The 288358-nt window shown below is 47.6% G+C and overlaps 2 protein-coding genes and 1 non-coding gene across 6 annotated transcripts; 2 read left to right on the forward strand and 1 right to left on the reverse strand.

Moving 5' to 3' along the window:
- Positions 1-993: 993 nt before the first annotated feature.
- On the forward strand, positions 994-43438 carry CMKLR1 (chemerin chemokine-like receptor 1). 3 transcript variants are annotated; one of them, XR_004003021.1, is made up of 4 exons: positions 994-1289; positions 38158-38242; positions 39178-41332; positions 43428-43438. XR_004003021.1 is itself a non-coding variant. In XM_030583340.1 (3 exons), exon 3 carries the CDS (start codon positions 39181-39183, stop codon positions 40252-40254), a length of 1074 nt encoding a protein of 357 aa, XP_030439200.1. In that variant the 5' UTR covers positions 15040-15147; positions 38158-38242; positions 39178-39180; the 3' UTR covers positions 40255-42330. The 3 variants fall into 3 exon arrangements, 1 of the variants encoding a protein (XP_030439200.1); XR_004003020.1 differs by lacking the exon at positions 994-1289 and adding an exon at positions 15040-15147; XM_030583340.1 differs by lacking the exons at positions 994-1289; positions 43428-43438 and adding an exon at positions 15040-15147 and having other exon boundaries at positions 39178-42330.
- A 44103-nt stretch (positions 43439-87541) lies between these two features.
- Positions 87542-87643, forward strand: LOC115661249. The gene has a single exon (XR_004003056.1). It is a non-coding gene; the product is annotated as a U6 spliceosomal RNA (small nuclear RNA).
- A 12464-nt stretch (positions 87644-100107) lies between these two features.
- WSCD2 (WSC domain containing 2) lies at positions 100108-238914 on the reverse strand. Of its 2 annotated transcripts, XM_030583388.1 has the most exons (9): positions 238394-238914; positions 182810-183897; positions 157808-157922; positions 153360-153544; positions 136940-137061; positions 132143-132317; positions 124643-124807; positions 115327-115527; positions 100108-103462 (listed from the first exon to the last, which is right to left on the reverse strand). In XM_030583388.1, the coding sequence occupies exons 2-9, from the start codon at positions 183189-183191 to the stop codon at positions 103110-103112; spliced, it is 1698 nt and encodes a 565-aa protein (XP_030439248.1). In that variant the 5' UTR covers positions 183192-183897; positions 238394-238914; the 3' UTR covers positions 100108-103109. The 2 variants fall into 2 exon arrangements, with proteins under 2 accessions (XP_030439248.1, XP_030439249.1); XM_030583389.1 differs by lacking the exon at positions 238394-238914 and having other exon boundaries at positions 182935-183147.
- Positions 238915-288358: the final 49444 nt, after the last annotated feature.

Consider the following 288358-nt stretch of genomic DNA (forward strand, 5'->3'; position numbering starts at 1 on the left):
TTGCAGTTCACACTAATTGAGTGACCTCGGCTGACTCCCCACTGGCACCCCGGTCACAATAATGCAAAACAGTTAATATAATAAAGGCAAGATAGCCCACTGGATTACAATGCAAGTGCTCTGTGTTTGTGCAATGCCTTGCAGAATGGAGTCTTATTGGGTATGTCTACACTGCATCTGGGAGGAGGCAGATGTGCAGATGTTTTGTCTTGAGCTGGAGCTTGGCCGCTCAACCCTGGGGTGGGGAGGAGAAGGGGTTGGCTTGAGAGCTCAAGTGCCAGCCCGAGTCACAACCTTGAAGCAACATCTGTACAGCTATTTTTATCATGCTATTGCAAGCCCCACTCACACAAGTCTGTGGCCATGAGCTGGGAGACTTCCTCCCAGCTGCCGTGCAGACATGCCTACTGGGTCCGGGGGCACTACCACAATACAAATGCTAAGTAATGACAACCAGAAAAGCCGTCTGAGAAAGTCAATCTGAAGCAGGGGTAGCAGAGGAAACTGTTTGAAGTCAGATTTCAAGAGGGGAAGTGACTCAGTGCCTTGGAAAGAGATGGGATGGTTGGCAGACTACCACAGAGAGGTGGCAGCCTCACACACTGGGATCAGAGCTTAATGGCTTAATTCTAGCCAGATTAGAGAAGCTGTACACATTCCTCTCCAGCCTTGCTCTAACCACATCAGGGGAAGGAGGGGCTCCACTTCGGAGGCTTTGGACCCTATGAGCCACCATCAAACAGAACTCAGAGTGTGTCACATTTTTGGCAACAATACAGGAGGCCCAGCTGATTTCTGTCTAGGGTTGGGTCACCGGCAGGACTCCTGCCAATTTTGCTAGATCACTGTGTTACTTCCAGATGTTGCTTTAAGAGGAAACCGGGCCAAAAACCCCATCCTAAGATTTTGGTGTGGCTTTTTTTCTCTTGCCTTAAGATCAGCTCGGAAAGGCACTGTGTGCATTTATGCGTGTGTGTGTATCCATGTATGTGTATGTCTCTCCGTTGAAGGGACACAGAATGATTTTTCCCCTGGAGAAGGTGCATCATCAGAAGGTGCAAGATAAACCGTAACCAGCTCTTTGGACGGTGCTGAATGGCTTCTCTCCTTCGAAGGGTTGAACCTACTCAGAGCTTTGCTGCAGCCTAAGGGGAGAGCTGGTTCCATGTGGCAACTCAGTGAGTGATGCAGTCAGTGAACTCCGCGTAGTTTCATCCTGTCTTTAATACCCAGCCCGGGCAGTCCAAGGAGAGAGAAGCAGGCCCAAGGAGGACAGCGCCAAGCAGAAGGTACTGAAAGATTTTGAACTTGGACCAAAGGGACCAGGATGGGGTGGACTAAGCTGAGCTGCCCTTCCCACCCTCCTCTCACCTCTGAATTTCTCTGCAAACCCCGTGTTCTCCATTAGATGTTCCAGGGTATTTTATGCAACAAATCCTTAAAGAGCTCTTTTACGCCCTTAAACAATTTCAAAATAAATTGATGCTGGCAGCCCAGAGCTCATGATGCCTAACCCCGCAATCAGCAGTGAAACTTGCTGACAGAGACACAGCTATTTAGGCTGGAAGCTCTACAGGGACCTAATCAAATTGGGGTGGGGTTGGGGGATTGCTTCAATTTGATTTGGAGAGCTGCACGATGAGAAGGAATGATCTAAACTCATCCACTGTGCAGAAAGGGTCTGAACGAGCAGGTGCCACGAAGGGGAAAGGAGTTGAGAGCCACCTTTTGAGAGGTTGATGCAGTGGCCTGGCCAGTGTGTAGAAGCTAGAATAGAAAATAGGATGCTCAGATGTGTTACCGGTGAGACGGAGGGTACTATCAAGGCATTTATAACATGATGGGGGGGTGCCGCGTTCACACTCAAGAGCGATAAAGGAGATGCTAAGAAACGGTTCAGAGATGCCTAGCATGGGGTCTTGTGAAAGACACACTGGGATCTTGATTTTGCTGTTTTACCCTAAAGAGGCGAGTAAGAGGTGGCTTGACTAAGGCGTTCACAATAATAAACCCCAGTTGTGTGATTCGGTCTAATCTCCCCCGTAACGTGTGAGCAAGGAACTGCGCAGTGAAACGGAAAGGTAGTACATTTACAGTTCGTGCACTACTTCTTGTACGGCCGACCTGGGACTCACCATGACAGCGGGCTATGGAGACTAATGGCGTCAGAACATTTTTTTAAAGGCCTGAATATGTCTGTGGTTGTTAATAGTATTTGCTGCTACCTGAGTTTGACCTATGGTGGAAATGCAGTTGTAACTAATGAGTCTGGGCATCTAGATGCTGAGCACCTTTGAAGTTATTCAATAGATCACCATGCCATAAACGCAGTCCCCCAGGCCATAGCATCGCACCAAGGAGCTGGCGTCCTCTGCAGTTGTTTGGCCGTGCTGTGTTCATCCAGCATTAAAGCTTTGCTGGTGGTGGGGCCTGCACTCAGGTCCCACGGGGCTGGCTGCAGAATCATAACCTGTATAAAATAGATATGAGAGCAGAGCGTTGGGGTGGTCTGATGTCATTCCTCTGTTCAGTGAAACTGGCAGTGATATTCTAGAGACAAGGTGGGTGAGGTCATATCTTTTACTGGGCCAACTTCTGTCTGTGAGAGAAACAAACTTTTGAGCTTCCCCAGAGCTCTTCTTCCGGTCTGGGAGCCTAACACAGCTACAGCAATGCTGCACACAGTGATGATTCTGACAGATTTATTTAGAGCCTTTTCACAAATGGATTAAAGTCGATCCCTAGGAATCAGAGATTCATCAAAGCAGCAGAGTGAGCGGTTCCACAAATCCATCTCTTGTGAAGTCCTCACACTCCTGTCTGTCTTGAGAGGACCACTCCTTCATCCTCTGATTATTCAGCACTGAATTCAGCTTCCTCACTAGCCTGAATTACCCCCAGGAATTAGCAGAGAAACACCCAGAATTGCTAATGAAGCAGATCATTTGCTCCACCAGCTAATTTGAGGGACCCCACAGACAGACACTTCCTCCTAGCCTAAGGCTCTCTTCTCCAAGACACACACTTTCACCAAGAGGATGGACTCTTGTCTTCTTCATGCTCTTGCATCCCTTATCGATGAGCCAGCCGAGACCCAGCCAGCAGCGGTGGGCTGTATTGACATCTACTTTTCTGTCTCTAACTTACTGCTGCTGAACTCAGAGCTGGATCGTAACGAACCCGTCTCCATGTACTCGCGTCTACCTGCCTGATGTCTAAGAGGAAGGCAGTGTCATGGGGTAGGGGTACTAGAACATTAGAAAAAAGGGGGATGGGATTGGCTGGGTGAAGAAAGTATTCAGCCCTCTACCCAAGAAGCAGGTCACCTTTCAATGGCCAGGTGGTTGCAAGTGAAGGCCAATCAAAAGTCTTGAGCAAAATGGTAGCTGGAGGCAACAGGAAAATGTTGACATCATCCTACAGGAAGTCAGGGATGGTCTAGACAGTATTTGGTCCTACCATGAGGGCAGGAGACTGGACTCGATGACCTCTCGAGGTCCCTTCCAGTCCTAGAGTCTATGAATCTATGTTCCTAACTTGCCACAGCAGGTGAAGGTCATTCCACACCTGCTGGTGCTCATTGATTGAGGCAGGGAAGTCTCTCTGCTGAGTTCTTGTGTGCCTGGCAACTGAACCTAGAGATGGAAAAGTCCAATGAGATCTATTGTCTGCCCAGGGTGTGTTCAGGACTCATTCCCTACTCTCCAGTGTTCTGTCCCATCTAGTTTCAAATGCCGCCAAGGGTTGAGCAGACTGGATCTCACGCCTAAGCTATTCTCTTGTCAATTTAAATGTCACAAGACAACTGTGTGGGTAGAGGAGGTGGCTATGCACCCCACTTTGGCATTTCTGTAACTTTCGAGCTGAGTCTTGCCAACATTCTGTTCTCCTTTCTCCAGAAGAAACTCCAAAATTACCAGCCACGTTAGCAACTTTCCTCATGATTTAACTTGGGGTGGTTTTGTAAGAGGCAATTGTGAAAGAATAAACAGGACTGACACTAGTGTATCGGATTCCTCTTTTCAAGCATTGGCTCACTTTGGTTATCAAGGATACAGCGCTGGTGTAAGAAGTCAAATCTTGCGGTGTTCAGTAAGTGCAGGTCCTGTATCAGCAGGAGTCAGCCCAGCCCTTGCTAATTGCTGCTTGACGACTATAATAGTGTCTCATGGAGGATGAAATTCACCCTCTGCAAAGGGGAACAAAAGGCTGTGGGCACTATTCAGGGGGACTTAGCTGAGGCAAAGACATAGTGCAGGCCCTCTGAACAGGAGTGAATTTCATGCATAGCCGTTAAATAAATAGTGGTAGGCAGGAATTGCGCAGCATGATGCTGCTGATTCTCTCTGGGCTTTCCCCAGTGTTTTTTTTGAGTCTCATTGGTTGGTGGCAGCGGTTGTTTTGATTGGTAGGAGTATTGGTGTCTGGTTTTCTCTCTTCATTTGTTTTCAGAATTAGTCGCTCCTGCAAGCCACTCCCTTCTGCCTCCGAGTCTCCAAGCCAGGCTCCTCTCCCTCACTGATCACAAGGCAATTCCATGTACAAGGTGTTACACGAAACAAAACTGGGCGGAGTCTATTCCCCCTCTGCACTTCTGGCAGCAGCCTGGGGTTCCTCAGAGGCCTCCTGGACTTTGCCATGGGGAGCTGATGAGGCCCAAGGCGCTCACAAGCTGATGTCACAGCCGCGAACCTTCAGAGTAAACAGACCGCACATAAACCCAGTGAACCCAGGAACGTGTGGCCATCACATTGCCTCCAACATACAGACCCACTCCCACTGCTCACCACACTGCCTCCAACTCTGCAGCCTGGAAAGTGTCGACGCCCATGTCGGTGCCGTAGCTCTAGGAATTAAAATAATGTCCTTGAATGGCGTACTTGTAACCCAGCTCTACTGCGTTCTCCTGCCCCCACCCCGCCCCATGAGCCACTGAACAGAAGAACGGCCAGACTGGGTCTGACCGAAGGTCCATTCAGCCCAGTATCCTGTCTTCTGACAGTGGCCAATGCCAGGTGCCCCGGAGGGAATGAACAGAACAAGTAACCATCAAGTGATCCATCCCTGGTCCCCCATTCCCAGCTGCTGACAAACAGAGGCTAGGAACACCATGTCTGCCCATCCTGTCTAATAGCCATTGATGGACCTATTCTCCATGAATTTATCTAGTTCTTTTTGAACCCTGTTATAGTCTTAGCCTTCACAACATCCTCTGGCAAGGAGTTCCACAGGCTGACTGTGCTTTGTGTTAAGAAATACTTCCTTTTGTTTGTTTTAAACCTGCTGATCAGAGGAATGACATCAGATCACTGCTCAGTGGGAAATCTTCCATCCCCTGAGGGGAAGTCTCCCTTCCACTGCTAGGTGCTAAGTCCATAGGCAGAAGTCTTTGGAGCACAAATTGTACTATAGAACAGGAGAGAGGCATCCAGGTCCTGATGCATGAGCGTTGAGGTGTGTTTCTATTGCCTCTTGGAGCTGTGCTGAGGTTGGACATGTTCATGCACAGTCTCTCTTGCTTTGGCTACTTGCTCCTTACTCTCTATGTTACCTCACCCTGATCCTGTGTTTGTATTACACTGCCAGGCTAGTGGAGGGACCGTTCTCCAGGCTCTGATCAGGAACATGACCAGTGGCCCTTCTGATTGCTTAGCACTGTGCACACTGAGCTTTGGAGACAGCTGACACCCTGATTTAAGTCCAGGAGGAAGCCAAGGCTGGCTAGGGAGTTTCTCTCTCTTCACTGCTAGAAAATCTCAAATGTCCTGAAATTGCTGGCAAGACTTCTGTCACTAAAAGAGATCTAGGCACTGGCCGCAGTCAGAAAACGCTCCACTCATGCTATTCCCTTCCACTGCCGTATTTCGCACTGCGTTTCTCAGAAGCGGAGATGGGTCCTCGCAGATTTGCCCAGACAGACTTCTTGTTCCAAAAAGCCCAAGGGAAGAAAGTGATTTTGTCAGCCAGCAGCCTTCTGAGCATCTGTTAGCACCTCTCAGTCAATCTGCCAACTTGGAATGCTTCCCCCAGGAAGGGCACTTCAAGGAACTGCTCTGTGCAAAGCTAGTGCAATGTCTGGGAGCCATCCTGACCAGATCTTTGGAATAACTAGAGAGAACTGCCCCACCCAGAGAATCCTCTCCAATTTTCCCGGAACCCTATGGGGCAGGCACAGAGCATTAGATGTTTGGGAGATTACCCATCCAGTGCAGACATGACTGATACAATTCATGGTTTCTGTAGCCAGGGGCTCCAGCGGATTCAGGGGGCCTGGGGCAAAGCAATTTCAGGGGCCCCTTCCATAAAAAAAAGTTACAATACTATAGAATACTATATTCTCCTGGGGGACCCTGGGGGACCCAGGGCAAATTGCCCCACATCTGCCCCCGCCCCCCCGGGGAAGCCCTGGGAAAAATAAACATTTAAAAACCTTCCTCATCTTGGCACAAACCCAGTTTTGAGAAAACTAATAGCTATTAATGGACTTAACCTCCACGAATGTATCTGTTTCCTAGAGACTGGCTCCACGGGGTCCCTCACAAACTGGAGACGGTTCCTGTGGGTTTGTCTTTAGTATAGCTTATGTACATACTCCACGAACTGAGCAATTGAGCTTGTTCCAGAATCTGGGGTAAGCCTATGTTGTGAAAATTGAAATGCTCAAAATAGCACATGCATGTGAATGGACACAGAGTGCTAAAATTAAATTAACCCAGGGGGTCTCAAACTGTGGGTTGGGACCCCTCAGGGAGTCACGAGGTTATTACTGGGGTTGAGAGCTGTCAGCCTCCACCTCAAACCAAATTGCCTCCAGCATTTATAATAGTGTTAAATATATAAAAAAGTGTCTTTAATTTATAAGGGGGGGTCACACTCAGAGGTTTGCTACGTGAAAGGGGTCACCAGTACAAAAGTTTGAGAACCACTGAATTAACCCCTCTGGAGCCTCGGGGAATGCAGGGGAGGGAGGTCTCCCTTGGTAGGGTTGGGAAGGAGGTAGGTGGTGTAAGATATCGCTCTTCTCATGTGATCCCTCCCCCATGGAAAAGATAACAGCTTGGTTCTTTGTGTTAAATAGCTGCCTGCAAGCCTCAAACTGCTGAATGAGCTTTAGGGTAGGGAAGGCTGTGCCTCCCCAAACAGCCTGGCCCTGCCCCCTATCCGACCCCCACCCACTTCCTGTCCCCCGACTGCCCCCCTCAGAATCTCCGCCCCATCCTGATCCTTGTTGCCTCACCACCCCCCTGAGACCCCCTTCCCAACCACCCCCCCGGGACCCCACCCACCCATCCTTTGACTGCCCTGACTCCCCGCTGAGTCCTGACAGACCCCCCCCCCAGAATGCCCACGATCCAACCCCAGTTCCCTGTTCCCCGACTGCCCCCCCCGAATCTCTGACCCCTCCCTGTGCCCTGACTGTCCCCGGGACTCCCTGCCCCTTATCTAACCCCCCAGCCCCGCCTGCCCCCTCTCCCGGAGCCTCAGCGCGCCACGTCCAGGAGCGGCCCTGGACAGCGCTGCAGCGGCGTGACTCCAGCCCTGCCCCCTTACCATGCGGCTCAGAGCGGGGCGGAGCTCAGGCCCTGCTAGAGCCAGGCCGCTTTAGCTTTGTCCAGGGCCGCTCCTGTACCCGGCACGCTGAGGCACCGGGAGATGGGGGACGGTGGAGGCAGGGCCGGGGCTGGGGCCGGGGCCGGAACATTCTCTTGGGGGCTCCTGCGGGGCCCAGGGCCTGGGGCAAATTGCCCCACTTGCCCCCCCCCAGGGCGGCCCTGTCTATAGCTGACTACCAACCCTCTTCAACGCCTTGAGGGTCACTTAACAGGGTGCACCTGTTAGCACTGCTGCTTTCATTTAGGGTGAGCAGATCACAACACTAAAATATCAGGACACATTGGGGTGCCATCAGCCCCCCCACAGTCCACCCTCACTCCTCCTAGGCTCTGCCCCCAGGTCCCACCCCCTCCCTGCTCGCCCCCCCGCCCTTCCTCATCCCCCGTCCCCCTGCTGACTTGCTGCATCCCTCCTCAGTCCCCCACCGCTCACCTCCTCACCCCCCGGCCTGCCCACAGGACGCTCGCTCGCCTCTTCACCCCCCGCCTGCCACTCATCCCTACGGCACCAACTTCCCCTCTGCTGGGTGGGTGCTTGCCCACCCCCCGCCTCTTCTCTCCCAAGCATCCGGCCTCGCTCAGCCCCCATTCCACCCTCTTCCCCCAAGTCCCCACCCCTGCCCTGCCTCTTTCCACCTCCCCCATGAGTGTGCCGCGTCCCCGCTCCCTCCTGGAAAGCGCTAAGTGCCACCAAACAGCTGTTAGACAGCAGGAAGCCCTGGGAGGGGGGGAGGAGCGGGGATGTGGCATGCTGGGGGAGGGGGGGAGAAGGAAGTGAGGAGGGGGGAGCTTGGCTGCAATTTTTCCCCATGGGTGCTCTAACCCTGGAGCACCCACGGAGTCAGCGCCTCCCTCCCACTCGCCTCCTTACCACAATATAGGGACAAATGGCGTCCCAATCATCCATTGATCGGGACATGGGACAAAGGATTAAATATCAGGACAGTCCTGATTTTATCAGGACATCTGGTCACCCTACTTTTATTTGAAATGGAAAATAAAATTAGAAGGGATAAAAGCTCAATATGAGGTCTGATTAACCTGGAGAACTACCTACCTCCTGATAGGACTCTGACAAACATCTTGGTGAAAAATAAAGCAAAGAATTAGGCTTTTCGGAATAAAAATAGCCACTGTAGTTCGGTGCTCAGATACTATGGGGATGAATGCAGTATAAAAATGTAGTTGGCTGGTGTAGTTATGTCAGGTAACGAATACAAGAGCTATTAACCCTCAGACTTCAGGGCAAAGGCTGTTCAACCCCTGGGTCAGGAAGTGAATCATGCATCGGGGATAATAGTTCAGAATCAGACAAGGCGGTGAAGCTGAGGACTAGGAAAAACTGGCTCGAATGACCTGAGCTGGGGATGTTTTTATCAGTCTCATTTAGATGAGGTGCAAGTCTTGAGAGCTGCCAGGAAAGTAATTATCTTTCCCATTTTCAGCTCTGCTTTAGTTCGCATTTGCAGCCCTAACCTGTAAATTGTGCCAAGGCAGCATTATTCCTCTGGTTGTTTTAATCACATTTTAAGATCTTCCCAGTGGATCTACTGGAACAGTCCAGCCTTGTGATGAAAATAGGGCTGGATGATTTAAGGGGAAACCTAATGGGCTTTGAGGATGTTCCAGTGCACACCCTACAGCAGAATGTCTGGGAGGAACAGCTGTGCGCTGAATGCTAATTTAAATGGATGCCATTATTGTTGGAGGGGTTTAGGACAAACTACTCACTGCATTGCCCAAGGAAGGTTACAACTGCTTGAATAGGGTCAGCTGTGTTCTCTTTGACTTGCCCGTGAAGGAGGAAGGACTGAGACATGAGCGAAGGGCCCCTGCGATATATTCTGCATACACTACATTCAGTAGAAAACAGCACTTTTTAAAAAAACCAGGGAGTCAGATTAACAAACCCAATCCATTTATGACTATTTCGAATGATGAGATGCTTTTTCCTCCCCAGTTATGGAGTGTTAGAGCAGAGGATTGGGAACCAGCAGTCCTGGGTTCCTTTCACAAGGCCACCACTGACTCATTGTGTGGCCTTGTGCAAGTTACTTAACTGCCCAGTACCTCAGTTTACCATCTTTAAAAGAGTTATAACAGTATTAACTGGCCATCCCAGTGGCACTGTGAGGCTTAATGTTTGGACAGCATTGCAAGTTCCTCTTCATCGTTCTTCTCTTTTCCACTTTTTCTCTCCCCCTCCATTTGCCTTTGTTTCTTTCTATCTCTGTCTTTTTTAAAATGTCCAGACAGCAGTTGGGTAGTTTCTTAATACAGTGAACCCCCTCACACACACTTTTCTGCATGTTCTTACCATGTTCAGGCTGATCCTTATCTTTGTCTGTGCACCTGAACTCACCTTCCCTGAAGCCAATAGCCTCCCTCTTCCAGACTTCAGCAGCACGGCATTCTCCCGCAAGGGGGAAATCCTGGCCCCCCTGAACACAATGGAAGTTTTACCACTGACTTCAATGAGGCCAGCCTGTCACCCCGTGGCTTTACATGAAAAGCTTTGCATGTTGTTGTTGAAGAATCACAGATTCAACGAACTAATAACAACTGTTTCAGGGATTTGCCTACCTCCCTGATAGTGGGAGAGTCTTCGCTACAGAACATTCGCTGCCCAGGAGTTACAGATATGGGATTGTTTGTACATCTCCACTGGACTTTATTTTTCTAATTATGAGGAATACAAGCAGGGACTGATGTGGCTGGGTAAGAAAGGCCCTCTAGAAATTCAGACTGTTCTATGCTATTAAGCCCTATGCACTTGGATCGGGTCTGCAGCTGGATTTAAACAAAACTTTGTCTCCTACCCACTTCCTCTTCCTGTTTTTAACAAATGACCCCTGGTTGTGGACAGAGTGCTGCTTTCCCATAAATGGACTAGCTCAGACTACTTTATGTGCACAGCTGTTTATCTCCAGCAGATCAGCACACTGAGTTTGTGCTTGTTAGTGGCGAAGACCACAAATGTATTTGCCAGGCTGCACAGACGCAGAGGGCTTTTTGTTTGCGAATGGTTACACACTGGTGAATGGTACAGGGGAAATGCTACTGGTGATTTGTTGGTGTAACTTGGGGTCTTTGTTCTGCTTTGGGTTAGAGCTGGGCAAACAATGGAGCAACCCACCAGATCCCCTCAACGGTTAGAGTTCCTGAGTTTGGGTCTGAGTTCCTGGAGCCGAACCCACCTCGGTGGTTTTGGTTCCAGCTTGGAACAATCGCTAGAGAACTCCAACAAGAACAGGCAAGATTGTGAAAAGCTCCTGCGAATCCTGATCAGATGGCACTATACGGATGGGGACGTCACCTCCCTTTCTGATGTTACCCACAAAATACACCTTAAGGACATAAAAGGACTCGGATTAAGCTGGTCCCAGTTGCATGCACTCCTTGTAGTGCCCGCTACTGGGCCAAGATCGCAAAGAGCAGCTTGTCAAATTTTGGCACCCTCTGACCCAAACCCGGGACCTACCCTTGGCTTTGCTTGGTTTGAAGACCCCAACTCTGAACCCCACGCTCAGCCCTATGTAGCTCTGAGCCCCACTTCCTCTTTGGCTCAGTCCCACCATAACTGAACCAGGCCTACAGTAACTTCACTGTAGCCATGGAGTGCAAGAGCATTGTGGGTAAACAGATGCAAACGAGCCCACTGAACAAAAACACATTGAATTGGCCATGTCTAATGCTTGCTCACACATATAGTGTGGTTCTTTGTTACCAGCTAGTGGCTTGACTAACTAACGAGGTTTCTGAGTCTGCTGCTGCCTCTCAGCTAACGAACCTGGTTCTTAAACTCAGCCACTTTAATAACAATCCCTAGCTCTTATCTAGTGCTTTTCACCTGTAGTTCTCAAAGCGCTTTACAAAAGAGGTCAGCACCAGTATCCCCATTTTACAGAGGGGGAAGCTGAGGCACAGAGCAGTGATGTGACTTGCCCACTCTTGCCCAGAAGGCCAATGGCCAAGTCAGGAATAGAAACCAGGTCTCCTGAGTCCAAGTCTAGGGCTCTAGTCCCTAGGGAGTCTTTTACTCCTGGAGATCGCAGCAGCAGTCCCAGAGATGACTCAGTCGGGGGTGTCATTATAGGTGGCGGAGAACAGCTGCTTCCTTTGCCTTGGTGGGAGGTCCTTTTATTCTGTGCATTACTTCAGATCCGCCAATGAGCAGATGCAGCTGGGCAGAGCTCAATCCCGCTTCTCTTTTATGGCCCTAAAATACATTTTGTGGATAACGTCAGAAGGGGAGATTATTCCCTCTTCCAATAATCCTCCTCCTCCCCCCACCACAAAAAGCAGTGAAATAAAAACCAACTGGACAGAGAAGGCCAAATGACTGAGGTGATAAGGTCACCAAATGCAGACAGACGGAAGATGGAGTCGATCCGTCCCGGCTAGCAATGCCCTCTGCATTCATCCCATGAACCTTCTGCTCTGGTCCAGAGGTGTAGCTCCACTGAAAACAACCAGAGTGGGGGGGGGGCTGATGCAGAAACGCACACATGCATTTTGCAGGGGCACCTCGGCTTGCCAAACAGAAGCCTCATTCGGAAACTGTAGACCTTGCTCTCAAGGAATTCTTTACCTTCACAGCCAGGCCAAGCTGTCCTGGGGGAATTAACCTCCTGATGCTTTTCACACTGGGGCCTGCTGCTGTCTGCGTCCCACGCCCACGGTGATGCCCTGCTTGTGCCCTGAGGAATGCCAGCTGCTCCAAGCACTGAGCAGGCTCGTGCCCAGCCTCTGCAGTTGTGTGGAGGATGCAGTTTTCTTCTCTGAAGAGGGAAGTAACCTGTGTGTCTCTCCACTGTGGTTGGGAGTGGGGGACAGAGCACTCTCCTGTTGCTCTGTGAGTGTGACGGGAAGGAAGGGGGACTTTCCACACTTGTGTACCAGGCTGCCGGAGAGACCCAGAGCTGTGCGTCATCTGGCCAAACGTCTGCATCAGCAAGAGCGAGCTTTGCTGGTGCTTAGACTGTGTGTTAGCTTCCTGCCGCAGCCGCCTGTCGTCCCCTTGAGTCTTCCCCGGGCCAAACCTCACCTAGCAGGTTACAATTAGTGATCTCCAGCTGCCGAGCTCCTCAAAGCTCTGCAATGCAAAGCCTCTACCCCTGTGCATTCCCAGCAGATATTAAGTCTACTTCTCTGCTGAGTCAGTACATTCCAACGTATTAATTCAACTGGGGTAAATACACCCTTCCCATCAAGCACAGCACTGAACTGGTTTGCAGGACAAGTGAAACACTTTGGCATCACTTAAACCGTGCTCTTTTGTTACCAAACGCGATGAGTCACAGCTGTGGGAATCCCGGCAGCATGATAAACCTTATGTTTGGGGTCTGTGTGTATTGGGAGGGGGGTCGAGAGGGGTGGGTTTTCTTTGTTCCCTTGTTGGTGAGTCAGGGATAGGATCCTGCAGGGGATGTGGGGAGCAGAGCTCTGTGCAGCCTTGGCCTGGAACGGCAAAAGTCCTTAGTCCGAGCTTCACCGGCATTCACAAATCTCAGCCCCTGCTCGCTAAATTGGTCTGGGATTGTGTGCACCACTGGGACGCCATCTCCTTTCCGGGGTCCCTCCCTTAGTGCCCCCCCCCAAGAGCTCCAGGACTGTGGAGATGAGGAGAGGAGGTATCTGCCGAGGAGATGGGGTGGCTGAGAGAAGAAAGGACAGGGTCAATGGCATGGATTCCTTTGGAAGTGCCGGTTAGTGGAGTTATCAGTCTAGGTTACTTATATATCCCGACCACGCCCCCATGAGGCAGGGCAGTGTTATCATCCCCATTGTACAGATGAGGAAACTGAGGCAGAGAACATATGACTTGCCCAACATCACAGTCTGCCAAGTCCAAGGGTCTCTCAGAAAATGCCAGCTGAGAAGTTTCTTGAGTAGCTTGGAAGGAATGGGTCAAGCTTTCTCCTGCCTGAGATTTTAGGGGGGCAATGTCAGGTCTCTTGTGAATAGGGCTTGTGCTCTTCATGATCTTTTCATGGATGGATGATGCTGCATGTCCAACTTTGACAGAGGTGGGCTCCATCTAGGTTCTCACCAGTTCACCTCCTGAAAAACACTTGTTTGAGATGCAGTGATGGCCTTCAGAAAAGCATGTGATAGGACTATGAGATGTTCCATTTGGTAAGATAAGCAGCACAAGGAGGAGGTCTGAGTTAGCTGTTACCACCCGAGAAAGTGATTGTGGAGTCATTGTCGATTGTTCTCTGAAAACATCTGATCACTATTCAGCAGCAGTCCACAAGGCTAACGGAATGTTAGGAACTATTGGGAAAGAGACTGAAAATATCATATTGCCACTACAGGTCGGTCGCATCTTAGGCGCATTTAACACGTGCGATTTCAGCTTTAAGCAGTTGGCAAAAACAAGAAAAAAACAAAAAGAGAAAAACAACAGTTTAAATACTGTTTCTGTAGTGCGGGCAATTCCGCCCGCCATTACACTCAATGTAATTTTGACTATACGCAATTTTTGCTTTACACGCTGACTGCGGAACGTAACCCCAGCGTAAGATGAGACAGACCTGTATATAAATCCATGGTGCACCCATACCTTGAGTACTGTGCCCAGTTCTGGTCGCCCCATCTCAAAAAGATCATAGTGGAACTGGAAAAGGTTCAGAGAAAGGCAACAGAAGTGATCAAGAATATAGAGCGGCTTCCATATGAGGAAAGATTAAAAACATTAGGGCTGTTCGGCTTAGAAAAGCTTGACTAAGGGACGCTATGCTCAAGTTCTATAAAATGATGAAGAGGGGGGAAAGTGATTAGCAAAGTGTTATTTACCCTTTCCCACAATACAAAACCCAGGCGTAACCCAATGAAGTTAATAGGCAGCAGGCTTACCACGAACAAGAGGAAGTACTTTTTACAGAACATACAACTAAGCTGTGGAACTCCTTGCCATGGGATGTTGTGGTGGCCAAAAGTATAACTGGGTTCAGAAAAGAATGAGATAAGTTCATGAATAGGTCCATCAATGGCTATTAGTCAAGTGGCCAGGTTCACAACCCCATGCTAAGGGCAACCCTAAATCTCTGGTTAACAGGAGCCAGGAATGGCAGGTGGGTGGATCATTCCATAATTGCTATGTCCTCCACTCCCCTCTCAACTCCAGAACCAGCCACTGTCAGAATCCAGATTCTGGACAAGATGGACCATTGTCTGACCCAGTATGGCAGGTGTGGTGGGATGTTCCCACCCAGCCATGTTCAGAGATGTCACAGTTTCACGATATGGCATGTATTTTCACTCTTGGGTGTCAGTTTTTTAAAATAGACATAGAGGCACCACATCCTATTGCTAAATAGCACTTCCTCCTTGTGTTTTTTTTTATTTTAGAAAGGAGAAGCCTTGACTTAGCTAAAAATCTATCAGCCCATGGGCAGAAATTACAGAACCATGAGTCAGTTTCATATGTGACCCTAATTGTTCAAAGTGCCGGACAGATGTAATCCTGATTCAATTTGTATGTGGATTTAGAACTCTGAGATTACCCAACTGATCACACTCAGACAAGGTAAATGTAACCCCATTTATAATCTAGATTTCTTTCTGATTATTTATAGGATTGCTTCTATCATTGGCTTGCTTGGATAGTGAGTGGGCTCTAAGAGGGTACAAAATGCAACAGTCAAATCCTGGGGAAATGCTCTCTTTGCAGAGACTGTGTAGGAAAAGTTTTATGGCATTTGCTGTTACAAACGGATGGCAGGGAAACTCAACAGCATTGGCAGGAGATGGTACTCCAGTGGCTGTTCGGGAATGATTGAGGGGTGTTCTTCCCATGGTGGTTGTGAGAATGATTTTGCTTGTTAGTCAAGTTTCCCCGACTCAGATTCTTCAGAGAGTCATGTAGTTCTGCAGCAGAAGGCTTTGTGGCTGGAGCTATAGCACTGTGCTTTGTACAGTCATCTCGTTGCATGTATCTTTCTGCTTGTGCAGGAGAAGCTAGTTTGCTCACCCTGAAGTTTCGTACAGACTTTCTAAAGTAGGGCATAGAAGAGTCACTCTTTAGAATGAAGAAGGTGGAGAACCCTTGCCAGAGAAGCTAGATTGGAATAGTTATTCTTTTTGATAGCACTGCCACGTCTTCATCGGGTGTGGCTTGGCAGCACTGGTTAAAGCAAAACCAGACAGGCACATGCCTTGGATCAAAAGCCCATCCTCGAAAGTCTCCAGAGCCTTCAGAATGTCCCACAATGTTTATTTTCATTTTTGCAAGTGGTCCTGCTAGTTCTTTTGGAAGTTGTGGGACTCTTGAGTGAGAGCCTAAGCTCATGAGCTCTTCAGCCCAAGTTCAGGGCCAAAGTAGCTCAGACGTTCTTCGTTTCAGCTGCCGGATGCTCAGCTGAGCTGAATCTCTAGAGCTGGGGAGATTCACCCACCACTGCACTGGACCCTTGTCTTTTATAATCACAGTTCTTCTTTGGCTGCTTTTGCTTTCCATTGGAAGTGGTGATCTGCTCAGTAATTAACACTGATGGAGAAGAGGGGTGGGATGATCCCAGACTGAGGCCAGTAAACACACACAGTTCTTTGCACTGGGTTGGATCTGGATTATGGCATTTTGCCAAAGCCCTGGCGAGGGGGCAGCCTGCAGCCATCTTGACCCAGGAAGCCAAATTTCTCCCATAGTTCCTAGGCTTGCTGAGACTGCTCCACCCCTCTGTGGCCAGCTCTGCAGGCGAGTCTGGAGGTGGGGATATGTCCCTCTCTCCTCTCCCAACTCTGGTGGGGGGAATTGCTTTTTAGTGGGCATGGAAGAAGGAGCAGCCTCTGCAGTGCCTTGACAGCTGGGAGGCAACTGTCCTCTGTCCTTGTGTTGGATGATTGGAGAGACTTCTTATGCCTTCCCGCCCCACGTGCCCTAGAGCCAGGGACAGGCAGGCCCTCAGTGACAGTACTTAGCTCTTTGCCTTTCCAAAGCACTCTGTGACTCCCAGTTTGTCTGAGTCATAAACCAAAGCAGAACCTTGAGGATCCTTTCAGAGTGAATTGTAGTGGCGGGAGAACGCCTCAGCTCAGAGACCAGGGTTGGCCATGCAGCGGAAAGCACCTGAATTCTAGGCACCGTGAGCGAGTTGTGGGCCCACCTAGCACAGGGAGCCTAGAGGCAGCCGTTGTTTTACCAGCTGTAGGAGGGTGGGAACTAGTGAGAGAACAGCAGAGTTTTTCTTTGCAATGATTTGGCAGCATGAAGCCACCCAGAGCAGCTGAGGAGGCTGCATGCAGCTGGGAGCTGCTCCCAGCTCAACAGAATTTCTTGTGACTTGATTGTTCCTGGAGGGCCCAGCTCTCACGGGAATTTTTCACCTTGACGAATGAGTCCCAGGGAGCTATACTGGGTGCCTGATATAAAGGGAGACATCTCCCTCCCCGCAGCAAACAGTGACAGCCCCCACAGGAATCAGCCCCCAAGCAGCCAAAAATATGACAGAGGATAAAAGGGCCATTTTCTTTTTTCATTTCTTTCTCCTCTGTCTCAGACATCCTGCATGGTTTGCAACAGACCCTGCTTCCAAGGCTCTGCTAGTCTCAGTAGCCATGGTGCAGTGATCATATTGACTTGTCCCTGGGTCAGTCCAAGGGCAGGGCTGAATTCCCTTCGTCCACCCCTTACAAATCTCCTGCAAGGCTGAAAGACAGCATGTAAATTCTTCAAGCAGCAGAATGGAGTCAGTTCATCACCCAAGTAAAGATGCAGATGTGGTCATGAAAATGGCAGCAGCCTGCGTGCTGGTGCCATTCCTTGCTTGCCTCGCTGGAAGAGCGAGGAGGGCTGCACAGTGGCCGAGGCATGGGGGTGCGGCATGCAGGTAGACAGGGAAAGAAAGGGGTAAGTGGGCCGTGAAAAGGGGATTGTGCCCACCCTTGCACGCAGCAGTCTAAGGGGAGGGTGACTCCTTTTGGCATCTACACTGAACTAGCTCATCTCCCTGGCCAGCTCTGGCTTGTTACTGCTTCCAGGGGGCATACAGGGTCTGTGCTAGCACACCCAGATTTGCAGTGTCGCCTCCTGATCGCTCAGCATTTTATACTCCCGTTGCGCTGGGTCAGTGATGACACCAGGGACGGGGTGGCGGAGAATCATCATGAACCATCGGGGGCACATTTCCTGACCCCGGATCCTGACTTCACTTTCTCCAAATGTTCCTGTAAACGTCCTGGGTTCCGTCAGTGCTTAGGCCAATGAGCCGGTTCGCTAGAGTTCTTGGGGAAGCAAATGAGCACCCCCGGTGCTCCAGCACAGTGCCACCAAAGAATCTCTTTCAGAGCCCCCAGAGCATGTCAGTGTGGTGGAATGGCACAACAGCTGGGCAGGGGTCTCCGTGAGCCGCGATTCCAGATGTTACAGAAACACGACGGTGACCCAAGCTCTATGAGCATTTTACACGATGAGCTCCTGATCTAGAGGGCAGTCTGTGGGTGGTGCAGCGTGAGAAACCAGTGAGACCTGGAGAGCCTGGTAGGGCTCAAAGGGTTTTGAAATGGGAAATGAACAAGTGATGGTTGAAACTTAAGAGGTTTGGTTTGGATAAGCTCTTAAAAATTGGCTGGCTTACCCAGACCTTCTTGATTTAGGATTTTCAGATCAGGATCAAGGGGGGTTGTTGTTTTTCTGCAAGCTGTCTAGTGCCGCCTCACTTGGCCTACTCAGCAGGGCCTAATGGTCCTGGCAGTAGTTGTTTGTTTCTGCTGTTTCCTAACGAAGCCAGAGGTGCTGCAGAACCAACAGCAGCAGAAAGACCCAGGTTCACGAGGCCCTTAAGCATGTCCCTGACTTAGGCCCTGATCCTGCACCCTAGCAGTCAACAGGAGTTTTGTCATTGACTTTAGTAGGAGCAGGTCCGAGCTCTCTAAATGCATCAGTTGCCTCATGTTATTGACTTCGGTGGTGCAACTTAATGTTAGGCATGTGCTGAAGTACCTTGCGGAATCTGGGCCTGTGGCAAAGTAGCCACCCTAACCTGCCCCCTGCTGACTCGCTGTAGCATTGCAGAGCCTTTTGCCTCAGTTTCCCCCACCTTCTTTTAGCCTATTCCAGATGTAGCAGCACCTCTCCCTCCTTACAGCGTCCTGCCCCTTCCAGGGTGACAGAGCCAATTAGCCAAGTCCAGCACAAAGGTACCCATCCCTTCCGTCCTGCTGGGCTCAGCAGGCTGCCACCTCTGCTTGGGCATCAATCTGTTCCTATTGCTGCTCCCTGGTCCAATCAGTCCCTGCTCCAGGGGCTGGCACGCTCCTCCCTTTCCTCAGTTTCCGGCAGGCTTTAGCTGGTTCAGGTTCCTAGAGACAGGACACTTCCCACCTCGTCTCCTCTCCCCAACTGAGCTCATCCAGCTCTCACTGGAGACAGGCCCTGCTCTCCCTCAGCTGGGCTTTATTTCTAATTCATCCTGGTCCTCTCCCCAGCTTCCCGCCATCTGGTTATTTGGTCTCCCAGGCCCCAATTCCCCTTTCACAACCTCTAGGGAGGTGGTGGAATCTCCATCCTTAGAGGTTTTTAAGGCCCACTTGACAAAGCCCTGGCTGGGATGATTTAAAGTTGGGGTTGGTCCTGCTTTGAGCAGGGGGTTGGACTAGATGACCTCCTGAGGTCTCTTCCAACCCTAATCTATGATTCTTCTATGAAAAGCAGCATCTTGGAAGTGCACAATTTGAAGGAGAAAAAAGAGCATTTTATTGGCCTTTTTATTGGCTGCAGAATGCCAGGAGAGCCTACAATTAATAGCAACCAGTATAAAAAATAAGTAAAATGATAAAAAAAGAACTGTTATTATTTCAGAAACAGCCCTAGGCTCTTGGCCTTTCAGCACAGGGCAAACAGAAGCATAAGCATAAATTGCTTCTTTTTCCCCTCCAGCTCCCAAGAATTTCCCCTTCTTTTAAAATTAAATCTGTCAAATGAATATGAGGGAAATGGAAGCAAGAAAACAGAATTATGTCTCCATTAAATGGTTATTTTTAATGAGCCAAATGCCGAGCACCTTAATTTGCACTGAAGTCAATAGACCAAATCCAAGGTTCTTTGCTCAGTTTGCCCGAGTAAGAGACTTAGTCCAAGCTGAATAAAGAGCTCAGGATTTGACCCATCAGAAAAGTCCCCTTTGAACATGCTGTGTGAGCTATAGAGACATCTGCCATTCATGCCAGTGAGGCTACACTAGGGAGATGATAGCAGGCATTGGAAAGGACTGTCTTTCCTAAGGCAAGTGGGAATCCTAGGCCCCAAGGCTTGGAAAGAGTTGTAAAATATGGAATAACTAGGGGAACACCCAGAGAACAGCTGCCTGTGCACATCAGGATGAGAGACGCTATAGAACTAAAGGCAGCATGGGTCAGAGGTTAAGGTGCTGGGCTATTTCACTGTGTGGTGTTAGGCAAATCACTTAGACACTGGGCCTCTGGTTCTCTCTCTGTGAGATGGAGACTGTGATGGGTTGGACGCCCCTTCTGGGGTGCCACCTGGTGTACTGGGATTTCACCAGCCAAGGTTCCCTCTTCCTGCTTTGCTGAATTAGGCTCTCTGGCCTCTTACAGCACATACACAGGCAGGGCCACACCCAGCTGCAGACACAGACCGAAGTCAGCTCTGTGTGAGAGGGCTCCCCAGACTCACGTGCACACCCCTCCTTTGGGGAGATAAACCCAGACTGATACTGTCTTGCACTGTATAGAAAAATCTGCATAGCGCAAGCTCATAAAAATCCGTCCTCTTTCTCAATGTGAAGAGAGATGTGCACGACTTCTTCCCCCCGCCCCTGTTAGAAATTACATAAACTGGGTTTTATTATATACAAGAAATAAGTTTATTAACTACAAAAAGTGAATTTTCAGTAGTTCAATAGCAAACAGACAAAGCAGATTACCTTAGTAAATAAACAAAAGCCCCAGACTGCGCTTAACACCCTAGAGAGGCAGGATACAAATTAACGAATTCTCACCCTGAGTGATAAACAGGCTGGCAGATTCTTAAGGCACAAGGTGCCTGGGCTTTCCCAGGTTTTCTTACACAAGCTAAAGATCTTAGCCTGGGACCATCACTTCCCAGAGTTCAGCCTGCGTTCCTCAGGTGATTTCAGGTGCGTTGTAGGGAGAGTGAGGGCCCCTCCTGTTGTCATTGTCCCTCTTTTATCTCTCTCTCCCCCCAATGATACCTTACAAGACCCATCTTGCAAAAAGTATATCTTAGTTACACCATATTCATATTATAACCATATTTCCATAAAGAATATGAGGTGTGACGTCACAGAGACAATGATACTTCCCAAGCACTGGAAAGCCCCTGGAGATTCTTGAAGGGAACGCACTGGGCAGACATTCTTACTGCACCTTTGGAGACTGATATGGATGTGAAATGTGGTACCGCTCCCAATGTGGGGGCCCAGTTCCACCAGGCATAGGAACCAGCTCGGCACATTTTATCCAATTGGGGGACTGAACCGGACTCATTACTTTTTAAAGGCCTGGAATGCTTCAGCCCACTTCAAGAGGGTCCTGGGCTGGAAAGTTGGGATCCAGATTGGGCCCCTCCAAAGGCCAAGGATGTTCAGACCCAAAGATTTGGTTCTGGCCCAGCTCTGCCTAGTATTTTTTTTAATTTCTCTGTCTGTGCCATGCTGGGCTCTGTCTGAAACAAGAAGTCCATGTAACCACAGTAACCACGAGCATGCTATTTTCAGCCTAAATGGCCCCCTCCCTCCAGCATCTTCACTCCAAGAGAGACTACGGCATGTAAGAGTCACCTCTGTAGCAGGCAACCTCTCTGAGAACAAAATGACTGCCCCATTTTTAGAAATGGAGAAGGCGCAATGCATGAAAAGCATCGCAGTCTCATAGATGCATGTACTGGTTTTGTTACGCCGTCACACCAAAAATTATTCCTAAACATCGGCTGTCCATTGTCTGCAGAGTGTTGTCCATTGGTTTGATTGCTAGCCACCGTTTCCCAATGCTCTGCGTCAATAACACTTTGTCTAAAACCCCTTTGGGGGCATATTTCTTTTGCCTGCCTTGTGTCCTGCTCTCACCTGCTGGTTCAGCCCAGGGCCATCGTTTCAATATATGCTGTTCCCAGAATCTACCGGTCCGTCTAGGTGCATCTTCATCAGTACTGCTTGTACGGCAATGAGAGATGACCCCTGACCTGCTATCTGGACAAAGATTTGCAATGCAGAAAGGACTGGGAGAGGCTGTCTGACTCTCACGTATTGGCCTACTCCTTCTGCAGAATGAGTCCATAGGCTTCTAGCGGTAAGGGCCCGAATGGTCACAACGCACAGAGACGACACATGCAAGGGACACTGGGATATTCCAGGCTGAATCAGTTCCAGAATGCAGATCCCAGGGGCTGAACTGTCCCTTCTGAGTCTACCCCTTTGGCAAGACTGATGCAGTGTGGGGACGGACAAGTCATCGCTGCCATCAGTGAGATTTGGCACCAGCAGCCAAATCTCCCATCCGTGTTATGTGTGTGTTACGGGCACCTGCGTGGGTGAGCTGCCAGAGCTCACAGTGGTGTCTGCACTATTATTCACCTCCCTGACTTGCCTAAGTCTCCTGGGAGTTTAAACACATTTCTCTCATTGAGCACTGGAGTCTGTCTCCAGGGAGGGAGAGTTACATGTAGCAGCTGTGGCAAACCCCATGGTATCAGCGCTGGGCAGAGTTTATCATGCTTGCGATCCGACCCGTATTTGAGGTTAAACAACAGGCCTATTTCCTCACAGCTTGCAAGCTCCTCCGAGAGAGGAATGCTCTCTCCATCTGTGAGCTTGGCAGTGACGTTAAAAACAACCACCAACCCCAGCGTCTTTCCAGCTGGCAGACAGGTGCGTTGGTAGAATCGAGAAGTGCTCAGCGGCTGCTGGCTGTGGCTGCACTTGGAGACGGGTGGGGCTGGCTGATTCTCCCTTCACTAGCAAGTGTTCCCGGGCAGGGAGCATATGGAGATTTAAAGCCTCCCAAATCCAAGCTGGGCGCAGAGTCAGGACTTGTTCGGCCGAGATAAATCGAGCGAGTCCTACTCTTGTGCCTCCTTCGTAAATCAGGTGCTCCGTGGGTGAGGTGGGCTTTCCAAGGCTGCCTTGTTCGTTTATTGTTGATGTTCACGCAGCCCTGGTTGCTAGTTCAGGAATGAGTGTGTTGCCATCTAATTACGGGTTGGAGTCAGCCTGCGAGGGGGCCAAGAAAGGGTGGGTCTCCAGCTGTTGTGTGGGCCGGCCGAGCAGCCAAGCTGGGTGAGAAGAACCGAAGCTGCATTAGTCAGAGTCCACTCTGGGGCCCTGGGGTGCAGGAGTTGAAGGGGATCAGCTCTCTGACAGAGGTGCAGGGAAGGAGACCGAGTGCTGGGAGGGCTGTGAAGAGGCCTTGGGAAGAGACCCACAGCTCTGAGCTCCTGCAGCTGGAATGCGAAAGAGAGCGAAAATGCAGGGGGTGTCCTTCTCCTCCCACAGCGGCCGCAGCACGGAGGCAGGGGAGCACCTGGCCAGCCAACGAACAGGAACAGCTTCAGCACACCTAACCAGCACGAGCCTTTGAGTTCGGTGAAGTTCCTTGGTGCTCGTCAGAGGAGTGGGCCCGTTCTGAGGAAGGTGCTGGGGGGAGCCCAGGGCACTCTTCTGGAGCCTGACCCTGACTTGCTGTGTGAGTTTGGGCCGATCTTGGCACCTCAGTTTCCCCGTCTGTAGAAGGGGATGGTGAAACTCACCCCCTTCCCCACTCTGAGGTGCTCAGACCAAAAGGACGTGGTGCAAAGTGCAGTTATTTATTTGGCTGGCCCAAAGCGCTCCATTATCTTCAGTCTTTCCCTCTGCATTTCTCCTGGCTCCTAGATCATTTGTGATGGGGGCAGAGACAAGCAGCCACAATTTCAACAGTGTGAAACTAAGAGACTCAGGGGGCCGTAAAGTCTCCACGACCCACAGTGCATTCGAGCCTGACTCCTTCCCATCACTCTCTACTCTTTCATCAGTCAGTTCCCCCTTCTCCCCTGCCCTCCCTTCCATGCGCTCTACTCCTTGGCTATGTGATTTCCTGCCACTTACCTATCTCTCAGAGGTGCTTGTGTCCCCTGACATCCGTTTGCAACCTCTCGTGGGTCACAACCCCTCGACTGAGAGCTCAAGGCCTTACTAATATGATTAGCCCCTAGTCCAGCAATCGGGTCTGTGGGAGTGGTCCCTTGTGGATCCAATAGGAGGATTGGAGCCTTTGATTTGCTGATGGCGAGATGGTAAAATGAAGTAGGATTGGGCAGGCATTCAAACTCCACTGGCTCAGCCAGCCTTGAAGGACAAGAGTTTAAATAACATGTGACCCTCGCAGAGTGATGGCCCATCAAAACACGGCAAACCAACAGTCTTTGAAATACATCCAAAGTTATCCAAAAAGGAATCGCAGCCTGCGTATCCAAGCCAGACTCCTCAGCACAAACGCTCTTGAGTAATTCAGGGAATTATGGAGAGAGGGATCTGCTGTTGTGAACTGTGTGATCCAGACGGTCTGATTGCATTGGCCTCTCCTCTCACCACTCTGGATTTCCTGGGCTGAGTGAAGGATGTTGTAAAGAGCTGCCTGCTCCTGCAAAAGGTGTGATCCTGGAGGAATTTTCATTCACAGCCCATCCCTCCTTACTCTTTTATTCCCTGACTTTACAGATCTTTGGAAGCTGCTTCTGAGCTTCTCTAATGATCCTAAAGATCAAAGTCAGTTTCTTCAATGGGAGAATTTCTATTTCATGCTTTAAATCATTCACCAGAGGGTTGGGTCTCATAATCCTTGTGCGGGGTACAAATCCCCTCTGTAAGGTGGCTCGGGTCTCGTTTTCGTACTCAGTAATTACTGCAATAGGAGACTGGACAAGGGACTGAAACCTACATCGCTGGTGGCAATGGGTCTGAGTGCCCCCAGTACAGCAGTGGCCTTCCCTAAATTCTGTGCATCCCCCAGACCAGCAAACGTGACCGAAGCAGGTAGGAAACGCTCCCCAGTTCTCATGCCTTTGCTTTTAATCCTCTAGCTGCACAGCGGCCTCGGAGAACGGTGGCATGGCCCCGGACTCCGCAGTGGAATGCTCACCAACCAGAGTGGAGCACTGAGCCTGACAGAGGAAATCAGGAGTTGCAGGGTTTAATTAACGACCGGTTCAGGTACTTCTTGGATGGGAAAAAGCCACTGCCTGCCTGCTGGTCGCTGATGCTGGAGCATCAGGACCGAGCAGTTTGGAAGGCAGGGGGTGGGTGCAGGCAGGGCCCATGTGACAGCCCAGCTGCCCTTGTTTAGGAGGGACGGGTGGACTTTGTTAGGGAAACGTTGGCCATTTTCCTACTTGGTCCCCCTGAGCTCCTCTACCTCAATGGGCAGGATTTCAAGGGAACAACCTTATTTTCCTCTCTCGCTGCCCCTATTTACGGGTCTGTCTCAGCCCCCACCCCAAACTTTGGACCTGGAACTCTATATGAACATTGTAACTCAAGCTGCTTGAACACCAGGGACCAAACACGGTGAGCTTTGGACCCCATTCTTTGCAGTTCACCCTAACTGAGTGACCACAGCTGGCCCCCCATTAGGACCCTGGTCACAGGCTGGCAGTAATTCTAGGACACAAAATGTGTGTGGGGTTCTGGCCCTACAATAACAGAGGCGCCTCCACCCATGCCACACAGATTCTGCCTTGAGAGCGGAGTTTTATATCCTTGCTCTGCTGCTAGGGTTACAGACATTCCCTCCATAGAGCCGCGATGCTGAGTACATAAATCAGCCATGTGCAGGTGCTGCTCTGGAAAGGAATGCTTTTAGAAAACAAACCGAGTGGCCTGTAGAGTGTACCAGGGAAGACAACCAGGCTTTCTCTGTGAGCTGCCGGGTGGCTGGGTCCTGGTGGAGCGAACGGGCAGCGGGAGAAGATGTCACAGAATATAATGTGACCCACTGCTCTGAGGCCGTGTTTCCTAGACCTGCAGGTGGGTTCCATCATGGAGCTGGGGGCAGGGGGTGGAGGCACCAGCTCCTGTAGAACGGAGCCTGTCCCCAGGACAAACCTTTCTGAAGGTTGTAACAAATCAGGATACCCTTAGCCCAGGTTATTTGTCCTTGGAGATGCTCCCAAAATAACACTCCCACCTCAGGTCTAAACAACCTAAAGCTTTGGGGGAAATTAAATTCCTATCTGGGTCTGTACTGAGGTCGAGCCTTTCCCTCTGTCATGGGCCAAACTGCTGATCCCAGCACCCACTAACTTTCAAGTTTTCCCCTCTTATTTCACATCTTCCCCTGCACTTGTGGGCTCTTTATTTAATATATTCCCCCCACATCTGAACTCTCGGCGCAGCTTCCCGTTTGCAGGCAGGCTCTGCTCAATTCCCCTTTCCAGGCTTGGGTATTAGGAGAGAGGGCAACTGGAAGGAAAGGCAGTTGCAGAGTCCCCAGGGAAGTGGTGGAGGTGACCCTCTCCCTGCAAAGGATAGCAAGAAGGCATTGGCCGGAAGGATGCAGAAGATCTGCCGATTGCATGGGCTGAGGTTAGGTTAGCTTACCCAAGTGATCAGGCTTTTATTCATGGCTTCGTCCCTCATGGGAGTTCAGCGTAAAAGGACCCCGACTTTGCAAGATGCAAGGTTCAACTCTCGTGGCTTTTTCCAGCTAGAGCATTGATGTGTGTGTGATCCTGGCCCCGTTGGCCATCCCAGAGCTGCTGTCACTGACGAGGAAGCTGTCTATGGGGGTAGGGGAATCCCAAAAAAGACCAACCTGTCTGGCTGCCATCTCGTCTGCTGGGACTTAGTACCTTACGTGCTGAGGGAATGTGAGTGCTCCTATTTTTGTATATATATCTCAGGGTGAGATCTGAGCAGGAAGGCCTGAGAGGGCACAGACAAATGCAATATACGAGGCTGCAACTCACGGCAAGATGGAAGAGGCAGCGTGAGGAAACGAATGGGAATGTCCCTGTCTATTGGGGCAGTGGTTAATGTGACTCATAGCGGCCCCACCTTCATTCTTAGTGCCTCTGACCTCCCCGCTGCAGCTTGATTTTAGTGGCTTGTCCTCCTGTTCCTGCAGAAGTCTCTCTAGTCTCTCTGAGGAAGCCCTGCCTTCACATTCAGCTGAACCTGGAGCTGAGAGATGTCTGTGGAGATGTCAGTCATACCATACTAATACATTGTGCCATTGAGATCCATGGGTAGTTCACTTTGAAAACCAATAGCACAATATGACCTGATAATAACAATACTTTGCATTCATGTTGCTCCACTCCACTGAGGCTCTCTGGGTACTTTGCCAGTGAAACCTCCCAGTTCCTACTCTTCTGGGAAGCAAGTCATCATTATTAACTCAGTTTCACAACTGAGGAACGGGGGTTAAGGGATTTTCAATGTCTCGCACTGAGGCTGGGGTGGGAGCGTTGAAGAGCGGTTTCTTTCAGAATTAAAACGTGGCTGTTGAAATTCCTCCAACAGCTGTGCCCAGGAGTGGAGCTGCTCTACCCATCTGCGTTCCAGGCCCCCCGGCGGCCACCTCGTTCCATGGCCATGCCAGTGGTAGCCACCTGTGGCACAGTGCCATGGCATGAGGAAGCAGACATCCCATAATAATAACAGATAACCTTCCCCACTGCGTGCCAGATCAAAGGCTAGAGAATTTAATGGGACTTACGTGCTGCATGACCCTTGAGCCGATCCCTGCACAAGTGGGTGAATTTTACGCAGTCTGGACTCAGGTAAATTCTCACTGATGTCAAGTGGGAGCTCAGCTATTTTCAGGCCTGACCCCCAAGGACACACTCAGGATTGGACCCCAGAGCAATACGGCCTTATCGATTTACTGGTAAGGTTATAAACTAGAGCGGGGTAAAATAAGAACATTCCTGCCTCCCCCAAAACTTTCATTTAACCTCCCCACCCTCACCCACACATTATTTTCCACTCTTCTATGTCTGTGCATGTCCAGGTTTTAGCCCGAATGGGAAACAGAAGTGCTGAGATAACTCAGGAGTGGCTGCCTCTTCGTGAGAAATTTCTGGACATAGGAAATACTAGAGACCTCACAAGGCCTGGCCTGGAGAGCTGCCTACTCAGAGCTAGATTCAGGGAAGCACTTAAGTCCATTGTAACAGAGTGGGCCCGCCCTGCCCCTTTAGGGGCCAGGAGACCTTGGGCCAGTCTGTCCCGTTCAATTAGTCCCACCTGTGCCATAACGAGCTGCCTCCTGGCCTGGGGGAGTGGAACTAACAGGACCAGGGGTTGGCCTGATGAACAGCTAGGCCTCATGAAAAGGGCTGAGAGAAGGCAATGAGGAGAGGAACTACCGGAAGCAGGTCTAGCCTTCGGGGGGAGCGGAGGGCAGGTCTTGTAGGAGGGTGGCATGGAAGCCTACTAGGAAAAAGGGTCTCCAGGTAGCAAGGCCTGGGAAGCAGTGCTCAGCTAAAGGCACAAGGGAGAACTTCGCAGGGCCTGGGCATGTGGGTGAAGAGCAGGGAACTTCAGTACATGGTAGCCCACAAGGGCCATGGAGCTGAGCCCAGAAGATGGGCTGAGGAGTAGCCCAAGGGGTGTGAGTTTGGCCTTTTAGTTAGACTTGTGTTACCCTGGCAGGGGACCTGGCTGGAGGACTAGGCCCCAGGAGCTGCAAAGTGATGCAGAATCAGACCGGCAGACTATAGGGGTGCTAGAGTAGAAGAACGTCTGCAAAGCCGAGTCCTGGTTTAAGGGGGCTCTCCTGGGTAAGCCCCTCCCATTACCCTTAGGCTTAACTTTGAGCATGTGTTTGCATCCCATTGAAATTAAGCAGGTACATAAGTGCTTTCCTGGTTAGAATATTTTCCCAAATCAAGGCCATCGATTCTACAGACTCAAGAAATTTGAGTCATTTGGCTGATGATCATTTAACCCTTGAGAACATCCAGCCCAATATTCTGCAGCAAAGGTCCTTAACAGAATAGTGTCCGTGCAATGTGTTGTTCTTTGACAGTAGATAGAATCCTGCAGTATTTCCCTTAATAAGGGAGCATCTGATCTTTCGGTGCTTCTATAACCCTGAACAATTATGCCTGTCAGAGATCTGCATGTTGCTAATATAAACATAACTCCTGTTGTTAATCAGCTGCATTGCCAGGGATACGAATAAAAGGAATCATTACAGAGGATGAGATTACTGCTGGAAACTCCGGCTCTGTTATTTTAACGTATAAATGAGATAATTGAAGAAAAGTCTGAGCCAGTGGGTGTGAGAGAAGGAGCAACTTCCAGGCCCAACAAAACTATTTTCAGGCCCATGTCTGCTCCAACCATGTCTCCGCTGTCTTTTATTAATGCTAGCAGAAGCACAGGAGGTTGGCAGGACTCTGCTAACCAAATGTTCCCCAAACATCTGTCTGCGATTTCCGTTACTCACAGAACTGGACTGGTCCCTCAGCCAATTTCAGGTCTGCCAGCAAAACTTGTGAACATGCAAAATCTGGCTCGAACGTCAGCACTCTGTGGGCAGATTTTCCAGTCTGCAGGAGGAAGGCTGGGTCTGTGGTTGCAGATGTCGGATGGAGAGGATTACGGAGAGGAGCCGTGAGATTAGCGCTGGGACACTGCTAGTTATGAGAAAGGGAAAAAAAATTGAAGTAGAGGAAATGTCTAACTGGCCCACAAGTGAAGCTCAGGTTGCAAAATACAGCGGGGCTGAGCCCAGAGCGCCTGGCTCGGTGTTTCCCCAGTATTCAGTCAAAGGCTCCTGCTGAAATCCACAGGATTAGGGACTGGGGTTAGGGACTGAGCCAGACTCTCACTGTCCTCAGCGCCTGTGGATCAGACCCTTAACTAGCCAAGCACCTTGCTCGATATCCATCATTCGGTAAAGCACCAGATTTGCGGGGCTGAGAGAATGTGCTGGACTGGCACCTCTGGAGATGGAGGTCCTCTCTCTGCCGGACGGGCACAGCCCAAGCCGCACAAGTTTCTCTCACACATGCGGGCTGCTGCTTGGCCAGGAAATCAGATTTCTGCTGGGCAAAACTGAGGGTCGCCCATTGGCAGGGAAAACAGGCTTTTTCCATTTTGGCAGCGAAAGCTCAGACTGTGGAGACAGCGTCATTGTAAAGGCTCTGGGGAGCGCCCCAAAGCTGCATTTTGCGGTCAGCGAAGCATTTGCCCACACAGCTCAGGCCGAAGTTGCTCCCGCCTTTCCACATGCTGGTCGCGGCTTTCTCTAAGATGCATGTCAGGAGACGCTGATTGCCCTGAAGGGCGAGTGTGCAGGGCAGAGTCTTTTCTCTTCTCCCCCGTGGCCAGAGTTTGCCCTTACATTTGCCAGTGTAAATATGGAGATGCTCCATTGACTTCAAGGTAGTTGCTCCAGCTATGCACTCTGACCCTTTCCCCTGCTTGTAACCAGGGCATCTCTCTCTGCTTGTTCCTGTCTATGCACATTCACCCAGGGATCAGACCAGCTGTGCTGTGGTAGCAGTCTCCCTGGTGAGCTCTCTGCCACCTCCACATACCAGAGTCATTTGTAATGCACCATCGTACCCTCAAATCCCACTGACTCCCAGGACTGGTCTTTCTTTGCCGCCCTCGTGACTATCTTTCCAGCTGCATTTATGTAGAACAAACTGGAACACCCAAGACCAATGTGACTAGCAGGGTGGGTGCACCAGGGAATACCTTGCATAGTAATTTAAAGGTGGGATCCTGAAATTAAATGTAATAACCCCCACTTCCTGGTGCAGCACACTCACTTGGGCCACCTATCCATGGCCAGCAGCACTGCCACAAAGGCCTGGGGGTCAGCCAGGGCACCTCAAACCCCAAAAGACTGATTTAAAAAAATACCATCACACAATCCAATGTGGGTGGAGATCCCATCAGCTTGTCTGTGACCTCTTAGTGGGGGTGTCTCAAGGACAGGGCTGTGCAAAGGGTCTGGCTTGAACCAGGAGTCCATCCCAAGTCAGCACAAACCTACAGCGACCAGCCTGGTGCATGAAGGTTTGCGAGGAGCTGACACAGTCCCATGCAGGTGTGTGCATTTTATTTGTCACTTGTACACAAAGCGTCTGCACCCTGCCGTCCTGTAGCCTGGAATGGCTTGTCTGGCGAAGGTCTGACTGCACCGATAATCCCTGGGAACACAATTGACAAATCTGTGGTCTGATTTAGACAGACAGATGGACACACAAACACAGTGAAACAAATGAACGAAGCTATGCACAGAGTTTCTGCCTGTGTGTGTGTATAGACACAGACACAAGTTAGATCTCTGTACAAGCAGCCAGCTAAGCCATTTGAAAACATCTACTTATATATTCCAACCTTCACTTAGAATTTTTAGCATCACCTGTTACTTTAGCAGAAGCTCATTGAATGCATTGGCCCCAAACCCGTTCGCTTCTTTGTGTGTATGTGTCTCTCGGGCTATCTGAGAGTGAAGTGGCTTTTCAGCTGTTGAAGGCTCACTCCTCACTGTTCTCCAGCCGACTGTCATTATTAAATGGCTTTGAATCGCTCCCTGCTTCAAGCTATCATCCTCTGATGCCGAGGACAGAGACATACTGTGCAGTGCCAGATGACGGGGAATGCTACAGTGATCGCCACTGTAAACACAGCTCTTTAGATAATAAGAAACAAATATTTTCCAGCTAATTTCTTGGATTCTGCCTCAGCTAGGCTCATGTTTCTACAATCTGCACCAGTTTATATCTACCCCTTTCTGGGGATGAGCTGTCGAAGGATTTGTCACTGGGCATATGGTTTAAAATGGAGGATACAAACGAGCTATGTGGCTATTTACTGCGATAACATTTATGGTTGGAAAATACAGTGTGCACAGACTCAAGGTGGCCGTCTGTACAGGGGTGAATTTCACCCCGTAAGATTAATTTAGAATGCCATAATCCTTGTTGCAAGCAAATTACCAGTCAGCACAATGGTCCCAGTACAAAGCCTTCATTTATCTCCATCTGAGTGTGCCAGTCACGTCACATGCATATGCCAGCCATGTTTAAACCAGTGCACCAGCTGGGCCTGATGGGATGCACCCGCAGAGTAGGTTTGACTATGTCAGTCATTCCCACCCGATTGTGCCAACTACCCCAATCCAAGGCACTGCCCATCCCAGATGGTGTCAACCAGTCGTCCTCGGCTGAGCATTGTGCGAACATCCTGACCTGGGGTTCCCAGTTACCCCTGCATGAGCACATCAGCCGTCCCAGTCTGAGTGGGCTGATTCTGGATCATACACAGCTTCTGCTTCAGACCAGAACAGCAAAGAGCTGGATAATGGTGGCTGCTGGTTATACTCACATGCTGTCACTCCGTAGATAATCACTTATTCCAAGAGTGCTTGAATTACATAGTTACTAGAGATGGTCAACAAACATCCATCAAAGATATTTTTTATCAAAAATGACATTTTTGGATCTAAATACACCTTTCTTTCAGAAAAGTCCATTTCTGACAACTGCAAATTTTCAGTTGTCAAAAAAACAACATTTTTAGCTTGCAGTTATACAACAAAGTGCTGAAACATTTTGCAGAAATTTTTTGACAAAAATGAAAATATTTCTGTATTCTTTGAAATGTTTCACAGGAAAAACTCCAATTTCCTGACCAGCTGTAACCACTATCCACTCATGTTTTATGCCATCAGCTGGTAGCCGCATGGATCAGGGAGTGGTTACCTTTTTGGCCTGACTGATTAGTCAATTTGTGGGGCCTTGCAGGATTGTTTCCATTTGGATGAGGAATCAGTGATACAAGGCAGGTATTTTCTTTGTGTAAGATTGTTTGTTTTCAAAGAACACACACAAAGTCTTATTTCTCTGAACACAGTAGAAACACACAACAGCAGGCAGTTTCTTTGCTCAGAAATCTCCCACTCTGAGACTCCAGTGAACTCTGTGCCCAAGCAGCTCTATCTCTTTGCTTTCTCTCTGGGTCATGTTCACTACTCAGTCTTCTGTCTCCAGCACCCACAGGCAACAACCAAATATCCTATCCCCTGAGTTTGCATCAGGGAAATCCCTCAGTCCACATGGCTTAGCTCCAACCTGCCAGGCAGCTTAGTCCTTGGTGGTAGCATCTATTGTTTGTAGCTGTCTTTATAACATAATGGGGCTTGATTGCTCCTTCTATTGAGACTGAAGGAAGATGTTTGGATGCCCATTGGCCTTAATGAGTTCTGTGACTTCCTTTGAGTCCAAGAACCCACTGGTAGCAGCCATTAGCATCTTTCCGAGTAACAGGACCTTTCTCTCCACATATGAAACGTTGCACAACTTACCAGGAGGATATAGGTTTCCTCTTCGTCTGAGAGTATCAGTTCGTTTCAATGAGGCTGGGTCCTGGGGCTGAAGGACTGATTCCATAGAGCTCATCTGACAGGTTTTTCAGAAGCCAGTGAGATGCCTTTCCTGGGGTATATTCGTAGAATAGAATATCAGGGTTGGAAGGGACCTCAGGTGCTCATCTCCACCTGCAGTAACATGGAAGGGATTATCCCCCATTGCTATCTTCATGAGATCAGTCTGACAACTGTCATCATATATGCTGAGGGCTGTTATAAGGGGATGGGGATTAATTGTTCTCCACATCCACTGGAATTAGGACAAGAAGTGATGGGTTTAATCTGCAGCAAGGGAGATTTAGGTTAGATGTTAGGAAAAACTTTCTAACTGTCAAGGTAGTTAAACTCTGGAATAGCTTCCAAGGGAGGTCGTGGAATCCCCGTCATTGGAGGCTTTTAAGAACAGGGTGGACAGACACCCATCAGGTTTACTTGGTCTTTCCTCAGTGCAGAGGGATGGATTTGATGACCTCTCCAGGTCCTTTCAAGCCTAACATTGCTCTCATTCGATGTATGTTATACCAATGCACTCCAGGTGAAAGTCACCCCTATGCATGGCTCAGGGGCCATGTACCTGGTGGTGGGTCACTGAGTGTTACTCAGAGTACATGGAATCTCTCCCATTCTCAGGGAGGCTTTGATTGTTTGACCCAGCGAGAGTTTGGGGATCTTTTAGTCATTTGTTTTGTACAGTCTCCTTTTATTGTCCAAATGTTAAAGTTTGATAAAAAGAAAGTAAAAAAGAACCAAATAAACAGAGAATCCCAATAAATAACCACTAAATAGCTTTGAAATGTCAAGCTAAATGTCACTGGGGGAACTAGTTGTTCGGAGCAACAATAAAACATAGAATTTTGAAATAAAAAAAGACGCGTGTGAGCACCACGGGAACATCATAAAACTTCTCTTCACAGGAATTCCCCTCACTGGGGACTTAGACCTCACTATTCTGTGCAGTGTATGAGCACTAATCAGAATTCAACTCACCCCAACCACCAGCAAGCTCTCATTTATATTTAAAGATTTCTCCAACCAATGTGCAACTGTCAAGGAGCTATTGTAGGAACCTCCAGTTCATCAGGTGTGTGTATCACACAAGCTGAATTATCCATTATCACAGAGGCATTGGGTGAGTTTGAGCTGATGGGCCAACCTCAGAAAGGTTCACGGTTCAGATTCAACAAAGAAAACCCCCTAGAAGCACTGATATTTATCAGAACCATCCACCTTTCTGAGGCCTGTGAAATTAGGCTGGAAATCTCTCTTGAACAGGGATTTTCTGCTACTGGTCAGGCCAGAGTTACATCAAGAGCAGCTGTGATATTTTAAGCGATTGGATGGATCACAGTAGTACAAATGAAAAACATGTGTATGAGAGAGAGAGAGAGAGAGAGAGACGGGTCGGAGGAGTTGGTGTGGAGACTTCAACTGACCACTTCAGAATCATCCTTCTGTTTGGGTTTGGGTTAGCGCTAGAAATGGAGCAGAGTCCATAGACAGCATACTTGTCCCCTAGTGTTGTGGTCTGGGACTTAGGCAGTTGTACCTAGTGGTCAGAGAAGGAGCTGGGAACCAGGAACTGGAGCACAGAGCCGGAGGCAGAATCAGGAGTCAAGCCCAGGGTCAGAGTCAGTAGCCAGGAGTGGGTGTAAAAGCAGGGATCTGGAACAGGACAGGAACTAGGAAGAGACCAGGGAGGCAGGGTCTAATATAACAGCCAGTCAGGGATTCACCTCATTTCCCAGACAATTTCCTGTGCCTCCTTCTGGCTTAAATAGGGAGTCTGAGCCAATCAGAGAGGCCAGAGGTCCCCTCCAATCAGGAGCTTCGTGGGTGGTGCCTGTGTTAAGGTAGGGTCCATCAGCCCACATTCCCTGCTGGGTGGTGGCTGCTATCTGGGTGCAGACCTAGATTCGAAACTCAGGCTTCCTCACACGTAGCCAGTTCATCCACCCTTATCTTGTTTTGTACGCCCTTCTACAAAAAAGTTCTCCAGACCTGCTCAATAACAGTCAGAGATGCTCCTGCTTCGCTTAGTGATTGTCTCGTTTGGGGGAATGTTTGTATGAGGAAGGATGAACCAGAGAAGGCAGGTCCCTGCTCTTTCATTGAAGCCTTGTCCCATAAAACCCTGCAAATGAAAGTGCAAATGAAGCCGGATCCTGCCACCGAGACCATCTGCGGTTTTGCCTTTCGAAAGGTAACAAGAGGAAAATCACTGGTCTATAAAGGGAACAGTTAGAACGGCTCATTAAACAGGAACATTAATAGTCAGCTGTTTAACAACCAGTTCTGCTGATATTGTTACTTCCGCTGGATCATCAACTTTAATTCCTCCTCACGACAATGAAGGGTTCACCAGGGCCAGGCCTCCTTTCGATTCAGGCCAATGTACAAGCCGTGTCCTAAAATCTCATTTATTACAGTCACTTAGTTGTCTCCCTGCAGAGTGTCACTTTGTCCTGGAGTGAGACTGACTACAAGGCAGTGGCTGAGGTGTCCTGTAGCAGCATGAGACCCAATCCAGTGTCATCACCTGGACTACAGTTCAGGAAATCACTTAAAGATGTGCCTAACTCTTGAGGTCAATGGGACTTGAACACGTGCTTAAAGTTAAGCAGGTACTTAAGGGCTTGTCTACGCAGAGCAGCAATGCACCCTATAGGGTGGGATTTGTAAAGCGCACTCAGGTGTTGCGTGTTATGTGGTCCACGTGCTGGTATGCACTAAAGGCTCAACACACACTTCCTTAAAGCGCACTAGAGAACTTTTAGTGTGCACCAGCAGGGTGTCCATGGCTCAATTAATGTGCAACACCTGAGTGCACCTTACAAATACCACCCCCGTAGGGTGCATTACCGCATCCTGTAGATAATCCTAAGAAAGGGCTTTCCTGAACTGGGACTATGAGTAGTTGATGGACAATTGCCAAATGCTCCTTGGTTCCATCAGCAAATCTCCCATAAATTGAGATTCTCAGGGTTGGACCAAATTTGTCACCCTGGATCCTAAACACTCCTTGACTTTTACTGGGAGCGCTGGGGTGTTTCAGAATCTAGCCCTGAGCAGATCTGAATTGCACAGCATGAGCTCAGCTCTCAGCACTGCCGGGATGTTTCCTGAGCAACCAAGCTTGGAGAATCTGCAAAGTGAGGCTTAAAAATCTTGTTCTCCCGCCTCATTCTTCTGCTTCTTCTGGCTTCTAGCTGGGCTGGAATAAGAGCAGAGCAGCCTTTCCAGCTGGGTTTTGGAGCTCGGGGTCCTTGTAGGGCACAGGGCATGCAGAGCTGAATGACAATTAAAAATAATTAAAATAAAACAAAAGCTAACCAGGCTTCTTTCCCTTACGGCCCTTTGTGACCAGCATACACACGAGATGTGTCTTCCACATGAGATAGTGGCTACAGAACCAAGAGCCGCATGTAATGACCCTAAGCAAGAACATTGGAGAACGCTTTCATTTATTTCAAGCTTGAGGTGAAGGGCTGGTTCAGTTCTTGCACAAATGGGGCAGATGATACGTCACTGTATTTTGTGCTTTTAATACTGTTTGTTCTATGTCGATCCAAAGCCGGCTACTCTTTACCTAGGAAAAGAAGATAAAAATCTACAGTTAATACAAAACGAAGGAAAATGGCAAATATTGATTCCAACAGGAACAATTCTTACTGAATTTTGTAAATGAAAAGTTGTCTAGTATTATCCTGAGGTATCAGTTTGCCAGACCCAAGAAACGTAGGCAGCTCGGGAGATGTTTAGATGAACAAAAAGACTTATCTGAACCTCCAGACTTATCACTAATTGCTGGAGAGATGGGTCCAAGCCTCAAAATTTGCATTTGAATGTAGATTTGGATGTGGAAACTTGCACTGTTCAGAGGTCTTTAGACACAGTGCTTTGGTTCATAACTCAGTCCTTACATAGGTAAACTTCTGGTGACGGCGATAGGAATTTTTAACTCAGTAACTGGATGATGTACCCCTATCCCACAAGGAGGCTAACGTAACTCAGTAAATGGATGATGTATTCCTATCACGCAAGGAGGCTAATGTAACTCAGTAAATGGATGATGTACTCCTATCACGCAAGGAGGCTAATGTAACTCCAATCACACAAGGAGGCTAGCATACTTTCCAGTCCATTAGTAACTAAGGAGGATGTTAAACAATATCATCTAGAGATATATATTTTTAAGTTAGCTGGCCTGGATAACTTGCACACAATAATCCTAAAAGAGTTGGCCGAGGATATCTCTGCCCACTGATATTATTTTGTAATAAATCTTGGATTACCAGAAAAATTCACCCTCCCAAGCTGCAATGTGAGTGATACAATATACAATAGGCTGCGTGCACATCCCCGTAATTATACTGTCACTGCCTCGATCCTTGCCAGCATGCAGCAGGGAAGCCATGTGGTGCTGGTGGTTAGGCAGCAGCAGACAGGACTGATGAGTAAGGTCTTCTATTTACAGTAACGGCCTGTAGGAAGTTTTTCTCTGAGTAAGACAACTGTGATGGGAGCAGTGTCCATGTGACAACGAAGAATCCAGACAGCAGAAAAAGATCCACAGCTTTACCAGCTGCATGGTTGGGGAAATTGTAACTGTGGCTGTTCCAGGGGCTCAGAAACAAGATTAAATTTACACTGATTTATCGAGTTTGGAAAATCCTTGCTAGAGAGGCTGGAAGCAATGAGAGCTGGAGGGGATGGTAGCAAATGGAACTTCAGGTCAGATAAACTAATTAATTAATTAAAAACACTGCTGTAGCCCCTGTAGCAAGGATTGCCAGAGGAAATTACTACATGTAAAGATCAGATGAGTTTAACTTCCCAAAACAAGCCTTTTAAAATCACGAGTGGCTGTTTGTCTAAAAGCTCTGCATTAGCAATTATTTTGGGGAAGTTCTCCGGCCGGTGTGAGGCAGGGGGTCGGATGTGATGATCACAACAGGCCCTTCTGGCCTTGGCATCTAGGGATCATCCCTCTGATTTTTGTCTGAACCCAAGACAAACATGGATTTCCTGCCTTCCAACTCACCTTTCTGACAGGTGCAGGGCCCTATTTGATTCCTGTTTTAATATTATATCTAAACACCTACACGTGCCTCTGAACAGGGAATGCTTTCAAAGGAAAGAATTGTCCGTGTTGCTCTGGCTAATAAACCCAGTGGGTCTCTTTCCTGTATTGCAGGTGTTTCCAGCTATTCGGTGAGTGGATGAGGCCCCTACTACAGGGACATTGAGAGTGGAGCTGAAGAAAATACTGGCACGAATAGGTGAGATTCTAGCCTTAGTTACATCTGTGCAATCCCACAGAAGCCAGTTGAGAGGCATGTTTGCCTGAGAACAAAAATCTGGCCCGGGAATGTGCAATTGAATGAATGCTGAGGAGGAGAAAGAGAAGCATATATCGGAGGATCTCGGAGCACTTACAGAGCACCAATTAATTAAGCCTCAGATGCTTCCTTGGGTGGTGGGTGGGTTGTACCGGACCTATTTTGCAATGCAAGGGCCTGATTCCAAACCTCGATGAAATCAAACAGTTTTAGATCCTGCCCCGTGGTACCAAATGCGAAATCCTCCGCTTGGCCCTATGAGTGTAAATCCATATTAAGGGCTTGTCGACACTTACAGCGCTGCCGCTGTAGCTCTTAGTGAAGATGCTACCGATGAGAGAGCATCTGTCTGCACAGGTATTCCAACTCCCTGAAAGGCAGGAGCTATGTCGACGGGAGAAGATAGTGTTTAGACCAATACAGACACTCTTAAACACCATGACCTGCAGTCTTTCCTTCATGTCTTTGAGCCAGGATTTGCTATATTTGACTGACCAGTCCTGGAGGGGCTTGCAGGCGGCCAAAGGCAGGTTTTCCCATAGAAATTGCATGTCAAATGTGTATACAAGAGCAGCCCGTTGGCCCCGTGCATGATTTTAACCCCACTTTGTGACATCATAGTGCACATTCTACTCTTAGATACATGCACAGAACTGCCAGCTTCTGTCCTCACCTGCAGGTATGCAGCTCCTGTGGAGAGCTGTAGACACATGCATTTAAGGCAGCATGGAGCAATCCCTTTACACAACAAATTAAGGTCTGTGGGACAAATCCTGAATTCTTCACTCCTGTTGATTTGGCCCTGTACACAGAAACAAGCAGAGGGATAGTCTATAGAAGAACCGCCTGGTGAAACTGTTGTGATTTGTTTACAGGTAATGGAGACCTACAATTACTCTTATGACTACTTGGTGGATTATGATTATGATTATTATAATTCCACCACAATTAGAGTTAAGCAAGAGCCATCGCACAATGCAGGAGACATTGCTAGAATCCTCTCTGTTGTAGTCTACAGCCTCACCTGCCTCCTGGGAATTCTGGGAAACGGCCTAGTCATCACGATCATCACTTTCAAGATGAAAAAGTCCATTAATGCCATTTGGTTTCTCAACCTGGCTGTTGCCGACTTTCTTTTCAACGTCTTCCTGCCCCTGAATATCGCGTACACTGCCATGAACTACCATTGGGTCTTTGGGGCGGCCATGTGCAAGTTAAATTCTTTCCTCCTCAACCTAAACTTGTACAGCAGTGTGCTGCTGCTGACGACCATCAGCTTAGACCGCTGTGTGTCCGTGGTCCTTCCAGTCTGGGCCCAAAACCATCGAACTACTACGCTGGCATGTTTGGTTTGCGTCGTCGACTGGGTGCTTGGTTTGGTAATGAGTTCCCCGTCTCTCGTTTTCCGGGATACTGCAACTCACGAAGGCAATGTGATATGTTTTAGTAACTACACCTTGTCTGGGAATAAGTATGACCATCCTCTGGGCATGAGGAGACACCAGACTGTAAACCTTGTCAGGTTTCTGACAGGGTTTGTCATTCCCGTCACCATCATCACAGTCTGTTACATGATCATTGTTGTCAAGCTGAAACGAAATCGGCTTGCCAAATCCAAAAAGCCCTTCAAGATCATTGTCACAATTATTGTGACCTTCTTCTTGTGCTGGACCCCCTACCATGTCCTGAACCTCCTGGAAACACAGCATGAGCAAGTCTCCCATGTGGTATTCAAGATTGGGATTCCCATCACCACGGCTCTGGCTGCGGCCAGCAGCTGCATGAATCCCATCCTGTATGTCTTCATGGGCCAGGACTTTAAAAAGTTTAAGGTGACCATCCTCTCCAGACTACTGAACGCTCTAAGTGAAGACGCCACCCCCTCGACTCTCGCTCAGAGGAGCTTCTCTAAGATGTCCTCAATGACTGAAAAGGATACCACCCTCCTCTGAGCTCTACGTTTGGTACCTCGGGGCTCACCCAGGATAAGCTCCCATCCGCTTTTATTTAGAAGCAAAAGATAATTGCACTGAGATCTATGAATGCTCTCTAGTGCTTTCAAACTGTAGTTGAAGAACACTTTCCAAGTGTTCCAAGCAGTGCTTGGGTTTTCCCTATCAAATCTGTGCATCTACCCACATTAGTCATGTCTGATGACGAGTGCCATGAATCTTCATTATAGATTCTCTGACCCAGATTGTTAAAGGGACAAACCATAGCACATTTTATATGCAGTCCCAATACCAACGCTGGTAGCGCTTCATGTACCTTTTACTTGCACCTTTACACTCCTCATGCCTCCTGAACTGCTCCAGAGAAGGACAATACCACCTTAAAGCACCTGGAATCAAAACTACAGATATGGATTATGATGTCCTAGAGTTTGGAATGCTCTGTGGCCAAAATGCATTTCCATCTTTGGCTATTGGCTATTGGACGAGTTCATTCATTCAGTCTTTGGCCCAAATCAGATCCTCAAAGATTATACATGCTTGCACCCAATAACTGTGTGTTTAAACTCTGCATTAATGGTGACTGCACATGCAGTCTGGTATTTGCATGCACAAATCTTCATTTGCACATACAAATTAGCACCCAAATTTAGAAAACTTGGCCATAAATGACTAGAAGACTGGGTAATGTAGACGTTTCCAGAGACGAAGGAAATTGAAGAGACTTATGCCAAAGAGAGATAAAAGTGCAGAGAAGAGAAAATCAGATTGCTTCTCAGTGAAGTCGGGGAGAAGGTGGAGGAGGCCATGACTTCTAACTCTTAGCTTTGGGGACATCCTTCCAATGCCCACCACTAAGGATAAGATTATGTCACCGAAGACATGGATTCTGTAACTTTCACAGACTTCCATGACATTTTCTGCTTCAGCCCCAGGGTAGCAGGGGCCCTAGCTGTCAGCCAGCAGGGGCCCTGGAGCTCCAAGCTATGCCAGGCTCTGAAGGCCCCAGAACTCTCAGCCACTGCAGGGGGCAGGAGGCCCCAGAGGGTGCCGGGAGCACCTGGCGTGCCACTCACAGGTGACAAAATCTTCACCTTGCCCATCACACAGTGGGATCAAAATGTGGCGCTACTCTAGCTGGGATATATATATTGCCTATTATATAAGAAAATGATTATGAACATGTTATGCACAGTGTATGCATATAGCCACTTAACCAACCTCTTAAAGGCATAGAATATGTTGGTACTAGTATAATCATTTTTTAAAATTGTGTTCTGAATATTCTTTTCTCATCAAGTCCACCTTAAGTCAGAGGGGATACAGAAGAACAAATAAATATCAGACAGAATACTGAAAAAAACGCACACTCACATAACACCTGTACCGCAAAGGGGTCAGAAAGCGTTCCTGATATACGTACTACGTACCAGGATAACTTCTTCCACCGCTACAATGCAGCCATCTCTGGGGTTGAATGTGGCACCACATGCAAAAACACTACACAACCGTTTCAGACAAGAAGTGAAGAATAACTTGTGTGATTAAAACTGAGTGGGAGAACTGATGGAAAAGTCCTGTAGAATTTAACAGGAGTAAAAGTACCAGGGCACTATAGAAATGTGACAGGCTTATATAGAAATTACTCTAAGGACCTATAATACTTAATAGAGAATAATCCCCTTTCCATGGTATTATGCTCCACCCTTTAGAATTTTCTAGTGGAGATATAATTATGGAGCAGAACCTAGATAAGGTTGCAGTGAGTTTCCTTTTTAGCCCCCACTTTGCCAGCACTTAACCTCTCTATCTACAAAGAGGGGAAATCAGCCTCACAACTGGTGAGTTAGGGCTTTCACCACATCAGAATCGAGCTGGATTTGGCATTCCTGAGTTAGGATATTCTCCAGCACTCTGCCATAAGGGAACGCGAGGTTGGTAGAATTCCCAAAGTGCGAATTCGGCCAGGGCGCCATGGTGAGGCTTCCCAAAAGAGCCATGGGATTTTTTAAGGGCCCCTCAGTCTCGCGGATGTTAGTTTTAATGGGCATGTTTCCCTCTGGTGCCTGCATTGCCTCTCAGAATGGCATAGCCACTAGAGCGCTGCGAGCCAGATGGTCTGACAAGTTCCCTGGAAATACCCTACAATGGGTAGATCGGGAGATAGCTACCTAGTGTCAGCTGAACAGACAAAATGCAGAGTCTCTTGGTCTTTGCTTCAGAACAGACCCCAGCGGTGGTCCATGCTGTCAGCAAAACCTAGGTTATGTTTCTAGCATGCCTGAGGCAGGGGGTTTCCGGTTTCAGAGGGGACCCTGACAAAACATGGCCAGTTCGTCTGAGAGTGAAGGAAAGGTTGCCATGAGTCCCTCTAAACAGATCCTGCTGAGTTTTCGGGGCTGGCTCCAGCTCCCATGCTCTCACTAATCAGCTTGGGGGAATAACTCGATTCGTCATCCTCCCATCTAGGGTTTGGCAAGACATCTACCACTATGGTAGCTTTAGTCCCAGTACAGCAAAGCTTTGAAACACATAGTGAATTTTAAATATGAGTGTCAATTCACTGCAGTCAATGGGCTTACACCTGTGCATAGAGTTAAGTGCTTTGCTGAATCAGGAAAGCACAGTGACAATCAGCAACATTTCGGGGTTTGGGAGGATGATTGGGCTCAGACACAGCATCCCAGAAATGGAAAATTCTCAGCAAAATACAGGGAACAATCTTTTTGCAATTTCTTCTGGGCAAAAATCAGTTTGCCTCCCAAACAGAGCAAATTCTGATGATTTCATTTTTCAAGTCCTGAGGCTCCAAATTGTGGAAGCATCCATCGCCGCTGGGTCTGATGAATAACTGTGAATCCCTGCAAGGGGCTCCATGTTAAATCAGTGGCACTCAAGGGGTTTGCCTCTGGGGAATTGAATGCTGGAGCAGCCTATGTTTACACAGGCTGCAGCAGCTACTCTCAGAGCCTGGGTCAACTGCCAGAGGGGTAGCCATGTTAGTCTGGATCTGTAGAAGCAGCAAAGAATCCTGTGGCACCTTATAGACTAACAGACGTTTTGGAGCATGAGCTTTCGTGGGTGAAGTGGGTATTCACCCACGAAAGCTCATGCTCCAAAACGTCTGTTAGTCTATAAGGTGCCACAGGACTCTTTGGGTCAACTGCCGTGAGCTGGCAGGGGCTAAAAATAGCAGGGTAGCCTGTCGGGCTTGGGCTAAAACCTAGCGAGGGGGAAGAGTCTGGGAGCCTGGGCCCCAGCCCAAGCAGGAACATCTCCCTGCTTTTTTAGTCCTGAGGCATGAGCCCAAGTCAGCTCACCCGTGCCCTGAGATTCATTGCCAGGCAGGTGGTTTTGCTGAGTAGAGTTACCCTATGTTTGTCTCATACAGGGTTCTGAGCATGGCAACAAAGAAACCCTCCGAACAGTTCTCCCAGGGATGCAAAGGGTTCCAGGCTAGGAGAAGTGCAAGATTTCAAAAAGCATTTTGCTTCACTTTTGCTCTTTTAGGAAAGCCGGTCGAACTGCTGGCTGGGTTCATTTTATCCTGCCCCCTGCCTATCCCTGACTTCTCAGGAGCGAAAGTTCTTTACGAGGCAGAATGAGGTCATGGTAATGCCATCATCCAGGCACAGTGCCCCAGGACCTCTTCAAAGACACAATCAAGATTCTCATTCGAGTGGCTTTCACCAGGCTCCAGTAGTGAACTATCTTCCCAGGTCCCTCCCCAGCCCCCGCACCCCATCTCTGAGCAGCTCACATATCAGGAGTGGTAGCAGCAGTCTCTCCAGTGTGGTATGTTAACTCCATTCTAGCTCGATGCCTATTGATTCAGAGCAAGGCAAAACAAAAACTCCTTAATGCTTCCTTTCAGTTGTGCGATACTGACACAAATTGACCCCCGGGAGCTCGGCAGCAGGCGGCTGATGCACAGAGGCCTACGATTAGATAGCATCTCCTAAGGGTTCCCAAGCCTGGCTCAGAAGGGTTTAGCCCTAAATGCAGTACAGCAGGGGACCGGCGAATGGAGGGGGAAGAAAAAATAATAATACAACCAATACTTCAGAAGTCATAAACACCACGTGAAAATCGATGGGCTGGTTTATCGGCACTGGCAGCCGTGTAGAGAAGAGAAATCTATCGATCAGGCTCGGCTCAAGCCAGTTGCCTCGCAGCTGTGTTCCGGGGAAGTTTTAATCCATAAATAACATTAGCTGGAACAACTACCATTTAAAAGCTATGGTGGTGCAAACTGAGAGTTTCACAATAGCGCAAGGTGCTGTCTGCAGGCAAAAGACTCCATGGCCAGGTTCTGAATGACAGCCCCATGGTTAGAGCCCCTCCCATGCCAAGCAACCCCTCCTCCAGCACAAAAAGGGGCTAGGAAGGCAGAGGGGGAGCTGAGGATTTGAGGAGTTCTACTCTTTGCCCCGCCCACCGCCTCTGACGTGCTCTAGGCTGGGGTGCGGGCACAGCTGGCTCTGCCAGCTTGACTCTTTCGGAGAGCTTCAGCCCCTGGGCACAAAGAGGCCAGCAGCAGGGCGAGGACCGGCCCCAGCATGTGGCTAAAGAGATGGGGCTGGCTCCGTTGCACTCCCAGAATGTTTGGACAGAACAGAGGGGCCTGGACCTGCCTGGTGAGATGGCTTGGGGGAGCAAGGATCAATGCACTCTGCATCATTCCTTAGTGCTGCCCCCCCCAACCAGGCAGAGGACAAAACACCCATAGAAAGTTTTCAAATAATAAATCCCACTTCAAGATTTCCCTCCTTATCACCCATCAAGTAACTTTCCTGCCGGCTGTGTTACCTTTCAGGGAGCCTGCATAGCCCATTAATAGATCTTCTAGATAAAAGATGGGCTGAGCCACGTGCGCTAGCCAATTTCAAGCCCAGTTAATTTGGGAGATAATTCATGCTTTGGCTTCTTGAGTGCTAGCAATGAGTGGGAGCTGGTGACATGCTTATTTATATGTTGATTTCTTTGTATCAGACACAGCTATTACAATGATCAGTAAAACAGGGAAATCTATGGAAAAAAATCAAGACAATGATATTTAAAAAATGCAAATCAGTGGGCAAGTTCTTGTTGGGTTCATGTCCAGGTAGCATGAAGGTCATTTGTAAACCACTAGGCCACCTACCATGGTCTCCCAGTGAGAAAATGATAACCTGCCAACAGACAAGTTTTACCTAGAGAATTACATAGAGAATTATTTCCCTGCTATTGAATTCTATTGGATAGTTCCAAAAACATATGCAAAGAAGGAGATTGAGTTCTATTGGGTTTTAGATAAATTCCTGTAGAAACCTATTGATTCTGCTGCTGTTCATGCCTATATTATTTTGCATAAGGGGAGGAGTTGTACTTACTGACCAAAGACTATGACTGCCAGCTTGGGAGAGAGGCATGCTGGGTTTAAATCCTGGATAAGCCTCCACAAAGCTGCAATGAAGCTGTCCTTTTGTGTGTGTGACTCAAACAAAATTTCCAGGCTTGATGCAGAAATTACTGGTGAGGTTCTCTGGCTTGGGCTCTGCAGGTGAGCAGACCAAATGTACAGGACAAGGATGGTCCCTTCTGGTCTAAAAAGCTATGACAATCGATTTATGAAGATCAGTGAAGATGAACTATGAACTGCCCAGTTTTGCCCAATTTCTTTTAAAAAAGGCCATTGCCTTAGCTCACATAAATAAGCAACGCTCCTGCTGAAACCCAGGGACTGACACCGATTTACTCCCACTGAGGATCTGGCTCAAATTGTTCAAACAAATCAACCTTTAAAAAAAATCCAGTTCCAAGAGAGGTCTACCCAAGAACCTGGCATCTCACCAGCCCCACACTTTGGAGGCATTTGGATCAGGAGTCAGCACATATTTCATGTCCCATGCCTCAGTTTCCCCATCAAATTGAGATAATGATATGTTTGTCCCTCATGAGGCTATGGTGAGGCTAAAGCTATTAATATTTCAGAATGAAGACCCTAAACAGATCTGAGGATCTGGGTCTAAAATACTTTGTTGATTAGACTTACAGAGCAAAGACATTTGGAGAAACCTCCAAACAAGTGTTTCATCTGCATAATCTGGTGAGTGTGGAATTGATAGAGAGATGGGATGCCATGGCACCCACTGACGTGATCAGTTAGATGCTTATCAGAACCATGGAAAGTTCATATCTCGTTAATTATCTGACACCTTGGACAGCGCACTTACAAATCATGAGCTAAAATACATTAAAATCAGCAGGTATTAAAACTCGGTGAGAGTTTTGCCTGAGAAAGACCCTCAGGATCTGATTTTCCCATGATCAGTAATTAATTAACTAGCTGTCTCAACAAGCCCCTGTGAGGTAGGTAAATAGTATTAGTCTCATTATTCACATGGGGAAACTGAGGCACAGAGAGGCAACATGATCTGCTCACAGTCACACAGCAAATCAGCGGCAGAGCTTGGAATAGAACTCAGGAGTTGTGGCTCAGCTCCCCCTCCACTTTAACCATTGGACAAACCAGGTTCAAACTCACGCTCTGATCGCTGGAGCCCTGGGTGCATCGGACCCCAGCAATGAGTGAGTGTTGAGAGAAGGCGGAATCAGTCAGAGCTACACTCGGCTGATACAGCAACACACGGTGTCAAATGCCATCAGGTGGTCGAGGGACATCTACAAAGAACACATCACCGGATATCGGCAGTACCCGGAGAGATGAGCTGGAATGCCGCTGAGGAGCACACTCGGGAAAGTAACTGAAATACTTCCCTGATGGATTGTATTTTCTAACAGACAACCAACCCTAAACGCTCAGTTACTGAGGGACAATCTCCACACATTTCCACAACTCTTTGTATAACTTTCCAGGAATGATGTACCCGAATGCTTGGATGCTAACATGTAAATTGTATCAATACATATTTTAATCTTTATAGGTTATTGCTGATTCTGTATTATATATACTGTATTACTTTTAAACCAACTTTTGTACTTTTGAATAATTTAAGCACTGTACCAAGATGTACAGATTCTCTTTTCTTAGCCTATATATTAGATCACTTGAACATTTGTTCGAATACAGTTTGTATACCCTATGAGAGGGTACCACGTGCTGAGGTCGCTGGCTTGAGGGCCACTGCAGGTCTAGCAACCTCCGCAATGCTGAATGGTTGCCATGTAGCAAGGTATTAGCTGTGGGATCCTCATGATTTAAAGGGATGAATACATCATAGCCCGTAAGCGCACCACACTGCATCTGTTTACTAACATGAGCATCAGAGAGAGGCTCCCACAGGAAAAATAAACAGCAAAGATTTAATTTCTCATGGAAGACTGGAACAGCTATTGACCTGTCTAGCAGGAGCAGTGACCCCAGCAATGGCCATTTCCTAGCTGTACAAATTAATTAGCAGAGATCCGCCAGGCAGGGCTGGTTTCCTTATGAATTATCCCAGAAAGGTGTGGGGCAGGGAAGAGGATTAGTTACAGAGAGCTCTGTGTTCAACAGAGCAACTCCTGGTCCTGGGGCTATAGCACAAGGCTGGTTCCAGAAACGAGACGACCAGGTTGCAATGTGTAGTTAGATCTGCTATTTAGATGTCTAACTCTTGATGTCACTGCTTGGCAGCTGGAGAAGGTGACCTCCCAGCAGGTCTTCCTCCCTCTGCTTTAACCTCCCTGGTGTTCTTAAAAGGGAAGAGCCAGGAACTGAAGCTGTGGCAATGACCACTGTGTTTTTTAAAAAGCCCCTGCAAGTTATTTAAGGCCAATGGCTGTAACGTGTTCAGTTTCCATTGGGAAGACTTTATATCTTACAGCTCTAGAAAACATCAGCCAGCCAGCTCCTTTCCCAGTAATTGGGAGTCTGTTCACAGACACCTACAGGAGCAATATATATTTTTATATAAAAGGAAAAAGTCAATAGGCAGCTGCCTGAAAAGACACTAAGCTATTTACAGGTCTCATCAGCGAAAGCTCAAGCTAGACCCAGCTGTACACTGATTCACAAAGCCCGAGTAATTGAGCTGCACTGTCAGGCAGTAGAAACACCTCTGATGATACCACATGCTGCAGAGAGAGCTGGTTTTCTAACAGATCATCAGACAGCTCTCCCCCCAGTCCCCATGGCAGGGCTTTTCTAATCTACCAAGTGTCTCATCTGCATAATCTTGTTAGTATCAGCTTGGTAGGGAGATGAGAGACCAGGCACATCCACCAAAGTTGTCTCTTTCTCCTTAGATAGACAGAAAGATAGAATCCCTGATGTTTCTTGCTTCTGCTAGCCAGAAGAGCATCAGGTGAACGTGAGAGTAAGAGCATCCCTGCAAAAACAGGTGTATTACATGCAGATAACTATCTGGGTGTAGAATGCTAGTGGAGACAAGACTCACATCGTTTTCAGCCTGGATGTGTCCAGGTGATGTTAACCCTATATCCCCACCGGGTCTTGACTAGCTACATCCAGGAAACAATGCTGTCCCCTTGTTTCTATTAGGATTTTACACCCTGTTAACTGTCTGGATGTAAAAATGCACCTTTTTGCAGTGAGAAGGGTGGCTGCCGGGCTGGTGTTTTTACCTTGTTTGCTGGAATCAGTTGCACTGGCAGAGTTCTTCTGTGCGAACTGTTTAGAGATGGAGATTGTGGAACAATGAAGACATGAAATGGCAGAGAAAGGTCAAACAGAAAACTGCAGCCAATGCAACTTGGGGGCTCCTGGTGAAGCTGGAAACCTCTGCAATTATCAATTCTAGCAGTTTGTTATTTATTTAGGAACCTGCAGAACAATGAAAATAGAACCTGCAGACATTCAAATACAGAAGCCCTGGAATGAAATCAAACCAACCAGCCAGGTAAAGGAAGGCCCTGATTCTGCAATCAGGTCCTTGCAGCCAGACCCCTCCAGTCCCTATGGAACCCAGAAATGTGCAGGATAAAGCTGATTGCAGGATGGGGGTCTAAGTTCTGGCTCCTGCTCCCATTGAAATCAGTTGCAAAACTCCGATTCATCTGACTGGTGCAGGCCCTAAATGAAAGAAAGTCCAATCCCCTTTGGGCACCCCCTTTGCCCCAAGCTTTCCTTGAAAGGGAGACAAGGAGATTTAGGAGTACTTGTTTATTCAAGGATTGTTCTGAAATTTCAGCCCTGAAAGTAGTTGCTAATTGACTGTGTCTTACAACTGTAGCTTTGCCCAAGGGCCCTGTGGTAGGTGCCCATCATACAAAGAAATAGCACTGAAAGGAAGGAGGGTGTTTTTCCTTTACTCCGTAACTTGATGAAATGACGGTTAGGACAAGTTGTGTGTGCCCCTTCCTAATCACCCTGCTGCCCATAGCCTGGCATTTCTGTTTGGAGCAAAGAGCCAAGTCTCTTCAAGCCTAATTGTTGCAGAAAGTTGTTAATTAGAGCTGGGGTGGAATGTAGTTATAGAGTAATTGGGCTTGTCTACATGTGGAGTTATTCAGGGGTAATTTAATCCACAGCAACAAGACATTCTTGTTCTGGAATGAGTGTCCATACATGGAGTTAGCTTTAAATTCACATTCTACCCTAATCCAAATTAAACAGCCAGTGTAGACAAGCCCAATGGTCTTAACCCTGCAATCAGATACATTAACGTGACACCTGATTCCAAGTGGAACCCAAGCGGTTCTGACTACAGCATCAGAGCCTAGATTAGGAAGCAACTGGGCAACGGTCTGGGGATAAACTACTGCAGGCAAGCAGCTGAGTAGGGTGTTAACTGGGTATTTGGTGAGCATAACTAGGGAGTGCAGTGGCTGAGCATGGGGGATTTGGGGCAGAGAAAGACAAGTGATGGTTTATGTCTCTGTGTTGCAGCTTGCTACAAAGGGAAATCTGTTCTGTGAGCACAGAGCAAACTTGCTTTGATCACTAAGGTTCTGCAATGTTCTGGGGGAATAAAGTGCTTTGCATGCCTGTTTTCAGGTGTTCTGTTAGAGGCTCCCCCATCAAGACAGTTTGGTTTGTAACACAGAGAGGCTCACAACAACAACAACAACACTTAGCACTTGGTGCTTTTCATCTGCAGGGAGCTTCACACATTTAAACTAATTAATCAAAGTGTCACAGGCAGCACAGAATCTTCCCAAGGCTCCTTTCTGGTGGGGAGATGAACAATCTTATTTGGTGGGTCTGGGTAGAGTCAGCAGGGAGGAAAATCAGGTTTATGCTGCTGCTCTGACAATACAGAAAACATGGGACTTAAGCCCTGTTGCAGTGGGTGGTGAAATGCCCAGGGGCTTGAGTGGCAAAGGAGCAGGCCTGTGACAATATGTTTTTGAAATGTCAATTGGTAACATAACCTCAAGAAATAAAGGGACAGTCTAAGGTTGAATCCAGCCCATCATTTAGGCTGTATGAAAACAAGCTTTAAAAACCTAAGGCCCATGGGAAATAGTTCCATGCACACTTAAGAAAAAAGTCTATTATAATAATAGCAGCTATTTTCTAAAGCCAAGAGTTGTCCAGCTGCAGTGAAAGGTGCCCTGTCTGTGAAACTGACCAGAAACAGAAGGCTAGTACAGTATGGATGAGGACTCTGGATTCTATTCCCCACCCCGCCACAGACTCCTTGTGTGACCTGACCAAGTCACTTAGTCTTTCCCTGTGCCTCAGTTCCCCATCTATTCCTCCTTCCCCCTCTGTCTTACTGCACAGCACTTTGATGGCTTGGATCCTATTACAGTCCCTGAATTATCATCACCTATGATGTGTTTAATTTCCCTCACCTCCCCCTATATAGTCCCGTATTGCACCTCTGGTAAAAACATAATGTTGCTATTCGTGACATAGACGGAGTCAAAAGCAAAGGTTCGGTCCCCTGTGGGATTGGGGTTTAGACAGAGAAAAGGGAAATTGCTTATTAAGGCTCTCATCCAGGACTCAGGTCTCCTAGCAAGGAGCATGGGGCTGCCCTAGCCCATCAGACTGCAGCACTGGCACCTCATTCTTCATTCCCCAGATACTAATTCTAGACTCTGTCGTGCAGGGGTGTGGGAGCCTCTGGCAAGGCTCCTGAGCACGTTGCTTTGTTACCAGCGGCTACGGTGGAGTAGGCGGAGAGCAGCAGGCTGCTGGGCCAGTGAGAAGCCTGTGTTCTACATATGCACCATTAGCAGCTGTCTGGGGGAGAGGCTGTCCCATGGGAATTGGTGGGATGTTCCCGTCCCATCTCTGTGGCTGGTCCTCACGCCAGGCCCCCATCTGTTCTCACTTTCTGTGAGTAGCAGTTTCTTTCTCACATGCTTTGGTCAAGCAGAAATCCCGGGTGGCAGCAGGTCTTAGCCTTTGCATTCCCCGGGTGGCATTCAGACAAGTCGACACTTCCTCTGTCCTCTCACGCCCTCTTCCTTCAACCTGTCAGTCTGTCGAGGCCTGGGAGTTAGCTCTCGTTGCTAAGCAGCACGTTCATGTTTGTTCCTGCCACAGTGAGGTGCTGGGCCTTAGAGCCTGGTGCTGTCTTGGGATTGGGACAAGATCATGCTCTGCTTTCCCCACATCTATCCAGCCCCAGCTTTGTGCATTGCAGTGTGCTGAGGAGAGACCTGCCATTCTGTCACCTCTGCACCTGGGCCGCAGCCTGACTTAATGGACCTTTTGACTATTGGGCTGGGTCCAGGGGACTTTTCGCAACAAGGGTTGCCATCGTGTGGTGGGCTCTTTAAAAGAAATCCGCGTAAAATAGCTGCGCCTGCTAAATGGGAGAGGACAGGAAGAGGAATATTGCAAACTGCATGCGAAAGGGACTAGCAGGCTTCTGAGAGGCTTTGCACACGTCGGGGAACGAAAGGCAAACAGGAAAGAGGTTTAAGCCGTGTCTGAAATTAGTTCTTGATTAGGGCTGGTTTTTAGATTTACAAGGCTGGAGGTTTTAAAGCACTGGCCTTGGATCAAGACACGTGCTCTGAGGCAAATCCATTCGGGATTCCGCAGTGAATAGTGTTTAGTGTTTCAATCCGTACTGTGGAAAGCACAGAACCAGCTGACGCTCATCTGATCCTTTTCCTTCCAAGCCAGGTGCTCGCCCCCTCCCGCTTCTCACATTATGCTTGGGCGCAGTGGGCCATCTGGACTGGGGAGAGGCTGGAGCTGCCACTGTCACAGCATGGGGAGCCGGGCTGCAGAGGGGCGGATTCCCTCACAAGTCCGTGGTTGGCAACATGTGGAAGCTTCCACTGGGATTGTTCTCCTTGTTGCATACAGATGATCAGGCGAGTTTGCACGCGCACACAGGCCTCAGGAGCAGAGCAGGAACTGCCATCGTGCATTAGGCAACCCCATTAGCAGCCTGCAGTAGCAGGTTACCCCAGCTGCAGACAGCCCCTGGGGGAAGCGATGTATTTTACAAGCACATTGCAAAAAAATGTTTAAATCGAAAGTTCCAGCCCTGCTGGAGCCATTCCTGAGGTATCTTCCTCTCACTCGCAGGCTGTTAACACAGAAAGGCGGCTGCTGTAGTTTTTTAAAGGACTGACATTGTTTTCACAACAAGCCTCTCTCTGTTTGGTGCCAAGAAGAGAAAGGCAGACAGGGGAGCAAGAGAAGCAGGTGTCAGGACTTCCCTGAGGATGCTTTGGACAACCAGAGGAGAAGTTAAACCACAGATGGGCCGATTGTGCCCAAAAGCACCAAAGGGAAAGGATATTTGGGAAAAATCTCTCTCCCGTTGGGTTACCCACAGCACCTTTCATTGGGGCATGTAAGCTGGGGCTGTAGTGTGGTGCACTGGACAGGGAGGACCTGCTTTCTCTCCCCAGCTCTGCCCCTACCTGTGGTGTGACCTTAGGCAAGTCACTTCGCCCCCCAGCACCTGTTTCCCCTTCCACACTTTGTCTGTGTAGATTCATAGATTCTAGGACTGGAAGGGACCTCGAGAGGTCATTGAATCCAGTCCCCTGCCCTCACAGCAAGACCAAATACTGTCTAGACCATCCCTGATAGACATTTATCTAACCTACTCTTAAATATCTCCAGAGATGGAGATTCCACAACCTCCCTAGGCAATTTATTCCAGTGTTTAACCACCCTGACAGTTAGGAACTTTTTCCTAATGTCCAACCTAAACCTCCCTTGCTGGAGTTTAAGCCCATTGCTTCTTGTTCTATCCTTAGAGGCTAAGGTGAACAAGTTTTCTCTCTCCTCCTGATGACACCCTTTTAGATACCTGAAAACTGCTATCATATCCCCTCTCAGTCTTCTCTTTTCCAAACTAAACAAACCCAATTCTTTCAGCCTTCCTTCATAGGTCATGTTCTCTAGACCTTTAATCATTCTTGTTGCTCTTCTCTGGACCCTCTCCAATTTCTCCACATCTTTCTTGAAATGCGGTGCCCAGAACTGGACACAATACTCCAGTTGAGGCCTAACCAGTGCAGAGTGGAGCGGAAGAATGATTATTAGGGTAGATTATTAGGGGCAGAGACTCTCTTGCACTATCATAGAATCATAGAATATCAGGGTTGGAAGGGACTTCAGGAGATATCTAGTCCAACCCCCTGCTCAAAGCAGGATCAATTCCCAACTAAATCATCCCAGCCAGGGCTTTGTCAAGCCTGATCTTAAACCTCTAAGGAAGGAGATTCCACCACCTCCCTAGGGAACCCATTCCAGTGCTTCACCACCCTCCTAGTGAAAAAGTTTTTCCTAATATCCAACCTAAACCTCCCCCACTGCAACTTGAGACCATTGCTCCTTGTTCCATCATCTGATACCACTGAGAACAGTCTAGATCCATCCTCTTTGGAACCCCCTTTGAGGTAGTTTGAAAGCAGCTATCAAATCCCCCCTCATCTTTCTCTTCTACAGACTAAACAATCCCAGGCTTGTTTCCCAGGCTTCTTGCATTTGTGTATAGGCACTTAAGATAAGTCGCTGATTGTCCCGTTTTCTCGGTCTAAGACAGGAGTCCTCTCCTCTTGCACTCTCCTGCTCATGCTTCCTCCCAGTATCCCATTTCCCCACTTACCTCAGGGCTTTGGTCTCCTTCCCCTGGTGAACCTAGTTTAAAGCCCTCCTCACTAGGTTAGCCAGCCAGCTTGCAAAGATTCTCTTCCCTCTCTTCATTAGGTGGAACCCATCTCTGCCTAGCACTCCTCTTTCTTGGGACACCATCCATGGTCGAAGAATCCAAAGCCTTCTCTCCGACACCACCTGCGTAGCCATTCATTGACTTCCACAATTCGATGATCTCTACCCAGGCCTTTTCCCTGCACAGGGAGGATGGACGAAAACACCACTTGCACCTCAAACTCCTTTATCCTTCTTCCCAGAGCCACATAGTCTGCAGTGATCCACTCAAGGTCATTCTTGGCAGTATCATCGGTGCCCACGTGGAGAAGCAGGAAGGGGTAGCGATCTGAGGGCTTGATGAGTCTTGGCAGTCTCTCCGTCACATCATGAATCCTAGCTCCTGGCAAGCAGCAGACCTCTCGGTTTTCAGACAGCACCCAGCACAACGTGGGCCTGATCTCAGCGGAGGTTCCAGGCGCTATTAATAATATCTAACTACTCAAGGGTTTTCTAAGGCACTGGTCAGTACAGAATCCAAGCTCTTAGCCTGCAATGTTATTTTGAAGATGCTGAGAAACCCTTGTAAACAACGAAAAGCGAATAGAATAAATACATAAAACCATATACAGTGATTGACATGAAAAAAAATCCCACTCCAGGAGTTTTTGCCAAAATCAAATATCTGTGATGAAAGTAAATAAAACTGCCTATTACGCTTGAAATATAAAGTGAAAGGTTTGTTACTAATAGGAAAGCTGCACCTGTAGATAAAGCCTTTTATCTGACGCGAGCATCTGGCATTGATACACAGGGGCACGCTGAGTCCTAGGAATTCTGGAAATCATAATCAGCTAAGAAGGAGATAGACGGCAATCTCAATAAAATACCACTTCAGGTAAGGTAGAGGTACTCCAAATCAGCACCCTGTTTATCCGGCATCAGGGAAACATCTCAGCCCCATGCTGATAAGTGAAAATAGGGACCATCTTCTTCTGCAGCAAGCAAGCGAGCTTGCTGGGTAACACCCTAATCTCGGCATTCACACCCCTCAATGCACTTTCAAACAGCATCATGTGGCAGTGTGGGAGGGAAAGAGGCTGGCACTGCTCGGCTCTGCTGGCATAGGGCTGAATATTCAGAGATGAGAGTTAAGGAGAGAGGGTGTTTTTCCTTTGGCCAGGGTTGCGGGGAGGGGAAGGGGAGGAGAGACCAGAAGGGTAATCTGACCTATTCTTTTGTGGTGTTGTCAACCTGAACAGCACAAGCATGGGAACCAGGAAATGAAACTGACAATGTATTTAGAGAGAGAGAGATCTATAAACAGAGAGAGAGAGAGCAGGTTACCAAACAAGCTGGAGAGAAGGAGACAGGACTGTGAATAGCTGCTACATTGTCTGCAGGGCAGCCTTCATGAAATACAAGACAGGATGGATGAGCCACCTGGAGTTGGGGGGCAGAGGGGAGAGTCAAACCTCTCCGGTTATTTTAGGTGGGTTGCCAAACTCATTCAGGTACATAACCCTTAAACCCAGGGTTGGTTTCCAAGGATGTTTAAATGTTTTTTTCAAAAATCAATCGCACTAAAGGCAGCCTGTTCTATGTATCCGGGGTAGGCCCAACCCCCCACAGCTGGGCTGGTCCAAGCGATTGCCATACTTAGGGGATACAGAGACACGTTACCTTTGATGTTTGCGCTCTCCCTGCCCCATGCACCTTTCCTTGCAGTCTCCTTCTGGGTTGGTTTTTCATTGGGTCCCACTTTTTTTTCCAGTCCTCCTTAGCACAGGTCATGAACCCAATAACATTGATTTTGCATTTTCAACCCCATGGATGCTTAAATGGGCTTGAAATTAGCCACAGGACTTCTCCCTTGGTACTCTCAAAGTTAGGCCGCTGCTCAGCCAGTGCTGAGTACTGGATATTCGTTATCACTGCTGATCTGTTTGCATCAGCCCTACAATTGCTCCTGGCATCTTCCCAGTACACACAGATTAAGGTGCAGTGCCAATCCCTGAAAATGAACCTAAGTAAGCAGGAAAAACTCTGCTGAAATGTGAGCCAGAAGCTCAATCAACTCAGAATGTCCTTCTAGCCTAGAGCTGATGGTTGCCAGGATATAGTGAGAACATGAGATCTCTATTCGTGTTACTCTCAGGCATTTAAGAATGGGAAGGTCAGGGGGATTAGTATTGAAAATCAAATTTGGTCAGCCTGAACCAAGAAGGAGGATAATGAATATTGTACGAGACAGGACTATCAAGCAAATTAATAGGAGATAGGCTACTGCCACCTGTTGGACACTTTTCCCAATAACACTGGTGGGCTGAAAGCATTTTTACTAAGGAGAGGACGGGAGATTTTTAAAAAGAGGGTTTTAGAAGAAGAGCGGCTTCCCCTAAACCACCTTCTCTGCATGCAGCTGGAAATGCCAAGGCCTGATTTTTGACACCAGGCTCCCATTTAGTGGGCAGACCTACAGGCTGAGCCCAGAAATGAGGCTGAGGGCTCATCTCAGCACTGGCATCTTCTGTTAATAGCACTCACTGTGAAACAGAGCTGAGGAACCTCGCTCTGGGTGGGACTGGAGGCTGAAGAGAATGTGATTCCCTTTAAAAACCATACTGCAGTGGCAATCTTCACAGCGCAATTTCCTTCCAACGTTGGTGTGTTTACAGAACGATTCCTCCAGGAGACGCAGGAAACTCCAAGGGATGTTTCCATTGCTTATGCCTCTAGTATGCTGTTCTGGGGAGAAACAGAAGGTTAGATAACAGAACATTACAGGATAGTTCACCAACACTTAACTCTCTAATAAAGAACCCCAAATTCACTAACCTTCCCCTCAAAAGAGCAGTTAGGTTATTATCTAAAGCGGTGGTACCTAGACCTCAGTTGTACAGGAGCCAAATTAGTGCTCAGACTTACCCAAAAGAGCTGCAGTAGTGTGAATTCATTGTTTCATTGGCTATCGTACTATTCACATTGAAACAATCTGACGGGGAAATATTTTGTTTTTATATGTGTATGTACTATTCTCAAAGCAAATAAATTGATAATTTAGTGCAAGCTGACAGCTTACTTGGTTAATAGCACAGTAAAAGCATCCTGATTGGTTAATAGCTATAGTAGCAAGTGCTGCAAAGAGCAGCAGGAGACACATTAAAGTCGCAGTCTGAGGATCACTGATCTAAAGAGAGATCCAGGTATTCGACTCCTACCATTGGCATTAACCAGCTGAGGCCTGGACATTATATTGTGTTTGTTGCATTGTGATGCCTCCAGAAGCAAACGGGAGTGCAATGTTATTTATTTTCAACAGCGACACCCTTTGTTAATCCCCTCTCTGTACAAAGTAAGGCACAATTTACAGAGATCTCTTCATTGTTGGGGTTAGTCAGCTCATTGATCTGTTGCTGCAAACCGGAACCTAGTCATGTCCTGCCATGTAGTAAAGTGCACACAGGGGGTACATGTCTGTGATTACAACAGGAGTGCCTGCATATTGGAATCCTGGTAGATCCAGGAGGCTCCACTCAGCAATCAGCTTTGTAGGAATAATATCCCTTAGCTTGACATTTCAAGTGAACCCTAGTCAGTTTTGTCTTCCCCTTTTGGTCACTATTTCATATCAAGCCCAAATCACTGCAGCAACCCAGAGTCACTGGCACATGATAGCTTTTTGGCAAGAGGACTTTCCTGTTCCCCCTCCACTCTGCTACTGGGTGTCAGAACCCTGTTGGGAGTTGCAGGTTAATTACAGCTGATTGATGGGGCAGGTGGGTTCATTCAACTTCATCCTGAATATAAGACAAACGGGGATCACCCTTACCAGAGAGGGAGTTTGGGGTCTGAGCCAGCCCTCTCTCCCTCTGGGACTGCTGTGTTATTTTGGACTGACCATTTGATTAGTAAATTGGCTTTTTAGCTCTCTGAATAGCATGCTGGGTATGTGCTAGCAGTAGGGTAGGGACTCTACCACCTAACAGGTGGTCTCATGACTTTTTGGTCCCTGCCTAGATCCTAGCAAGTATCAGAGGGTTAGCCGTGTTAGTCTGGATCTGTAAAAGCAGATCCAGCAGAAAGAGTTGAGGCAAATGACTAATGTCCTGATCAGCCAATCAGCTAGGACATTCTAAAAGCAGCACAAGATGACACACAGGATCACTGGCCAATCAGAACCAGTGACACCCCAACACCCCAAAGCACTCTTGACCTTTGGAAGGTCATATGAGTGCAGGAAACTATTGACCGCTGGGCACAGTTGCGCAAAACAGCCTGCGTTCATGTGCAGAACCTGATTTTTATGCTTATTGTATGTCCTGGGCTGTTCAAAAGGTCATGGACAAAATCTCTCCATTCAGGAAACATTGGGCTGTTAACATTAATAACTGATCATGGAATCTGTTAGTGTAATTTATATACTTTCTTCTGTCTCCTGAAACCTCTGTTAGTTAAATGCCCTAAGGAATAAGCTGCTCAGAGGCTCTGTGAGGCTGTGCATACATTTTGTCATCCATTGGTTGTGTTTTGTTTTGAAACACCTTCCTATTCTTCCATCGTAGGGGAAAAAATGTGTGTTTTGGACAGCCGGAAGAAGCCTTTGTTTGCCCACTTTCTCCTGTACATAATATTTAATTAAATGCTAAAAGGTTTGCTTCTGGAATCCTATTTGCTGAACATGAATAGAGGTCAAAAGCATCTTTAAATCATGCATCAAGAACAGAAGGTTTTTATAGCTGGTAGGAGAAATAGTTCCTCAGCCTAGCACTGTAAATGTCAATCACAAATACGCATGTCATGTCAGAATTGATGGCCACCTTGTAAAGCTGGAAAAGAAATGAATAATTAGCTGGAGCAAAATATTCACCCAGTGCATGTCGGCACGTGGCAGTTCCAAGGGGATGATGAGAAAACAGGTTACACCAAACCCCTGACTTTCTGGTGGTATTTCAGGCAAGCTGCCTCCAATCCCTGATTCAAGAAAGTCTTTGAGTGCATGCTTAAGTCCATCCCTGTTCAGGAAAGTCAGTCAGGCTTCAATATGTCTGCAAAGTTAAGCACACGCCTAAACCCTTTCCTGTGTGGAGACCAGAAACGGGTCTAAGCAGCAATGTTGGGATCCAGCTCCATATTTCCTGAAAGGTGGGATGGTGCCAGGCTCCAGGGATGAGTGCGGGCCTGCAGTTAGCCGAGATGTGCCAAAACACCAAATAAATAGAAGGCAACAAGTTACCCAGACAGCTTGGTACCAGCCTTGCTCTGGCTCAGCTTGGGAGTTGAAGCTCTTTTGGATTAACACAGGATTTGCGGGCTCCCCAATTCCTTTTTCGATTTTAATTCTTTGTAAAGGTGTGAGAAAACATCAGGTGTTTGACAGAACACTGTGGGATTGCCGAGGTGTCTGGGCGCAGTCCCCTCTGTCTTCTGCTTGTGTCCATTGGGAGACATCCTCTCCACTCCTTCTGCGTCTTTGGGCTTGATCTTCACCCACTGAAGGCAATAGCAGAGCTTCCATGGTCTTCAGTGGGGGGTAGGTTCAGGACCTCTGCAGGTGGTTGGAGGGGCAGCCAGTGTGGAGAAATCTACTTTCCAGCCCAACTCTCTGGAATATCAGACCATCTGTACTGATTGTACGGCGCACACTGAATCCATGTAAAAGTGGATATGGGGCCTCTCCTCTGATCCCGCCCCATGACCGACTTCGGTGGTGGCTTCCCACATTGGACTACATGAAGCCAACAAGGAGGCCCTTTGTGTGATGTGTAGGGGCTGGGGTTGGGCAGGCAGCCTTGTGCCTCCACGAGGGAGACCTTCATGCAGTTCTTATGCTGGGCTGCACAGCCGTGCACTGATCTTATGACCAGTGGTTAAATTGCAATCTGCATGTGTGTTTGGTCTCTTCTTGGAGTTAGATGCAGTCCACCTCTCGGCAGCAACGCACCGGTGTGGTTGTGAGCCCCTACCATGGTTTCCGTTAGGCTGGTGTTTGTTTTATAATGTGACCCTCCCTGAGGAGAAGTTAATGTGGGGAGAATCCTCACTAATGTTCACAGCTGGCTTTTTCAGTCCCATCTATCATTACTGCAAACAGCTTTCCCATAATTCTGGCTTGGTACATAACCTTGTCTTAAATCATCATGATAATGACAGCTTTGGAAACCTAATATTTGATTTTGTCTTCGTAGCTGTTTGCCTGTTTAATATAAAAAGTCTGTTTTACATACAAATACATCATATCTGTATGAGCAAAAGCTCCATGCAGAGAGAAGGAAGCTTGGAGGTTTCCAGTAGGCTATTGTTTTATAATGCTCTAATGGATGTTTCTATTTCTAAAATACAAATGAGTCATTAAAAATTAAGGGCCAGATCCTCAGCAACTATAAATCAACATAGTCCCCTTGACTTCAACAGACACAGGCCAATTTACACCAGCTGAGGATCCAATCCTGAGTTTGCCAATCCACATCATGGCAATATCTTACTAAATAATCATTTTAGGAGTATTTTTTACAGTAAAATTGCTTGAATATTGTTGCGACCTTGAGTAGAGCTGGGAGGATATTGCATAAAGACTATCTGAATATTTACTGGAATGTTGAAATGCATATGCCTGTGCTAAATGCCGATATTCTAGCAAGTGAGTTTGCTGGAACTGAATGTTCACCAAGCGCCCAATCCAAAGCCTAATCAAGTTCATGGGAGTCTCTTTATTCACTTCATTGGGCTTTGGAGTGGCCCCCAAAACAGCACGTTTTAAGTGACTGTTGGAGAATATTACCAATAAGTAAAATGCAGATAGTCACAGTTCAGTGCAACTGCACCCGTATTCCCCTCTCTATGGTCCAAGCAGGGCACCCACTCTAGGCTCCTGGTTCCTCAGCCATAGCCCTTCTTGGGTGGAAACCTATCTCTCACTCCCGCCTGACTGGGGTATTTCCAGACTGCCTAGCTCCCATAAGAACACAAGAACAGCCATACTGTGTCACATCAAAGATCCGTCTAGCCCAGTATCCTGTCTTCTGATAGCGGCCAATGCCAGGTGCCCCAGAGGGAATGAACAGAACAGGTAATCACCAACTGATCCATCCCCTGTTGCCCATTCCCAGCTTCTGACAAACAGAGGCTAGGGACACCATCCCTGTCCATCCTGGCTAATAGCCAATGATGGACCTATCAGCCATGAATTTATCTAGTTCTTTTTTGAACCCTGTTATCATCTTGTCCTTCACAACATCCTCTAGCAAGGAGTTCCATAGGTTGACTGTGCGTTATGTGAAAAAATAGTTCCTTTTGTTTGTTTTAAATCTGCTGCCTATTAATTTCATTGGTGGCCCCTAGTTCTTGTGTTATGAGAAGAAGTAAATAATGCTTCCTTATTTACTTTCTTCACACCAGTCATGATTTTATAGACATCTATCATATCCCCCCTTAGTCGTCTCTTTTCCAAGCTGAAAAGTCCCAGTCTTATTAATCTCACTTCATATGGCAGCTGTTCCATACCCCTGATGATTTTTGTTGCCCCTTTCTGAATCTTTTCCAGTTGAGATGGGGCAACCAGATTGAATGGGACTTTTTTCTTTTGACTATTTCTCATCAGATCCTACCTGTATTTTATCATCTTCCATCCTCTCCTCCTTACTAGGACATAGAGAATCTCCATTAATAGATCATTCCCTAAGGGATTTCACTGTCCGAACCCTGTGCTTCTCCGCACCTGTCGGCTTCCTCCAGCCTTTAGTTTAAAAACTGATCTGTGAACTTTTTTAATTGTAAGTGCCAGCAATCTGGTTCCATTTTGGTTTAGGTGGAGCCCATCCTTCCTGTATAGGCTCCCCCTTTCCCAAAAGTTTCCTCAGTTCCTAAGAAATCTAAAGCCCTCCTCCCTACACCACCGTCTCATCCACGCATTGAGACCCTGCAGTTCTGCCTGCCTAACAAGTCCTGTGCATGGAACTGGAAGCATTTCAGAGAATGCTACCACAGTGGTCCTGGACTTCAATCTCTTACCTAGCAACCTACATTTGGCCTCCAGGACCTCTCTTCTATCCCTCTGTATGTCATTGGTACCTACATGTACCAGGACCACCAGCTCCTCCCCAGCACTACACATAAGTCTGTCTAGATGTCTTGAGAGATCTGCAACCTTCACATCAGGCAGGCAAGTCACCATGCAGTTCTCCTGGTCATTGCAATCCCAGCTATCTACGTTTCTAATGATCAAATCTCCCATTACTAATATCCATCTCTTCCTAATAACTGGAGTTCCCTCCCCCAGAGAGATGTCCTCAGTGCGAGAGGATGCCACAACATCACCTGGAAGGTGGGTCTCAACTATGGGATCGTTTCCCTCTGCTCCAGCTGGATGTGCTCCTTCCCTGGGACTTTCATCCTCCTCAACAGCACAGAGGCTGTCAGATGGGGGGTGGGACTGTTCTCTTGTGTCCCAGAAAGTCTCATCTATGTACCTCTGTCTCCCTCATCTCCTCCAGCTCAGCCACTCTGGTCTCCAAAGCCCATATACAGTATCTGAGGGCCAGGTGCTCCTTGCACCAAGCGCACACATACGCCTCCTGCCCTAGGGAAGGTAATCAGACATGCTGCCTTGGGGACAAAAAACTGGGTAGCCCCCACTCTTTCCTTGGACTTCTGCCTTTTTACTCCTGCAGCTGGTTCCTTTGGTCTTGTTTTGTTTTGATCAGGGGATATTTTGGGCATTTAGTTTAAGGAAGTTTAAGGAATGGTAAGTGTATATAGCCCCCCTCACACTTCCCCTGTGAACTTCCTCGCAAAACTCCCCTGTTAGCCGCTTCTGGTCGCTAGCGCCCCTGGTCGCTTAGGAGGGGGCTTTTTAAAGCCCTGGTCTTCCTGATTCGCTCCCTGGTTAATGGTTGATGGGTGTTAAAGGGCTTAGGGATCAACGCCTTGTTAAGAAGCTCTCAGCCTCTCAGGGCGCTAGACTCAGCACCCACGTGGTCAGCACACAGCCCCAAACTGACAGATCACACAGTATATTTCAGTCCAGCAGCAAGCACACCACAACAAACACAAACACAAACCTTGCCTACACTGTGACCTTCCCAGCCAATCCACTTTACTTTTCTCCTCAGTGATGGTAAACTGTGTAATGGCAACCGTTAAGCTGCCACCTAACTCTTCCTAAGCAAACACATGTATCCATAGAGTAAAAGCATTACAGAGACAGAGCATTACAGACTCCCATGGGCTTCAGAGAGAGTGTCCTTTTAAAATAAGCAGGATGCCTGGTTTTGTGTCCACAAGCTGGGATCTCCTGTCCTTACCAAACTCACCTTGTGAACACAGCAGGGGCTGGAGTAGCCCTGCAAGGAGAACAGTGTTGGTAGATGGCTGGCTAACTGAGACCACCGTAGTCCTTTCCTGGAATGTGTGAGTCACTCCTGCAGGATCTGAACTCCTTGTCACCTCATGGCAGAACACATCCTGCTAATCAAAACACAGAGGTGTAACACAAATCATTCATAAACCTATTACTGCTCTCTCCCACATTCTTCACGGGGCCAGAAGAGGGAAAGGTCGCCTTTAGCTTTGGGGAATTTCCCCGTGGCTGAGTGAGAGAAGCACGGGAAATGGGCATTTCAGTTTTAGAATCTCAGTGACCAAAGAGCAAGTGAGACTCTGCTGAACCTCTGGCAAGGGAGCCTCTCCAACATCATTTGTCACTGCACGTTGCCAAATAATTATGCAATAAGAACTGATTAATCTCAGAGCTTTTTTTCATTTTCTTCAGTGAGATTTGCATCTCGAGACTCTAAAAGGCCTTGCTGATATGGGAATGGTTTTATTCTGTTCTGTGGGTCGTGTTCTGCTTTCATGTACACCGATGGAGCTCACAGATGTTAATTAGAGCTTAGCCTTTCCAAGAAACAAAGGAGATGCTGCAGGTAGCATTCATCGCTGTAACAGCTGCTGCAGAACTACCAGCCCCAGGAAATCAGGATCAACGGGGTGGTCACAGGTTTAGAAGCAGCAAAGGTTTGAGACTGCGTGAGGAGAGAAGAGCATTTTCAGCTTTGTTTTGTCTTAGAGATACTATGTGGAATAAAGCTGCTTCGAGGACCAGGTTGATGTCTTTCTTTTGTCGGTGCTTTTAGATCTGGGTGTTTCCAAGCCGTTCAGTGACTGGGCAGCCATAGGAAGATTAAGAGAGCAAGGCAGAGAGAGACCCCCTGACAACTGCCAAGCCCAAATCCCTTGTGAGGTATCATATGCCTGTGTGTTATCTTGCTAACCTCAAGATGGCCCTGGGGATTCTTTCCTCTAGTCTTCAGACATTAACGGAGCTAGCAAACTAAAAGAAAAAGACTGGGAAAGAGATGCAGCATAATAGCAGAGCTGCTGATAACCCGGAGGGGGTCAGCGCACACTGAAGAGAAGAGGGGACTTTGTTCCTTTCCTTAGTTTGGCTCTGAAGGAAAGGATCCAAGACACCCATTAGGATGAAGAGCACATCCTTAATAACAGAATTCCTTCTTGCATATCTGCTGAACTGTGCACAGCTCTCCCATGAAAGCAGAGACACAGGAAATCTGTGTCCATTTTGCTCAGCAGCCTCAAAAACTCCTGGGGATGAGAGAAGCTCTTCTCCCCCACCCCGCACTCTAAACAGATGGCGGAAAAGTTTAATTTTTGGCCTTTCTTTTATTTGATTTAATTTTCTTCTCTTCTTGGCTTCGCTCCTCCTGCTGCTTCTTCCCCATCACAAATACTCTCCAAGCACATGAGCGTGATGTCAAGGAGCAGAAGTTTGTGACTTTGAGGGAGGAACAGGCAATGAGATCCTATCTAGATGCTCTGGGGCAGGGACTGGCTTTCCTGTTGGTTGTCTGTACAGTTCTCAGTGCAATGGGGCCCTGATCCTCAATTGTGATTCTGTGGTGATAATAGGACAGGAGCGCTCGGAAGGGTTTGACAATGGGCTACAGAAAGTCACACAAGGCATCACGTTTAGGCATCACTGGCTCACACTAACCAGGCAAGTCTTTACCACCTCATCCCTGCTCAGTGGCCTAAGCGAAAGGAATTGGTGGTTTCAGCCCAGTTCCCACTGGAGAGAGGTTCACTAATCTGAACCCTTGTTTTAGTCTCACCGGTCTGTGAAGGCCGCACAGACCTAACTGCTCTCCCAGCCCTGGTGGTGTTTCTGCCTAAACAGGCTGAGACCCTGTGGCAGGCAGCCCTTCCAAGGAGAACGTCCATGGTCTGCAGTAATGGTTATCCTAAGCACTGATCCTGGCTGAGGAGCACACAGGGCAGTGGAGAAGTGGGGGCGGGGGCAATGCAAAGAGGGCATTATATGCCTTGGGGCTCCTCTAATTCTGTGTCAGCTCTGCACCAGGCCAGTTCCTGAGTAACTCGGAGCAGCCTAAAGGCTGTACTCATTTATGCCAGCTGCCAAGAGCCTTACCAAGCAGCGTCGTTCTGGCCACGCACCCGTTCTTTGGCCATGGCCCCCTGCACAAAGGAGAAGAGCCATTATGTGGGTTCTACGTCACAGAGGCTCACCCTGTGCTGGTTGATATTGACATGGGTGCAAAGTGTCCCAGTTAAGGGTGGGGGTAGGGAGAATCTGGGTCTATATCTCAGACTCACGATACTGCGAAGTGCTTGGGAGATCACTGTGGGGTCTTGATTTGGATAGGGGAACTTGGGATTGTGCTGTACATTTCCTGTGAGCGTCTTGGGCCTGCCATCTTCCAGGCTGTCACTTCAAGCCCTCGGTTAACGTTAATGCGGGCATTTAATGAGCCCCAAACCTTGCAAACGAACTGCCAGCATCCTGTGTCGACAACAACTCCTTTCTGAAACAGAGGCTCTCCCAAATGTTCCGCAAGGAGCCAGTGGATTTTTAAGCACAGATGATTAATGGCAGAACAGCTCTGTTTGGATCCCATATGCAAGTCCTGCTCTGCTCTTGAGAACAGCCCGTCTCCAAGGGAGCTGAGCCAATTGCAATAGAAATCAAAGAGAAAGATGCAGCGGCTCAGAGCGAAGAAACTGCTGAGAGCCAGGACTCTACATATAACTCTTCTTGGAGCTAATCTCCTCTCAGGGGAAGCCTGTTGTAAATCCTGCGATCAGAGCTTCCTTTTTGGAAGGAGGGAGTTGAACCTTGAACTTGGTCCAGTTTAGTGGGGAACGTAGCTCCTGCTAAAGTGCAGTAGCTAGTGTGAAAATGCTGGTACCAGCTGTGTCTACACAATATCCTGCGACCTCTCAAAAGGCATCAGAGTTTTCGGACTCTGTTAAAGGGGCTCAATTCATGTTACAGGCCGATGTATATTGTTTACTAATGATGACCATTTCCCCCCACCTTTGATAAACCCACCTGCCTGTCACCCATGTACGTTGGCACTTCTAATGTGCAGCATTTAAGCATCTGTAATGAGAGTTATTACATCATTTTGAAGAGGCCATTTGATCCCTCTCGTGGCTATGCTGTTGTCTATTGTCAGAACATAGCAGCTGCCTACCATGCCAGTGCAAATACACTGTCCCCGTAGCCTGGTGTCCGGGTCTGACAGGGCCCATGGTTGCTATTTCACAAGAAGGCCCAACTCACCCGTCTGTAGGGTGACCAGATGTCCCGATTTTATAAGGACAGTCACGATTTTTGGGTCTTTTTCTTATATAGGCTCCTATTAGCCCTCACCCCTTGTCCCAATTTTTCACATTTGCTGTGTGGTCACCCTACCCCTTGCCTCTCACACACACCCTGGACTTAACTCTGCAGTTCTATCCCGGCGAGGGGTGTGGAGAGTTTTCTCCCCCACCGGATCATCTTCTATCCAGCAATCTGAGGACTGGTCACCCTTTGAACTTGCAGCTCAGCTGATGTCACTGTTCTTCCTTAGTTCAGGTGGGAGCTGGCGAGCTCCATAGACATGCCAATAATGTTTAGAAAAGCCTGGCTCCTTTGACAAAGGCACTGCACGGTCATCTCAACCCTTGCCTGTCCCTTTCTGAGAAATATTATTTCCAGGGTGAAATGCAGCCCCGACACAAGAGCTCTTCTAGTGCAAAATATAGCTTGAGTGGTGTGTGGGCCTCATGCCGGTGCTCTGCACTGGGGTGAATTTGCTCAAGAGAGAGCTGAAGCATTGCTCACAGGCCAGTCCATTTCCAGGTTGCCCTGCCCTGAAACTGCTCTCATTTCTTCCACATTCTGCTGCCTGCGAAGGACAGATAGGGGTCTGCCTATGGGTGTCTGACTGCATGGGTGCCATATATGTATTTTTTGCCTTGTCTGAAAGGCCGATGCGTTTTCTGCTGCCCCATGGAGGAACATCATGTAGGGCTTTCACTGTGATGCTTGCGACACACAGATCCCACGGGTTGCGGCTGTTCCTCTCCCCTGCCCAATTCATTAATCCATGCATTGAATGGCCTACAATATGTTTCTTTGTATTCATGTCAACATGATGTGTTCTCTGTCTGATAAGATCTGGCAAATGTTCTGTTATGCTTATTTGAAAAAGAATTATTAATGACAGCGCTGAGATTGGTATCTGGTTCGGAACAATTTACATCTTGCTCTGCTCTCACAGTATCAGAGTTGGCGACATTTCCCTCTGTGCTGGGTTCACAGGCATCGGGAGACTCTTCGTCACTATCTGTCTCCATGTCGTGAAAGTGATCTGGCATGTTTCAAATGCCCTTTCTGTTGTTTAATGGCATTGCTTCCCATTTCGGAGTCGGAATGATGGGCCATCCAATTTACTGTTCCATGTGTTCAAATGTAGGTAAAAATCTGTTTCTCTCCACTGCTTCTCATTCCAGAATTGCAACTAATCACTGGCTACCAAATCTAAGTGTCCATTAGAGCAGACTTAACCAGTAACTAGAAGGCCAACCATCCCCTTTGCTTAAGGCATTAAACTGGGAGTCAGGAGCTCTGCCACAGACGCTGAGTGACCTTGGGCAGATCACTTAATCTCCATGTTCTGGGCACTGTGGAGGTATGTAGAAGAGACACCCCTGTCCCTGAGGAGCGTACAGTCTAAATAGACTAGGCACACAAAGGGTGGAAGAAAGGCAGGATTATTATCTCCATTTTACAGCTCAGATCCAGATTGTGGGTCTTGGCTAGTGATGGAAATGTTTGCTAGCAGGAGCTAGGAGTCACTCCGTCTCTCATGGACAGTTCTCTCTCCCAAAGCCTGATTACCCAACTGAAATTAAGAAAGCAAGGCAGAGAGAGGCCTCCTGAGACCCCGAGTGTTCAAAAATTGTGTCTGGCTCACCAAAAATCATGAGATTGGCTTTAAAATCCTGAGACAATGTAAAATAACAACGTTGGGGTTCTTTTTATTTGCCTTCTGCTTTCTGAGCCTTTCAGGTGTACTGGGGTCACACTTCAAAGCTTTCTCCACAGCCATGGGGGCTAGAAACTTCATTTGTCTTTAAGAATGAAGGCTGAAATCAGCACACCTCCACTTGACTCCAGAAGCTGGGGCTTTAAGGAAAACAATAAAACAAACTGGACAGTCTCTACGGAAAAGGATAAATGGACACAAATCAGATATTAGGAATGGCAATATACAAAAAGCTGTAGGAGAACACTTCAACCTCCCTGGCCACAAAATAGCAGATCTTAAAGTGGCCATCCTGCAGCAAAAAAACTTCAGGACCAGACTTCAAAGAGAAACTGCTGAGCTTCAGTTCATCTGCAAATTTGACACCATCAGCTCAGGATTAAACAAAGACTGTGAATGGCTTGCCAACTACAGAACCAGTTTCTCCTCCCTTGGTTTTCACACCTCAACTGCTAGAACAGGGCCTCATCCTCCCTGATTGAACTGACCTCGTTATCTCTAGCTTGATTGCATATATATACCTGCCCCTGGAAATTTCCACTACATGCATCCAATGAAGTGGGTATTCACCCACGAAAGCTCATGCTCCAAAACGTCTGTTAGTCTATAAGGTGCCACAGGATTCATAACAAAATCTTGAGAGCTGGCAACACTGCACATGTCTGGTGATAGGAGGAGTCCAAAGATGGGTGGAAGCACACCTGCTCCTCCTGCTTCTGTCAACAGAGGGAGAACAGGGAGGTTTACTGATACAACAGCTGCTTTCAGTCCAAAGTATTTGTTCCTCTTGCTGGAATAACTATCAAACATTTTAATAATGAAGGGAAAATGCTTAAAATACAGTGTCAGTGCCCGAGCTTTGTTGCAGCTTCAGCCAGCTGATGGGTTATACAGCCACCATCTCTGGGGGAATGGCAAAGTTAAATGTGTTGCAGTTATTCAGCCCTTTTCCCCAAGGAGGCTCACAGCATTTTGCAGACACTAATAATGAATCCTCAACTCCTCTGGAAAGTAGGGGCATATTACCCCCACTTTACAGCTGGGCAAACTGAGGCACGGTGACTTGCCCAAGGTCACACAGCAGGTCAGTGGCCCCACCAGGAACAGAACCCAGGAGTTCTGAGGCATTGGGCTAACAAACACATCACTTATTTGCCACTGTTGTTTCTTTCCGTATTTAGGACAGAGATAGTTATGGGGATGGATTTGGCAGGCAGTACTGAAGGCCGCAGCAAACCAATTTGGAAAGGACGTTGCACAAAACATGAAAGCAAGCATCTACCCAGAACTTTTCCTCCGAGGGCTTCAGCTGTTCAGCTAACATTTTAGAAACTTGCTCATATGCCTTTGACCTTCTTCACAAGAAAGCAGGAGAAATACTAAAATAGCTCAAGGAACGGCTAATCTTGTTCTCTATCCATCCTGACCATTCAGGCAGGACTAGAAAGCTAGCAGGGAAATCCTGATTTCACATTATTACTGGTCCGGTTTTCAGATCAAAGAAGCTCAGCGAAGTGGGATAGACTCTGAGTGCTCATTCCAAACCCAGTGGAATCTCTGTATTACCTGAGCTCCCTTTCATCCCAAAGGAAGTCGGATGAAACACATAGTACCACTGGTATCCTAGGAAACAGTAAAAAATATAAAGTGAAATGAAGGGCTAGCCCACCCAAACATTCTACCACTCCTGGCCCAGCATCGGTCCAGTGGTCACCAATGAGATGTCAGCACTTGTTAACAGTTACCAAACAATGGTATCTGAGACAACAGTGTGCTTAAAATAGGGAATTGGGGTTGTCGCCATGCAGTATGCATTGGCAAACATTGGATTTTTAATGGCCACCACTTTAACTTCTGAAATATCAAAGGTGTCCAAAATGTGATTATTGCGTTTGTCAGGGCAGCCCAAGGACTTCCTCCACTTTAATACACAGGTGCAGCCCCTGGGCAGCAAAGATGCCAGCAGGCAATGCTCCAGCTTTGTCCAAGCAGTCAATGCCGGCAGTCTGCTCCATTTTATTCAAACTCAGCGTGGCCCTCAGTTTGCTGCCACTCTTGCCAACATAACCTTTGGGTTGGACAAGGTCTGGTTCCCCTCCCCCATCCTTTGAGTGAGCCGCATTCATGATAAGAATGGGCACCTGCCCTTCCATCCTTGTCAACTTCCCACCAATCACGTCTTCCCTCTTCAGCATCCAGCAGGCTCTGAGTACTGCATCCCTTTCATCTCCCAAGACTGACAGGGAGCATTAGCCGCTAATTACATTTCCACTATCCCAATAGTGGCCAAGATTTCTTCTTTTGAAGCTCGGTGCTGCCAATTACAATCAGTGAGAACAGAGGGGCTGGATGCAGAACGAGGTCTGGTCTATACTACAGACTTATATCGGTATAATGACACCCACACCCCTGGACAACACAGTTATACTGACCTAACGAGCTATGCCGGCGAGAGAGCTTCCAGGAACTAGGGTCACAAGGAAATAATACAAATGCTTTCCAGTGAAGTGTATTACATGCTAAGGCTGTAGCCTATAGGTATTTGCTATGTAAAGCATAAATATATGTTAAGGCAGTAACACAAGAAGCCTACCAGCCTCCAGGCCTGTATGACAATAGCTTAGCATAAGCGGCTAACCAGGAGTGACCCTAGCTCATAAGATAGCACAAGAGAGACTGCTGTAATGAGCAGCTATGACTACATTGCTGACAGGTACCCCCAAGATGCCAGCTTTGGGTATTTTAAATCAGAACATCCACAGGTGTCCAGCCACAAGAATGCCATGGTAAGGAGTTGATGCACAGGCTAATGAAGTTGAGGTAAAAGGCCTTGTATCTTATGGGAGAAGGGCACCCTTGACGTGAATGGCGTGTGGAAGTGCAAATAAGGAAAAGGAGCTGAAACTCCTATTGAATATGCATTAGGCATAGTGAGCATCAGCAGAGAGACTTAAGTGTTCAGTATAATTGGTGCCCAACCAACAGATCAGGCAACAGGGTAGTGCATAGACAGCTTGGTCAGACTAAGAGCATTTACAAAGTTTACATCCACACAAAAGAAAAAAGAGAAGATAATCTGAGTAATAAAACATCCATAAATTGAAACGCTCAGAATTAGACAGCTTCCTAATCTAACTTCTGAGTGAGCAATGGAGGGCAGCCAGGTATCCAAATGCTTTGTACACTTGTCTTTTTTTTAGGCTAATAGTTTTCCCCAGGGCTAAAATGTCCTGGATTTTGATAGGCCTGCCCATTGCACAAATCCCTGCAGCCAATAGCACCTATCTGGGATGTTGAACATGCATCATTTCAGTCACCTTTCAGATGAGACCTTAAAGCTACATCCCTTTCTGCGTCTATTGCAAAGAGGGGGATAAAAATGTTTTATGTTACTCTTAAAAGTACAGGGAAGGCAGGAATAGCTACAGCTGTGGCGAGTGGCATGAATTCTCCAGTATTTCTTCCGAACAAAATTCTTTTCCAAATTCCGATGTGATTTCCACAGAAGATTGGACCAACTACTGGAGAATTCTAACCAATCACAGTGCCATTAGTTAGTGCCATTTTGACTGTACTTTTACTGGTAATGTAAAAGCTTTTTCTCTCCCCTAGCTGAAGCATTTATCAATTTGATCAGGCTCTGGAAGCTTGCCACCGAGAAGGACTGCCGAGCAATGCAGGATTTAAATGAGCAGAAGGTCTAATATATTAGCCCATTAATCCTCAACGTCACCGCGCTGACCCCAAGTCAGCCAATTTCATTTATCTTATAATCACTGAGAGTCTAAAAATGTAAGTTACAAACTGACCCTTTCTAGGGGTTAATTCTGTCCATTGAATAAATCATGTCAAGCGGGTTAATGAAACTAGAGCGAAACCTAAAAGCAAAAATGTCATCAGCATTCAGACAAACGCCCTTGTTCCAATGACACCAAAGAGATTTAGCGCTTTGGGGGCGAAATCCTGATTTTAGCTCGATTTGACCCAAAAAGAGCTGACCAGACTTTAGAATTGTCCTAATCCTTGGTCCTTAGTGAAACTCCCATTGACTTCCATGGGAAAGGAGCATCTCTGGGATTTACTAGCCCCTGGCACGTAGTGAAGTTTTGTAAGTTATGGAGAGAGCAAGGACATCAGGATTAGGCCCCTAGGGTGGGGTACCATCCTGTGCAGTGGGTCACTTACTCCCTCGAAAGAGGACTTTTGGCACAGGTGCCATCTGCTAGTGCTTCTGAAGACCTTACTCAGGCAAAAGTCTCAGTGAAATGAATGATGTGAGAATACAACAGGGCCCTGAATTTCACAGGTACCAGTGGCCAGGAATTACAGGGATTCCTAGCCCAATCTACCCTGTGTGATGCCCGGTGTTAAGCTGTTTGAACGTAGCTTTTAGGAAATTGCAGGAATGACTGTGACTAGGATAAATTAGTCACCAGCTTGTTAGGACGCTTGGCAGAAAGACTTCTCCTCACTGTCAGACCCCAGTGCATGCAGAACCATGATAACCATCCTTGACTGTGTTTCAGAGTCTGCCGTACCCTGCTTATTGGGTGCTGGGAACACCAAAGGACCAATGCAATGGCAAAGACCATGTCTGCTAGGTTCATTACAACATGCATGCAGGAAATAAGGATCCCATATTTGCTATGCCACCTTTTATTTCTGGGATCCCAAAGAACTTCACAGAGTGAGGCACTTGTTCACTCTCTCACCACTGGAATGTAACCATCTTCGGAGCTCTATGTGCTATTCCTCCCAAGCCAGAAGCACTAGGCAACAGTTTAGGACAGGAAGTGAAGGAGGTTCTTGTTCAATGAGGTTGATGGACTATAACAACTATCCAAAGTGGAATTGCGCCAGGACACATATCCTTGCAAAAAGGGTCACGGACTCTTTAAATGATGATAGGTAACTCATCTCACAGAAAAGGTGGCACTTCCATTCACACCATAACCCATACTCAATATTGGGTCAATACTGTCCAAGAGAGAGGAGCACTATGTACTGAATCACTTCCTGTAGCACTGGTCTGTTCCAGCTCTGACTTCTGAAATACGGCGGGATCACACCCAAGGTGACTCAGCTGCAGATGGGACCTTGATTTTAACTTCTCATCCCAAAGACTTTTAAGGAGATGCATGTGACCCCTCTAGCTGCCAGAATTCCAAAAGCGACTCTACTAGGGTCTGGTTGGCTTCTGTTCCCCTTCCTGTCATTACAAGCAATTCTCCATATCCCTGCAACTTTTGGGTTGGTCTCATTTCACGCAAATATTTGGAAAATTAACTCCAGAATACACAAAAAAAATCATTTCTGTTTAACATAATGACTGTTCTTTCCAGGGAGCTGTCAGGTGCTCAGAGTAAAGCTGTGCTTTGCTTCCCTGGTAAATCACCCCCTTTGTTTGGAACTGAATTGAAGAAAAAGCAGCAATATTTTTAGCCTGTCTCCTTCCTCCATACCAGGCTGGTTGGAGGCACATTTAAAAGATCTCTGCCGCATTCTGGCAGATTGTCAACTGTAAATTTTACGGAAAACAGTAAAAGCGATAAACAAACGTGTTTTTTTTTGGTAGGGGAAGGATATGATCGCTATTCAGATTTATAACTCTCATCTCCCCTGCATTTCATTGCTTTTATAAAAGTGGAGATGTCGGTGTCTGTATTACACTGGCAAGATTTTTTCCCCTTTTCTCATTTAAGTATCAGCATGAACTGGGCCTGCAATTTGAGGGAACACCTAGGGATTTTTTTCCTCAGTTGCCTCTTAATTAGGGCAGCTCCATTTGCAATACGACAGATTTTCTCCTTTTTTACAAGGGTGTTTTGATGCTGGTGACCAATTGGTGGCATTTAGTGGTAGCCAAAGTCTGCTGCTGTCCATACGCCAGGCAAAGCATGGGCAGCAGCAGTACAAGCTTCCATCAGAGCGGAGGTGTGAAAAGACCAGCTTGAGTTGGTACCACTGAAGTGTTGGGTCTCCTGGGAACCTGCTGGGGAAGGTCTGGCAGCAGTTGGCTATCAAGGCCTGTCAGCAGTACTGCTTAGTCACATACCAGCCAAAACACGACTCCCTCCAGCTGCAGCTCCCCGCAGAGGAAGCCTGTACACAGAGCGGACAAGGAGAGAATGACTGGGGATGTGTGGGGACCCTGCCCAGACTTGCCTTCCATCAAATTGCATGGTTTAAGGACATAATTTGATCAATGCAGGAGGCAGGACGTTCCCCTCTTGTATGTGTCATTGCAGAATGCTGGGGGTGGAGTCATCTTCCTGTGGAGAATTAAATACTACTTAGAGATTCCCATCCAGAGGAAGCTCAGTACTATCATCTCTGTTGTCAAAATGGGGAAAATGAGGCACGGACCTCTTGCTGTGATTTGCCGAAGATTAAACGAGGCAGATGTAGCTTAAGTTTCCTGATTCTGTGTCCAGTGCCCTACCTATGCTGCCTCCTCCCTGCCAGGGGCAGGACGCTTGACCGGATGACCCAATGTTCTCCCATATGAATCCTGTGTTCTCATGTTCATAGCCCTTTTGACCCTGGGCCTCACCACTGTTGGATTGTTTAGAATACAAAGTAGTAGCCTACTTTTAAAATGATCCCTGAAAAGTGGAGATGGGTTCGGGTCACCAACTTCAGACCCTGATGCAAAGTTGCTCAAAATGTGGGTGCGTTTGGATGTAAGGTTCTGACTGAGGCCCCTCTCTGCCCAAGGTGAAACGTCCACTTCAGCCCCACTTAAACCCTTTTAATGATTCTACTCTAACAGGTAGACCCGGAAGCCGGAGGCAGCTGGCAATGCTGACCCCAGTAGCTGTTTCAGTAAATAACACAAATCCCCACAAAATCTCTCTTTATTAACAAATACCCAAAGGCAGGTTGAAACCATGTTTTTTCAGTGTGAATTGCTGATGGACGGTGTGCTAGAGGAAGTCATTGGCAGACATCAGCTGATCCCTTGTGAGGCATGGGGCGGGGGGCCCTCTGCTCCCAGACTGTGTTCTAACTTTTGGTGGTCTATCATCCAGGATGTGAAGGTGAAATCTAATGTGTGGCCAGCCATGTGGCTGGCACACAAACCAGCCAGGAGAAATCCGTGATGAGTTCTTGGCCTAGCAATGCATCCTTGGCTTTGTCAGTCTCCCAGTGCAAAGGACCTTGAAGAGACCACTCCCAAGTCTGGTAGCTGGTCTGTTAATTTTGGTATGGTAGGAAGTTGGGTCCTTTTCTTGGGGCATGGGGGAGTTATCCACAGGAGCATTGCCTGTATTTTTCCCATCCCTTGTCTCTCATACGATGTCAGTCAGGTTATACTCCATCTCCCACCCTGTCCATGCCAGGCCATTTCATTAACTGCCGCCGAGCGAGAAAATGACAATGGTTAAATTGTGGGCTAATCTGAAGTAAAACAAGGAGGTGATGATCCTCCTTAAGAAAATTCAGGTTTTTAAAGGCGCTGCCTGAGCTTTTGTTCAGGTGCTCCAAAGATGGATTTACCGCTTGTGGTCACTGTCAGGAAAATACTTTTCAACAGAGACGACACTGGTTTTGTTACCTCTGATTTACAGCTGGTTGCAGTGCTGATGGGGTGCTGGGCCAGTGCCAGGAGCATGGGGCTTTGAAAGGAACTTACCTTGCTGCAGTTCTCATTATTTCCCTAACCCTGCTAGCCCTTACTCATGCAATTAGCCCCGTGGCCCTGTTGATTTCAATGGGTCTATTTTGAATCCATGTGATCCATAACTCTGTCATGGCACGCTGCAAGGCCCTACCTGATTTCCAGTGCCTGGGAGGTGAGCAGTGCTGGGCAGGGCTGGATATCAGCAAAGAGGGAGTTGGCTCTGGGGTAACTGATGCAGCTATGTGATGCTAGTGTACTTTTCAAAGACTGTCAGTTTGACGGATGCCATTTTACTGTGGGGCCATGGAAAGCCAGATCAATGCATATATAAGGTAGGAGAAGGTGGGCTGCTCTTCCGAGTCAAACTCTTCAGACTCAGAGCCATTTGCTTTTTAAGAGAACAGTCTCAAGGAGCCGGCGACAGGGTGACCTGGGAAGATTTGGTGAGTCAGCTCTGAATACTTGAATGGGGATCACAACCCATTCTGGGCCTGGAGTGTGCTGGAAATCTATTCACACAAACGTCTGAAAAACAATGAATTTTCTGGGACCATTCTGGGAGCCAGGAAAATGTGACGAGGAAACGGAAGCATTCAGCTCAGCTAGTTCTCGTAGGAGGGCAGATCTGGATGCAGGGCACTTGATATGCTTTAGTCAGCCACAATTTATTGGGGTCACTGCAGGAGCAACTGGGTGAGATTCTCTGGCCACCATAGATTATCATATGATCCCTTGTGGCCTTAAACTCTGTAAATCTAGGATGAAACCACTGGGCAAAAGATGGATGAGGCTGCGCCAAGCACAGCCAGTTCCAATCCCTTTTGCAAGAGCAGGCGAGGACGGACTGGGACCACCCCCATTATTCTAATGAAGTCACATCTGATCTCCTGCATCATTTTCTTCTATCTAAAGAAACTATCCCACTAAATACAGAAATTGCACAAAATTGGGGGAAATACGGTGAGAGTTTTAATATAGACACTGTTGCTAGGGCAACTGCTTGGTAACCTATCTAGCCTACTTTGCCTGTGACTCCTGGAGAGAGACCTTGAGGGTATTCTGCCAACCACAAAATTAGGGAAACAGTAAAACTAAAAGCCTTAGCACTGACAATAAGTGTGAAAACATCCCCAAAAGCAGGAGGGAGAGGATGGTCTCTGCTTTGTGCAGAGACCAGGACTGCCAAGGCCTCAGTATGCTCATCACACTTGTAGTTCTTTTTTACGATAATGACTATAATCCAATCTCATGCTTCAGGGCTTCAGCCAAGTGACCTGCAGGAGTCAGGAAGGAATTATTTTTCCTAATGCACGTTTGTAAGCTGTTTTTCCTCGCTGCCTTGCTTTGAAGCAGAGAGATCTGCCACAGCTGGAGGCAGGATATTGGTTGTGGGAGGCTGGTGTGCCGAGGTGGTACAGAGAATCCTTTGTTTTAGATGCCTGGCTGGTTGGGTCTTGCTCACATGCTCTGGGTCTAACTCATCATCAAATTTGGGGCCAGGAGGGAATTTTCCCCTGGTCAGATTGGCTGGGGCATTGGGTTTATTTTACTTTCCTCGGCAGCATGGGGCGTGGATCGCCTACTGGGATTACCCAGGCATGTCTCACCTCATCAGTTCCCAGCCAGCACAGGGACCTCCAGCTCTGGGATACCCTCTCTCTCTCCTGTCTTCTGTCTGGGGCACACAAGACTCTCCTCAGGACTGGAATGCTTTATTCTAATGGAAGGCTTTGGGCTCAGGGTAGAGACATCTGGCTTGTGATATGCAGGTCAGGCTAGATGCTCTAATGGTCCATTCTGGACTATGAAAGTATGAAAAAAGAAGATCCAATGGCAGAATGGAGGATTGATCTATATGTGTCCTGGATCCAGTCCCCAGAACTATCCCTTCCCTCTTTATCCTCTTACTTAGTTAAAATACCATCTCTACGTAATCCTTGACTTAGCACCAGCTCTGTCTCTCCCCACCACGCTAGGTCTTCTACCTCTCTGGCCAAGGTATCAAGGAGCCCCTGTCATAATCTAGTCCCAGATTTGGACCTTAGCGTCCAAAATATGGGGGTTAGCATGAAAACCTCCAAGCTTAGTTACCAGCTTGGACCTGGTACTGCTGCCACCACCCAAAAAATTAGAGTGTTTTGGGGCACTCTGGTCCCCCCCAAAAACCTTCCCTGGGGACCCCAAGACCCAAATCCCTTGAGTCTCACAACAAAGGGAAATAGTCCTGGAAAACAGAATTACTTCCCTCTTCACCCAGAGGGAATGCAAAGTCAGACTAGTAAATCTAACACACACAGATCTCCCTCTGACTTCTTCCTCCCACCAATTCCCTGGTGAGCTGCAGACCCAATTCCCTGGAATTTCCCACTAAAGAAAAACTCCAACAGGTCTTAAAAAGAAAGCTTTATATAAAAAGAAAGAACAATACATACAAATGGTCTCTCTGTATTAAGGTGACAAATACAGGGTCAATTGCTTAAAATAATATTGAATAAACAGCCTTATTCAAACAGAATACAATTTAAAGCACTCCAGCAACTATAGACATGTAAATACAAAAAAAACATATAAATCCTATCTGATCTTTTTGTACTTACAACTGGGAAACAGAAGATTAGAAAGCAGGAAATAGAAAAATCCTTCCCATAGCTGAGAAAGAGTCAGGCAGAAGACAAAGAACTCAGACACACAATTCCCTTCACCCAGAGTTGAAAAACATCCTGTATCCTGATTGGTCCTCTGGTCAGGTGGTTCAGATTACTTCTTTCCAGGTGAAAGAGACATTAACCCTTAGCTATCTGTTTATGACAGCCCCTCAGCTTTATAATGCTACGAAGGGAAAGGCCTGGCTGGGAATTAGATGGATGGAAGGCCTCTATGAAAAACAACAGCCAAGTCCTTGAGGGAAAGTATTGCTAACATTGCTCTCTCTCTCTGAGGCAGGCTTGAAGCAAAGCTCAGCAGCATGGCTGCTTTGCCCTTTCACTCAGCACCGAATCGTACCCTGGAGACCCCCACCTTTCTGATCAGACGGAAAACCCAGCACCTGCCACCATTAATGAGCAGCTGACCCTTTTGATCAGAGCAGTAGAGAGAGAGAAAAGCGAGACTCTGCGTTCACTCTCCAAGCTGCCCTCCTTCTGAGTCCGTCTGCCTGTTGCATTCCATCCGGGAGACGAAGCTTGTTGTGAGAGACTTCCCCCCCCACACCCCCGCGGGATGGGTCACGCTGTACAGCTGGTATGTCAGTCCCAGCAGGGGCTTGTTGCAAAAATGCCGCTTGCCCTCCTGGAGAAACAAATTCCACTTTGAGCAGCTTAAATGCTGACAAGTTCTGGTGCAAATCCTTCCCCACAGGGCGTTTGAGAAACCGGTCTGGAGGCAAAACAAACCCACATGCCCTCGCTTCAGGTTGGTGGTCTGCAGTGGAATTCTTTTCAGTCAGCAGATGAACAGCGCTGACACTAAACCATTAAGGCACCACTTGCTTCAGCTTAAAGCCTGCTGCCCCCTGCACAGCGGGCGTGGTAGCCAGGGCGCTTGTGTGCTCTGCCTAAATGAGGGGTTAGTGGGAGACGGTGAAACTCATCACGCGCCTAAGAGTAACTGAGCTAATGAGAGGCAGGCCTGGGCCTCTGGATTAGAAAATAGTAAGTAACTGAGCCATGGGGTATCCATCCTCTTGCTGACTGCATCGTGCACTGATCCTGGCTATCAATCCCCTGCCCAGCTTCAGCCCCAGACCCCAGCAAGTCTAACACCAGCTCTGGCAACTCCACTAAAATGGAGCAACCTACTTTGGAGTCCTGAGTTTGAGAACCGCTGCTCTAATCTGACCTTCCCCAGAACTTCCTCAAAACCCACTACTTCCACAAATCCTTCCTCGCTAGCTCTCCCCTCCCCACGACCCCTGGGTTTACCGCTGGCAAGCACCGTGCAGATCAGCGGCGCCACATCTGCTTAAAGATCTGAGCCAGCAGCGAAGGAGAGAACCGGCTCTGCTGAGAAATGGGTGAGGCAAGTCTCCTCTTGGCGTGAAAGTCAGTCACCTCTACCTGGATATGTGGTTCGGGTGCGCAGCTGGCCAGAGGGGAGCACGGTCGGAGAGGAAAATAATTGCTCCCTGAGCAGTGGTGTTTGTGCTGAATGGGGAAGCGGAAACCGGGGTCAGGATAAATAGAAGCAGAGGGTTTGCCAGTCTGGCTCAGACGTAGTAGCAGCCTTGACTGACGCTTCACAGGAAGGCAAAGCCACTCGAATGCACCTAGCCATTTGTATAATGTGTTCATGTACAATTCCTTCCGGAACGCATGCAGGGAGCACTGCACGCCTTGAGCCATGAGATGTGATTCCCGCTAGCTCAGCCTGCATGACTGCCATGGAATAACTACAGTCAAGATAACCGCTCAGGCCAGAGGTGAAAGTAAGCAGGTACGGGCCGGTACGGAGCACCAGTAAGAAAAAGTGCAGTAGCTACCGGCAAGAAAATGGAGCGTTCTCTCCCTCTCTGACTCTGCCTCCTGGCTCCAGCAAAATTGAGGGTCTGGGAGCCCAGCTCCACGAATGTTCGGGGCCGGGTCTCCTCCCTGGCCCCACCTGCTTCCCCCCCATGCCTCCCCTGAGTGTGCCCCGGCCCCCCTTTGCTGCCCCCATGCACCTCCCTGGGTCCCGGAGCAGAGCGTTTGTCTCTCCCAGTCCCCTGCAGCTCCATGCTGCCTGCCTGCATTAACTGCCACCACCGGGTCCTAATGCCCTACCTCACTACTGCCAGGGCAGGCTGCCATTCCCCCTTAGACCCTTTCATTTTCCAGTGGGACCCTCCACCAGTACAGCCACCCCCCTGCCTGCAGTCACTGCTCTTGCCCCACGTTGGGCAAGGGGCAGCCCCAGTGAAGCGACAGTGAGGGGCAGCAGCAGGGGAGGAGGCGCACATGTGATGGCAGATCCCCCCCGTGGCATGCACCCACCACAGGGGAGGCGAAGGGGATTCCTGGACCTGAGAGGGACCCTAGGAGCACGTGCAGTAACAGTGGGGGGTGAGTGTACTGCTGGGGGGGGAGGAGAAGGGGATCCTTACCCCAGAGCTCACTGCGGCCAGCAGGGAGAGGGCTGGGGGGAGTCCTTTTCTCTGGCTCCAGTCCCAGGGCAGCCAGCCTGCATCCCAAACTCATCCCAAATCCTGCCCCACCCTAGAGCCCACTCCCTCCACACCCCCTCTTATCCCCAAACACCCTCCCAAAACCTGCAACCCCTCCCTCCACACTCCCTCCCATCCCCAAACTCCCTCCCAGAGCCTTCACCCTGCACCTCAGTCCCCTGCCCCAGCTCAGGGCCTGCACCCCAGACCTCCTCCCCCACTCAAACTCCCTCCCAGAGTCTTGGGCAGGTGGAGGTGGAGTCTGAGGGGGCAGAGTTTAGGCAGGGGCAGGTTCTGGGCACCACCAAAATTTCTACAAACCTGCCACCCCTGCTGGCAAGAGCTGGTGTGCCATACTGGGGTAGACCGGCTTCCTGAGGCAGCAATTTAAAGGGCTGGAGCCCAGCACCCCACTGCCAGAGCCCTGGGGTAGCGGCTGCGGGGCTTGGGTGGCCATTTAAAGGACCTAGGGCTCCTACCACCCCGGGTCCTTTAAATCAGTGCTGGAACCCCACAGCCCAGGGCTGCAGGACAATTTAAAGGGCCTGGGCCCTTTAAATAGCCCCCGGAGCCTGCCGGAGCCCTGGGCTAGCGGCAGCAGGGCTCTGGTAGCTATTGAAAAGGTCCGGGGCTCCCGCTGCCTCTAACACCCTGGGCCCTTTAAATAGCCACTGGAGCCCTGCCACCGCTACCCCAGGGCTCCAGCAGCAGGTAGCAGCAGCTAGAGCCCCGGGCCTTTTAAATCCCCCCATTTAAATTGCTCCTGAACCCCAGGGCTCCCAGCCACCTCTGCAGCTGGGAGTTCAGGGGGTGATTTAAAGAGCTTGGGGCTCTCAGCTGCTGCTACTACAGCCCTAGCCCCGGGCCCTTTAAATCTTAATTTAAATCTTAATTTAAAGGGCCTCGGGATATAAAGGCTCCGCCTCTTCCGGTGGAGGCCACGCCCCTCCTCAGGATTCCAGAGTACCGGCAAGTCCTTTAAGTTACTTTCAACCCCTGGCTCAGGCCCAGCCAAATGGAGTCACAGGCCTCACTAAGTGCAAGCTAGTGGAACTTTTCAAGCATCTTGGCTTTCCTCTGCCTCCTTTGCTTTGCCCAGGGGCTGCAGCTGGCTCTGGAGGGGGTTCACTAGGCACAAACGGTTGGTGCATTGACCTCTTGTCTGTGAAATTTAAAAAAATGGAGGGAGGGATTTTGTAGAAATTGAGGAGGTCTCTGGGAACTTCCCCAAAGGTCCTGATATCCTTTCTCAAATTTAGGGATAATAGGTCCAGGTTGCCAACATATCAAGGGGTGCATCACTGGCTATTTTTAAATCAAGATTGGATGTTTTTTTCTAAAAAGATCTGCCCTAGTTCAAACAGAGATTTCTGGCCCTGTAATCTGTGCATCACGGGTCTTGCAATAGTTGGTGTTTTTCTTAAATCTCCAGCTCCTGGTTTCATGTGATTAGAGGAAAATCTCCACTTTCATTCAAAAACAATAGTACATTTTTAGCCCTCATGTTTATGGGCAAAAATCTTGACCCCGGAGTGCTCTTTAGAGCTTCAGAAGCCAGAACGTGAATAAAGAGAACCCCAAATTCATTATTTTTTTAAAAGCTCATTATTTTTAAGCCAATTTCCTGATATTTTGGGGGCCAGAGTCATGATTTTTGAATGCATGGGGTTAGCAATAACTTACTCTCTCCCTTACCCTGATCAGCTCCCTATTTCAATGCTAGCAAACAGTGGCTCTCCCTGTGACGATCACTAGCAGTGACCCGGGCTCAGGCACTGGCTCACTTGTAACCTGCTTTGGAGGAAAAGAAAATGCCAAAGTGCAGCCCCCGGCAGATGGATTAAGCTTCCTGCTCTCCCTGCACACTGGGATCCCCTCGCTCAGGCGCTGTACAGCCATCCGCATCCTCTGCCAACCCCTCCGATGTTGCCTGTGCTTGAGAGAAAGCCTTCATTTTCGGTTGGCCTTGCATGCCTCTCTCCTGCTCTCCGATCATGCTGCGACGTTAAGCCTCACTAACCTAATGACAGTAGTAGACGATAATGTCATAGAAATCTGCTGAACATGCATTTTGTGATCTTAATGAAATTACGTACAGCCTCGGCTAACCAGGCGTCCAGTAGGATTGCTGGAGACTGGCACAAATACGCTGAAAGCAGATAGATAATCTGATGTCAATTCTTGCCGATTGCAGACTGGTTATGTACTAGCTGCAGGAGTGGCTTGCCCTCTCAAAGCCTTTCCTTGCATCCAGATATCACTGGGGAATCTGAAAGAGCTGGATTGATCGGGGTCCAGTGTTCAGCTGGTTTGGCTGAGCAATTAGGGTAACTGTGGCGAACAAGCCACAGGGTTGGGACTGCTCTGGGGCATGCCACAAAGGTTGGGGCTTGTGGCTAAGCTGGGGCAGCTTCTTGCTGGAAACGTTGAACAGCAAGACGCCGCTGAGAAGCAGAGGGTGAGAAGAGACAGATCACCAGCACCGGAGGCATGAGATTCTACACTCAGAATGCACAGAGCAAAGTCAGCTGCATTCTCCTAGATCCTCCTCCCTGCATTCAACCTCTTCTCCACAGGCCCCCTCTCCAGAGCTGGGAATTCAGTTCCCACGGCCCCAGGGCTCTCTGGGAGCAATCACATTTCAGAGGGAAGTGGGGCGGGTATGTGGAACGGGGTGGAAGGTCACTAAATCATAGCGTGGAGGCTACTGGAGAGCCAGCAGCCTTGGTCAGCCTCTGCCTGGCAAACTTGCTTCCTCTTCCTGGTACTGTGGGAAGGAAAAGGCTGGGAATCCCATCGGCTGGGAGTTTAAGGACAAACTGGGTGAGCATGAGCCCCATTGGCACATTTGCTCTGCAGCCATCAGCCCGCCTAGACTCGTGGTGAGTGGGGCGAGCCTCCCTGCCTCACAGTTATCACCTGTGACATCAGCGCTGCCTAGCGGTAAGAGGCTGAGGTGGCAGTGCTGCCTAGGGGTGCAAGAATAGGGGAAGCCCAGGATCTTCCACTCCACTGGGTTCCAACCCAGGGGCCCTCTCGGGATTGGAAGGCCGGAGTCCGCTACCTGCAATCTATCTAGCACTCTCCCCTAGGTCTCTTCCGATTGCTCTGCCCCCGCTTGGGGCGCATTGTAGCTGGCGGGAGTTTCTGGTCCATGGGTCTCAGTGGGTGAGGGAGTCCTAGCTCTGTGCAGGGGACCCCGCCCCCCCAAACCCTGGGATGCCTTCCTGACATAGTCCCTTTGCCGCAGTGAGCACACATCTGCCTCTCTCCGCATGCCACCCCACTCTGAGGAAGAGATTCCCTTTTAAGTCCATGCTCAGCAGGCCTGGGTGGGTTGGGGGCTTCTCGGCTCCAGCGCTGTCCTGCAGCCGGCACTCTCCTGCCCCCAACACACTCACGCAAACCATGAGCTGGCTGCCTCGGGCCTGTGGATAGACGCACTCTCCCCACCCTGACGGTGGCGTAGCTTATGGCGTCACTGCCCGAAACTATGTAAAACAACCTCAGGATACATAACGCGGATTGGCTGCTGCCCTCACTGTAAAAGCCAGGGGAGGCCGAGGGTGGGCAGTTCTCACCATGATGTAGGTCTCTTCTTCTTCTGATAGTGTGTAGCAGCCCATTGCGCTAGGTGCACAAACACCAAGTAGCCGACAGCCACGCCCCCAAGAACCGACCATCTAAACACAAATGGGAAAAGAATCAGAGGCACAGAGCTGGGAAGTGATTTGCCCAAAGTCGCCCAGTAGATCAGTGGCAGAGCTTGGAGGAAATCTCAGGTCTCCCGATTCCTAGTCCAGTGCCTGGTAAAACCACTACCTCCTCTTGTTTTACCTGAGCCATCCCTGGGAGCAGTCTGCTGTGTGTGGAACGGAAGTCCTGGCCCATCAGAAAGCGGGGGAGACGCAGAGGAAGCACACGAAAGCCAAGACAGATTCTGCAACGAGTTCTAATCATGGGGACCTGATCGAGACTTTTTTTTTTTACCTGTCCCTGTCCTTTCGGAAATGGCTGCAGGGGATGTCAGGGACAATGACACATTTCTAAGCAGAGTGTTGCCAGAAACCAGGTGTCTATATTTGCCTCCCAGGTCAAATCGGAAATTGGTTTGAAAATGAAAGGAGGCTGCAGCTTTCAGGCAGAGGCTTGCTTAGCACTTAAGAGCTGACGTAAGATTTGCTGTACATGGGGGGATGGGAGCAGCAGTATAGCTAGTGCACATGTTCAATATCGTTATTATTTGCAGATCTTCTTTCCTCTGGAATGGCCCCAAAACGCTTTATAAGCTGTGTCCACAGGGAGTCATTGCTGAAATGCAGCCACCTCTGGGGTGGGCCACACAGTGGGTGAACACTAGCAATGCTGCATAATGGATTTCTGGGAGGGAAAGTGAATAAGTTCTTTGCCCTGGCAGGAGGACCTCACATGGTAATCGCCCACCATGGAATGCGGGCGCTTTGGTTGAGTAGCGAGAGAAGCATCGGTACCTATTGTAGCCCCAGCACCGTGCCCTGCAGCCCTGGGATTTTTCTTTGGAGGTCTCCCCTCCCTCCTTCCTTCTGGCTGGGGAAGAAGATTTGCAATAATTTGTTGTTCTGTGTTTGTACAGCACCTAGCACAGTGGGGTGCTGGGCCACATCTGGGGCTCCCAGACATGATAATACATGTAATAAATAATACTAATAATTGCATTGACATAGCTGCTACTGTTGCCTAACCATGGGTGAAAGGGAATTGCACAGCTCCTGGGAGATCCCTGCCACGGTTACCGTGACCGGCTGTAGCTGTTCTTTGCAGGGGAAATTCACTGTTGGCTCTAGTGGGATGTACGTGGTGCATCTCCTCTATGAGCGTGGCATGGCACCTTACTTAACCCTTTGCTGCAGGCAGAAGAATATCGGCTGTTTAGAAGAAGCTATCTTTTCTCATTCACACTCGAATCTCTTCCTCTGTTTCATCCTCTCACCTCATCCTAATCACGCAGATGCTCCGTTTCCTGCCTGGAGAAGTCAGCCAGGGTTGGATTCAATGGAATAACCTCAGCATGGTATTAAATTGACAGCTTTCACCCAAGCCCAGACTAGGCTTCCTGGATTGTGGAGCATTGAGAAGGCTTTTTTCTTTTTTTTTCTTGGTGTTGTTGTCAGAACTGGGGGGCGAACACAGCGGCAAACAGCCATCAAATTAGTTATTTTCTGCTTTTGTGACTAGAGTACACTTCAAAGTTCCTTTTATTTCCAGCTAAATAGCCTTCAGAATTGCATTCTCCTGCACTGCCAACATTTCATGAGAAAATTCTATTGTGAACTTTCCCTGCGTACTGTATCCTGCAGAGCCAAGCCAGACCCAGCAGGCCTGATCCCGACCCCAGGGTGTGGCTAGAACAAAGCAGGTGGGGTTGAGCTACCTTGTCCCCCACCTGCAATAAAAGCAGCTTGGTGGTATGTGCAGAACGTGGACTAAACAGCTCAGAAAGGGTGACCTAGGCTTGGAGAAAGCTGCATGTCGCTCCTCAGCATTCAGCACCACGGCCAGTGAATGGGGAGAGAAGTTAAACCACATAAAGGAAGGAGATACAAGGGGGGCTGGGAGGGAGAAGAGAAATGGTTTTTCTGGGTGCTGGGCACTTTCTCTCTGGAAGGATTCCTCTTCCTCCTGGGCAAAGTCAGTTCCCTGCAGCTAGAGGAGCCAGACTGGGACCTGGCAAGGAACAGCCTGAAGATGGGTCGGTTTTGTCCATTGCATGCAGATTGCTTTGGGTGCGAGTGGGAGGGAGTGGTATTGTTTATGTGCAAACCAGTGCAAAGATGGACACACCGTCCCTGCCCAAGGAGCTTATGGGCCAAGTACATGTGAAACTTGTAACTGTATCAGAAAAGAGAGAAAGGGCACAGACTCCCCAGCCCACATGCAGCCCTGGGCTGAGCAGCTGCAGTGAGCTTGTTTGGGTGAGGGCTGAATTTGGCCCTTCACTGCTGATGGCACAGGTAGATGGCCAAAGACAGTTTCCTATGGGATGGGCAACTTAATTGCGGGACCATCAGGTGGGACCAGGTTGCACCATGGCACACTGAGGGGTCCCCGGTCACAGATGCAGCAGCGATGTTGTTCAGAAAGGGGGAGAGATGACATATTTTCTGATAGGAAAGATGCCTGGCAGCACATATGCTAAAATTGGAATGATACAGAGAAGATTAGCATGGCCCCTGCGCAAGGATAACTCGCAAATTCGTGAAGCATTCCATATTTTTTTTAAAAAAAAGAATGATACAGTCAGCGCAGTACAATAAAATGCAAAACACAGCAGCAGGAAAAGCACTTGGCTGGGAGAATACCAGTTGCTTCTTTCAGCCCAAGTAAGGATGGTTGGAGCCTTAGGGCTGGTACAAATCACCCTCAAGCTATTGAAACCAAAGCGGTATCCTAACTGACACCAGCCCAAGATTTTAACCGACCCAGGCAGAGAGAAGAATGTAGGCGACTGCACCTTTCATATGAGCTAGAGATGGATTGCTGAGCAATGACGTCAGACAGCCCTCCCTTAGGCATATAGCACTCACCCATGGAAACCAGAGTCATCCTCCCATATTCTTTCCCGAGACGGGTAGGATTTAATTTCACCATTGAACAGATGCATTTTCACTCCTGAGAGCAGTTGAGAGCGATTATTGTTTTCAAGTGACAGTTTCAGGGTAGTTTATTTATAGGATCCGCTCCTTGTGCTTTATGTAACCCACAGTTGATGCCAAAACTTGGGGGACAAGAAGTCTGGAGGCTTCCTTTGCAAGAACTGGTATCTCGATGACCCACTCGGAGTCCTTGTGCCTCTGCATTTCTCTGCCCATGCTACAAAGCGAATGTTTTATTAATCCAGGTTACCGAGGCGCTAGGGGAACTGCAGGTCTGTCAGGGAAGAGTCAGAGGCAGCAATCAAGAGCTCAAACTTCTCCACTCGCACTTATGTGACAAACACATCTGGAAACACAATGAGTTTTGCTAGCTTTGGAGTCTCTGATAGGGTCAGTGCATTGCAGGCAGGGAGCAGGGGAGTATTTTGTTTCAGAGGCATGCAGGTTCCTATTTGCATGGAGAGGATAAAAGAGGCAAGGACTGTCATTTGGGATCCGCTGGGAGAAATGAACTAATCTGCTTGTGTATAACTATCGGTTTATCTCCCTGCAGAAGCAGCCTGTCTTTTCAGCTTTAATCCTCTGCATTTCTTTTTAGCTTCTTTTTATCTCTTGCTTTTTAATATTTCTGCAATGCTATTTTTTCTTGGTGTGCTTTTATGCTTCCTAGATGGAACGTCAAAATACCACATGGCCCTTCACTAGCTGTTGGAAAAAGCATCCTAGCCTCCAAGGGCTTATTAGATGTTCATAGAGGTGCTACTTTGCCTTTAAAGACAACCAGCTACTTAGCAGCCTAATCCTGCGTCCCTGGCAAAGCGTGTAATGGAGCTGCTCCACTAGAGGATAACAACCTACTATTGATACTGCTTCTTTGGCTCAAGTGATCAAGGTCTGTGCCACAAATTGAATGTGCCTGGTTCAAACCCTCGTCACAATCCATGGGAGGCAGTCGTTATACAGAGTGCCTTAATGCACCCTAAAGCAGGCAGAATCGCTCCACATGCTGCTAAGGATGAGAAAATCGGTCTCCAAGCCGAGCTCAAATTTTTGTTTTAGGGGTGATTCCTTTTTCTCTCATGATAATGTGTTTCATTTTACCCCATCCTGTTTTCAACTTTGGGTGGAAACAGAAGAAACAAAAACACCACCAGAGGGCGGTGTTCCTGCTGGAATCCCAGCCTGGGTCTGAAGTCAGAGGGAGCAGAAATCCAGTGAGAGCATTCCCAGCCCTGTTTACAGACCAGACAGGGTCAAGTGGTTTCAATTAGTATCTGAACTTTTGGTTGTTTATCTGGGCTGATCCTTTTGAGGGTTCTCATAATTGTTCTGCAACAGGCCTGGCTATGAAATGTACAAACGTGCATATACCTTCAAGCCTAGCTCTGGATCAGGAAACTCAGAATTGCAAGGAATTCTGTTCCTGTAACATCCGGAAGACAAACTCCCCAGACCACTGTCAGGATGCTGGGGCAAGCCAAGAAACGCGTGCTTTCTGGGTCTTACACTGAGCCTTGTGTAGGCAGCGCCAGGCTTGGAGAGTCTCATCAGTCCTGCGTCCATACCCCGTGCAGTGCAAACAGGGTCAGTGAAGTCCAGTCACGCGCTTCACTGCTGTGACTCATTTCCATGAGCTTCTCTAACCTCTCGGACACAAGACAACCTGGGGCTGCTTGGCACTCAGCTGTTTCTGCTACTTCTTATTTTATTTATATAGCTCCTGAAAATGGACTAGTCAGTTTCCCGGTCCCTGGCCCAAAGACCTGACCCTAGCAGGCCAACACACAGTCTGTCAGCAGGATAGGGATGCTGCACAGAGCTATTTAAAATTAGATCATGGTCAGAAAATTGTCTAGGTAAAAATGGCCCCTCCTTCCATACAGGATCTGCTCCCCAGGTGTCTCCAAGTCAGAGCAGTCACCTTACTAATAACTAACAGATTTTCACTGTGTTTAGCCCCTGCTGGGCTAACCAGAAACACAGGGCCAATTACCAAAAGCCAGCCCCTGGCACAGCCTGCAGCCGCCCACATGAAGAGTCAGTCACTGCTTTGCTGCCTGCGAGTACTTCGCTGACATAGGCAATCACTTGTTCTGCCAGTGGGGCAGAGATGGCAGAGGTCCTTCATCTGTGGGGCCCGGACCCTCATGATTCAACACCATAGAGCCACCAATTGCAGAATCCCCATGACTAGTGCAGACAGAAGAGAATCCAAGCCCCAGTTTGTGGCTCCGGCTGTTAGAAAAAAAATCATCTCCCCACTTGCAGTTTTGAGCCAATCCGACACAGAATCAGTTGAGTGGGAGCAAATGGGTAGGCCTGGAAGAAGCCTAATAGAGCATCTGGGGATATTCAAACCACACAGAGGGGCACCCAGGGGAGCTCACAGAGTCTGCAGGGCCATATTTTGAACATCTACACAATTTGCTGTCCTCAGAGTCTTATTCTGGGGACTTGCTTGGGTGGAGCTTATTTTGTGGGTGGAGCTTGAAAGAGGATCACCTCTTTCCCCCCTCCACTTTGACCCGAGTCTCTTTTCAGAGTTGCATCCCAGGTAACATCTGAAGCGGTGGGCCTTATGGTCTCGTATGGCATGGAAAGAGGGGTGGTAGATACTTTGTGAGAAGATCCCACAAAGAGGTGAATCGGAATGTGCTGACACAGCTCTTCCCGGGAACATCTGCAAGGCACCAATATACGGAAGCAGTGTATGTGCAATCCAATGTTCAACAGGCAATTACCAGGAGGTAAGGACCTAAATTGCTTAATTTCATTGCAAAAAGCAATTGTGGTGAAATAAATGAATTAAGCTTCTGTGATCCTTAAAGCCACAAAAAAAAAAAAAAAAAGGCAGATGATATTGTTAGCATTCGGAGGCTTTTTCTGTCATTGTGCAAGCTTTAAGGTTTGGTTTTCTATGTCATCTGGAAATATATCTGATCTGCTTCTGAAATGCCTCTTTCATCACAGGCTAGGCAAGGCTAGGCTCTGTCTGGATAGGCACCATTGCAAAAATTGTGGCACTAATGCCAAAGTATTAGAGAACAAGAGGAAACAATCTTTAGGCTCAATGCTGTTCCCATCTCAAAAGCTTAGCACCATGTTGTGGCTGCTGTATACCTACATTGTCATAGGGTGATTCCCATGGTGCCATGCAACTTACATAACAATGAAGAAACCTGCAGATTACAAAAATTTCCAAGTTTCCAAAGTAAAATCGTCAAACACCAAGGTAGTATTTTGAGAGGAAGGACAACCCAGGGATTAGAGCACTAACCTAGGACTCGGAGACCTTAGTGCAAGTTTCTGCTCTGGGGCAGACTTCCTGTGTGACTCTTGGCAAGTAATTTAGCCGCTCTGTGCCTCAGTTTCCCCATCTGTAAAACAGGCTTAATAGCACTGTCCTACCTCTCAGGGATGTTATGTGGATAGATACATTAAAGACTGTGAGGCCCTCAGAAACTATGGTGATGGGAGTCATATAAGTACTTACACTAGAGACCATTATATACCTTGCCACGTTCTGATTAGTTTAGAATGGTTTGGTTGGCTCCATATTACATACAGTATAAATGTTTCTGTAATTCAAATTGATCGGCACTGCTAGTGGGAGGCAGCACGCTGTGTGTGGTGATCTCTTGTGTTTTGCCAAAAGGAAATAACACCAGATTGTGTCACAAATATAAGCAACCATGTAACATGTGCGATACTCGCTCCAGAGAAGGCTGAGGACAGTAAGATGTTAAATACCTCAGGGAAACTGTAACTTGGCCAGATATTTGCAGACAGCCTCCTTAGAAAGGCTGGGGTGGAACAAAGATCAAAATCCTCCATATTGGGACAAACTGTGCAACCCCTGCAGGTTAGTGTAGGTCTCTGGGAGTCAGAATTCCTGGGACCTGTTTCTGGCTGTGCCCCTGCTACGTTATAGGGTGGGTGTGCTCAAACTTTTTCATAGCATGTAGACCACATCTTAATGGGGTGCTTGTATAGCCATGTCCCCTCCTATTTGTGATTGCAGCACATTCCTGCAGCGCTTACAGCAACTCTTCTCATGAAAGAGCGATGTCAGGAAAGGATCTAGTGCATTTTTTGCTCTCTGCAGAGAATTACTGGCTTTCTTCCTTGTTGCTCACACTATCTGCTTTTGTTCATTTCAGTTCTGCCCCCCAGTTATCTTCCTCTCAGCTGGTAACAAGGAAGAGAAGGAGCACCTCTGTTGTATGACCTTGGGCAAGTCACTTACGCCCCCTGCCTCAGTTTCTTCGGCAATGAAATGACCTTCACATGCATCTGGCCTCACAAGGTGTTTTGAGCATGAACTCTTTTTGGTGCTGCATTTTGAAGATGTTTGTATAAAAGGGGAAGTAAAAATGCAGGATCATTTATTTATGGATTCACAGATTTTGAAGGCCAGAAAGGAACCATTATGTTTCTCTGGTCTGATCTCCTGCATAACAGGTCATAGATTTCCAGTGATTCCTGCTTCAAGGCTATTACTGCTGGCTGAGCCGCATGGTATGTTTCAGAAAGACGTCCCATCTCAATTTAAAGATGTCAGATGTGACGAACTGGGAAAGTTCTTAATGTTTTCTCTGAGTACTGTGTTGGTGCCTCAGTGTCCCCATGGCAGTTCTTAAGTATCTGGCAGAGCAAAGGGCCAGTGCACCTAAATGCCTGGCACTCTGTCTCCTAGCAACTGATAGCCTGGGCCCCTCCCCTGCAAAGGTGCCAGCTGAAGGTGTTGGAGACAAAGGGATTAGGTGACCTCCTGGCCCGGGAAAGGGGCTGAGGAGAGAGGAGGGGCTGGGAGGGGTTGTTAGTCTGGAGCTGGCTGGGGTCAAGGGTGGAGGGCAGACCTGGGGGTCTGGCTCACTGCCCCCCAGAATGGACCCAGCCGAGGGGTCCGGTTCGCTGTATCTACAAGCTCTGTTTTAGACCCTGTTCCTGTCATCGAATAAACCTCTGTTTTACTGGCTGGCTGAGAGTCACGTCTGACTGCAAAGTGGGGGTGCAGAACCCGGTGGCTTCCCCAGGACCCCGCTGGGGTGGACTCGCTGTGGGAAGCGCACGGAGGGGCAGAGGATGCTGAATGCTCCAAGGAGAGACCCATGAGGTGAAGCTGTGTGAGCTTCTTGCCCTGAACAAGTCTGTTCCAAGGGAGAGGAGGCTCCCCAGAGTCCTGACTGGCTTGGTGGGGAGCAGTTCCAGAGCATCGCCCGGTGACTCCGTGACAACTGGTGGCAGCGGTGGGATGTACTGCACCCCGTGAATTGCCCTGCTTGCAGTAAGTGACTGGGAAGCAGTAAAACAAAGGAGGGATAATGAGGACCAGGCGTGCTGAAGGCTCAGAGAGGGATGGTTTCAGGAGGCAGTTAACCTCTGGGAGTGTGTGACCAGCGAGAAGGACTGTTGGAGTAACGGGGTCCCCCTGAGGACTGCAGCGAGCAGTCTCAGGGGCGGAGGAGCTTGCCGCTCGACCCTGGGAGAGAGAAGGATTTTTGCAGTAGCAGGGTTCCCCTGGGGATTGCAGGAGCAGTCCCAGGGGCGGAGGAGTCTGCAGCTCGACCCTGGCAAAGAGGTGGTGATCACGAGAAGGGCTGGCAGACCCGGGGTTCTTCCTGGAAACCATGGGGGAGCCAAGAGCACACAGGCCTGTGAGTCCAGAGCCACTTGGGAACGGTGAAGTGATGGTCTATCACCATCTCCTTGAGAAGGACATTGTGATCCTGTGCACAAAGAGAGGGTTACACATGGGGAAATTCAGCAAGGCACAGTTAATCGTGCAGTTGAAGGAGAAGCACCGCTCTGAGGAGCAGATTCCTGGCCCAGATGGGGCTACAAGAGGATCTGAGAACAGCTGGAGCATCAGCCAGGCATCCCCGGGAGTCTGGTCCCCAATCAGACGAGGGTCTTCACGATTGGGTTCCCCATCAGGAGATTGGAGACGGATGGGATGGGAGCAGAGCCCGAGAGAGCGAGGGGACCGTGAGAGAAAGCAAGAGCCCGAGGAAAAGCTGCAGGAGAAGCAGCAGCAGCGTGGACTGGTGATGGTGGAGCAGAGAGACATAGGGGGCTGCCCAGGGGTCAGTGGGGAAACACGCCTGCAGGGGCGAGACCCTGGGACAGAGAGAACTGTGGTGGTGCAGCCCCAGATGCTGAGGGACTGTGGAACCTGGGTGAAGTTCCCTGGGGTGAAGCCCCTCGCCCTGCCTATGGCCCAGAGCATCGCCCGGTGACTCCGTGACATCAAGTGATGAGAGAAATCACTGTGTGCCGAGGTCAGTGCTTCCAATGGTTTATATTTACCTTCACAGTTAAAACATTTCTCCTTATTTATCCAGTGATTTAGACTGTGTAAACCAAGGGGGGCTGCAGTGTGTATTTTTAAACATACAGAGCATGGGTCTGCAAAGAGACAGTAGTCGCCTGTTTGATTCCACGGTGTCAGTGTCTCATCTTGGAGACAGACGTCTCATTAAAGATGGTTACCCTACAAGGTGCTACAGTGTATCAGAAGTCCCTTCCTTGCCTGCCAAGAGGTACAGCGATCCGGTGCGGTGATGCTAGGCAGCACAGGGGTTGCGTTGGGTCATAGAAAAGAGCAGGGCTTATTCAAGTCCCTTAGCCTTAATGAAGTATCCCCTTTGTATTCATTACAAATGAGCCCTTTCTCTTCTCAGCCATGAGGGTTGCTACAGGTTCTGCTTCTGGGCTTTCAGAAAATGCGGCCTGTGAAGCATGATACATCTTGTTTCTTAAAAATATTTTGAAACGAACATTCAAATGGTATCTCAGCGTGTTATCAATTTCCTCTGATTTCTGCCCACCGGGGGATACAGACTATGTGTGATCTGATTTCTCTTTCCTGGTAGCTGCTTACCTAAGCTCGGGGTGTGATGTGAAAGGCACAACAGAGCCTGGTGAGCACAAGCACACAGCCTGACCTGAGCCTGAACAAGATCTGTCGAAAGCAGAGACACAGGCAGCAAAGCAGTCTACAGCACTGGGTGAACTTCAGAAGTTTCCAACTTCAGGTTCATTGCGGGTAGGAACTTGCAAGGTTTGAATAAGCAGCAAAGAATCCTGTGAGGTTTGAATGTGACCAGATCCTCTTAGTTCTGGTAACCTTATGAAACAATATGCTGATGTGTCCCAGCTCTGCCTTGCTCAAATGCTGGCAATTTCCCATGCCCGAGTGATAGAAATACGCAGATGAAAAGTAGATGACTGAGGCTCCTTCAGGGAGAATTGAAGTGATGGAAGGGTGAAGTCAGATGCTGCAGTGGATAATTTGGCCAATGCTGGTCCTTTTGAAAATCTCACCTATTGTGCCCAGATTCGAAGGTGACGGGAGTATTTAAATTACAATGGAGAGAGTGGTACAAATCCAGACTCACAGCACGATGCAATCTTTTAATGATAAGTTTAATTAACCATTGGAACAATTTACCCAGCAAGAGGGGTAAATCCTCCATCACTTGGAAGTCTTGAAACGGAGACTGAGTGTCTTTGTAAAGGTCTGTTTTGGTTCAACGAGAAGTTATGGGCTTGCAGCGAGAATCTCTGGGAGAAATGCTCAGGCCTGTGTTATACAGGAGGTCAGACTAGATGATCATTATGGTCCCTTCTGGCCTTGTAATCTATGAACCCATGAATCTTATGGGCCTCCTAGACTCATCTCTGATCCTTGACACCCAAATGACAGTGGTAGAGAGAGAGCTAGAATTGTATCCATTTACCAATCCCCTATATTTCTAATCAAAGGGGATTATAAGGTTTAGATTGAAAACTAAGCACAGAGTATGTTTTATGCATGGGATATTGACTCTTAATTCTTTTATCTCTGAGATTAGCTTCCTTTCTCTGTTTTATTATTTCCAGTGGGGTTTATTGGAATTTTATCTGTTGCAGGATGATACTTGTCAGAATAAGCCATGCACTGCATATATTTTTATTGTGGTGAGTACATCACTACAAATCAGGATTTAAAGAATTGAAAATGAGAGGGCGATAGACAAAGAGAAAAGAAATAAATTCCACCAAGTCCAGAACTTTATTTCATGGACATAATTATACAGAGAATGGAAATAATGTTCTTAGCAAATCAGTTGGCTTTAAACCTAGAGGATGCAACAGAATAGCCCTCGCTTTAAGGATATTCCAGGGGTAATAAAAATAGCACGAAGGAGCTATTTATGTTTATAATGTGTTCTTATTACCAGTGGCTTATATCTAGGAACAATAATACAAGAAACTCTCTATGTAAAGAATTTGTCCTGAGAAGTTTTTTTCCCCAAGAAGATCCATAGATTGGAGGGGGAAAAGTGCCTGGGACTCCTGGCCAGCTCCTACCACCAGGACAGACAGGACAAGAGGATTGGCGAGAGGGTGATAGGTCACTGGTGACCTCATCCCTTAGAAGACACCAGCAGTGAGAGAAGTGGGAGCTGGGGTTCTCTGTGAGAAGGAATTGGGGGGTTACTTGCATCTTCCCCTGGCATCCTAGAGAGGGAGATGGGGATCTGTCATTTAAAACTCAAACTTAATTTGTGAATCCTAAAATGTTTGCGGGGGGAATAGTCAGAGAAGCTAGTAAAACCTCCTACTTGGAGCCTTCACTCTCCCAAATTCTCATTCCATCTTGAAGTGCTGCCATACAGCATAACACCCCACTGTCTGTGGGCAAAGGCATTTCGCTCTGACAAAGCAGAGCATTGAGAAGTTTGCTGTTGGGCATAAAGAACCTGTGTCCTTCGGGCCTATGCTGTGGTTCTTTCTGGGCGAGCCCAACGAAACCCCATTCATGCGGCTACAAGGACGGCTGCGTGTTCCTTGAAACTCTTGCTCTTGGCACAGCTGAGTTGCAGGCATTGCTGATGTGGGACGACACAGCCCAGCCCGGGTAACAGACCACAGGCCTGTCACGAAGGGGGTTGTCTGTAGCGTTACCCTGGCTTGACTTTCTTGCCAAGCTGTAATTAAATGATTAGCTTGGTAATTTTCTCAATTTCACTCAAGGCACCATTGAGTCTGATTCCCGTTGTAAACTGCTGGCTCACGTGTAGGGCCATTAATAGCTTTGCTAAGGAGCTTTCACTGTGCAGCCTGAGGAGCTCTGTATATTTGGGTCTTGGGGTTTTCACTCCATTTCCAAGAACATCAGTGGAAAGGATTTTATTACAGGGTGAGCCAGTACCAGGAGGGCCTGGGTTGCAGGCCAATAACTCTGGTGGCAACCGTCAGGGGGAACAGGCAGTTTAGAAGGGTCACGCTGTACAGTACGGACAGAGAGAACTTTGTGACTGACCTAATGCGTTGTGCTAACCTTCTCTGCCTGTTCAAAGACCTGCAGCACTGAAGTCTGTAAAGCTTAACTCTTCTTCTGCATAGCACTCTCAGCTAACACAAACTGGGCAATATTTTGTGCCAAAAATAAAAGCAGGCATATTTTGCCAGGAAAAAGGGGTGGTTTATCTCTCTAGCCAATTAGTTTTATACACTCATAATGCGCCCATCCTTGAATCTAAGCAACATTTCATCCACAGACTAAAGCTCAGCAGAACTTTTGTGGTGCAACTGAACATCACGCAAAACTTGCCTGAATTAGGGTTTTGTTGCAAATCTAAGTTTGGAGGTGCAAGGTGTCAAAGTAACGCAAGGAAAGGCTGTTCTGATGGTATTTTCATCCTAACAAGAAGCAAGAAGGACCAAACGCATGACCCAAAAGCTGATTCTCATGAGTTTCCTGGTGCAATTTGTCGACTCTAGAAGCTGAGCTGTTCATTGCAACTCTTGAGGGCTTCTCCAAGCCCAAGGGCTTGTGAGGCTCAAGTAATCAGTTGTTATAATTTTGATGACGTTGATGCTCATCTGCCACAGGGATCTACAAACACGGGTGTGCAGGACTGCTCGGGAGAGGGCGAGGTGGGGAGCGTTGGTGTCCACCTTGTATGCAGGATGACCTTTTTTAGATGATGCTTCCCCCCTACTATAGTGCTATATGTATTACCAGTAGCTTGGATGCCATGTCTCCAGCAGCCCTGGCAGCTAAGTCTGCTCTGTCCATAGAACTCAACAGAAGCACGCTGGTGAGTTACCAGATTGCGCAAACTCTGGAAGCATTGGGATATTGTTTTGCAGGATTTTTTCCAGTGACTTAGAATGATCCCGATATCGCAAGTAGCATCTCAAGCGTACCAGTCACTCCTGCTGCTCCAGTGCTACTAGCACTTAGCCTTTCACTCAGGCTTTGTCTATACTACCAAGTTTTGTCACCAAAAACTGCCTTTTGGCAACAGACCAGTGAGAGCGTACACACGGCAGTGAGACTTTTGTCGGGAAAAATGCCCGGGTTTGGCGACAAAAAACGTCCACCCGTCTGAGAGCCGTTTTTCTTTTCCCCTCCCTTTATGGTGGACAAAGAGTCAGTGCAGACTCTGCTGTTTGTTTTGTGGACAGAACTGGCTTCCCCCAGTATCCCACAATGCCTGCCGTGACCGCTCTGCTCACTGGTTTGATCTCGGCTGCCCCGCAGGCATGCACCCCTCCGCTTTCCAAGTTCCGGGAAGTATCTGGCAGCTGAGTGCGCTGCTACCTTTGGGGAACAAAGAGCAAATCATTGGAGCGCTCCTGTTGTGCCCTGCACAGGAATACAGCAGCAGGCAGACTGCTGCTGCAGGGAGGCGGAGGAGAGACTCAGGATGCCGCTCCTGGTAGCTGAGGAGGCTGTGGGAGAACTCGGAGGGAATCCTCCCCAGGTGGGCAGCAACTAGCTCCGCCTTCCCCCAACGCTCAGGGTGGGATACATACCCACAGTGCATTGCTCACACTGGCAATGATGGTGCCCCCAATGTGGCCTTGATCTGTCGACAGAGGGAGCAAGTATGAACACCCTTTGGCGATTTTTGGTTTGTCGACTTCTGGGTGTTGACATCTGCCTTTACATGGCTATGTATGGAGCTACTGTCTATAGATTTACTACGGGTCACCCTGGAGAAGATTTCTCTGGATGCCACTTTAGGACTGTGCTGTCAGCTCTCCAGCTTGTCATTTATTTCTCTTTTCCAGCTACATATGCAGACTTCGATGCTAAATGCCAGCCTGCTATTTTCGCTCTGTTTTTATTATATAGGGAGGTGTTACTTTTGCTTTCACTCTGCCTTCTCCTGGCTGCCCCTGTTAGAATTCGTTGTCCTGGCAGCTTGTTCTTAGCAGCATCTGCTCATGACAGCAGAACTGATCTGCTCTAGGCAAGGCTGCTCTTGAACTTGGCCCATGAGGCTCTCCAAGGACGTTGCGTCCATAATGAAGGCAGAATGTTCCCGTGGGAGAGAGGGATTGTTCCGTTTGCATCGCCACCCGAGGAGCAGAGTGCTTGCCCCAAGACTGGCAAAACTTGGGAGATTCTGGGGCTGGGTCCCACTAAGGTAACGCATCCTTGAACTTCACCAGATGATTTGTGTTTGCACAGGAAAACTCGAGGGGCCTGCTTTGGGGGCTTTTAAGCTGCAGACTGTGTGCGTGAGTGTGTGTCGTGTGTGTGTGTGTGTGTGTGTGTGTGTGTGTGTGTGTGTGTGTGTGTGTGTGTGTGTGTGTGAGAGAGAGACAATTTTTCTCCCAATCCCATACCTTTGCCCCTTGCACATGTAATATTCTGACCAATCTCTCCCTTTTTTTCTCATTCAGAGCCTTCCTAAAGCACCACTTATTTTGTGTCTCCCACAAGAGGCATAAATATAGCAGTAACATTGTGATTTTCCCAGGTTTGTATAGGCAAGGGAGCGCACGCCTGTAACCCTGGCCCTTTGCTCCATCCCCTGTTGCTCCCTGCTTTCCACCGGTTGCTGCATCCCCTCCTCTTCGCTGCTTTCGTCAACGATGAGATTGTCAGCTCTTTGGTCAGGAAACCATGTCACGTCTGTGGATTTGCTCTGTGAAGCACCTAGCCCATTTGGGGGGCAATATCATCCATGCCTGACAGTTGCCTTTGAGCTGTCTTGGTGGGTGACATCTCTGTGTCCCTGGGCTCGAGTCTGTGTGTGTGTCGAGCTGCTCTGCAAAACACATACCAGCACACTGCAGAATATCAACAAAACTCTCGTTTAATAGGCATTAACCTGAGGATTGCTCTGGCAGAGGTTGGCAGCCCCGGGACTGCCACAAACGAAGGAAAGGGAAACCAGATTGCTTTCTCTATCAGGAGACAGGCGTCTGATCTCCCAGAAAACCTCGAATGATTGGCTAAAGAAAGAGTTAAAAACACTGTAGCTATTCCTTACAAAATACATTCAGAGATGAGACCCGGCCTGTAAGCTAAGGCTTCTACTTGGACCTAGATGACTAAACAGCCAAAGAAAAGAGAAATCAGGAAGGAAAAAAAAACCCAATGAAAGCAAACCCCGCAGCCCTGGTATTGCTGTAACTTTCCATTTGGCTATGTCTTTTCCTCAGACATGTTAAAAAAATATATTTATTTAAATTTTTCCTCTTCTCAATGTAGTTTACTTTGCTTTCCTGGAATATAGAGATATCTATAGAACTGTGCACTTATTTCTATCAAGAGCAAGAGTTAAAAGCCAACTGTCAAGTAACTAGCTATAGAAAAAGGCTGAGTACAATATATGGCTTTTGCATCTACACCCAAAGGGGACTTGCAGATGATGTTGGCCGGGTGTGGGAACTGAACTGCGGTGAAGCATTGAACTGGTGGTTTGGAATTTGTTGCGGGACCACATGCAGCTCCTAGGAACATCGGCTTTGCAAAATTATACCTTACTGAAATACACACAAATCCTTTGGTTTTTGACTCCTTTTTTTCGCAGCAAGAACTCAGAGGCTACAGACTGTCTGTCACAGCCCCCTCTTGATGTGGGCATGGGTGAGTGTTTGAGTGGGGGTGGAGGTGGGTTGCGAGGAATGGTCCTGAATTGTTTCCAGCTGGAGTAATTTGCTCATGATTTTAGCCATCTAAACAGCTCAGCCTCGGGGTTTTCTCCCTAAACCCCTCCAGCCCTTTCCTCGTTCTCTTGTGCACAAGGGCACGGCGACAGCCAATGGAAAATGGGGCAACATCCTTGTTGCAGAACAAATGACAGGTTGGAGGAGCAACGGCAAACTCGGCAGAGCAGCAGGCTTTGGGAGGAGTGGGAGCCAAGGAGAGTCAAGCAGGCTGAATAAGAACGGCTGCTCTTATCTTGTTGACTGCGAAAGCCTCCTTGCTGCCTCTCCAGAGATGAAGGGCTTTTTAAAAGGCTGCAAACAGCTAGAGTAGGAGCTACTCGGCTGCAAGAGTTTCAATTACAATTCAGCTAACGAAGGGCCGCATCCCGTCTGCTCTTGCTGTGCTGTGGAGCTCGATCCAGATGGGTACCTGATGCATGATAAGCATAGATTGGCCCAATCCAGACACTGGGGTCTGAACCATCCTTCCCCCTTGAATTTCAAGGGAGTTTGGATTCAGATCTAGATCCAGACTTCACAGCTTGGACACACTGAACTAGGACCTCAAATCTGGGGACCCCAGACTCTGGTCAACATGAGGCTCAGGTCCAAATTCAATAGCTCCCTAGCACTTGGTGCCCAGCCCCAACACCATTCACTCATTTGTAATCCTCCAAAGGACAGTGACGTTACCCCTCTGCGCTTTGGAGGGCAGGGATGGAGGACCCAGACCTCCACCTCTCCCTCTTGAGCATCGTTTTTTCCTCTCCTTCTTCCTGTTCCAATTTTCAGAGGCAAGGAATGTCAAATGAGCGTGCAGGGGGATCTAATCAGCCTGACAGCTTCAGTGCTATGCAGCCCCTGTAACTACTTCCCCACCCGTGGATGATTGTCAGCACCAGGGGATGGGTCAGCTGTGAGCGCTTGAGGAAGACCTTGGCTTGCCAGAGGAGAGAGCTGGCGTCTGCGAGGAGGGCAAATGGACGTGGCGTGTGGTGACCTTGCACCGATGAAGCAGCAAATATTTGTCTAAAGATAATGGTCCTGTCTGGGATTCTGTGACAAGAATGTCATCAGCCAGCACAGGAGCCTGTCCAGGCCCGGACACATTTGCTGCCGATGAGATGATCAGCATCAGCCGGCACATGCAAGGCCTTATGCAGGAGGAGGTGGGGAGGACAATACAGCTGGGATGTAGGTTGGTTTGTCTTTAAGCCAGTGTAACTCCAGTGACTCCAGTGTTGTTCCTCATATTTAGACTCATGTAACCGTGGCCCTGATCCAGCAAAGCACTTAGGCACATGCTTAACTTGGAGAAAGGGAGTAGCAAGGGATTAGACTGTTCCTGTGTTTACAGTTTACAGTCAAGCAGATGCCTGAAGTCAGTGGTTCTCAGCTTCTGTCATACTCCTCTCCCCCCGATGCCCATCTCATTCGGTCAGGACTTCCCTCCTACTTAGTGATCTAAGAAAATCCAGATGGTCCTGACCCCTGGCACTCAGGGTTCGCGACCCCCAGGTTCAGAAGTCATGCTTCAGCTAAATATGTGCTAAAGTGCCTTGCTGGATCAGGGCCTGAGAGCTGAATTAGGCCCAGGAAATGCACAGTGAGTTTTACTGTTAATCTGCAGCATTAGCATTACCCCCAAACTCCAAGGAAGATTATAAATAAAGTTATGTTATTAGGAATGAATGGATCACCGTAAATAACATCAGATCAAATTTTAAATGCCATGTCTCTGTTCAGCCCCATTTCAGACTGGAAATCGGAGGCTGCTTCTCCTTCCCGCCATTTGTGAGCATTGTTCACTATTTTGTAAAGTCTGACAGAGAACGCAAAACACACCCCACACTATAAGAGAGAGAAAATGGTAAAGACAGCAGCGGTGAAGGTTTTCATGTCGCAAATGCCAGTTCACAATGGCACAATCCCCAAAGAATTTAGACTCGTTGATGTGTTTGCCAAGGCGTCTTCTCAGCGGTGACTGGTGACCATTCTTTTTTCTCATGCAGGGAATTCATTAACAGCTAATAGCAGCAGATGGATAATTCAAAGAAAGCCACCCACTGGGTGGAACTAGGTACTGGCTGGGAAAACCAAGCCTTTCTGTTCTGGTTAGAGTCAGTTCCCCCAAGTGTCATCTTCATCATCTTGGATAATAGTCATCTGGGACCCCTGTGAGGTTTCTGAGTTTCAGAGCCATGTCCACAGTTTTAATGTAACTGCTGATCGTTTTTCTCATCTCGGGTGTGTAGGGGTCATATTCCAGTTTCCTCAGCCCGGAGCGCTTAAAGTTTCCATCTTTTTGGCCCTCGACACACAGGAGTCTGTCCTCAAATACCCTGGTGCCCAGGAGGCTCACCATCCTCTTCAGTTGGACAAAGAGATCTCTCTTCAGGTCCTCAAAATGCACCACAAGGACATTTTTGCCATACTTCAACCAGTCCAGGGTGTGAGTGGCCCACCAGGGGGCATAATTTTTGACGAACTCTGGCCATTCTGCGAGAAGCAAAGGAAATCCATTAACAACAGTATCAGTCACAGCATGTGTGAAGGCACTAGGCACAATGTAGGTCTCTTGTTTACCAATCTATCTATTAGTAATATCATTAATAATATGGAGGCACTTTGCAAGAGTAACAGTTCCCCTATCAGAACAAAGAATTCAGCCCCTGACCCAATGAGATTACAAAGCAACGGTCAAATCCTGCTCTGTTGGACGTCAAAGAGACCTCTCAAGCAGGGTTGGACTGATGCACAGGCAAACTAAGAAGGTGCCTATGCCCCAAATTTGGGGGGAGAAGACCCAAACCTGAGTGGCACTGTGACCCCTGTGGTTGCCTAGGGCCCAGTGATGGGTCAGTCCAGCCCAGCTCTCAAGCAGGGAAGGCATGCAGGACTTGGTCTAAGTGTACAGACAGGAAGGGTGCAATTAATGTAGGTGGGAGCTACAACATCAGTACTTCATTACAGGGTGAGATCTTTGGGGTTGAGGGGGAGAAGCATTGGCACTCATGTTAAGTGGGTCTGGGAGCCTGTTCCAATCCTGGGGGCAGTGAGGAGGAGGTCCTGGAGCCAGTAGTGGGGGGAAGAATTGGAGGGGGCTGAGGCTTATGCCAAGGGGATGGGGCAGGAATAGCTGGAAGGCTGGAGTCTCTATAAACATATCAATGCGGTGTTATGGACTAGACTGTGTTCTTGACCCTGCCTCAGGCTGACGAAGGGACATATGGTCTTAGACCTTTGCACTGGGAAGTTTCCCCCAGCCCTGTCTGAAATGTGTCAGCTTCTCTTCCCCAACAAGCATAAGGAGGAGGGACAAGTGAGAGAGAGGGTCTGACAGGAAATGTAGGTATCAAATAACCTGGCTTGTTTTCTCCCTTCCTGCAGTCAGTTTGCGTTCCTTTCGTTTTCCCAGAAGGACACACAGAAGCTTCCCTGTACAGAAGGACAGACTCTCTGAAATGTCAGCCTTGTGCTGCTCATACCTCCCTTCCAGCCTTAAAGTGAGACCAGCAGTGGCACCGCGGTATGGCTTGCTCACCGCGTAGGCTTGGGCCAGTGACCTGTGTCTCAGCTCATTCTGCAAAAAGGGGATATGAATTATACTGGTTATACTTGCCAGGCTACAACAAGGCATAATTAATGAACACTCTGATGTGGGGCAAAAATCTGATCCATGCTATGGCTGAGATTTCCACACCCCATTCCCATTCATGTGAATGAAAATCAGGCATCCAAATCCTTATCCAGTTTGAACATCTTAGCATATGCATATGGGAAAACCCTCTGTACCTGGCCCCACTGTAAAAAACAGAGATCTTCAACAACAGGCAGGAGAAGTGTGCAAATTATGATGATGAAGATGATGATGAAGATGATTTAAAATTTGCAGATGACACCAAGCTGGAAGGGGAGGGTGGGTTGAAAGCACCGTAAAGGGCAGGATTCAAATTTAAAATAACCTTGATAAATTGGAGAATTGATTTGAAATAAATAAGATGAAATTCAGTGAAGATAAGTGCGAAGTGCTTCACTTAGGAAGGAAAAATCAAATGCAGAGCTACAAATTGGGGAATAATTAGCTAGGTGGTGGTACTGCTGAAAAGGATCTGGGGATTATAGTGGATCACAAACCAAATATGAGTCTGCAGCATGATGCAGTTGTGAAAAAGGCTAATGCCATTCTAGGGTGTATTAACAGGGGTGTCGTGTGTAAGACATGGGAGCTAGTTGTCCTGCTCTACTCAGCATCAATGATCCCTATAATTTTTTACATCCATGTGTGGAATTAATTTTGTTATGTGCACCGATATGGAGGTGATGTGTGGGGGAACTTAGCTCAGCACTGGTGAGGCCTCTGTGTCCAAATCTGGGCACCACAGTTTAGGAAAGACGTGGACAGACTAGAGAGAGTCCAGAGGAGAGCAACAAAAATGACCAAAGGTTTAGAAACCCTGACCTGCGAGGAAAGGTTAAACAAACCAGGCATGTTGAGTCTTGAGAAAAGAAGACTGAGGGGAGACCTGATATGTCTTCAGATACATTAAGCGCTGTTCTAAAGAGGATGGTGATCAGTTGTTCTCCATGTCCACTGAAGGTTGGACAAGTAGTAATGGGCTAAATCTGCAGCCAGGGTGATTTAGGTTAGATATTTGGGAAAACTCTAACTATCGGGTAGCTAAGCTCTGGAATACGCTTCCAAGGAGGCTGCAGAATCCCCATCATGGGAGGTGTTTAAGAACAGGTTGAACAAAGACCTGTCAGGGATAGTCTAGGTTTATTCGGTCCTGCCTCAGTGCTGAGGAGGAGTCTTTCCATACAGCATGCAAACTTCATGCATGTCATATGCATCACGTAACCTTGCTCACCTTGCCAGATCGATCTTTACCAAAACCTCCTAAAACTGGTTCTAAGTCTGATACTTTTCTTCTGTATCCCAGTATCTTTCCCCCTTGTAGCTTCCCTCAACTCTGCTGAGATGCTGCTTGTTTCTAAAGTCAATGGGGCTGATGCACTTTCTGTACACAGAAATGGTATGATTTCCATGACAACAATGTCACATGAGCTGGAAATCTCAGCTACTGAGGCAAGGTAATGCCTGCCTTCTTTTCACTTTTACTGTCAGTGGCAACCACTGCAAGTCCCCGCCTCTCCTCCGGGCATTTAATCAGCCTAGACTCTGCATTTCTTCAAGCTACTTGGGCTTTCTGGGCTTAATCAAGGTGGCTATTACCACCTGTCACTCCTGAAATTGAATGCGAACAGGCTGTCTAATCACAGGACTGAGTTTTGAGGTTGACTTTATAGTTTCAAATTTTCCCTTGGACACAACTGTAAATGAAAATGGGCTCTGTGTGTGTGTGTGTGTGTGTGTGTGTGTGTGTGTGTGTGTGTGTGTGTGTGTGTGTGTGTGTGTGTGTGTGTGTGTGAGAGAGAGAGAGAGAGAGAGAGAGAGAGATCCCAAATGTGGTGTTTGCTAATCTTCAACACCAGGAGTAGTTCAGCAAAATGGCTCTGAAAGAAATGACAGTGGTCCTTGTCGATAAAGTTCCACAAAGGCCTTTGGCTGGTGATTGGTAATATCCTCAATTAGCTCAACTAGCCATCTGGTCCCTAGGCTGACTCCATGTGCTCTCGCCTAAAAATCTTTCAATTATTCCCAAAGTCTCTCGCTAATTGATCCCCACATTAAAATCAGGTGATAAAAAGGATGATGAAACACCAATAATAAGCTGTGATTCTGCTGAAACTGTAATACACATGTATCTTATGATGCATAAAAGCTCTGGGTATGTGCTCCTTCCTCTTGTCCTCCTTGAGGAACCAATGCCTGATTAATAGCTTAACTGTATTTAATTCCCCAAAGAATCATTAAAGACAGTATCTGTTTCATTAAACAGATACAGGACAATTCACCTTGTGTAATCATATCACATAAAACTTTGCTTTGGAACCACTCCAGGGATATCATAAAATTAATGTCATGGAACAAAATACTGATTTTAAAGAGCCTTCAGCCCAGGCTGGTGAAAAGCACAGCTGCAACCAGGAGAGAAAGAAAGGATCAGCAGCTGTATTCAACAAAAGCAGGAGCCAGGAGAGGCTAAGCAAGGTCTCGTCCCCTCCACACGCGGTAGCTCAGATCATTCCAATAGTGGCTTACATGCCCACTGCGTTTGCTCAGCCAGGGAGCCGCATTGGTATTCTAGCCACAGTGATAAGCTCCCTTTAGACGGGTGGATATAGATTCCTCTGCCACTCACACTGGTGTAGATCTGGGGCACTGCAGTGAGCAGAGTCAGGCCAGTTCCACAGTGCGATGTGACCGAGGTCACAGTCTGGCCCGTTCGATTCAACAGGCATAGAAGTCACTTGTTGAGTGAGAGGTTCATAGATTGTAAAGCCAGAGAGGAGCACAGCAATCATCTGTTCTGACTTCCTGCATAACAGAGGCGGTAGGCCTTCCCTGAATTAATTCCTGTTCGAGCTAGAGTCGATCTTTTAGAAAACCACCCAGTCTCGATAAGAACCCACCTCAACCCTTGGTAAATTGTACCAATCATTATTTAGCCCCACCGTTAAAAACGTGCACTTTATTTCCAGAATATGTCTAGCTTCGACTTCCAGCCACTGGATCTCCCATTATACCTTTATCTGCTAGATTGACATGCCCATTATCAGATGTTTGTTCCCCATGTAGGAACTGATACAGGCTGCTCACGTCACCCCTTATCCTTCTCAGTGTTCCAAGAGTGATTGAAAATCACCATTATGGTCCAGCAAGCCCTTCCAGACCATCGCAGGTTCTAGCCCACTCAGACAGGTGAGGCCCAAGCACCTTCTCAGGGCAGAGCAGGACCTTGGTCAAATCCCATTGTTGGCAGTGGGGAATTTGTATGTCAAAGCTTGAAACAGCAGAGGGGCTTTCACAGAGATTTCGGCTGTACAAAATGTCACCTTGTATTGCTGTGAAATACACAGTCACCTAATTCAGAGCTCGGTGGAAAAAACCCATCGTGGCGTGATGGCACTGATTCAGGAAAGCACTTAAGCTCACTTTATGCAGGTCCTGAAATGCCTTTCCTGATCTGGGGCCTAAAATGCCCTCCCTGTTGGCACTCACAGCCTCTAGAACTGGATTGGCCCTGGAGAGTGAGCTCCTCTTTCGGCCATTGAGGGGGGGTTCCTTCCTTGGGGCCGACGGTGAACCACGTTGGCTAGGGAAGTTGCACTGACTGAAGCCTGCATTGTGGCTGTTTATGCAGTAGAGTGACACACAGAAAACAAGAAGAATCCAGTCACCAGGTTCTGTCTGCGCTGACCAGTGCCTGGATAGAGCATAAAATGCTTGGCTAGAGCAGTGGATAGAGCATACAATGCTTGGAAATGATGCAGAGATCCTTATGAGAAAAGTAAAAACCGAGACAATCCTGTTTCTATTGATCATTTTCATATCCAGCCAAATAGACCTTTCCTTTGTTTGCTTTTAATGATAGGGAACAAGGTACCAGTGGCAGTTCCTGGTCTGCCATTACATAGAGAGACACATGATTTGGATGCATAAATGTAGGCCCAAGGGGTAGGCTTTCCTGGGGGTTGGCTCAGAGGGCACATGCCAAGGAGGATGGTGTGCCCTAGGTACCCTGCTGGAGATTAAAGTCATGTCTGACAAGACATAAGTTGGGTGTCCTTAACTCACTGGCAAGAGAAAGGCCAATAGCTCGATCAGGAAAGAAAAACAACCAGTGCCCTGTGTGTGGCCAAACTGACAGTCATTGCTGAGGAAAGGCCATGGATTATGCTAGGAAAGAAAATTAAATCATCTCTCTCTCGCCATGAAGAATCGCTCCCTCTTCCTTAGGCCCGGAGGTCACAGCTGTGGGAAGAATGAGCAATGCTACAGCTGTGTGTGCTGCACAGGAGGCTGCGTTGATAAGGGACGCCCTCATGCCTTCGGGACTTACTGGGAAATAAGGAAATGCCAGCTCGGCCTTTTGTTTTAATCTTTGGCTCCGTAGCATTCCAGACAAAAGGCCTCTTTGAAGGGTGAGCGCTGTCTTCCTCCACCTTTCATCTTAGGGACTCATCTGGCCCCCTTCACTGCAATATCTGAGTGCCTCATAATTGTTACTGTATTTATTGCACAAGATCCCTGTGAGGCAGAGCCAGGCTGTTTGCTCCATTGTACAGAGGAGGACCTGAGGCACAGGCAGGCTAAGTGAGTTGCCCGTGGTCACATAGGTAGTGTTGCCCAGTGGATAGCAGACTGGACTGGCACCCACAAGTCCTGGATTCTATTCCTGGTTCTGCCCTTGGCCTGGTAGCAAGTCAATTCTCCTCTCCATGCCTCAGTTTTCCCATCCCTATAATGGGGATAATCAGATTGTCCCTCCCTTGTAATGCACTTCGAGATCCATAGATGAAAAGTGCTAGATAAGAGCAAGATATTATTGTTATTAGTCTATTGCAAGGCATGGACTTGCACCAAGGTTCAAAGGTTGTTACTCTCAAGGAGCTGGCCCACACTCAGGATAATAGCCCTACCACTGCTACCTACATATGGAGTTACTCTTTTCATGTGGTAGAGGCTTGTGCTTTGGTGGTTGACCAGAGTGGCGGGCCCCACAAGGGGAGATGGACTTCAGCCCCACCTGTGACAAGAGCCACTCACCTCCTCAGGTGGGGAAAATGGAGGTGGTGTGACCTGTAGGTCATGTGAAAATCAGGCTTGGGCTATATAAAAGACAGGCCTGTGTAGGGAACTCCCGGTCGAAAAGGGACCCTGTCAGCTCCAGTCAGCACCTCTGATCAGGCCGTTAAAAGTCCAGTAGGCGGTGCAGCAAGGCTAAGGCAGGCTCCCTCCCTGCCATGGCCCCACACGGCTCCCAGAAGCAGCGGCATGTCCCCTTTCTGGCTTCTCCGTGTATGGGCAGCCAGTGGCTCTGCATGCTGCCCCCACCCCAAGTGCCAACTCCGCAGCTCACATTGGTCAGGAACCACAGCCAATGGGAGCTGCTGGGCTGGCGTATGCGGACGGGCAGCGCACAGAGCAGTGTGGCCTCACCTCCATGTAGGAGATGGAGAGAGAACATGCCACTGCTTCTGGGATCTGCTAGAGGTAAGCACCGCCTGGAGCCTGCACCTCGATCCACACCCGTGGCGCAACCCCCTTCCCCAGCCTTGGTCCCCTCCTGTCCTCCGAACCCCTCAGTCCCAGCCTGGAGCACCCTCCTGCACTCCAAATCCCTCATCCCCAGCCCTACCCCAGAGCCCACACTCCCAGCTAGATCCTTCACTCCCCCACACCCTAGCCCCCTACCCCAGCTCTGATCCCCCTCCTGCTCTCAGAACCCCTTGGTCCCAGCCCAGAGCACCGTCCTACACCCCAAACCCCTCATCCCCGGAGTCTGCACCCCCAGCTGGAGCCGTCACATTGCCCCCTACACCCCAACCCACAGCCCCAGGCTGCAGCCCCCTCCTCAGTGGTCAGCCGTATAATTTATGGGGAGCTAATGGTACCAAGCAGGAGATCAGGGACGGGGGAGGGCATGGTTTCACCACTCTCATTCCATTGCTGGAGAGGGAGAGTGGGCTGGAATGTTAGCTGCCAAGTGAGAATTGGACCACAAAAGTGCACAGCCCCAAATACACCTACAGCCGAACTTGGCCGATTCTGCAGTTAGAATAGTTTGGAGAACTAGCTGGTATATTTCCCGCCACTCTTTCCCCCTCAACCCTGAGGGGAAAAAAAATCACATGTAGTAAAAAAGAAAAATCTGCGCTAGTGCCCCTACTCCTATTCCCTCTCTGCCTCTCTCCTTTCCGCTGCAGAGATTAATAGAACACACATGAATGCCAATTGCAATGAAAGCAGCCTTTCTTCACTGCACTGTTTCATAGTTATTGACAGAACCATAACTCTGCAATATTAGGTCCTGTGTTTCTAAACCTGCTAGGGCACTAAGACATATTTTCCCATTTTTACTGGGCTCACTTGTACTCTGGCACTTGCAATCGACAGCGCGACTGCTTGGCTAGTCCCTCTGAATGGGGACTGCTTTGGGACAGGTATCCAGGAGTGGGCAGAGCTGAGCAAATGATTTCCAATAGATAATTCCTATGACAAATTTTGCCTTCTTTTCAGTTTTCACCATTGTTATATTGATTCTCTATTCAGATTTATCGGTGAATTTCTCCAGAGAATAATTTTTGCTCTGCAGGTTATTCGTTAAGAGTTTACTGCAATGGGCAGAGGCCACTTATTTCCCACTTCAGCCCTCAAACAAGGGCTTAAGTAATGCCAAGACACTGCGTGCTGCCCCCTCTGCAGACGGATATAGTGCATCTGGTTTGCACTGCGTTGACTAGTCACTCTGAATTCTGGTTTTGTCCTCTGCTGGGATGAGTCCTGTACCTAAGCAACACAGCGCTAGTCGCAAATTCCACAAGCAGGACAGTCCACTAGGAAATGTTGCTCTTCGTGAGTATTCATGCTGGTAAAGATGAGGTGCTTGAACGTTCATGGAAAGTGAACTTGAAAGGTTTGCAGTTCTATAGTTCCACAGATTTCCAGGCCAGAAGAGACCACTGTGATCACTTAGTCTGACTTCCTGCCTAACACCGGCGAAAGATTTCGCCCTCTGTTTCCTGCATCGGACCCACATCTTGTCATCGATCCATTGTGTACTCTTTAGAAAGCCATCCGTTCTTGATATAAAGGCATCGAATGATGATGGGGACTTCACCACATCCCTTGGCAAGTTGTTCCACCAGTTAGTTACCCTTGCTGTTAAAAATATGTGTCTTATTCAGAGCACATGGTGGTTTATTTTGACTTAAATCCAAATCGAAATTAGTTTTTGCATTGGAAAGAATATTTGTGGACAGATTTTTCCCACCTTCTCCTCAGCTTTGTGTGTTGATTGTTCTAACACCTCAGATAAGCTTCTCCGAGGTTTCCTCTCTCCACATTCTCTGTGCAGCATAATTATTGCTACTACGATAGGTGAATCATGCTGAGCACTTTACCCAACTGGCACAAACTTACACAGAGAATATCTGGAGCTGTTGGCTATCCCAGACCAGTATGTTACAGGAAAAGGTTTCAGGGGTGGGTACAGTGTGAGGAGGCATGAAAATATGCACATGCTCACTGGACCTGAAAACCTGCCCACGTATGCATAGTTAAACCTGCAAATGACCCCATTGGTGCAGATCGGGGAATGGCCTGCCTGACCACCTCTTGACATTTACCCTTCCCTGAGCTACACAAACTAGGCAGAGCTTTGCGGGAATTTTGTCCCCTAAATATCAACAGTAGCTGGAGAAATGGACAACTGCCTTTGTCCTGTATTCTTTTTAAGGAGCCATCAAGTATAGATTGGTGTAATTCTGATCTCACTTGCATGGATGTAAGTCCAAGAGAACCCCAGTAACTTCGGTGGAGTCGCTCTGGATAATTGAAAATAAAACCCAGCCTGCTATCTCTGACAGTCATTTGAAGGAGAGCAGCAGATGGGGCTGCCTGGATGGATATCCAAAAGCCCTACCGCTCACTGTTCCGGACAGCACTGCTGTCAGCACCCTCAGCACAGAGACCAGGGCATGGAGACACATACTCCAAAGAAAGACTCAGCACCCTCTCATGCCTGTATTCCCTCAGCCTTCACATCAGTCCTAGAGAGGGGCCTAAGCTGCTAAAATGTAACCCCGAAGGGAAGCACAAGATGGGCTGTGAATGGCCCCAGACTGAGGACTAGATAGTGATTTGGTTCATGTGCCCGCAGGGAGGGATATGACAGAGCACAACCCCCCTTACACACCTGCGTGGGCTACCCAGGCCTTGCTTCCTGGACACACAAATCCCAGCTACTCCCCAATGGCACAAATGGGTGAGGAGTGGACAGAAACGAGGCTCCACTCTTCCACCTCCCGGGCCCAGGTGAGCTGGTGTGAAACGGGGTTGTGATTTGTTACTGGCCTAAGTTAACAGCAAATCGCTACTGCCCCAGAGCCAATGGGGAAGCAATTCCTCCTGGGACGGTGCCCCGACACACCACCTTGTGCTCAGAGCTGGGTTGAAAAAGGCAGAATCTTTCCCCAAGTTTGGTTTGCAGTCAGCACTGGGGTTTTGCTTTGGGCACTTCTCTGGTATTGGTGGCATTGCAAGGAGCAGAGAGAGAGAGAGAGAGATTGCATTTCAGTGCACGTGGCAATAATGAAATCCAGGCACATACCAACAACACAAAAAGAGATCCCCTTAAATAAACTCTGAATTAAGGGTAGCAGATGTTCAATCAAGCTAAATATTTTAACTCTTTCCAATGAAGTCAATTTCACAACAGCAATTTGTAAATTGCTATAATTAACAAGCATCCACAATATGTGTCTGTGCATAGATGGGAAAGGTGCTTTCTCCAGAGCAGCTGGGTGTGCAGAATTAAAAGCCTGCGACTGATTTGTCTAGGGGAGGATTCTCTCCTGCTGGGGCTCCTACGTGGAATGTCCAGTCACTCAGAGGGAAAGATCATCAAGTCGGTATTTTATGGCATCATGCTGAAGCAATGCTCTGATAATAGCGATGTCGGCTAGGAGGCCAGGCCCCTTTCTGAGAGCAACTCTGGCTTCAGAGGGGAAAACCCTGGAGTATTTCTCCTTCATTCCACCAAGCAGAGATTCAAGGCCATGTCGGAGCTTGTCTGGGAAAGCAAGGCCTCCCAATGGGCTCTTACAAGCATTTAAGTCCCACGGGTTGGTAGAGTATTGAAATCAGGCTGGGCTTGTGTAAAAGCACTGGGTGGTACCTGGATGAAGGTGCTTTTGCCTTAATGAGCTACTTGTTTGATTTAACACCATACGGAAAGGCAGCCCTTGCAGGGACATCCTCTGTTTCCTGTTTTAGCTCAGCACATAGGAAGGCTGAATTGAACAGTCCAATGGGAGTGATGGTGTCACCCTGTCCTAACACCACTGTTTAAGGGATCATGTTCCAGATGGAGGAGGAGGAAATGGCTCTGATGGGTGTTTGAAATCCAGCTGCAAAAGCTGCTGTTCCAAGCCTATTGCAGCCCAATGAGTGTTATCTCGATTGTAACATGAGTTAAAAGATAGGGACAATCAGTCCCAGCATCCTCTCTGTCTGCCTCTGCCAGCCAAACCAACCAAACTCTATGCACCAAAGCTGGGCACAACATCTTTTCTTTGACAGTTTGCCCAGATTAAAGGCTGAATTCCCTTTTTCCATATCTAGTCCCCCTTTGAGTTTGCTCTCTTGGTGAAATTCCCCTCTGTGCAAAATATGAGCACAAAGTCTCTGATCGTGTGGTAAAAGCTGTGGAATGAAAATCAGAACTCCGGGAGAGAGAGACCTGGGAGAATAGTGGATTTTTCAGTTTGCTAGTAGTTCTGAAAAATGAGGAAAAAAATTGAACCGAACATAAATGGTTTTGAAATTTTCAGTGAATCAAAAGGTTTGAGAAAGAGAGTGAGAGAGAAATCATTCTGGGTCGAATGAAATCCTGAAGTGAAATGTTTCATTTCTACATCAAGCGTTATTTTAAAATGTGTCTGAACGCATTAAAAGAAATTTGATGCCAATTTCAGAACAAAAAGTTGTTTCAATCCAAAAAAATCAAAACATTTCATTTTGAAAATGTTGAAACGAAATCATAAGACTTTTTGAATGTTGGGGGTTTTTTTTCTCAACCCAAACCAGTCAGTGGAACCGTCACAAATACACAAAGCGTTTTGGTGTCCCCAAATCTGCATTTTTTTACTGAAAAAAAGTTTTGTCTAAAAATGTCACTTAACTCTACTGCTGGATTCTAGTTCCAGGTCGGTCACAGGCCGACCACCTGCTGTGGGCTGGTCACCTCAGTGGTCTGTGCCTTAATTTAGAGATCTGTAATAGGGAGCTGATTATGCCTCTGTACTAAGTAAGGGCAAATACTATTATTATACATTAAGCTGCTGGCTATGAGAAGTCATTAGTTCCCTTGCAATCTTGTCATGTCCTCTGCCCTCATGTACTGTACACAGATGTTACAACTGTCAACTGTACTGTAGCACAGCTCTGAAAAACACACCCAAAGGGAGCATTGTGTATGTTAGCCTCAGTCTTTTCTTCATCCCCTGGCTACTAGAGGACAGGGGCATGCATAACTCAGCCTGCATGCAAGTTACTCTGCACGTTTGAAGGCCCTTTCGGAACAAAAAGTCGCTTCAATCCAAACAATCGACAGGTTTCATTTTGAAAATGCTGACACAAAACACTGAGACTTGTTCCAAATGGGTGGGGTTTTCCCGCCAACCCAAACCAGCGAGTGACACTGGCACAAAAAGTATCGCGGTAACGTGCCTACCTTTGCCTTTCCAATGTGCATGAGAAGCAAATCCGATGTGACCACCATACTTCCGATTGAATTCAGCCATCAGGGCTTTGTATGGGTTCCGGATGAGCAGTATGGCTGAATCAAAGGCCTCGATTTCCTTCTGGCCACTTTCGTGGGTTTTGATGCAGATTGTCCTTCCACTTCGCCAGTGATCCCTTTCCCCTTTGAACCCTTCCCAGAAAAATAAACAGACAGAAGAGAATAAGTAAATGCAAAAATAATAATAATAAAAAAAAGACCAAAGAAAAGAAAACAGCAAGCAGGGAGAAATCAGATTGCAAAGTATATTTGGATGAAAGCAGCTGGCAATTTAAAATATATTTGCATCCGCGTTCCAGATGGAAATAATTCATTTGCTTGGATTCTGAGCAATTCATGTTTCATTTAGCACAGTGCCTGGTTACCCAGTGCAATGATCCGGTGGCTCAGCACACAACCTTAGCTTCGGTCCTACTGACAGCAGTCAGAGAGTGTGGCCTAATTGTTATAGAAGGGGATGAGGAGTCAGAAATCCAGGTTCTAGTCCCAGCTGTTTTGGACAAATCACTTCAGGCCAGATTACAAATGTAAATCAAGAGTAACTCCCCTGGAATCTCTGCAGCTGGGAAAATTGGGTGAACGTTCTCTCCATGCCTGAGCCTCTCCCATCTGTGAAATGGGATGATGATGCCTGTACTTTACTAGACGGCAGAAGGCGCTGTGAGATTTAGTTTATCGATGCTTGCAAAGCCCTTGGAGATCCCCATGAGGCAGGTGCTGTAGAAGTGCCAAGCGTCTCTAACAACAGCTGCCCCACTCTGCGTCGATCTCAGCCTGTGTGTGCCGGGGTCCCACAGCTCGCTGATGTGAAAGCATGGGGCAGCAGTGGCCGTGTTCTCCGGGTATTCCGAGGACTTCGTGGGAACATGCTGCTCATGTCTGGATTAGCCAAGGTCAGTTGTTGGAGGCGTACTAGGCAAAGGGCCAGCTGAGGGGGTGAACTGTCCCCCTAACTTGCCTCACCCGGGGCTGAACCACAACTGCGGTGACTCTCAGCGAGATCTGAAGCCTCCTCAGTGGTCAATGCCATGTCTAAAGAAGCAGCAAAGAGTCCTGTGGCAATTTATAGACTAACAGACGTTTTGGAGCATGAGCTTTCATGGGTGAATACGTCGGAAGTGGGTATTCACCCACGAAAGCTCATGCTGCAAAACATCTGTTAGTCTATAAGGTGCCACAGGACTCTGCAGCTCTTACAGATCCAGACAAACGCGGCTACCCCTCTGATAGATGTCTAAAGAAGGGGCACTGAAATCCCCCATCATTCCCAGGGCTCCCTGGAAAACAGAACTTTGGGAGACTCCCCCACTCCAGTCAACAAGGACAGGATGTGTCTGGATTTCATGTCCCCAACAGGGCTCCAGGTCCAAACTCCTGAGTTCTTTTTGGCTTCTTCACTGACTCACATGGCTACCCAGGCAAATAACTTCCTCTCAGTTTCCTCATGTATAAAAGGAGGATAGCGATACTTAGCCAGGTCTTTGCATCCTGTGCACAGGTACACACCAGGTGGTTCAGTGCCAAGGATTCTCTGGTGTCTCTGGCTTTGTGCAAGTGCAATGAATTTCACCCCTTGTCAGCAGAGCTGTCTGCACACAGATCGATTTCCCAAATCTCAGCTTTCCTTGAGGTCTCAGTGGCAAACAAGCTGGCATTCACTAGCCTTCGCGGGCTATTTACAGCATTAACAAACATACCTGAGCCCTGGTCTGAATCTGAGGGTCAAGAGCACTTTTTTTAATATAATCTTCCTGGCCCTGGTGTTTACACTCACCCAGTAACTCGGTGGTGACTTGTAAAGTGAGAAATGACACTTGACAGCCTGTTATGGGAGCGCTCAGAGTGCCCATTAATGTCACCGGCCTTTGCTGTTGTCTGTAAATTGGTTTCACTCGTCTGACTTTTAAAGCTGTCTGTTTATATATATCAAAAATTCAGCTCGGCCATGTCCCCTGTGCACAGTCAGTGAGGCACCACCTGTGTTCAGTCTGGGGCAGGGTGGGATTTATAATAATCCCCCCACCCCATATCTCTGACTGAAGATTTCACCCCTGCACACTGAGGAGAGCAAAGGCACGCTCACAGGCCAACTGGTTGAACTCCTGTTTGGCCAAGTCTAGAGGTGGCCATCGTGACACTACCCCTGAAGAGTCCAGCGCTGAAATCTAGCCCTGTGCAGCAGGCCAACATGAGGTTCCTGCACCGCTTACTTTAGCCTGGTTTGGGGACATTAAGCAGTGTAAAAGTGTTAGGCTGGTTCTCTGCAGAGGCCTCAGTTTTACCCATGGCCTGTACAATGTCTGGCTGGGGCTTTCCCCAACACCTGGCATCTGTTACTGATCCAAGGTGACTCGGCAGAGCTTCTATAAGGAATAATTTGTCTTAAATACATTTGAAGGGAGCAGGTGTCTCTGGGTATTGGGAATAGGCTACCGAGCTCTCCACCTCCAGGTTGTGAGCCTGATCCTGGCTGAGTGACTAAAAGTCATTATACTGCCTACGGGAGGAGAGTCAGTGGAGTCAGTCCACTTCCTGCTGGCCAGGTGTCCAGAGCAGAATTGGTGCTAACTACAGTCTGGGGAGGGCAGCAGTGCTCGGGGGTTCCTGCAGAGCAGAAGCAATGGCCCAATGTGTGGCTGCCGAAATCACTTTGCTGTGCATCCCGTGCCATCTCCTAGGGCTACGATTACAATAACAAAACCCACCAGCAAACTCATTTTGGGAAGACACAGGTTTCCTTCTCCCCGCTGCTCCGAACTCTACTTATTTTGCTGCTGAGCACACAGGGCTGTGGCCTCACTTTCTTAGTTCACCGGCTGCAAATCCAACTGAGCAGCCAACCAGCTTGCACTCAACATGCTGAATAGCCTCCTCTCAATGACCCGCGGGCCCAGCTGTATGAAAAATACACACGCCATGTCTAAATAAACAGAAAAAAAACATGTCGGCAGATGATTCAAGCCAGGGGGAGAGAGAGGCTGTAAGTAGATGTATTACATCAATTATAGATGTGTAATTTGCTTTCCTCCGTTAGGCTGTACAACATAGCTACATGGTAGCTAATCTACTAGTTGCTTGGATACATTCTAGCCCAGTCAGAAGAATAGGAAGCCCAGAATAAACATGGAATACTGTTTGACTTTTAGCCAGCAGAACAAAATATTTTGTATCATTAGTGCATAGATTTTGTTGTGTGTGCTTTTTTTTTTTTAAACTGAGTGGGATAAAGATGTTTAAATAAACTGCTCTAATGAACGAACTTACTCAAGAACCATTGCGCAAAGGAGAACGAGGGGATGGGCATTGGTTGATGTAAGTGAATATGTCGAGTGCCTGTCTGGAAACTCTATCATGCTGTATCAGCTACAACTATTGCAATGACATGTCAAATGGGTTCCATAGAATTAAACTGAGCTCAGCGTTTCGATACTGAAATCATAGAGAATCTTGGAATGTATTTGAAATAGACTTCTCATGGTCTTGATTTGAGCAAGGTTTGGTAAGGTAAAGCCTACCAGGGAAGGTCTCTTCTAATCCTAGGAGTGACCAGTTCTAGGCATGAGACTAGACTCCCTGTAGTCACAGGTTCAATTCCTCACAGGGTCAGCTTAGCCAGTCATACTTCAGAGGCACGTAAACTGAGTACCATGCAGTTTGCTAGCTGTGAGTCTTTCAGATATCATCAGGATCCATGGACACGAAAGAATCCTGGAGGTATTTTCTTTTGGAGCTTCATTAGAACATAAAAATTACCAGACTAGATCAGGCCAGTGGTCCATTAAGTCCAGTATCCTGTTAGCTGCACTGGCCAGCAATACCTGCTTTAGAGGCAGGTGCAAGAAATCCTGCAGAAGGAACTGACCAAATAACCTTTTCACAGAGAATTTTCTTCCTGACCCCCATGAGAGGCTGTCTGTCTTATGCCCTGGAGCATGAGGGTTTATAACCCTTCCAAACGTGTTCTTTTGTAACAAATAACCGTATTATTTCACTTTGGATACTATTGTTAGCCATATAAATGACTGTGCCTTCAATGAATCCTACTAATGTCTTTGACTCAATTATATCTTATGGCAAAAAGTTCCACGGCTAATTGCATAAGTGCATGAACTGTTCTTCCTTGTGTTGCCCTCACTGTGTTCTATAGCTTGTCCGATAAGCTATTGCTCCGTCCCTTTCAGACCTTCCCTGCGCTAAGCACAGCAGCGACTCTTTATCGCTCTAGCCAAGTCATACTGTCATCTTTTACATCCTCAGGGCAGTGTTGCTATTGTCCCTCCGGGGGCTATAGAGGCAGAGTGAGGGAAGAGCTCTTTCCCCGTAAAATATTAACTCAGTAAATAATTTCTCCATGTCAACAGGAACCAAAGATGGATATCCGCAAAATCATTCCGCCCAAGGAGAAACATGCTTTGTGAGTCAACCAGCAGCAGTGAGCAGACTGGCAGTCGAGTGTTTTTCTGTTATGCCATCCTGCATGCCCTAAGCAATAACATTTGCTCTGAAACAGTCTAATTTGTAACCGAAAGATGGGCCTCTCCAGCATAGAGTGAGGGGATTTACTGCATTTTGAATGCAGATATATTCTTATTTGGAGGAGTGAGTGCTTTTGTGGAATGGCTTGTTTTGTGGTAGGAACAGGGGGAGCTGGGCCTGACAAAAACCAAAGTGATCTGACTTAGGGTGACCAGACAGCAAGTATGAAATATCAGGACAGGGGGTGGGGGGTAATAGGAGCCTATATAAGAAAAAGACCCCAAAATCGGGACTGTCCCTATAAAATTGGGACATCTGGTCACGCTAACCTGACTCCACACTCACATCTCAGTCTGAACCAGAACATTTTTTTGCAATGGGGGACAGGAGGGAATAACTTGTTCTCAAACAACTTGCCCTTTTCACGATTTCTCAAGTTACAAGCAGGACGAGAAACAGAACGAGAGCGAACGGGGCTGGTTAAATTATCCAGTGTGAGCAATATTCAAAAGGAACTGACCCCCTCTCTCTGTTTGCAAATCATCCATGAACCCGTCGACGGTTTTCAAATGCAAACCTTATTCTTTGTGATTTGTATTCCTGTAGGAGCCCTAGCCAGCGATGTTATTCATTATTTATTTGGTTTTGGGGTGCAGCTGAGCAGCCCAAATCCAGGGCCCCATTATTCTAGGCGCTATCTAAACACACAGTCAGAGTCCTGAAGAGCCTGCAGGCTAAACAGACGGGATCGAGAAAGCAACCTATAGAAAGGAAATATTATTATCCCTGTTTTACAATGGGGAACCAAGGCCAAGAGAACTTAAAGTCTTGATTCAGCAGAGAACTTTAGCACATGTTTAATCTGATGCACGTGCTTATGTTCTTCTCTGATCTGCAGAGCACATAAAGGATCCGGGGGGACTCTCCATCACTGGTCATTTTTAAATCAAGATGGGCTGTTTCCTAAACGATCTGCTCCAGGGATTATTGTGGGGCAGGTCTCTGGCCTGTGTTATCCAGGAGGTCAGGATCACAGTGGTCCCATCTGGCTTTTGAATCTTTGCTGCTATGTATAAAGCCCGTGGTTAGCTTCGAGCACATGCTTAAATGCCCCTAAAAGGGACAAGCGCTCAGCCCTTTCTTAAAATCAAGTCCCTTTAAACTGCCTCAAGCTGGGCCACCAGTAGTGTGGTGCTCAAAACCACTTGTCCCTTCAGAAATTCCTGCCCCCGGTGACTCCAAGTGAACTGGGCTTAGGTGTGTATTGTGCAGTGCTGCTACAGCCTCTTTCAAGAGGCGTTACTGTACCAGGAGAGACGAATCAGCTGGATGCTGTTCAATTTCGGTGGGCTGCAGACCTGCTAGTTACAGGGAGACTCCATTGGGTGACCCCAGATTACCTCTGTTTTTGCCCTTCTCGCTAGGGGTCTGGGATGTTTTTGGTTAGCAGTTTGGGCACCCTGAAGCAAGACTGTCAAATCCATGAAAGCCAACCCTTTTTAGTCCCTCTCCCGACTGTTAAGGCAGGACATCAGTGTTTTACAGTCATGGCCAGCCAGCGTGCAGCCTTGCTTTGCTGTATCATTAAGTTAACTCTCAGCAGTTTTCCCTTCTGCCTGGGAGATTATTTAAGACTGATGGATGTAATGCTGATTTCTTTGTTATTGTTGCGTTTGGTTGCTGAATTCTTCTTGTGCTCTCTCAGAGAATGGAGATTGTTAACTGCACTGACTAAGTCTCCCACAGAAGTTATTTTTAAAAAAATTCCCTAATGAAATGAGAGTTTCAAGGCAGATTTGATGGTCTCGGGGTGACCCACACTAATCCACAATTTAGTACTGACGTATTACAAAATGGGTATCATAAACAGGGGACAAGGCAGGATAGGAATAACAAGGTAAAATACCCAGTTAAGGGTGGGGGAGAGGAGTCTGTTATAAGACCCCAAATAGTTTTTATAATGCAAAACAAAATGGGAGTTTGCCCCTTGGCATTTGGTCCAGCCACTTTGCAATAGGCTGAGCCAGGAGCTGGTCAAAAATGAGGGGCTTTTTTTTTTTTTTGGGTGCAAAAATGTGGAATTTGTAAATTTTTGACAAATTCCGAGCGGCTCCAGCCAAGACCTTTTATGGGAAGTTTCAATCCCCAGCATGGACCACAAGTGACAGCCGCAACACAAACATGACAATTCTACATAGAATTTTTCCACACCAAAGTGAACGTACCATCCAAGGGCCCAAGTGTGGCATGGCCTCGAACCCCAAGAAACAGGCAGTGTGAGTGACTCAGAATCTGTCTCCCAGGTTCCCACTACTCCCAGGGGGAAGGACTCTGTGCCAGGTCCACACCCGGTGTGGCATGCATCACCCAGGAGGCTGGAAATGCAACTGTAGCTGGTACAATGGGATGGGGGGAGCCAAACTCTGCACACTCTCCACCCACTTCCCACCTCCTCCTCCCCACTGGTCCCACAGAGACTGTTCTTCCTGCTTCCCACAATCCAAGTAGCTCGTGCAAGGGAGTTACCCCCTTACTCACTTGGGAGGTCACGCAAGGCAGCCCACAATCTGGCCCTCAGGAAGGTGCATGTGGATATGTGGGGGGTGAATTCAGATTGTCCTCAGTTGAGCTAAATGGTGCCATGCCCCACCCTGTGCTCTGTGGAACTGTTACAGTCCAGCCCTCGGGCCTTTTCCGAGGAGGTGAAGCTAGATGGACCATGCAAATAGAACCGTACGGCAGGAAAAGAAAGGAGTGACACGTAACCTCTCCCAAAGTGTAGAAATCACACCACGAGCCTGGGGCAAGAATTGGCCCAAAGCCTGAAGTCTTTCCTCGGGCAAAAGTCCTGCTGGAGCCCAAGGACATGTTGGCTGAATAAGGACTGCTGGGTGTGGGGCCATTTGAAATGCACCCAGTGAATCCCTAGTAACAGATCTACCAAGATATTGTGATGGCTTGAAAGGCTCAAAACCACGTTTCAGAGCAGTGAGGACAAGAAGGGGAAACAGAATCAGCTGGATATGCTGGTATTTGAACAGGCAGCTACATTTCTCAAGGGCCTTCCACGAACTGCGGTTTTCAGGTCCCTGTTACTTTATGTTTACAGCTATTGCTTCTTCATTGACAACACAAGTCAGCGACTCTGATGGCTGGCTGGATCCCAGCTGTTTGAAATGAGGAACCTTTAGATCAGTGGCTCTCAACCTTTCCAGACTCCTGTACCACTTTCAGGAGCCTGATTTGTCTTGCGAACCCCCAAGTTACACCTCACTTACAAAACTTCTTCCTTAAAAAATCAGACCTAAAAATACAAAGTGTCACAGCACAGTATTACTGAAAAATGGATGACTTTCTCCTTTTTACCACATAATTATAAAATAAATCAATGAATATAAATATTGTACTTACAGTTCAGTGTATAGTACATAGAGCAGTATAAAGTCATTGTACGGCATTTTAGTTTGTACTGACTCCGCTAGTGGTTTTTATGTAGCCTGTTTTAAAACAAGGCAAATATCTAGATGCATTGATGTACCCCCGAAAGACCTCTGCAAACCCCCAGGGGTATGTGTAACCCTGAGTGAGAACTACTGCTTTAGACCATTCCTGACATGCATCAGTTTCGTGGAGAAGGGGTAAATCAGGAGTAATTATATTGACTTAAATGGAATCCTACCTACCTATCTATCAATGAATTTTCATTGCAGGGAGGAGAATTTGGCCTGTGCACCCTTCATAAATGCTGACTCCGTGGGTGCTCTGGGGCTGGAGCCCCCCAGGGAAAAAATGGTGGGAGCTGAGCACTCACCAGCAGCCCCCCATCAGCGCCTTCCCCTCCCCCCAGAGTGTCCTGCCTGCCAGCAGGCCCCACCAATCAACACATCTCCCTCCCTTCCCATTCCTCCAGCCTGCCACAATCAGCTGTTTCGTGGTGTGCAGGAGGCTGGGGGGGAGAGGGGAGGAGCGAGGATGCAGGATGCTTGGGGGAGGGAGCGGACCAGGGTGGGAAGAGGTGAGGCAGGGGTGAAAACAGGTGGGATGGGGGAGGGGAAGAGGTGTGGCCTTGAGGCAAGGGGTGGAGTGGGGTGGGGTCTGGGACAGAGCCGGGGGTCGAGCACCCCCTGGCACAATGGATAGTCAGCTCTGGTGGCACCCTGTATGTTCTTTTACTCATTAATAAAGCACATTTCCTTCCCTAGACACAATAGCGTATTTCTAATTTAAATCTCCTCTCCTGCCTTTCTTCTGAAACCGTCAAAGTAGTCCAGTTCCTGAGATCCTTGTCGATAGGCCATCTGAAGTCACGGTGATAGTAAAGCTGCTGGTGACGCCGGTGACATTGTGTTTTAAACGCTTCCAATGAGCATTAAATTGTTACAGCTAAGAATGCAATAAACCAAGCTTAGTTTGCAGGTCTGAGCCTCTAAGTCAGCTACAGACAATTAAATTTGGTAGAGAACCTTGGATGACACTTTGAATGATAGAACCACATTTTATTAAGAGGAAACTGATTAGGCAGCAAACAGGGGTGCAATTACCATTTATACGATATATGTCCTGCTAAAACCAGTTATAACCCAACATAGCCACAACATAGCTCTTGTCCTTGCTAACTTCAATTTTCACATCTGACTGACTCCAGTTTGTATTTTTAAGTTTTGCCCACATTAACAAACTCAAATTCTCATACTGCTGTATACTAGGCCAAAGCCTAATTTCTATGTATTTCTTAACCTAGCGCATTTTAAAGGCTACACGTTCCTCTCACCTTTGTTGTAGAGCGATCCATCGAAGTAATAGCTCCCAGTGTAGAAACCCGTAGCTAGCTCGATGAGATGACGTGCCCACGTGTTGCCCGCTCCAGGAAAGCTTGCCAGAGCTATAAACTGTTTCGACCGAGCTGGTAAAAACCTTCTATCCATACAACGATTGTCTAGAAAGAGAATAAATGGAAGATGTGTCAAGGTTCAATACATAAAATTCCACCACTGAGATAAGAGGAAGAGAGATTTTCAGATCTCAGCAGACATACTAACGGAGATGTGGAAATGCTCATTCAGTGAACCTTATTCATAACGGCCACCCAGGGGGAGTCTCTTTTGTTGCCCCAGGAGCTGAAGCAGCATCTGGCTTGTTTTTTTGGCTAAAGCACCAGGTACTATCCAAACTCTCCTCCACTGTGGCCGTCTCAAGGTTTATTGCCACTTTCTGGTTCTATGGTGGGTGTATCAAGAAACACTCCTGCTACTATGCTGCATCCTCCCCAGTCACGTGTTCGTGAATGATGCATCCCAAACTAAGCACTTTTCCATCAGTTCCTGTGTCCAGTGGGGCCTTTTCAGTGACACAGTGACTGTCTTGCCAGTTTCTGGTTCCACTTTGGCAGCAGGGCATATGAACTGCATAGCTCCAGCAGTGAGGACAAGAAGGGGAAACAGGAGGAAAATTAGCTGTATATGCTGGTATTTGAAGAAGTGACTACATTACTCAAGGGCCTTCCATTAACTGTGGTTTTCAGGTTCCTGTTACTTTATGTTTTACAGCTATTGCTTCTTCATTGACAACACAAGTCTGCAGCTGTGATGGCTGGCTGGATCCCAGCTGTGCTGCTCTGAAATGAGGAACCTTCAGACCATCCCTGACATGCATTGTGGTGGCTGGAATGGGGGGAGGGTGATGGGAAGACTTGCAGGGATTGAAGAACCATCTCCGGCCGATCCTGCAGGGACCATCACTTGCATGGGTTTCACTGTACAAACATGAAAGGAAATGATCATTTCCCAAAGGATCCCCCACAGAGTTCAAAGCCTTCATCTAAAGCAAGAGTGGCCAACAGGGAGACACACAGATCCACCCCCAAAAGGCAGTCAGTCAGGACACACATGCTGAGTGGCACAAGAATCTCTATGGCCAAGCCAAGCACACTTTGACGCTCCCATTTGTTTGTCAAAGCTTTTTCTTCTGCTACCTGGCTCCGCCATCATACAGAGACCCCTTCTGAAGGCAGATGGATTACAGCAGAGGACACCATGTGTGCCAATAACAGTGCGTATGTCCTAGAGGCAGACCTGGGCTGCAGTTCAAACTTTGGCCCCAGTGGCCCTGGGATGTTTAGATCAGGGACTTGGGTTTAGCTCATTATAGCGATGGGGGATCTGAGGTGAATGTTTTGGGTACGGAGCTGGACCATCCATTTCAAAGGAGGTTTTGCTTCTAGGACGTGTGTGTGATAGTCTGAGTGTAATGGTAGATGAATATCTAATGTGTAGGTGCTCTGGGTGTGTGCACACAATGTGTGTGTGCATTCAGGCTTGAGTGTATACCCTGATGGGTTTGTGCGTGCAGTTGCCCGGCGCTGGCCTATACCTGGAATTATCATTCCCATTATGGCTGTTCTCTACGGCCTAGTGATTTGGCCCGTGGATTGAAAATCACATCAGGTCCCAAGGCCATTCCCTTCTGGTATATCATTACGCAGCTTGGAAGAGAGACTGGCTGGGCTCCACGAGTAAACATTGTTAGAGATGGGATAAATCCTCACCACCTTTCGTCCTTATCCACAGAATGAGTCCCAGTTAACCTTCCCCAGACGTTGCCCCTCAGTATCCCCTGGCTTAGTGGGAGTTGGAAAGTGTTAACAGACTATTCCAAGGAACAGAAAGTCGCCCCTAGGATTTCCCTGCTGTTTGGAAGCACACTGGCTCTCCTGTTTTTTTCCACTTCTGTCTTTCTTCATCCTACTGGCTCTACTATAGAGAAAACGAGTCCACTCTGTGTGGCTTGCTGTAGTCTTCTGGAGTAGACAGACGCAGTACACAATTAGATGGCTGCCTTAGGGAAAAGCCTCACTCACTGTAGAAACACTGAAAAATGCCAGCCGCTAAGATATTCTAACTGGGTACTACTGCTCTACTTCAAAATTCTGCTGCTTTCGAGGAGCAGCTGGCTAGCTCAGACAGGTGACAGAAGCACAAAATGCTCAGGAACTGAACACTGTAGATGTGGGCGGGTGACTCTCCCATCCTGATACTGACCAGACTTAATGCTGCTTTGCATCGAGATCACTATGCAAGGCAGAACAGGTTTAAGTTAGATCCTCTGTGTTATTTGTTTTCTGATGGCGACGTTATTGACCTTGCATAGAATTTGGCAGTTCAACCTGCAGGCATTTTGGAGGTAACGTGTTCTAAGAGTTCCTTCCCCTGGTTGCTTCTCTCAGAGATGAGTTATTGCTATTGTTCTTACCCCATGCCCTCCTCCGCTCACCAGAGTCACCAAATAAAGTAAAAGGAACAACATTATCCTGGCCAAACATTTCCTCCAATGACTAGATCATGAAAAGCAACGCTGAGGAGCTGCAACGTTTGCCTACAGCTGGATAGAGGAGTGGTTTTTAAGTGACAATAATAGATTCTCTGCTCCCACCTGCTAGGCTTTCAGCTGCTGAAGTGGGCGCAATATTTTATCTTCCCAGCACTGATCCCCTGTGCTGAATGCAGCTTATCACCTGCCAGAGCTGGGGATGCCAACCCAATGCTGCATATCCAGGACGGGTGTCAATCTTATGTAGACTAACATAGATATATGTATATTGTCTAAGCTGCATAAGTATAAATGCATCCTGCTCTTTTATGATGATTAATGCAAAAGCATTTTTCAAATGACCACAGAGAAGAGGAGAACTGGAGGAAAACTGTACAATAAATCCCTGAGCATACTTGTTTGACTTTTGAAGCCAATTTTCCTGGGCTCGTTGGCATCTCTTTTCTATTCACATCCCATGAACCTACCAGTGAACAGGAATTGCAAGAATGTTTGTCAAAAGAGCAAAGGCTAAAGAGAATTTTACAGATTATTGGACAGTAGGACGGGGAGCACGTGACTTACCTGCCTCCCAGGGAGCTCTGAAGTTTAATGGACAATTAATGTTTGCAGAGTGCACTGGGCTCCTTAGATATCTCCATGCTAAATGTTATTAACAGGAGACATTCCACCCTTTGTATTTTCTCGCAAAAGCTAAAACTGCTTGAGAAAGTCCCTACAGGAGCTTTTGTGCAGAACAAAAGTAACCATGTTATAGCAAAAAAATGTGGATTACAGATGTCCTTGAAGTCTTTGCTTACTTTGGGCCCTAATGAAATTGATAAAAAAAAAAAAAGACTCTCCTTGAATGCATACCAGAAATTTCATTTTTATTTACTTTACTTTGTTGGAACAATCTTGACGGAACTGACCTTGAATGGGGGCCAGGAGAAGTCATCTCTGATGAAAAGCCCTTGAGTTTTCTGTTTAGGATTCCTTCTTCTACTTTCCTGGACTGGCTTTTCCTTTTCTCCTTCCTTGACCCACAATCTTTTCTCCTGTCTTGTAACTGTATGGATCTAATCTCAGCCTTGCCACTATGAAATGCTAACAGAGCTCAGGAGACAAAGGCACATCTCCTGCTCACTCACCAGAAGCCAAGCATATTCTTGCTGCTGAGCAATTTCATGTATGTATCTACTTTGCATTGCAATGGGGCAAGCTGGCAAAGTCAAAATGGTCTATGGAGGTTTGAGTATATTTCTTTCTATGACAGTAATTCTCCAAGCACTTTTCTGTAACATTTCTCAAACACTGATGTCTTCAAACATGATACCGCTGGGCTTTCCTCCTTCATTTAGGCCACATTTTCACAGGGTATTAATTTTTTGAACTCGTACAGGGATTTCAAAGCGCTTGACAAGCATGGGTCAATTAACAAAACCTCATCACCTCCCTATGAGGAATGTTAGTGGCATTTTATGGATGGGGAAACCGAAGCACAAAGCGATTAAGTGACATGCACAGCAAGTCAATGGCAGGGCTAGGAGCTGCACCCAGAAATGCTAATAGTCAGCCTCTGCTATGATCACCAGACACAGGCTTCCACCTAGGTGCAAGAAAAAATCAGCTAGTCCCACAGATCTGAACGAAGCCGAACCCTAAATCCTTTTTGGTTAGCTAGTGAGAGAACTGAAAAGCACTGCCACGTGCGGGGCCTACAGAAGGGATTGATATTCATGATCCCATGTGATGAAAATCATAACCACCCGAACAAGAAGAAAATGCTACAGCAAATGTAAATGAACAGCCTCATTGGGACACTGGGTGCTTCTTTGGAAAGGAGACTGGATTTGTCACATTTTGCTTTCAAGCCATCTTCACAGCCTCCTGTACGCTTCCCCCAGGGCAGCGCTGGACAGCAGGTGCATTGGGATGTCTGGAGGGCTCTGTGACAGAAGATCAGAGACCCATTATTAACCAGATTGGTTTTTCTGGCCTGCAACTTATTGACAGTGACAAGGGGGAAAAAAAAGAAAGAAAAGTCTGCTGAAGGCAGATGGCAAACTGTTATTTCCTGTGTCTGATCTAAGCAGTAATTAAAGTTGCATGTTCAAAGGAGGATTTATTTTCTGGGAAATTGAAATAAATGGTAATTTTTAATGAATTCCGAATGGATATTTGGAAACCTGTGTTATTTTATCCAGGGTAATAGAATGCTCAGAGCTCCATGTATTCTATGGCCAGTTTGGACACGGGTGGTAAAGCTGAAATCTGCAGCAGAGGCATGTGACCATCTGATCAGTTCGTGTATCCTTCCTCCCATCCCTTACTCCAACACCCAGGTAAGAAAGAAAGGAAAAGCTACACAGGAAATACAGCTGGGGCAGAGGAACCAGCTGTCAGTGTAATGTTCCGGGCAACTCCACTCTGTGACCCAGATTAGGACCATTAAACAACGGAAGTAGATTCTGCTCCCATAAAATTCCTCCAAAAGCCCCAGCAGAGGCTAGCACCGGGCACTTGGGGGCCGTTAGTCTAGTTCTATAGAGCTCACCTGCCAGGCTGAATGTAGATTCACAAAGTCCTGGGGTCTCAGTAAAGGTGGCCACCATCAGGTGACCTTCCCATCCTGGGAGGTTTTCAGACTGAGATAGCTGGAGAACCATTGTCCCAGGCAGCGCTCCAAGCAGGCGCCTCTGATTTAATGGTGCTCGTTGTCCTTTGCTGGGGAGCCAGGCTCACATCAAAGCCCTATAATCAAAATGTTCCCCTGGCTGACTTTGAAGGGAAATGAACATGCTCAGTATATGGCAGAGGATTCCCGTCAGTGCATGGGCCCCTTGTAACAAAGGCTGCTGTGAACATGCATTGTACTGCATGTCCAATCAGCCCAACCCCCGGTAGAGGGTGCGCCGATGAATGGGAGGTGGGCAATGGTGGGCCACCAAGGATCAGCATTCAGCTAGACAGCGGGGAGTCAAAAACTACTGAGCAAAAGTCTTTGTGAGTCAAAGAGGGAATGGCCCTATTCTCAGTGGAAGGGGTCGACAGGGGCGGCTCTAGGCACCAGCAAAGCAAGCACCTGCTTGGGGCAGCCCTTTTGCAGGGGCGGCAGGGATCCAGCATGGGAGCTGCACCAACAGGGGGCTCTGGGAGCTGTAGTTCCTTGGTTAGCTCCCTGCCTGTAGAGCCAGCCCTGGAGCACGGAAAGAACTACATTTCCCAGCATAACCTTGGCCACTACCAACTGGAAAGGAAGGAGGGGAACCTCATGCTGCAGCGTGCTGTGAGTGGAGAGTTGCACTGTGGATGGTCGGGAGACCATATTTTAACATTCAAAAAGCAGGCCACTCCGCGGGGAGGGAGGGTAGCCCCACCCTGCTACCATCCACTCCCTCCGACTGCCCCCCACAGAAACCCCAATCCATCCAACTCCCCCCCCGCTCCCTGTCCGCTGATCACCCCCTCCCAGGACCCCACCTCCTGTCTAAGCCTCCCTTCTCCTTGTCCCCAACAGCCCCCTCTTGAGACCCCCCCAACTTCCCCCGTAGGACCCCACCCCCTACCTGTCCCCTGACAAACCTCTGGGACTCCCATGCCTATCCAACCGCTGCCTGTCCCCTGACTGCCCCCCCCAACCCCCTGACCCATCTAACCCCCCCTTCTTCCTTCCCCTGACTGCCCCCCCCAAACCTCCGCCCCATCCAATGCCCTCTGCTCCCTGTCCCTTGACTGCCCCCCCCCGGAACTCCCTACCTCTTCTCCAACCCCCAGCCACTTTACCGTGCCACTCAGATCAGCGTGTCTGGCTCCGTGCAGCACCAGACACGCTGCTGCATGCATGCTGCCGTGCTCACCTGTGGAGCCCACAGCCCCCCCCCCACACACACACACCCAGCACCTGCCTTCCAGATTCGAACACCTCAAAACTCAGGAGTGCTTAAGCTCAGTTTGGGCAGCTGTTACTTCATTTCTCCCCAATCAAATATACTGATCCACTGTAACTTGCTGTAGAAAAAGTAGGATAAAATTGAGCAAGAAATGCTTCCCAGTGGTTATTAGGACTGGAATTACGATTTTCAGCAGCCATTGCCTTTTTGTTTGTTTGTTTGTTTGTTTGTTTGTTTGTTTGTTTGTTTGTTTGTTTGTTTGTTTAAAAGGAAGACAGTGACATTGCATTGGCAAATTCCCCATAGAAAGAAAAAGTGAAACAAAAGAATAATAAAGGCACCTCAACTTTTCCTCATTTATGGAGGACAGTCTTATAATATGCATCCAGCTATCCTTCAATCACACAAGCTGAAAATTGTTTGACTTTACTGCAGCTCTGTAACCATATGGGAACCAATCCTGTCTGTGTTTTGTGCACATCCAAAATTCCTGCTGAATGACCTGCCCTGGGAGCGAGTTTCTAGTGACCCAGGGCTGCAGCAGAAGGAGGGTGCAGATGGGGGCAGGGCTGGGGCGGCACAGGGGTGGGGGGAGGGCACTGGTGGGGGGGAAAGGAGGAAGCCCAGTGCTGGGGCGGCAGGGTGCGGGGGTGGGGGGGAAGAGCCCAGGGCTGGGGCAGCAGGGAGGTGCAGGGGGCAGCCAGGGCTGGGACGGGGGGGCAGCCAACATTTTTTTTGCTTGGGGCGGCAAAAAACCGAGAGCTGGCCCTGGGGGTCGAGCCCAGATAGCGTGTCGCCAGTCAGCCACCCGGCTCTGCTAGAAAGCTGTTAAAGGGGGAGTATCGAGTGAGCAGCTGAGCGCAGCATGCACCAGTTCTCCAGCCCCTCTGCAGGGAAAAGGACACCCCAGGCAAGTAGCAATAACTATCCAGCATTAGCTGAACTCCAGCTGAGCAGCTGCATTCCAGGGCTCCCAGAGTCATTGTTCTTGCTGAAAGGGGAGAGTTAGAAACCTCTCCTGCTGCCTCCCCAGCAGACACACAGAGCAAAGAGCCTGGCACGACGCTCTCTACCTTGCACTTGTGTCTGGTACACGATGAAGTACTCAGCGGTCCCGCAGCTCTCAAACTCCTCGCCGTCACACTTCTGGGCGCACAGCTGCTCGTCCTCGCGCTCATGGAGGGTGAAGAGCGTGGTGGGGAAGCCGCAGTGGCAGGAGGCCCCCCCCAGGGCTGCCAGCGGGTATTCCTGGGGGGGGAGCAAGGGACAGAGTCGCTCAGCCTGAGCAGCCTGCAGCAGGCCAGCAGGCTGGGATGTGCAGCCCGTTGCTGCCTGCCTGTCTGCCAGTGCCTCCCGCACCCCCCGGCTTCCTGATCGCCACCAACTCCATTTCTGCTGCCATCAGAGTTCATGGCAAAGCTCCCATCTTCTGCAGGGGCAGCATGGTCAGGCCCTTGCTTATTAATGCTGGGTCAGTGTCGAGTACAGCAGCCTGGGAAAGTGGTTCCTTTAGTTCTCCCACATTTAGTGGTTATCAAGGGGTCTGTCTACACTGCAGCTACACTTCAGCCTCCCGGCCCGTGTCGACTCACGGTGTGAGTTTGGGGGGCTCACCTGAGCCACCCAGCTACTTTTAGTGCACTAGCTGGAGTTCTGCTAGCGCAACTCTGTCTAGCCGGGCTGGGAGGCTGCCTGACAGCCCTGGAGGCTAGAGTCTCTCCACAGTCACTTTGGAGAATCAGAATCTGGAGCTGGGTTTTGCAGCTGAGCTGCAGCTGTTCTTGTCCAGAAGCTACCCCACCCCTCCCAGTAAAACAGGAATAATGGCACTGGTGTTTGGGGGCAGTTCACAAGTCTTTAGGGTGACAGAAGCTTTTCTCTCTCTCTCTCTCTCATGACTTCTTTCTGGGTCAGGCACAGGAAAAGTGCTGTGCATTACAAGAGTGACCACTCGTAGCTAAATCCCAGGGGTGGGTTTACTCTCAGGCCCTGATTCTGCCCTGCGATATGTACAGGCAGACTGTTCTCTATCTGTCCATGGTACTTTGGTGGTCCCCATCTGCGAAGCACTTCACAATCTTTAATACCTGCTATTGTCCCCATTGTACAGATAGGGAACAGAGGCACAGAGAGACAAGGCCTAGATGCACAAAAGGAGTTAGGCACCCCAATTTTGGCACCACTGCAATGTACAACCCTACTCCCCACCCCCATCTGACCCAGTAGGTTTCTAAACTCACTAAGCATTTACATTTCCATGTTAAAAAGTTCTGTAAGTACCTTTGTTGATGCCACTGGGTGGGCCTTAGGACACATCCCTCTCCTTGGCATCTCCCATTGGCCATCTTGGCACACCCCCCTCTCCTTGGATCTCCCATTGGCTATGTTGGCACACACACCTCTCCTTGGCATCTCCCATTGGCTATCTTGGCACACACCTTTCTCCTTGGCAGCTCCCATTGGCTATCTTGGCACACACCCCTCTCCACGCAACAAGGGCTAATTCGGTTCAGGACACACAGTGCTTTGTAAATGAAATGTTCTGTGGGCCAGGTTCCATTGTCAGCAGCACTCCCGCAAACCAGCAGTAGCTCCCCTGCAGCCATTAGCTCTGCATCCGTGTAACCATGCCTGGAGTCGAGCCGTGCGAGGGGCGCGGTGTTATTACTCTTTGCGAGCCTGTCACAATGCTGCATTGCTAGCAACGGCCGCTTGGCTTTGACAAAAACCAACCCAACCAGAGTTCTAGCATGTCCAGCACCTCCTCGCCCAGCTGTGGCCCTGCATTCCAAACCACAGGGCTGGAAATTGCCAAGCTATTTGCTAGTGCAGGGTGTCATATATCTGGAGCTATGATACTCCTCTTAAAATCATGGCCTGATGCTGCTCCGGTAATTTGTGAGTTTGTCACCCAGAGTAAGGTTACTAAAAGCCCATAGACTGCATCTTCTGTGATCTCATTTGGATTTTAAAGTGCAGAGTTATGAGGGAACATTCAGAGACTGACAGGCAATTTAACACCCTGGGCTGTGGCGACGCTGGATTAATCAAGGGGCTCGGTGCTCAGGATTTTATTTACACCTCTGAGAGCCAAGCTCTCAGGGGAGCAAGAACAAAGCAGGGCTGAGGTGTGGAGCTGCTGTTCTCGTATTTAACAATGTGACAGAGTGCAGGGAACCTAATGGTTTTTAGTGGGACTGTCTGGTCTGTCGAGTGGCTGAGGGAGCATGTTCACTGGGGTAGAGATGGAGACACAGCAAGGGAAAGCTGCTGAGTCTAGATATATTGTTTTCAAATCCCTTTCTTAGCCTCCCATTTGGCAGACATCTGTTTGAGCTACGTCCGTCTATGACACTGAAATGTGACAGCAGGGAGACCTTCAGTGTCAGAGGATGCAGGACGGGAGGGCCTCATTAGAGGGCAGCCATTTAAGCATATGTTTGGGCATCCTTAGAGCTCATAGCAGCTCTCCTAGGAAGCGCTGCCACCCTCAGACAACCCGTGCACAGCTTCCTGTTTTGGGGGTGGCGATGTAGCCCTATGGAAGCTATAGGGATTGTTTGGTGATGAACTGCCTGCTGCAGACAGTTCAATCTTTAAGTGATTAACATCTGCAGTTATATGAGCCACCAGAAAAATGAACAATCCTGATGCTTCAGGACATAAACTGTGACCACATCTGGGGTCAGGAAGGAAACAACTTTCCCCCATTACTATGGTATGGAATCTGCAGTTTCCTCTAACACATTCTACATTTTCCCATGTGGGGGTCAGGTTCTTGGCCACCAGTCTACTGCTGGAGGTGAAGAATTAAACTGTCATTTCTGGTCAGAGATCCACCAGTAAGTTTGCTTGTTTTCTTTCTTTCATTTTTAAAAAATTAACATTCAAATCCAATAGATTAAACCCTGGTAAAACTCTCACGGCACAGGTTAACATTTGTGTGCTCCAGTATAGTAGAAATCTGGCATGGAAGAGACCCTATGGAGTCATCTATATGGATTAAAGCATTAAGATAGATAATTGACCTTGTATAATGCTACTATCTTCCCACCTAGATGTTTCACTGCTCAGCAAGACACTTGATTGGTGTGCAGTCTGGGCCAGAGAGACCCTACCCCAGGGGCAAAGTCTCAGCTGGTGTAAATGGGGGTAGCCCCATTGACACCAAGGGGGCTACGCTGAAGGAGAAGTTGATTCCCTCCTTCCCACCCTCTGGAGGAGAGAGTTGGAAGAAGGTTCCAACTTATCCCAAAGATGCAAGTTCAGCCAATTCACCATGCGGGGGCTAGGAACCATGCAATTCAAAAGTCAGAACTGTGTCTGCACAGGTTGGAAAAAGGCCTTGACAATGTGGCAGGGAGCAGCCTAAGCAGAAGCTGTCCTTGCCCATGTTTTCAGGGCATTAAGAGAAAGAAAACAAGTTCTTGTCCAGCCCCACTTCTCCTTCCCTTCCTACTCAGCTGCTGATTGTCCTGAGTGATGGGTTTGTTGCGGGTGATATCAAGGAAATCTCCTTCATGCAGGCTGAGGTGCAACACCAGACAGAACGTCATTGCCCAGAAAGCAGGCCTCAGCTCACCCTCTGTAGCTCTCTGGGTGAACATCCTCCCTCTGCCATCAAGCCCATTTACTTGAATGAATCAACTGGATTTGAATAAAATCAGAACCAACAAGGGTGAAATCTGGCCCCTGTTACCAGTGTGATCAAACTCATGATGCCTAATGGTTCTTGGGTCATGGGGTGGGGTCCTGGTCACCTAAAGGCTCTTGGGTAGCCTATGTCCAAAAGGTTCAGTGCCTAGACAATGGGGTCTCCAGGATTATCGACCCCAGCCTTTGTTGGCAGTGTCAGCAGAAGGACCAAGGACTGAAGAATAAGCTGCATGACTCTTCAGTAATCTCATGAAACAATGGGACTATTCACAGCAAAGCCAGAGTTACAATTTGTTCTCTTGAAAATCCTATGCCCCATCCTCCTTTCTTTGGGTCTCTTTCCCAAGGCTGCATTTTTTATTCAAGAGCCCCTTTCTTTTTGTAGATCTTCTTTCTCTTGCCCATGCACTTTCCCCTCTCCCTTACCACAGTTTCTCTGGCCCCAGTCCTCCGTCCCCTCTCCTTCCCACATCAGCCTCCCCCAAGGTCCTCCAGGATCATTGTTTTCTCTGCACTCTTCCCCTTGGGACACACATTCCAAGGTTGGGAATACACACTTTTCCATTCCCCTCTCAAGTCCAGTGAGAAGAAACTTGCCCAACAACCTCAAGAACATGGGTAGGAACTGGCCCCGACCCAGACCCTCAGCTGGTGTAAATCAGCCTTGCTGCATTCGCTTTAGTGGAGTGATGGCCACCACAGCAGCTAAGAATCTGTCCCACCATTTTAAAAGGTGAAGCAGTTACTTGTTGTTTAGAAACAGTGGCGTCAAATCCTGACACTGCCGGGCCAACCGCATACAAATCTCCCATAAAGTCCATGCATAGGATTTGTACAGGTAAAGCTTCCACCAGGTTACAGATTAAGCAAAAGGAGAAATGTAGTGATCCTCAGCATGGCCTTCTCCTGGGATTTAGAACCTACTTTTTGTAGGGCAAATATACAAGCTATAAATTTCTCCTCTTGTAGTTTGGACACAAGCAATTATTACATTAAACTGGATTAAAATGGATTGAGTATGATTTTTAACATGACTATTCTGAAGCAAATGCAGAGCTCTGGAAGGACTCTTAGCTTGATCCTTCCCCACTTGCATCCATGTTACACCAGTTACTCCCTTGGCTCTAGTGGGGTTATTCCTGATTTACATCATTGCAAACTCGAGGCGTGTGCCAGGTCCTTTGCTTAGAGCCCCATTCGCTTCTCCTACTTACCTTTTCAGTGCAGAAGTCCACACACTTGTCCACAGACATGTTCAGCATCACCCTAGTCACAGGCAAAGCTAAGGAGATGTTGTCTGGCCGATGGAAGCATCCGCGGAATATTGCGCTGCCATCTGGAACAGAGAGAGCTGGTTAGTAAAGGTCCATGTGACATGGAAGACGGAAAGTCTGGTTCACCAGCAACAATGGCTGTAGTGCAAAGAGACATGAGTCGAGACTCTCTGAGAGCCTTTCTTGGTCTTCTCCACCAGCTGCCACCATCCCATCATGAAACCTGGGCAATCAATCCACCCAAACCCAATCCTTCTGGCTGCAAATGCTATCCTCAGCGACAAATAATCCGACCTTCCTCCCAACTGAACAAACCCTCCTGACTGATGCAAAGAGTCTCCATTCCAAATCCTCCACCACACAAAGGCATGAGATAGGTTAGAGACCCTTGCCACGCATGCTGGTTCCATGCAGTTCCCTGCCACCTGGGGCTAGTTCCATGAAGAGAGGGCCAGTATGAATGAGTCTGCAACCACCTACATATGTCTAACAAACTAATGAACAGAGTCTGGCTGGTAACAGGGCTGGCTACCATTGATCTTATCAGAATCTGAATCCAGGGTGAAAGGCTCCAATCCCCTGAGCAATCTCGTCTCTTCACTACCACAGATTTATCAAGGACCCTTCCCCTTATTCTCAGGGAACAATCCAACTTTCATGACAATTTTAAGTTAAATAAGCTTCTGGTACAGTAAAGGAGCCAATTCTAACTGAATACCATTAGCTGTACTCTGAGAAAGCACCTAGAACATTATCTAGAAAAACACTCTTTGCTGCCTTGAATAAAAATACACCAGTTGACATGCAAACGCCTCATGTTTGTAGTGAGAGGTTATCTGGAAAGCAAACAGCAGCACAAAGTCAATGAGAATCTGTCTCCCCATAGACTTTCTTTGCTGTTTAATTCCTTATCCTCTGTTCTATGCAGCTTGTTTCTTTTTCTCTCGCTCTACAAGGAGAGTATTGAGCAGCGTGATTAAGGATTATTAATAGACACCAGAGCCCCCGCCTCAGCTACTGTGTGCTTTTCTCCAGCCAGCCTAGAAAGGGTGTCAATTGGAAAGCCATTCTGGAGGAGGAGGACCTATCTCCCTGGGCTCTGAGCTGTTTGTGTGCACCCACTGCCATACACTTACTTGTTAGCCTGGCACTTTGTGTCTAAGCTCCATCATTTCACGAAGGCAGGGTGAATCTTGGAAAGTCTCTGGCCTGATTTGCTTGAAGCCAAAGATGACCCATGACTGTCAATAATGGGGGTGAGGGGGAGGGGCAGAGTGAGGGCAGCCGGCTTCAGCGGTGGTACTGAGCATGCTTAGTCCATGTGAGTATGCTTAGTACAAGGCAAGCAGCAAATCTAGGGGGGATGACATGACCTGCATGCCCTCCCCCATGCATCACCGTGACTTGAAGCCCTGCTCCTCCCGTGGGTACTCAACATACTTGGCTGAGTTCCTTTTTTTTCTCTCCCTTGTCATCTTCCATCATTTGCTGGCCACTTTTAACCCTCTCTCTGGCTCTTTGTGTTTAATATCTCTATCAGCAAAATGACGCTGTTGGGTTGCTTGGGATTTTGAAAGCCCAAGTGACGTCACCAGTTCTGTAAAGAGGCAAGTAATCTTTACCCCAGAAATTGGATTCAGAGTGATGAGGAATTAGGAAGGCACAATGCAGTTGCATCTCAGCTGCTTGAGATGGGAATATTTGTCCTTAAACATGCCTTTAAAAATACTCTGGCTCTGGGTTGTGTGCACGGGGCTGGATTAGAGATTGAACAGAAGCAATCGCCTCCTTGGAAAACATGCATCAGGCAACTAACATTGCCATGGACCCCTCTCCTCCTGTTTCTAGCTTTCTGGGTTGAACTCCTGCATGATGACATTCTAACCCAATAAGCGAATCCATTTGTGCTGCTCTTTGAAATAACAACAACTCCTTTAAACTGAGATGTCAGAAGCAAAGTGCATTTTGTAGTGTCCTGTATGAAAGGTCAGGGTGTTCTGTATGTCTGTGTGTTCTGATGCGTTTTTAGAACAAACATCTGCAGTGGTCAGCCCTAAAATGTCAACATTTGCCCACAGTGACCACAGTGTGGTAGCTTACATACCCCAGTACGAACATGTATGTGGCAGAGAAAATGGCTCTGGAGTCTCAGATATTGTATATTATGAACTTACACACACAAAAACCAACCAACTAGCTTCAAAGTTGAGCTAGGCGAAATTTTTTTTGACCAAAACTTTCTTCAACAAGAAACAGATTTGGTGCCACTGAACATTTTGGGAATTCATGTCAGTTTTGCTGAATTGTTTCAATCAGAATAAAAAAAACCCTACAAAAATAAGTTCTGGAAATAGCATAATATTTTTTAATTTGAAGTAACTTTTTGTTTAGAGATTTCCTCTGTTTAGTTTAATAAATTCAAAAACATCTTCACATGCTCAAATTTGATGTGAAACATTTCATTCAACTATAAATGAACTTTTTCCCAACTTTTTAATTTGCCAAAAAAAAATTTTTAAATGCAATTTTGGTTTGACCCAAAGTGATTTTTTCCCGTTTTTGAATTGCCAGTTAAACCAAAAAATTATAGGCGCTGAACTTAGCTGTTTTGGGAGTGTGGAAGACCTCCTGGCTTGAAGTGGTTTCCAGTTTGGTACAATAGCTGTCAGTTCAGCACCCCCACTATACCCATTGGTCCAGCACCCATGCAAAAAATCCATTATTCATACACTTTCACTTACAACTAAAGTGGCTGCTAGTTTAGATTAAGGAAAAACTCAGTGACTGAATGAAAATAAACAAGAGAAAAGAGTAAGCACAGTGTATGTGCCTCACGGTAATAGGCTGCAGCAGCTCTGATAACAAAATGGCTGTTTTGGAAATATAAAGAAGCAGTACACAGAAAACAAACATCCCAGGTACATGGCTGCCTACGCCACATGACAGCGGGGAAACTGTTGATTAAAACTGACTTTATAATGGAAACTTGCCGTAGGTCTGTATTAACAATGGCTTTGCAGCAAAGAATATGCTTAGCTTCCCAGAGTATGCTGGCAGCAAAGCTTGGAGTACTCCACTCTCTTCTGGTCTTCTCAGAGCAAGCCAGTGCCATGAACAATTTGTGAGTGTTCATTTGCATTTTTCTAATTTGATTTCTGCTGGCTTTCCTCTGGGACAGCCTGGCAAAACCCCCAAACCATTCCTCCTGGAGGTCTTAGACACATCCAAGTATCACCATAAATGATCATTCACCTGACGGGATAGATTCTCTCTCTCCCTTTCACATTTAAGTACTTGCTAATGAGCCCCACAAGTCTAGGGGCTTAAAGATGAAGGGAGGCTGAATACAATGAATACGAAATTACAGGCAAGATTCACATAAGCCTTAAAAAGTCAGAAAGAGATCAAAACCCCATTTCTGACTCATTAAAGAAGCACTCTGTATTCACAGATGCCTCTGCCTTTCTGTCTCTCTCTTCTTTCCCTCTTCTTTGGCTGTGTTACAGTTAATCCGCCTGTCCAAATCACTTAATAAGGTTACACCCCTTCCATTCACAACCCTGGCTCCGTTTATGCAAAGTGGGTCGTTATTATCTCAAAAGTTTCAGAATAGCATCCGTGTCAGTCTGTATCCACAAAAAGAACAGGAGTACTTGTGGCATCTTAGAGACTAACAAATTTATTTGAGCATAAGCTTTTGTGAGCTAAAACTTACTTCATCGGATGCATAGACACTCTCAAAGGGAGGTTATGGCTTTTCCAGGCAGCAAAAGTGATCTGCTGAAGTCACCTTGCACTTAGAACATGCACCAGTAAATTACTTTCCTGAAATGGGGAAATCTCCCTCAAGGAACAGTCAATATTTTGGACAAAGTCTGGTGTTTAGAGCAGCAGTGAACTGGAAGGCAGGACTCCTGGGTTTCAATTCCAGCATCTGCCACAGATTTACTGTGCAGCTTTGATCAAGTCACTAGATTATTTAGGCCCAGCTTCAGGTGTAAAATTGCCACCATCACTGACCACCAGGGGATAGCCACACCCACATAGGAAATGTGAGTTTCAAGTTGATGACATCCCCTTAACAGCCTGTTAACACTCAAAAAACAATATCAGACCAAACCAAGCACCCATTGCACCTCCAGAACCTTCAGGCCTGGTTTCTGATCGTTCTTTTCTACTGCCTCGTTTTAAGGCACAACGCAAGCTTGACTGTACCTGCCTAGCACAGATGTAGGTCGGAAGCTGGGATTTAACCCCAAACCATCACACCCTTTTTTCTGGGCTCAGCATGACCTTCCTCTAGGAAAGTCACTGCGATGCGGAAGTATCACAAGGGGATCCCCTCCAGAGGGCACCAATGGACCTACCCTACATCGTGACACCCCTGAAAACAAGCAAGACATATACATTTACTGAACTACATTATTAGATAGTTGGGCCAAAGACAGCAGATGCATTCCTTCAGATGTCTCATGACTAGCTAATTATAAGACAGGCAAGGCCTCTAATCCAGATCTGAGGCCCTTATCAGTCAGCCTGTGGGACTCCTTGCCAGAGGATGTTGTGAAGGCCAAGACTGCAACACGGTTCAAAAAAGAACTAGCTAAGTTCATGGAGGACAGGTCCATCTATGGCTATTAGCCAGGATGGGCAGGGATGATGTCCCTAGCCTCTGTTTGCCAGAAGCAGGAGTGGCGCCAGGGTTTTTGGCGCCCTAGGCAGGGGTCCTTCCGTGCTCCCGGTCATTGGCGGCAATTCTGCAGTGGGGGGGGTCCTTCTGCACTCCCGGTCTTCGAGGCACTTCGGCGGCGGGTCCTGGAGCGAGTGAAGGACCCACCGCAGAATTGCTGACAACAACCCAGAGCGCAGAAGGACCCCCCGCTGCCGAATTACTGCAGAGGGTGGCAAAATGCCACCCTCCCAAATCCTGGTGACCTAGACAACCGCCTAGGTTGCCTAAATGAAAGCTCCGGCCTTGGTCAGAAGTTGGGAATGGTCAACAGGGGAAGGATCACTTGGTGATTCCCTGTCCTGTTCATTTCACTCTGGGGCACCTGGCATTGGCCATGGTCGAAAGACAGGATACTGTGCTACATGGGGGGAGGCAAAGCTCAATGGTTTGAGCACTGGTCTGCTAAACCCAGGGTTCTGAGTTCAATCCTTGAGGAGGTTATTAAGGAATCTGGGGCAAAAATCTGTCTGGGGATTGATCCTGCTTTAGGAAAGGGGGTTGGATGACCTCCTGAGGTCTCTTCCAACCCTGATGTTCTTCTTTGGTCTGACCCAGTATGGCCATTCTTATATAAACCCTACCACAATAGGAAATCCCTGTAATAACTAGTCCTTGTCAACAAAACCATGGGAGAGCAAATCCTTTGTGATATTACAAAATGGACATCCCTTGAGTAATTAAACACATTTCTGCTCCATTAGAGATGGTCGGCGGGAAAAGAGGGCATTGATCAGCAAGCTCTTACAGGCTACCTGGGCCCAGAGGTATGCTCAATGAATTGAAACAGTCTAACTTCCCGTGGATCAATCAGCTGATTCTTTTAGTGACTATCAGCTACTCTCATAGTCAGCTAATTCCATACTGTGTCTGGATTCCTGCACAGCACCCAGGTGTACAAAGCTCATATTACAGATAGAATCAGAATGAAAGTCTCCAATAGTTTCAATGCAGTGTCACTTGCAATTGCAAATTCTACTCTTCCTATTGATGGTTATGATGGTAGGTGCCTCCAAGCCCTGTCAAAGCATCAGGGTCCCATTGTGCCAAACAAATAAAGAAGGCAGGCCCTGCCCCAGAGAGACGTATCAGGCAGGACACAACAGATGGATCAAGCAATCAGACAGGGTGGGAAGACTGAAATACTAGGTACCTTTACTGACTAGTGGAGCAAACAATCAGTGTGCCGGCCAGGTTATGATTTAGCACAGGCCACCTACACCGCCGAGTGATGGGGCGAGGAACTGCACCTTAACAGGGCATAGAAATCCCCCTCAGAGCCTGTGCTTCCAATTGCTCCCGAGGGCTTAGCTACCTCGTTGGCTGGCACAGTAGAGAAAACAGAGAGCATCACCAGTGCACCGAGAGCACACGGTCTCTTGTAGAAATCTCGCCACCACTCACGCCTGCCTGCTGCCCATATGAGTGCATCCTGCGACCTCCTTGTCTGCTCTGGCACATGATCTCTCTGCTGGCTGGAGAAGCCAGACACTGCTTGGTGGTGGGCTGAGATGCCAGCTCAATTTTCCAGCCAGCTGAACCTGGCCTCCCTCCTCCTCACAGAGATGACCTGGCTTTGGACCGCTCTCCTGAATCGGCCACGACGTCTCTCCAGAGCCACCTCCAGCCTTTGCCCTTTCATGAGCATTTATTTTTCCTGAGGTCTAAACCACCCTCTGGAGTGAGCTCCTTGGACTGAAGTTATTTGCAGTGGAGGTGACCAGAATTTCTCATCCCTCTGGAAGCTCATGAACCAGCCTCATTAGTCAAGTTACTGACGCATGGCCACTCGGTTAATACTTCCTTTACAAGCATGGGAGGCCTTAGCCATGGGAGACTGCTGACATGACACTGAGAACATTCCGCCAGAGAGAGATTCCTGCCCTTTGTCAAAGGTAGGAGGGTGAAGTGGGGAGCCTAGCTCTTTAATTCATGGCATTTCACTGAGGAGACCCTTACTTCAGAAGAAAACTTCCTACTTCCATAGCCCCTTTCATCTCATTACTGCTCTTCTGGTATCTCCTAGAGGGCCCAGTTGAGATCCCAATGTGCTAGGTCCTGTCCATACCCATAGAGAGAGAGAGTCTGTGTCCCAAAGGACTTTCAATCTAAACAGACAGAAGAAGGATGTATTGTCACCCCCACATTATGGATGGGGCACTGACACACACACAGATTAAGCTACTTGTCCAAGTGCACACCGGGAGTCTGTGGCAGAGCCAGGGACTAAACCTAGATCTCTTGAATCCCAGGTTGTCTCTTAACCAAAAGAATGTCCTTCCTCTCTGCTGCATCCGTACAGCACTTTAGAGCCCTGTGAATGAGGGGAACACCCCACTTGGAATATAGGTAGAATTATCCCCATTGTAAGGTGGGGAAACAAAGCCAGAGAAAAGTTACAAAGCCACATTTTCACTGAAGGGTTCAGTCTATCAGCGGTGTTTCCTTCGCCATTTCAGTCCACAGACAGGAATCAATTCTTACACATCCTCTTCCATCTGCTTCCCCTCCCCCACAAGCTCCTCAGATTCTGTGCACCCATAGAGCATTTTCTGTCTCTTATTATGATAATGATCTGTTGTCGCCTAATGGCTGTGAAGCTAGATTTGCTAATGGCATTTGAGTGAGTCATTTCGAGCTACAACAAAACAAGGGCAAAAGCAATTTGCTGGGAATGAGCTTCGTTCCTTCTGTGTGAGGCCTTTCCAGTGAGACTCATGTTGCTGCATTTTGCTGGTTGCTTATGACAGAAAACAGGAGCAAAAGCCCTGGAGCAAAGTCTATATCTATTTTTATCCTCTCCGGGATACTCACCATGCTGTGCCTGGGGACAGTGGGGCAAGAAGCACTTCAGATTCTGTCTCTTTTCCTGGACCTGCCCTGATCCTTTGTCAGGGAAGCAGGTGATCCTTGTTCATCCGAATTTCACCCTTTGCGTGTGGGAAGCTTGTTGCCTGAGGAGCAAAGAGATTTCCAGGTCTTCCCTCCCACCCCACCTGACAGTCCGTGGTCTCCTGTGGTTCTCCCAGTCCAAGTTATAAATGATCAGGGACTAAGGGAAATGCTTTCACCACTGCAGTAGAAGAGAATCTAAATTTCCTCTCCGAGGCTGATGGAGCAAAGGCCAACAGGGAGGTCAATAGAAAGCTGTTGACTCAGAATGGAGACCGGAGGGGTCTCAATTGGTGAAGACGGCAAAGTTTTCACAGAGAATCACTCTCCTGAAGGGACTGGAGCAGCAGGTGACCTTCACATCAGAGCAACCTGCTGAACTGGATCCTCAGAGCCAGAGACCAGGTGGATTCACTGTCTGGGCATCTGTCACGGAGTCCCCGGGTGATGCTCTGGAACTGCTCCCCACAAAGCTAGTCAGGACTTTGGGGAGCCTCCTCTCCCTTGGAGCAAACTGTCTTCAGGGCAAGAAGCTCACACGGCTTCACTTTCCTGGGTCTGACCTTGGAGCATTCAGCATATGCCCCTCCATGCGGTTCCCACAGCAAGTCCGCCCAGGCGGGGTCCTGGGGAAGCCAGAGGGTCCTGCATGCACCCCCACTTTGCAGTCAGACGTGACTCTTAGCCAATCAGTAAAACAGAGGTTTATTAGATGACAGGAACAGGCTCTAAAACAGAGTTTGTAGGTACAGAGAATGGGACCCCTCAGCCGGGTCCATTCTGGGGCCCAGCAAGCCAGACAACCCCTCTGCTCTCACTTCCAGTCCCCAGCCAGCTCCCAACTGAACCCCCCTCCAGCCCAACCTTCTCTGCTGAGTTCCTTTCCCGGGCCAGGAGGTCACCTGACCTCTTTGTTCTCCTGCACCTTTAGCATCCCCTTGCAGGGGGGAAGGGCCCAGGCCATTAGTTGCCAGGAGACAGAGTGTTGGCCAGAAACTGAGGCAACCACACAGTATTCAGAGGAAACATTAAGAACAGTCCCACTTCGTCACAGCATCCCAACATCTTTGGCCAGCACAGTCCAGCTCTGATTGTTTCAGACTGGTGATCTTTGAGAATCTAAGTTCCCAAAAGATACAGGTTTGCTGGAGAGATAGACGTTCAAGCTGGTTCTAATACTTTTTAAATGGATGCTCTAATCTCTAATAGACATAATAATGCAGAAAAGGCAGGAGGATTCAATTAACAGTTCTGTTTTACAATTGGGAAAAAACAGACAATGTCGTTATATTATTATATGATGATGAAATACTTTCCCTTCTACCAGTTACTAAAGACGATATTCAGCAGCAGGTCCTGAAATTAAACATTCCATGTGCATTCAATAGTTTTAAAAGAGATTGCCAAGGAACTGTTTGAATCATCAGTCTTGTTTCAATAAGTCTTAGAATGCTGGGGAAGTTCCAGAAGTCTGGAAGAAAGTTAACGTTGTGCCAATATTTAAAAAGGGTAAACAGGATGACCTGGGTAATTATAGGCCTATCATCCGAACATAGATCCCAGGTGAACGAATGGAATGGCTGATATGGGATTGATTAAAAAGAATTAAAGGAGAGTACTGTAATTAATGACAATCACCATGTGTTTAGAGAAAATAGATCTTGTCAAACTAACTTGATATCTTTTTTGAGGAGATTACACATTTGGCTGTAAAGGTGTTGATGGAATATACTTAGGCTTTGTCTACACTACCGAGTTTTGTTGGCAAAAGTTATGACACTTTAATTAAAGTGCTTTAATTAAAACCCCAGTTGCACGTCCACACTAGTTCCTTGTGTCGGCAAGGTGCATCACACTAACAGCTCATGCATGACACAGGGAGCAGTGCACTGTGGTAGCTATCCCACCGTGCAACTGGCCGCAGGGTGCTTTGGGAAGGGTTTGCAATGCCTCGTGGGGCAGGTGCATCACACTAACAGCTCATGCATGACACAGAGAGCAGTGCACTGTGGTAGCTATCCCACCATGCAACTGGCCGCAGGGTGCTTTGGGAAGGGTTTGCAATGCCTCGTGGGGCAGGTGCATCACACTAACAGCTCATGCATGACACAGAGAGCAGTGCACTGTGGTAGCTATCCCACCGTGCAACTGGCCGCAGGGTGCTTTGGGAAGGGTTTGCAATGCCTCGTGGGGCAGGTGCATCACACTAACAGCTCATGCATGACACAGAGAGCAGTGCACTGTGGTAGCTATCCCACCGTGCAACTGGCCGCAGGGCGCTTTGGGAAGGGTTTGCAATGCCTTGTGGGGCAGGTGCATCACACTAACAGCTCATGCATGACACAGAGAGCAGTGCACTGTGGTAGCTATCCCACCGTGCAACTGGCCGCAGGGCGCTTTGGGAAGGGTTTGCAATGCCTCGTGGGGCAGGTGCATCACACTAACAGCTCATGCATGACACAGAGAGCAGTGCACTGTGGTAGCTATCCCACCGTGCAACTGGCCGCAGGGCGCTTTGGGAAGGGTTTGCAATGCCTCATGGGGCAGCCACAGTGTCACATGATGCAGGTTTCTCAATCCATCCGAGTAGATTGTCAGCTGATTTTCAACTGAACTGTGGGTGGGGGGTGGGGAGGAGAGTGGTGTTTCTGGGGTGCGGGAGACAGCAGGCTGACTGATCAATCCTGAGGCAGGGTAGCGGGACACCCTCCCAGCCCCACCCCCACATCAGCCCCTGGCTCTGCCTGGCACATTGGCCTCTCCTGAAGCAGCCCGCTCTGCCTGCCTGCTTATGGTTCCATGACTGGTTCTGTGGTTCCCTCTGAGTTCTCCCACAGCCTCCTCATCTGCCGGGAGCAGCATCCAGAGCTGCCCTGGGAGCTCTCCATGCTGAGGAATGTCAGAGCATTGCAGCAGTCCTGTCCCTCCCCCTCTCCGCCTCCCTGCAGCAGCAGTCTGCCTGCCACTGTGCTCCTGTGCAGGGCACAACAGGAGCCCTCCAATGATTTGCTTTTTGTTCCCCAAAGGGAGCAGCGCACTCAGCTGCCAGATACTTCCCGGAACTTGGAAAGCGGAGGGGTGCATGCCTGCGGGGCAGCCAAGATCAAACCAGTGAGCAGAGCGGTCATGTGGGATACCGGGGGAAGCCAGTTCTGTCGACAAACAGCAGAGTCTGCACTGACGCTCTGTTGCTTGAACTTTGCTGCAAAAAGCTTTATGCCTCTTGTCGAGGTGGTTTTATTTTGTCAGCAAAATAGCAGAGTTTTGCCGCCAAAAGTAGCTTCGTAGTGTGTGTACTTCCCCTGTTTGTAGTGTAGCGTAGACAAGAGCTTAGACTTCTGTAAGGCTTTTGACTTGGTACCATGTGACATTTTCATTAAGAAACTAGAACAGGCCAAAATAAACATGACACAAGTCCAATGGATTAAAAACTGGATGACTGATAGCCCTCAAAGAGTAACTCTAAAAGGGGCATGACTGTGTTGCCCGTGGGGTCCTGCAGGAATCAGTTCTTGGCCCTCTGCTATTTAACATTTTTATCAATGACATGAAAGGAAACTTAAAATCATCACTGATGAAGTTTGCAGGTGACACAAAGATTGGGGGAAGTGATACCTAATGAAGAGGGCAGGTCATTGACACAGAGCGATCTGGATCACTTGGTAAGCTGGGCACAAGCAAACAATACGTACTTTAATACAGCTAAATGTAAAGTTGTACATCTAGGAACTAAGAATGTCGGCCATACTTGCATATGGGGGGACTCTATCCTAGGGTCTCTGAAAAGGACTTGGGGGGTCGTGGAGGGTAATCAGCTGAACGTGAGCTCCCAGGGCAATACTGTGGCCAAAAGGGCTAATGTGATCACTGAAGTACAAACAGGAATCTCCAGTAGCAGTGGGGAGATTATATCCCCCTGTATTTGACACTGACTGCTACTGGAATACTGCATCCAGTTCTGGTGCCCACAAAAAAAAAAGATGCTTGTAAATTGGAGAGGGTTCAGAGAAGAGCCACAAGAATGATTAAAGGATTGGAAACCGGCCTTATAACGATAGCTGGAAGCAGCTCAATCTGCTTAGTTTAAGACAGAGAAGTTTAAGGAGTGACTTGATCACAGTCTGTAAGTGTCTACATGGGGCACACTTCTGGCTAGCAGACCAAGATATAATAAGATCTAGCAGCTGGAATTTGAAGCTAGACAAATTAAGGCCTGTTCTCCTGGTCTACACCTAAAATGTAAGTCAACTCAAGTAAGTTGCACAGAGCTGTGAAAATTTTCACTCCCTGAGCATTGCAGTTAGGTTGACCTAACCCTCACCATAGACATGGCTAGGTCAACCAAAGGATACTTCCATCAACCTAGCTCCTGCCTCTTGGAGAACCCTCCCCCCCCTCCCCCCCGTTGATGTGGGAAGTGTGCACTAGCACAACTGCAGCAGTGTCACTGTGCCGCTGGAGCAGGTGTGCTGTAGACACCCTCAGACTAGAAATAAGGCACAGAGAGGGATTTAAGCAGGGGAGCAACTTACCAAGTGGCAATTTTTAAATCAAGATTGGATATTTTTCTAAAAGATCTGCTCCAGGGCAAAGCGGAATTAATTCAGGGATGTTAACTGGCCTGTGTTGTATAGGAACAATCACAGTGGTTCCTTCTGGCTTTATAAGCTATGAAATAACATCTGAATAAAACACCCATTCCATCCAGGAACAGCTCATCCCATGAGGGCCATCTTGCTGCAGGCAACACTCGTACAGATAAAATCAACTCCGGAAAGTCTGAGCTTACCTGATGTGAAGCTCATACCTTAACACAACCTCAGCTATCACCTTATCAGCACATTACAAACAAGCTGCTCTTCAGATCTCATGTATTGGCCTGAGACTGTCAGGAGACACGGGTTCTTTCCCCAGACCTGCCGCAGGCTTCCCAAACAAGTCACTTCCGTGCTCTGTGCCTCAGTTTCCCTACTGGCGAAATGAGGATGCTCATTCTGAGTTACCTTACCAAGGGGGTTTAGGAGCCTTAATTCAGTAGTACCTGAAACGCTATCTGAGCTCACCAAATGGAAAGTGCACTAGGACACTTCTGTGCTGTAACTACTGCCTGTCATACAGACCAATATTGTCTCATTGTTTCCATCTGCTCCCCTGTCTGTCTGGTTTCCATCTGTCTCACACTCAGATTGGAAGCTCTTTGCAGCAGGAACCGGCTTTCTGTGCTGTGGGTGCCTGGCCGATGCCTGGGGCCACTAGGTACAACAGTAACACAAATAGTCAATAATCTAGACAACTTGTGGGGCCATCTCAAATAAGTAGTAACATCAAAGTGGAATCCATTATCTATTATTATCTGTTGCTAAACCAGTCTGAGTTGCAGACGCAAGTCATTTGAGACCCGTATGCTCCATGCTGCTCACATTCCAGCCAGGCACTGTCTCCCCCAAAACAATGATTATGCCTCTGTTTTCAATCAGAGAAATTCAAATCATTTGGCATATTTACCAAGCAATCACTCAGGAAGACTTTGGTCTGCCTGGCAGGAATGAACTAATTAGCCAGGTTCACTGCATAGCTGGTGCTGGCTTCATTATGAAAGTACTGTAAGTATGCAGTGCGATTCAGACAGTCCATTTCTCAGCTCTTTTGTAATACCGCAAATAATCCTGACATCTGCAACTCAGCATTAAGGTTAATGAGGTTTGACAGGTCCATGCTGACACACCTTTTGCTGTAAATTAATAACACGGCTTCTCTAAGAGACCGTCAGCTCCCCAAGACTCTCTCTCTCCCCACTCCTCTGTTTCTGGCAAACGCTAATGCCCGCTCACTGCAAGGGAAAGACCCTTTGATTATAAGAAGTGTCCTATAGGTTTGTAACATCGTTAATGTTTCAGGACAGCTGCTGAGGGAGACATGCCGATGCTGCAGTTTTAATGGACAGCATTTCACCACTTACAACGGAAGACACAAATGAGCACAGGGATGCCGCGGACTTTGCTTTTGACAACAACGGTGGGATGCACTGAAACATGTAATGCAGGCGTTCCCCCACGTTTTCACTGGGCGGACCACATTTGGACACTCAGATTGTCTCATAGACACTTTCCCTCTCATCTGCCACCCCATAGCATCCCTGTGGCAACCACGTCCCTGTCAACTCGAAAATGTCACAGAAGGGGAATAGTGAATGGATTTTGAGTTTCTTTTAATGCAGGTTACCATGTGACCAGCCAGTTCTCTGAGAACTGCCAATGAGTGCCCTGCTGTCCATGGGCCATACTTTGAGAACCTCTGTTGTGATCCATAGGGGCTGCTCCCTTGGGCAAGTGACCTGGTCTTTTTTGCTCTCAGCCAGGCAGAGAACTGGGGAAAAATCAGGCCCTGCCTATAAACACAATGAGAGGGAACACAGTGCCAGGGAGTGATCACTGGAGTGGAGTGGTGTTCAGGAGGCCTACGATCTGTTCCCACCTCTGCTGCTGACCTGAGTGAGTCTCTCGCCATTTGGCTGTCTTGCCTAAGGTGCATTAGGGATCATTCCGCACTTGTGTCTCCTCTTGTTCTGAGCCCATGGCTCTTGCCTCCTCTCATAGACCGAAAGCGACCACCAGATCATCTCAGCTGATCTCCGATCACAGCCCCCTCCCAACACCCACATACTAAAGCCAACACCCAAAATGAGACAAAAGTTTTGCCACCCTCAGATTTCTGTTTCTACAACTGCCCCACGGTACTTGATATTAATATGGAATCTTGTTCTCCTGTAGTTCAAACCCCAGGGCTTCCCAGATCTACATGTTAGCCATGGACTGCCTTGTATCTTTGTAAAGGTTCCTTTCAAGAAAAAAAATCTGGCGTGTAGTTCATCACAGAAAGCACACGGCATTGAGTTTTCTTCTTTTCGTTATTTGTTGCTAAATTATGCAGTGAAGTCAATCAATCCTTATTAAAATGATTATGGCAAGACCCCAGATGGAGTAATTTGACAGCTGCTGCACACTTTACCATCACAACGACACCGTTCTTGGCAGCTTCCGCCAAAGAGTGTCAGAAAAAAGGCTTAGAACGGGGGGTAATTACAGTATTATGCAATGTAACTGGAAGCCAAGAGGAGTCCCTTTAAGAGAAAGCGGGAGAGAGCATGTGTTCGAAGGAGAGTGGAGTGGAAGCCCACTTATTCCTTTCTGGGGCCCGTGTATATTCTTCATCTCCTCTAGAAACAGAAGTGCCCACATTCAGTTCTGATGCCCACCCACAGCTCCGCCGGCATCATTTCTGCAGGAGAAATGGAACAACACAATATTCCTAATTCAAAGGTCTCTCTCTCCTTGCGGGATGAAGAGGAACTAAAGGGCCTGTGTCCAGATTTTGACTTCAGGCCAGGTTAAATCCTGAGTAATTCCCCTCATCAGTGCTCAGGACCTAGGACCAGCAGTGAAAGCCCCTCCTTAGCTTTCCTTGTGAAGAAAGGTAAGAGCAGAGCTACCCAGTGGCAAACGGCTCAATCCATCACACTCTCCAGACTCCTGAATGACAGAAGATAATAATAACACTTTGCTCTTCTATAGTGCTCGTCCTCTGCGGATCTCCAAGCACCTTACAAAGGAAGGTGAATATCTTTAACCCCAGTTTACTGATGGGAAGCAGAAAAATTATGAGATTTGCCCCAGGTCAGGGGCATAAACAGAACCCAGGTCCCCTGATTCCCAGTCTAGTGCACTATGCACTGGACCAGAAGATTAACTGGGGCTTTAGGAAAGCCAGGAAGGGGGGGTTCCACGGCTCATCCCATGCATTACTGAAAATAATCACACACACCCCATCTCCCCTTTTCCCCAGTTTATGAGTCAACGTTGCCCAGCACTCATATGAGGAATGTGGTGGGAGGCGAAGCTAGGAAAAGAGAAAGAGGCCAGGCAAAGTTGATGGGAGGAATATCAAGTTCCCCTTTCTGTATAGCAGAAGGACACAGAATGGCTGCTTGAAGTAGCCCTGCAGTTACCATATAGTGCACCACGGGACCCAGAGAGTGTGAGCCTAAAGCCAACCAACTGTCCAGCCATAGTTCACTCTTACTGCAAGAGATGGCTTCCCCTGTCTCAGAGAGGGAGTGTGGGCAGTATGGGAGCCACAGTCTGGCCACCTCGAGGGCACAATGTGTGCCACGCCTCTTGGCACAAGCCTTCCCCCAAATAAACCCCAGCAATTTCTCTGGAAACAACCCCAGTTAAGAGAGCAGCCCAGCCCCTCTGTGCCTGGGATGCCCCTTCCAGAGCTGCCCTCTCCTCGTTGAAATCCTCCCTGCAGCCAGAAGCAAAAGATGCTGGAGCTCTTGCCAGAGAGCTCATAGTTATCCACAGCTGGGGAAGTCCGGACAGTTCAGAGACACCTCTGCACATTGCAGGAAAGCATCAGAGCCCAACCAAAGCCAAGCTCCCAAACTAGTGAGGTACTTGGGCTCCCCAGCCTGGGTCTCACTATTCACTTTGGGCTGCAGGCATCAGCATGAATTGAGCATGAGAAGAGGAGAGTGCAGTGTTCACAGTGGTGTGATCACCAGGGGTGAAATGCACCCTCCAGGTAAGCCCATGGAGGGCATTTCACCCCAAAGAGGTGGGCACGAAGCTCTGGGAAATGCCTGTGCTTCCAGCCAGGCACTTTCCCTGTTTCCATGTTGTACCTGCCAATCCATTTTCATTAACTTCTATTTCCGACAGAGGCACAGTTATTACTTACATCTCCTGGCGGACTCCTGGGCCAGCTCCAGCCGGTAAATGGAGAGGCGGTTTACACCTCCGCAGACGTTGCTTTTCTCTCCCTTGCACTCCATGTTACATTCAGACTCACTCACATTTAAGGCTTGGATTTTGTGTCCGCAGTAACATTCTGCACCGAACTCCAACCCGGCGTACAAATAACCCCTGCAGGTAGAAACCCCAGTCAGAGCCGCATCCCTTACATAGTGAAACAACAGCGACAGGCGGAAGGAGGCACCTGGCCCAGGTAAACCTACTGGAATTCAGTAGAGCTACTGGGGATCTGACCCCCTGAGATCTTGCACCTGCCAGAGAGGGCAGTTCAAATCCCTAATGAGATCAGTGGTGGGCAAGCAGTTCAAGGCACTGGGAATGTCAGTGTTCCCCAGTGCGGGACATGTTTAATCTGGAAAGGGTTGAGGTTCCTCAAAGCCCACCGCACGAGACAGACGTGGTGGAAAAGGTCTCTCCTGCATAAATTCTCCCCTCAGCTCCACATAGTGGGTTGCAACTCTTGCTATCAGCTGAATCCTGAGCAGTGCTGACCTCTCCCGCTCACTTTAGCAGGTCTCAAGATTTGGCCCTGTGTGTGCAGATATCCCACAACTATCCTCAGCAGGCCTGTTTATGCACAGAGAGTTTCACATGCAGATCTGCAAGGGGAATTTCACTCAATAGCTGGTGGATTTTCCTTCCAAATGTGCCCATCACAGGCACATCTCATTCCAGGTGGCCGTGGGGAGGGCACTGCCATGGCAGGTCGATGCTTTTCAAATCAAGAGGAGCTGCTCTCAAAATAGGTGATGCAAAAAAAGTTGCACATTTTGGAAACCTCTATTAAGGCCAGTTTGACTTTCCTAAGCCTGGTCCTAATCTCTCTGATTTCAACGGGCTTTGGATCAGGTCCTCAATGGTGAGCAACGGGTGCTGGGGAGAACACACTGCGTAATCTCTACCAGGAAGCCCCAAGTCACATCTGTTAACTCAGGCATCCAGATTGCATCAGGTGAGCCATTTAAACTGACCAGTGCACTGTTTATCCAGTATTTAGCAAAATCAGGCATGATTCTGATCTGACTTCAACAGGTGCAAATCAGGAGTTTAAGGAAATGGAGTTACACCAGTGTCAACTGGGTATGAGATCAGAATCAGGCCCATTGAATCAGAATCAGGCCAGCCTGAAATCCATTGCTTGGCTGTTGCATCAGTTAAGCTGGTACATTGATTAAGAAACTGATAAGAACAGCCACGCTGGGTCAGACCAATGTTCCATCTAGCCCGGTATCCTGTCTTCCGACAGTGGCCAATGCCAGGTGCTTCAGAGGGAATGAACAGAACAGGGTAATTATCAAGTGATCCATCCCCTGTCGTCCAATCCCAGCTTGTGGCATTACCTGGATTCTGCTGCATTTAGAATTACCTGTAACAATTCAGCCACTCTAGAGTCAATCTAAATTGCTCCAAGTACTGGGCATCATGGAAGAGCAGCTTGCCGCAAGCCATTTTAGGATTCTGGTTGCCACAGCCGTCATGATATAGTGAAAGTTCTCTGAACAAGAGTGTGTTTGATTTTTTTGTATGTGTGTGTCCATTGCTGATGATTTACTAGACACCAGCTGAAAGTAGCATCACTTTAAAAGAAAAAGTGCTTAGTGTATCTTATAGATCATAAAGCAAGAGACAGCAGCATCACTTACAGGCAAAAAGGACATTATATGTGTTGCAGGTGAAATAATAAGACTTTACAGGGCCTCAGAGTTGGAAAGCTCCACTAGTTGATACCGATTGGGTTTGAAAAGAAGAGATTGCAACATGATCTGAACCAGGAGTGGGCTTGAAAAGTGAACATAGAGATGAACCCCCTTGCCTTTAGAGACAAGGGTCAGAGCTTGCCACAGAAGTGGTGGCATGGGTTCTCCAGGAAGATGCCAGCCATGCAGCAATTCTGCTGAGTAAGAGAACTGCTGGGCAAACTCTCAGATTATTTTATTAGTGGTAGTTGTCGAATAGCAGGGCTGAGCTCAATGCTGTGTACACCTGGGAGTTTAAAATCCTAATAATCTTGCGGTGTATTGTGAGGCAACTCAGTCAAGAGACACACTTTGTTATCCAGTCACGCTGGTTCTTAGCACTCAGCCGGCAGCTACACATGTACAAAATTGCATGCACATGAACCTGCAACTGCATTTGTCATCTGCAAACACCTGTGCATGTATCAATGCTGCATGCATCTTTTCAATTGTCTAATGGCTGCCCGGGGGTAAATCTTAGCATTTGCACCCACGAACCCAGCAGGAGGCAATGTTCCTTTCTAAGGTGCAGATGCTAACACTTGTGGACTCCCAGGTGTGAGGCTCTGTAAAAGGCATGCAGAAGCATTAGATGTTTTAGCAGGTGTTTGCCCCTGCAAAGGGCAGGCACAAGTCTGTGCCCATCCAACCAGGTACTTGCACAACATGCAGTGAGATAGAGGTGCAGCTGCATGTCCAATATAGTTTGGACCAATGGGTGATCATTCAGTTCCTATTCTGTCTCCCCGCCCTGGTGCTGTAGCCATTGCAAGGAAAGATTGCAGTCAGGAACCGGGGATCAGCAGGCAGGACTCCACTTGCTGTATCAATGGCTGCACTAATGGAAAAGCTCAAGAATGTCACAGGCATATGTAGGCCCCATGTGCTGGGCTTTGGCCTCTCGACTTTACAGAAGACACAGGAGTGAGAATGTCTGCTACGGAGCTGAGAGGAGGGATTGTCTGGCAATACACCTCTACCCTGATAGAACGCTGTCCTCAGGAGCCAAAAAATCTTACCGCATTATAGGTGAAACGTGTTATATCGAACATGCTTTGATCCGCCAGATCGTGCAGCCCCGCCCCGCCAGAGCGCTGCTTTACCGCGTTATATTCGAATTCGTGTTATATCGGGTCATGTTATATCGGGGTAGAGGTGTATACAGCCCCTCTTCACTGCATGTCAAAGCCCTGGCAGAGGAGGAGCTGGTGTGTGGAACGTTGACTGGCTGGTGGAATATTTAGGAGCAGCAAATTGTTTCCAAATTCCTTTCCTCGCTCCGTGTTAATTCGTCCCTCCAGCTTGACATTCAGACACGAACCTAAACAGCACTTAGCTTAAAGTTCTGATCAAAGGCATCACGGAAGGAGCCCCCATGTCTACTGACACTCTGGATGTGAGTGATTAGGGTTCAATCCCCCCTTCCCCATTATAGACTCCCTGGGTGACCTGGAATAGGGTCAGATTTTTAAAGCAGTTAAAATGTTTACAGATGCAGATAGGTCCCCAATAGGGTTTCAATAACTGGTTTCAGTGGGAGTTGGGTGCCTCATCTCTGTTTCTTTAGATGCCCCAATTCCTTTAAAAATCTGGCACTTACGATCTCTGGGTCTCAGTTGCCATCTGAAAAATGGGGCTAATAGCACTTCCTTACCTCATCAGGGTGCTGGGAGGATAAATATGTTTGTGAGATGCGCAGAAATTATGTAATCAAGGAAACAGAATCCCATTATATATTTGCAATGATGCCTGGGACAGAAGAGCTTTTCCAGGCCACATACGTAATAAAATATTTCAGACGTTCATTCACCTGGAGATCACTGTATTTTCCCCACCCTCTCCCCAAAACAAAAAGAGATTCGGGGTGAGCGGCAATTACTGCTATTGAAAGGCAACATCGAGCAGCCTGGAAAGATGCCGGCTGTCTCATGCGAAACCACGTCACTAACCCGTGTCCCTTTTCATTTCACGACTGTGACGTGCAGCTTTGCCCACAGTGCAGTCGTTGCGCTAAAGGTGCCTCCTCCAGGCCTGGTGATGGGTCCTGTTTGGTTCTCGTGCTGTGTAAAGGGTAACCCTGTGCAGAGGGCCAGCGTGTGGCCTGTGCAGCACTGTACCCTGGGCTGAGGGCATAGGTGGCACTGAAGGGAATTTCATCCAAAGCAAATGGGCTTAAAAGCAGGGTAGTTTGGGGAGGTTGGAAAATCTGGTCAGTGGGTTTTGATTTGCGAATTCAGCAGCGATAAGCATCCCTGTTCCATTTTATTCCAGGCTCCACCATGGGCCAAATTCCCTGCTGGTGTAAATGGGTGGAATTGAGGGAGCTGTTCCAATTTACCCCAGCGATGAGTTCAGCCCCCTGTTTGGATGGCATTCAGCGAAAGGGCCCAGGCTCCCCTCTAATCAGGACACCATTTTCATCCCAAATGAGGAACATCAACTGCCCTGGCCTGTTCCTGGTGAGAAAAATAGGGTCTTTCAAAACATCCCAGGGGGCAAGGGGCGGGGGGTTAAGAATGGGGGTGGGGAAGAGACAGAAGGAAAACGGCCAAGAAACTGGAGTGCTTGAGCCGACAAGAGAGAAACGCTGTTGATGTGCTGAAATTAATGAAGACTCTGTGTTCATTTACCACCCTACCGTTCGGCACAGTTGTCCTGGCAACGGAACACTGTCATCTTTTTGTAGTCGAAGAAGGACACGCCACGCAGCGCCCGTCGGCGAGTGTTGTCCACATAGCAGCCAATGTATTTTGCTGGGGAAAAGAAAGAGAAGAAGAATTTGGCTTGTTACGAGACTCCCAATGTCTCCCCCTCTCTCCAAATCTGAGCCGCTGGCTAAATATTATTTTTCATCGCTTCAATATGAGTTAGTTCAGCTGGCCTAGAAATGCAAGTCAAGGGGAGGGGAGAGGGGGAGCAGGAATCCATCAGTGAAGTACCCCCATAGGTGCAAGGAATAATTACACAGGCAAATAAAGCATGTTTCCAAGAAGGAAGGGAAGCAAAATGAGTTTTTCAGAGCCCTGAAAGGCCAAATGCTTAACTGATTCGCTTGTTTAACTCCAGTCGCTGCATGTCAGGAAAGGAACCACCACTAAAGAAACAGCCCATATTTCAGTGGTAGGTTCTGCGCTCCTCAGCAGCACCGGGCTCAGGGAAGGGGCTCGGGGTTGAATTTGGGGAGGTAATTTGCGACAAGTTTAGTTTGGGAAGCTGAGAGGCTGATAATGCAGAGGCTAGAAACACAGTCCAGACGGGGCCTGATTCATTGCTGCGTTACTCTGGTTCCAGGCTGGGACCAGGGGAGGTTCTGGGGCTCCTGCTGTAGTTTCCGGTTTTCAGAAATTAGAAAGTTGGCAACCCTACTGGGCTGCTCCTTATAAGTGGACGATGTAGGAAGACTCCTTATCCCTCCCCCTACATACACACACATAGGCCATGGCTACACTAGAGAGTTGCAGCGCTGGTGAGGAGGTTACAGCGCTGAAACTTAGGATGTGGCCACACTTGCAAAGCACGGCCAGCGCTGCAACTCCCTGGTTGCAGCGCTGGCTGTACACCCAGTCGAGCCTCGGGTGTAGCGATTCCAGCGCTGGTCAGCAAGTGTGGACCCCACCAGCGCTTTTATTGACCTCCGGGGTATAAGGAGGTATCCCAGAATTCCTGTCCACAACAAACCGGAAGAAAGGGAGAGCTCAGAGTTCAGCCAAACTGCTTATTTAAAAAAAAAACACAACTCCTGTTTGCTGAGCGAGCGGAGGCAGGCAGGGGAATTACTTTGGAATGTTCACAGCTGTTTGCTTGAAGAGAGAAACAGCACGCTCACACGGCAGAGGAGGAGGGGGAAGTCCGTGTTGAGCAGATGCTTATCTGGTCTGACGGCTATTTAGGAGTGCATAATTTGCATTTGGTGAATGAGAGAGGGGTGGGGGAAGGGGTCAGAACTTTTAAAATGATTGAAGGTAGGCACTGTGTGTCTTCCAGTCCTTAGAACTTGCAAGGCAGGGAGCTGATAACAGTGTCAACTCCAAAAATCCACTCTCTCTGTCTCTCCCACGCTCCCTGTCACATTCCACCTCACCCCCCTCTTTTGAAAAGCACGTTGCAGCCACTTGAATGCTGGGATAGCTGCCCACAATGCACCACTCCCAACAGCGCTGCAAATGCTGCAAATGTGGCCACACTGCAGCGCTGGCCCTACACAGCTGTACGAACACAGCTGTAACTACCAGAGCTGCAGAACTGTAAGTGGAGCCATGGCCATACACATGCACAAACACAAACCATGGACCAGGTGCAATGCAACTCTAAATGGTTACCTGCTGTTTGTTTAAATAGAGATGATTCTACTGCTAATGGGGTGACGGGCACTAACACTAGATGGGTAGCACAGAGAACAACTGCAGGCGTTGCCATTTCACAGCCGTTGGCTTCTCTTTCCGAACGGCCTTTTCGTCCCTTTGACATTTTGGGGACAAGTTTCCCTTTTCATCTGCAGAATCCGAGCCCTGTGCACAGTCATTAGCATCTCGGCTGCTTTCTCTCCCTTTGTTCAGCGCTGGCTTTTCCCCTCTCATTCTCTTTCAGGGATCAGCTCCTGGGGGAAGGGGCATGCAAAGGGCAATTGACTGGCAGGCTCTGCTGCTTTGCTGCTGGCAAAACTGCAGCACTCGGCTGCTGTGATTTGTGCTGCTCAGTATTGCCAAGAATGGGACGTCTTCACACACTGCCCGACATGAGCTGTGTAGCTCTGTCTGTCTTTTCCCCTTTTCTGAAGTTCTCCTCGCTGTCCTCTCTTCCCTGCTCCTTTCAGGTCAGGAATTACCTTGCTTACAGAGTTTAATGACAGAATATTGCCTGGCTCCAAATCACTCGGTGGGTTTTCCTTCCTCTGATTATGTAGCTAAGTGCTTTGCCAGCCAGCCGAAGGGGCACCCTGCAGGCAAAGGGAAAGAGGTCTACCTCCAAGATGCACCATGGAGATAGGTGAGGGTGTGGTAACAGTAGGCCTCATTCCACCCAAGTCTCAAGTGTGCTCATGTAAACCAGGAGTAGCTCCATTGTCGTCCATGGAAGTACTGGTGTATGTGAGAGGAGAATCAGGCTACAGCCTGTGTCCCAGGATGAACCACAGAAATAGGTCCAGTGGCAGGTGGATGCAAAGCCTGGGATGTGTAGTGCAAGATGCAGTACGGGAATAGGCAGGGGACATGAACACAGAGGGGCCAGTTCCAGCTGAGCTACACTTGATGCAAGAACAGAGAGGCAGCAAAGGCAGATTCAGATGTTGTTGCACTTCTCTGTGTTCTTGGCCTGGCCCCCAGCATGAGTTAGAGCAGCCTCAAGGCTGCTCTAAATTACACTCAACTTCAACAGCCCCTATAATATTATATTCTATATTTAAGCTTGGAAGGACTAGATTTTTATTGGTCAATGTTGATTTCACCAACCACACGCAAACCATGAAAAGTAACTCCATTGATAATCATCTACATTTACAGAGAGGCAAAGTAAGAAAAATGCTGCTTGAGAACTTAGAGTTTGATTTAAGGATGTTTACTTGGTATATTTTGACAGGTGATGTTGACAGTTTGTGTTTTAACAGTTCTACAGCTTTAACTTTTTCAATTTCAATGTCTGTTGTTATTAAATAATTATTGTCTGACCCACCCCCAATTTCCCATGAAAGTTTAAATAGATCAAAATTGTATGTGCAACTGTGAATATTTAAATGGATAAAAAATGCTCACAAATAAACATCAATATTATACTTTGAAATTATATTTTAAAAAATGAGTTCTGCCAAGCCTCTCTATATAGGTTCTTGTACTGCATTCACCCCTGTAGTGTCTGAGTGCCAGCCAGTAGAAAATACATTGCAGCAGCTGAGATTAGCCAAAGCAGGAAAGTGCTCCAGCTATATCCCCTAGGGGAAAGGGGAAAGAGGAGGATAATAGGCTGGCTATGTAAATTGGACACAATCTGGGCAAGCCCTACGCTCAGTATTTCCCAGTGGAAAGCCCCTTTGGATTAAGCTGGATGGTGAGAAGGGGCCATAGGGCCACACATAATTGCGCTTTGGTTCCTTATTTCAGGCACAACCTGAGGATGGGTGTAAAGACAGGTCTTGTATCCCAAGGTTCGGCATGGGGCACATAGCCAGGTGCTTTCTCTTCCTTGTGGGTTTGCAGATCATGCTACAGCTATACAGGTAGAGCAGGACACTTTTCAAAGCCTGGGCATTTGCATTCTCTGTCCCCTCGCCCCGGTTTTCCCCCATTTCTATGGGCAAGCCTGTGGCTGCAGGGTTCATTCTGGCTCTGAACAGTAAGTGTGCATTCTGGAGAGTCTAGGGCGTGCCCCTTGCCTGAAGAGGGCACTTCCAGTATCTGCAGGCACAAGCCAATTGTGGGTGTTTCGGCTCAGCTTATCTTTACCACTCCCTGCTCTTCACTCTCTCTAGCAGCTTGATAGCACTATCTAGCAGGGGACGGATTTTCTTTGTACCTATCAGCTAACAATATCCCAGGTCATTCAGAGCAAAGGCTCCTTGTATTTGGAGAGTGAACAGTTGTTTCAGGGCTAATTCATAAAACCCATAAGCTACGTACTATATAATTATCGCCGTCCTTTCAAGGACTTGCCTTACATTAAAAAAAAATTACGGCAGCCAAGGCTGGGAAGATGGCTCAATCCATCATGTTTAGCACCAGTCAGTTGATTCTCCGCATCCCAGACTGAGGCAGAATACCTAGCACTTCAAGTGAGAAAGCCAAGACAGCACAGCAGAGATGCTTAGGAAATTAGTGCCAGCAGGCACGGCGAATACTTGGAATCAGCTGGTGAGGCTGAGGCTGGTCCCCCCACCTACTGTGCACGAGTCCCATCAGCACCGTGGAGCTACAGCAGATAAATCACTGAGGGCAGGTGTAACCCTCTGGTGAGCATGTGTCAGAGGACCCCCCGCTGTGCAGCGGAAATGCATTGTCACATGGTTTCTTTAGCTCAGGCTTTTAGCACTGCAGGTTGCCAGTTCAATTCCCGGCCTGTCAGCTAAGATGGCAGACATCACACATGCTTGGGCAAAGATGTCTTTGGAACAAAGTCATCAGTGCTAACCGTGAAAGCCACTCCCCCACTGATGGCAGCAGGCTTGGGATTAAACCCAGGTTTTACCCCATCAAAGTCAACAGAAGCCTTTGCCTCAGCAAGGGCTGAGTAAAAACACACTCAGGTCTTCGGGATTTGGCCCTGCCTGTTGGTTTCAAATGCAGCATTGAGCAACTTAAATCCTGCACCTACAAAAGGATCTGTCCATTGTTTTTCGATTTGTATGTAAAAACTACATGATTTCCCTAATGGAAATGCAGCAATTCTTAAAATTACAGTAAAGTCATCATATTTTTTCATAAATTTACGCATAAACCACAGCTAACTTTAGAACTGAGGTCTCACTAGTAGGAAAAATGCTCCTACTAGAAGGGCTTGGAAGAAGAAAAACGGGAAAAGAGGATAGAATAGTGGTGAATCAAATGAATTTTAAAATATTGAAGAAGGGTCAGATTCTGATCAAGGACATAAATCAGCACAGGCCTATTGATGTTAGTGGAGCTATGCTGAGCAACATCAACTGAGGATCTGGCCCTGACTGGATGAAGCAGCTTTCCACATCAAAGGCTGAGATGGCAATAAATTGGAAGGAGAAACTGAGGTGCCTCTTGGTCTTTGCTTTTTATTTTTATTGGTGCATTTGATTGTCACCAGATGCTGGTGGCTCAGCCTCTCAAGGAGGACATTGTGCACTGGGCAAAAGGGTGAAATTAACCTGATTGCTGGGTGACATTTACTGTAAGGGGGCATTTGCTGACTAGTCCTTTTTACCTTGAGTTAACTGATTGCCACTTCGCTCAGCGCAGTTTACACCTTGGTAGAAGCAGGTGTGGACACTCTCCAAACATTTGTTCCAGGATACAAACGTGTGTGTTTTACACGAGGCTTGGGTAGGGAACAGGGAGTCATGGAAAGGCAGCGTGCTTGGTGCTCCATCTTGCATGCTGCAGAGAATCACCGAGATGCTCGAGGGCCTAATGCACAAGGACGAGTCTCTGAAGAAGCCCACTCCGTTATTCACTCTGCAACATGGAGCTCTTCAGAAACAGGGCCTGGAGCCCAGGAGTTTCTAAAGCGTAAGGAAGTCAGGCCTGGAATTCTGTTAGGAGGGGCTTTCTGTTCTTATGCATCCCTACAATAATCTCTAGTCTAGAAGATACATCCTGAAGTGTGAGGTCTGATTCCCCCTAGCCTAGCATGCACAAGGACAAATGCTAGCAATGGACATAAAGTTACCTAGCCCGCCTTAAAACCCAGGCACAGCATTTGACTCTGACCTCCTGTGCCCGGAGATGTATTTGTTTTTCTTTGTTCTAAAGGCAAGTGGCTTGGGCAGGTGGAGAAGCTGGAGGCAGCTGGACCAGGCAGATAGGAAAGGTCAGAATTATTGGACAATGCAAAAGGAAGTGGGAGACCCACTGGGCCAGGGAGGGAGAAAGGCGAGTAGGAGCAAATCTGCAGTAGGCAGAGTAATCTCTGTGCTAGCAGCACCATGCACATCCTGTTCTTGCTGCATCATGCAGTGACAATCCTGGGCTTATGATGCTCTTAAAGGAATGTCAGATTGGTCATGCCCAACAAAGGAAATTTGCTCCCTGCTACAAGCCATTGTTCGTGAGCAAATATTTTCCCCCTCCATGACTTTAATTAAATGTTTACATTGGTTTTAAGTTATGATGAGCAGAAAAGCATTAGATACTTTATGTATCTTGTGCATCATCTAGGCTCTGCTCCTGCAAACACGGATTCATATGAAGATCTTTACTCAGGAATGAAGCCAATAAGCTACTCATGTGAGTAAAGTTATGCAGGATTGGGGCCTGGATGATGTTGTACAAAGGGAACATGTTCCAGCTGTGCAGGGCACTAGTCCTAGTGTGACCTATGGGACAAGTTTCCAAAGGGAAGTTATTCCAACCTCTCATTCTACAGCCAGAGGTTTTTTTATTCACAATTATTTTTTACGGCCAACTCTGCACATGGATCCTGTGTGCAAATGTATTTAGTTAGGTCACTGTATGCGTAATCAAAGGAAGACAGTTTCTGTCCCCGGCACTAGACAGCCTTTATGAAAAGCTACCTGGCACACAGTACATCTGTGAAGGTAGCTGTGTATTGTCACAGCTACCCTTACAAACACAGGCATGCTCCAGTGGAAGTGGAGGGGCATTTGACCAAGCCCACAGGCTCACAGCATTTGATCAAGAAGTCCTAGTTACTCTTCCATCTGTGTAAAGGTTGGTACTTCCAGCTCAGGATTTACATGGGTCATGAATAATACATACGGGAACCATTACACTTGCCTGCACACCTCATAGTTTCCAAATAATGAGGCTGCCGAAGGTATGGGTGTCTCTCTCGTGGTTGCATATCTGCAACATTTATCACCAAAGAGAAGCCCATAGCATAGCTTTATGTAGCACCGTGGAAAGGGAGGGCAAAAAGAGAGCATGAGCTAGTGGCAGTCACAAACACGGGGGAGCTCCGGATTCCACAGGGAAGGTGGGGAGAGTTTGACAATCCGGCCATTAAGTGGGTTGCCAGCTGCCATATCCTTTAGGAAATAAAGCTGGATTTTGCAACCAGGCCTAGAGGCATGAGATGCCCAACTCCTGTTGAGCTCTTGAGCTGGTGCCTAACTCCCTTGGAACCCTTGGAGAACCCCACCTCAGAACTCTGCTCCCCAAAGGCAGAGCTGTAACCAAGTTGTAAACAAGGAGGAGGAGGAATTTGTATGACAGTAACATCTAGAGGGTTCAACTGAGATCAGTGCTTACATATCATGAGAGGGAGTCTCTGCCCCAAAGAGCTTACATTTGGAAGAGACAAGATGCAGAACAGGAGGGGAAAATGAAGTGAAGCCATTTGCCCAAGAGTCATGCCAGATGTCCTGACTTCCAACCCAGTGCCCTCCACTGGACCATGCTGCCACCCCATGAAAAGTGCTAATCTGTCAGCGCTGGTCACCCCTGACAATAAAACATGGCCTGCTTTGGAGGAGGCCCAGCATCTAGGCGCCCGGGTAGCTCACAGGCAACATCCGTGCGGGTGCTTCAGTGACAAGCCAGACTGCTCGGCATGCAAACTAGCATATAGTGTAGTGCCTAATGTCTGTGCCGCCATTAGACTCCTGACAAATGTCAGTCATTCCCCCCACTGACTAGGCCTCTGGCGAAGGAATAATGGAGTCCGAAGGAATCTAAGGTGTAGAGCTTAATGTGGCTTAAGTGCACATGGGAGAGAGGTCTGAGTATAACGCACCTCAGACACGATGGTGCAGAGAGCTGCAAGCCGTCTAGGAGAGGTACTTAAAGCAGAAGAAGAATCAAAACAGATAGTGGACAAGATGTGGTAGCCTTACACTGAGGAGGTTTTATTTTCCCTACAAAAGGGATTAAACTCAAGTCCTTTCTGTTCTACTTCTCGATTCTTCACTAAGATCTACAGGGCAGTATGTGTCAAGAAGGCCTTTAATATAGGAGCGGAAGAGATACCGTATGTGCATGTGGTCTTGCCTCAGCAATGACCAATATCCAGTGTGCCAGGGCACAGCAACAACAACAACAAAAAAAGCTAGTGTATCTGACGATGTCCAGTGCTGTGTTGGTGGTTGTTTTCTTGGGGGGCAGGAGCAGGTGAATTGCATCCTGGCTTCCACACCCCATCTGCTGTGAAGTGTGCCAGGGATCAATCACATGATCATGCTGCACACAGGAGCTGAAAATGTTTAGGGTGGTCTTGAAATTAACCAGATCAGCTTTGACGAACTCCTTCGCCGGGAAGTCCACACACCAACTACCTGCTGTCTAATGAAACGTGTTTCTGCTTATTCTGAATGTACTGCTCTTTAACGCCAGGCCAAGAAAGAAAGTGCTTTCAGGTCCTCAGCGGATGCCCTTTGTCTGATTCCATGAAATCTCTGTATGCTGCCTTTCAGTGGGAGAGCACCTTTTCTTTCCTCTATAGAGTTGTCGATTTGCATTTGAAATCCGTTTATGAATCAAATAACAGTGCAAGCAGCTGCTATTAGCAAAAATAGAAAGCTGGGCCTGCAGATGTATTTTATTTGGCAGTGAGGTCAACACAAACCTCATCCCACTTTCTCCTTTGTCTGGCGCATGCTGGTCTGGAGAAAGGGACCGGGTTGTCAGACTGAGGTCCTCTGTTTGTTCACCAAAAAGGTACATCAACAAAGCAAGCTTTACCCCATGCTGCCCTCCTAATATACTCATTTCTGACCATGGGGAAAGGGTGGATTTCAGTCTGAATGGCCCATTCAAGTCCTTGACTTCTCTGATGAGACCGGGCCTATTTCGTACCAAATGAGGGGGAAAATTTTGTGGTCATCTGCCTATGAGGAACTTAATGGACATAAGACAACTCCTTTCCCCTGGGTCAGGAAATTGACTGGGTAATAGCTTCTGATCATTGCAGACCATGGCCACACTCAAACCTTCTTATACCAATACAAATCCGCTGAGCAAGAAAGTCAGTCAGAACGTACTCTTTTAAAAAGAATAAGGCAGCTAGCATGGACGAGATCTGGTCACCTCCATATCTCTAGCCATGTGTCTTTCTTTCTGTCATGCATTTTTATGCAGCTGAAGAACTGAGCAGGAGTTAATTTTGGTTCCATCCATAGGAAATTATAGTTACAATACCAGTAATTTGGGGAAAAAGTCTGCAAAGCAGGGACAAAAATGACACTGAGCTAATTTAACAGGAGAGAAAATGAGGCTGCACCACTGGGACAATTACCGTTTGGTTTGAAGCTCAGCAGAGACCTTGGTGCCTTCGCCTCATCTGTCTGGCATCCATGAGTGCTGCATGCTGAACCTGTCACGATACAGTTTCATTGCAGCCACAATGCTGCATTCCGCCAACTCCGAGCACCTCAATGTGAGCCACTTGTTCACGGCACGGTGTCATGGGGAAAGCTGCTCGAAATGGCTGATGGGACAATACGCAGTTCCCGAACACAGTCATTGCAGCCTCGGGGAGCTCATATAGAGTTGCTAGAGCTGGGTCATAGATTTGTGTATCCTCAACGAGGGATTTCTCAGACCTGCCTGAAGTGTATTTTCTGTCGCTACCCCATCTCTCCTGTTGAAAGGCAGAGTGAAATAGGCCGGCACTATCACAGCATGACCTCTGCCTTCTGAGATGAACAGCAGTGCTCCAACACACATAGACAGGGCCCTGGGTGTAATGAACACTGGATACAGACTGCATACAAGTAGCTTCTCCTGTTTCCGGTATTGTTGGAACTGTTGAAAGCTGCTTGGGGAAAGCATTGCTTTGAGTCACTGTAGAAGTGATAGTGTCAATCTTCTGTTAGGCCTGAACTGGCTGTGGAGAAATCTGTAAGAGACCTGGCATCTGCAAACACTTCAAAGAAATGCTATTTTTGCTCTCCATTTTTATTTTATTGCTATATTTCACAAAACTTTACTTTCCCAAGGCTAGCGAATCAATATATTTTATGGAAAGGTACCAATAATTTGTACCAGATTGTCCCAGATCTTGGTCTAATAATAACGGATGGATTCACATATCTTAAATTAAGTTGAAAGAGCAACTTTTATTTGAAAGGAATAAAACGTTTTAATGACTGAAATGTAAATTTGTCTAGTCCTGAGATGGCGTAGATAGAAAACCACATTTCATGTCCAAAGTATGATATATAGGGGAGAAAATAGACTTTAATATGGCATTCATTTTTAATGGTGAGAGTAATGAACCATTGGAACAATTTACCAAGGGTCATAGTGGATTCTCCATCACTGGCCATTTTAAAATCAAGACTGGATGTTCTTCTAAAAGATCTACTCTGGGAACTCTTTTGGGGCAGTTTTCTGGCCTGTGTTACACAGGAGATCAGATGGGATGACCACAGTGGTCCCTTCTGGCCTTGGAATCTACAAATATTGCACTCAATCATGTAAATTGCCAGTAGGTTCAGAATCAGGCCAGCCTAGGTGAAGGAATGATATTTTCAAAATCGCACTTGCATCAGAACTGCTATGGTGATGCCAGGAAGGTCTCAGTATCAGGAGACTGTGAAGGTACTGCCTTAAAGGAACCTTTCTGCTCTGTTCCTGAGATGCAGCTATTTCTCCTTGACTGCAGGTCAGCATCTGATCCTGTGTGTCTCTAAGGTGAGTTACACCGCAGGTTGCAATTCAAACACCCATTAGAAAGCTTTTCAAAGAAGGGTTCTCACTCCCTGTCATAAACAGATAGCTAAGGGTTAATGTTCTTTTACCTGTAAAGGGGTAACACCAGTAACCTGAAACACCTGACCAGAGGACCAATCAGGAAACAAGACTTTTTTAAAATCTGGATGGAGGGAAGTTTGTGTGTGAGTTCTTTGTTCTTTGTCTGGTGTCTGACCCTCTCGGCTCTGAGAGTGATCTTTCTGTCTCCTGACTTTCTAATCTTCTGTTTCCAAGTTGTAAGTACAAAGATAGGAAGACCATAGGTTTATATTGTTTTCTTTTGTATTTACATGTGTGTAGTTGCTGGAATGTGTTAAATTGTATTCTTTTTGGATAAGGCTGTTTATTCATTTTTTTCTTTTAAGCAAATGACCCTGTATTTGTCACCTTAATACAGAGAGATCATTTTTATGTATTTTTCTTTCTTCTTTCTTTCTTTTTTAGACCTGTTGGAGTTTTTCTTTAGTGGGGAACTCCAGGGAATTAAGTCTGCAATTCACCAGGGAATTGGTGGGAGGAAGAAGTCAGGGGGGAAATCTGTGTGTGTTAGATTTACTAAGCCTGACTTTGCATACCCTCTGGGTGAAGAGGGAAGTACTTGTGTTTCCAGGACTGGAAACGGGGAGGGTGGAGTCCCTCTGTTTAGATTCACGGAGCTTGCTTCTGTGTATCTCTCCAGGAACCCAGGGAGGGAACACCTGGAAGGGAGAAGGGGGGGGAGAATGGTTTATTCCCCTTTGTTGTAAGACTTAAGGAATTTGGGTCTTTGGGGTCCCCAGGGAAGGTTTTTGGGGGGACCAGAGTGCTCCAAAACACTCTAATTTTTTGGGTGGTGGCAACTTTACCAGGTCCAAGCTGGTAACTAAGCTTGGAGGTTTTCATGCTAACACCCATATTTTGGACGCTAAGGTCCAAATCTGGGAAATATGTTATGACACCCCCCAACATTTTTTATATTTAAAAGACACAGTATCCTACAAGAATAGACCCTACAGCTGGTGATGTTGTTACCATAGTGGTCTGAGTCATGACCATACAGCACTAAAGTATTTTTTTCTATCCTCAGACAAAGATGAGATTAAGATAGTGTGAAAAGGTTAAAAGTATGTATCCGTAAAGTCAGCGTGAACATGTGCCAAGATGTTGAAATAGTCTCAAAACTAAGTATTACAAACTCAGGACATTTAGAGTGCAAGAAATCCAAGCATGTTAAGGAAAGCCCATTTAATGCACCCAAACAACCTTAACTCTGCCCTGTAATGAGGCCATGTGGGGAGAAACAGCATGAAAAAAAATCTAGTGTGCCTTTAAAAAGAATAGTACTTGTGGAACGTGTCAGTGGATGGAGATAGAGTTGAATACATAATTCATAAGAAATGGTTTATTGGACAAATTTAGACTTTTTCGAAGTGATCTGCAAGCAAATAAGAATTGCCTTAAACATATTCATTTTTGGAAGTGATCTAACATTTTGAAAACTCTGTGGATTATTATGAACAGGCTTCTGATGGTATTCAATATGCACCCTATAAGCTAGTCATGTTGGCTAGTCATGACTGGTCAGATAAATCAAGTCACATACATTGCTTATGGTCCCTGATTTGATGCATCTTGGTTGTGACTGGTCAGAAAAGTCACGTGTATTTTTTCTGTTCCCTGATTGGATGAGTTGTGTGCTAACATGCACACCTGAGAAATTAGGTTTCCAGGATCAGCCAAGCATGCAAACTTGACAACTGTTCCCACACACTTTCATGGCAGCAAAACTCAATGTCTCAATTTTTCGTGGGCCTGGGAAGGAGTACACAGAACAGGGCGAATGTGGCTGGGGTGGATTCATTTAAACATTCAGAGGAATAGTCAGGCAAAATATATTGCACTATTCAGCCAGCTCTAATTATGAACGTGAATATTGTTGAAGAGTAGGGAAGCTCACTAGCAATGGTACTCAATGCACCAGTTACCCAAGCCAGTCAAAATTAAAGCAGGCAGGCACCCACGCTAGATGCTTTGGCTGGGGTATTGTATCCCCACTAATAAGTGTGGCCAACATAATTCTCATTGCCTTCACCTTTTCTTTTCTAAGCAGAGACAATATACATGCTCTGCTGAAAAGATACATTGCAGATGAGAGTCACATGACATGTTTGTTCAGTGAACCAAGCCTACAGTCATTTCTTGTGCCAATCTTTTTTTTAAAGGAAGAAAAAAAGCAATTTCCCAAGTGCTGAGTGTAGTCAGCTATTTGGTAATCTGTTAATGTAACGTTTATTAATCTGTTTTGATGGGAGATGTGCAGTTTACTGATTAGGACAGGAATCGCCCGAGGCATGTGACTCTGAAAGTATCTCTGATTTACTCTTGAATGTGCCAAAGTCAAATGGTTTCTTTAAAACACGTTCCCGAATCCTACAGGGGTCAAGTCCCTTTTATCTCTGGGTTTGTTTATTTACCCCTTACTGCACGGCGACGGTGTCAGAGCCCCATCTTGGTCCTAGACCTAGAACAAACCTGTTAGCCTCAGGTGACCAGGTGCGCTAGTTTTCCATCAGCAGAGATGTGTCCACAAGCACTGGGATTTAAAGACACACAGACAAATACAGTTTGCTTTCAGTGTCTCCTTTCAAGTGGAGCCCTTGACCTTGCTTATAGCCTAGACTCAACCTCCTCACCCCTCCGAGTCCCAGCTCTATCTTTGACATAGGAATCCTGCTGTGGTGAGATTATCCCATGTCCAGGCGGGTTGTTAGAATCAATTTGACAGCAGTGGAATTACTCTGGATTTGTTCCCGTGACACTGATATGAGAATCTGGCCAATTAATGATAGTATTCATGTATTTATTGGCTGCCAGGAGTAACTGGGATGATTCACAGGGCAAATTAAAAGTCAAGAAGCCTATGTCTGATCTCAGACTGGTTTTAAACCAGTGCTGTCTTCACTGGAGTTACTCTGATTTTACTGATCCAAATCGAGCCCCAGTCCTGAGGCGCTCAAAGCATAGTGTCACAGACAACAGACCCATCGGACTAGAGCCTCAGAGGGTGAAAATTAGTATAACTTAGTTAATGGACTGGCTCTGGCCCGTAGAATGTAGAGCCAACTGGGGGCAAATCACAGAAGGGGGACCTGGTTCTTTTTCTATATTTTTCCCCAATGGGCAGGGGCAGCTCTAGGTATTTTGCCACCCCAAGCACAGCAGACAGGCTGCCTTCGGCGGCTTGCCTGCGGGAGGTCACCCATCCCTTGGATTCGGCGGCATGCCTGCGGGGGAGGTCCGCCAAAGCCGCGGGACCAGTGGACCCTCTGCAGGCATGCCACTGAAGGCAACCTGCCTGCCGCCCTCGCGGCGACCAGCAGAGCGCCCCCTGTGGCTTGCCGCCCCAAGCATACGCTTGGTGCGCTGGTGCCTGGAGCCTCCCCTGCCAATGGGAGCAGTGGAGGTACACACCCTAAGAAGTCTGAAGATGGAGCTTGCTACATTTATGAACTGAATTATCTGAGCTCTTTGCCTGTGTACCTGTATACTTCCGCAGTGATTTGACCCCATCATTTGCATGCACCAAGCATGTATTCTTATTGACTACAGTAGGCATTGGATCAGACCCACAGAACAGCTTCATTATGGGTCAGTCTGGCTTGGAAAGCAATCTGCACGTTGCAATGCACAGTTATAACTATTTGGGCCTTTCATTCTCTCTTTCTTCATCTGTCTAGATCCATACACCAAATCCATCACCTTGGTATCAGATGCAGCAGCAATGGAACTTGCTAATACCAAGCCATCCCATGCTCCTGACGGATAACATTCTTCAGCTCCTGCTTGGAGTGTGCAGCCATCACAGCTACCTAAGCCAAAATCCGTACTCTCCACATCCCACTGCATGGGTGCCATCCAAACCACAGTGCATCCCATGGACAATACCGACTGTGCTTGGTTTTTTGGGTTCAGCTCGAACAGTTAAAGGTTGTTGCATCCTCTTAGACCCCTTAAAAGACTTTTGGAGGAAGAGGAGAAGACGGGAGGAAGATTGATGGAAATGTGCTCTGATAACGTTAACCACGGAATAGGCATAGCTCATTGCTTCCAATTATTTTCAGCATAACTTGGCATTTCCACAATGTTGAACAGCTTTCAGAAGGTCAACTAATTTTGTTCATGATAAATCCAACTGATATTGGATTACTCCAGTAATTTTTAATGGCCCCGTGACTGATGTGCGTTATGTTTAGTACACTGCTCTTGACATAGATGAACTACAACTGATTAGGAAGGCTACTGAATAATTAGGGAAATGCAAGGATAATGAGTTAACGAGGGGCTAAGAGGGGCATGATGAGCATAGTAGAGCCCAGTTGGAATAGCAGAAGCGAAGAGTTAATAACACAGCTACTATGAGTGTCAGAGGGGTAGCCGTGTTAGTCTGGATCTGTAAAAGCAGCAAAGAATCCTGTGGCACCTTATAGACTAACAGACGTTTTGGAGCATGAGCTTTCGTGGGTGAATACCCACTTCTTCAGATGCATTCTTCAGCTACTATGAGATAATCCTGATAAATAATGCATTTGGACGAATTCAGACCTGGTGTAACTCTACCGATGTCAATGGAACAGAAGTGAATTTGGACTATGTTGACTTGCTGGAAAACAACCATCCAGCAAATATGTATTAAATCACGTTCCTCCTACTTCTTTCTCATCTGATGGCTTCGTTAGTAGTTAAGTGGCTTAAGCGTTGTAAATACAATGGCAATATTCATAGTAAATGTTGTTTTGTTTAGATTGTGCCTTCCATCCCAAAGAATCCCAAAGCACTTTACAGGCCATGCAGCAAATACACTGAAATGCAGCCACCTCTGCAGTGAAATATAGCAGCTGATCATGCAGCGTAGAATCAGGGCCAATGTCTTTTTGCATGTGGCCAGACACGAGAGCTGGCTTTGCCAATGCTTGGAGTCCCACCTCCAGTGGCCACGATTGGCTGTGCGTAGACATCTGTTCAGTCAAGGAAGCCAAAAAAGAGACTCATCTAGTTGATCAGAACTTTACAGAGTTCTTCTTAGTTGGAACCACAGTCTTTGCATATCTTATCACTTGCACAAAATCTTGCTGCTGCTTCCATCCATCTCCAGCACCCACGGAAAATGGCATTTTGCTTTGCACTGTAGGGATGTTCATTCTTCAGTGAAGAGTGGATGCGCTGCAGCTAGCTTTTCAAAGGAACAGAGAGATCTCAATGGGTACAGTCCTTGGTAGGAAGGTTGAAGAAGAGGCGATCACAAGAACAAGCATGATTGTCGTGGGTTCTGCTCTGAAATAAAAAGTGACCCAAAGTGTGCACTTGTGCTTTACGAGCACAGAATAATTATTACACCGTTGTGAACGTCGCCCTTTTTAGCCTGTTCGAATGGTCCATAGATCGATCCTAACTTCCGTGGGTGTGTTCATTGACCAAGCACTTCAAACTTGAGGATCAAATTCCTGCTGGTGTAATTCCCTTGAAGTCAGCTGAATTAGGCCAACAGAGAATTGGGACCAGGGACCCTTGTATTAGGGCCCCTTTGTCTTCAGGGGGAGCTGTGGGGGCTCAGCATATATGGGACCTGCTCACTTATTTAGGAGCCTCACTATGGATTTGCAGAAGAAGAGATTAAAAAGCAAAGGTAGCATCCTGCTCTCGTTCACTTCCAGTCCCTTTGAGAATGTGACTGTAATACAAATAACGATACCTATATGGTGATTTTCATCTGCCTGGAATAACTCTCCCTGGTGCCACCACCTGGGTTACATCCCGTAATACAGGGATCTGAGGGGCTGACATGGAGAGAGCCTGCACTCCACAAGATGCTCCTCTCCCTGCCCCAGAGAGCCATTGATTACCTGGAGGGAACAGCTATGTTGGCGGCTAGTGATGGATATTGAAAGCCTCTCTGCATGGGGACGGTGACTTAGAGGGCCCTTTGATTTACAGTACCAAGCCCGGAGTAAAACCCTCCCCTCACACCAATAGCCAGCCTGGTTAGGGTGACCAGATGTCCCGATTTTATAGGGACAGTCCCAATTTTTGGATCTTTTTCTTATATAGGCTCCTATTACCCCCCAACCCCTGTCCCGATTTTTCACATTTGTTGTCTGGTCACCCTGAGCCTGGTAATTTTTGCAGCCCCGCTGAAGCAGCACATGGTCTCAGTCAGGCTTTGATATGCTCCCATGCTCTCCTCAGGGCCGAAGGTGAACCTGACCGCCTGCTGTCACCCGTATTGCGAGGTGGAGTCTCAACCCCCCAGGCTCTTCCTATCTGGCTGCTGCCCCTAGAGGCTTTTCTGCTGCTCCAAGGAAGGGCTTGCAGCAGGCAAGGCTTTTCGGCCCAGATTCTCAAAGCTATTTGGGTGCCTAACTCCCATGGGGAAGGAGGCACCTAAATAGCTTTGAGGCTCTGGCCTAGCTACTTGGCATCTGGACATAACAACACATGACACCATCTCCGCTAAAACAAACACGCCATGTCCAGGAATGCGTTCAGTGGGATTGACTACAGCTGAGTCAGACAGTTCTCTTGGCCTAGGGATCCTGGCACTGGGAATGGAATGGGTTCCTAGTGGTTAGAGCGCGGGACCTGCAGTCAGGACTCCTGGGTTCTAAAATCACACCCAGGAAGTAGAGTAATGTAGTGACTGAAAGAAGAAGCAAAACTGTATGAGTCAAGGTTGCTGACTTGCATACTCTGCTCTGGGTGAGGTATGCAGTTTAGCGGTTAGAGCACTGGGGGCAGGGCAGCAAGATTCATTTGTTCCAATCTCAGCTCTGCTACTGACTTGCAGTGTGGCTCTGGATTGGTCACTTAACCTCTCTGTGCCTCACTTTCCCCACCTGTATAATGGGGTTCATGATATTCCATTACCTCTGGGAAGGATCATGGGGCTAGTTCACTAATGTTTACAAAGTACTTTGAGATCCCCAGGCAGCTGATGCTAGGGAAGTGCAAGGCATGGATGCTGCCAAGGCCTGCACTGCAGAGCAATAGCCTACTGCCAGTAGCTCTACTGGAGCTGGCAGAAGTCACTCGCCTGCGCTGGCTTCTGAGTCTGCTCCTCCACATTCTCACTGGGCATTAACTGTTAGTTAAAAGCAGGATGAAAGAATTTCTCAGGGCTTAGCTTTAGGGTGCCATTAAAATAAATAGCTACCCTTATCCTGAAGGCTGCAGATCAAAGACCTGTCATGTTTGGCAGGCACAGTTTCTCCAGCCTATATACAGTTCTGTTCTAAAGGGTTTACACGCTAATTGCTGCATGCAATGCTACTAGGATTGCGCCCGACGGCTCTTGGGTAGCAGAAAGCCTCCAGCAATGGGGCAGGAGGACAGATTGGACTGGTATTTGTGATTTTAGCAGGAGTGTCATCAAGTTACAGCCCGGGAACATATGCTGGGCGTGCGTTTAGCCAGCTTGTTAAGGGCGTTTCTCCTTTCCTAAGGTCATGGTTAGTGTCATCAGCAATTCGCAGCTGGGGAAATTCACCTCTGTGAGGAGGTTCACACAAGGACTAGGCACTGCATAACCCTACAAAATTGGTCTGAGGTGAAGCCTAGGCCTTGTGCTGTCACTTCTGCTCAGCGGTGACTTTTGCCAAGAGTGTGTTAGGAAGGCATAGGGTTTAAGGCCAGAAGGGATCACCAGATCACGGAGTCCAAGCTCCCAAACATCACAAGCAACTAGCCCCCACCCAACCACCCCCCAAATGCCAAACAGACACAGCAAAGAGACAATCCTAGTGCTCGCAGGAGAGCACATGCTCGGACACTCAGACTGCGACATACGTCACAGGAACACAGCTCGTTTCTCTGAAAAGCTGCACAGCTGGGCAGTGAATGGCTGAAGAACAGAGGGACACATTTTCAGTGGAGGGCACAAAGGAAGCATAGAATCATAGGACTCAAAGGGACCTTGAGAGGTAGGGTGACCAAACAGCAAATGTGAAAAATCGGGACAAGGGGTGGGGGGTAATAGGAGCCTATATAAGAAAAAGGCTCAAAAATCTGGATTGTCCTTATAAAATCGGGACATCTGGTCACCCTATCAAGAGGTCTCTAGTCCAGTCCCCTGCACTGAGGCATGACTAAGTATTATCTAGACCATCCCTGACAGGTGTTTGTCCAACCTGCTCTTAAAAATCTCCAGTGATGGAGATTCCACAACCTCCCTAGGCAATTTATTCCAGTGCTTAACCACCCTGACAGATAGGAAGTTTTTCCTAACGTCCAACCTAAACCTCTCTTGCTGCAATTTAAGCCCATTGCTTCTTGTCCTATCCTCAGAGGTTAAGAAGAACAATTTCTCTCCCTCCTCCTTGTGACAACATTTAACATACTTGAAGACTAGCGGGATGTCCGCACTGCCACTGGAGGTGTCCTTTCCAGCTCGGACAGAGGTAAACACGCTAACTTTGACCAAGCTCGCACCCTGAAAACAGCAGCGTGGGCTAACAGCTTCAGCAGAATCCCATCCCATACCCGAGGCTCGTACTTGGGCAGCTAGTCCATGCCACTGTGCATTGCGATGCTGTGATCAAGGCCAGCACAGGTATGTCAACCCAAGCTGGAAAGAAGGAGTGCTGGCAGGTTAGGCAGTAGGATCTTGATTAAGAAGGGAGCATGGGCACACACACCGGCCCAGCCCTATCCTCCCTTATATCAGTTTCATGCTGTGAAGGCCCTGGGTAGGGTGTTGTTACTGCCAGTCCACACTGGTGAATCCGCCCGATTGTCTCTATTTGGTCTACTCTGATCTCGTTCAGGCTCTGTTTGTTCACAAGCATCTCACTCAGGCCTCGCTGGCTTACTCTTGTTAACTATGGCCATAGCTGCTTATACCCGGTCTGAGCACTGAGTCCCGTGCAGTTTGATTTTTTGTCCTGAGTAACCGAATCTTCTAGTTCCATTATAAAACAAACAAACAAGGCAAGTGCTAATAAATACAGTAGTATGTACAATATCCGCGCTTCAAAATGCAGGGAAACGTATGCAGATGAGGCTTTGCCAGAGAATGTAGTGAATACAGCCCCAAAATCTCCCTCTGTCTCACACACAGCCCCGTCTCTGATTGGGCTGTTTCTCTACTGGTGATTTAGCAGAAAGCCGGCAGAGGTTCCTTACAGATGAACTGGATTTACTGAACTTGAAGATTCTTCTGAATACAATTTGGGCCAGTCACTTTCTGGGAACTAAGGTATAAACTAAGTGGTAACAGCATCTGCTTTCCCTCTGCACACAAAGTAGCCCCTGTTCTAGAAGTCACTGACGCAAGCGTGGAGTCCAACTCTTTTTGCTCATGGCCAACACCAGTGTGCATTGATAATGATAGCATCTCCCTGCGTCAATCCCCATCTCCATCATGAGGAATTAGAAGCCATTTTATCAGCAGTTAATTGCAGTGGACACATTACATATGGCCAGGAACAGGAATGCTGCATGGTTTTTTATGGTGACAGACAGCTGATTCTCACTAACCATCTGGTAGAGATTCTCTGCGTGTCAATCCAAATTAATCTAATGAACACGCCAAATGCATTTCAGAAGTGGGTTTCCACAGATTCCTCCGTTGTAAGTGTAAGAATACCACAAGGCTGGAGGGGAAAGCTCAGATTTTTTATTTGGGCATTATATTTCCCGTCTCCTGTTATGTGACATGAAAGTCACTTGGCTGGAGGGAATTTACTTTTTTCCAGCTTTGGAAAAGCTTATTTAGTAGGGGATTGGAGCAACCTGAAATGACTTAGCTGACGCTACAGAGCATTGCAATGAACTGTCTAGAGAGCATTTGCATCATTGTCCTCTACTAGATTAAATAAGAACCATTCAACTGTGATTCATAGGCCCTATACTGCTAATTACCAATGGCAAGCCAACTTGAGCTAAAGCAGCTGGCGGATGTGATTTTGGAAACCGAGGACCTGAGAGGCAGATCCCTGGGGCACAGCATAGTGACAGCTGTGAAATTCCTAGCTTGCCACAGACTTATTACAGCATTTCCCTCCTCCTTCCCTGAGAAATACATACTCAGTGGAACATTTCCAAGGAAGGTTACTTCTGTGGAAAATTAAATGTTTCACTGGTTACTCATCTGGCATGTTAATGTGAACTCCCGACTAACTGGGGGTGTGTTGTCATCTCCATCCTCACTGTCCCTGGGAGGTATATATACAGATTCCCATGCACACTGGTGAGATCATATTCCCATCTGCACACCTGGCAGGATGAAAGGAAGCGAGGGTGGCATGCTCAGCAGGGCCGGCGCTTCCATTTAGGCAACCTAGGCGGTCGCCTAGGGCACCAGGATTTGGGAGGGTGGCATTTTGCAGGCCTCAGTGGCAATTAGGCAGTGGGGGTCCTTCTGCGCTCTGAGTTGTCGTCGGCAATTCTGCGGCGGGTCCTTCACTCACTCTGGGACCTGCCGCCGAAGTGCCCCGAAGACCGGGAGCGTGGAAGGACCCCCCCGCCGCAGAATTGCTGCCAACAACTGGGAGCGCGGAAGGACGCCCACCTAGGGTGCCAAAAACCCTGGCATCGCTCCTGATGCTCAGCGAATGGCACCAGCTTGAGAGGGGAGTTGTGTGCTTCCGTCATCTCTTTGCCGTGGCTTTGTGTGTGAACATTTTACACAAGCTCCTTGTTGCGTGAGTGACAGTTGCTATTCTAGAGCAAACATCAAATGCAGGGGAATTCCAAAGGGATCACAAAATATCAGCCAATTAACAATCATTTCTGCATGGTGCAGAGGTGAGTTCCTGGCTGGTTCACTGCTGCAGCCATTCGAACACACAGCATGCAGCACCTTGGAGTATTGTTTCAGGCCTAATCCTGTTTGATGCAGAGCATTTGCTGAGGGGCTGCTGCACACCACAATTCCCACCCACACCACTGGGAGCTGAGGGTGGAAGTTAATTGGAGTTGGCCTGTAACATTTATTGTCCCTCGATGCTCAGATTCTGTACATAGGGGCTGATGCTGCAAAATGTCCAGAGACTCAGAGGTTAAAGCAAATACACAGGGATCATATTCTGTGACCAGATTAAGAGAAGCCATCACCTCTTGAGTATCTTGTACATCCCACCTCCTTTATGTCTTTTCCAATCCTCCTTTGCACCTCCACAGCCCAGAACCACCACCATTGATCCCTACAACCAGAGCTGGTCGAAACATTAGCTGCAAATGAATTAAATCCTTTTATCTGTTTGCCAATTGTTGCCGAGCCTTTTTCGCAGCTTGTATAGGCCAGATGCCAGCATATGACCTAGAGGAGAAACGCCTGGGAATAGATTACCAGCTTGTAACCAACCAACTCAGCTAGTAGAGCTCGTTTTCCAAATGACGAGAAAAGCTTTGCTAACTGCAGGACACTCACCCATTAATGCTAAATAAAGCAGGACGCTCACAGAACTATCTTGGGGAACAGATAGAGAGACACTGACAACAGGGGGATGTGTGAATGCTACTAACGTTCCTTCACATGCTCAGCATCCTAATGGCTCTCTATGGGTTTGTCTGGTTTTGCAGGAGGTCTCGTCTTGCCTGTGGACACGGCACATTTTTAACGATGTGTTTTTGCAACAGAACTGCACCCAGCAATTAATAACTCCTGGTCCACATAAGCCTTCCCTGGGAAAAGCTATGGAAAAATCATCTTCAAAAATATAATCAGCTGCTAGACCCACCATTAGTAGTTACTGTTGCTATTTCGTATTTCATTTTGGGTTCCCATAATGGATAATACTGCAGCTATTTCCCTAAATACCAAGGCAATCTATTATGCCGCTGTCACAGGTGCACTGTACTGTAGCAGTATGCTATATTGCTTCTTCTCACCAGCCCAGTTTATTAATGACAACAAATTGTAACAGCATTCACACTCAACCAAAGATGCACGTTAGTGCTTCGCGGGGGAAAAAACAGTAGACTGAGAACTCAAGGCAAAGGGTATTTGCAGAGTCTAACTGCCTTGTAAATGTACCATTCCCGTTCAACTTCAGATCTGGGAACACTGATTGCAGGTAACTTTGTGTCATCATTGGGTATTCTCCTGACACCTCATCCTGTTGCTGTTGTCTGATATTTAATGCCATCAGCATATGTAGGGCAATTTTCTAAAGGGAGGCTTATCCCGGGTGTGAAGCATTAACTCTGGCACACTGGAGTGGATTTTCAAAAGTGGCCACTAGTTTTGGGTGCTCACCTTGAGCCATTGGGGCCTGATTTTCAAAGGTACCAAACAGCCCTCACTCTCCTGGAGTAGGACCCACAACAGAGAGAGCCAGATGCAGTGAGTGCATCTGAAAATGCAGCCGCACACACGCAACCTTAGAGCACCTCAGTGAGTGCGATTGTCTGCATTTACTCATCTGAGGGGTAAACAAGTGAGCTTTTAAAAACCAAGAACTACTAAATTAGCTTATTCTGGGTAATTAACAGCCTTTTAGCCCATCCACAATATATTGTACGTTATTTACCAACAGAGAGAAGGACAGTTGGTATATCAGGACATCTAGACAGCAAATCTGAGAGCCTACTGAAAATGTAATTGGCTGTTCTTTAATTTCCCATTACTTTAGAAGGAATTTGCATCCACTTGTTCACCCAGAATGCCCACGTTAAGCACGCGAGGTGTACCAGAAGTATTAATAACAATAAATATTGGTAAGGTGTCTTCATGATCAAAGGCATGTCAGTGTCTTTCCGGGCTAGGAGTCCGGCAAATGTTTCAGGGTAAGCAACAAGACCGCTATAACCACAGCACCCGAGCGAGGTGATCCATTCAGCTCCCAGTTCGTACCGAGGGCATGGATGCTTTTAGAAACTCCTCACAGAGCAGCGGGAATGTTCAGACCAGGCGGAGGAAATCAGGTAGCTCCTAAAGTAGGTTGTGAGTTTATTTGGCTCTTGCCGTCTGCTCCGCGCAGCAAACACCCATGCAGAGCAGCGTTAAGCACAAAGATGCAGGATGTCTTTTCTTGCTAAAGAAATGGATAACGTGCTGCCTCTCTGTGACACCCTCTGGCACAAATGGAAATAATGCCTGGCAATAGACAAAGCCGGCTAAGCCACCCTGCTCGGTAAAGAAACAGAACCTCTGATTGCTCTGCATCCCTCATAAAATAACTGTCCTGTCAAGGCCTGTAAATTAGGTTCTCAGAGACGATAAGCACATCAGAAGCTGCACAATAAGTCACCACACAAAAGGCGCTGTCAGCTGAGGGTAAAATCAGTAGCAGGTTTCATTTAAAACTGAGATAATATATGTTTAAAAGGGGATTAGGAGGGTGTTGGTCTGTGCCCAGTGCCCTCTCGGTCCCCCGTCATGGTACCAAAGCTGAACAGCTCAGGAATGTATAGTTCATCTAGACATAGAGATTGAGGATGCTGATTTTGGTGCAAGCTCGTTGGCTGGCTTAGAAACATCACTGATCCACTGCAGTGCTGCCTTAACAGCTCCAATGCACAGAACGCTTGGGAAACAGAAACTCACTTGAATGTGTGGGTTTCGGGCTTTCTCAGCCTTTCAGTTAGGCATCCCACAGGACCATTAAAAATGAGTGGATTTCAACACACCTCCAGGGGAGAAGCTCAGGTTGTTTTTAGATTAACGTTCCCGCAGGCTGGCGCCAGTAAAAATACAGGGCAAGATGAAGATCCTTGCTAATCTCAGCTACACCAATGTACATTGAGAGTAACCCCACTAAAGCCAATGGAGACATAGGATAGTGTAATGGAGATCAGAATCTGGCTCAAGGTGTGCCTAGGAAATGAGACTCGCTCAATGCGGGAGACACAAGAGCATATTCAAATGGGACATAAATTGGACCTAAGATTCAACTTGTGTTTCTCTTCTCTTGGCAGTTATCCTCTTGAAAGTTCCCTGAGGGTTGGTTGGACGTTTGCAAGCACCACTTATAAACACCCCAGGGGAGGCAGATGGTTTTGGGCTGAGGCCCTTGGACTAGGACTTACTACGGGATGAAAATGAGCAAAAGAAACCTCAGGCTGAATATCTGGGGGGGAAATTCTCCTGGCTGGAGGCATCATTTCCCAAAGGAAGTGGGGGAAGCTGGGTTGAGTGAATTATCAAAAACCAGAATTGCTAAGGCCCTAGAAAATGCCCTACAAGGGGATGGAGGAGCAAATATCAGGACAAAACTCCCCTTGATTCCTGCGGGGCCAGGATTTTGCCCGGGAGGTTTGCTATGAGTCTGTGCCTTTTCCCTGCTGTGAATATACGCTGCTATTCAGCCTCTCTTCCCACAGCCCCATCAGAATCTTACCTCTGTCCTCCTCTTTCTCACGGACCTTCCTCCCTTTGAGAGCTCTGCTCCAGGCCCCGCCATAGTCCCCCATTTTGTTTCTCTCTGGCGTATCCTTGGAAACGCTCTTAAACCACGGCCCATACCTCCGGACAGAATTCCAAGCCTCCGGGGTCTCCTTGAACCCCCTCCCGAGCTGAACCACCCCCAGGTACTGAAACGCTGTCCCTTCGCTGGTGCCATCCAGGGGGTTGGGGTCATTCTCTGAGACGGTGGGCTCCCCGGCAAACCCAGAGTGCAGAAACACCAGGCTCCCGGCCGTCAAATACAGCGCGATCAGAGTGAAGAAGCGCACGGGTTTCCGCCTAAAATAACGCTGGAACTTTACCAATAATTTGGCCATAGCGTCTTCATTCCTCGCCTTGTGTTGGATGGGAAGTGGCAGAGCAAAGACAGCAACCCTTGTCTTGCAACTCTCTCTTCAAGTGCACAAGATTGGGTCAAAACCAGCTGATATAAGGTAAGTGGGAAAGGCAGGACAATGGCCTTTTGTCAGCCGTCCTGCTGCGCTGATTCAGCTGCTGAAGTGTTCTCCCCTGGTATTATTTTGGGATCAATAAGTAGCCACTAAAGTAGAACGAGACTGCAGACTGAACTCAAACAAAAATATTTTAGAATTCTGTGAAGTCCAAAGGGGCTGGGGTAGGGGATGGAAAGTCTATTTTTCAGTTCCCGTTTTGTGCTAAGAAAACGAGGTATTTCTCGAAGCAAATCACAGTACCATTTGGCTCCATTTTATTCTTCTCCTGTTAATGTTGCTAAGGGGTGCTCTGGAGACTCCATTGATGGTGGGATCATGTTAAGAAAATTGAGTGTTTGAAGACGATTTGAAAGCTGATCAGCTGACACGGCTCCCCTCACTGGCTTTCTCTGCTTTCAGCTCCTCAGCGCTGGTTCTTGCAGGCATTTCTGTAATGGAAATGGAACCGTCTCCCTTTCAGTGAAAGAATGAAAGGTCCCTGGATGCGTCTCCAGGTACGGAATACTGACTGGAGCCCTTTGTTTAATGAATCTCCATTCATTTCGGTCTCAGGACAAGAATTCTCCACCTGCAAGTCAAAAGGAATGACAATCAGAAAACTGTTCAGAAGGCTTTAGCAGGGACAGATTTATAGCATTTGAAGCTGCATACCCTCCCCCAGACAGATCCCAGTCAAGATAAAACACAAATCCTCTTCTTTCCTTTTGAAGCTTAGCAGTCTGGGATATTTTCAAATTAACCCAGGCATGTCACAGTTGCCACTGTGTCGTACACTGTGGCCTCTTGGAATTTCCTGGATTCAGACAGGATAGAACTCAGATTCTCTTGCTACGAAACCACAGGTCCCTGCTAGCTAAAGAAGAATCTCTATTAGCTATCAGCAGTATAGGGGCTATGTCATACAGATGAGTTATGATGCCATCAAGTGGAGAATAGTGAGACTCTCTTTCTCTCTCTCTCTAGCTACCTATTTACCTACTTCATCACAATAAAATATGAATACCACTGAGACACTAAGTTGTCTGCAGATTCTCCAAATAATGTGAATCCTTAGAATCGGATCAGAATGTTTGACACTTTCCTATATAAGTATTTGGAGCAGGATTTCTGATGTTTCCAGCCTATTGACCAGCCTTTTTCACATTGCGTTATATTTTAATTACCTTTCCCTCCATTCCAAAGCCTCTACAGATGCTAACTCTTTCAATCAGCTGGCAGAGGATTGCAGCATTTCATACAAAATGCATCTTTGGCATCGCTTTCCTGCGTGGTGTGTGGAAAGCCACATCCCCAAACAACTGCCTGCGTGTACTCCAGTCACAGTGTGAGTAAAGGCAGACTCCTCGGAGGACATCCAGCCAACCGATCGATGAGACTGGGTTCAAAGCACTTGTGTCTTAGCCTTCCTACAAACTCCCTGTTGGCCTGGCATATGGTTCCACATGGAGGAATGATTAGCTGTCTACATTTTCACCAACATTGCCTTCTTAAAGGGACAGCTAAACCTACTTAAACTGTGCTCATTAAGAGCAGAATGGATGGTAAGGGCTTTCCAGCTGAGCCTGAGGTTCAGCGTGAGGTGTTGCTGTGAAACAGGCAAGATCTTTTAAACCAGCTCTGATTTTCAGTCTCTGGAGAACATGTGTGAGCCTTTTGTGGCTGAAGACTGGAATTCAAGCCTGGTTTGTTCAGGTCATTATGAAGCTGGTAGGCTGCTAGTCCTATGCATATCATAGCAAATCTCCCTGCACAGCGGGGAATTCCTGCACAAGAGAGTCAGAGGAGAATGGCAGAGACCAGTGTCCTAGAGCCTAGTCAAAACTGAGGGTTGTTGGCAGAGCCAGGAGGAAGGAGCTCCTGGCTGGCATAGCAGGGGAGCTGCAGGTGAGGACGGAGGGGCATGATCAGCAGAGCTGGTGCAGGGAGCATTTCAGGGCCACAATGGCGGGGGAGGCTGCAAATGTACTGGCAGAACTAAAATGAGAAGTTTGCACAGCACCTGCCTGCATCTTGTTTGGATCCAACCTGGCTCAGTTCAATTGGTCCCAGACTCCCACTCCCACCCACTGAACCCCAATCATAATGTGGTGCAGACCCTTGGGATTTCGTTGGAAGTCTCCCATCTAAGCATCGCTCAGCCTGGACATGCCTTCTCTTGCTAAATCAGACACGATTGTAAGCCATAGTGCCGGCGCACAGGTACCCGTTCAGCTCCCTCATAATGACAAAAGAGACTCCCTGTTTCCCATACCAGAGTTGAGGAGGTGGCGACAAAACCATCCCCGAGAGAATGGACAGGTTCTTTTGTGACTAACGTCAGGTCTACACTCCAGACCTGTAACAGTAGAATTATGTTACTCATGGGCACGAAAAATCCACACCCCGAGCAACAGAGTTATACCGACCTAAGAGCCCTGGTGTAGACAGTGCTATGTTGGTGGGAGATCTTCTCCCGTTGTCACAGCTACTGCCTCTCAGGGAGGTAGATTAACTACACCGACGGGAGAAGCTCTACCAATGGCGTAATAGTGTCTTCACTAAAGCACTACAGTGGCACAGCTGAGAACTCTGCACTGGTGCGGCTGCGCCACTGCAGCGCTGTACGTGAAGACAAGCCCCAAGATGCGCTTAGAGGTGGAATCGATAGGTGAAATTCCTGGCAGAGTGGAGCACCTGCGCTAGGTTCTTTGCACACACAGGGTTTAAGTGCTGCATAGGGGGCATGCAGATCATGCACACAGACTGCGTGAGCACAGAAAAAGGGGAGTAGGACCACGAGTGAAGAGTGCAACCTGAACAGCTCAACCCGGCTTCTTCTCCTTGTGCAAACACCATACTCACTCCTGGGCTCCAGACAGGAGGTTCTGACAAAATGGACCAGTGCCATCAGGCCAGATCCTCAGCGGAGCTAAATCTGCACAGCTGTCTGCGCTTCATGGGTCTTCCCTTGTGCATCTGGGAAAGCACAGAGCTGCTGCTACTGCATGACACTGAGGAGCCTTGTCTTCAATGGAGCAAAAGCACTTTACACCAGCTGGAGAGTTGGCCCTATGTAGGGATGCACTAGCTAGTTCACTGAAAAGCAGAAGTGACCCAAACCTCTGCCTAAAGCTTTCCCTGAACCCACACCGGGGAGGGGGGATTTGTTACAGTTCCGATAACTTTGCACCCATTATTTCTTTACTGAATGTGTCTCTCTGCCCCTAGCTTCATTGAAGACTAGAAATATTAAGGACCAACATGTAGCTGGCTCAGCTATTCTCCTGGTGTTTCTAATCCAATGCAACCCAGAAATAGGTTATTTCCAGACCAAAAAACATCTGGACCTGGACAGCCCCATGAAGCTTTCTTTAAACGTGGTTGTTCTCTTGCATTTTCCAGGCCATTCTGCATGACAGATGAGAAGCAACCATCAGAAACCCCTCCACCACAAAGCCATCCAGCATCAGCAACAAAGTCCTCATTGCAGCCTGCCTAATAGAGCACACATCTGAGTGCAGAGGGAGGTTCGGTCACGGTCATTGTTTCCAATTAATGCTCTCCAACAAACAGATGTTCCTTGGTTATGTGCACTTAGAAAAAGAATGGATTTTACATTCATATTTCCCTCCCTAATCAAAGTAACATGCCATAGACAATTTGCGCTTCCAGGGTTCCTGCTATCTGAAAATCTCAACAGGCATCACAAGTATAAGCCTCATAAATCCCGGTCAAATAGGTTGGTGTTATTAGATGAAGAAACTGAGGCACAGTGAGTGCTAGAACTCGGCTCTCTTGATTGCTGCTCCACAAAACCAGCCTGCCTCTCAGGATTAGCCAGCCCAGTCATTGTTCCGCTCCTGCCTGTCAAACTGCTCTAGCTGAGTGTCTATTGCTCTGTTGTGCAAAGATACCTGTGTGAATTCCTTCAATGCCCGGGACCTTTCCTAGCCACTTTCTCCCACGGGAGGTCAGGTTTTCAAATGAGCTCAGCCCCCACAAACGAGGCCAGATTTTCAAACTGGCTCTGCTCCCAGCAGCTCCCACAGCGACACTTACAGCTCGATTTTCAGACGAGCTGCTCAGCACATGGGGTCTACGCTTTGCTAAAAGCCTGGCTCTTAGCCTTGGTATCTCTGTTGCCTCAGCTACCACCTCTATGCTGACGAGAAAGTAGCCTCCTCCAGCCCCTGTCCTGGCTCCTCTCTGGCCACACACTATCCGTCTGGACCCCATACACATCTGGCACCATCTCAACTTTCTTGTGCTGTACGTCCCAAAAGGGACAAGTTCTTATTGTGGGCAAGAGGAATGTACCCAAGGGCAGCTTGTGCCAGGAAAATTACCCCTGGAAATGGCGTCATCAAGCCACAAAACCCTGAGGAGTCGGTGTGATTTGGAAAGGTCTAATTACACTGCAGCCCTTTGCCTTGCTGGGGGTGAGAGAGAGAGAGTATCTGTATGCAGAGGCTACTGCGTGTCTCTAGTTAGGCCTTCCAGACCTCTTCAGACGTTCTCTCTGCAGCTCTGGGTTCCTCACTGGGGTTTGCAGCCTTTACAACCAGGTGAGAAAGATTTGTAAGATGCAAATGAGACAATTAGTAGCAGACAGAAAACATGGCGAGAAGACTCATGAACCCTGAACTGCTCCCACGAAGGACAATGGTGCAAAACTGAGTGCTAGCCTCCCGGGAGTGTCTCGGGAGCTCCCCCTAGAGTCAGGGCAGCAGGCCACTGTGTTCTCTTTCCTTTTCCAGCCTTTTGTTCTATTCATTCAGGTCTTTCCCTCTTCACATTCCCTCTCCATCACACCAAGGGCCAGGCAGCAGGCACGGGCGCATGGATTTATGCTAATTATCATTGCAATTAGCAAACTCTAATGCTCTAATCAATTTATATCCGCTGCTCTCAGCCTGTTCACCCCAGATCTGAATGAGCTCTTATCACTAATGACTTGGGGTAGGCCAATAACTCACAAGAGATAACTGATCACTTTTTCTGCTGAGTGTGCCCAAGCAAATCACTGTTTTCTCTCGAGTGTTTGTTACTGAACACGTCCTTTTTGCATTTTATTTTAAACTGCCCAGATTGCTCACAATTATCTGAACGTAGCCAATCCTGAGTAGCTAAGAGTGAGCAGATCAGTCACATGGCATTGTTCCTGTTCCCTGATCAGATGAGTGAGCACGTGTGACCACTTCCTGTGTGGATTTAAAATTCAGCTTCTCCAGGTGGCATTGAAAATCGCTTTATGGGAGCCTTCATACTAGTGAAACCCACCTGCAGGACAGACACAAAGGGGGCACAGGCACGGCTGAAACCAATTTATTTCACCTGGGAGCAACTCTCCAAGGCCCAATGTTTGCAGCGCTTCCCTGTCTCTCATGGAGAGGTATCAACCCCTGTGCAGAGAAACCAGCACAAGGTCTATGCATCACTTGCATCCTATCTCAGGCCATGGATTTAAATGGAGCTTTATCATTGGCCTTGTGCTGGGCCCTCTGCAGGCTGACTCCGTCTGCTGGAGTGAAGGCTTTGTCTCTTTCTGCTTTGCTACAAAGGCAGACTTGCTACGTCCCTTGTCCCACACTGTAAATGTGGATGTTAGATTTGCCAGGTGTCTGATTTTCAACCGGAATGCCTGGGACCCTGGCGGCTCCGGTCAGCACCGCTGATTGGGCTGTTAAAAGTCTGGTCGGCAGCACAGAGGGGCTAAAGCAGGCTCACTACGGCTCCCGGAAGCAGCTGCATGTCTCTCCTCCAGCTCCTAAGCATAGGGGCAGCCAGGGGGCTCCGCACGCTGCTCCCACAGCTCCCATTGGCCGGAAGCGGTGCCTGTGGATGGGGCAGCATGGAGATCTGCTGGTCACACCTCCGCACAGAAACCAGAGGCGGGACATGCCGCTGCTTCTGGGAGCTGCTTGAGGTAAGCGGCACCCACAGCCTGCACCCTGCCCCTCTCCCATACCCCAACCCCTTGCCCCAGCCGTGATCCACCTCCCACCCTCCAGACCCCATTGGTCCCAGCCCCCTTCTGCACCCACCCCCCTTCTGCACCCAAAATCTTCATCCCCAGCCCCACCCCTGAGCATCTCTCAGAAGATTATTTCCCTGTGTTCTAAAGTAGGTGCTAGTGATGGGTGGCATCAGGTCAGGGATATCGCAGGATATTCCACCTAAGCATACTTGACTGCCTATGTCTCTGTTCAAGGGGTAACCAGGCACTCAGGCATCCATATTCTGTTGCTTGTGGCTATGGTTCATTGAGGAAGCAAAATTAGAGGCCTTTATAAAAAGGCCATAGTGGGTATCAGGCATGAGCACTAAATGCTGCAGTTATGCTAGCTAGGATACAAACCACAAGTGTGATCCATCCACATGCTTCAGGCCAGAAGCTGAGTTCCAGCTTGAGGTCAGGAAGGAATTGTCACCACTTTTTAAAAAGTGACCAGGTAAGTAGCCAAAAGCGATTAATCATCTGAATTACAAGGGCAATGGCATGTTAGCTACAGGTTGCCAGTTTCATGAATGAGCTGATTAGCAGGTGGGAAGGGAGACTTGTATCTGTGTATCTGCAACATAAAAGTTTCCAAGGCCAACATGGCCTCTGAGGGCATGGGCCAGCCATGTGCAGGGCTGAGACATATGCTGTGCTACTGACTGCCTTGACAGCCCCAGGGTGTGTTACGGAACTAGAAGAGCTTTATGCCTGGTAATAAGGGTGACAAGTTAGAGTGACGACATTTGGTTTTTAATGCCATTTGATTGCTAGGGAAGTTCCACTGAATTTTTCTAGCAAGAATAGAATAACCTTCTCACTCCGCGATATACACAGTCACACACACACACTGATATACACCCAACCATATGCACGCAGACACACCCCAGTAGCTGCCCGGTGTACAACATATCCATACGTACAGCATCCATTTTCACTCTTTTCCCCTCCACTCCGTTGTGCCACCCTCCCTGCACATTTGCTATTCACTCTGCTGCAGTAGGGTCTGTCTTTCAACGGTTTTCCCTTCTCCTCTCCTGTTCTCCCCTCTCCCCTCGCCGTCTTTCCAAAGTTGGACACAAATGCGATAATGGCCTGGACATTCAGCTGGGTTTGAAATGAGGCAAAGAGTTTCCCATCCCTGGTAAGCAATGAGACCTATGCAGACTGATCCCCGGGGTAGCCTTTTGCACCATCCCGTTAATCACAGCCCTTTGAGACTGTCATGCTTCAGGCCAGACTCCCACAAACGAATGAAAAGCAAATTTACAGCCAAGTCGTCAAAGGGGCTTCAGTAATTCCCCAGCAGTAACCCCAGGCAGATTCTTCCAATTGGCTCCTAATTCAGATTCATATTTAATGAGCCGGCAGCTATTCAGTCACAAAGGTGCTGCAGGGAAAATGTCACCGTTAATCGTGGCCTTGTCAGAACGAATGGAAGAAATCTATGAAAACCCTCTTTGCTTTAATTTAACTTTTTGTAAATTGCATCTTTGTTGCCGGGAAGTGGCTGAGCTCTAAATAGCCGATTCCCAGCCTTCCAAAGGCCAGGCCCCAAGGATTTCCCTTAGATGAGAATGGCTGCATGCCACGAGGAAGGCTAATATGAATGAATTCAGCTGGTCCTGATGTTATCTGCGCCAATGCATTGTCACAAGAACCAGAACCATCTTATAAAACATTTCCCCTGTTATTTCGCCAGTCAGGCGAGTGCTATATAATCACAAGCACTCAATCTGGATAATGACAGTGGCAGAATCCGCCTCCCCGTTGCCTACCCAAGTCAAAGAGGCAATTAAAGAGTACAGAACTGTGCATACAAAGCAGGTAATGGCTCGTCTGTGCACACCCATGCAGTGGCTTGCAGGCCCCCAACGTTCCTGTGCATCCTCAGGGATACACCATTGTGCCCACATATGAAAATCTGCCCCACATGCCATTAGGCAGGCAGGGGATATGGGCCCGAACACGCTGCTCATTTTGCTGGTGCCCAGCTTGCTGACCTGCAAATGATTGGCTGGTGCATGACCTTCTGTTCTCCCCTTTGCCCTGCTCTGGGTCGGTGGGAAGAATAAACAGGAGATGGAGGTGTTGAAAAGGGTCAAAAATCAGACAGGCCTTCCCCCTTCAGTGATCCAAGGATGCTCAGTTTCTAATGGCACCCATGTCGCCCCCTCGCACAAAGAGAAAGCCACGTAGTGTGCAGGGCAGACGGGTCAGCATGAACATACACACAAAGACACCTTCATAGGCCTGGACCAAGCTCTTGGCATGAGCAGATTGAATGCTGATACTGTCTATCAGGCGTTCCCATGAACTGGCAGGGCAGTTAGCTAGCTCGGATACAATCAATCCTCATGCCTCAGGGCAGAAGTTAATTTCCAGCTCGGGGTCAGGAGGTAATTCTCCCCATCACCCATATTACAGTGTTGCACGAGCAGTTCTGAAGGAGGGCACGAGAACTGCTTCTTAGTCTGACTCACTAGCAGATTTTCCAGCCTCCTCTTTATGTGCTGTGGAAGACTGCTTTGCTCATCAATAAATGGGATCAGATCGTGTAGCGCCCCCCTCCCTCCTACCTGTGTTTCAGATCAGCTGCGAATTCCACACTGCTTATGTTCTTGGCTACATACCACAGCTTTTTAGCATTGTGCTGATTGGAGGAGGAGGGGAAAGTGGAGGGTTTGGGGGATCTTGGGGGGACTGTGCATGAGTCTCCCTTATTTCCCCAAGCTTGCGGACAGCGCGGACACCTTAGATCTTGCAGGACAATATCTTTGTGGCATTGCATCCAATGCAACAGCAAGGCAAGAACACAGTCCTCTTGGTCAGCTCTGGCTGATGGTACAATTATATGCCGAGCCTGTTGGAGCAAGAGGCACAGCTGTAGCTGTGGCCATTAACTCTTTCTTTCTTGCATATTGGAGAGCACCTTGCAGTGCTGGGAATGGTGAGATCAGGCTCCTGGATAGACACAGAGCCCACTGAAAATGCTCAGCTATTTCAGCCTCAGTTTCCCAGGCATCCCTAGCAACTCTTCTTTGAGGGCTCAACAGAGGGAAGGGGAATTACAGTGACTATAAACCACAGTCATACGTGGATGCTTGCCTGATATCACCAGCTCAGAAGCACACGCGTTTCACACTTGAAATCAGCGCTCCTCAAATGACTTGGAGCTGGTGCAAGTGCTGGACAGAGGTTCCAGTCGGTTTGCCCATTCCTAGTGTATATGCACGTGGACACTACTGCGCTTATAGAAGGTGTGTATATACAACAGACCCCTCCTCTGAGTTTCAGCAGGCATCAGAGCGAGTTCCCGCCTGGGTTTTACTTCTGCACCAGAACAATTCCTATTTTCTCCAAAGTGGTCCCCCATCCCTATTGCAGATGAACTTCACAGTTCCTTACTCAGAGTGAACACCCTGGGGGAAATAAATAAATAACAGTGGGCCTGTGGCAGGGCCAGGCAGAGCCCCTGTAAGAACCAGGGTTTGGGCCTGGTAGAGAGGCTGATAAGACCCAGCTGGGCAGGGGTCAGGTGACTGCCTGATGAGAACCTGGCTCTTATAAAGGCTGATACAGCTCAGTTAAGGAGGAGAGCTTCAGGGGGTAGGCTGGTTTCTCTGGCAGAGGAAAGGCCTAGGTAGATGGTCTATAGGAGGGATGGGGAAGAGATGCCAGGAGCAGGGAGGCCTATGTCGTGGTGGCTGTTGGAGTTATGCTGAACTGGTTTATTATGGGGTTTGCTGGACATTGTAGCTGGGAGTGGTCAATGGTGTCCTGGAGAAAGGGTCTGAGCAGACTCTGGGGTGTGGAGTTTAAGCTTCCCTGGGTTGGGAGATAAGCCAGCAGCCTACAGGGTCCTGATGTGAATTTGGGCAGAAATCAGGGGAAGATTTTCCTGAGTAATAACCACAGGACTTGAAATAACAATGATTGACTCCAGGGGTTCGCTCGTGATGAGCCCTCTAGTTACTTACATGGTTCTTGCCACCACGGTGCCTGAACACCTCCCAGTCAGGAGTGGGTTTTATCCTGGGAGGCCGGGCAGTCTGATTCTCCTCATACAGAGGGGAACCAAGGCACAGGGTGGAACAAGTGACTTGTCCAAGGTCAAGAGGATGCGTGGCAGTGCAGGGAACTTTTGCTTCTCAGTGTAGCGCTCAACACACCATCCCAGCGTCCGGCCTCATGAAACCTCGGCAGCTGGACAAAATCAGCAGACCAGTGGCTCTTGCAGCATGGAAAAGGTCTAGTTTTTAGCTGCTTTTGTTTTCATATGGCATGTTCTTACCTTGTTGAGCTACCTTTGTTTGGGACGGACTTAGGAAGGGGATGGGGTTTGACTTGACTTCACAAGCAGAAAGGCATTTCACTTGTGCGGGTTTATCGCACTAGACGCTGACTAGATTAGAACCATACAGGGTAAAATGCTGGTTACAGCTCAGCAAGGCCAGGTGTCTCCAGACAGGCAAACAAACTAACTGGTTGCTGAGGGCAGGGACAGAGGTTAGAGACTTCTCACTTCAGATCCAGCCTAGGATTTGACTCCCACCTGATGGCTGTTCAGTGCTCTCACGGCAGCTGTTTTTCTACAATGCTCCTCACCTAGTCACGTGCCATCTATCCACTCACTTCTTATAGGAAAAGTGGGCCCATCATGACTGGCCCCTTGGTTTGTAGAAATTGTAGAGACTGAAGGGGCCCATGCAGCCTCAACTCACTAGCCATTCGGGCTGGTCCCTCCAAATAAGGAGTGGGCCATGAGAGAACCTAGCTGGATGACTCAGAACCCAGGGCTTTTTGGGTGTAGAGCAGAGCTAAATTCTGCAAGCCATGCCCACCTGGTGTGATGCTCTGTCTCCCTCTAGTAGTGACAGCGTCATAGCTAGAGGTTGCACCTGCTACCGTTCAGCTGGGCTAACAGAACTGGGTTGCACTCAAGCAGGAGGGGCTCAGGCCTTAAGTTCCAGAGCTCACCAGCTCAATCCCCGCTACCAGCAATCCCCTTATCAAAGAAAATTCGGAATGAAATGATCATACTCCAGGACACTCACTAGTTTTTCCAGTACATTGTTGATAAGCAGCAGAGAGGGTTCATTCACATCACCAAGATTCACTGGTCCATTGAGCCTCTAGCAAGTGAACAAATGCCCCTGTGGGCAGATTACAGGGATGCGAGAGATGCCATCTATGAAAATCCAGTAGGTGCTGCTGTCTGGTTGGCAATGCCAGAGTGCTGGACTGAAAGCGAAGATGCCTGGGGAGTATTAATATTATTATTGTTGTTTGTATCACAGTAGCACGTAGAGGCCCCAACTGAAATCAGAGCCCCGTTATGCTAGGTGCTGCACAGATGCATAAGAAGGGCCCCTGCCCTGAAGAACTTGCAGTCTAAATAGACCAGGGCGACAGAGAAGAGAGGTGAAGTAACTTGCTCAAGTCACAGGGTGAGTCAGCAGCAGAGCTGGGAATGGCGCCTCCTCTGCTAGCCCACACTGCCTCTCAATGCGACCTACTTAGAAACACTCTATATGAATAGTGGCGTTACTATTTTAGTGCTTCCGTTGTTTACCAAAGCTGATGCCAGTCTTCTGTTCACTGCTCACAGTTGACCCTCTGGCTAATACCCCCTACTTCATTAGACAGGTGCAGCTGGTGTTCCCCAAGGAAGAAGATGTTACAGGACGGGCTGTGTCGTCCATATTCATGAATGCCATGTAATCGGAGCACTTTGCTTTCCCTTATTACAACCAATATCTTTCCCCTGTAGAAATTGTTTTGTAGCTGTGTGAGATACTTATGACACGAGGGGCTAGAAATCAATTTTATCCAGCCAGCTGCTTTGATACTCATCTTATTTTGATATGGGAAAAAAACCCATTTCTAGACTAAATTGTTAGCGTAATAACAATACCCAATAGAGTGCAACAGAGTATGCTTTATGGCTAGCTCAGGTGCCAGGGTGGCGAGTTAAAAAAGCAGGTGTACAGTTGTGGGGAAATGGGGGAAAGGGGATATCGACAAGCAAAAGAGATTTCCTAATGGCCTCAAAAGCAAAATTACAAGTACAGCTTCAATCATCCCACCCCAAAGTATCTCAGTATTTCCTTCCGGGAGCTCCACACAACGCTGCTCACACAATACAGCAGAAGGAAGGGAGCCCGGAACTAAATAAACACCCAACTCTCCTGCTGCTGAGAAATGGACTGGCGAGAGGAAACATTGACCAGGACTGACTGTGGGAAGAGGCAGCAATGGCCCACCCAGCTGTGGGAAGGAGAAGCTGTGGGTGGGGATGCAGCAGGACCTCGGTGGGGAAGGGAGAGGAATATGGGCCATGGAAGGAAGGTGGTGCATGGTTATGGGAGCAGGCTGGGGAGCGCAAGAAGCAGCTGGGAGCTACCAGAGTCCATCAGAACCTAAAGCAGATTGTGAGGCTTGAGCAGCAAGACATAACTCGTCTGCGTTTTTGGTGTTGTCAGGCGGCTGGGTTGTTCAGGCTCAGACAAGAAAACACCTGTTTTTCCTATTTCACTGAGCCGTTGTGGGGGAGAGACAAGAGTTGCTCTGGGCCACCGATGAGAGAGCCAGAGTGGCTCTGGGTTTATTTCATCTGCACTTGTCCGTCACAGGAGCTACTGGACCAAAAATGTACCTTTGCTTGGGATGTTCCGTGGTACTTTGCGACGCCACGGGAGGCTCAGAAAGACAGAGAGAGAAACCACCCCTAGGGAGCGTATGTGACAGAGCAGGGCTACCAGGAGAAACTGCAGATCTCTGCAGTGCCAACACACACCACAGTCCAATGAGAGCAGGGCACTACAGCCTGCTTCTCAACCGTCCCATCCCAGCAACCAGCTCACAATCTTGTCTTGACCAGTCAGGCTTCACAATATCCCTGGGAGGTAGCTAGTATCATGACCCCACCCCAATTTTAATGAGGGGAATCCTTAGGCACAGAAAGGTGAGTTAGCAGCTAAGGTCGCACAGTAGCAGAGCTGGGATTTGAACTCAGGACCTCCTTTCTCCCATGTTCTACATAAAGAGCCCAGGTGGGTCAGGGAATAACCTCTGTGCCTGAGATAGCCCCACTGACCTCTTCTTCGCTCGTTTTTGCAGATACCAGCGAAGCCCTCGTGGCTGCCTGAATTTGGTCCAAATCTGCATATTTATTGCCGGGTGCCCCTGTTGATCGGAGAGGCAGATGTGTAATCACCTTCCAGGTCTTATCCTCGTTAGTTAGATTAGGCCTTTTAAAGCCCTTTCTAAATTAATTGTGCAGCTAAAACAGACGGAAGCTGTTTTGATTCACCCCTGGGCAATAGACCAGCAGCACCAGAACCCCTGATTGCAGAGGAGTTTGTGAGGAAATGGAGAGCGGCTTCCTTCAGCGAGACCAGGTAGCTCCTTCCCATACATCCGTGCAGGACAGCACCTGAAACGGCCTCCTTCTCAACAGGCTGCTGCATCGTATCTTCAGAGGGGGCGAGCCTGGCTCCAGCTGCCACAGGGAAGAGATTCAGAGGCTTCAAGGCCGGAAGTGATCATGGTGACCCTCTGCTCTGACTGCCTAGGTAGCAAAAGCCAGAGACCTGCCCTGCAGTCATTCCTGGAGCAGAACTTTTAGAAAAACATCCAGCTGCTTCTTCTGCTTCCTAGGTGATTGTCAGTGATGGAGAATCCGCCACGACCATCAGTAAATGGTTCTAGTGTTTAATTCTAGATCACTCTGTCTCAGAGACTCAAACCTGCGTGTCCTATGTCCTAGCCCATCCTCAAACCCCCAAGCCACAGAACAAGCACCTGCCTTGGTCTCCCGCTCTCCCCGCCCCAGACCCAGAAACCAATAAGTCTGCAAAACATTTCGGCTTTCACAAAAAAGCATATTTTAATGAACACATTCTGACTAGCTCTGGTTAGGATGCCCCCCTCTAGTAAAGGCCTAATCTTTGTCATGCGGCTGAGCCCTGCTCCTCCCAGGCTGGAGATGGGTGTCTCCCATTGAAACCAGCTGGCCATCCTCCCCTTCCCGACACAGACTGACATGCTGGCCAGCTGGGGCCCATAGGTTACATCCATGCACAGAGTTAGCAGCACGTCTCTTTTGGAGCTCTAGGAGGAACTGTCTGCTTAGGACACAATGTCTCTGGGATCTGCAGCTTGGGCCATGCATCTACACCCCGCCGCTGATGTGGGGCTGGGCCTGGAAAGCACGGCTTTGCCTGTGTGCCCCCGCCACTTAGTCAGTGTGCTAGCCGGACTCTCCTGTTAGCGCCTGACCAGAAAAATAAACCGTTTACTGCTGACTGGGGGGCCAATCCCTGCCTGAAATCATCTCTTTGTCCACCGAGGCTTAGAGTTCTTCCTATGCTTCTGCAAACGGTGCAGCTCCTTGGGGGCACCGGGCAGAATGGGATGCCAACATCCCTCTGCAGAAATATCCCTCCTCCCAGAACCCAATGGGCAGTTCTCTGCTGGGGTTATCCCTTAATGTGACTTGGGGTCTGGAGCAGGGTACCAGCTGCTCCCCTGGGCATCACCCCAAGCTGATAGCCTATTGGGGTTCTCCTAATGCCCAGCCAGGGGGGCACCAGCTCTCCCAGTAAGAGAGGCAGCTCGGTGTCAAGTGATGCAGACAGAATGTCAGGACAGCCCAGAGTGCATTATCCCAACGTCTTTGCTGTAGAAACATTGTAAATGATTTAATCTGTGCCAAGCGCTGTATCTCAGCACACCCTCCAGACCGGCTTGCTGACAGGCACACAGCCCCTTTCTGCATGCACATCGGCTCATTTCCCATCAGAATGGAATTTTTAGTCAATCTCAGCTTTCAAAAAACACATAACAGACTGTCTGCAGCTCTCGCCCAGCTTTCCCCCTTCCTCTTCCTTCCAAAATTCAAGCAGACAAGCCGAGCTATTACTTTTTTTTTAAAAACACACTGTAAATGTTTTCCAGATTCTCTATCACTCAAATGCCTCTCTGAGCCCATGGGACATTTCCTACCCTCCGATCTGAAAAGCAGCAAAGATTTCTGCAGCTCCGAAGAGCTCATAAATGTGCCACAAAAGACCTCAGTGAGAAGTCAGTTGGTGCCTCTCTTTTGTGGCTTGATGACCTGTGAGTATCAAAAGTTTGAAGGACTGTTGCTTCCTGGGGATGGCTCAGCATTTGCGATCAACTCCATTCCCTCCAGTAGCAGTGTAAGAAGAGAGCCTGCCGGTGAGGGCTAGCTGGCTATGGGGGATTGGTAATGGCATATGGAGAATTTCACCTCCAGGCTGCTGGGTTTGAACCCAGCCCAAGCAAACAAAGGTCCAGTGGCACCTTACAGTGGTTTGATGGCCTCTGCAATATAGCTGATGATCTCAATCCAGTGTCTGATGGAAAGGTGATTGTTCCAAGAGGCCCAACAGTGAGTGGACTCAGCAGAGCGGCCAGGGACTGACTGATCCCTAGAAACCAACAGGTGGTTTTGCCAAGCAGTGAGTTGACTTTACATCTCATGGATGTGAGAAGATGTTCCCACTGCCTCGTCTGAAAGTCCCATGAGGCCATCTCTGATTCACGCTGCTGATGCTGTACTGGCCAAAGCTCTCTTCCCGGTTGCTGCTATATCCGAGTGTTCTTGCATGCAGGCAGCCCTGGCATGCCGGTAGATTGGGTACCAGGTGCTCAGCTTGGTGAAAGACATGTTGAGTTCTGTGCTGCAAGAGGGGACTGTTGATGGCACCAACAAGGAGTTGGGAAGTTTCAGTAAAGTCTGATCCTAACAGATGCTGAGCACTCATCCAAGGAGGCAATCACTTGTCTGGGGAGGTCTCGTTATTACATAGTCCTGCTTGAGTGCAGGGGTCTGGACTAGATGACCTACTGAGGTCCCTTCCAGTGCCATGATTCTATGATTCTAAGCACTAGAGGAATGGGGTATTGTAGGGGGGAGTGGTAAGGAGGAAGATTCCACAACCTCCCCAGGCAATTTATTCCAATGTTTAACCACCCTGTTAGAAAGATTTTCCTAATGTCTAGCCCAAACCTCCCTTGCTGCAGTTTAAGCCAATTGCTTCTTGTCCTATCCTTGGAGGTTAGGGAGAACAATCTTTCTCCCTTCTTCTTATAACAACCTTTTATGTACTTGAAAACTGTTATCATGTCCCCTCTCAGTCTTCCCTTCTCCAGCCTAAACAAACCTAGATTTTTCAATCTTCCCTCATAGCTCACATTTTCTAGACTTTAATCTTTTTTGTTGCTCTTCTCTGGACTTTCTCCAACTTGTCCACGTCTTTCCTGAAATGTGGCACCCAGAACTGGACACAATACTCCTGTTGAGGCCTAATCAGCGCGGAAGAATTACTTCTCGTGTCTTGCTTAAAACACTTCTGCTACTACATCTTGGAATGAGGTTCACATTTTTTTTCACACTGTTGACTCATATTTAACTTGTGATTCTCATTGACTCCCAGATCCCTTTCTGCAGTACTCCTTCCTAGACAGTCATTTCCCATTTTGTATGTGTGCAACTGATTGTTCCTTACAAGTGGAGCACTTTGCATTTGTCCTATTACGTCTTTCATGTGAGCATCTCTGTTGCCTTCAGTCAGAGGCACAGCTGCAACACTGACCTTCAAGCTACCCCGCTGAGGAGTACTGTAACTGAGTTCGGCTTCCTTGGCCCACAGATGGACAGCCCTGGGAAAGGGGGTGGGGGGAGGTTCCTTCATCTCAGGAAGTGTCTCTGTTCTTCCCGCCACTGGGTGATGGGGAAGTTGTGTGGTGACAGCAACCCATGCAGGCCAGAGGGAGCTGCTCCTGTGCCCTTTCAGGGATAAACAGCCCCTAATCTTTCATTCGCTGAACTTGGGGCTGCTAGTTATTCTGTTATTCTGGGGGCTGTGTCTGCTGGTGCCAACCTGTGGCCGAGTAGCTGGTGAGTCTGCATAACGGTGCAATTGGTCTGATTCTGACCTCGCCCCATTTCTACACCGGAGGAACTCCATGGACTTCCAGGGGAGAAACTTCAGCTGACACTGGAGTAAGTGCACATTTGAGCCAGATTCTGCTCCCAAAAGTCAGAGCTCCAGAGGGCTCAGCCAGTTGGCCCAGGGAGAAGGCTGCCTTTTAACTCGGAAGGGCTGATTCGCAATCACCCTACACCCAATGGAGCGATTGCCACTGATTCAAAATGGGGAGTCAATCCTTCCCACTCCGATCTGGCAGTGAGTAACTGAGGGGGTAGAGGGTCAGCTTTGGGAGCATAATAAGCCTGATTCGCCTCTGAAATCCAGACAGAAGTAATCTCACCAAAATCAACGGAGCTAAGAGAGATGGCTCTCACCCAGTGGTTCCAGCCACGAGGTGTTGTCAGCACAGGCCATTGATTTAGGGAAGTGTGGGAAACCAAAGACACTGTGGGCTCTGTGTCACGGAGTCACCGGGCGATGCTCTGGAACAACTCCCCACCAAGCCAGTCAGGACTTTGGGGAGCCTCCTCTCCCTTGGAGCAGACTTGTTCAGGGCAAGAAGCTCACACAGCTTCACCTCCTGGGTCTCTCCTTGGAGCATTCAGCATCCTCTGCCCCTCCGTGCGCTTCCCACAGCGAGTCCGCCTCAGTGGGGTCCTGGGGAAGCCACAGGGTCCTGCACCCCTACTTCGCAGTCAGACGTGACTCTCAGCCAGCCAGTAACACAGAGGTTTATTTGATGACAGGAACAGGGTCTAAAACAGAGCTTGTAGGTACAGCAAACCGGACCCCTCGGCAGGGTCCATTCTGGGGGTCAGTGAGCCAGACCCCCACGTCTGTACTTCACTCATCGTCCCCAGCCAGCTCCAGACTAACAACCCCCCCAACTCCTCCTCTCTGCTCAGTTCCTTTCCCGGGCCAGGAGGTCACCTGATCTCTTTGTCTCAAACACCTTCAGCTGGCACCTTTGCAGGGGAGGGGCCCAGGCCATCAGTTGCTAGGAGACAGAGTGCCAGGCATTTAGGTGCACTGGCCCTTTGCTCTTCAGCAATCACACACCCTTATCCCACCACCTAGATACTTAAGAACTGCCATGGGGACACTGAGGCACCAACACAGTATTCAGAGGAAACATCAAGAACATTCCCAGTTCGTCACACTCTGTCATCCTGCTGATGTGCAAGAGAATTATTCACCAAGGTTCCTGCAACTTTTGCAGGGCTTGTCTCTTCCCCTCCTGCCTCTCGGAAAGCTCCCAACAGCTCCAGAGGCTGGGGGCCTGGAAGTTGCAGACTGAAGGTTTTAATTTCTGCTTTAAGAACAGCAATAGATTATTGCAAATGTTGACACCTCCAAGAGCTGTTTATCCAACTGTGAATCATTTTCATCTTGAATGTGTACTAACTGAGTGGGGGGAAGGGAGGCTGGGCTTTCTCAATGCAACAGGAACTATAAAGAAAACCGTTTCGATTGTTGCCTTTCGTCACATTTTCTTTTTAATAAACTACTTTTCTTCCCCTCCTTCTCCCATTAAGAGTGAATTTTATGCAGCTGAACTAGGTCAGATTGACAGCCCCGGAGAGTGAAGTTGGCTTTGTGTGCACAGAGCAGACGGCACCAATGCGAGGCCGAGTCATTTACCCTTCTGAATCCCGGGAACAAGAAAGCAGCCCAGACAATAGGGAAGTTGCAGGCACTCTCTGCATTGTCTCTTTCAATAAATAGGGCATTTTCAGCGCAAATTTCTTAACACACCAGCCCTTAAATAAGCAGGGTCAATGTTTGTGCAGAAGCTGTTGCCATAGCCTCAGTAGACTGTGGCCATGTCTACATCTAAAATTTTGCAGCGCTGGTTGTTACAGCTGTATTAGTACAGCTGTATAGGGCCAGCGCTGCAGAGTGGCCACACTTACAGCAACCAGCGCTGCAAGTGGTGTTAGATGTGGCCACACTGCAGCGCTGTTGGGCGGCTTCAAGGGGGGTTCCGGGAGGAGAGAGCAAACCGGGAAAGGAAACCAGCTTCCCCGCGGTTTGCTCTCTCGGTCCCGGAGCCAGCCAGCAAACCGCAGGGAAGGAGACCTGCTTGCTCGGGGTTCCGGGACCGAGAGAGCAAACCGGGAACGCCGCGGTTTGCTCTCTCGGTCCCGGAGCCAGCCAGCAAACCGCAGGGAAGGAGACCTGCTTGCTCGGGGTTCCGGGACCGAGAGAGCAAACCGGGAACGCCGCGGTTTGCTCTCTCGGTCCCGGAGCCACCCAGCAAACCGCAGGGAAGGAGACCTGCTTGCTCGGGGTTCCGGGACCGAGAGAGCAAACCGCGGCGAAGCTGGTTTCCTTTCCCGGTTTGCTCTCTCGGTCCCGGAACCCCGAGCAAGCAGGTCTCCTTCCCTGCGGTTTGCTGGCTGGCTCCGGGACCGAGAGAGCAAACCGCGGCGTTCCCGGTTTGCTCTCTCGGTCCCGGAACCCCGAGCAAGCAGGTCTCCTTCCCTGCGGTTTGCTGGGTGGCTCCGGGACCGAGAGAGCAAACCGGGAAAGGAAACCAGCTTGATTACCAGAGGCTTCCTCCTTCCACGGAGGTCAAGAAAAGCGCTGGTAACTGTCTACATTGGATTACCAGCGCTGGATCACCAGCGCTGGATCCTCTACACCCGAGACAAAACGGGAGTACGGCCAGCGCTGCAAACAGGGAGTTGCAGCGCTGGTGGTGCCCTGCAGATGTGTACACCTTCAAAGTTGCAGCGCTGTAACTCCCTCACCAGCGCTGCAACTTTCTGATGTAGACAAGCCCTGTGTCTTGGGGGGGTGGGAGCCAGCTGGTAATCAATCACTGCAGTGCCTTATAATGGTCTGGGATGGAACATTCACAAACGCCCACATGATTTAGAAGCCCATGACTTTCAGTGGGGCATCACAACAGCCCACAAACTGCTTAACAAATCGGCCCATTGACTTTCCCCAGAACTTGGCTCCCGGGTCACCCAGGCCCCAGGTCCTCAAAGGAGGAATGTTGATTTTGATGGGAGTTAGGCACCTAAATACATCAAAAGGTCTGGGCTTTAGGTGTTTTGAAAATTCCACCCCACATGCCTGTCTCTAGCACTCAAGTGGGAAACTGTTGGTTTAAGTAGAGCCTGCCGGGAATTTTCTGATGAAACAGTTTTTCATTGTAAAATGCTGATTCAGTGAAACCAAAATGTTTCAATTGGTGTTTTGACTGATCTGGTCTGATTTTTTTTTTCCAGCTGATCAGTCTGTGAAAAATTTAGAGATTTCAACCTTTTCTCTCAGTTTGGAACAGGACAAAAGTTTGGAATCTAAAAAACTCTTGCGGGAGAAGAAAACTGATTCCTGCCCAGCATTATCCTAAAGAGACGAACGACAGCACAGCGGAGCTCAAGGCTAAATGGAACTAATCTCTATTGTGCAGCCTGCACCTGGAAACCTTGTATTCCTCACCAGTATAGTGTCCCAGGCTGGCCAAAATTAGAGAAGAGAGCTTCAAATATAATTCAATTCTGTACAACAATTCAGTTCCTTCATTGAAATGCTACACAATATCTGTGCTGCAGGCACTTTCATTCCCACACCAGCAAAAGTCCTGCATCACCACTGGTGGATGAAAGAGCACGCCATGAATGAGCATTACCTCACACGTGTATTATCCTGCGCCCATAGCTTAACACTGTTTCACACAAGCTTCCCCAGCAAAGCCCCTCCAAGGTGTTTTAATCCTCTCCTGTCTGGATTACCTCCCAGCCAAGAAGAGAGCTCCAATCACTACACAATCTCTTTGTTGTGATGCAGCTTGGTCACTAGGAACTGAACTGCGAGCACCAATGTTCCTCAGAGGATGGTCATAATGTCAACTGACTGAGGATGGATGAGAACTGGTGACCAATGGCTAAAGAGTACAGTACTGATCCCAGAGTTATCCACTGCCTTTTGCTAATGGATGACTAAGGGCTTCATTCTGACCTCACATTAGTTTAACCCAGGAGTAACTCTGCTGAAGTCATGGGGTTAAGCCAGTGTGAAACAGGTGTCAGCAAGACTGGAATCCAGCTCTATTAACTTCAGGCAAAACTGTCGCTCCTTTCCCTGGTTCACCCCTAGCTCCACTTGGCCTTTCAGAGATCAGAGCTCGCTGACGTCATTCCATTTCATTTACCCACCTACTTTTTTTTCCAAAGGAGAAGAAAATAAATGGAAAAACTAAGTGCCATTAGTTTAATGGCCTCTAATGTTCTGCCATCTGTCTTTAGTTGATTAAATACAAAATATTGGTGGAACATATGGTGTGAATTATAAATAAATATTTTAATTCTGCTTCCCAGAGTAATTATTCAAACACCTCTTTCTCTCTAAGTGTGAACTTTATTGCAATTAGCATCAGGCCGCAAATGAGGGAGGAGCATTAGCTCAAGAATCGGCCTGACACTAGTTCAGAGACTTCAACATAGGCCTGCTTCTGAGGTCCTTACTCGGTGTTTAATCTGTCGTTTACTCAGTTTAGGTAAACACCGAGTAAGTCCCTCAGGATTGGCACCATTGGCTTTAATGACAGTGGCAGGTGCCAAGCATCTCTCAGCAAGCCATAGCCTGAAGTCCCTACTCAAGCAAATTGTCTGGGGCTCAAAGGGAATTTGCCCCATATTCTAGGCAGGACTGACTCTGTTTTTAGAAACCATAAAGGAGGGATTGACTCGGGGAGTCATTCCCAGTTTTGTTTTTGCTTCCCCAGCCGATCTCAGCCAGGGTACCCATGATAGCAGCAGACAGCACAGAAGGACAGATAACCATCATCTCATTGCCAAATTACACTGGCAGCAGACAGTACAGAACAACTGGTAACCATCTCTGCTATCATGCAAAAGCAAATGAATGCTGCTGTGTAGCGCTGGAGTATCACCTCTGTCCGCGGCATCCAGTACACATACGGTGACTGTAAAAAAAAAAGCTGAACGGGCTCCATGATTGCCGTGCTATGGCGTCTGCCAGGGCAATCCAGGGAAAAAGGGCGGGAAATGATTGTCTGCCGTTGCTTTCCTGGAGGAAGGAATGACTGACGACATTTACCCAGAACCACCCGCAACAATGATTTTTGCCCCATCAGCCACTGGGCTCTCAACCCAGAATTTTAAGGGGCGGGGGAGACGGCGGGAACTATGGGATAGCAACGGAATAGTTACCCACAGTGCAACGCTCTGGAAATCGACGCTAGCCTCGGACCATGGGCACACACCGCCGAATTAATGTGCTTAGTGTGGCCGCATGCGCTCGACTTTATACAATCTGTTTTATAAAACCGGTTTATGTAAAATCGGAATAATCCCGTAGTGTAGACATACCCTAAGGGCTGAGTAAACACTGAGAAAAGAGTTCAAGAGATGTTCCAGCACTTGGCTCTTGTTTCCCCTCCTCCCGCAAGGACTCCTTGTCAGCCTGACCTATCACCCTGTTAAAGAATGTGTAATGCATTATGTTTGTCATATATATATATATAGCAATGTTAGAGAAATGAATAGTCCATAGTGTATTATAAGAAAATATAAAGGAATTTTTGCTTTTCATATGTGTCTCTGCTAATGCAGCACTTCAGAACTTAGCTGAAACAGCTTCAGGGTTAGGTAAACTGGGAAACTGGTTTGTGGGTCTTATTTGTGAAATTTGTGGTCTGTGCATACAGCAGGGTGAAGATGGAGAGATGGGGCGAACGCAGCAGGGACCATGGATTTTAAAAGAGTTACCTAGTCACCCAGGCAGGCAACGTGATCATTTATTTTTCTCGCCTCATCTGGTTTTCCATGCATCTATAATTCATAATGGTGTCTTACAACTGTATATAATAAGGGCTAAAAAAACCTGTTTAAGCCTAAATTGGGCTGGACGTTATTCTTCATCCAACAACGCCAATCAAAGAGGGCTGACGCTCCTGATCTCATCCACCCCAATCCAGGTAAGCTAGAGCAGGATACGGAGAGGGTGCTGCCTGCTGCTCCCTCCAGGGGCAGAGCCTGCTGTCTCCTTTCATTCCTACATGGGCTACTCACACATCTCTCTTTGGAGAAGGTGGCTCTCCCCTCAGACACAGGCCAGAGACACAGGCCAGACAGCCTGAGATTCTTATTTTAACCATTCCCCTGCTTGCTATAACTCTTAAGGAGTTTTTTTTTCCAGGGGAAGTGGGGTACATAGGTACAGCAAGTGTTGGGGGGGAGGATTCAGGTGCAAGCAATCACATTGGGGGAGGCGGGGAAACACAGGAGGAGAGACATATCAGCCAGATAATAAAAAGTTTGGGGACATGCCTGTACACTCCCCCGTCCCACCCGTTGTCCTGACTCTGGAGTCCGGGTTTAACAGCTGAATGTTCAGGAGATTAAAGGACTAGATAGGAGACGTAAGTGCAGAGACAGTTGCCAACAAGAGGGTTTTTTTTAAAAGATCTTATTCCAAACTTTCTCAGAAAAATGCTCTGGTTTGGTTCGAGTTCCGAGCAGGAGGCGGTGTTTTACACACGCTGTTTGAACCCAGAACTGAATTGATCCTCCCAGGGTGGAAACAAAAGGTAAGTGACCAGAGTAAATAAAATAGATGGTATCTTCTCAAGCAACATAATGACTCGTGCATGTACACGAGTGCCACGTCCCCCTGCTGGATGGAATTAGAATTGCTCAACTGTGTGTCATAGGCCCTATCCCACTAAAAACAATAGAAGCAGCAAAGAGTCCTGTGGCACCTTATAGACTAACAACCATATTGGAGCATGAGCTTTCGTGGGTGAATACCCACTTCGTTGGACAATAGAGTGTCAGTCTCCTTTTGCCCAAGCGGCAGGGGCTTGGGCTGTTTGGAGCAGGGGGATCTGGGGTCTATCCCCACTGTACCCCCAAAGCAACAAGTGACGCATGGATGTGTCACAACAATCTCCAGCTGCACTCCTCCCAGGGTGCAATGCAGCCTGGCTTTTCTTATTTCTTTTGTGGCTCTGACACTATAAAGAAAGGACTTAAATTACTCTCATTAAGCCATCTGGAGCTCATCCTTCTCCACTGTGAACTGAAGTCTCAGGTCAATTATTGCACATTTGCATATATTCCATTAATACTTCTGCTAATTGTCTTGAGGAGATAATGTCCTCCTCTTCTTGTTCCCCAGCCAGGGGGATGTTTACAAACAGTCTGAAGGGGAGGCAGCGCTGTTCTGCATCAGTCCCTTTCTTTGCCGCTTTGGATGAACAGATAATCGATTAAAAGGAGGAGGAGGAAACCCCTTTCTTGTTCTCCCTCCTCCCCTAGCCAGCACACACAAGATAGCCATGGTGATTCCAATTACATGTTCACAAGCCATGAGCTCCGCTTTATGCGGTTGCCAGGGGTAACCGGGGCACCTTTCAACTTTGATTCCTACCGCTAAGCATCCTCTAAAGTGTGAAAAATTGACGGAAATGTAAAACAAGTGCTGAATCAGGCCTGTGTACTGGAGGTCACTCACTCCGAGATGCAATTATCTGCATTCTCTGCAGCAGCTGAGAGAGGATGGGGAAAACCATACCCTGGGACAGAGGCTAGGCAGAGTTCTTTCTTCTGGAACAAAGCCATGGTGACCCCAGACTCTCCTACTCCAAGAAAGGCTCACAGTGAAGACTACATTGCAACTTTGGGTGCAACTCACGGGAGATGTCTTAGTGCCTACAAGGACAGGGGCAGCTCCAGAAAAGTTCAAGCTGTCTCTGGAGAAGTCCACCAGCTCATGGGGAGGATACAGAGGGGCAAAGCTTTCAACAGTCAGGAACAGAACCAGTTCAAGGCTCTTGCAAAAGAATTATCCATCTTTCTCCTCCTCCACCTCTGCTGAGTTGCAATAACTTTCAATCTGGACCTGCCTCTAAGGCCCAGATCTAACAATGCACTTAAGCACACGCTTGATTTTAAGCACCTGAGATGGCCCGTTGAAATCAATGGCCTAGCTTCTAGCCAGTAGGGGGCAAGACTTGTACAGCTTCTGAATAGTTTGCCAGCAAAACTCTTTGCGGACTGACTGCTGAGCCCGTAGTCCACTGGTTCTCAAGCCTTGGCCCAAACAGCACACAGCCATGGCCCATGTGACATCCTCAGGGCCATACGTTAGTATATTTACTGTGTGGATGCAGCCCACATAACACAGAGCTGCATGTGCGGCCTATGGTGGTAAATAGGTTGCTAACCACTGCCCTAGTCTAACGTGGAAGGAAAGCAGACAGATGGGCTGGTTTAACAAGGGGTTGTGTGACATGTCACCAAAACACAGTATTTTAGTAAGATACCACAACAGGATCAACAAATTCCTGCCAAGCCTTCACCCTGTCCAGTGGTGAAGCCTAACGCGTCACATCCTTCCAGCTGGTTCTCTGTCTCCAACAATAATACCAAGAGTAAGAACAATATCGGTGCAATGCCAGTGCTGCGCCATTTCCCACCTCCAGTGCAATTGCTGTCAGTTCAGGCTGAATGGGACAAGCGCAGAAACAGAAAGCTGGGCCCTCTGGTAGCACCGAAATCTCTCAGAATTTCACTGGGAGCAGGTTTAATCACAGATGAGGGGGGGAGAGGCTTACAGCACCATAACCCTCATTAAAGGAGCTCTGCGATGCTAACTTTCAGGCAGAATAAAAAGAAAAAAACCATCGGAAGCAAAAGATCCAAGTTAACTCTAGAGAGCGTAAATAGTCTCCACACAGGAACATCGGCTCTCTCTCCTTAGCCGGACCGTCAGGGAGACAGAAACTCTGATTTGGACTCCAGAGCATTCTCCTTCTGCAGCACCAGGATGCTGAATATACTACCCCCATGGTTCTTCGTTCTAATGATGCAGGGCTGCTGTTCCTCATTATCGGTCACTGTTCTATCAAAGCTGGGATTAATAACACAGCCAAAGTCACCCTCCAGCTCTTTGTGCTGCTATGTAACAAGTGTGCGGTGGTGGCCGGGGCACTCGTGGGTGAATGACACAATGAGTCCTGTCACGCATGGCTAACTGTCAGACCTAACCTGCTGCGGAATTTGCCTCATGATCATTCTGAGGCAGTGGGAGAGAGATTGACTAAGGCTGGTAGGCCTTAGTAAAGTGACTGGACGTGCTTTTGACTTCATGGCCTTTCAAGAAATTCCCTATTCAACCCAAAGTGATTTCATTTTTGAGCTTTGTCTTGTGTGGGCTTGGCACTGCAGACACCAGTGTATTTGGCGAGGTTTGAGTGGGTCAGGCATCGGGGAGTTGCAGTGATCTCCGTAGTTCCAGTCCATCTTCCAGTGGACAAGTGCCAAATCCACCCCCACAGCTGGCACTGGTTGGCAAACTCAGCCAGGAGGCTGTGAAGACTGAGCCATGAAGACTCACCTACTCTCCGTGCCAGGTTTGAGCCATCCCAGTAGGGGCAAGAAGCCCGTGCTGAACTTGTTCAGTGGATGAACAGTGCACTACATTTGTCAGGAGCTGCCAATCTGGCACGTTCCACGGCCTCCCCCTTTCCATGGTTTCTTTTATAGAGTAGGAAGCCTGAGTGCTTTTAAATGTCAGAATCATACTTGGCTCTCCTAGATCCCTAGTACTGATGTCAAAGACGACATACACTGTCACTTACTGTTATTCTGCACCAAGATGTCTGCTCACTCCCCTCTGGGATCTCCAGCTCTCTCTGCCAGGTACGAGGGAGAGCGTGCGTATGTGTGTTTGTACGCACACGCAAGTGTTCTTAAATAGTATGTCATCAGAATGACAAGTGTACGGGACTTAATCTGATAACTAAAGTCAAACGGCATTCCCAGCAATGGAAGGCAGCCCTCTGCTTTGGAGATGAGTGCTCATCTGAAGAGCTATGTGAGAAATACCATGAGAGGCTGGGACTTCATGTGCTGAAGGAGGTTTTATCTTCATCGTACAGGGAAAGCAGCTTCAGAATACACTGCTGCCCAAGCGTCCCTTATTTGGAAGCAGAGTTAATAAGCACCAGCCAGATCAGCATTTCAGCCAGAGGACAGTTTGTAACATGCTTTACCAGTCAAAATAATGACGGTAAAAGCAAGAGGAATTAATCAGACATTTCAATGCAGTGGGGCAGGGTTGGAAAAGTCAGATTTTAGAGCAGTGACTTTCATCAGTTGTTCTGGGCTACGCTCCACAAATGCCCTTATTAAAATCTCAGAATCACCTGGGTCGGAGGAAAGCTCTAGCAATGGCTGGAGAGAAATCATAACTGATTTTTATGATGCCTAGACCATCCCTTGTTTATTATCTATCCTGGTGTATCTGCAGTGCCAGCTAGTCCATAACTTCCTTTGGCTTTTGGTTCCATTTTAGTGTTAGGGCCAGATTCTGCTGTCAGCTCCCACCTCTGCTAACGTTAATGGATTCATATGGTGGAAACAGGCAGAATTTGGCCCAAATATGATTTATTTCCTTCCTAATGTCCAGCCTAACCTCTCCCTCCTGCAGCGTAAGCCCAGTGCTTGTTAATTCGCCATTGGCTAATGAGAATGATTGATCTCCAAGGTGGTTTGAGCAGACATATGGTGTTAGCAGTGGCAACAGCAGCTGCTTTCCCGCACAGTGAGCGGTTCCATCCTAGAAGGAAAGACAGGGGTTTGGGGTAGAGGTCCACCGGCTCCTGCTGATATAATACTGCACAGCAGTGCAGGCTAAGAGCCAGAGTTCCTCCTCGCACTGCCCTGCACCATGTGCAATTATTTGCACCTGTGCAAAGTAGGCATAAAATGCTAGCAAATCAGAATGGTGGTGGGCCGGGTTCCCCACCGCCTGGTTTCTTTTCTAGTCTTTCAGGCTTGTGCAAAGTGTGTGTGAAATGTTCTCCTGGAGGTGCGGGTGGGAATTCTGATTTGCTAGCGTTTTACATCCACTTCTCTCCCTGTGCAAAGCAGGTGAGATCAGGCTCTTTTCATTTTAGGGTCCTTTGCTCATTTTCACTGAAGAGGAAACCTTCATCGGAAAGGTCAAAGTGATTTAGTGCAGGGGACTGGACTAGATGACTCTTGAGGTCCCTTCCAGTCCTAGGACTCTACGATTTCTTCCCTTTCCAAACTAATGCCCGTGTCTAGGTAGCCAGCCACATGTCCGCATGGGAATTGGTTTTGTGCTGTAAAAATTGTCTCAGTAACTGCTTGTGACCAGGATGAATGAAGCGCCCATAAATTATACATTTGAGTCATGTCTCCAAATTGCTCTGCAATTATTGAGCGACAAGGTTCAGTTGCCTTCAAGCATCGCCTAGCACGTGACCACTGCAAAACACACTGAAGTGCTCACATGGCTTCTCTGGGATGTGCAGAACAATCAGGCCATTAAAAACAGCAAATTAGCCAACACAAGAGTTCCATTAGGAGAAAAAAGGCAATTGAACTATCCAGTTGCATCATATCAGTACCACTTCTTATCGGGGCCTAGGACAGAGTAGGAGAAAAGGTCTTTAAAAATAGAGACCGCTAGACTGTAGTCTAGTGCTTAAAATGTGGAAACAGGCTATCTGCTCAGGAGACTCTGCCAGGAACAATCATTAATTCTTGGTTTCCTTAACTGTTGAACAGGAAGCATAATCTGGCCATGCGCTAACCGGATAGTATGGCATGTGTATATGTCCTACTGACTGCCCCCTCCTGGATGGAGTTAGTCTGTTCAAAAATGTTCCATAGTTTGCGTACTGCTAACAGCTAATGGCAAATCTCCTGTAGGGGGTTGTGCTTTGGAAGCAGGAGCATCTGGGTCCTATCTCCCACCCCCGCTACCATGAAGTTTCCAAGTGGTTGTGATGTGAAGCATCGTGACAGTTGTGAAGTCCTAGAGAGCCACAGGTGTGTCACTTACCTACTCCACATGAGGCCAAAAAAGTGCTGTGATATCTTCCTGTGGAAGATACTGTAGCTGCAATGCACAGAGGCAAATTCTGCTCTCACTTTTAGTTCTTGGCACTAATAGCCCGAATGAAGAATTCGTCTGGCGTTTCCAAGAGGAAATACGTGTTTGCACTGATTACATCAGCAACAGTCAGATCTGGTTCATCCACACTCCGTTTAACCAGATGCCTGGATAGCTAAAAGCTTTTGTGTGCAATCAGCCTTATAGCATGCATTTTTGAGCTGGTCTCTCTCTTTGTCAAAAAAACAAATCAACCTACAGCTTTTAAATTGGATGCTGCCTCACCATATTGATTACCGTCTAGTAATTTGGCAGTCCAAAATCTCTTGATGCTAGATGATCATGTTGTCTTATGTATGTATTCTGCAGCTTTCCTGGCCTCTCACTTACACAAGATACATGGGGCACCATTTGCAGATGCTGCAATCAAGTTGTTCCTGTGAATAAGAATTTACACTGTCACAATTCTTGGGGAAGCCAGGAGCCCTGATTCCCAGCTTCTGCTCCATCCACTAGACTCAAAAAGACCCAGGGTTGCCACAGGGATCATTGCAGATAAAAGGAGAGGGGGAGGTGCAGTGGCTATGTTAGGAGCTTGCAAATCATCTGTCTTAGATTTAGTCAGTGCTAGGAGTCCTTCACTCCCATGAGCACTTTCTGAAAATATGAGTCTGGTTATCGAACTAGACATATTTTAGGTGTATCTCCGTGGTGACATGAAACGTGGACTTCACGCCGCTAAAATCAGAATGGGCTCTTCGGTAAATCATCCAGCTGTAGACCTGTCAGTGAAAAGGTATTTCTCCTTCTCCCCATCCTCCAAAACCCCCCACCAAACAAAACAAAACCAGAACCAGAAAATGAGGTGCATCCAACTAGAGTTCAATAATATTACAGCTGGGAGAGAAACTGAGCAAAGCCAGGACAGTACAAATTAAGGTTTCCATTCTGTCCTTCAGTCAAACTCAGCCATGCAAGGACCATTTGATGCCCAAGCCCTTGAGCCACTAATACACTGGGGTTGTGAATGCTACGGGAGATGAGAAGAACATGTCGTGCACTTGGCTGCTTTTAAATCAAAGCTAAAATTCTATTTATTCAGCTGGGCTTTGATAACATTTTGTTCCTGAACTTGTTTGTTATCTTCTTTTGTTGGGAAGCAATCTGGTCGGGTGTGCGAGGGGAAAACCACATTAATATATATAAAGGGATTGGCTTTGTGTATCAATGGATGGAACATGTTTTTTCCCCACCCAATGAAAACTGCACACACTGGACCAATTCATACTCTTCTGTAGGTCTTGGTCCTGCTCCTATTCAAGCTGATGGAAATTAAGATCAAGCCCTCACACCAGCGTGGGTTCAGAGTGATTCCATTGGCTTCAGAATAAATGACATCAGAAACTAGCAGAGAGTCTTTTCCTGGAAGGAATGCCCATTAGCCACATTGCTTTTTAGAAAAGAGCTTTTGGCAGAACTGGCCTCCTTTCGCTCTGGTAGCAATAAGAGACGCTGCCTTGGCACTAATCATTCAGGATTTTCACGAGAACACGACTAATTTCACAGGGACATTTCGAGAAGACCTCTTGCACTGGCTGTGCTGACTAGTGTAGAGTAGTCGCAGTAGTGGGGATTATAGTATTAGTGCATCAGTGTATGTATTAGTGTAAAGATTTGTGTCATCCCAAACAGCCGGGAATTTCCTTTGTTCATTTCAGATTCTGGACCTAACTCCCTTTGCACGGATGCCACTGGAACCCTGTTGAGTCCAGAGGCGCGACATCTGATTTTACACCAGGAAAAACAGGGCTTTGGATTGTTTTTCTGCAAAAGGAACGCTGTTTTGCCAGTGTGTTTTGTTATCTTCTCTGCACAACAGCCTCCCTCTCTTTTAAGATTTCCTCTCTGCAGGCAGCCTCACCCCATGCTGGGTTTACATAAAAACACATTTTTAAAGTGTTTTGTTTTTACGTGGAAAAAGCAGCAAAGAATCCTGTGGCACCTTATAGACTAACAGACATTTTGGAGCATGAGCTTTCGTGGGTGAATACCCACTTTGTCAGATGCATGTAGTGGAAATTTCCAGGGGCAGGTATATATATATATACAAGCAAGCTAGAGATAACGAGTTTAGTTCAATCAGGGAGGATGAGGCCCTGTTCTAGCAGTTGAAGTGTGAAAACCAAAGGAGGAGAAACTGGTTTTGTAGTTGGCAAGCCATTCACAGTCTTTGTTTAATCCTGAGCTGATGGTGTCAAATTTTCAGATGAACTGAAGCTCAGCAGTTTCTCTTTGAAGTCTGGTCCTGAAGTTTTTTTGCTGCAGGATGGCCACCTTAAGGTCTGCTATAGTGTGGCCAGGGAGGTTGAAGTGTTCTCCTACAGGTTTTTGTATATTGCCATTCCTAATATCTGATTTGTGTCCATTTATCCTTTTCCGTAGAGACTGTCCCTTACTATGTAGACTTATATCCTGTGCTCCAGCCAATCAGATACCATCAGCCTGTTCCTAGCAGACCGCGCTCACCGAATTATACTATTGGCTGTTATGAATAAGCTGCATTCTGATTAGGTGGCATTACTGGTTCCTGTTGTGTTTCTTTCCTACTGATTAGTAATGCTCACAATTCAATGCCCTGAATGGCTGGCCAAGATTCCAATTAGTATAATTTCAAATTCAGTGTTGGCTCAAACTACTAAGAACTCCCGTACTCCCTTCTACAATGCTCCAGTGCATTAGCACCAAATAACAAAAGACTCGCCAAATCCCTTCCTCTTACCTAGGCTAAAGGAGTCCAAAGCTGATAATAGAGAGGCAAAAATGGCCCTTAAAAAAGTCTTTTAATTCAAGTGCAGCCGGATTTCACGCTGCATGGTTGAAGAGCTCTTTTATCCCATCTCGGCCCTGCTATTAGAGAAAAGAGCAAAGCACTCACAGTGCAAGGAGCAGCAAAACCCACCAAGTATTTAGAACAGTGAAGGCCCCATCAGAGCTACACTTTCCAGAGATCTGGGGGGGTGGCTCATTACTGTCAGTCTTGTCCTTAAAAGCTAATTTATGTATGTGGGAGGTAGAATGTGTGTTTCATCTTATCACTGGGAAAATTAGAAAACCCAACAGCAAAGCTAAGAGTGACTAAGAAGTGAAAAGACCAGCAGGAATTTTTTTTCTGCCAGGAAATGGGAGTCCAGGGTGCTAGAGTGAGCACAAGTTCTGTCATAGTTTTAATCCTTTACTGTTATTTTTTATTTTGGGGGGAGGAGGGATTTAAATTGAAAACCATATGATTAAACTCATGCCATGCAATTAGTTAGCATTGCAAAGTCAGGCTGGGGCCGGGGGCTCATTGGTTGCAATTCATAGATTCCCAGGCCAGAAGGGACAACTGTGTTCATCTAGTCTGACCTCCTGTATCAGACAGGGCAGAGAACTGCCCCCAAAAGAATTCCTGGAGCAGATCTTGTAGGAAAACATCCAATTTTGATTGAAAAATTGTCAGTGATGGAGCTCCATGCTAGCATGTGTGTATGTGTGTGCGTGTATGTATAGACCTATTGTCAACCTATATTTCAATCCATTGGTTAGGTTTTCAAAAGTGACACTTCCAAGTGGCTTCATTTCACAAAGGGGAGGTGCTCATCCCTTTCTGCAAATCAGACCTCCAAGTCCCTAGATTATCAGCTCCTGAGAAGAGGCGGCAGGAACTGGGATATTTAGTCTGCAGAAGAGAAGAATGAGGGGGGATTTCATAGCTGCTTTCAACTACCTGAAAGGGGGTTCCAAAGAGGATGGATCTAGACTGTTCTCAGTGGTACTGGATGACAGAACAAGGAGCGATGGTCTCAAGTTGCAGTGGGGGAAGTTTAGGTTGGACATTAGGAAAAACTTTTTCACTGAGAGGGTGGTGAAGCACTGGAATGGGTTACCTAGGCAAGTGATGGAATCTCCTTCCTTAGAGGTTTTTAAGGTCAGGCCTGACAAAGCCCTGGCTGGGATGATTTAGTTGGGGCTTGGTCCTGCTTTGAGCAGGGGGTTGGACTAGATGACATCCTGAGGTCCCTTACAACCCTGATATTCTATGATTCTATAATTCCTTGGGGCCGGGACTGTCTTTTTGGTCTCTGTCTGTACAGCGCCCAGCACAATGGAGGCCCAGTCCATGATGAGGGCTCCTCGGTGCTAGGATAATGCCAATAATAAATAATAAGTTGGGAACCAAAAAAGTTAGACCCAAAATCACGTCATGTTTGAAAATTTACATTATCGAGGCAAGATCCTCAGCTGGTATAAATGATGGAGCATCATTGACTTCAATGGAGCAATGGCAGTTTACCCCAGCTGTGGATTTGGCCCTATCTCTATATAGTGATAGTAGGAATGGAGTAGTTTCTATCACAATAAATATTCCAAGAGGCGAGATTGTAAATATAGACACAAATGATATAGCCATAATACCTGGGCAGATTTGTAGCCGTCAAGCACAGCAATTTTTTGCAATCCCTTTTAAGCTAAGTAACCCATTCTGAAGGCAGCTTGGAGGGGAGAAGTTGTAACAAGAAAGCCCGTTGGTCTCATCCACATCACAAACAGACGTCAGCCCAAACCAGAACACACACTCCACATATCCATTCCAGGGAAGCTGCCAAGCTAAATATATCCCCTGAAATTTTAGATGCAGTTAAAACAAATCTAACTTTATTTTTTTTAATATTTTATTTGGCTTGGCTTGGGTTCAGAGTCTATGTGCAACACCCTTTGCCCAATATAGCACTATTTTCTGCTAGGCGGTGGCACTTTCTGTTTTCCATCGGTTTGAGGTTTGTGCAGTATAACTTAGTTCATCTCACATAGTTCCTACTTCAGGTCTCTAGCTAGTTTCCATTTCTTGTGTGCACTCTAAATGGAGTCAAACTTCTGTATAAATCCAGCAGTTCCCTACAGGAGGTGCCATCTGTCTCTTATTATTACAGATGGATCTGAGCAGTAGAGTTCAGTTCTAGACCAGATCAAAAGTTTCTCCTTGTTTAGATCTGGCGGGTTGGTTCATTCCATTATTGAGTGGGGTCAGGTCCAAAGTGTGGCTCTAGATCGAAACTTCTCAGCTATTTAGGGGTGTCTGGATCTGGGATTGTGGGTATTCTCCTCTCTGCCCACCACTAGAGCTGGATGACATTTTTCAACTGAAATTTTGTCAGTGAAAAATGCAGAATGGAGTTGACTGAAACATTTAGAAAAGTCATGTCGTTGTGACTGAATTGTTCGTCAGAAAAATAAACATTTTATTTTGACATTTTTGTAAATGATTTTTTGTGTTGAAATTTCCTTCAATTATAGGTTAATAAAAAGTTTAAAATTGCTCAAAATTAAAACAACATGCTCCTTTTGACCCCAAACCTTTTTTTCCTCTTTGATTCACTGAACGTTTTAAAGACTGTCATTTTGGGGTTGACCCAAAACCATTTCTTGTTTCAGAACTGTCAGCTTTCTCCATCACTGGGCTTCAAGATGCTTTTGTGACAATGGCTTATAAATTCCTCATATAACTCCGTTCAGCCAAGAATCTCAAAACTCCTTCCACAGATGTATTAATATAGGCTCACAGCACTCATGTAGGGCGTTGTATATGAGTATGCCAGTTTTGTACATGGCAACACAGTGAAGTTAATTCAGATGCCCAGATTCATGTCGGTGGTATTTTCAGGAACAGAACCCAGGAGACTTGCCCCTGCCCTCCAGCCTCCTACTATAACCACTAATGTTCACTCTTCCAACGTGACGGACATAGGAGATGGGCAATCTGGTTTGGATCAATGATGAGTTTAATCCTTCCCTAGTCCATGAAACCAAAACATTTGATAATTAAAAAGTGTTGGTCAGATTTGGCACTCGTCTCCATTGCTCTCTGGAGATCTCTTCTCTTCTATGCTTGTATATCCATCAGCACAATGGGGCCTGGACCCTGGCTGGGATCTTTGGATGCCCCGGTGCTACAAATGAAGAACGACGCCAATGGATGTAAATCCAGCGCATGCCATCGACATCAGCGAATTTCACTGGTGTATCTGAGAGCTAAATCTGGCCTGGCCCAGGAGAGCCTGTTCTCAGGATAAATGTAGACAAGCATCCAAATCTTGGAAGCCTTTCCCCCTTTCTGCTGTGCAACCCTCCTTAGAGCTGTGTCACATGTGATGATTTTGGTTAACAGGGACCATGAGATCCTTTCCCCTTCTGCGTCTCAAGGGTTCCCACCCCTTGGAGTTTCAACTTTGCATGAATGCAAAAATTCAAGGTGAAAAATAGTCCAAAACACCACATTTCAGGTTAAAAAATGTGCTAGGTTTCCTCCCAAAGCCAAGCATCAGCTCCAACCTTCAGGACCCCAGGCTCATCTCCAGGACCCCAACCTCCTTCAACTCAAGTTTGCTAAAATGTTTTAGATCTCTTTGCAGTTCCCACAGTTCATGCTCTACCCAGGTATATCCTGTCCTTTAAGAGCCAGTGTGACATCACTGCAGCACCTCTCCTAGCGCTCATCAGCTGTCGGTGTCTCACTACCCATGCTTCCTGAAAAAACACAGGTAACGGCATGCACAAACGCAGCTGCCCATAAAAGCTGCAGGGGCATTTAAATGCCAGCCCCCTTCCTGATTAAACCTCGGAGATTTTCCATTCTGCCCCTGATGGAAATATGGTCCATATGGTTTTCACGAGGCCTCTGACTTTGGCTGGTTGCTGGCTGTCAATAGAGCTGATCAGAGGTCTAGGATGGAATTTCTTGTCCAAACCAGAGAGTAAGAGAGGGAGACCCACCCCAAGAACAGCCAAATGCCCAGCGGTGAAGGTACCCACCTGGGATGTGAGACACCCAGGCTCAAGTCCTGATTTGAAGCAGGGACTGGGACCCGGGTTTCCCGCATGCAGGTGAGCGCCCTCATCACTGGGCCATTGGCTATTGCAGGATAGGGAAGTTTCTCTCCCTCCCATTCCCCCCCCCCAAAAAAAATCAAAAAGGTCTCATTTATGTTACATATTGGAATAAAAAACAAATGCCAAAGCTGCTGAATTTTTGGTGAAACGGAATTATTTCCCAATAAGCCCTCAGCATGAGCACAATTTCCCAACTTTAAATACTACGAGAGGGCCACAGCTTGTATTCGTTAATGTATCTTTGAACTGCTTTATCTGAGAAGTAATTACATTCAGATTAGTATTCCTATCTCTGTATATCTGCTATTGCACAGCTGTTCCTCCAGAATAGGTGCCATAGCAGCTGAAGAGAGGTCGGACTCAATAGCAACCTTGTACCAGGTTCACAGCAGAAGTGAAGTTCCTGAGCCCTCTTATGCAGATCTTCAAAGATGGAAGAGTTCTTCACAGACTGAGATCCTCTGCTTCCAACTGGACAGGTGCTGTCACTCTTTGGATTATCATCCACCCTCTGTCTCCTTCAACAGCTCCCATTCTCCTGAGATGGGTGCCCAGATCTGTGACTCCAGAACGCCTGGCAGGTCTTCTTAGCTCATCCCCATGTCAATATGAGCAGGTGCAAAGCAGAAAACCCAGGCAGTCTCCCCATCATGGCACCTAGCCAATTAGTATCAGAATGAGACAGACTGGCCCCAGCACCTCTAGCTCTAAGGCTGTGGAGGACATCATCGAAGATGGAAGAGTAGAGTGTCAGTTAGAGACGAGGTCTGATCCAAAGCCCACTGAAGTCAAAGGGAGCTTTTCCATTGACTTCAATGAGACTGCGTTCCAACTCTTAGTCACGCCTCTAGACACATACAGTAGGCTGCCACCGACCTCAGCAGAGGTCAGGCATGTGCACTCGAAAGCATATCATAGATTCATAGAATATCAGGGTTGGAAGGGACCTCAGGAGGTATCTAGTCCAACCCCCTGCTCAAGCAGGGCCAATCCCCAAATCCCTAAATGGCCCCCTCAGGGATTGAACTCACAATCCTGGGTTGAGCAGGCCAATGCTCAAACCACTGAGTTATCTCTCCCTGTTGGGAAGACGTTAAGGCATGGAGATGTTGAAACAATCTGCATTCCAGGTGGGCGGCCGTCAGTATCTTACCTGACCCTGTCCAGGAAGAATCACATCATGAAAGTGTAGGTAGGGCAGGGTTAGGAGCTCCAGTGTGTTGGTGTGAGAGAAGAAGCACAACTACATGGGGGTTGTTAACTGGGAAACAGGTCAATAGAAATAGAAGGCCAGGTCCTCAGCTGGTGGAGATCGGTGTAGCACAACGGATAGCAATGTCAGAGCTAGCCAGTGGACACCAAGTGAGGATCTGGGCCATCAGTACAGCCAGTGTGTGGAGAAGCTTTACCGGCAGGGGAGCAGTTGGAATAGTGAGATCTGTAAATAGAAATAACGGCAAGCGGATTGCCCTCAGTTCTGTATGTCTGGTGACACTGCAGCATGAGAGCTGCTCAGGTTACAGTGCTTCCGTGAACAATACACAAAAGTCAGGTACAGAATTTTCTCATCCAGCCATTTTCATGGAAGCTGTATGTCTAGTGAGTTGGGCTCCAGAGTCCCCGGTTAATAGTTAAGTCCCTTCTCCGGCCCAAGTGCAAAAAGATTTGCAATGGAAAAACCTCTTATTTGGGATTTATTAGCTTGATTTGTAAATCCAGAGGAGGATTTGTCCATCTGCTCATAGATTTTTGCAGGATTTCCAAATCTGTTTTAAGGTTTATAAATCTCTTTCCTTGCTGTAAATCAATGGAAGGCTTTAGATTTAAATGAGACAGCAGACACCAGTGCTAACAGGGATGGGGGAGGAAAGGAATTTGTAAATATTCTTTATAAGATTTACTGATGATTTATATAGCTTATGACTCCAATAGAAGAGACTGGCTGTTGTGTTGTGCTGGGTGTGGTGGGGAGCAGCTGAGGCTCGCTGCTTGGTGAGGAAGGAACCTAGAAGAGAGTTGGCTCCCAATACTTTGGTTGCTCAGCTGAACCCTCCTGGGGAACACATGCAAGGCTGGAGCAAGGCTTCATTAACTAATGTCCGTCACGTGCTTTGAGATACAAGGTGCCGTATTAAATGCACAGTACTGTTGTTGCTAATTATCATGATTTTATTCCCGCATATTACCCTTCCTTTGTTTCTCTCGCTTTCATGAGGCCTGATGCTACTCAAGTCAGTTATAAATAAACTCTGAAATGCTGGACCAGGTCCTCAGCAGATCTGAACCAGTGCCTCTCCCATGGCACTATGCCAGCTTCCACCAGCTGAGGATCTGACCTGATATTCCTACGCAGAACAACCTAGAGATGATTTTCCGCTGCCCGTCCACATTGATTAGTTCCACGGACAGATACCTGCCGGAAATGTGTCTCCTCTCCTGTACACCACAGCCTGTGTCAGCATAAGTCATCTGACAGCTGCCCAGACAATATTTCAGTGCTCGGCTGAAATCACCTCAACATGATCTGTAGCGAATTGAGGGGAGTTCTTTTATTTAACTGAGCGGATGTCTTAAGTTTTAAATGTAACTGACATTGGGAGTTCAATTGTAGCGGATTAAAAATTCAACAGGCTGCTCCAAAGCTTCAGTCCCAGACTCTCTAGATGTGCCTGCCTGAGCCACTGTGTTGGGCTTGTGAAAGGATCAGATATTCACGGCTTTGGAACATCTGACATGGAAACAGTAGCACAAACTGCTGCCAAAATAATAGCACTGATAAATATTCAGTCAGAAGTAGATGCTCCCAAACTGCAGTGGGGGGCATGAATTTCTCCCCTGTCCTTCTGAAAGCAAATGCAGCACAGAGGATTTCTACTGTGAGCCCTGTCTGAAAGGTGGAAGAAAAATGCACGTTACTCCACACTGCATAGGAAAAGCACGTTAAGTGTGATAGCACAGAAAATAGTCCCAAGATATTGAATTCTTAAATCCATGAGAATGCCAGGGCAATTGTTGACTGGAAAGAAGTCCCAGACTCAAACCAAATTGCAGCCAGACTTTTTCACAACAGGTTTGCAGCAGTAATATCCTTTGTATTGGAAGTAGTACAAAAAACATACATGAAAGGGCTCTCAGCTAGGGAGAAAGAAATCAGGTCCTACAGCAGGGTTACATCTCGCATTCGAGACTATAAACAGCATTATTATTAATGATTATTGTTTGCACTGCAATAGTGCTTAGAGACCTCCCAGTGTGCTCGGTGCTGTACAAACACACAGCAAAAGATGGCCCCTCCCCCAAAGAGCTGACAGCCTAAATATACATGAGTTTCTGCCTCTGCTACTTAAGGGAGAGGGGACGCGTTGCTACTTCTTTGAGTGCCTAGGGCAGAGGTCCCCAAACTGTGGAGAGTGCTCAGAGGAATGCTCAGGGGGGTGCAGCTGAGGCCCAGGCCAGCCTGCACAGGGGGCAGGGAGGGAGCATCACCCAGCTCTGCTCCTGGCCCCGGCCCTGGCTGCTGGCCCCTGCTGCCAGCCCCGTGCCCAGGGCTCCCCATCTCCGAGGGGTGAGGGGAGGCAGACAGGGGTAAGGGAGGGTGCAAGGTAGAAAGTTTCGGCACCACTGGCCTAGAGCACCATAGCGAATGCTTCCTCTCTGGCTGCTACGTGCCAAAAGATCTGTTCACAAAACCTTTTTCCATAAGATATGTACAGTCCCTGCACCTTGACCCCAGAATTACACAATGTCTTTACCAAACCAACTTCCCCCTTTAGCAGGAGAGATGGAAGGTTTCATAGCTTCAGCATTTTCTATAGTCTCCCAGGTACCAGTTTTTGTGCAATAGAATATTCCTCGCACACAGTATGCAAGGGGAAAGCACATGTGCCTACACACACTTAGGTAGAAAGTGGCTTTTGGAAAAGAAATGGCCCTAAATGAATACACAAGTGGGTGACTATGGCTGACTCGGTTCATACAACTTGTAGCATAAAGGCTCTTTGTGCTTGCCTTTGTCTTATCAGGCCTGCAGAATATCAGCTTGCAATGCAAAGAATGCAACCGAGTTTGCTAGTAGGATGTTATTACATTCCTACACCCATAGCAGCAACCTGACACCTAACAGGGCTGCTTAATTTAGCAGACAAGCAAAGTCCCGTATTGGACACACACCAGCAATGCATAATGAACCAAATGCAGAAAGCTGCTGCAGGTGCACAGCAGCAATCAAGAAGTGACCCTCGGAGAGAGCAAACCATTTTTTTAATGTCACTGAACTAGCCCCTCTGTTTAATTCCAATACTTCTCTGCTTGATTCTGCAATAGCTTTTCCTCATATGTGATGCTCACTCACATGCTACTGAGTGACATCCCCAAAAACTACAAAGAGAGACACCTTTGTAAAACCAGCCAGCCAAGTAGGGCTCATAATCAGTTACACCAAAACAAACATCCTTGAATCCCGGTCATCAAGCAATAACATCCCATTAAAAGGCAAAACCATCAAGAAAGTAGAACAGTTCGTTTACCTGGGCAACCTCACACTAGCCAGGGCAGACCTCAAGAAAGATGTGGCATCGAGGCTAGGAAAGGCGTCCACAGCATTCACTAAACTCAACAATGGATAGCAATCAAACCCGAGCATTTTCAACTCAGTCCTAACATGCGACTGCAAAGGCTGGAGATCTGGTAGATGTTAGAGAGGAAGCTAGATGCCTTAGAAAATAAGTAATTGGAAGGAGAGACTATCACCAACGAAGAGACCTGAGAAATTACCTCCACAAGAGTTGGATGGAAGCATTGGGCAGATTTGGGGCACATATTGCGGATGCCAGCGCACAGACTCCCACATGAAGCTCTCAAGTAGAAACCAACAGGTGCAAAGAGACAAGGATGCCCAAGAGAAACCTTCAGAAGACCCCCCTAGCAGGGTGGGCAGAACAGTCGAGTTCAACCCCGTATCACAGATGGAAGCAGCAGCCAATGACAAAGAGAGATGGGAGAGATTCATTTCATCGCTGTGCTCCACCATTGGTAGGAGATGCTTACTTAAAGGGAAGATGTGCCCTGAATTAGCCACCGAGTGAATCCAAGCCTGGCACTGTAAGAGTACTTTGCTCGCGAGGCGCCCAACCTCAGAAGGTTCCAGGTTTACTTTGAAGACGTATCCTAACACTCAAATACTTTTTCTGAGCCTGTGCAGTCTGGAACTGTGAGATTTCAGTTCTGACGTCAGCCGTAGCAAGGACACACACCATGGACGTGTGAACTACGGGATGAAATGCAGGTCAGACATAGGAAATAGATGGTGAAATTCAACATGTATGAAGAAACCATTCCACTTGAATCAGTCCCATGCTATTGAATTTCTCCAGTAACCCAATGCCCCTCTTGTGCACAGCATGAGACACTGGCTGTGGGTGTGTCTACAGACCAGTTAACCTGGGCTCCTACCTGTTTTTTAGCCCAAACCCTCTACCATCCAGATCTGGGTTTGTAAGTGCTTGAAGCCCCGGCTAGCTGACCTGGCTGTGGGTATGGGTTAGAGCCCAGGCTCCCGTATTACTCGGTCTGGAACCCGCCCTCTGTGAACTTAGGACACAAGCTGAGTCACCCAAATGCTGATCACCCTCCGATGCCTTGCTCCGATTCCCTCCAAGGACAGACAAGTTTTCCCACAATTGTCTGGGAAGGAATCCTAGAGTGTCTCAGCCCAAAGAACCCTGGGCTATGCCCCCAGACTTCCAAGGGGAAACACAGAAACAGTGAGGACATAGTAGACATAAGTAGGGCCTTGTCTGGGAGGGAGAGGGTGATGCTCCCAGCTGGGAGAGGCTAACCCGGCCCTGGCTAACTGCAGTGAGAGACACAGCAGGGTGCCACGGTGCATGCTGAGGACAATGGACCTCCAGCTGCTACTCATTCACGCAGCAAGCAGCAGGAGAGATTTGCTTGCCATGGCCGGTGGGAAGAGATGCAAAATCAGCATCTGCTTTGAAATCTTCCAGGCACCTTTGTTGTTCAGGTTATACTGAATTTTTCACATCGCCCCCTGTTCTCTAGTTTAGGCCAGGACTGGAGGGGAGGTGCTGGTCTGCTAGAAGGCTTGTTCTCAGGAGATCCAGCTCTGTAGGCACCAAGGTTCCCATTAAGGACCCAAGTTCAGCTATGAAACATTAACTAAAACGACCCGCCAACCTTCTGATGTGCAGCCCTAGTTAGGAAATAGCCCCACTGACCTACTTACTCAGTCACAGAAAGGAAATCGAAATATAAAGGGCCCGTTTCTCCATGCTGCTGCAGCTGATCGGTGCCATTGTGGCCGTAGCAAGAAGCCATACAGCTGGATTCCCCTTGGGCTGGAAGATTGATATAGTGGCTCTGTGCAAACTTATCTCAGTGCCCTGTGTAGAGGGGGTTGCCGGAGGTTGGGGAGGGGGTTCCTACACTCCAGAAATCCCGAGTAAAATCCAGAACAGTCCTTGGGTGCTGCTAGCAGCTAGCACAACTGTGAGTGCTGGGGGATTGGTCTTTGCACACACGACCCTTCTTTGAGCTAAGCTGAGCATAGGGCCCGGAGAGTGCATGCTGATCTCTCTTTCTGTGCATTCTAATTTGCTTTGCAATGGCTGAACTTCATCAAACTACATACCTGCCCGAATGTCTGGGTTTGTCTTGTGTTCTGTTCCATTGCCTGCAATTCCATGCAAGCACATTGCATCCTGCCCTACGATGAATGCACCTTGCAAGTCCAAAGGTGGCTCACAAAGGAAAAAAGAAAACAGCCCGGTATTTCCAGAACTGTATACAGGTTACAATGTATTCAGATCAGATGGTTTTAAACAGCCAGGGTAACAGTGACACTGAAATCAGTGTAATAACATAAATAAGAATGCCTTCATTTACAATTCATGCCAGGGCACCAGGTAACTGTAGACCGCCCATTGTGATGTACCAATATATTACTGTATTACTATTTTAATTACCCAGTAACAACCACAAGCTGGTGTTATCTGACACTTTCCATTAGTGTTATCTTAGCTTACAGGACTTCGGTTTCCTTTAACAGAGCCTGAAAATGTTTCTGGAAAGAGCAGAGATGCTCTATCATTTTCTGAGAAGGGCTAATTGCATTAAACTAGCAATCTTCCATTGTGCTGCAGTGAACAACGTATTAGATCAATGTTTGTTTTCACTAATGTAAAGGAATAACCATAATACTAATATGATATTAGCATGTTGGAATCTGAAATTGCAAACAGGACAAGTCTCTCTATCACATTAGCTGAAGAACAGCCTTCCTGCTTTCTCCAGCAAGCAGCAGAGCAGAGCTTCATGTGTCCAGATTCTCCCCTATTGGAGAGAACAGTGCGCAGGTCTATGTTCCCCAGGCCTGTTTCCACTTGCCCACACAGCAGATGCCTAGCTGTGTCCGCTCCCCCAGCAAGCCTGCCTCAGGAGCGAGGTGCACTCTGGGATGAAAATGGAGACGTGCTGTTTGTTACTTCCCTGTCCCTGCAGCATATGCTTCCCTGCAAGGGGGCTGCTTAGACCCAAATGGAGGCTCCTCAAATGAGGCAGCTATTCAGTCAGATGGGCTGTCCGTCTGCATTTTTACAGGCTCCGTGGTTGTCGTGGTATCTACTCTGTAGACCCTTTAGAATTTGCATGCACACTGCATTACAGCTGGATCTCAGCTGGTAGAAACTGTTGCTGGTTAAAGGATAAAGACAAAAATAGCATTTTGCAGAGTTGCCCCTAGTATTTCTTCAGCTTTCTCTTGTCAGAAATGGTTTCCCTTACCCAAGCTAAAAACTCCTTCGGTGAAATCCTGGTCACATCCAAGTTAATGGGAGTTTTGCCACTGACTTCAATGGGGCCAGGATTTCAGCCATATATATATATATATATATATATACACAAATCCTGTAACTGACAAATGAAAAAACAGCCTATGAGACCTTTCTCTACAATGTGGAATCAGTCTGGTAACCAGGTGACTCATCCCTTTAGGACTGGGGCAAGCCAGACAATTGCAGAACAAGCCATGCCTAGGAGTGATCAGGGTGATTGCCCTACAAAGCACAGCAGAAGGCTGCAATGAAGGGGGAAAGCCCTGCTGCAGTTTGCAGAGGGAGGAAAAGTCCTGCAGGGAAGATCCCAGGACCAGGGGAGTTGTCCCAGGAAGGGAGGATAGGGAGAGATCATGACTAAACAAGGGAGGGGGACTCCAGCTCTCCAGGCAGCGAGGTCGGAGATACCTGTTGTATTAATTTAGATGGAATAAATGGCTCAACATAACCCAGTCACGGTCCAACATTAAACAATGTTTTAGGGGATTGGTATCCAGAGACCCCAGCCTGCTCAGCACCATAGAGTTGTCCCATATCTCCCAAAGAGCAGGGCTCATCTCAGTATTGTTAGCAGATGTCCGGTTATAAAGACGGTAGATACCAATGCAACCAAATTTCCACGCGCCAAAAGGGAACAGATTCTATCTAGATCTAGGTAGAAAGGTTGCCTCATCACCTGAGCACCTCCCAATTATTAATGTATTTATCTTCACAACACCCCTGGGATCCCCATTTTACTGACAGGTCACTGAGGCATAGGGTAGACTAGGGCCTGGAATACACTAACAAATTTGCACCCTGAGCAGGGTAGCCCCGCTGAACTAACCCCTGGTGTAGACGGAGCTCAGTCAATGGAAGCATTCTAGCTACCGCTCAGGGAGGTGGATTACCTGCAGGAATGGAAAAACCCCATCCATCGCTGTAGGATGCATCTAGGCTACGGGTTTGCTGCAGCATAGCGACGGCACTGCAGCAGCCCCCATAATGTAGACAAGCCCTAACTGACTTGCCAAGGGCACAAAGGAAATCTGTGACTAAGCCAGGAATTGGACCCTGGTCTCTTGAACACTAGGCCAATGCCCTGCCGATACAGCCGAGATGGAGACACAGGCCCAGATCCTCAAAGGTGCCACAACCATTGATTTCAATGGGAGTTAGGTGCCTAAATAACTTTGAGGATCTGGAGCCTGGTCTCACATTTCGCCAGTGCATTAGGCCTAGCAATGGAATTACTGCCTGGGTCTCCAGGCAGCTGGGGAGCACAAATATCTCATGAGCTCCCACATCTAGCCTCTCAACACCAAGGCCACAGCACGAGTCTTCACTTTGGAGTGACTAGGTTCCATGTACATTAATCAGACACCTACGCATATTTCAGCTGTTTGCTGTATATGGATGGTTCAGAGAACACCACACAGGCAGCGTTCAAACTGCCAGGGGGAGATCAGAGAGACAGCCCTCCTCCCCGACGGACCGATATCCACAGCAGTGAAACCTCAGCGGATATCCCAGGGAGCCCATGGCATGTAAGATAGGGTGAAATTCCTGGCTGCTGCAGTCCCAGAGACCCCTTCGGCTATCTTTCAAGGAGAGGATGAGCAGAGGCATCCCTGTTTAAAGCTGATGTAAAGGTCTCAATGTGAGAAGTATTGATGCAGAATGGCAAGCTGTGTTGCATCAAAGAGAGAATTTAGATTGCAGCAAGCAGTGGGCGGAGAGCGTGCTGGACACTTGTGCAAGAAGTCAAGGCACAAGAGCAAATTCCTACCCTTAAATGAGACAATCAGCACGCAGCAGTTAGACATGCAGACAAGTGGGAAGGAGGTTTATGTGTGAGATCTCACTGCCAGATCCACTCAGAGAAGAGAAGGCAAAAGCCTGAGGGGAGCTGGCAACCTGGGAGACGCCTCTGGACAGATTCCTTTGGAGAGGCAGTGAAGAGTGCACGCTGGAGGGGTCTGAGTCACTCAGTCTTCCCTCAGCAGCCAAGGAAAAGAAACCACTGGAAAAATCAGCGGAAAGGACAAAGGGCTGGCAGAAAACTGTGGCGAGAGACCAGGAAAAGAGCTGCCCTCATCCAGCAATCATTGCTATGAAAGAGGGCTGAGCCCAGGAACCAGAGATGCTGGGAGGTGACATTGGTGGCTGAGTCATCGCTGACTCATGGAGAGCTCCAGCACTCAGAGGGGTGAGTCTCTGCCTGTTTGCCTGGGCCACGAGGGTCAGAGTAACGTGTGCAGTAGACAGAGTACATTAGCACTAGGCTAACTCCCAAGCAAGCCTCTTATACAGGGAGTCAGGACAGCGGTGGGTACAAGGTTAAACATGCTCTTTACTGTGCTAGGCACCCAAAGCAACGCCCGTACAACAGGCTCTGATGGACTAGAAGCAAGAGGATTAAGAGAGAAGAGCTGGCATTTCCCCAACACAACGCCAGAGCCAGCCAGGCAGAAAAGAACGTGGCAGGCTGCATCAGAGCCACAGCAGCCAGGGCCAGGCCACAGGCTAGCAGAGGAGGAAGAGAGCACTTTGGGGCAGTTTCAGCACCCGCAGCCAACCCACTGATAGCAGCAGGGTGGGCCAGAGCCCAGCCATCAAACAGACCGCACAGCACCATACTCCTCTGTATGGTTGTGCGGTAGGCCCCAGACACCAGCTGGCTTGGTCGTTGGCCTAGTTGGCAGTAATGTCTCTGATCTCTGGCCTCTAGCACTCAGGTTTGGCTAAGCGGGTGTGGGACTGGCTAGCCCCGCGTTTGCTGCAGTCTGGCTTTGTCATGATAGCACATCCTGGAAGCCTTTACACATCATTTCACTGTGTCATCCCTGGGGCGGAGATTGGCAGACAAGCTCCCCTGGTGGGATACTCACGAGAGGGCTGGGGTACACACCATGGGCAAAGAGTCACTGTACTGTGTCTCCTCAGCCTTGAAGTGAAGGAAGCAGCCATAGAGATACGGACCAGATCCTCAAAGGTATTTAAGCACCCACGGCCCATTGAAAACAGGTAGAGGAACTGGGCCCCAGGGCTTCACCCTTCGGCTAGGGGTGTGCATTGCCCATGGCCATGGGCAGGCTATCTGGCTTTGAACAGCCTGCAGAACCCAAAGGTGGGCTACTCTTCAGTGCCAGACAGCTTGAGGTTTTCAAGACTTCTTGCTGTAGTTTCTGAGGGATGAGTTGTTCACTGAGCTGGCTCTGCGGGGAGACAGGCTACAAGAGCCAAAACAGCTGACATCAGACTGCTCCCCAGGCTGCAGCACAGACAGATCCTTTGGTTAGATGTGTTAAAAGAGTTGAAAGCTAGAAGGGAACTGTCATTGTCATTACTGAAAACTCCCCAGGACACATTTTTCTAGGAAGAGATGGCAGGTCTCCCAGGGTCTGCCAGACTATGCTCAATTCCAATTTCAGATATCTGAGCAGTTACAAAAAGATAATTCTGTCCTTGTCAGTTCATCACGGTCAAGTTTCTAGAGGAAGAACTGATTGTGCTATGGAGGTCACACTTTGCAAGAATATTACCAGCCGGAAGGACATGATGGCGTCCTTGATTTCTATGTGGTGAAACCCAAGCATGTCAGATGTGGGCAAGACTTCGATGGTAGACTTTCTGCTCGCTCCTTCAGTGCTGCTGAATGAACCTCAGGCTTTAGTTGCAGCAAAGCAGAACACTTCCAACCAGTCAGAGATCAGGGATGTGAGGTCAGGGTATTTTCTCAGTGTCAGTTGATTATTGTACGCTGTATACGCCAGTCTTTGAACAGAGGTGGTGACCAATGGCATGCAGGCAAACCTGTCACCCCAAACAGCAGTGCTCAGGTCTGCCCCAGGAATTGACTTTAGTTAGATAGATTAAGGCAGAGAACAAACTCCCTTGCAGTTTGCAGCAACGTCCTCCCAAAAATCTACATCCCCACATTAGCAGCGCAACATTTCTTCGCAGACTGAACATTTGATCACAGGCTAAGAAAAAGAACATGTCAAATTATGTGTAAGAGTGCCCCCGGTGACTCCTCGCCATGACACTAGAACTGGGGAAGGGACAAAAAGTGGCTTCAAAAGACACCTTTGTCCCCTGCCACAATTGCACCACATGTTCCTTGGGTACACCATAAAATCAGGACCATAAAGTAGTGTAATATCGTGTGTATTAGAAGGAATGAGGCAAAACTGCATTCTCTACGAACATAACAATGGCCATATTGGGTCAGAGAAATGATCCATCTAGCCTAGTATCCTTTATATAGTGGCCTGTGCCAGATGCTTCAGAGGGAATGAAAAGAATGGGGCAATTATTGAGTGATCCATCCCCGGTTGTCCAGTCCCAGCATCCGGCGGTGAGAGGCTTAGGGACACCCAGAGCATGGGGTTGCATCCCTGACCATCTTAGATAATAGCCACTGATGGACATATCCTCCATGAACGTATCTAGTTCTTTTTTTAACCAAGTTCTACTTTCGGCCTTCCCAACATCCCCTGGCAATGAGTTCCACAGGTTGACTGAGTGCTGTGTGAAGAAGTACTTCCTTTTGTTTGTTTTAAACCTATTCATTTCATTGGGTGACCCCTGGTTCTTGTGTTATGAGAAGGAGTAAATAACACTTTCTTATTCACTTTCCTCACACCAGTCATGATTTTATAGACTTCTGTCATCTCCCCCCTTAGTTGTCTCTTTTCCAAGCGAAACGATCCCAGTCCTTTTAATCTCTGCTCACACAGAAGCTGGTCCATACCCCTATTCACTTTTGTTGCTCTTCTCTGTACCTTTTCCAATTCTAATATATCTTTTTTAGAGATGGGGCGACCAGAGCTCCATGCAGTATGTGCATACTGTGGATTTATACAGTGGCATTATGATATTTACTGTCTTATTTATTATTTGCTGCCTAAATACTCTAGTTTCTCTTCAGATCATATATATCTTTCACCATATTGTCTAACTAGCCAAAAAAACTTGAACACAGCCAGAGCCCTCATTCAGGAGCACCTACCTCCCCTACAGCTGGATATAGGTGGCCCCACCTCCCAAAAAAAACACTTGTTTCCGTTCTTTTCCCCAGCATCTCTCTTAAACCACATGCACCTGTGACCCAGCTGACCAGGGTCACAGGTGACCTATGCAGCTTTGCCAACTCTTGCTGTTTGATCGCAAGTCTCGCGCGTGATTGGATGTTTTTCTGAAAGCCCCAGTTCCTAGATTCATGTGACTAGGTGAGACTCTCAGCTGTCGTTTTAAATAAAGGACGTTTCTAGCCCAGGGAAGCTTTAAACCGTGACTCAGGTGCATCCTAAAGATTGAGAAATCAGAAAAGGAATAAAGTGAGCCCCAATTTTTTTTTAATTCCTCATTTTTAAGCCAATTTCATGATTTTTGGAGGCCTGACTCATGGTTTTTTAATGCTTAGAGTTGGCAATACTGCAGCTACGGGGTCACCCAATGAAATGAATAGGTTTAAAACAAACAAAAGGAAGTACTTCATCACGCAGCACACAGTCAACCTGTGGAACTCATTGCCAGGGGATGTTGGGAAGGCCATTCAGAACAGTTTGGACCCGGACTATCTAATATTGAATGCTCGTAATAAAACTACCTAGCTCTTATGTAACACCGACATACCCCGGTCACCTGTGGGAGGGATTCAGCTTGGGACCTCTGGAGCTAAATACATGAGCCTCTTCTGCATGATCCAAAAACCACATGGCTCTTAGCTAAGGCTGTAGCAGACTCTTTAATCTCTAAGTGGTCTTGGTGACACTAGAGGAGACAGAACACTACATCCAAAAGGTATGTGGGTAATACTTGCATAGGCCTTATCATCTGTAGATCTCAAAGTGCTTTACGACGGAGGTGAGTATCATTTTATAGGTGGGGACACTGAGGCATGGAGACGGGACATGACTTTTCCAAGGTCATGCAGCAAGCTAGCAACAGAACCCAGCAATTCTGCTCTCACCACTAGGATACACTGCCTCACGGCAAACTGCCGGCAAACAATCTACAGACCAAGCCCTTTTCCCAGATACTATTTTCAAATAACAAATAAATTCAAGATCTGGTCTGATCTTCTCTTGACAAAAAAATAAGGCACATTACAAAAATTCATCTTGAATTAGTCCCCTCCATTGCGATACATCTCTAGCCTGCAATATAGTTAGGCTGCAATGATTACCACAGGTGTGAACCTTGCCCAAGGCTGTCGGACCAACTCTCCCATTGGATTCATTATTTAAAGACTGCTCTCTTTTAGGCTGACTGTTCTTAACCTAGCATAAGGAGGCATTACAGTGTCAGACTTTCTGGGAATGATGCTTTCCTCTTCTGTGGCCTGGCTGATCAGAGACACTGGCCGAAGCAACTCCAGTCTCACCTGGCAGTAATTCAGCCTTAAAGAAAATGTAAGGTGGGGGGGACTCCAGCACCCCAGTCCCCTTGGTCAATCTGATCAGCTGTTAACATGTTGGGTGGGGCAGGGGACAGATGCCTATATCAATGCTCTACCGACTGTCTCCTGGGCCTTTTGTGAACAAAGTTCCATTCATCATCCGGGGCGTTTGAGTAGCAGACTTCAAAGCAGCTGTTTGTGGTTCCCAGGCGACAGGGTCAGTGCTACGTCTCAGGACTGCTCTGAAGTACACCAGCTGGCTATGGCCCAGAAGAGGCTGTTCACCAGCTGGGAACCACCAGAGCACAATGACCTTCTGCCCTCTGCTCCGACCCAACTCTCAGGCCAACAGCTGGATGGGCAGGACACCAAAGGAATCCCCAGCCAGGAAGATCTGGCTGCTTGCATCACCAGAATGGCTCTAGCAGAGGAGTGAATCTGACCCTCAAAGTGGAAATGACGCCTGGTTATAGCGAGCAAGTTGAATACAAAGATGTACTGCTAGATAAAATAGATTTGTTTTTTAACTAGGAGCCAGGGCCCATTGCTTCTGTGGCATTTTTTTGCTGGGTCAGCAGCCTGCTTGCATTTAGCAGGCTGCAGAAGAGAGAGAGAGAGAGTGGCCTTTAACTGAGGGTAGGTAATGTAGAAATACAGGCAAACAGAGCTGAAAAATGGAGGTCATTCTAGCCTGGCTTGTTATCCTTTTTCTGGGTTAATGGACACATTGCTGGATTATGAGCCATTGCACCATTCCTCTTGCAAATCTCCTTTCTGCCTTAAAATATCCAGATAGAATTCTGGAGTTTTCCAAATTCCTTCCTCCCTACAGGAAGGGAACAATTTAGGGGGTTATTTTTGCAGGACCTCGGTGTTATTTGATGCAATTCACCCCACATGGCACATGAACCCCCTTAATGCTCCGGGTTTGTAAATACAAATACTGACAGTTGTCTTAATGATGGAAAAAAATGACAAAGTCAACGACAGATTCTTATAAAATACACCTGGATTCATAGAATGTCAGGGTTGGAAGAGACCTCAGGAGTATCTAGTCCAGCCCCCTGCTCAAAGCAGGACCAAGCCCCAGCTAAATCATCCCAACCAGGGCTTTGTCAGGCCTTACCTTAAAAACATCCTGGAGTATACGTGGGATTTTTCTAGAGGTCTTCTATCCAAGCATTAAACTAGTCCACCCCTACATAGCGTAGAAGATTTACCAAGATTAAACTTTTCAGTGGTAAGACAGTAGGATCTGCTGGCCACCTTTCCCTATGGAGTGAGGTGGGATATCTCCAACTCCTGGTGACTAGAGCTTTATAGCGCCCCAGGCTAGCACTACTGTAACATGCAATCATCATTTATTAAATCTAGATAAGAGGCCACATCCACTGCCTGGGTTCCATCAGCATGGAAGGCCTCTGGTAGTGCAAACTGCATTTGGAAGGGAGTCACAGTAATCCCGCTGTTGTGGGGGCCCTGAAGCTGACTTATGCAATGCACAAAGCAACCACGATACCACAAGGAACAGTTAAGTCATTGCATCTCCTCAGCAGCTTCCACCAGGTGGGTCCAGCTGGAGCTGAAAGCTGTTCTCCCCAGCAGAAGGCAACAGAGAGATTGTGGCCGGGCTTCCCCAGGGAGTGAATTCCCCTTGTCTGCAGCTGCTCTTCAGATACATAGAGGTGCAAATTTGCACCCACATGGAGTACTCAAGCCCTGCTTGCGTGTTTGAGCCACCTGAGAGTTGCTGTGAATCCTTTGCAGCACGATGTGATGTGTTGGCGGGATGAGACCCAGAGGGGCGCTTAGCAACTGACAGTTTCTTCTCCTGGTTTGTTTATTTAAGCAAAGCAAATTCATTCTAATTAGAAATCTTTATGCCAAGGTGTTGCTCTGTATCTTGGGCTGCCTGTTTCCCGATGCACTTTATCAAATTATACCTGGGCTTTCAGCGTCCGTGAGTTTATTCAGCAATTCCTATTAAATTGGGGCTTCTTGCAAAGAGGAGCTGGAAGAATGGAATGGGAGAGAGCAGCGGCGTGCCGAGTGCATTAGAGAATCGCTTCGAGTAGTTCTCGTGCAGCACTGACCAAAATTAACTGGCTGAAAAAACACCACTTTAGAGCATTTGTCAATTACAGTCAGGCAGCAAGTGATGCACAGGCTGTGTGGATTATTTACTTTGGAAAATGAGTATGTCCAGGAATGCTAAGCCACAAGGCTCAACCAGTACCAGCTGACTGCTTTGCATGACACACACATGGACACAAGACCAGCAGGCAGCAGACTGTACGTATCACGTATGCAGTCCCCTCTATATCTGTCCAGGGTTTCACTGAGTTTATATACATTTGTACCAGGGATGGGCCCAAAAGAAAATCTGAGCTCACACACCTCCCTGGAGAAGTTCAAATTCAGACCGGAGCATCATGCCTCTGTCTCTACAGTGGGGCAAACCAGAACCAAACAAACCTGAAATTTGGGGACACAGACCTGGATCCAAACATAGTTGCTCAGGCTCACCTCCAGCACTGTCCAAATTGTGCCATAAGTTTTCTCTCCTCGCTGACAAGTGACTTTAACTTTAACAAGCCAATGTGAACAGCTGGGCTAGTGGCCAGGCCCTGAACTGCCGTGGAACCAAGGGGTGTATCTAGAGACACGAAATGTATGCACGTACCAGCCAATCTACCCTCTTCCCGCTCCCTGCACTGTGCCCCAGAGTAACATGCTAATGCATCCTACCTGGGCATTAACACGGCAGCTGCCGGTTATTAAAAGGGAGTCCAGGGCCGATTCTGATATCTCATTTGCACCAGCGTTCCATTCACTTCAGAGGAGTTACTCCAGATAGACACCAGTCTGAGTTCAGAATTGGGCCCCTAATGTGTTAATGAAAGGCCTGATGAAGACCAAAAATTAAAACCATTTGTTCGCCATGAGAAAGGTCGCACCCGCGCAAAGTGACATTGCATGTCCCTGCCTGCAGGCCCTCCCCCTGCCTCCGCCCATGTCACAGCCTGGCACCCTGGGCTTCTGCAGGTGGAATTCTACCTCTCCATCTCATGTCTGCTTGCTACAATGCGGGAGGAGACTAGCTGCCTTCTTACTGAGTGTGAGAGCTGGGAGCCCAGCTCCAGCTGTAGCACATGAGTAAGTGGTGAAATGGCAAGAGCGAATGACAGAGAACATGATCCCCTCGATCCCTATTTGGCAGTAATTGATTAAGGCTAAAAATGTCCAGGTGGATCATACACACAGGACCTGAAGCCCATTCTTTGTGGGGAGATCTATTGTCACATCACAGTCGGTCTCAGAACATGCAGCCCCAACCATCAGACCTTGCCTTAGTGTTTCTTGGACCAGCCACAGCTACAGGGGTAACTCCTGCAGTCCTTACGTAGGCAAACCTCCTCTTGAAGCCAGTGGGATACGGCTGGAGCAGAAACGGTGGCAGTTCAGCTTTAGGGAGAAGAGGGCCCCGTGCCCCATGCCCATGCTGGGAGTGAAGAGGACAAGAGTTCATATCAGCACAGCTTCCCGCTGCTTTGCCTAAAACTTGGAGGAGACTGTTCTTTCACGGCACAGTTCCTGCCCTCTCGGGAGCACTGAACTGCATTTGCCATAAATAACAATAACCATCAGTGAAAATCCAGGCTGAAAGGAGGTGAAAGTCAGGGATGGCAGATGAATGGAGGGCCAGCCAGGCATTTGCAATGTAGTTTGTCAAGCTAGATTTTTCACTAATCACACAAAAGGGCTGCCTATTAAAACAATAGCTCAGCAAAACTCTAGTGGGACTTAGAGGGAAAGATTCTTCCATTTGCAATAAGAGCAAATGGATTAACCTGGGATGATGCTTCCAGACAGGTGGTCCCTGTACAACCCTGTTCATGTTTTGTTAAAATAATCTGAGCAGAGGCAACCTGCATGTGGAGAACCAGTCATGCAATAAGGAGCAATCGGAACTGGAAGGGTCACTGAGGTGTATCAGACATCTCATGCTTCCAAGGGCTCCAGCTGGCTTTTTAAACATCTCTGCTCTCTGCCCTAGAGCCTACGACCCTCTCCCCTCACCTCAGTCGCATCCCTTCTCCAAAGTTTGCCACTCCAAATATTTCAGTTCACACCCTTGATGGGCTTACTGCATTTGCAGAGAAAGTTTATGAAATCGTGCCTTGTTGGAAGAAGCAGAGACTTCCTTTTATTTATTTATTTTCTAATCTTAGGCTCAAGGTAACCTTCATATTATTATTTAACTCTCCTGCTCACTCTCACCTTTTTCTTAACGTCGATACTTTAAAAATGCTAAGAAGTTAGCCTGGATGCAGAATGAATCAGGAAAGTTCATTTGAAAGGATTACCAGCTTTTTCCAATTTCCCATGCTGCAAATGTTCCTGCACAATGTCTAATAAGAGAGATTTCCCCCCCTTCTCCTTTTTAAACCAGCAGAATACGGTGAGAAATCACGCTGAGTGATAGAATTATTAACACCTCCCTGCAAAGGATTTTTAACCCCTTCCGAGCCAGGAAGCTCTCATATATTGATTTAAAACTTCATTACACAGACAGCATAAAACACTCATTATAGATTAACAAAAGATTTGTCTCCTCTCCTTTTCCCACTCCCAGCTTTGAGACGCAGAAACAGACACTCCGGGTCATTTCCAGTGTGGGGTTTTTTTAAATGGGGACAAGTGGGAGTGGAAATGCAATTGTCTGTCCATCATTTGTCACACTCTGCGTTCTTAAAAGGTCCTGAAAGCATCTCCCATATGGCTAAATGCAGATGGGGAAAGATAACAGAGCAGATTCCCATTCCAAAGAGCAGCTTACTGGCAACCCAAAGTGAAACTTTGTCAGTAACCCTCTGGCCTCTGGTAATCCCTGTAACCCGTCCTCTCCTGCTTCCCCCCAGGAGCCTTATGTACATTGTGGGGGGCAAAGAATCTGCTGTTAATACTTTCAACATTAAAAAAAAACAATAATTAGCCACCTCTCCATCAGCCCCAGCATAACCAGCCCCCAGCACCACTCACTTTACTCCCCTTACCTGAGCACTGTGCAGTCCCTTCAAAACTCCATAGAGGTCAGTTGCCAGGGCGCCAGCTTCCTCCCCTCTGGGTTAAGTCCACGGCTGCTTTGTGTACCCCCTGGGTCCTTCCAACAGCATTGGACAGTATCTGCCGTTCCTACCAGGACCCTCTCCTCCAGCAGCTCTCCTTCGACCCGCCGCCTTGGTCAGAAGGGCATTCGCTTTGCATTCCGCCAAGGCGGTGGCAAAGTAAGCATGTGCGGGAGGGAGAGGACGTCCCCCCAAATGCAGCAGCCCCAGCCTGTGCGTGTGTGTCTCAGAGTCCTCGTCTCCAGTAAGGATGGCAGTGCTGAAGTAGCTGTCACTGCAATTCCCCCTCATGCAACCCAGAATCTCTGTCCATCCTGCGACTCCTGCTTTCCCCCCTGGATGCTTTTCATGCCAACCGCTGCCTCTAATGCCACTGGCTGGGGAGGAAGAGGGGAAAGCCTTGCCCTGTAGCTAGGATTCCAGCTACTGATGCGGCTGAGGCTCTCTGAGCTCCGTTACTTAACATCTCTATCCAGCTCTCCTTGCTGCAGCTCCACTCTGCTGCATGCCGCTATTCGCAGGCCTGTAGCACTGCCTGCTGCTTAACTCCTTAACTGCCATCTTTCCACTTTGTGAATGGGGTGGCTGTTGCTTCTAGATTTCACCCCCCACTTCTGTTTATTCATGCCCCTCTGCCCCCAGAAGAAGCACACCCAGGCAGCCAGCGTTAAAAGCGTCACCTGGAATGCACAGTCGTAGAGGGAAAATGCTCCCTAGAACGGAGCAATGCACACATCCAAACAGCCAGTGTGGAGCTGGGATGGCTCAAAGAGGGCCCGAAACGGGTTGAAGTCAGCAGCAGCAACCTGCAATGATTGTTATTATTTATTATTTGTCTTGCTGTAGTGCTTGGGGGGCCCTAATGATAGGCCAGGAGCCTGTGCTCGGTGCTGTACAAATGTAGAACAAAAGATGGGGCCTGCCCCCAAAAGCTTACAATCACTGCCATTACATGTTGGCAACATAACACCCAATATTATGTGCAACTATTTCAGATTCCACTAAATGCACATTTTCCCTTATGCATAACATATCGCCCTGTATTTCCCTCTTAGGGTGCTTGCTTCCATCCCAAAGGTGATTGTTTTGTTGTGTTTTGGTTTTTTGTTTGTTTGTTGGCTTATTTTCTCTGTGTGTGTGTGTGTGTGTGTGTGTGTGTGTGACGTTTAATTTACATCTAGCAATAAAAGAGCAAACTTGCAGTGCAGGGAGCATGGGGCCATGGTGCCCCGTCTTCCACCCCCCCGCCTCCCTGCTTCTGCGTATGGTGGGGGGCAGCAACGCAGGGGGCACAGGAACTTGCCATCATGACCAGTAGCTGCTGAAGGCGCAGGGGCGGCTCCAAGCACCAGCACGCCAAGCATGTGCCTGGGGTGGCAAGCCACGGGGGGCGCTCTGCCGGTCGCCGTGAGGGCGGCAGGCAGGTTGCCTTCAGCGGCATGCCTGTGGAGGGTCCACTGGTCCCGTGGCTTCGGCGGACCTCCCACAGGCGTGCCACCGAATCCGCTGTACCGGGGACTTCCCGCAGGCAAGCCGCCGAAGGCAGCCTGCCTGCCGTGCTTGGGGCAGCAAAATACCTAGAGCAGCCCCTGCAAAGGGAAGGGGACACGCTCCTAGCTGCCCCCCCGGCTGCTCAGGGGTAGTTACAGCTCTGGCCCTTCCCCTCAGTGTTCCTCAGGATCACGTTCGACCCGCTTCTAACAGCCCCACTGAGCAAATATGGCAGGATTCATGGACATGGGTCTAATGGGAGCTCACCAGCCATGCGCTCACAGTGCAGTAAATGGCCCCCTTGTGGGATGACACCCAGGGAACTCAGGAGGAAACAAGGCTGTGAGACAGATGAGGGGGAGGAGCTTTTTCTCAATCACTCGCTTTTCTTCCCCCAGTAACTTTCCAGCAAGGGTTCCATGACTCAGAGCAGCATCTCAGCTTCCGCCCTGGGGTTACTATTAGTTGTAATGGCTGAAGGGAGGTACTTTGTTCCTGCTGGGTAAAGGCAGGCAGGGCCCCCTTCTCAAGGCTCTCAGGAGCAGAGCTCAGCAAATCATTTCCACTGACCTCATTTAGGTGGGGAATTTAGCCCTTTGTCTGGCTACCAAGGTACTGTTACAGCCTCCATTATGGTAGCCTCAGAGCGCTGCTCAATCTTTACTGTATTTATCCTCACAACACACCTGGAAGGCAGAGTCGGGTTGTTATATCCATTCGCATATGGGGAAGTGAGGCCAATAGAGACTAAGGCCCCGATTTTTAAAGGTATTTAGGCCGTTCATAACGGACTTTGGCTGTGACAAGGGTGTGACTTGCTGAGTGCACCAGTGTGTTGCGATTTTGCTGCCTCGTGCAGATGCTGCTGATGCGAACCAAAAGGTACCAAGCCCTGTTGATTTTCCTTATCTTTAAAGATAGGATGTCTGGCACAGAGCAGCAAACTCCCTGCATCCTGCACTGGAATATCCTTCTCCTAAGGAATTTCCCTGTGTCCAAAGTGTTCCATTTTTTAGGAATTTATTTACGCTTCCAAATTTTCTGACCAATGTTTTGAGCAAATGAATTTCATGTCATAAAACTGCTTGGTGCAGCGCCTGTTTCAAGGCTTGGATATTTGCAGGACACGCTTTTTTAATTCGCTATGTTCTCTTAAATCCCCTTTGCGCAAACGCCCCCACTAGCAAACTCACTGACTGGAGAGATGAGAGCACTCCTAGAAGGGGCATCAGCCGAGGTGAGGGAAAGCAGCTTAAGAATTCAAACACATGCTTGTGGGTTTTTGCAGTGTTCACTCAGGCACAGTAACAAGCATCTGGCCCAGAGTCTGGTCCATCTCGAATGGATCAGCAATTTTTAGCCAATTCAATTTACATGCAGGAGCATTTAAAGCCCTTGAACCTATAAGAAGAAGTTGTCTTCACTTTCTGGGCTAACACAGTATTGCTAGCCCTGATCTCATCACAGTTATACAACATCTTGAGACAAATCGAATATCTTTTCCCTCATTCAAAACTATTTAGCCTTCAAAAAAATAAATAAGATAAAATAAACTGTCAAGCTAAAACTAACTTCTTTAACCCTCGGCTAACACATTAAGTGCTAGGTTGTGCAGAAAAGCCCAGTTCAGCAAAGCACTTACTTGTGGGCTTAACTTTAACCATTGATGTTCCGGGGCTTAAACTTAAGCTCCTGCTTAAGCGCTTTGCTGAGCAGGGGTGGACTTTAAGCACATGCACAAAGTTAAGCATGTGCTTAAGCACATTGTGGAATTGGGGCCAAAACACCCGGCCCCATATTAGGGGGCAGTACAGAGACAGTGGTTGCCGGGGTGGGGATGTAATTTGTGACATCCCAGGCCAGAACATGGAGGGTTGGGGGTGGCAGGGAACAGAGCCCTGGCTCTGCCTACACCCTACCCATCCTCAGATTTTTTTTGTCAAGTTGCTCCAAGGTAAAGGAACATCGAAGAAGCAAACCCTGCACTCCCTTGAGTTGTACAGAGTAGGTGAAATCCCCTCGCTCTGCTATATAAAGCGAGTCGCAAGCTCTCCGTACCCAGAGAATGTATTACACTAATTCACTTTACACTGTCCATGCAATTTGTTTACTTGCTGCACTTCACTCATTCAGACAAAGCCAGTTAGTTACCCTTTCTGCTTAGAATCAGTTTCACTTGCTGCTTCTCAGCATGGAGAATGTTTCTTCTTAAAAACAAAGAGGGAAAAAAAATCTGTTTTCATCAAACTTTTAACACTGTCATGAACATCCCTCCTAGTTATATTCATTTTTTTTAAAATCCTAAATCACTGGCCAAAAACTAAGGTCTGTTTAAACAAACCTATCAAGCAAACAAAACCTATGCGATTAACTTGCATCATTGCACAGAGGTGACTTTTGTTGCATAAATGTTCTTTGTGGATCAACCTTGAAATGCACTGACTTCTGTCCCACAACAAGAATCCCTCTCCTCACATGTTCCTAGGCTCAAATTCAGTGAACCAGTTCCTTTCTTAGGAGCAAGATAATATAAAAGAGAAGAGTCTAACAGAATCTATGCTGCCTCTCTCCACAATATAATCTATTTGTAGCATTAATTTATGGGAATTTTCAACAACTTCCAATTACCAAGGTTGTCTCGAGAGGACACGTCAGTGAGAGGGGGGTGAAATAGGATGCAGTGCCTTCTAATAAGAAGGCTTTATAAAAATCTCATTTTGAGGATTATGAAGTGCCAGTATAAAAAAGCTGTAAACAGGATGTCTGAAAAGATCTTAAGCGTAAAGGTCATAATCTACAATTTAAATGGGGCACTTGTTGCTTTCATGTGATGTGCCACTAATGAGCTTGGGTGTAGAAAAATTAAGTTTGTCTCTGAAGCAACCTTCGGTCACTTTGTGATTCAAAATGTCAACTTTTCCTACGTAAATTTTTACCCAGGGTGTGCGAGAACATTTGAAACCTACCTGAACCCCATGGCTTTGACATTTGCTCCTCGCTGAATGGGTCCATGCATTTGGCTGTCATATTGTTTCCATCAGCTTGGTGCCACAAACTGAAGCAGAAAACCTCACTGTGGTTGGCAGATTAGTAACATGGGAGGACATTACAGGCAATGCTGTAACGGGCACCGGGGGGCAGAAGCATTTGAAAGAAGAATAGCAAAGTGAGGGTGGCTGGTTAGGAACTTGAAGAGGGAGGGTGGAAGCCTAGAGGAGAGAGGCCTAGCAAGAGAGAAAAGACAACTGAAGATTTGAGGGGGCAAGGGAGAGGAAGGTGTGAGAGCCCTGGGTAGAGAAACTGGCTCTAAAAGAACAGGGGAGCAGAAGGATGGCAGCCAGGCATGAGCTTAAGAGAGAACCCTGGGCCGGATTGTGAAGTTCTCACCCACAGTTACACACATGGACCCAATGGAGTCAATGCAAGTATGACCCGGGAACCTCTTGGACCCAACTGGCCAAGGCACAGAATGTGTGTGTGTGTGTGTGTGTGTGTGTGTGTGTGTGTGTCTTACACAAACAAAAAAGTTTCTCAGACTGTTTCGAGCTCAAGGACTTAGAAGCACCAAGTAACAATCCTTAGCAGCAGACTTCCCAGCTCCCCCCTCCTGGTAACTATCCTCAGCAAAAACTTGTATTTGCCTTGTAGTGGAGAAGCAACAGATTAAAAGTCAATTTTTAACCAGTCTTGCTGCTGTAAGCACTTGGCTTTACCTTGGTCAAGAGGATTTGTATGGGCTGGGAAAAAAATCCAACTAGAAATAACCAACCTTGCAAGCTAATGAGCCTTTGTTGGCAACGCGGATGAAGTTTTTAAATTTCCATTTTGCATCGCTTCAGCTTTGGCAAGGGTGAGCAGACGTACCTGAAAAGTGAGTGACGCAAGTTGGTACTGGTGGTTTGTAATTACTTGTCAGGGACGGTGCTCTTTGAATTCCCAGGGTTTAGAAGGGAAGGAAGGATGCTAAGTGGCAGTTCACCACCTCCTTTGAAAGTCCCTCATTAATTGGGATACCCACTGGCGGCATTTCAGAGGCCTTGTATTCATTGCAAAGTGAACCTCAGTGTCTCCCTTAAGTAAAATCCCAGCCACATACACGCCCCATTCACTGGAATGTGGTGGTGCTTTTCGTTCAAGATGGCTACCACACCGAGGGCATAGGCTCTGGCACAACTTGTCAACGGCTAACATGACTGCTGTAGTGTGGACGCAGGCTAGCTCCCCTCGGTGCCACTAGGCCTGCAACACCTTCCCACAATTCCCCACTGAGTGCCCAGAAAGGACAGACAAGTTCTCCCACAATTCACTGGGAAAGGATTCCTAGAGCAGCTCAGCTGATTGCGGCTCAAAGGACCATGGGCTGTGCCCCCAGAAGCCCTGGCAACAGACGTGATTGAGTGTCGCCCCAGTTGGAACACAGCATGGCTGTTCCCACCTGAGCTCGGTCAATGAGAGCACACGTAACTCAGGTTAATTCAGCAGCGAAGCCAGACCCAGTCTGAAATGACCCTCTAGGTCATATGCGCCTCTCGTGTTTCTATTGCTGCAAACTTAGCACCAAGGGCCAGCGGATGGCTGGAGAGAGCTGAGGGCAAACCTGAAAGCTGCTGTTATACCTGCAATCTAGGCGGGGGGTAGGGGGATCTTTCTGAGCCAGCAGCTTTTTACAGGGGTATCGACAATAATGCCCATGCTCTGCCCTGGTCGTGCCCCAACCACCTGCCCAGGCTGGTTCATAAGTGGTGGCCAGCCCTCCTCCAGACTGCAGGTAGTCTGATCCTGGCTAGATGCAATCTAGGGCAGGGGGAGGGGGACACCCTGTGCCCATTCTCCTCTATCTCAGCCACACTGCTGCAGACAGGCCCTGATATGCCCAATGTATTTCTGTGCCAGATGGGCCCAGGTAAGGATTCCAATTGCAGGTCACCATCAAGGTTAGGCTTTTGCTTGGAGCCAAGGGGGCCAATCTGTCACCTGCTGGTCTTCTGAGACTTTACCTCGGCTGACCCCAAACCCAAACCAGCGGGGCAAATTTGGCTGCTGGGACTCGCCCTCAGCCCTCAATCCCTGCACTCCCAACCCCTGCAGACATGTGGCAGTGGTTCAGACTTGAGGCTCCAGTCTCGGTTCCTGGATTTGAATCCCTTCGCTCTGTAGTAACTGGTCCATGGTGATGTACTCCGTTGTCTTCTATGGACCAGAAGGCATCGGAACAGGAGCTCTGGGGGGAAATCAAAGGATTAAATAAAAGCACATTGGAGATTTGGAGTAACAATTATAGGGCATAGACTGTGAAGTCTAATGAATCCCTTCCCTTTTAAACACCACTTCCATTTCCCCAACCATCACTCTCCCAGTTTACGTGCCCAGCTGCTGTCTTATTTCCACATATCGAATGGCCTTCCTGTTCCATCTATCTGCTCCTCGATGCTGACAGACAATGAGTAGTCACTGTGGGGACACTTTGCATTTGGATGTAATATATCTTCTGAGCTCCCCCTCACTTTTTATTTGCTAACTATTCGCTGAGTCCCGTGACATTTACCAGGTTTGTAGGATACTTGATTTTTTAACAAACCTTCCTGCTGCAGCAGAGCTTGACTCGTGGCCAGCCTGGCCTGGCTTTGTGAAACACAGCCAAGATCAGCTCGTGTTTCCAACCTTGTTATGAAATAGTGTCATCATGCAAAACCATCTGTCACATCCACGTTTTAGCCATGAGCCCAAATCGGACCCCTACAGCAGGGCCATGTGGTTTTATCATGTACGTTTCATGGGTGACACGCAATATTTTGTACTGCAACTTTTGTCCCAGCTGTTTTCCTGAGTGCAACTGGGCAGGTGGAAACCCAAATTCAGGATCCTTGTTCATTGGCAGGTAAGAATGGGGACAAAATATCCAAATGCGGTCTATAGACCGGATCTGACTGAATCTTCCTGAGCAAGAAACAACTAAACATGGATCAAATCAGCATTTTCCAGTGTCTAGGACATAGACTAGCAGCCAGGAGACCTGTTCTCTCCTCTGCCTCTGACCTGCTTGGGGAAATCACTTCTCTTCATTTTGCCTCTGTTTCCCTTCCCACTCTGTCTGTCTTGTTTTTTTTTAAATCTAAGCTCTTATGGGCGGATATGGTCTCTTAATATGTCTTTATACAGCACCTGGCACACAGAGACACTGATCTCAATTGGTTCTGAGTCTGGTTTTGCGGCTCCTCAGTCATTTGCAATATGTAATCGTTATAATAACTGATATAAATTATACTTATGACCGTGATCTTGACTTCAGTGGGAGCTTTCCTGAGCATGGACCTCAGCATTTGGCCTTGTGTAGGTGGCCAAAAGTCACACCACTGCAGGCTGTGAGCTTGCCAGATCTTATAAGTGAAGAATTATTGGGCCAGGTCAGTATTTGAGGTCCTCGTATCTGAAATCAAGATTGATGCAGAAAGGGGTTGTGATAGTTCGGTAGGTGGCTCACTCCACCAACAGTGAACCAGTGCCTGAGCATAGCAGTAGGGGTGCTGTTGGTCTAGGGATCCAGTCTTTCAGATGAGACAAAAATCTCTGTATCCAGACCATTTGTGGTCCATACAAATCCAATGGCATTTTATGCAATTGTAGGGGTGATGACACCAAGTCCTGACCAATTTCCAATGCTGGCAATTACATTCTCCCTGTCTAAAATCTCCCCTGCCACTTACAGTATTCCTCTGAATTTCCTTTACCTAAATTCTTGTGTGTAATCACTGTACACTGTTAAACAGCTGCTGCATCCTAGCTCAGAGGTGGTAGTACTCCAGTGTCGGGTGAAATGATTTCACTATGAGCACACAGTGCTTTTGAAAGCAATTTGGGATCTCCCTGCAAGAAAGATGCTAGTTGTATTGTACTAATGATTTATTATTATTTTTGTCGTTATTTTATTGTGCCTGTAAAATAGACCGCACTCCAGAGCCATTGTTACAAAATGGGTGCTCCCCACCAGCTGTGCTTTGCTTTCATCACCCCACATCTTCCTCTTGCCTATTTCACTGATGTGCAATGTAGCTTTCTTCTGAGGTGTTAAATGTACAGGGTAGCGGGGCTCAGGGGAGAATCACAGACACAAGCTGCATATAGCAGGCTGCTCCTTTAAAAAGCCCAGGAACTGACATCGCTGCTGAGAAGTTCGATTAGTGTCCTGAACCCTTCACCCGATGAAGAAACTGGACATTCCCAGGCCTCCTATATGCACCCATGCAGGTATTTCACAGTGGATCAGCTCTAAAAGATATTGGGTAACAGGTGTTTTTCAAACACACAGCTCCAGGGTCAAGTGCCGGCAAAGCGGACTAACGCCCTATCACACATCCAGCAAGATCCGCTGATTCAGCGCTTTAGGCTGGCTAAAGATTTTAGTCTTTCCCCTTTTGCATTAAAGTGAATGTAGTGCTTGCCAAAAGGTGCCCGATTTGGCGCTTCTGCTCTTTATTCCACATGAGTGCCTGCGCCTTTTGCTGTAACAAATCGTTTTACCTTTAAAAGCCATTCACTCCCTTTTACGGGGCTTTTCTAGAGGCTTTATACAGTGACTTTAGGTCAAGTGATTTTCTGCTTTGGATCCTGGATCTTATATTTTCTATTCAACCCAGCTCCAAGTGAGGTAAGGAGGGTGACCAAGACAATAGCAACCCTCTAACTGGTGTGTCATTCACCATTGGTCACCCAAGTTCACAGTGTAGGTGGTGTAAGATCCCCTGTTGCTTATAACAGTTCTGTGTAGTAGCAGCCAGGCAGACAGCAAGATTCCATCGATATCTGGCTAGGCGAGCATGCCCTTGTCACTTGGTCATGGAGCTTGCTGTTATCATCCATGCCTACGTCTCCTTGGAGTATAAAGTATGCCAATGTGATGTGCATGGGGTGCAAACCTGGGAACCGACACCGATGTGGCATGAAACAGTTTGTTTTTTAAGCAGCAAATCCTGGCACCAGGACGTAAAGCCGGCGCTCTGGGATCTGCAGGATCTGCGCATTGGTTCCTGGGTGGAACTGAAGGTGTTGCTTTTGATTTATACAGCCTTAAATTCATCAGAGTCCTAGATTCCAAGGCCAGAAAGGACCGTTGTGATCATCTAGTCTGACCTCCTGCATAATGTAGCCAGAGAACTGTCCCACAATCATTTCTAGGGCAGAGCTTTTAGAAAAACATCCCATTTTGATTTTAAAATTGCCAGCGATGGAGAATCCACCACACTCCTTGAGACACATACACTGATTTCTTTGTTCCATCTCCCTCCTTGCCAACAGGACATTGTTGCTCTTTCTGCTTGCGTTCATCCACTGTCCTGCCGATGACCTTGGCTGCTACCCCTTCGGGGTCTGCTCGGCCCCAAGGAGAGAAGTAGTGTGAGATCCCCACACCAGATCAGTCCCAGCCGGGCCTGGCCGTGAGTACTGACACGAGTGCGCCTCGGTGATCTCACGTGGGCCCTGCAGACAAGGTGACATGTGTAGGGAAGATGTGTGAGGCTGGGTGGACCTGCAGGCTGCTGTAGTGAAAGTGGTGCAGGGTGATCTAGTAGCAGGAGGGAGAGCTAAGAGTAGCTAAGAGCCTCAGTAGTCAAGCTCATGCACTCACTCTCTGCCCACTCCCATCCCTTTGTCACCCTGAGTAATGGAACAGGGCTTTGGAGTTACATCACTCAGCACAGGGAGACTAGCACTTCAGCTGACTTGTCCCCGGCCCCATCACACCATGACTATGCAAGAGTCGAGCCTCAGGGTCTCCACCTGCCCTTAGTCCCAGGAGCAGCAAGTGAGAACTTGATTCCCTTACTCCTCCACCCGGTCGGGCCCATCACAAAAGTGCTAACAGCAGTAGGTTATAAAGCAGGCACAGGTTGCCAAGACAAAGGACGAATACAGCCAGTAACAGGCGGGTACCTTGCATCTCATCTACAGTATTTGCATATTCTGATTGTCTCCCCTGTTCATCATCTGGTGCCACAGGAAATAAATGTATTGCCACTGGCCCCAAGAGGCAAACCAAATCCTCTCCTGCAGACCACATCTTAAATTAACTTTTCCCTGAGGGCTCATACCTCACTTGCCCTAATTTTTCTTAATGACCTCATTAAAACACCTGAAATGGATCTCCCGGGAAAGATCATTGTTGCGAACCTTTCCTGGAGAGCCGCATGATTCGCTGGCAGCTGCCCCTTCCTTTGTTCCCATTTTCCTGTGGCGGAGATGGTTTAACTTTACAATATTTAGCATTTCCCTGGATCAAGAAAGATTTTCCTCCTTTTCCCAGTTGCACCTTTTTCATGCAGAGAAGGGGAAATTACCTTTCACTGGCAGAGCCAGAAATTCCCCTTTATGGGCCTGGTTTGCGGAGGGCCTGATTTTCAATTCCCATTGGCTTCATTTGGAGCTGTGGGTGTGTAGCGCATCTGAAAACCAGGCCCAGGATAGTGTCTTTCCTGCTAGCTCTATCCCAAGTGGCTTTTCACGTTTAAGTAACACAGTTACAGGGTAATATAAAAAAACGGCAGCAAAGTGAGAGAGAGAGAGAACAGTTAAGAAGTAAAGGCAGAGGAGAAAAGAAACGTTTTCAGATGAAGAATAGAAAGAGGTGCAGGATCACTCAGACACCGGGCTCTGCAGCAGAGAAGACTCCTGTGCCAAAAGTGGTGAGACTATGTGAAAGGACAGTGAGGAAACCAGCTCTAAAGGTGAGCAACGAGAGAGAGGAAAACCATGCTGCAGATTAGAGTAATCCCGAAACAAAACAGTTGCCAAAAGAGATGCAGAAAGGTGAAGGGACTTGCTCCAGGCCATGTGGCAGGTCACTGGCAGACCTGGGAATGAAACCTAGATTTCCGGAGTCCCACTGTCCTATGCAGTGGAACACAGTCTCCCCGAGCTTCAATCTGTTACACCGCTGGCAATCTGACAAATTTCAATTAATTGAGATTCAAATCCCCACTAAGAACGGTACTATTGAGCTGCAACTCTGGCTCTGGCTCATTCTTTAAAAGTTGGGATGACTCATGAAATTAGCTCAAAGATGGCTCAGTGCAAACAGGTGTGAAAGGAGCCTCCCCTGGGAACTAGATGAATTATTCATAACAAACCATTTTTTCCCCCAAAGAAATTTGTCTATTTTTGACCCTGCCAGATGCCCCCAAATTGAAGCAATTTTACAGATTTTTGAAACTGTTCAGTAAAACTTTGTGCAAAATATTTTTAACAAACTGGGATGTTTGTGGAATAATCCAAAAGTCATTTAATTCCATAATTCATAGGTCCATATGGACAAATCTCATCTCATAATGCAGATTTATACAAATCCACACAAGGGGATAGACTGAAATGCCTATAGATTTATTTCACTTGAGTTCCTGAATCTATGCCTAATTACAAGTAGCGAAAGGCCCGTGTGTTTACCCACTCTGCAGAAACCTGCATAGAACTTGGAGGAACATGGAACTTAGAAGAGGAGCACAGGTTGCGGGAGGGAAGAGTTTGAATGAAGCACTAGGAAGTCAGTCTGTATGCACATGGCTTCAGTTGTACCTGGTGTTTCAGAACTTCTGTAAATAGCTCTGGTAATAAAGAGCCAGTTTAGTTTTACAAGCATGGAGTCGTCTCAAGTCATTACCCAGCACACCAGACATGAAACCCTCTCCATATACCCACTTGAATGCAGTAACATAGCTAAAGTACTTCTTTCCAGCAGAGTTAATTATGTCTCTGCATGAAACGTCTCAAAAATAACTTTGCTCCCAAGGAGATATGTCATAACAAAAACATCTAAATGGCAGCTTATTAAAAAGACAAGTCCTGTTGCAAATGGAAACAAGTAACATGCAGAAAGGAATGAGCTGGGATTTTTTACTCTGGAAGTTAAATCAGAATTAGGCACCGTGATCTCCATTTTCAAAAGAGCTCTGCTTCCATTTAGGCACCGAAATGAGTGACCAGATTTTCAGAAGATCTGAAGCCAGTGGGATGGATGCTGAGCTGGTTTGAACATCTGGTCACACTCACCACGCTTGACACAGCTCTGAACCAAATCGGCAGGCTAACCTTTCTGGAAACAATCTTCGTGTAGCTTCTTTCTGAATAACGCTCTCTCTCAAGTCACACAACATCATATTCTCTCCCATTGACTTAAACTGGAGCCCTTAGCTACGTTACTGGTGCTCGCAATAAAATGCAGAGATGTCTCTCGTCTCAGACAAACTCAGGCTCTATTCTCACCCTAGAGTAGAGTCTCAGTTGCACTGCTGACTTCGCTGGAGTTACTCTTATATCCTCCGGGGATGAGGTGGGGAATAGACTCCTGTCTGTTCAGTGCATTCAGGTACCAGCCTCTGCTAGAGGCAGGTTACCTAATGGGATGGTCCATCGGTCCTTGAGTAGCTTGTAACTCCTGTGTTCCTGCCTGCTTACTGGGGTGCTTGGCTATCTTACAGGCCAAGGGCTAAATCATTCCTTCCCATGGAGTTTTTCTGCAGCAGGGGAGCTTTGCTCAGGAAACTTCACACTATGGGGAGTTCCCAGTATATCGTCTCCTGTGGGGAGAGGAGTTGAGGGCCCACAGAAGGAGAAGGGAGCAGCAGGCAATCACACCTACCTCTAGTAAGGGCTTGCTTACAGCACTTACATTTGTTCCCTCTCCACTCCTGAGAGCAATGCTGCCTCTGTGGGAATTTCCTACCCATTTTCTGCTGGGTGGCAGGTGGACAGAGTCACGTACAGAGCTCTGCCTGGCCACTCCCCTACTAAGCCCCTGATGTGTGTTGCTGATGTGAAGGGGCATCCATGGGGACTTGCTTCTTCCATCCCCTCTATGCAGGAGACAATCTTGCCCACAGAGCTAGAGTGATGGTTCAGTTAAGCTCAGATAAGCTCCAAAACCAGGCCTTCCCATGGCCCTTTAGGCCTGCCGAGAAGGAGGAAGCACTGCACTTCTTGCGTGAACCTGAGCTCCCAGTAAATATCCAAACATCAGGGTGCTCGGTTGAAGGGAACCTCCAGTGGTTCTGAGTTTCACACCTCCCTGTGTCCAGTCTGTGCTAAACACACCAACAGCTCAAAAGAAATCGAGTGGCTTTATTTATAGTTTTACCTCCGCAGTGGCCACGGCCTCTGCAAAATCTCCACTTTCGTGGCTGGGTTTGCAACCTTGTGCTGATTGTGCTGTTGAGTTTAATTAATACCCTGTGTTCCCAAAGCAAGCAGTCTGCCGGCTCCTGGCAGCTGGCCATTAAAAATGTCAGTGAAAGGAGGGGAAAATGGGATACACTTGCCAGTTGGCATTGGGGATTTCCATGGCCAATGGCCAACTGGTGCTATTTGGTTATTTGCCCTGAAATAGGAAACAAGCATTGGAGGAGGAATCTTTGTGATTTGCTCCAGGAATCAATGAATTAATCCTTTGTTCAATGTCATTCACACACTGTCAAAGGCACATCTGTCCGTGGTTGGAGGGGCACGTTGGGAGCCAGTTGTCAATAGATCTTTTGCATTTGAACGGACGATTGACTCCTGATTTGTTATGCATAGTGACTATTGAATAAATCATCCAATACTCGCACCTGCTGTGCCTTTTATCTGCTTCTCTCCAATACATCCTTTCCCTTATCAATTTTGACTTCCCTCTTTGGCAGCTATGGGTTTTTCTTTTCTTTCATTTCTGATCTACCTAGAAATGAACAATTTATTTCAAATGACCCCTCTTAGTCTTGGGGCCATGGCATGGCTGGCCTTCGGAAACAGGATTGTTGGTTAAAATGTACTGTAGAACCAGCAGGGAGCGCACAAGGGCAGAAGATATTGTCTGAACTTCACCTGCTGACTTCCCAGGCAAAACCCCAGCTGCTGTTCAGTGGACACTGAATAACAATATTGTCCCCCCACAGGAGGGTTAGAAAGAGCTGCATATTTCCTGGCCATAGTCACACGACAGAGGACCCACTGACATCAGGAGGCACAATTGTCACGGACTCACAGATCGTGCCCACTCATGGCCCAGTGCGGTCCATGGGGGGGTGCCCCTTTCAGTGAGACAGCCCTTCTCAGGTGTCTACTCTCTCTTGGGGTCAGGCCCCTCCACCTCCTGGAGCCGCACCTCTCTGAGCCTTAGCAAACCTGTTTCTCGCCATGGGCCCCCTCAGGGAGTCGACACGCTCTGGACCCCCTAGGCCTCCTCACCCCCGAAGGGGTTGATGCCCCCTGTTCTCTAGTCTGGAGTGACTCTCAGCCAGCGTAACACGGGAGGGTTTATTGGGAGTTGAACACAGCACAGGAAACTCTCAGGGCCTCAGGCCTGGCCTCTCACAATAACAGCACATCCCAGTCCCCCTGCAGCCAGGTGGGCTCTGCCTGCTTCCCCTCGCCAGCTCCAAGGCCCCTGCTTCCCAGCTGGACCTCTGATATCCCCGGCCCCAAGCAGGGCCGGCCTTAGGATTTATGGTGCCCTAGGCGAGATTATTAAACTGGTCCCCTGTGCCTGATCTGCTCTTAGCAACACAAACATAAGCTTATAGTATTGGAAAACTTGCCACATTCACGTTATTAAAACCAGTTTAACTTAAGCACACTGTAATGCTGATGGACTAGCACTAAAGAAGCAGCACTATAGAAAAAATTCTGATATGACAGAATGATGCAAATAATATATATTTTTTAATTTATCAAAATTTTATTGGAAATTTATATGAAGAGGTATTGAAACAAAGATTTGTTTTTAATTAAAAGCAATCTTTCTGGCTTTTTTGGCTGCAAAATCAGTAATAATGTCATCGTATGACAAAGACAAAGTCATGTCTTGTTCGATTGCAGGAATAGCAAGACCAGTTAAGCGTTCCTGACTCATTGTAGAGCGGAGATAGTTTTTAATGAGCTTTAAGTTTGAGAAACTCCGTTCTCCTGATGCTACAGTTACAGGAATTGTCAGTAGAATATGAGTGGCAATGTACACATTAGGATATATGTCAACAAGTTTGCGGGTATGAATAAACTGTACAATGTCCATCATCGATTTTGCATGTGGCAACATTGATGACAGTGTACTCAATTCTTCGTACAGTTCAAGTCCATTTAAATCAAAACTATCACCGTGCTTCAGGAAGCTCTCTAGGTTCTTGCACTTTGTCATTAGTTGCTCTTGTTTTCCTATTTCATTGAATTTAGTTATGTCATACAAAAATCCAAACTGTTCATAGTGTACTTGCAAGGTATTAAACCTTTCATCAACAGCAGATACTGCTTTATCCATCACAACATTAAAAAATTCAACCTCAAATTTCTTTTCTGGATCGTCTATGGGCATGATCTGCTGTACAGATTCTTCACAAAGAAGTGTCCCTGGCCTTTTAAACTCATATTAACTATGTATTTACTTTATGAAAGATGGAGAAAACATTGTGAAAACGTAAAACATTGGCTGCCCAACTTCTGGGCTGGCAAAAGTTATACTGACTCACAGGGATAAAAAAAAGCTGCCCAACTTCTCGGCTGGCAAAAGTTATACTGACTCACAGGGAAAAAAAAAACTGCTGCATTCCATCAAAAATCAGCTCACCTGCCACCTTTGACACGTGTGCCGTAGGTTGCCGACCCCTGCTTTATACACTAGTAAGGAGATGAGCATATTACAGTTGTTGGAGGGCTCTTATCAGGAGTAACAGGCTATAGGAAAGTCAGTCAACATTTTTTGTTTCTCTGATGAAAACTGGCCCACTCCCTGCCTCAAACCAAACCTGTCACTAATAATTGTCAACAACTGAATTTTCTGTTTTTGGCTAAGATATTGATTTTTAAAAAAAAAATATTGAAATTGGATTCAGGATTGTTAGCAAGAATTTTTGGCAAACAAAGTTGTTAAATGACAATCTAAATGGCAACACAGTTCTGCTTTCATGCTTGGCTCACCCCCCAGCCTGCTGGTCCAACAGCTGCAGTAGAGGAGGAGATAGGTGGAAAACTGCAGGACCCCAAAATCCACCTCTTGGGGTGCAGAGTGGCAACAGCAGCAGCAAACCCTCAGGTCCAATCACACGCCAGTAGGCACCTCCACCAGCCCAATGGACCATGGTGAAGTTAGCACAGCATCTGATCTCAGGGACGGGGCACCCATGGAGCCACAGCAGCTCATCCTGCCCTGTGCAGCTCCCCCCAGATGAGATGGATCGCTGGCAGCTGCCAGCCCGGGGGAGAGGCGCTCCCCAGCTAGGGTGGCCAGATCCAGATGTTCTGATTTTATAGGGCCAGTCCCGATATTTGGGGCTTTGTCTTATATAGGCACCAATTACACCCACCTAGAGTGACCAGACAGAAAGTGTGAAAAATCAGGACAGGGATGGGGGGGGGGGTAAAAGGAGCCTATATAAGAAAAAGACCCCAAAATTGGGACTGTCCCTATAAAATAGGGATATCTGATCACTGTACCCCAATCCCTTGTCCTGATTTTTCACACATCTGGCTAACCCCAGCCAAGCCCTGTGTGACATTCCAATCCTGGCTGCCTGCTGAGGAAGTGAGTTACTTTCACTTTCATTCCTCAGCAGGCAGCCAGCCAGCCAGCCTCCTCTGCCCCCCAGCACCTCACCCAACCCAGCCCTGACAGAGGGGAGGGAGGAGGGGGGGGGCTCCTGGGGAGGAGGGAGAAAGGAGGGGGTGCTCCGTGGGGCAGGGGGGAGAAGAATGGATGTTATGGGAGACAACAAAGGATACTGGTTCCAGAGCCACAGAGCCTGCCTCACCTGACCTCAGCCGGGGGGGAAAGAGTCACACTCACAGGTGAGCTCCTTTCCCAACCCTACCCCCCCCCTCCCCAGAGACCCCAGCAGCCAATGCCATTCCTCAGACTGTGCTGCATTCGGCTCTCTCTAGGACCCAGCAGCCCTGCTTCTCCACTGTCTGGGCTGCCTGCAGCGTGGTGCCCCCAGGCAGAGTGAGGCCCTACGCGGCTGCCTATTCTGCCTATGCCTAAGGACGGCCCCGGCCCCAAGCCCCCTCTGTCCATTGTCTTCTCTCCAGGTAAACAGGGTCGTAAACAGGAAGGCCTGAGTCCCCTCTCCTCGCAGCTCTCCTCTGGCTGGAACCGGCTGGTCAGGTCACCGGGGTCCTCTCTCCGCAGCCCATTGTCCCCCACTGGCCAGAACCGGCTGTGTCTCCTGGGCTGGGTCACCAGGTCACCAGTCACCAGGGTCTCCGTCCTCCAGGCCATCGGCTGGGGTCCCGAGTCCCTCTCCGGTTCTCTGTAACAACAAACTCCCTCTCCCCTCACCTCGTTAAACCAGTAACACCCAAGGACATTGAATCCCACCCCCTGTGCATGCAAACCCTGGAAAAGAAAGAAAACCCCAAGAAAACCCCCCACTTCGTCACAATATAAACAGTGGTAGCTTTTTCTTTCATGTCTCGAGCCCAAAGTAGCAATTTCCCCCCAGGACAATAAAATTGGGCCCTCAGCTGCTCCTCAACTCCTTTTGGGTGAGTGAAAGTGGAGGAGCTCAGTTTACAAGGAGCTCAGCAAGGTTTCCTAGACTAAGCTGTTTGGGGAGGGGACTGCCTCTTTTATTACATCTTTGTATGGCATCTAGTGTGGTCTGATGCACAGAACTGGAAAAAGAGAACCAAGTTTCAGGAAGGACCTAGTTTGATGGAACACCAGCAAATCAGGACAACTCTCTGGCCTGGTCCACACTACAGCGTTAAATCGATTTAAACAGCATTAAATCGATTTAACGCTGTACCTGTCCACACTACAAGGCACTTTAAATCGATTTTAAGGGCTCTTAAAATCAATTTCTGTACTCCTCCCCAACAAGAGGAGTAACCCTAAAATCGATATTACTATATCGATTTAGGGTTAGTGTGGACGGAAATCAAAGTTATTGGTCTCATTCTTTTACTGAGCTACTCAGAGTGCACCGCTCCGGAAATCGATGGTAGCCTAGGACCATGGACGCACACCACCGAATTAATGTGCCCTAGTGTGGACGCGTAAAATCGATTTTATAAAACCAGTTTTATAAAACTGGTTTTAATAATTTCGATTTTATGCTGTAGTGTAGACGTGGCCTCTGGGGCCAAGCTGCTCACACACAAGTTCTAGGGTTGCAGTATGTAACCGTGGCCTCTCCGCATGCTTAATAAAGATCTAATTCCTACAACTCTGCCACCTCATTTATTGCTAAGGAAATACTTAGTACAATGGGCCCAGATCCATCGGCACTGCTGCAGCACCAATAAATCATAATCATAATTGTAGCCAAATGTCAGTAAAGAAAGGAATTAAATATGTGTTTCCACTGCTTTAAGCCAACTGCCCTATATGCCTGTGGGGGGCAGGGCAGCATATGGCATACACTGGGACAGGAAGAGGATCCTTCCAACACTGGTACCTTTGCATAGTGTGTCCAAAGAACACGGAAGAATCCCTGAAAAATGTTGAATGTGGATAAAGTTCATTCACAACATCATAATCAATTACTCAGTGATGCAGCATAAATAGCATTAAAAATACCCCCTTCCTGGTAACAAATTCCTCAATTAAATTTAGTCCTGTGATGCCTGCCACCTGGTCCACACAGGTGTGCCATTGTGCCCATTCAACACCCCTATTAGAAGCAACCTGGCCCTGCACAGTAACAAAGGTCCTCCTGCCTGGGGCCGGTGCAGGATCAGGGCATTGGGCAAGAGGCCTTTTCCTATGCCACGAAGAAATGCGTGCTGCAAAAAATAAAAAAAAGTTAGCAAATATTGTAATTTTGAGACATTCCCTATACACAGGGGTTTACTTGATAAATTGCACCTGGACAAGGAGAGATTAAAAAAGAACATTAGTTAGTTTAAGCACCAGAGTGTGTGTTGTGGGAAAGCAGCTGTCAGTCTCGGGCTAACGCAGCTCTTAGAATGATTGTTGCTTTCTTCCGCATATTGATATTGTTTTTGTGATTATTTGGAGTGGACCATGTGGATTAAAGCTGGAAGCAAGAGGATTAAAAGATTAAAGGGGGAAAAAGTGCAGAGAATGTAGATTTGATGGATATTTCTCTCTTGTTTTTTTTAAGATGCTGATAAGCTCTTTAAAAAATTCATGAGATTTCTGTTTTTCTACTTATTTATTTGTTCCCCAGGATAAACACCTGAAATACAGCATCTCATTTTTCAACATGTCCTGGGGGAGCCAGCTCAGAGCATACAGTCGAGCACTACATTATAACATGTCAGCATATTCTATCCAAAAAAGCCAACCCCTCCTCAGCTTTGGGCCTTGTTAAACAGAGAGGAAAATTCACCCAAATGCTTTGGCTTCCACCAGAATAGAAAACATGTGGAACTTTTTTAAAGTTGGGAGTTGCATTACGTGGAACAAGGAGAAGAACACATTGGGTTACGGTCTTCGCCAGTGTAAACAGGCTCAGCTGCACTGAATTCAATGACATTTTGGTGGTTTACACCAAGAGACAATCTGACCCATCCACTTTTCTGAGGGAGGATACTCAGGGCCAGGCTGTGATACCTTTCCTCACAATGCGTAGTGTCTTCCCCCAGTGAAGACAGTCAAACATTGGAGTTTGTCTTTGAATAGAAAAATAAAAGTAAACTATGGAAATGCCATTAAATTGGCTTCTGCCACAGTTCTAGTCTGAAAGGTGATTTTGCAAAAATCACTTCATATTTATTCTCTCTCACTGACTCCAGTCAAAAGTGTTCCATTGACGATTACAGCTCTTTTAATTAGAGCTTGGTTAAATTTTTCAGCTGACATCTTTTTTGGTGAAAAATGCAGATTCAGCATATTTTTGGGGTCCCACATCATTGCCATGAAAAAAGATTCAGCAGGTCAAAATCTGCTCCCACTTCCAGCTGTGCAACCCCGTTTCCTTCTAACTCTGATGTCAACTTGTCCCTGCATGAGAAGGAATAGAATCCAGCTCTTTCTCGTAAAGTTTCTAGGGCTCTGTGGGGCTCAGAAGGTGACACAGTTACAGTGTATTCTGTGTCACTGTGACTCTGACTGCACTGGCAGTGGATCCCATGAGTTAGGAGGAGTTCTTGTTGCACTTTAAAGACGAGCACCGCATTTTCATACTGCCACACATTTCTAACGGGCAAATGGTTGTATGTTTGTGAATGTTAAGGAGCAAAGGAAAGTGATACTAATGGCATTGAGCTCTTGTGCAGTGCTTTTCATCCGTAAATCTCAAGGTAGATCACCAAGGAAGTTAAGCATCGGGATCCCCATTTTATAGGTGGGGAAACTGAGGCACACAAAGGAGAAGAAACTTGCCTAAAGTCCCAGATCAAAGCTGGGAATAACACCCAACTCTCCTGACTCCCAGCCCAGAGCCTTACCCAAAAGACCACAGTACTGCCCCACAGTATGGTCTGAATAGCCTTTGTAAAAGAGCTGAATTTTTAGTAACCTGAGATCTCACCACAGCACTCGACTATTAAATCCTGGGTGATAATGATCAGATTAATGGATTAGCAAAGCAGGAATGGATGAGGTTCCACTGTGTATTAGCTATACCTATATTCGAATGCTTTTTCGCTGGACAGCCTGTCATTTCCAAATACCAGACAGTCACAAGCTCAGGAATATGCTTCCTGAGTACAAGCGGTCTCTGATGTTCTATAAATCATTGACTACATTGTGGGGAGCACGTAAAATCATTTTCAATGAAGCCTTGGTTTGGGGCTACAGCTTCAGCTCATTTGTCAGGTTGCCACTGAATCCCTCCAAGGACCTCATCGTGCTAGCCTACCTCAAGCTCTGGTGGGCAGAACCTTCCTCATTTGGAAATGGAATTAAATAGCCTGTGGCTTTGGACTGTAGTACAATAACAGGGCAGGGACGCAGGGCATGGGGGAGGATTGGTGCAGTGCTGTTCTGTTCTCTGATGAGACATTAAGTTCCAACAGCATGCTGGGAAGAAAGCCGCTCTCGGTACATTACACGCCTTTCACCATTTAACCCAGGATCTTTTTCCATTAGAAGCCAAAGAATCCCTGACTGGACCCAAAAAGACAATACCTGCTCCACCTTTGGATCCCCCTCAAGTTGTTCTTCTTTCTCAATGCCTACAGGAAATTGACTGGCTATTAATGCTTAGACTGAAGGGCTGTTTGATATGGTTGATGAGTATTTATTTAAGTTACAACAAGGTGTATATTGTATCTAAAATTGTACATCTCCAGCTGTATCCCTCCCCATCCTTCTCATATGAGGGCAACAAAATCAATTCCGTGGTATTAAGAGGACATGCCTGGATTCAACCAGATCACTTTGCTCCTGTGGGATATCCCAGCCACCCTCCCTTTATCTGTGTTCATCTTGTTAGATCGGAAGCAACTTGGGGCAGGGGCTATCCTTAGCTCTGTTTATACAGCACCTGACTGAGGCCCTGAGGTGCTACTGCAATCATATAATAAAAAAAAAATTTGAATAAGAGCAACACTGGATGTCATCTGTAGATAGCAACACCTCCTTCTGTATATGTGAACAGATCCACATCTGTGCTGAGACATAAGTATTATTATCCCAAGATAAGTGGTTAAAATGGCTCTGAATTCAGAGGAATCTAGAATAATTCTGTATGGGTAGTCGGTGAGGCATGGACAGGATGACTACTAAGTTATTTCCTTTTCTACTTTCTATGCTCCCTGGATCGTGCTTGAGGACTTCATGTGTGTATCTACAGTAATACCTACAATTGCTCAAAGACACTGGATGGGTATCCAGCACTTCTCACTTGCAGGATCCCAGTCTAATTTGTCTTTGTTGCTATGAATCATTGGCAGCTGTGTTCAGCAGCTTGCTGGGATCTACTGAATGGTCTGTGTGGACCTGCAGAGATTGGATCTAACAGCCATAGTAAGATTAGTGTAGTTGTTTTACCAGGACTCGCGAGACATGTTGGTCACCCCAGATTTGCAAGCTCCCATGTCACTGGTCCGTACGTACCCATCAGCACTATGAAAACATTGTTACTGCGATAGAGTGGAGAGCTTCAGCAGATATTTGAGCAGATTGTTCTTACAAACCACAGTAGTGTCCTAGCTGCTTTGAAGCTGTCTTAGTGGAATGGGGCAAGGTGGGAATCTGATATTCCCACCATGGAATCAGGCCAGTACAAATTGCAAACGTTAAATGTCTCCTCTGGCTACACTAGACATGAGCAGCTAGGACACATCTCTCCTGGGCCCTCCTGTTGATCAAGGCAAGCCCCTCGGAAGTAAGAGGTGAAAGCAGCTTGTGTATCCCTAACTCCAACACATGAAACAGCTGTTTTGTATAGCTGGACGGATAGCAGTGAAAACATGCAGCAGAATAGGAACTCCTGTGGCATTAGCATTTGGGTTAGAGGCTCCCAAAGAACAGGTCCGGTTTGTGTCATGTAGGAGCTGGAAACTGACTGGGAGATTTTCAAAGGCACAAACTGACTGGGAGATTTTCAAAGGCACAAATAGGAGCTAGGTGCCCAACTCCCATTGACCTGCAATGGGTATGAGGCACCTTCCTGCCTTTGAATATCGCCCCCTAGATTAGAGGAAATGAGATAGTTTCAGATGGAAACTGAATCTCATTGGGAAAGTCTCACAGCCCCCGCTAAGCTGAGCTGGCACAAGGCGAGGCAGCACCGAGGGCAGGGGGAAGAAGGCTGCGTGCAGCCGCTCCTACCCTCAGCCAGTGTTTCAGATGATCTTGCTCCTCAGCTTTCACAGCAGTGATATAAAACTGCAGTAATACACAATGTAAAACCCCGACGCCCCCGCTGCATGCCAACTGCATTTCTTTCAGGCAAGACTCTAGAAAACACATTTTGCTGCTCTTGTGGTGCCTCTTCTCTTTTCCAGACTAAACAAACTCAATTTTTTCAGTCTTCCCTCATAGGTCATGTTCTCTAGACCTTTAATCATTCTTGTTGCTCTTCTCTGGACCCTCTCCAATTTGTCCACATCTTTCCTGAAATGTAGTGCCCAGAACTGGACACAATACTCCAGTTGAGGCCTAACCAGCGCAGAGTAGAGCGGAAGAATGACTTCTCGTGTCTTACTTACAACACTCCTGCTAATACATCCCAGAATGATGTTTGCTTTTTTTGCACCAGTGTTACACCTTTGGCTCCTATTTATCCTGTGGTCCACTATGACCCCCAGATCCCTTTCCACAGTGCTCCTTGCTAGGCTGTCATTTCCCATTTTGTATGTGTGCAACGGATTGTTCCTTCCTAAGTGGAGTACTTTGCATTTGTCCGTATTTAATTTCATCCTATTTACTTCAGACCATTTCTCCAGTTTTCCAGATCATTTTGAATTTGAATCCTATCCTCCAAAGCACTTGCAGCCCCTCCCAGCTTGGTGTCATCCGCAAACTTTATAAATGTACTCTCTATGCCATTATCTAAATCATTGATGAAGATATTGAACAGAACCAGACTCAGAACTGATCCCTGTGGGACCCCACCCCTTATGCCCTTCTAGCATGACTGTGAACCACTGATAACAGCTCTCTGGAAATGGTTTTACACCCAGTTTTGCACCCACCTTATAGTAGCTCCATCTAAGTTGCATTTCCGTAGTTTGTTTATGAGAAGGTTATGCAGGACAATATCAAAAGCTTTACTAAAGTCAAGATATACCACGTCTACCACTTCCCCCCAGCCACAAGGCTTGTTACCCTGTCACAGAAAGCTATCGGGTTGGTTTGACATGATTTGTTCTTGACAGGTCCTTGCTGCTCTTGCTCAGATGAGCCTGATCTTTCACTGTTGTAACTCTGGTTTTTCACTACCAATCTCCTCTCCCCGCATCCTTTATCTTTGGGGTACTATATTAGCTCTCTCTGCCAATCTGCCTATGGTATTTACATAGCACCAGTCACAAGAGTAGACTTCGAGTGAGAGCTGCTCGGGGCAAAAATATGCAATTTTCACATGCCACCATTCCTGTCTAGCACATTTTCTAAATAGTGAATATCATAAGATACAAGGTACTGTGTAGCTCTACTTCTGTGCCAAGAGCTCCTGATTACACACTGTCTTTCTTTAGCTTCCATTTGTAGCATTTTAATTAAAGCTGCATATTAACAGTGACATGAAAGGATTGAACTTCTTTGTACTCCGCATTTAAAAAACAAATATAGCCAAGTATTCGTCTACATGGGGAAACTGACCAATAGAAATATAAAAGTGACTTGGTTTTCAGTATATCCTGTGTCATTCTGAAAGCAATTGAAGCTATCCCGGAAAAAATCACTTTTATTCTGGGCTACAGTGTCCACACGAGGAGTAACACCAGCATAGCTATAATGGTATAATTACACTGCTGTCGGCCTGCTGTCCAATTTCCCCATGTACACATGCCCTACATCTTTCTCCGGTGCTGGCACTTCCACCCCAAGTGCAGGAACTAGCTCAGAGTTCACCAGTGGGACCTATTTCTCCATAACTCTGTTTTGCTTTAAAAATATTAATATTTTCTCTTTCATTTTGTTTATTTAGCAGTATAACCAGAAATTAGATCATTAGATCAGGAGCCAAGACTACTGGGTCCTTTGCTAATGTGCATTTCCAGATATCTCTGAGATGCTTAGATACTGTGGTGACCGGGACTACGTAAGTACCTTAATACGTAGACATTGATGATTCTGCTACTGACTCAGCATGCGGCCTTGGGTAGATCCCTTAATGTATCCGTGCTATTTCTGTTTATAACCTGTATACAGAAATATTTGCCTACATCTCATGGGCATTCTGAGGCTTAATTAATGTTGGTAAAATGTTCTGAGCTCCTTGGATGAAATGTTTATAGGTTTAAGGCCAGAAGGATCACTCTGATCATCTAGTCTGACCTGTATAACAAAGACCATAGAATTTCCCTGAAATAATTCCTAGTTGAATTAGAGCCGATCTTTTAGAAAAATAATCCAATCTTGCTTTTAAAATTGACAGCGATGGAGAATCCATCACAGCCTTTGGCAAATTGTTCCAATAATGAAATACCCTCACTGCGAAAAATGTATATCTTATTTCCCTTATATAAAGATGGCCTAGCTGCACACATTTTTGTTACGTTTTATACTATAATATAGTGCTGAAAATAGATTGTAAGATCCCATTTTACATGTTGGCTTTTTTATCTTGTGACACTTCTTTTCTCTTTGAATTATTTTCTTTGGATAAAAGTTAATCACTGTTCAGTGGGTCTCTAGCCACCGATTCTCCGCTGATCAACATCCACTCTGAAGTTTAATACAGTTTCTTTCCCAGCCCGTGAATCAGGGCATTGCCTGCCAAAGTCTACAGGTAAAGGAGTCCTGTTACAGCTGCCACTTGCATGTGAATGGCGCAAATATGCCTCCTCCGAGGCAGAGCAGTTTTGGGAGGAGTCAGTGGTTAGCCTACACATCAGCGGCTGGAACTCATTAATAAGCTCAATGTTCTTTCCCACTCCCTGACCCGGTCTGCCCAGGGCTCCTGCCAGGGAACAGAGGATGCCCCACTTGCTCTGGCCCAAGGCCTCACAAACCCTTAATCAGCCTCTGGGTCCATGCACCTTGTGCTGACCCTCCATACAAGAGCTAATTAGACCTCCAGTGACTTGTTTAGTCTTCCAAAATGTCCCTGACACCCACTGAGCCTGCCAGGGCTCAGCAGCCACTCAGCATGTCTCAGGATCCAGGCCTTAAACTGCCCTGTCCTGTAGGGCTGGGGGATGTGCCAGGGCCGCAGGAAGACAAGACAAGTCAAGGCTTCAGGCTGTTGGCGCCTGCTGGAGCATCTTGCTCATTAGAACTGTGCTGGCGAGGGCGGGGGGGAGGGGGCAGTCCAGGCAGTGTCTTGTCACTGAGGCGAAGGTCTCCCAGGAACTGCTCCCAGGGGTGGTTCTTTCCTAACGGGTGGGGTTGAATTATCTGCTTCCCACAAATCTCTGCGGTGAAAGCTCAAACCAGCCAGCAGCCTGCGCCGCAGGGCTCTGTCTTTTGTGCCTGTTGCCGCTTTCTCCACATGAAGGGCTGGCCTGTCCCAGCTGCACAGAGGAAGGCAGCATTTTATCTCTGCAGTGAGGATAAGAAACCACAAAGTTGGAGAAGAGAAACAATTGTTATCAAAGGTCAGAGGAGCCAGGTGTGCCCCAGGATACCTGCACACAGGGCATTCATGGGCATATTGTTATGCTTATATCCTACTACTACAAAATAATGGCAGAATCTGACCCATAGAAGTTGGATGGGAAAAAGTCCCCTTGTGTATATGTCCCTGCCGGTGTATTGTGTTAGGTCCTTGGTCCAATCTAACATGGAATGACCAAGCGAAGTGCTATTAGGACTTTTAACATTAAAACAAAGTGTTGAACTTGTAAACAGGGAAGCTGTGTTTGAGTATCATTGAGAGGTTAATAACAAGGCAGGAGCGAGGCTAGTTTATTTTTTCCAGTCTCTGACATTGTCTTCTGACACCTTCAGTGTCACAAATGATCCTGCTCTTCCACTGCCTGCAGGAGGCCAAGGATTGCCAACCTGAATTACAAGCTTTGCCCCCAGATCCATTGAACAATTTCTTCATGGTGAGAATTTCTTCCTGGCCTGGGAATTTTCAGGCTTCAGGGCAGTGCTGCTCAAGGGAACAAGCTTTCTTGTCAAACCACCATCGCAAGGGGGAGAGGAAGAGAGGTCCATAGAGAATTGCATATAGTCAGAGGCTCATTCAGAGAGCTGAACAAATACATCTGGAAACTAGCTCTGCTCTCTAATCTCTCAGGCGAAGGGTATGACAATAACACAACAACTTCAGGAGCCGCAGATACGCAGGGGAATAAATCACCAGTGTTGAGCCAAATCTCAGTGCATCCTCGGGCGCTGCATATTTTATCAGCAGCCAGATCACACATGATTAAATAGTTGTTAGGCAATGATCTATATTGAGACAGGCCTCCTGAAAGGAATGCAAAGTGGAATCTGTCCCCAGTGACGGGACTCAGCCCAGACTTTGAGCAAAGGGTAGTTTCACAGATGGTAAATCACAGATGGATAGAGCATATGACAGTGTTAGAAACATGCAGGAATCATTTGCCTACTACTGGCAATGGATGCGTTGCCCGCTCTGAAGCAGGCATGCCCATCTCTGGGGCTACGAGATACAGGTGGAGCAGTGGCATATTTACACCAAGATGCTGCTTTTTGTTATGTCTAGTCCCTGCTGTCCCTCTGGCTGGGGCTCGGTAGTAATGCTGCACATCAGTTGTGTAACAAACCCTGAACGCAGACAAAAGTAACCGTACCTGAGGGCCCAGCACAAATGGACCCCCATCGTTATGGTGCTGCACAGCCCCAGAAAAGCAGACTCTGCCCCAGAGAGCTTCCAGGCTCTATCGACCAGACTCGGGCTGAGGGAAGGGATTGAACCCCCCCAGCAGAGTGAACAATGGGATGGTGGCAGATGTTCTGTTAGTTCCTTGTTTATTTGTTAATTGTGGGGGGTTATTGAGGACGGATCAGTTAAATGGAAAGGGAGAGGTCTGTCAATGGCTATTAGCCAAGATGGTGAGGGACCCAACCCCATACCGGGATGACTCTAAACCAGAAGCCAGGAGGCTGCCGTGTCCTGTACACTCCCCCTGTCAGAGGGGATATTGGGCTAGCTGGATCATTTGTCTCACTCAGCATGGCCGCTCTGATGTCCTTATAGATTAATGTTAGCAGGACAAGCACTGCAGTCCTTGCTCGAGCACAATTCCCATTGACTCCGATGGCAGGCTAACCACCCCGCAGTGCTTGCCTGAAACACCCTCTCCCACAGACCGGTGAGCCGCTGCAAAGTATTCTGCCAATGCTTTGTTACCCCACCCAGATCCAAGGGGCGTGGGACAGTTCTTGTCTAGCACAGGGAGTTTAGCTGACGCTAGGACTGCAGAACTTGGTCTTATAATCATGTTTATATCGGCATGTAAATTAAGAAGCAAATTGAAAGGTTAAATAATTTAATTCTGTTTTGTTTCCTGATTTCAGCATCTCCATTTAGCATTTACTGATTAATTAACTAGACACTCACTGATCATCTGCTAATCAATGCAAATTGTTAGTTTATCCAAATGAACATGGTGAAAAGCTATATATACTGCATTATTCCCCTTATGTGGCATGTCTCAGGAATGCAAAGCAAAGGCTAGATACAATTCCCAAAGACCTTTCCTTTGTGGGGTTTCATTCAGCTCTGCTTTCATGTCTAATGCAGGCACTCATGTACAACAGACTCAGATTTATGAGGTGGTTCATCCATTGATCATTATAAGAAACAGGCTTACCCATCCATAAATTTAAGGTAAGCCTATTGCTCTGCAGAACTGCACAGATCAAGCTCATCCACTGAACTGTATAGTTTCAGAGTTGATGGGATCGGCTTCCATTAAGGCTTAATCCCATTCATATATCAAGCCTAGAAACTAAAGTTAAAAACTTCGGAAATCCCCACTCCGTGGCACTTGAACGTGTTTCCAGATCTTCCCTCTGGCATCGCCTGTGACATCTCAAATGCAGGAGGCTTAAGAGCTAAGGGTATAAGAACTGTTTTCTTCTGCTTCCAGACCATACAACTAAAAGCTAATGAGAAAGTGTAGTCCACTGGCATGTGTGTGTTACAGCTCCCCCTCTGTTCTGGGTTCTGGGCTGTTACAGCCCCGAGTTACTGAACCTCGGCTCCTTAGTTCGAATGGGAGCAGCTTGTTCTTGTAACTCTGGGGGTCTTCAGTTCACTCCCAGTGCATCAGCCAACAGGGTGGTGATTACAAAAGAACAGGGAGTTTTGTGTCGTGTTGCACAATACACTGAAGAGTTAGCAACTTTAGTGGTTTCTTTTTTTTAGAATAATTGCATGTTTATTTGCAGTTTTCAATGCATCACTTTGAATCAGTTCATTCATTTCCTTTGTGCATAACATGACTGCTCGCTCTGCCAGTACAAGGCGCATGAAAATATAATAAAGGCTTGTTTGTTTGCTCCTATTTTTCATATGCTCTCTGTGTAATCAACAGAGGTGCTTTACGGTATTATGAATCATGGAGAGTTTTATAGGCTGGTTTTTTTCACTAGAGATCTTCAGTGCAAGTATAAAAATGATGGCACCAGTATAACTTGGAGCAGGAATCTTGCCTGCTCCCAGCCCCAGGTAGCTCTGTGTTTGGTGGGATGTACTGTGGTTCTTGTCCCAAAGGCCAGATCTGCAAAATCCTTACTCACGTGAGAAGCTGCTTCACCCACACCAGGAATCCCATTCAGCCAACGGATGGGCCTGATTCTAGCTTCACATCTAGTTTTACATCAGCGTAACTTACTCCTAATTCACACCAGTGTGAGATCAGGCAGGACCAATAGGACCATATGCTTAAGCTGGGTCTCTAATGGAAACACCTCTTGTATATTATGTGTGTCCTTGTTTCTAGTCTATATTTATCTCTTTGCTAGGTTAATTCAATACACACAGTGACAGGTAAACTCCCAACTTGCTGTGTATGGACTGAGAGTTACACACAGTACATCTGTTTTAGGAGTCTATAAGGTAGCAGACAATTCTGTGTATTGTGAAGCAACAGAATCCCTTCGTGTAAATAGACCTTTACCAGGTGATTGCTAACCAGTTTGTGTTTAATGTTGCGGAAGATAGAGAGATGCAGTAGTTCACATCACTATGCATGGGTGGCACAAACTTGGAGCACAACTGCTCGTGTATTTTTCTTCTGCGATCCACCAAGCTGAACGTACCCTGAGTATCCATCAGCACGGCCACTTGGCAAAGAGCAGCCAGCCTCATTCTTCATGGGAAGAGGTTGTCCTTTCCTCTGTCTATACAGCACCTGCCACAATTGGGCCCAGTCCTGATTGAGGCCCTGGGGTCCTACTCCATGATGGGAGTCACCCCCTCTTGGCAGCCAAGGGCATTTTTAGCCAGGCTGAAATGAAAACAAACTGTGAAGTGTGCAGGAGCCTTGGCTATTTGGCTTCATTTAAACCCTCTGGAGGCTGTTGCTCTGGAAGGAGATGGCCTCACACATATTATTACTTGAAATCTACGTTTGGATAAGTCGAATCCACCTTAAAGATAATAAAGCAAGGCCATCCAGATTTAAGGCTTCCATTTGTCCTTCACCCGCCTCCTTCTCCTCTGTTACTTTCTGCACTGTTAAGACCTCCTTAAAGGAGCTTCAGTCCATAGCTCATGAACACAATAAATAATAATTATGGACCTTGGTGTCAATGGGAGCTCTTGGTGAGCTGGTGTACTTAAAGCAAAACACACAGTACAATCTGCATCACTATGGGGCCCGGAGATGGTAATGATAGGACCTCAAAGCCTCGGGAGGAAAGTAGTTACCATGCTTCTGCACTAGCCACATAAGAAACCAAAACCACAAAATAACTGAAGGTTCTTGAGTGACATTAAAATAACAGAACAAGGCGTCGATGAATTTAACGGTTAAATCCTGACATTTTCCTGTTTTCAGTTTCTGATTTAAAAAAACAACAACCATGCACACCCACTCAGTCAGAGCGATGTAGATCAAACTTAATGGCAGCAATACATCTCTCCTGGGATGGAGAATTTACAGGCAAAGGTTCAGCCCAGAGTACATTTTGAGAGCTACAAGTACCTGAAAGAAGACATGGCTAATTGCAGCTGTCCAATAAGCATGTTACACAGAAAGAAAGTGGAGAGAGACGCCCATCTTGCGGCGAATGATGTTCTCCATTAAATAAGCTAAGAAAGTGACATTCAAATCAACTGCAAAGTAAAAAGAGCCGTTGATTCCTAGACAGGTTCATGCCCATTTTATGCAGGTACAAACTATCAGTAATTTTACATCTGATAACACTGGCCATAGGACCAGGGACGGCTGATGCAGGAGCCAGAACAAGCAATTCCAGGGGGAATTAGGAATGTAACAACACTGATCTGTATGTATGTGTGGTGGATCTTTGCATTGGAGGACCTCAAACTTAAGAATGAACACTCCACAGTGCCCTCCGAGTAAGGGATTAGTATCATCTCGTTACAGGCGGGGGCATCTGCTTAAAGGACTTGCCAAAGTCACACGGTGAGGCAGTGCTGGAGACAGGACTAACAGCCGGAGTCATGCGCCCAGTCCTGTGCTCTAATCACTAGCCCGCACTCCTCCTTAGCATGTGAACTTGCAACGTGACTGAGGGAGATTAAGGAGAGGACCCCACAAGGTCATTTTTACAGAGTTGCTTTTCCAGCTAGAATGGCACATTGGGCCAAATTCATCCTGGGTGTAAACAGATGCAAGCAACTCCATTCACTGCTGTGCAGCTGCACCTACTTTCATGGGGGGGCTGAGTATGGCTCTTTACGTTTATCTGAACAGTGGTGGGGGGAGAGGGAGAGATTATTATTCCTCCCTTGGAAATGAGCAATGGAGCCCTACCATTTGCAACTGACGCCTGGGAGAGTTCTGCAGATAACTCCTGCTAAGGGTAATGCATCGGGGGAGAATAAAACCTGTAAAGTCTAGAGCCGCTTATTCCTGTCTTTTAAAAAATGAATATTTCAGCCATTCTCCAGCATGACAAAAGCCTACGGTACATTGCAAATTAACAGCCAGTAAAATTCCACTTGGTTAATAAATGAAGACACCATTTCCAACAGGAATTGCAAAACGGTACCAAAACTACTACATTTCAGCCCCTAGCTCATTCGTACAACAAAGCAAGCAATGTGGGACGGTGGGGTTAAGACAGTAAATGCCAGGAATGCTAGCAGGCTCCCCAGTCCTTATGACCAGCCAGGCTGGTCATCTTCATTCAAATTAGATGCCTGAAGAGATCCATTATCTTTTTCGCTTTCTCTCTCTCTCTCATTCACACACACTCATGAATTTCTCTCTAATGAAATGTAATCCTGGGAAATGTTTCCTCCTACTTCTGCATGACATCCCAACCCAGCACTCTATAGCAGAGCAAGGTGTCCTGTTTATCCATTTTTGTTTCTTTGCCTAAATTACGTGGCAAAGAAGTGGTCCAGTGGGTAGGGCCCTAGACCAGGAGCAAGGAAATCTGGATTCCATTCCAGGTGCTGCTAGGTGTCTTTGGCAAGTCACGTTCCCCGCTCTGTGCCTCAGTTTCCCCAGCTGTGAAAGCACTTTGAGACCTATGTTAGACAAGCGCTCAGCTTTATTTCAGTTGTAGCTATCTACCTAAAATGTCATCGCATTTTAAAAGCAACCAACTGCCTAAGACGCTTACAGGCCAAACATCAGCCTGTAACTCCGTGACACTTTTTGCAGTTCACTCGCTTTGTTTTGAAGCTGGAAACGAGCCCTCAAAGGGCTGCTACATAAGACAAGACAAGAGACAAGAGGCTGCTGGCACATCTGAAGAAGCCAGGAAATAAATGTCAGTCAGGTTTCTCCAGACGTTTTCACCTGCTGCACCCTTGAACTGCAGTAACAATGTCTACTGCCCCTACTGACCTCCTCTCTCTTCCCCTGCCCCCAGCCATAGAAGTCCAGGACTGTTTATGCTCAAGGACATTTCTCTCCTTTTCCGAGTTTGGTGTGTGGGGTGTTTTCATGTAACTGTCATAGTGCGTGCTAAAAATCAATACCCTATTGTTAACCCAAGTGCAGCATTAGCAGTTGGTCAGTCCATGTGCCACTTCGTGACAGCCTCTGCCCCGCGGCAAGGTTAGAGATGCCAGTACTTCCTCTCACAGGGAAAATACAGATATTCTAATGAAGATCTAACTGAGAAGTGTTGGGGATGACATGGCGAGGAGCTGTAGCTGATGGATGCAATGCAGTTCGGAGCGGGAAGCACAAGGGCAAACTCCAAGCCCCTTTCCCCCCCTAAAATCAAAACTTTCCTTGGCTTAAAAGGGGGAGATGCAAGTTAATTAACATGGGATCTCGACATTTGTAGTGGCTCTATGAGCCATGAACAGCTGCTTAGTTCCACATTTCTATGCTGGGTGAAATGATTCCTTAATGTATATTGGACCAAATCCTGAGATCTTCACTCTGATTTATTTGAGCAAAATCTCCATTGACTTTAATTCATCTTCTGCATGTGGAAGGACTGTAGGCTGATAAGAAGTGAAGGGCTTTTTGTTCCCTCTGGATGAATGGTGCTATATACCGGCCCCACTGAAGTCAATGGGAGTTTTGCTACTGAATTCAACAGAGCGGCATTATTGTCATCAACTCCTATTGACTCTAGATACCGAATCACTGGAGGACGTTTCCTTGCGGCAGTACACCAAGCTAAAGTATTTAAGAACAGCAACGTCTTCAATGAACATTACTATAGGTTCCTTTGCTGCAAATTACTGCTGCTAATATTCCACATCAAATACTGATTCCTCTCACGCTTCTATGCCTCCGTCCATGCCAAATCCCTGGACCTTCAGGTATTTTCTGGGCAGCGAGTGTCATAAACAGATAGCTAAGGGTTAATGTTCTTTTACCTGGAAAGGAGTAACCTGAAACACCTGACCAGAGGACCAATCAGGAAACAAGACTTTTTCAAATCTGGGTGGAGGGAAGTTTGTGTGTGAGTCCTTTGTTCTGGTCTTCTGCCTGTACTCTCTCTCAGCTATGAGAGGATTTCTGTCTCCTGCTTTCTAATCTTCTGTTTCCAAGTTCTAAGTACAAAAGATAAGATAGTGATTTATATGGTTTTTTTTATTTTGTATTTACATGTGTGTAGTTGCTGGAATGTTTTGAATTGTGTTCTTTTGAATAAGGCTCTTTATTCACATTTCTTTTAAGCAATTGACCCTGTATTTGTCACCTTAATACAGAGAGACCATTTTTATGTATTTTTCTTTCTTTTTACATAAAGCTTTCTTTTTAAGACCTGTTGGAGTTTTTCTTTAGTGGGGAACTCCAGGGAATTGAGTCTGTAGCTCACTAGGGAATTGGTGGGAGGAAGATGTCAGGGGGAAATCTGTGTGTGTTAGATTTACTAGCCTGACTTTGCATACCCTCTGGGTGAAGAGGGAAGTGCTTGTGTTTCCGGGACTGGAAATAGGAGAGGGTGGAGTCCCTCTGCTTAGATTCACGGAGCTTGCTTCTGTGTATCTCTTCAGGAACCCAGGGAGGGAACATCTGGAAGGGGGAAGGGAAATGGTTTATTCCTCTTTGTTGTGAGACTCAAGGAATTTGGGTCTTGGGGTCCCCAGGAAAGGTTTTTGGGGGGACCAGAGTGCCCCAAAACACTCAAATTTTTTGGGTGGTGGCAGCTTTACCAGGTCCAAGCTGGTAACTAAGCTTGGAGGTTTTCATGCTAACCCCCATATTTTGGACGCTAAGGTCCAAATCTGGGAATATGTTATGACAGCGAGTACCTGCAGACTCTCCCTCCATTACCACTGTAAAAAGTCAGCCTGGGGCCTAGTGCTAACACTTGTACCAATAGGGCCTGCCTCTTTAAGGGTCAGGAGGCCTGGGGCCAATCATCCCAGTTCAATTAGCTCCACCCACAAAGCCTCTGCAGGGTGTCGGATTTAAAAGGAGGAAGGTCCGGCGGTTGGAACACCCAGCCAAAAAGGGATCCTGGCAGCTCAGGTCAGCACCACTGACCGGGTCGTTGACTGTCCTGTTGGTGGCACAGCGGGGCTGGCAGGAGCCACTGCACCAGATGGGATGAGACTCGATTGTTGCGTTGACCAGAGTCCAGGTACCTACTGACGGATGGTAACACAGGCTGCTGCAGCCAGGGCCTGCCTGTAAGGAAGGGGGCTGGATGCTGGAGCCAGGTTGGGCCAAAGATACCTGAGTTTTGTTTTTACTGGAATTTGGCTTCAAGGCTCCACTACCTCGGGAGGGATTGATCTGTCTAAAGTGGCTTGGTTGCAAGGCCACCTCACGTCGATGGTGGGAGTAACCTGAAGTGCTGCAACACTTTGCTGTAACAGGTGCTCCGAGATGGTGGGGCTTGTACACCATTCCCTGCTCCGCAGTGGAGTCCGTAGCTGTTAATGGCAATGCTACTGCGGTTACGGTAGGCAGAGCCTTTCAACCCGCCGGAACTCAGAGTGCCTCACTAACTCCAGGCCATGATCCTCACTTGCCCGGCACCCCTGCAAAATAGGTTAAAATTGGCAGAATTGCTCTGGGAAATTCTCTACCTGGGCCCAAGAATGCTAGCAGAATTCACCAGGCTGGCTTGTTAAATTTCTGTTGACCCTGGCATCGGACACCTTGGGAATCAATACAGGCTTTGCAGACAATGGAGGGATAAGACTTAAACTTAGACATACAAGGAATTACATCTCAGCAAGAGGTACATTTTTATTAATCCTAAGAGCCTACAATTGCATAGCCTCAGCTCCTGGTGCGTGATCAATAATGCATTACTGATCACTGTGCTAGCTTGGGAGAAGAGGGGCTGAGTGAAATCAATGTGTTTCAGTTTGTCTAGTATTGAAAGTGACCCCACATGATCAATAATATGAAGAGAGCAGGCTTGGCAAAAGCAGCCCTAAAAGATCCCACTCCATTTCCATGTGATCCTCCTTGATGAGTACAGGGAAGGAACTGAGCAGGGCACAAGAGCAGGGGCCAGGTGACTCACTGGTGTAAAGCCACAGTGCTCCACTGAAGTCCGTGGTCTTTGATGCCAAGTTCCGCCAGCTGAAGGATCTGGCCCTCGCTGTGCTAACCCTGGTGTCCTAGCTAAATCACAACTGAGCCGATTACATTCTGACATTCCCCTGTCACTTCAATGGGACACATTATTCCTCACTTCCCCTCCTAGAACAATTCACCCCAGAGGTGGCTGCAATCCAGGGCTCAGTGAGATGGTCCCTCTTTATGTGTATGTTCAATAGATAAAGCACCTTAAGCCCTACTTCTTCTGGATGGAAAATGTTTTCATTATTAGTAATATATAAATGGGGGGTTATTTTAGCTAAATTTAAATAATAGCCTATTTTATCTAAACAGAACTTTCCACCAGGCACCCCCATGTCCTGGAAAAGTGGCCAGTGCTGTGATGATGGGCACAGCACAAGTGCCTGGATAGAGATCCCCCAAGCCAGAAATCACCTTTGTGGCTCTTGTAGCTTTACACACATAGGCCATTGCAAGTTGATTTTTCCTTCCCTGCTGTCTGTGTCATTTACATTTGCTAGAATGGTACCAGGAGCCCATGTGAGATGTTCCAAAGCTAATGCCAGGGGAAGAAAAATTCCAATGCTGCTTACGAAATCCAGGGATTGATTGGTAACTGAAAAACCCAGTGAATCTCCCCCACCACAAAGTAGCTGCTCCTGACTCTGAGTAATCTATAACTCCTCAGCCTGGGGAATGGATTTTCTCTTCCTCTGTACATTTATTTGCATCTTCAGCTGCAGCTTCTAGTTCTTTATGTGGATTTGTTCCCTATGCCCAACCGCCCAGGAGTTTCACAGATAAATCACGGAGAAACTCTGTGCTGAACAGAGGCTTCTCTTCTCACTGCAGAGATAAAATGCTGCAGCCCTGGGCGGGTAAGGATGGATCCATAATCTTATTTCCCAGCCGCCTGCGAAATAGTCACATAGATCGTAAAAAAATGTATGGCTGCCTTGGACTTCATGGTTGCCACTGTGCTGTGTGCTGGAGCCGTTTGGAACTTCACAACAGCAGTCGGGCTAGAGCACAGATAGTCCTTCTCTAAAAGCACAGGTCGCTGTCCCTCAGGCCAAGGGGGAATCATCTCTCGGTATTAGTGGAATAAGGTTTATGACACCGAGTTAAGCAGTTCTGTTTATATCCAGTAGGTGGCACTGGTGTGCGTACACAGCCATTTCACTCCATACTCCCCTATGTGGAACTTGCCCTCAAGCCTCTGAGGTTCCCAGGAGTTCAGAGCCTACTTCTGCCCTCGGTGAAATGAACACATGGCCAATGAGATTCTAATCCAGCCAGGATTGGCCGTGACAAAGAGTTGGTGGCTTTTGGATGCCTGTGTGCAATGGGTTGGTTGGCGCGCAGTCCAGTTCCACGGACAGCCTCGCTCTGAGACATGGGGCTAAATGGCACATAGAGTGAGCCAGCCTTGTGCATGCAGAGCAGGTCCGTCCGATGTGCGCTGTCAGGAGGCTGGCCAAGCCGGGGCGAGGGGAACTTGCATTGCTGTTCTGCGCTTGACAGACTCCAGGGCTGTCAAACCGGTACTTTTCCATTGGCACCAAATTACAAAACCTTACCACACTGCTGGGTACTCAATAGCCTTGGTAATTAATGGTAAAGGGGGAATATTTGAATGGCTCACATGCTACTCCTTCTGCAGCAGGGCAGCCATTGAGCTACCCAGGCACACTGAGAATGGGCAAGGCAGTGAGAGGCCAACTTTCTTCTGTGTCTGTACAGCATCTGGCACCAGGGGCATGAGTCCAACTGGTGCCCTGGGGGGCTGTTCATCAGTCTCCTTATCCTCATTATTCACCTGTCAGAGCTGGTTAAAATGGGACTGTCATTGTTTGCAGGATTCTTTTTAAGCTCTCCTTTCCATCCTTCTCCCTCACCCCAAAATTGTACTGTGGAAATTTTGCGAGTTTTCAATGGAAAAAACTGGCAGCCAGAAAGATGCTGGTTTTTCAAACACCATGTTGGGTAAAACTGAAGACTTTGTACAAGAAAGAAAGAAAGAAAGAAAGAAAGAAAGAAAGAAAGAAAGAAAGAAAGAAAGAAAGAAAGAAAGAAAAAGACTTTAGCAAAAGTGATTTTGCTCGAAAAACAGGAAAATCTGAATATTTTGGTTAATAAAATGGGATGAAATAAAATGAAAGTACAAATAAAATGGAGTGGGGCTGTATTTTTGATGAAAAAAAATCTACCAGCTCTACGGCTTTCTCTTGCCATTTGATAACCCCTCTATTTTTTCATGGAATCCTGGCTTTTAAGGCCAGTAGATAATCTACTCTAGGGGTTCTCAAACTTGGGGTCGTGACCCCTCAGGGGGTTGTGAGGTTATTACATGGGAGTCACGAGCTGTCAGCCTCCACCCCCAAGCCCCACTTCACCTCCAGCACTTATAATAGTGTTAAATATAAAAAAAAGTATTTTACTTGATGGGAGGGGTCGCACTCAGAGTGTTGCTGTGTGAAAGGGGTCACCAGTGCAAAAGTCCAAGAACCACTGATCTAATCTGACTGCTTGTCTAGCACAGGCCACGCAAATTCACCAGTTACTCCTGTACGAGACCCATGACTTATATGCCTGACACATACCTTCCAGAATGCCATATATTTCCTCACCCTCCTTCCTCCCCTCCCCAGAGACACTGCACCTCAAAAACATCGGTCAGATGTCAGCAGGGCTTTCTGATCCCACGGGTACACTGCTTGGCAGCTGGCTCGTCAAAGAGCTGGCAGATCAGTGGGTTTTGTGGGTACAGCCTGACAGATCTAGAGAAAAAAAACCTGCCGCCCAAATGCCCGGCCCTTCCTTGAGAAATAGCGCTAACTGAAGGCCCAGCCGAAATCTGCCCCCCTCCTCCAACCCTCTGCAGTCCATTTGCAAACACATTGATTAGTGGGTGATTTATCACCTCTCCACTGGTTGGCCCAAGAGACTCAATTAATTTGTTTCTGTCAGCGGCGTGGCGTTCATGGTGACCCGGTGCTATACTTCCCCCAACAACAATGCCTGGCTCAGGCAGGCCCAGGTGATCAATATGGAACTTGTCGATAATGCCTCTGAATAACCTACAGCCACACTTAGATACAGTTTAATAAGGCAATTGCTCAAAGCAGCTCATCTAACCATTTTTTATTGGGCAGGGACGATCATATTTCAGTGTCCATTTCTGCCTGGGCCTCCGCGTGCTGCATAATCTGGGTTTATTATTTCTTTCTGCTGTTTACATTTTCTCATTTATGTATTACAGATGAGCTGCACACAGAGCATCAGCTGTCCTGGCTTCTCCCCTCTGGTAAAAGGAAATGAATCATTGGCTTTAACATTAAAAAGGGGGAACCCTTAGTTTAACAGCTCCAATTTCCCAGGCTGTTCCTGTCACTTGAAAACAGCATTTAATTTCGAAAGCCTGTTCCATCCTGCGACAGCTGACAGCCCAGCATTGGCGACAGGGCATTCTGGGTGAAAGGCACACGCCCCTAGATCTTATTCTTTCTTTTGATCCAACTGAACCAGGATTTGGTCTTTAGGGCACATTCATCTCTCTCTGCATGGGCTTTTTTTTGTTGCTGTGCTGCTGTTTGTAGTGGGCTTAGATGCTCCTGCTAATGCAGATAGTGCAATGTGTAGTATAGGGCTTCATCAAGGGAATTGTGTTTTAATCTGCAAGGGTGTTTTAATCTGAAGGCATTAGATTCCAGGGGGCTGGGAGTGGTATTCTAATCACACCCAGAGCAGAGTGAGCAGGCTGAAAGCAATGACTGGAAAAGAAGTATGGATTTGTTCAGTTCACCCCAGCAGACTGTTAATTCTGAAACCTAATGAGCACACTTTACATGTCCCCCACTGTTAACTATTTCATTAGTGATTATCCTTACCCTCACAAAACTACCTTGGCCTCTTTCACATATTAGTCAGGACCTCAGGTTTATTTTTCAGCTGAAACAGCAAGTGAAGTCTTCATGGTGCCAGGAGGGAGAGAACACAGACTGGGGAGATATTTAGAGGAAGAATGATGTGATGAGAAAGATATTTTGTACAGAACTCCCCGTCTCAGTGTGTGGCAATAAATGCTCCAATTTTCTCCTGGCTTGGTGGGGTCGTTACAATGGACGCAGCGCTCAGGCAGAAGTCTCGGGTGTGAGAGAGAGGCTGCGAGGGGAGGATAGATTGTACCTGCCATGAGAGAGAGCTGGCAGAAAGATGAAGATGGATGCTCGTCGGCTGGTAATGTATCTTTTATCCACTAGATGTGTATTCACTCTTAGGGCAACACTGTTTTCCAGTGCTTTGGAAATCAACCTAATTCATCATTCTTTGTACTTTTGATTCTTCTTTCAGAAAAAACAAGCAGCTTTAAGATGTACCAAAAAAAAATGAGTCCACTTATAGCCTTGAGCATCACAGCTCTGTTTATCCTGCCCCTGTGAATCCCTCAGACCCTGATCAGAAGCCGACTCCTCCTAGTACAGTGTCTGCCCTTGCACACAAGCAGCCAAGTCTGTGTTTTAGCTCAAAGGGCCGGATTGTACCATTACAGCCCAGTCTCACCCCGCGGGATCTCACACAGATATGGGCATTCCCTGCGCTAGCTTTGGGAGATCTTCCTGCATTAAGTGTATTTATCATTGTGAGCCAGGAACTGTATGTAATTCCACTGGGGAGGGTGACCACAGCTCCCGGAGGAACTCAGAACAATGGGGTTGGGGTGATTAGGCAAATTGGCAGAGGTTCGCTCAGAGGAAGTACCATCACCTGAAGAGGTTGCATCCACTGGCTTCTCCAGAGACCAACAGACAAAGAAAGGACTTTTGAATAAATAACCTGTTTCAGTTGACTCAAGGTCTGCTTTCTGATCCAGCAAATGGACAGAACCTTCTGTCCTGGGAAAGGCTGGAAGGACTTTGACCTGATGGGTGACGTCTGGGAAGCGTTTAGCAGGCGTACCAGGAGTTTTGTTGTTTTTAATACGTTTGCTCTGTAGTGCTTTCACTTTAAGAATAAATGTACTTGCTTGGTGAGAGCTATGTGGTCCCTTGGAATGCTGGCAACTGCAGCTGTTCATAGCTTTCAATGGGAAAGCTGGCCTGTTTAGGCAGCCTGGTTTGCTGGGGAAGTCACAGTGTAGGCAGGGAACTGTGCATTCTGGAAAAATCCCCTGTGAGGAGGGAGTGAGACATGGATCTTCACCCAAGAGAGGTGACAGCCAAGGAGCTGGGAGCCTAGAGTGGGTGCCTTCAGTGGATCACAGAGGAGGAACACAGGTGCTGTTACCCTGAATTGTGACATATATAGTGATAGCATGTGCAATATGTGACAGTCACCATTATAAGGGGAGTCCCAAGTGTTCCTTAGAGCACCCAGAGTGCACCTGCTCTGCCACCTGGGAGGTGCTGTATGAACTCCCTTCCACAGTCGAGGGCTGGGGCCAATGCTTTACGCGAATAGGAGTGGGTAGTGCCCTTCAGGGGCTCAAACACAGAGTAGTCCTTGCACTCAGGGACTGTATCTGGGCTTGGTCCTTCCCTTATGTTCACTCTCCAGGCGCACTCACTCACGTGTGTGACAGCTGGTCTAGCTCTTTGCCTAAGGGTGGAGAAGCTGAGTTCAATATTTCCTAGTATGCCCAGTCATTAATCATCCCTTCTGCCAGGCAGCAGGTTGAAAACAAATAAAAGGAAGTGCTTCTTCACACAACGCACAGAAAGCCTGTGGAACTCATTGCCTGGGGATGCTGCGAAGGCCAAAAATATAGCTGGGTTCAAAAAAAGAACTAGAAAAGTTCATTAAGGATAGGTCCATCAGTGGCTATTAGCCAAGATAGTCAGGGATGCAACCCAGTACTCTGGGTGTCCCTAAACCTCCAACTGCCAAAAGCATCTTGCATTGGTCAGACAGGATACTGGGCTGGATAGACCAGTGGGCTGACCCACTATGGCTGTTCTTATGTTGCGATGTGGGCAAAATGCCCATTCGCCTCAATGGGTCGTGGCTGAGGGTGGTCTCCAACACAGGCTGTATAGGCAGTGGGTTCAGTTAAGCACCCTGAGGAACACTGTAAGCAATGGAGGACAAACTACCAAAGCATTGGAGATACCTGCTCAAGTTTGGGTGTCTGTGTGAAAATCCAAGCCTTTTTACCCTGGACCTAGGGCCAGCGGTTTTTCAAGAGCAGCTTTGTGCATGGATTCTCAATGCCTCCACTTCCAGCCCACACTAATAGCCACAGAGGAGCCTGAAAACTAAACTAAATCAAATACCAATGGACGGGCTTCTCCAAAGATATTTATATCCTTCTTAATCTGGGCTGGGACAAATATTAGGGTCAGCTCTTCTTGATTCTGAACCACAGAATAACCCAGAGTTCTTGTGAAATAGACAGACATCCTTCCAATACAGCCACTGGACATGTTGAAGTGTTTGCTTGATTGTTAATCAGGGTTGAATTCATTCTTGCACTGAATCTTGCTTGCCAGTAGTATGAACTTTGAACCCAGGAGCCCGTTAGTGAGATCTCTGCTGTCAGCGGGAAGAAAAGCAGTTGCCACCAACACAACATTATTGGCTTCCCCTTCCCAGTGAACCTGAAGTCATCCTCTCAGCTCTATTCACGTCTCCTTTCTCCACCGCAGGGAAAATGGAGCCACAAGAACAAGCCAACTTACAGCCAAAAGCCTCATGAGTGAAGTCATTCATGTCCATCCACGCAACAGTTCAAAACATCCCAACGGGCTTCCTGTGTCACCTTTGGACACCAGCCTATTCGATTTCCATATCTGAAAGGCCTCTCCCTCTCTCAGAGTCATCATGTGACTCAGGTTGTGCGGTCAGCAATGGATTACGGTGATTTCAACCTCCTGGCAGTGCGTGAGGGCATAAGGAAAGGGAATTCTGTACAAGCTGTCACTCCCCTATCTTTGAACAAAGCTGATGTAGTAACTTTATCACTGGTCAGCGGCTGTGGGCATTCGGTGGCACCCGGGACATGCACACAACACTCCAGTTCCTGGGTCCAGCAGTATATCATGTAGCCATTTGACACTTGGTTGGATTTGTCTCTTTTTTACCCCTCAAAAGCCTCTGGCGTTCAACTGAAGCAAGGCCCTATTTCAGCCAGTGAGTCTCTCAAGAAGCCAGAATGTCCTAGATGAAGTTACTCATACTCTGACATATAAAGCTTGATTTTTCAGTTGCATGAAGGATGGACTGCTATGTCTCTGCAAATCGCTAGGGGGAAGTGGGCACACACTGTAAATCCTGCAGCTTGTGCCCTCCATCCTCCATGAATTTATCTAGTTCTTTTTTGAACCCTGTTATAGTCTTGGCCTTCACAACGTCCTCTGGCAAGGAGTTCCACAGGTTGACTGTGCGTTGTGTGAAAAAATACTTCCGTTTGTTTGTTTTAAACATGCTGCCTATTAATTTCATTTGGTGACCCCTAGTTCTTGTGTTATGAGAAGGAGTAAATAACACTTCCCTGTTTACTTTCTCCACCCCAGTCATGATTCTATAGACCTCTATGTTATTCCCCCTTAGTCATCTCTATTCCAAGCTGAAAATCCCAGTTTTATTAATCTCTCCTCATACAGCAGCTGTTCCATACCCCTAATAATTTGTGTTTCCCTTGTCTGATCCTTTTCCAAGTCCAATATATCTTTTTTGAGATGGGGCGATCACATCTGCATGCAGTATTCAAGATGTGGGCGTATCGTGGATTTATAACTCGTCAATGTGCATGCCAGAAACCGGATTCTAAGAGTTATCCTTATCCAACCAGGGAATGGACACAATGCTGTGCAATCTGTTTGCGCCGAAGGCTAAGAGCCTACATTTCAGAAAATTAATATTTGCAACAAACCATTTGTGAGCAATCTGCAGAGCAAGACTTTATCTGCAGGAATGGCACAAAAATCATGATCTCTACAATGGACAATTCATCGTTCCAAATTGAGCTGAAACTCACCTTATAAATGATTCCCCGTTATTTGCTCAGCTCTAGTTCTTAAGCATTGAGATGCAGTTGGCTTTGCCAGTGCCCATTATAACTCCCTGCGGATCTGCTCTGGCAAAGCTCAGCAGTGCAATTCACTGCTGGTAGAACCCCACTGGGGACAGCAAGCTATAGTGTAGACCCACACAGCATTTCACCCCCATGCTGTGTAAATCTGCTCGCAGCCATGGACTGCAGATTCCAGCATTGCTACCCCGGAGGCTGCTCCACCAGGGCTGAAGTGCACGTCTGAGTTTTGCCCTTGGGGGGTGCTATAATCAATGATGATGAGACCTCGACGTGAGTGCCCAGCCAGGACACTACAGCCTAGGACACCACCCATTCGGTCCCAGAGAGCATTGAGCTACGGGAGGGCCAAGATCGAAGCCTGAAGCCCTGCTTCCGGCTCCATCTTCTAGCCACTAGACTGCACTGGCTCCCTATTGAAACTGCCTGATTGAGGCGTTTAACTCTGCTAGATCTAAGCTCCTCGCTAATGAGGCCAGCTGTTCCTCAGTGTCTTGCTAGCACCCCAGTCTGCACCAGAGTCGTCCCTCCATTAGGAGATGCTGGAACTAGGGGCGTGGCAGGGGCTGTCGCATCCCTGGGCTTGAAGCGGTTTCTATCACATACAGAGTTTACAGTTTGGTCCAATGGCTCCCAGCACCCCCACTATACAAATTGTCCCAGCACCCTGCCTCCTTTTTTTCCATTCACTCCCCTACTGTCTCCTCCTCAGGCCATCGCTTTGAACTTTCTCTATTCGTTGTCTCTGGACAAAGGGGGTATTTACTGTTTGATTATTTGTTTCAAACAGGAGTGGAGCTGGACGCAGTTACCAGCCCCTGAAAGCCAGAGTCAAGCTGGCTGGCTGAGGCTTTTGAAATGACTGGGAGTTCATTGCAGGGCCGCCCGGGGGGGGGGCAAGTGGGGCAAGTTGGATCGTGGGCATTCCAGGGGCCTGTCAGGACTCGGCGGGGGGGGATAGGGGTCGGGCAGTTAGGGGACAGAGAACAGGGAGTTGGTGGGGGGTAAGGTCCTGGGGTGGTGGGTGGGGAGGGAGTCTTGGGGTGGCAGTGAGGGGACAAGGATCAGGATGGGGCGGAGATTCTGAGGGGGGCAGTCGGGGGACAGGAAGTGGGTGGGGGTCGGATAGGGGGCAGGGCCAGGCTGTTTGGGGAGGCACAGCCTTCCCTACCCTAAAGCTCATTCAGCAGTTTGAGGCTTGCAGGCAGCTATTTAACACAAAGAACCAAGCTGTTATCTTTTCCATGGGGGAGGGATCACATGAGAAGAGCGATATCTTACACCACCTACCTCCTTCCCAACCCTACCAAGGGAGACCTCCCTCCCCTGCATTCCCCGAGGCTCCAAAGGGGTTAATTCAGTGGTTCTCAAACTTTTGCACTGGTGACCCCTTTCACATAGCTAGCCTCTGCATGTGACCCCACTCCTTACAAATTAAAGACACTTTTTTATATATTTACCACTATTATAAATGCTGGAGGCAAAGCAGGGTTTGAGGTGGAGGCTGACAGCTCGCAACCCTAGTAATAACCTCATGACCCCCTGAGGGGGTCACAACTCCCAGTTTGAGACCCCCTGGGTTAATTTAATTTTAGCATCCTGTGTCCATTCACATGCATGTGCTATTTTGAGCCTTTCAGTTTTCACAACATAGGCTCATGCCAGATTCTGGAACAAGCTCAGTTCGTGGAGTATGTACATAAGCTATACTAAAGACAAACCCACAGTAACTGTCTCTAGTTTGAGAGGGACCCCGTGGAGCCAGTCTCTAGGAAACAGATACATTCATAGAGGTTAAGTCCATTAATGGCCATTAGCCAGGATGGGTAAGGAATGGTGTCCCTAGCCTCTGTTTGTCAGAGGGTGGCAATGGATGGCAGGAGAGAGATCAATTGATCATTACCTGTTAGGTTCACTCTCTCTGGGGCACCTGGCATTGGCCACTGTCGGTAGACAGGATACTGGGCTGGATGAACCTTTGGTCTGGCCCAGTATAGCCATTCTTATGTTCTTATGTTCTAAGCTAAATGAACCCAAAGTTATGGATACAGATATGAGTCAAGGAAGCCAGCAGAGTATCAGAAACCTGGAAAAATCTCTAACTGGATAGGCTCAGACATTTGGTCACAAGCTAAGGTGGTGCAAAAGTTCTGGATTTTTTTAAGCAGAATTGTTTTATAGTTTCTTTAAACAAACACAGCAAGCAGCAAATATTTGGCTACACACTTCTGAAACCCCAAACCATGTTCAGGTTTTGGCAGACTAATTTCAGCTTTTCAATTAAAAAAAAAACAAACAAATTTTGAAGAAAAACATACATTGCCCGTGATTTTTTCTGCTTTTTAAAAACCCCTAGTTTTTGATCCAAAAAAAGTTTTGATGGAAAATATTTGTCCAACCCTTTTAATGATCTTTAGCGCCTTTTAGCACTAGCTGATGCTGAGAATCAGTGACACCTTGTAAAGGTGACTTGAAAAGAAGTTTTCTCAAAACTGGGTTTGTGTCGAGATGTGGAAGGTTTTTAAATGTTTATTTTTCCCAGGGCTTCCCTGGGAGGGGGAGATCAAGTGGGGCAATTTACCCTGGACCCCACAGGAGCCCCCACGAGAATATAATATTCTATAGTATTGCAACTTTTTTTAATGGAAGGGGCCCCTGAAATTGCTTTGCCCCAGGCCCCCTGAATCCTCTGGGCAGCCCTGGTTCATTGAGGCCAAGGTGCTCATGTTGCTCCAGCCCACAGAGAGATGCAGGTGCTCTTCTAGCTGCAGTAATCCTGATAACGATTCTCCTTCCCAGAGGCAATTCTTCTGCACTTGGGGTTTCGGTGCATGCACACCATTCTAGAAAGCCTGGCCTGTGGGCAGACTGCTAATGGCCACAGTCTGTAACATCCAGCTCACGAGTCCTCCTGTTCTGGAGGCTTTTGTGCATCTGGGTCTTTGGACAAAGGCCAGTCTGATCACAACACAAAACTGCTTCTGACCAGGCTGATAGAACTCGGACTGCATCCCGGGGTCACGTCCCTGTGATGGAGACACATTGACTCCGACTTCTTCTCCAAGCACCCGCAGAAGATGTGGGCAGATGCTGTGGCAACCCAGAAGGTAAATGGAATCTAGTCAGCCCCTTTAAAAGGACATGCTGGCTGGGTGCTTAGTTTGTCTGAACTGGTTCACCCGGCTCTGCCTTGAAAAGCAGATGGATCATTCTGGAAATGTGCAAATATAACGGTCTCATGTGGAAACTCCAAATTGAAAGAATCAAATAAAGTCACTTAATTACTATCATCTGACTAAAGGGAGTCTGACTTTGGAAAGGCAGGCAGAGCTGGCTAATAAGCTGCAAATAAATGGTTCTTTAACAGAGTGGCTTTGAGATGCTCTGTTTATCCCATGCATAATTCTGTTGTCTTGTTTTTTCCCTGTTGCCGGGGTTTTTTGTTTGATTTCCTCTAATGGAGACATTAAAGCTTGTCCGGATCAGATTCCAGACACTCCTCCAGCTGCTCACCACGCCTTGATTTTTTGTGTTACATTTTCCTTTAGGACAAGTGAATAATTTATTGACACTGGGATTTTTTTCCCCTGCAGTCGATACACCGAACTAAAGTGAACAAGTGAGCTAGCATAAAGCTGTTTTATAATTCAGGGTCCCAAGGCTGTGCAGTGAAACAGCCTGTCACTGCAACCTTCCTTTCCACTCTCCCTGGCTGAATCACTGCTGGTTCATTGGGCTTCTAGTGGCAGGTGCTTGAACGTCTTCTGCTTCCATGCTACGTGCTTGACTCCGTCAGAACATCTCCTTTCAGCCCCATCGTGGAACAGAACTCTTTGAAATGGATCCCCTCTTTGGCAGTGCTACTTTTGCCACCTCCCTCTATGCTGATAACATACACTCTGGGTTTCCAGCAGATGAGAAAGCCCCCCAGCCTGGTCCATGATGCTTAGCACCAGGACTCCCATTCCTCAAGTTCTTATTCCATTCTTCCCGCTGCCTTTGGGATGGGAGCAATGGGGCAATGCCCTCACTTGCTGCGTTAGGCCTGTGCTATGGCACAATGGGTAAGGAGGAAGAAAGGAGTCCTCCCACTCATCCAGGGGTCAGGCGTGGTGGCAGCCCTGGCACGCCTTGAGTATGATGGACTGCTCCAGGTCTTCTGTTGGTGTTACCCTCTCAGAAGGGATGTTCTTCAGCCCCTCTGCGGATCTGCCCCCCACAGATGAGGAGTTTACAATAAACCCCATGAAATTATTGTCACAGCAAAAGATCAGGCCAAGCTTAGTGGTGACTTTTACCTGTACAGCTCCTCAGACAGGGCAGAATTTGGCCATGGTGCTAATTAACCTTCACACCACTGCAAGGGAGATAGGCCTTATGACCCCCGTTTTATTTCCAGGGACAGTGAGGCACAGACCCGGTAAGCGATTTGCTCAAGGTAACTGAAGGGAGGCTGCCTCTGAGCAGGGATTCAAACACAGGAGCCGATTGTTTTGTCTGTTGTCAACATGCAACTGACAAGATAAAACGGCTCCAGGAGTTCCTAGCTTCCAGTCTTGTGTTCAGAACCCTAGTTCCATGTCTCTCTGCCATGGTGGGAAAAGCGGAAGGTGTCATATCTGCCAAGCATCCATCTCTGGGAATACTCATTCCAGAAAAAGACCTGCATATATTCAGCTCTGTTTACAAAGGAGACGACCATCTACTATATAATTTTACCTCAGCCTAATGTGTGTTGACTCTCTGTGCCCCATTATCACCAATCAATATAACAGTTATTACTTAATGGGCTAAAATTGCAATTCTAATGTTCCAGATCTGCATGTTATATTGCTGCTAATTGGCACAGAACTTATTCAGGAGCTTAATGAAAATGTAAATTCAAACACATAAATCACACAATTATTTCTTAGCCACAAGACAGAGGATGCTAAACCTAATTAAGAAATAAACAAAGTTAATCGGTGAACAGACAACATTTGCTAATCATATGTATGTTGCAAGAAAGAAAGATTAGGCAATAATTTATTAAAGATTCCCCAACCTGTTCCACTCGCTAAAGTTCCTAATAATACAAAGTTCTAGCTTCAAGGAAGCTATGTCCCGATTTTATTAAAGCATTTGTTCTGCTTTAAGGGCTAGTGGGCACCAGAGAACCAAAAAAATATTACTCTGCAAGATGAATAATTGTCCCAATTTAAAATAATAGGGCTGGGGACCAGTTGTGCGGAGGTGATACCTAATGTAGAGTGCAGCCCACTTTGGGTTTAATTATCAGAAGTTAGTGCTTTGCTATCTTAAAAATTAATTCCGATTCAGACATAAAAATTGCAAAAAGGCATAAAGCTGCACACCAATGGCATTTCTCTTTCCAGCTCCTTCTCAAAAACTGCTGCCTGGCACAATTTTTGAACATAAATGGGAATTCTTCTCCCCAAACCTGCCTCTGTCTGTTGCTGATTTGTACAATGAAGTTATTAAAACTCCTTATGGCATTGCAGTGCTTTCTGCAGCCCGGCCAGAATCGAGTGATGTTGCAGATAGGCTGGGGGACTGTGGATTGAGTGCGAGCTCTGATGGAGAAAGACACTTTTTATCCATAAGATATATTGTCTTCAGCGCTATATGGCTCAAGAGGAGAAAGCTGGCCAGGCACCAAAAATGGAACTGACAAAAGTAACCCCCTCCCCGAAAATACTGCAGGTGCAGGCTGTGCTAAGCTCACCTGCCCACCATTA

The sequence above is a fragment of the Gopherus evgoodei genome, chromosome 13, assembly GCF_007399415.2.
Source record: "Gopherus evgoodei ecotype Sinaloan lineage chromosome 13, rGopEvg1_v1.p, whole genome shotgun sequence".
Taxonomy (NCBI): domain Eukaryota; kingdom Metazoa; phylum Chordata; order Testudines; family Testudinidae; genus Gopherus; species Gopherus evgoodei.

Coding starts and splice junctions, on each gene's coding strand:
- WSCD2 (XM_030583388.1), bottom strand. CDS start 183,191: ATGGCCAAATTATTGGTAAAGTTCCAGCGTTATTTTAGGCGGAAACCC. Junction 153,545..157,807: donor CAGGACAACTGTGCCGAACG/GTAGGGTGGTAA, acceptor TTCTACCTGCAG/GGGTTATTTGTACGCCGGGT. Junction 124,808..132,142: donor GTACCAGACACAAGTGCAAG/GTAGAGAGCGTC, acceptor TTCTCTTTCTAG/ACAATCGTTGTATGGATAGA.
- CMKLR1 (XM_030583340.1), top strand. CDS start 39,181: ATGGAGACCTACAATTACTCTTATGACTACTTGGTGGATTATGATTAT.